The 288,358-nt window shown below is 46.8% G+C and overlaps 3 protein-coding genes across 9 annotated transcripts; 1 reads left to right on the top strand and 2 right to left on the bottom strand.

Moving 5' to 3' along the window:
* Positions 1–13,131: 13,131 nt before the first annotated feature.
* CD276 (CD276 molecule) lies at positions 13,132–74,220 on the bottom strand. 7 transcript variants are annotated; one of them, XM_067543189.1, is made up of 8 exons: positions 74,094–74,220; positions 49,637–49,798; positions 40,007–40,357; positions 38,493–38,789; positions 29,771–29,911; positions 22,370–22,411; positions 19,389–19,424; positions 13,132–15,909 (listed from the first exon to the last, which is right to left on the bottom strand). In XM_067543189.1, exons 2-8 carry the CDS (start codon positions 49,683–49,685, stop codon positions 15,887–15,889), a joined length of 939 nt encoding a protein of 312 aa, XP_067399290.1. In that variant the 5' UTR covers positions 49,686–49,798; positions 74,094–74,220; the 3' UTR covers positions 13,132–15,886. The 7 variants fall into 7 exon arrangements, with proteins under 7 accessions (XP_067399290.1, XP_067399295.1, XP_067399294.1 ...); XM_067543194.1 differs by lacking the exon at positions 29,771–29,911; XM_067543193.1 differs by lacking the exons at positions 49,637–49,798; positions 74,094–74,220 and adding an exon at positions 43,532–43,553.
* A 31,373-nt stretch (positions 74,221–105,593) lies between these two features.
* Positions 105,594–197,676, top strand: NPTN (neuroplastin). The gene is made up of 9 exons (XM_067543188.1): positions 105,594–105,797; positions 143,645–143,992; positions 151,564–151,732; positions 155,762–155,856; positions 182,417–182,550; positions 185,102–185,375; positions 195,108–195,129; positions 195,991–196,067; positions 196,630–197,676. The coding sequence occupies exons 1-8, from the start codon at positions 105,710–105,712 to the stop codon at positions 196,049–196,051; spliced, it is 1,191 nt and encodes a 396-aa protein (XP_067399289.1). The 5' UTR covers positions 105,594–105,709; the 3' UTR covers positions 196,052–196,067; positions 196,630–197,676.
* A 62-nt stretch (positions 197,677–197,738) lies between these two features.
* On the bottom strand, positions 197,739–253,388 carry REC114 (REC114 meiotic recombination protein). The gene is made up of 6 exons (XM_067543187.1): positions 253,103–253,388; positions 248,737–248,826; positions 229,194–229,277; positions 215,140–215,352; positions 210,739–210,822; positions 197,739–197,914 (listed from the first exon to the last, which is right to left on the bottom strand). Exons 1-6 carry the CDS (start codon positions 253,337–253,339, stop codon positions 197,750–197,752), a joined length of 873 nt encoding a protein of 290 aa, XP_067399288.1. The 5' UTR covers positions 253,340–253,388; the 3' UTR covers positions 197,739–197,749.
* Positions 253,389–288,358: the final 34,970 nt, after the last annotated feature.

Below are 288,358 nucleotides of genomic sequence, written 5' to 3'. Positions count from 1 at the left end.
CCGGATCCACTCAGCCTCTCTAGGTAGCCCTGATCACCACCACTAATCTAAAACTGATTTCAAACCATTTGACTTAACTTATCTAAGCAGGAAACATGCCAGCTGCAGCAGAAAGTCCCATTCTTTAGAAGGAAAAACTGTTGAATATAAAAACATCATGAAGTTTCTTTTTGCGCCCCTCAGTACTTTCTTAGAGCAGGGCCCATCTCTATAGCTCTCTGGGCCCCCTTATGCACAACAAATATGCAGCACAAGAATTTCTCTTAAGGGCTTATCAGTCCACTGCTTCACACTGTGGTCTCTGCTACAGCCAGCAGTGTAATCTCCTTTCAGACGAAGGAGGTCCACATCAAGGCAGCGTTAACAGAGAGGAGAAACAGGGTGTAAAGAGGCTAAGTTTGCTTGTAGGGGTTTCCGAGTACATGCTAACACAGCCAGAGGCCCATATTCCCAGCCAAGAGAGACAACAGTGACTTTTTATATAGTCTTTTTGGGTACAGAAAACCTTCAGTGAAACATGACTAACTCCCCACACAGACTGTCCTGCTCCGAGTAGATCTACATATCCTGGAGTTGCTCCCTGACAGTTTTAGTAGCAATGAATAAGTGATGCAACAAGAAAAACCTTTTTTGGTGGTGCAGCTGCTCTTTATTAGTTCCGGGAGGGACAGAGACAATCTAGGCACCCCGGTAGATTGTGCACCTCAGCCTGCCTGCATAGCTGTGCCAGGGTATGAGGCTAAGACCTGTGCTATGTGAAAGATCTCAGTGCAACCCATTCAGTTGTGCTGCTCTCACCCATTAGATTGCAAACTTGGATGCATTAGAGTCATGCAGGCTTTCTTGTGCATCAGACGGCATGCAGCTGAGTGCAAGCAGAGACATGGTCCTGCACTAGATCCTAGCACAGAACTTCATCATTAAAGGAAGGCAGGTGAAGTCAGAGTACTTACTGGTCATCAAGAGTGGAAGTACTGATGCTGATACATATACTGGTGGCGGGAAACACCAGGTTTGAGTGTGCAGGGGAACGTGTACTAGGAGTTCAAACCTCCTCTCTGCTGTTTATATTTCTATATACTTCATGATGCTTATTAGTGAGCACAACCTCCCACCCCAGTGCTGGAAGGCTGGCAAGCATCTTTCCAGTCATTTTGCAAATAAGGTAACTGGGAGGCAGCACAAGTCAATTTCTGGCAGCGCTGGGACTAGACCACTGCTTTTTAATAGGGCAAACAGAGGTCACGCCCACTTTGTCACATGCCTTTTCAGAATGAATGTACCAAATCTATGTACTCGAGTCTCCAGCCTGTAACCACGGCTCTAAGCACTAGACCACCTTCCCCTCCCATTGACAGGAACAGAACCAGGATTCTTGGTTTCCTAACTTTTCTACAGCTGCCTAGCAAACGGGTATGTAACTCACTGGCAGCATCTCTGTCAAGTCCCCCTTGAATAGCTCTCCACATGAAAGAAAAAAGTTATGCAATCAAGAGACAGAGATCTGCGTTGGGGGTCCGAAGACCCAGTGCTGAAACCCTGCTGAGGTCTCACGAGGGGTCCTTAGGGTTGCATGTGCTGGATATTAGTTTTCCACTTTCTTATTAAAAACCCAGTATGTTTGATTTGTGCCGTGAGAAGATAGCCTTAACAAATGGGTTTACAGTTCAACCTTACTGTCAATTATGCCACTACTCTCCGCAAACTGCAGGTGTTCTACATTTCAGTCCATTGGCAAACACACATTCTCTTCCTCCTAACCTGCACTGGCGGCTTTGATGCTTGAGAAGCACGATGGATGTATTAGCAACAATGAGCCATGGGACAGAAGGTTCCCCGAGTCCCTGTCCCATCCCAGCCGCAGATCCGTAGCTCCACTGCTCTACCACTCAGCCAGAAAATTCTCAGTGAGCATGGCCTAAGAGAGTGGATCTCTGCTCATCACCCGCTCCTTCCAGGTCCTGTTCGAAGGGACACGCTCACCTTCAGAGTGCCCCTGCAGCCACGATGTAGCACTGCAGAGGTTCCTCCACTCTAGCACCCTCTGTTGTCGGCCAGTCTAGTTCTCCAGCGGGCTGCATTTGTCGTGGCCCAATCCTCCAGCCAGCTCACCCTTCCAATGCAGTCCGCTTCTGGGAAGAGCCAAAAACAGCCAAACTGAACGGTTCTTCTGCTCCTCTTGCTCTATGCTGAAGTTCCCCATCCTACGCCCCCACTCCTGGGCCCTGCAGAGGTCTTCTTTGTGCCCGAAGCTGGGCACGGCCTCCCAGGGCTTTCCCCTGGAGCCTCTATTCCTCCTAGCAGGGTCCCACAGGCTCCCCTTGCCTGGGACTCTGGCAGCTTCTTCTAGGTATCTTCCTCCTTCCTATGGATCCTACCTCCATGGCCCTAGGCTGTCCTCCTGTCTAACCATTGGCTCCTGTCCCTGGGTCAACCACACGGCTGAGGGGCTGGCACACACACACTCCCCCTCACTCAGTGCATCTAGCTCAGGGTACAGCCCCTAAGGAGCCCCATGTTACCCGGGGTCTTTTCAACCCAGAGCTCTTGGTAACTACTAGTTTTGGCGAGGTGGTGGCAGGAAATAAATGAATGGAGACACGGCTGTCTGACCGATAGGTGGCTGGCACAAACAGTACTACACACGGGTGTTCCCACTCAAAGGTAGACTTCACTGAGTCTCAAGCACTTACCATGTCCACACCAGGTTAGCAAAAACACCCCCAGCCCTCGATCGTCTCCGAGGTTCGGGGCGGCCCTCGAGCGGCACCGCGGCAGTCTTCCAATGGGCCCGTCTTTCAGCTGCCGTTGGAGACCTAAATGTGTCCATGCAGAGTCCCACTAGCCCAAACTCCATTTATCCGTTTTAGTAGCCAATAACACGTCAAAACCCCTGTTAGGCAAGGCTAGGCAAGAGGTGTCCTCAGATTACTAATCAGCTCAATCTCTTTGCGCAGAATTCACATGCCTTGAGGCCCTGACAAACACACCCCAGAGGGTTTTCTCCCAAAACACAGACTCCGGCACTTCAACAGAGACTTCATGGGGGGGGGGGAGGAAGGTGTGAAGAGTCAGACAAAGGCTGAGAAAAGGCTCCCCTCCCTTCTGGTTCCCCTCCCCTCCATGCTAAGGCTGCACAGGCCTGCAGAAAGGCCTATTGATTTTGGCTGCTGTTAACAAGAGGTAGGATCGTCAATATTACGCCATCGGTGGTGGTCTCTGGCCCTTTTACTGGGCCATCAAAATCTCCCCATACACTTGTCTCCGGTCAGGCTTCAGCTCAGCTCTGGAGAAGCTTTTCTGTTCCTTCATAGCCATCTACCAGGCCCCTTCCCAGACAGAGAACACCAGCCTCCCCTCCTTTCCTTTTACATCTGCCCCCTTCCCCTGACCACACCCTCCCCATCCCCAGAGGCAACCACTCCCAGGCTCCCTTAACCCATCTAGCACCTGTGCGGGGTTTCACCATCACAGCTGTGGTGCCCCCTAGGGGAAAGGAACCAGCCATAGCGGATGCCTGAACCCCCCGGACAGTGTGTTCTAGGTGCCCCTCCCTGCCCATTCCACACAAGGCATGAGCCTCTTTGACACGTCGCTCCTGCTTTTATCTCTGGAGCGCCCCCGTTCAATCCCCAGGTGTGTGTGGCATCTCGGTGTAGCAGCGCACGTGATGGGTAAGGAGCCGTCTCTGTTCTGGCCCCCAGCAGGTGTCGAGCACAGACGGTGGAGTAGGGCTAGTCAGAGCTGGGACTGCACCCCTAGCCGAGGCTTTTCTCTCACTACCCCTACGTGCTTGAGAAGCAGAAGGTTGGTGGCTGGAGGACGTGGGGCTCAGCTGATCTGCTTAGGGCACGGGTGGACTAATGCTCCCCAGCCAACGGGCCAAGCACAGCAGCAGCTACACAAACACGGGAGCCAGGGGATACCGCAGGCTGAGTTCAGCAGGCCTTTTTTCGAAAGCCTCAATGGGTGCGTATTAGAAAGTGTGTGGACGCTGGGTCTGGTAACAGCACATAAAGAGCTCTCTGCTCTGCACTGAACTCCCCTCCGAGATTCACCGCCCTCCCCCATAACCAGCGAGCAACACGGAGTGATCATACAGGCAGCATTACGTTAATCCAAATTAACACTGCTGATCTGCAGGCTACGGGCTGGTTGGAGGAGCGCAGGGTGGGAGGGCCTGGGGTTATTTATGAGCAGCGTCGCCCCTTTCATCCCCTTCCATAATTAGGTCAATAGAAGAACCAGGTGCCCTTTATTTATTATTGATGGAGGGCGTCGAGCCTCTATTGAGCTGCACCAGGAAAGTGTAGCCCCGGCGCTTGCTGAAGGAACCCAGCAAGTGAGATTTGTGTTTGGAAGAAATGAGGATGTTTGGACGCTCTCAGCCTCACCTGCTTCAGACAAGGAAGAGCCAACACCCGGGAACTCTTACAGCTGCACTGCAGGCAAGCTTCCTGCTGGCTTAGCCCTCCTTCCACACTCATGAGAAGCACTGGCCATCTCTGTCTCAGCCATGGCAACCTGCACGCGGAACACGGGAGCTGAGCTGAGCAGCTGCTGCAGGTATCCCTGCACCCGCTCCAGCCCCTGCTTCTGACTACCCTATCAATAGCAGGGTCGTCTCTTCACTGACAGCCCGCCCACTCTTTCCTCCTGTATCTCCCTGCCCCCAGAGACACTCGTGGCACAGGCACGGGTGTTACGTGTTAACACAGGGGCACACTGCTCCGGGTAGTTAGCGAATTATGCTCTGGGGAAGGTGTCACTTTGGGATCCAGAGAGTTGCATGTTCCTTTTCCCCATCAATAGATACAGGGAAACAGGTGCCCCAGACTCTCTGAGCTAATGACACATCCTTTCCCCCCACCGCCCATGAAGAGGGGTTGGGTCAGATCAGCTGGCCATGCAATCTATCCCTGGGATCAGACAGGCCATTCCCTGTAGAAAGCCCTATCTCCTCTGCCCATGTGTCTGGGCCCCTCTCCATAGCAGCATGGTTCCCAGTGGACCTGTCGTTGTCCCTACCCCACCCACCTCCAAGCCTGCACCCCATCCTTCCTTGTGAAACGCAATGCCAGGAGCAGAAAAAAATCTGCTTCCGAACTCTCTGTGTCTGCAAACCTGGGCTGGCATCTCAGGAGAGCAACTTTCTGCCTCTCCCCATCCAGAATGGGCCCAGGGAGGGCCGCAGTTCACCAGAAAGAAACAAACAATGGTGAAAAATCATCCAAAATACTCTGACAACTGCCAGCTTCCCATTTTGGATGAAGAATCGGGTCAGATCTTATTTTAGCTGAACTGCAGCCACTCGGAGGGGAAGCCTGTGCTGTAAATGCCGCATGTTACTGCAGGAGAGAGACTCTACAACTTAATTATCAGCTTGGCGTCTTTCCTCCTCCCCACACTCCACATGTGGAAGGACCTTGGTGAAAATGCCGTCTCTGCTTTGCTTTATATGAAGTGTCTTGCTCAGCTCTGTCAGAGGAACCAGCTTCACCCTCTCTCAGGCTAGCATCCCACAGGTCCCCCACTCCTGCCGTACACAGGCAAAATTCCCATTGACCTCAAGCTCTGGGCGTTCAGTGGGACTTTTCCCCGAGTGCAGACGTCAAGGTTGGGCCCGTTGATTCCCAGGAGCGGTTTAGCGCTGGAGCACAACTGCCAAAGAAAATAATCCTAACCGGCCAGGTCCCGACCTTTGAATGGATTTCCTGGGACCGTGTGCGGTCCCGACCCTTTAGTGATTGCTTTGGGCAAATTCCCAGTGACACATGCCGCCGGCAGAGCTGTCTGTGGGAACTGCTCGTTTGCTGCGAGACCTCATGACTGCAATGAGACACCTCATCACCTGGCGCCCAGGAATATAGGAGTTGCTGTTCCTGACTAGGAGACCATCTCAGCCAGTATCTTGCAGTCAATGACGGATGCTCCACAGGAAGTTATAATCCCGTCACCGCCAGCCCAGAGGAGCCCCACCTCATCGCACATCTGGCCCATTGTGCGATATTGGACGGACATAGAGAATCGTTCCTGACCCCTCCAGGATGTGTGACGGCCTCATCGAAAACAGGGTGAGTCTGTTCTGCTCAGGATCTTACACCGCAACCATCACCATGGTATCTGAGCCCCGCCATAATAACTGAGTGGCTAGTCTGGGACTACTAGGGCAGGTGGCATTGCTGGGAAAGCAGCCAGGGGAGCTTGCCTCATGCCCTAGCACTGATTTTTCAGTTAAGAGGCAGTTCCAAAGCAGGCATTTGAACCCGGCTCCCACCGCTCTCCTAAGGAGTGCCCTAGCCACTCGGCTAAAGGTTATTTTCTGGGAAAGATAATGGCAGCAGCAGCAGCAGCATCTCCTCCCCCCGACTGTTTCATGAATGGACAAAATTCTTCATGTCAAATCCACCAATACTTTCAGGTCAATGGAAACGGAATTTTTTTGGTGAATGAACTATTTGTCCATAACGTTTCCCCCAGCTCTGCTCATGTGCACGTGTTAGATGTTTCAGCCAGTGGGTGATTTTCTTTTCACTGCTGTCCAATGTTGTTCTGGTTCTTGTGCCCTCCTCTATTTGTGATATCTACAGCAAATGAGATATTTTTCCCTTGGGAGATGATCTCGGGTTGATAAATGCTGTGTTCATTAGGACGCAGATATTCAATAGAGCTGTGTAAACAGCAAACCACAAAACCGCGCCAGGCTCTGACTCAAATCCAGAAATGATCCAACGGCCACAAATCATCACCAATTCGTAATGTGCAAGGACATTTTTCCCCTCCCTCTGGACAGCTATGAAGTCCTCGAGCTGGAATTCCATGGCAGTTAAACGCTGGCAAAGCCACAATACCCCTTGCACTAGCTCTCCAAGGTGAGGTGTGTTAGGGAATGGTGAGAGTCTGAGATGGGGACGCAGACCTAGATTCTAGTCCTGGCTTTGCCACCGACCCTGCCATATGACCAGGGCCAGGCCAACAACAAAGCATGGTCAAAGCATCTTAGATCTGACTAGCGGAGGTCTAAAATCCCCGACGTGGACCAGCAGCACCCTCTTGTCATCCAGCACTGACATTACCCCTGGGCCAGGTCACGCCACCAAAGCAGAGAATCACATTAAGTCGTGTGATGAGTTTCCTCCAGTCTCAGAAAGAGGAGGAAAGTAAAGCAGCAGGGAGCAGCTGCTCTGGCAATCAGCACTCCTCAGAGATGAGCGAGACTTTGGCTCCCAGAGGGAGGGCAGCTCCCCATTGACTTGAAGGGAGATTGTAGCTAAAACAGAAACAAACTCTACCTGGAGGAGAAGGTAGTGAGAGCCTCTGCTAGTGCCCAGTGGGGGAGAGAGCGTGGGTGTGATTGGAGGAGAGATTGAGCCAGGCTTGAGTTGCCTGTAATAACATTTCCATCAGGCATGAAAGATACGACATCCCTGCAGCAATCGGGCCGATGCTGCTGCTCTAGCGGTTAAAACCGACGTTATCAGGGCCGGTATCTCACGCCTGCCTCAGCCAGTGATTTTCTCGCTGTCGCGGGTGATGGATGAGCCTGTCAAAGCATCAGGTGCAGCCGCCACGGCGGGGATGGAAGGCGAGCGAGAGGCTTATCTGGAAGGGGGTTGGAGGATGCAGCCGCTCCTTATCGGCAGCTGTGGGGGTACGTGCTCGGGCACGTGGAGCTGGAGATACAGGACCCAGGCGCTGAGCCTGAAATGCTCCCTGGGATCCACTCGGGTTCCGCGCCCTGGAGAAGCTGGGAGCCACCTGCCTGCTGACTGCAAGCACACGAATACCTGACACGGCTTCCTGCCGAATCAGTGCATGCGTTTCCTTTCTTCCCACACACGAATCCAGACATGCCCATGCCCGCGCCCACCCCAAGACACGGGACTAGCAGCGCTTGCTGGCCTCGGGCTTGCCAGAGGCTGGCGCTGAACAAGCTTCCCGCCCTGAGCTCTGCCATTGCACCTGGATCCAGACCTGCAGCACGCCCTGCTGGGCCAGTCCTGGCCCGCAAAAAACTGGGTCACAGCAGCTGAGTCCTGGTTAGCGGATGTCTGCTGTTCTAGTCCAAACGCCCCGACCTGGACCTGCGGCACCCTCTTGTCATCTGGCACTGACATTATCCCAGCCGCCATCTGGATCCGCAGCCCTCGTGTTCTCCCGGGCCTGGGCCCCCCAGCTCTCAGAACACCCCTCAATCCAGCCCTGCAGCCCGTCCCATGCCGTTCCCTGCTCTTCTTGTCCTGAGCCCCTCCCCAGCTCCGGCAATGCACTGCAGGTCTGATCCTGCTGGAGCAACACTTGCCCTTCCCATTCACAAAGCGCTGTACGTTGGTGTCCCTCCACCAACGATTTCCAGTAGTAGCTAAAACCAGATGAATAAGAATTAACCCTGGAGGTGGTTGGGGGATATGGACAAATGGAGGAGACTGACCAAAGTCCCTGCATTGAGGCCAAACCTTCCTATTTAAGTCAGCTCTCAAAGGTGCATTAAGTCACTCCCGCCAGCACGGCCCAGAGACTCCTGTTAGAACACATCCACATCACCGAGAAGCAGCCTCACCGCCTGCCCGATACGCGCATCAGATTCCTTTGGGTAGATACATCATGGTCCAATATGAATAGCCCTTCCTACCAACGATACCTGGGACCTTCTCCTATCCTGAGGCCAGATTCATGGCGTGCTATATTTATGCCTTTGATAAAGGCTCCAATGCCCTTTGATATAGGGACAGCTCTATAGCATGCATAATGGGATTTGCGGGGGGTGGAGGTTTCAATTTCTTTCTGCCCCATCCACCATAGTTAGATTCTGTCACATGAACTCAACTCAGAAATTTCCCAGAGGCTATCTAGAAAGAACCTCATTTATTGGAATATATCTTGTGCCACACACACACTCACCTGCCGTTGTCCTGCTGCTTATTACTATGATGGATGGTGCAAATACTGAGCCGGGATGTAACAGGGATGAGAAGACACCTAATGCATGATAAAAAATGGGAGAGAATCACAGCTGATTCCCAGCAACCATTTCATCCTCTTCCTCCTTCGCTATTCCTTGTCCTTGTCCTCTCTTTCACACATCTTAAAGGGTGATAATCCCCCTCTTTGATAACCTCTGGAAACAGGGAGCAGAGCTGGATGGGGGGAAATGGGTTTGTTTCCATGACAGATTTTGATAAAAAAAGATGTTTTCACTTTTTTCTTCAAAGTTTTCAGTACCCCCAAAATTTCAGTCCAAACCACCTTCAGTTTTCAGTAGTTCTTTCAGTTTTCAGCCAACAGGTTTCAGCTTTTGACTGCCAACATGTGAAAAACAATTCTTTTCCAGTTTTTTGATAAAACCTCCAAGTCGTTGTCAAAAAATGGACATTGCCATTTGGACAACAAAGCCAGTTCTCATTGAAAGTAAGTTTTGAATGCACAATTTCATCCAGCTGTAGTAGGGAGAGACACTTACACCCAGCCTGCCAAATTCAGATCTCCCTTACAATGCTGTTAACCTGGAGGAACCCTTTTGATTTCAGAGGCGTTAGGGCCCGATCCTGATCTCAGTTACAGCAGTGTAGATCTGGAGCAACCCCCTTAACTAGCGGATGAACGTTGTAAACTACAGCACAAGGGAAGCCGTGGAGAGGGATTTTCTGCACGGATCCATACCCGAGCACTTTTAGCAAGTGCACCAAGGCTCCTATGCTGCTTCCTGACCTTTGCATGTCAGATAGCGTTAAACCACACACTCCCGCCCCCCCTCGCCCCTCTCCCCCGCCAGGACCTCAGCACTTGAAGAGCTGGTTCCATGGCCAGGGTACAAACCCCTGGGTGACCCAGCCTGGATCCCAGCACCTTCCCCAGGGGCAGGACGTCACTGCAGGAGTGCCTGCGAAAGCTTTTACAGTCTGGGTGCACATGGACTGGTTTGCACTGCTGAGTGTTGTCATATGCTGCGACAATGGCCAGGGAGAGCGGCTTGAGGTTGAAGGCAGGATAGAAACAGCCCCGCATCGCTCCTGCCTTGAGTAGCGCAATGACTGAGCCTTGCGACATAGCAACGCCTAGGGCACCTCTCAGGCAGCGGGTAAGTGCTTTGCTGACCCGGCTCTCTCCCTGCCTCTAAGCTGGGAGCCTCTCGCAGTGGGTGAGTCTGACCTTCTCCGATGCCCACTGTAGACTGGAGAGCTGCGGGGAGCCCACCTCCAGCAGCGGGGATGGGGCAGGCTGAGGATCCTTGGCAGTGGTGTGGGTGGAGGGTTTGACCCTTGCACTCTGTTCATGTCCGCCAACGAGTGCTGGTCTGGGACAAGGGCTCTGGGGACGCCTCTTGGCCTGGCCAGAGACTTAGACCCGCGCCCCTCTCCCTAACATAGGACTGACGGAGGAGGCCCAGGGTCTCCAGGGCAGAGAAGTCCATCCCAGGCAGGCGGGCTGTCCAGAAACGGGCAGATCGTAGGAAAATACACCGTCCCCCAGCGCCGCAGTTACAACTCAGGTCTTTCCACAGCTCTTGCTGCCAATGCAGATTATTGGGTCTGCACTACAAAGCACACCAGGCCCCGGGAACGTTGTCAAAAAGAACCAAGCGTTTATTTATTCTCTCCAAACTGTCAGTGTCAAGGCACAAAATACTCCAGATTCTGGAATTTAAATAATTTTAAAAAACCCAAAGCAACCATTGATTCTAGCCCAGTGGTATCTGCCTGCCTGAGACGAGGATGAGGAGGGTGGAGGGTGAGGAAGGCAGCCAGGGATCAGAAACCTGGGCATAAGGCAGGCTGGCCGGACAATGCTGGCACCTAGCTGTCCTTGGTCTGTCCCTTTATGTTTCCGCTGGTGCTGTGAGCACAGCTTGAATGGCTCTGCTCCCTTTCCGGCCCAGAACACTCAGCCGTGGGCCCTTTACTCAAACACTCAGCGGCCTGCACAGGTCTTTGTTACGCACAAAGCTACATTAAAAGGAAGTTATTTAGACTGCAACGTCAAGCCATCTAGAGTTAGGAAATGCAAAAATTAAGGCTGCCTCGGCAATCAAAATTCAGCCCCTGGTGCGTCTGCATTACGACACAGTCTTTAATTACACAGTCTCATACTGGTTTTTCCAGAGGACCCCAGTCTCCATCGCGGCACAGGATGGACGGTGTTCATTTAATGAACAGCTAGTCGATAGTTAGTTTTGTCCTCATTGTTCAGTGAGGCCCCAGGCCCCATCAACTGCACACGATTCAAACCCTGCTCTGAGACACAATTAGTAATTTTCGCACGGACTTTTCTCCTGCGTTCATCTTCACAGTCCCGAAGTGCTTCACCAAAACGAATGACTTTACCCTTTGCCCAGCATCCCGAGAGGTGAGGAGGTATTAGCCACACCTTACAGGTGGGCAGCTGAGACACAGAGAGATCAAAGTCAAAGATATCAACTGATTTGGGTGCCCAATGTGAGGCACCCTAGGACCTGATTTTTCCGAGTACTTAACATTATACAGCACTGTACATATTCAATCACAGCTCAGCACTTTTGCCCAGGGTCTCCAGTCAGGCACCCCCAAAATGAGGAACACAGAGTCAGGGGCCATGTGCTAAAATCTGGTTTAAGTGACTTGCCCAGGGTCACACAAGAACTATGTGGCAGAGGCAGAGATAGACTCCAGTTCTCCAGGGCAGCATTCAACTGCCTTCCCCATGAGACCCTCCTTTCTCTTCCTGCAGCCCCCTGCCACCTTCACTAGACACCTCCCAACCTCTGAAACAGACTCCAGCCTGTTTCACTGCACAATCCTCATTTTCATTCCTAGCGCAGGTCCCGCATTTGCACTGAATGAAGCAGAGATCCCATGGGAACAACAGGATGTGAGCACGTAATTAAACACACACACATGCACTATGGGTCAAATTAAGGTGGCACAGGCAACCTTAATTCTGTCATTTCCTAACTTTTGAGTGCCTGCCATTTCATCCTTCAGAATATTCTTTCAACGCAGTGTTTTCGGGTGTGTTTTCTGAGGTTTAAAAAAGAAACTTGAAAGATCAGAAATTCCTTCACGCGTCATCAGCAGGATTGGAACCGTTACAGCCACCACACAGACCTCTGCCACTGGAGTGACTGACAGCAGTAGTGGGTTGTCATCCTCGATGTGGACCCGAGGGGGAGAAGACAGGCAGTTTGCCAGCGGGTTTCACAGATACTTGCTGACGGCGGGGGAATGGTGAGTGTCAGGAATCTTGGGTTCCCTTCCCGGCTGTGGAGGGGCGTGTGTGCTACTGACCACAGACCTTTCCTGCCCCTCCTGCCCTACCCCCGCCAACGTGGCGCTGTCTCTGGCCCAGGCCTGGCGCGTCTCCTTGCCCAGCCTGCACTAGCCTCTCACTCCCCACGTCCCCCTGGCCTTGCTCTCCAAGTCCCGACTCACGCCCAGCGCCCGTTTTCCCCAACTCCGTGCCCACCCAGCTCCGCACCTGAGCTCTCTCTGCCTCCCACCCCCACAGGCCCCCAGTCCTAGTCTCCCTCCCTGGGCTGCTCATTTCAACTCAGGCTCCCCCCTCCCTCCTCTGGCTCCTTGCCCCAGCAGTCCCAGTTCTCCTCCCATACCCCAGCTCCGTTTCAGCTGTCTCCTCCCCCCGTCCCGGTCCCTAATCCCAGCCTCCTTGTCCAGCCAGTCTCAGTCTTCCCCCTCCAGCCAACCGGCTCCCAGTCACATCCCATTTCCCTCCTTAGCTCCCAGTCCCTCCGCCAATTGCCAGTCCCAGTCTCCCCGCTCAACCAGTCCCAGCCTCCTTGTCCAGAGTCCCTGTATCCTTCCCCGGCAGCCAGGCTCGCTAGATCCCATGTCCCCATTTATTCCTCCCCCCACCCCCCGATCCAGCTCCTGTCCCCTCTGCCCCCAAATCAGACAGCTTGCACCGAGGGCACAGGAGAGACAGACTCCCTGCCCCCAGCTCCGGTGCCTGGCCACACCGGCCCAGCGCAGCCATTACAGGGAAAGTCCAGCCTGGCCCCTGTAGCCCGCGTCTAGCAGCCGCCTGCTCTGCCGCTCCTTGGGATGGTCAGCGCGTGGAGCTGCCGAGAGAGACTCGAGACGCTGGGCGAGGAGGGAGCCATCAGAGATTTTGGCTGGTAAAACTGAACTCTCTGAGCACGTGCAGACTGCCACTTCAAAAAGAAACCTGGCCGAACGCGAGCAGTTTTTCACACGGGTGGCAACAGGTACAGCCCTGACACAGAGGCCGCGTCCCCGCCACATTTCCCGGCCCTGCTCCGAAGTTTGGGGGTGCTACCGCTGCTCACAGAGCAGCTCAGCAGGAGGTTTTTTTAACACGGCTACACAGCGTCCATTCCCTCAGCCTCATCTGCGGAAATGGCCGAGCCGTGACGTTTGCCAGATGCGTTCAGACCTCTGGCATGGAGAAGCTCAGCCCAGCTGGTCAACGCTTGGCGAAGTTATAAAGCAACTGAAAACAGGGGCTTATATGGGGAGGTGTCAGGAAACCTTAATGAAAGGAGGTGCTATCCCCCCACCCCCGCCTATAACATGGAGCGGCTGATTGTCAGCTGGGCGCAGCTCAGTGAAGTGAATTGCACCCGCCCGTTGGCACGGCTGAGAAGCAAACCCGGCGGGATTTTAGTTCTGGTGAAAGGGGCCATAGTGGTAGCCACAGAAACTGGAGGCTTTTGTCCATCAGATGGGCCCTGGCACAGCGCTACCCCACCCCCTGCTCTGCTCCACTCTGGGGCCTCCCTCCGGATTCAGGTGAACATGGGGGGGGGCTGAGAGGGCAGGCGGAGCTCCATGACCCATTGGATTCTCTCAGCCCGGCTTCTCCTGGCTGCTGGCTTTCAGACAGGCAGGATCCATTCAGATCAATCAGGTATTTGCCATTCACCTGGGAGCTGCTGGACCCAAACACGAACTTCAGAGGCATCAGCTCATGGGAAACCTTGGCTTCAAAACAGCCACCAGATGCCAAGGAACAGAGCGGCAGCGTGTGAGACCCACAGCCATGGGGGAGCTACCGTTTAACTTCACTGACCTGCACGGGCCTGACCCAGTGCTCCTCACAGGCAGCGAGGCGGCTCCGCTGGCCTCACTCTGGCTCTGGAATCAGGCTCCAGGAGAGGCTTTGGGGTGGACAGAGCCGAAATGGGGACAGCCTAGCTGCAGAAAACGGGATGCAAAAACCACAGGAGACACCATCTCTGCTTCTGCTCGTGCCCGTCCCCTTCTCCAGCCAGGACGCCAGCAGCACGGGAGGCCTCATCTCTGCCCATGCCCTTCTCCCTCCCACAGCTACCAGCACAAGCACCAGCCTGACCACTCCTGGGTCAGCAGCTGAGGGTTACACCTGACCTGCAGGTTCCCCTCCTAACCCTTGGCCGAAGCAGGCACGACATCCAGTTACAGGTACTGGCTCGCTCCTCTGATGAAGCAAGGCAAGGGCAGGGGGGTGAGATCTATGAAGTTTCCTCCCCCTCCCATCCCAACAAAATCACCTGGGCCAAACCCACCCCTAGGACAACTCCACCGACCTCAGCAGAATTAAGCTGGGGGAGATCTGGCTCCATATGCTTAAGGCAAAAAACACAGAACAGCTGGCTACAGTGATGCACCATTAAAGATAACAACAACATGCCCTTCGGAGTTGTGCTTCCGCCGTACCCAGAAACAAGAGCATGAACTGTTTACACTCAAGTCCATGAGCTCCATCCCCGTGGAGCCTCTCCAGTCACACTAGGCCATTCTCCATCTCTACGGTCACCTGGACCCACTGTCCATCTCCAAGGAGCTTCAAAGTCCTTCTTGGGCCTCGGTCCATCTCCGCAGGCCTGCTGCTTTGAGAAGGGGAAGGTTGAACCTTGTGCGTGAAGGCATCTTGGGGAAGGATGGTCCAACAACCAGCACGCTCCCCTGGCTGAGTGGAGGAGAGCAGCTGTGCTTGAACCTCAGGCACCAGGTGCTGGTGAGAGGAACGGTAGACAGGCGGGAACAAGGACGCTCAGAGCTTCTGCGGTTTAGGTCTTCTGAAAGAAACGGACACCTCCTCCCAGCCCCTCCCCCGGCCGCCCCCTTTAAAAGCCGAATTTGGGGGGTGGGAATAAACTGGAGCCGGATCTGTGGTGGCAGCGGGGGGGAGGGGGAGGAGGGACATCCGTGGGGAGCAGCAGAGCCGACTCTCGCGTCCGTCACACACTGTAAGAGCAAGGCCGCCAAGACCGGGTGCTGTAATGGGGCGCTGAGTGACAGCCACGCATCCCCGTAGCCATCTATACAAACGCAGTGGGGGGGTGGTACCAGACCACCCAACCCTGCCCACGCACGCTTGTTTGGCAGAGGGCAACAGTCCCCATTACAGCCCTCCTGGCTGCTCAGCTCTCAGTCCAGCAGGGCAGTGACGCACGTGCTTCACTTTAAATGCAGGCGTAACCCCGTTGACCTCGAAGCTGATCACCTCCCAGGTTGGAGCCCTGAGCCCACTGGACCCGGCTCCCCGCGCCCCTGCATCGTGTGGCCGCGTGAGTGCGAACGGCCATTGGCAGTAGAGTTAGGTGCCACGCGGCACTGGTGGAAGTGAGCACCCCAGATGCAGGACAACGGAGAATCAGGCCCTTGCAGCCTGGGAGATGAGAACTCCTGGGAATAAAACGTAAGGAAGCGAGCCCTACATAGTGACACGGTTGCGTCTACTCTGTGCGGGTGGCCGGGGGGGGGTGTTACGGTGAAGCAACCAGGCTGAAGCTGCTGCTCTCCGTGGCCAGGGTACATAGCAATGATGGCACGGGGGATGGGAAGGTCAGTGTTTCCTATAGTACATCCCTACAGGAAGCTACAACGGTCCGAGAGGACAGTCTGCCAGTCTGTGGCACGGGGCGGCATTTGTGTGTCTCCTCCACTTCCTGTCAGTCAATTTCCTGTTCGTTGCCTGCAAGAGAAAGAAAAGTGGCGAATACTCAATCCACTGACTTTACGCAGGGGGAGAGCACAAGGTGAGAGAGACAGAGAAACCAAGAATGGCTCGCAGGAGAGTCAAAGGGCAACCAAGGGGCCGGTTTTCACAAGGCTCAGTCTACTGGGTGAACGTTAGGGCTGTAAAGGGTAGGTGGGAAATTTTCTGTTCAAACTGGTTTTTGATGTGAAGCTGGGTTTTCGATGAAGCGAGAGTTTTCACATAAAGTATTGACTTTCCACAGAAAAATTCAAGTTTTCATTTTAAATGAAAGGAACACCAGAAAACCAAAATATTTTAATTGTGAAACGCCACCACACTGCTTCATGGGAGTGGTAGTTTGGATGCTTCATGTTCCAATTCTCCTCTATGGGCCAGACAACCTGGCTAGACTTCATCTCCCATGATGCCACACAGCTACGCCACTGCCATAATGGATCACCTCCCCCCCCCCCCCATGATGGGAGAGGTAGGTCAACCAGGGATTCCAACCTCTAGAGGAGAATGGGGGCATGTGGCAGCTGAACTACAATTCCCAGGTGGTACTGGGGCAGCATTTCAGCATTGCAATATTTCAGCTTTCGGACAAAATATTTCAGATGTTGATTTTTTTCACCAAAAACTCAAATACCCCGTCCTGTGCACCAGCCACTAACCCATATTTCTGCCCCATCCCCGTTAACAGAAAGAGGGACTTTTGTGATAACAACGTTCATCTTGCTGAAACAAAAATGGGCAAGAAAACCTTGACCAGACCAATACAGCAAAATGGCTGATGTTTAAAGTAAAAGATAAATAAATCCATCAAATCACCCATTTCTATAAATGGCCATTCAAAAGTACAGCAGCTCGACGTGTACCCTAGGATTCCCGCATGTATCACTCATGCTCTGCTAGGATTGGCACCGGATTAATGTTTTGTGGAGAAAATGCTCTCCGAGCCTCCATGAGGATATAGACAACTCGCTTAGCATTCCCAGCAAGGAGCTGGGCCGCAAGGGTACGGGGCAGGACTCAGGTAAGTTTTAGTTACTGTTCCCACTAATGCTTAGAAGAAATATGGTAGCTGGAGACTATGGACCTGATTCAGAGCTCACTGGAGTGAATGGAAAGGCTCACGTCTCCCTAGAGCCACGAGCCATAGCCCCCATCAGCGTGAGGGGCACACAGTGAATAGCACAGAACTGGAGTACTGGTGTACTGACCGTGGAGCATAATACGGGGAGTGAAGTGAGATCTAGTGCAGTGCTACACATCCTATTCCACCCCTTGCCCCTCTTCCGTACCACAAGCCCTTTAGGACCTTCCTCCCATCTTCATGGGACTCTCTCCCATGTAGCAATCTGGGAAGGCTGGGTGGCCTGCTGCGTTGTGACCCGCAGGGAGAGAAGATCCCTGGTGTCGTGGGTAGCGCAGGGGACTCAGAAGGGATATTCCACACTCCTTCACTGCTGTGCTGGGTGACCTTGTAACTTCACCCATCTGAAAACTGGGGATTCTCACACTTTCCTTAATAAAGGCCAGCGATGCGGCCCAGAGCTTGTCTGACCACCGTGGGGCTTTTGCTGCATCTAAACCTGCAGTTTTCCTGCCATGCAGGGCACGCAGGGAGGGCAGAGCAGAAGCAGGGTTTTGCTCCTCCTGCGAAACGGCCAGAGTTCCCAGAGCTTTACAGAGCATCCGACACTGCTACTGCAGTGACTGCACCGGCAAAGGCAGCCGCGATTATGCGACCAGGATGCGCTACCTTTCACCGTAACCAACAGCCTGCAATTGGGTGTCTGCATCCTGTCTTGATGGGTTTTCCTAAGCATTGGTTTGTCTGGCGGTTAAACAGCCAGTCTCACTCAGCCATAGTCCAGAGGAACATCTCCTTATCACACACGACGGCAACAGGCCGAGAGAGGGAAGCAGCCGCTCAGCTCATCGAGTGGGGAGGTTTGTCAAACGAAGCCAATGTCGCAAGAGGTCCGAGCTGCCAAGGTTCAGAGAATCAGTGCTGAGAGATTCCCCGTCATTCCCAGAGCAGCGCCTGCCCACACGGCGAGCAAGCGAGAGAGATTTCAGAGCTCGGCGTACAGGATTGAAAGAAACCAAACAAACCTCATCAGCTGGAGCATCCTAAGGGATGCCATCATTCAGACTACATTTCTGCTGGAAAAAAACCAGCCAGAGAGGAAGCAAAGGGACTCCTCAATGCTACGGGGTTAAGCAAACAATCTGGCTTGGTGACGAACAGGGAGGAGGCAATGAAAACAAGCACAGACTGTTTAGGCTTGCAGGGGAAAGATAAAGGCAGCAAACAGAGGAAATAAAGCAGGGTGAGTTCACGCTCCAGCTAATGGTGCGAAGGGGAGTAAGAAAGAGCTTTGGCCCTATGAACAAAAAGTAGCACTAGAGAGAAAGCAGGAATAACAATGGAGGAGAGGGGGTGAAATTAACAACGACTCAACAATAGAGAGACCCCAAACTGGTTTAGGAAAATTGTGCAGGTTGCTGGATCCTAGGACATTAAAGCCACCAGCTAATTAATCGGGGGGCAAAAGGGGGAGAATTTTCGAAGGTTAGGTGCCCAACTCCCATAGGTTTTCAATGAGAGGTGGGCGTCCAGCTGCCTTTTGGCCATCTCAGTGCAGGTGGGAAATGACTGGCTAGATCGCAGAGAACCTGGGAAGCAATGATGTTCTGAGCACACAGGAATCAATGAATCATACTGGCAATTACTGTCTCATTAGCCCAGCTTCTAGCACTAGTGAAATGATGGAAATTAAAAGAAAAAAGTCAATAAATAGCTAGAGCACAATGGATACATGAGCCATAAGCTGCGATGGATGTTGGGAAAGAATAAATCTTGGCAAACTTGATTGCTCTTTTCAGGAGAATTACAAAATCAATGGACGAGAGGAATGCAGTAGATATAAATATAATACACTTGGATTTTCGTAATGCAGTTAATATTGTATCTAACAAAAAGCTAATTGGCTTGGGATAAAATCACTGATGTGAACGGAAAAGTGGCCAAGAAATCGTGAACAAAGGGTAGAACTAAACAGCAAGGGATCCACTCTGGGGGATGTGTCTACGGCCAGGACCAGATCTAATCTCACACCTTTATTGCTGCTCCGGCAGTGAGAGCCAAGAGGGGGGTACTGAAATTCACAGCTGACACCAAATTGGGAAAAGTTGTAAACACCATGGAGATGAGCAGATCTAGGGGTCAGACGAGTGAGCAGGAAACGATCAGCCAGATCCCGGCTACAAAGAGCATCCAGCAAAGGACTGTTTTCAGATAACCCACAGCTCAGACCGCAGGTGTAATAATAGCAGGTCTGTTCCAGAGGTTTAAGGGCACAGAGGCCAGTGGTTCTGCCAAGCTGCGTCGCTGTTGCAAACTGCCAGCTCCCCCCACAAGCAGCCCTGCACGTGAGTGGAAAAGGAGAAGAAATGCCCTTTACCTTCCTTGTTCTCCGTGCTCTTCAGAGGCTGCAAAGCTGTTGGTGAGAAGAGAGAGAATTCTGTCACACTCTGGAGCCTGGGGCCACAGCGCCCAGTAACAGAGCGGTCAGCCACACTGGGCCCAGATCCAGCCACCTGTCAGGACTCCCCGGCCCTCCCCTGCCACAAACAGACCCATCGATCTCCTTCCCAAGTGAGGCAGCCCCGCCCAGCCAGTCTGCATGGCCCCCAGCTGCCCTGCCCGGGACTCACTGCCATGTCTGAGCCACCCTGACCACGGAGCCAAGCAACCTGATGAATCGTTCTGCAGACTCCATCTTTGCCCGCTCCCCGTTTGTGATCCGGCCCGTTTGAATCCCAGGTCGGTGGGCAGAGCCCAGGAGAACAAAAGGCCCAGCCCTTCCCGTGGGGCTGGAGCCGTAGAGCCCAAAACTAATCAACTGAGAACAGGTCAGACAATCCAAACAAGGGCATCAGAGCGGGACACTGAGTGGAGACCCCTGGTCTGACAGCCCCAGAGACCGCATTCCCTCTGTACCCAACGAGGCAGTGGCAATGCAAGATTCCCCCAGCTACTCCTCTTTTATGAGCCTTAGCCACCCCTAGGCGTGAGTGGAAAGTTTGGAATCCTTGGTCTGCAGTCCTTGGCCTCCCTAATTAGTCTGCTAACGAGGGGGCCTATCAGCGCCAATTATTAGTGGTGGGATTGTGATGAGGCTGCCTACCCCATTAGGAAGTGGACTGAGACCCAGCCGTATCTTTGAATGAGAGTAAAATCCAAGATCTTCCTTCCTTCCCCTCCACTCACCCCCTTTCCTCGGTCCTGCTCGCAGCGTCCCCTGAGCACGCTTTCACACATGCGCTAGTAACTAGGCCAGTGACGGGGATGACGCTCAAGACAGGCAGCTGGGGTTGCTAACCCCGGTGGTGGTTGGGCCCTCTGCACATGGCTTCCTCCGGACAGCACTTGGCATCAGCGCTTAACAAAAGAGAATGTCCCGACCGGGCAGGGCCCATCTGCTTCGTTCCGCACAGACCACAATCCCCTCCCCACCCCACCCCCACGGAAACAGCTGCTGCAACAGGATAAATGAGGACAAGCACCACATCTTCAACCTCCGAATTCTGGCAGGGAGGCTCTGGGAATTAATTGCTGCAATTTACAACACAGATTTGAAATCAGCCCCCCGTTTGTTTGGGGAGTTGGGAGAAAGGGCTGGGCTGAAGGAGGGGACACTGCGTGGTTTATCTCCCACCATTAATGAAGGTGGGGGGGAAAATCCCTTTAACGGTTCATAGCATTTATCAGCCTTCCACAGTAATTACACTCGCCAGCTTGCACCCCCAGCCCTTAAATCTCACAGGCAGCTACAAACATCAAGAAGCCAGCGTTCAGAGCACGTTCTCTCCCAAGGAGAGATTAGGCGCAAGCCAATCTGTATACAACAAAGCTATTGTTGTGCTCAGAGCAGATAAAGGGAATCACCAGGCATATAATTAACTCATTTGATTACAACACAGCGCCACTATCGCTTTTTATTAAAAGATAACACAGTTTATCACGGCCCTGCCAAGCTGCCAGTCTGCTCCCAGCCTGGAGGGGTTTGCTGACAGCCAGCTGGCCTGCCTCAAAGAGTCTTGCGAGAGGGGACAGGCTCCAGCGTGCGACTGGGCGTGTTGGCATGCATGCATGTGCATGATCATGCACACGACAGTGCACTTCTGTGTGAGCCTGTGCGCATGGTCATGCATCGGTGCGTGCGTTTGCAACAGTCCCTGTGTACAACATGCACAACTGTTTGCACATACCCGGTAATGTGTGTGCATGTGCTTGTCTGTGTGTGCGTGTGCAACGGCATGCACCTCGATGTGCATGGACCACTGAACGCACACACTCATGCATCAGCGTGTGCATGCAAACATGTGCTCTTAAATGGATGCAGGACCGTGTGCTTATGCTTGTGCATCCAGGCAAGCACACGGAATAGCGTGCAACACTATGCATGCACGTGTCTGCACATCATCACGCATTAGCGTGTGTGTTTGTGCAAGCATGGGCCCTTATATGCATGCACGACTGTGTGCACATGCTCATGCATCAGTATGTGCACATCAAGTGTGCACCACTCTGTGTATGCCCATGCGTGTGTATCAGTGAGTTCACACGCCACAGCATGCGTCATTCAAAGCATACATGACAGTTTGCTTATGCAACATCTGTGCACGCAGCAGTACACGCAGGCAGAACCGTGCATATGTGACCTGTGCACGCCAGCGTGCGATTGTGGTGCGTTGTGTGCAGGTGAGTGCAGACCCAGGCTGCGGCACATCGGTGCCATCTGTTGGGTCAGACATACTCTCTGACTCAAGGCTGGGCAGCTCCTTTCATCCTTAATGCTCTCAGGAGTTCATGCAAGTGAAAGGGGCCAGATTGCAGCTCTGATGTTTATGAGCAGATCAGCAGCATCGGCAGGGCCAGCTTCCCCAGCACAGCTCCCTGCACAGGGGCTCAGCGCTGTCCAGGAGGGCTCACCCAGGGAGGGGAGATCACACTTCAGTCTCCGTGCCCCATGCAGTCCTGGGCCTCTCTGACAACTCTCCTTCTCTGCACTAGGGAAACCACGTCCTGGTAACCAGGGGGTCAGCGCTGGGTGCAGCCGACCCAGCAAGGGTCACTCTTTAAGAGCCAGAACTGTGGTGGCCCCAGTCACTGGCTCAGACCCAAGCAGGTGACAGTCAGAAACAAGCCAGGCAGCGCAGATGTCCCTGGGAAGGTGGAGGGAGGGGTTAGACCCTCCCACCCATTCCAGCCCCCTCCCCGGCGGGCCCCCGGCACTGATGCAGGAGGCTGGGGTGGGACACAAGACCCACAACTGCCACGTGCACGTTGGTTTCTCCTTTAGCAATCCCACCCCCCCCCCCATGACACCCAGCCCCCCTGGTCACTTATGCAGAAGCTGGGCTTTGAGATCTCACCAACCTGTCTTGGGTCCTTCGCTGTCCTCGTCCTGCTCCTCCGTCCCTGCAAAACAGAAGCCAGGAGTGCATGAAGCCTCCGGACACGCCCAGAGAAATCCCTGGGCAGAGGGGAAGGGTTGGGAGGGGAGGCTCTCAGACCCAGCTCCCGGCTGCCCCTCTCCCATCCCACAGCCCCCCCGGCCATCCCAGCCCCGCCCCGCCGATGCCCCTCGGTCCCAACCTGCAGCCCTATCACCCAGCCTTGCCCTGGCCCCACAGCTTCACTGATGCGCCTCAATCCGGGCCCACATCCCCTCTTGCTATCCCAGCTCTGGAGCCCCACTCCTGATGTGACGGGGGGGCTGAACCACGCCCCTGAGCAGAGGAGAGAGCCCAACGCCTGCCCTCAGGAGCCCAGGGACTGCAGTGGGAACGGTTGGAGGAGGGAGGGGGGGAATAGATGCTGCGGTGATGGGCCTCCTACCGATCCCTGCAATGGGGCGATGAGACCCGGGGAGGCTGTGTCCCTCTGATGGGGCAGGCACAGGAGTCTCCCTGCCCAGAGAAGGCGATCCCAGCCCCAGAGCCTGTCCTGTCCAGAGGCTCCCAGCTTGGCTGCCCGTCCACGCCACGCTTCGTGCGATGGCCGCTCTTCTCATGCCCCCAGGGCAGAGCCGGGCCCCGGCTGAAATGGCGACCGCCAAGCGTGGTCCCCTCTCCTCGGAGGGCAGGGGAAACCCACCAATCAGTCTGACGGGACACAGGCGCCTGGCTGCCAAGCAAAGACTCCCCCACCGCCGGCTTCCCTGCTGAGAGCAGAGCTGCCATCCGGAGCTGCGCTCTTCCCGCGGCTGAGCGAGGCTCAGCATTGCCTGGCAGAGCTGGGGAGTGCTCCGGCGGGGCCTGGACCCAGGAGATTTCAGATCGCTGGCGTCTGCTCCCCAGGGCTCCTTCTGCTTCCACCCGGGCCCGCATGACTGGGCTTCACACCACCCTCCTCCTCCCCCCTCCACGCCCGCCGCAGCGGGACCCGCCAGTTACTCCAGCCTTTGCATGGTCCAGAGGGGCACCATAAGGGCAGGATGACAAGGGCACCATGCCATTGCAACGTGCGTGCGCAGCCGGCTGCGCCGCTGCCCCCGTGCAGGGCTCTAGGTCATTGCCCCCGGCACGCTGGCACGACTGTCTCCTAACCCACTCGCCCGAGGCCACGTCAGAGCCCGTATCAGAGAGGCAGAGCTACGACCCAGAAGCTGCTAAGCCACGTCAGAGCTGCGACCTCGCCCTGCTGTGGTGCTGCCCGGCGATGCCCCGTGAATTCCACGTTCACGACCAACCCACCAGTGTCTGTGGGACTGCATCTGCCCTCAACAGAGCCAAACCCTGGACATGCAGCCCAGCTGCTCTGCAGGAATCCTTCCTGACAAATCCCAGACAGCATCCTCAACGTTCCTTCCCGCTGGGCCCTTCGCGGGGCATGGCCTGTTTCCCCCACCCCGCTCGGCAGCCAGACTCCGGGTGGGACGAGATGGCAACATCCTGGGGCCTGGACGGCTCCCGTATCGAGCAGACAGGCCAGCAGACTCTGGGTCTGTTTCGTGACACTACTGCACAGTTAAAGGGACGCTGCCCAAGTTCATGGGGGCCCCAGGACAGCTGATACTTATTGCTCTTAGGAACATAGGGATTGCCAGACTGGGTCAGAACCAAGGTCCATTGTCCTGTCTCTGACAGTGGCCAGCTGCTCCAGAGGAAGGTGTTGGAATGCCACGACAGCACATGTGGAATAATCATAGAATTGGAAAGGACCTCAGGAGGTATCTAGACCTCAGCAGGTATCTAGTCCAACCCCCTGCTCAAAGCTGCACTAATCTCAGCTAAATAATCCCAGCGAGGGCTTTGTCAAGCAGCAGCTTAAAAACCTCTAAAGATGGAGATTCCCCCACCTCCCTAGGTAACCCATTCCAGTGCTTCACCACCCTCCTAGGGAAAAACTTTTTCCTGATGTCCTACCTAGACCTCCCCAACTGCAACTTGAGACCGTTGCTCCTTGTTCTGTCATCTGCCACCACCGAGAACAGCCTAGCTCCATCCTCCCTGGAGCCCCCTTTCAGGTAGTTAAAGACTGCTATCAAATCCCCCCTCATTCTTCTCTTCTGCAGGCTAAACAAGCCCAGTTTCCTCAGCCTCTCCTCATAAGTCTTCTGCTCCAGCCCCCTCATCATTTTTGTTGCCCTCCACTGGACTCTCTCCAACTTATTCACATCCTTGTTGTAGTGGGGGGCGCAAAACTGGACACAATACTCCAAATGCGGCCTCACCAGTGCCGAATAGAGGGGAATAATCACTTCCCTGGATCTGCTGACAATGCTCCTACTAATGCAGCCCAATATGCTATTAGCCTTCTTGGCAACCAGGGCACACTGCTGATTCATATCCAGCTTCTTATCCACTGTAACCCCCAGGTCCCTTTCTGCAGAACTGCTGCCTAGCCTGTCGGTCCCCAGTCTGTAGCTGTGCATGGGATTCTTCCGTCCTAACTGCAGAACTCTGCACTTATCCTTGTTTAACCTCATCAGATTTCTTTTGGCCCAATCCTCCAGTTTGTTTAGGTCCTTCTATATCCTATCCCTACCTTTCAGGGTATCTACCACTCCCCCCAGCTTAGTGTCATCTGCAAACTTGCTGAGGGTGCAATCTACCCCATCCTCCAGATCATTAATGAAGATGTTGACCAAAACCGGCCCCAGGACCGACCCCTGGGGCACTCCGCTTGTGACCGGCTGCCAGCTAGACATGGAGCCATTGATCACTACCCATTGAGCCCTATGCTCTAGCCTATGCTCTAATCCGCCCCTACATATTACAATTTAAGCTGATCTCAACCAGAGACACTGGATGAAGCTCTGAGCGAACTATCCCTTCCAGAATTTGTTAGCTAACTAAAATAACTCTGCATATTTTTGTTATCTGCGTAGACATAACAATCCCTTCTGGAAACAAGCTAAGATCTTGGCCTCAACAATTTCATGTGGCAGAGAGTTCCACAGTCAAATTACACGTTATGTGGAAAAGTATTTCCTTGTATCAGTTACAAATTTGCCCTTTTAATTTAGGGGAGCAGTGGAACATTTCTTGCTGTGAACACTATCGGCAGCAGGTTCAAATCCCACCTCGTCTGCCACAGAAGCAAAGGAAATTGCTGATCCTGTAGTGTAGGGCTATGGTCTTGCTTCATAGTGCCAAAGCTCCTGGGTTTAAATTCTGGGGCAGCCCTGTAAAATTAACTGTGGCCTGTATTATAAAGAAGGTGAGACTAGATGACCTAGAAATCTGTGAATGATTTTGTCTTGTGTTAGGAGATGCTCCTGGTCTACCTTCTTTGGACCATTCATTTTGATTTGCTTACTTCACTGGCAAAAATCGCTCTCCAAAATCCTGTAAAAGCAGCCCACCGAAGGGGAGAGCCAACCCAAGCCTATTCTGCTTGTGCAAGAACAGCATCATGACATGTGTTCCGTCTGCAGAATCTTCTTCATCCCTGGCACCGATGCAAGAGGAGGAAAGAACCCAGCCAGACTTCCCACGCCCAGGTGGAGTTCACAGTGGTGGCAGTTAGAAAATCCCACCTTTTTTGCCTTGGCAAACTGAGCCCGTGGGTTCTGGAACCAGTGGGAGACAGTAAGTAGGAACACCACCAAAGCTGGTTTTACAGCCACTCTGGATGTGCAACTGCACTTAAACAAAGATCCCCTTTCCCTGCAATTGCCCTTCCAAAAGGAAGAACTTGGAAAAGGACAAGGATGCAGAAAATACAGACTGGGGGGGGGAGAATGATTTTTCCAACAGGACCTTTCAAAGTGCTTCCTGCGAGACATCGGCAGGGCTTTCATTAATTAGTTCAAAACTGCACACACACGGGCAGGGATAAAGGAACAAGAGAGGCAAAGCACAAGAGCATCTGTGTCTCATGCTGCTATTTCCTTGTGTCTGGGCACTTGACATTTCCAGGATGGCAAATGCTAGCAGTGTCTTCTCAGGGGGGCAGGGAGGGAGCGTGTAAGCAAGCGAGCTATCCTGAGCGTGCCCTGCCCAGTGCGTGGTTGCAGTTGGCCGCCTGTCACTTTGCAAGTTGCCTCTCCTCCATCAGGGTGGGGGTAAGGAGTCACTCAGGCTCGGGAAATGTCAGAGCAGACTGAGAGGCAGGGTCTCAGCGTCTGCCTCTTGGCTGGTGCCACCGCACTGCTTCCAGAACGTCAGCGGCAAACTTCCACAGCAACGAAGAACCCACCCCCAGGCAGAACGTTTCTCTTTGCTCCCCACGGAGAAGATGCAGCGTGGTTCCAGCAGGCGCATCGCATCAAAGGGGATAGACTGCTGCTAACTTGGGTCCTTGCCCCCCAGCTGGGGTCAGGCAGACACATGTGGACAACAGAGGACACCCTCCTTGAACCCAGGAACAGGGGGTGCGTCCAAACTCTGGGAACGCACCCGGCTGGGGAGGGGACAGATACCTGGTGCACCTAGGACAAGCCCAGAGAGTAGGAACCCAGCTTGGGATAACTGGGGCATCGCAGTAAAAGGGATTAAATCCTGTGATCCAATTTTTGCAGTCCCATTACTGTGGCGGCGGCACTGCGAGCTTTCCCCCAGCCGCCCCCACTAAAATAGCGCCACTAAATGCGACTTGACTGAAAATCCAGCCATGTAACCCGCCTCTCCATCATTTCAATTCACCCTTCTGGTAGAGGCGGTAACACTAGTTTGCCCCTTTTCCAGCATCTTTCAACCAAGGATCTCAAAGCACTTGAATGAGTCAGACCTCCTAACCCTGCTGGTATCTCTGATATCCCCATTTCACAGCTGGGGACACTTTCTACGTGTAGCACTTTACAAGGAGGTATCACCATCCCCATTTTACAGATGGGGAAACTGAGGTGCGCAGAAGTGAAGTGACTGACCCAAAGTCCCGTGCTCCCAGTCCCGTGCTCCATCCCCTAGGCCACACTGCCTCCCCTAAGGCTCACCTCAAGTCAGTGCAGGGCCCAGCACCCAAGAGGTGGAACTCCCAGTCTAAACAACACAGCATGACATTTACAGCATCCACCACGGCTGGGTGATTTGACCTGGTCCATTTGGAGCAGGGAATCAGTGCTAGAGGGTGGGAAACCCACTGCTCGCTTCCAACCTCTGCGCCTTTCTTCATTTCTCTGCTGACTTCATGGCAGAGGATTCAGGAGGTGGGGGAGGAATTCTTAACTTATTTTACCCAATTCTACTGACATTTAAACGTGTTCACAGATTTTATTGACAGGCAACTCCCTCCGCGCCCCTGCCTCCCCCTCCCATCCCAACGTGTCTCGTTTTTTCTCCGCTCTCTCCTTTTTCTGACAGGCTGTGAATTTATCCACAACCCAGCTGGCACTGGGACCAAAGTCAGTGTCAGCTGTAATATGAAACCAGTTTCCCCCACTCCGCTTCCCTTCCATAGTGGTAGCCCTTTGCCAAACACAAACCTGCACTCTCCCCACAGCTGGGCAGGTGCCTGGGGCAGCAGACAGCATGGGTTGGAGGTAACCCACCCTTGGAAGCGCTGGTTAGTGTATGTGTATTTACCACTGCCCCTCAGTGGCTGGAGGCCTAAAGAAGATAAAAGCCCTACTACTGGTGCCAGCAGCGGTCTTTGCACTGGTGTGACGGCTTCTGTCTGTGATGCTGCATGCAGGTGGCTGCGCTGACCGCTGAGGGGTGTGGAGGGATGCAGTGCTCAGACACGGCTCCCCTCCAGCCCTGCTGCTTTCCAGGGAAATCCTGGCCATGTTTACTTTCGAGGCCTGGTGCCACTAACGGAAGCCAGGGAGCCAGGCTGAGGGGCTCGCCCTGAGACTGCTCCGCACCCTGGCAACACCTCCACTGCTGCTGATTGAAAGGAGGCCTGGTATTACATTGCTCTGTGTCTGGGTCACACTAGGCAGCACGCCTCCCGCTGCACTCCCCGACGGTGAGAAGGCAGACGCACGTTCTGCTCTCCTGGTGCTCTGCAGGCCGGGCAGTGCTCGCGGGCGTTTCAGTCCCCCGCTGTCCTGCAGTCCCCAGCGCTTCCCCCCTTCTGCAAACCACAGGATCCTGGCCGTGTCCAGCCGCCTGAATTAAACAGCAGCACAGATGAGCCGTCTCCCCTCTGCCACCGGGGGCACCGCGCCTGGCCTCTCAATGGGTACGTCCACCTGCAATCCTGCTGTGTGACCGGCGCGCACGTAGGCAGATATGAGCGAACGCTGATCCAGCAGTGAAGCTGGGGCAGCTGGAGCGAGCCCCCACCCCGGACCCTGGGCTCCGATCAAAGCTCACTGGGGCGTCTCCCCGTGCTGCCGTGGATGCCGCGCAGACTCAGCGAGGCACGGGACCGTCCCTGCAGGACGGGCTCCCTCCGGTCGTACGGGAGCGTCTGCAAAGAGGGCGCATTGGCCTGGGCTAGCAGACAACCCGCTGAGCCCCTGCAACACTAACCTGGCGACCCCTTCCATCCCACATCGCATGGGGTCCTTGCTCTCCCGGGCCCCGGCGGGCACCGCAGCGGGCGTCCCCAGCAGGTTGCTGAGATGCATGGGGCAGAGGGGTGGGGTCCCAGGGCTCAGGCAGGAATTTGAGCCGCCCTTTCCTGCACGGAACGGGCTTGTGCCAGCGCCTACCCCGCCGCCCCCCATATAGCTCACAGCTGAGTTCACGTAATTCAGAGGGGGGCAGAGCCTCTGGAGGTCACTCCTGGGCAGAGCGCGTGTGCGTGACACATACGCAGTTGTGGGTACTGCCCCATTCACCGTGTCCCAGGCCTGACAGTGATGCTGGCTGCTTATGGCTACCCACCAAGCAGGGTGGGAGGATTTCACAACCAGCATCCGACTGCCTCTCACTTGGCACAGGCCCCTGACTCAGAACGTTTCCCTCGGGCACCAGGAGCATGCCCCATTCTCCAGCCCCGCCCAGGTGAATTCCCTGGGGTTGGCTAATCCCGGGAGGCAGCACACCAGCAGTTGTCATCCCTATTTCAGGAGGTTGTCCCCATCCAGTCACTCACTATCTGCAATTACCAGCTCCTCTCAGCCACGTCTACATCACCCTCCGCGGGGAAGTCAGAGCATCACGTCACAGCCAGGGAGACGGGCCCCCATCTCCTTGTGCAGAGGTAACAGCCCCAGGGCATCAGCTCTGCTGGATCTCCAGCACCTGCTTCCCCAAAGGATCCCAAAGCACGTTACACACGCGGGGGGCAAAGGGGGCAGAAACTAGCCACCTCTCCCCCGCTGAGGAGTCGCCGAGTCCGTTGACTCCAGTGGGACTCAAGCACGTGCTCCCCTGAATCGGGCTCTCTCTCTCTCTCACACACACACACACACACACCTCAAGGAGGTTGGGTTTTTACCTCCATTCTCGTCCTCTTCCTGGCAGCTCTGGTGAATTTTCTTCCGGCACACGTAAGCCAAGGCGCCCAGCAGCCCCAGGATGCAGACAGCGAGTCCCACGGTCACCCAGAGCGCCACGGCGGGGAAGGTGAGGTGCTGGCCTTCCGGGGAGACAAACAGAAACGCCACCCTGGTCAGTGCCGCCACCACAGAGACGGGGGAAGCATGTCACAGCGGGACGGCAGGAGCAACGCCCTGGCTCGGCGTCGCCTCACGGAAGGGCGTTCGGTGGCACAGGGACACTGAGGGGCTCTTTGTCCTGCGTCTCCCCCTCACAGGGCGGTACAGCACCGGAGAACACACCGAACGGCAAGCCAGTGAGCATTTCCACCGCCTTCAGCGGGACAGCTCCTGTGCGCGCAGCTCGGCTGAGTCGGCGCCGGAGTGCGTCAGGGAGATGGCCTCCAGGCCAGAGCTCTGCTGGGAGTCCAGTGCGCGCCGAGCAGGGCTGGCCCGGAGCTATCCCCGTCCCCCTTGCTGTAGTGATGGGCTCAGTGGGGATGACACAACCCTAAGGCAGGGTTCGTCCCTGAATCCTGCCTGCAGAGCGGGCGTCCCCGCAGCGCCTCCTGCGTCTGGGAAACCATCCCAGCTCGCTTCCCATCCCAGCTCATCCCAGCTCGCCTCCACTTCAGGGCAAAGGGGGCGTTGGACCAAAGATGGGGGAGTCTGATTTCATCGCCCATCCCTACCCCACTCTGCCGTGAGGGGGCGATGCTAGTTCGTGCCCAAGGCAATCTGCTCAGAGCGTCTCCTCTCCCCAAGGCAGGGAGGCTTCTAGGGTGGAAGAGGCTGACCTTCTCCACCACTGACCTGCATTTCAGACTACCTCACTCACATACAATGAATGGTGAGAAAAAGAACCCCCCCCCACGGGTCCCGGATGTACACATCACCCAGAACATGCATGGCTACCCGGCCCGCAGCTGCCTCAATCCGCCGAGAGAGCTCGAACAACGCCACCGACAGAACGAGTCGCTCCCAGACGTATTTTTAAAATGTCAACGTCATTTAAATAAATAAAACCAAACCGTGTGTGAACTGCGGCTCTTAAAGAGCCACTCAAAGCCACCTGCTTTCAACGGTCTCACCCTCCCCGCTCTGTGCAGCCGCCATGTGCTGCGTTATGCAAATCAACTACTTTGCATAATCACAAATAATTTGCCTATAACCATGAACTGCAGTTTAAAAGAAAGACGCTGGTGAAAAGCATCATCTCAGCAGCCCTGGCGAATGGGACCTCCCTGGTTAGCTGCGGGAAAGCGGCCCCTCCGTGCAAGAAACAGGATGGCCCAGTGGGTAGGTCTCTAGCCCAGGACTTTGGAGACCTGCGTTCAAATTGCTGCTCTCCCATCGTCTTCCTGTGTGACCAGGAGCAAGTCGCGCATGCTCTGGGCCTCAGCCCCCAGCTGTACAATGAGGGTCACAGCACTGCCCTACTTCTCGGGGTGCTAAAGATTTTGAGGTTCTGACATCCTGGTAATGGGGTCCGGCGAGGTACCTGTGATAGCCAGAGACCCCAGCCTGCCAGCTCATCTCAACCCCAGCTCCCAGAGCAATGGTGTAGCCTGAACCAGTACTGAAAAGAGTTTAATTGCAAGTACAGCAAAGATTTAGTTGGGGCTGGTCCTGCCTTGAGCAGGGGGTTGGACTAGATCCCTCCCAACCCACATCTTCTCCGATTCTATGACCAAAGTGCATATAACTGAGACCAGAGCCAGGCTCCGCTCTGATGGTGAACAGGGGTTGGGCCTGCCTAGGCTTGCCACTAAAAACCCTTCACAGCAGCTTTGGTCCAGGGTGGAGGGGGAGTCGCTCCCGGCATGCACAAGACCGAAATTACCCTAACAGGGAATGAAGATGAGAAGGCAGGGGCGGGGGGGGGGTGTATAAATTAGCTAGAGGAAAGCCGTTTGCTGTGATCGTATTTTAACCACAGTTCATGCTACTGGGTTAATATGTTTAACTTTCTCCCTTCAGGGCTCGTTAAATAGTGTTTGCATGAATACACTCTAGCTCTCAGCAGAGCAGAGCAAGGGAGACTGCGGCGCACCCTACAGGATACTCGGCCTGTTCTGCTGCAGTCTGCTGGGGAAGATGGCGTGAGGGTTGGTCCCCTGGAATCGTGACACATCTTGGCTGGCATGGGGCTGCCCCAAGCAAGCAGTTACTTAGAATATGCTACAAATGTAACGCCATTATCAGTCATCTGCAAAGATGCTTCCCACAGCTGCTAATTCCCTCACTCCATCCCAGACGGCTGTAGTGGGCTTTTAAGTGAGGCAGCATGGCCTAGTGGATAGAGTACCCACTGGCCCTCAGGAGAACTGGGTTCTAGTCCCAGCTCTGCCACTGCCCTTAGGCTTCATCTCTCTGTACCTCAGTTTCCCCCTCTATAAAGTGGGGCTGATTCTCACCTCCCTCAAGGTTTACAGATGACAAGTGCTTTGTGAGAGCTAGGTACTACTAACAGGTGCCTAGGCCTGGTGACCATGGCGTGGGGCTTTGGAATCAGATTAGCCAGTGGGAGATCCGGCAACTGCTTGTCAAACTGGCCCAGCTGCAGCCACGCAGCCACCTCCGTAGCCTGGGCGCTCACCAGCATCCGCACGCCGGCACGGTGCTCTCAGGCCATTTGGATCCAGGCAGGGAACAAGCTGGCTGAGTTACTCCACAAAACACTTTGCTGACCTTTAAATGATGATACTAATGCATGCAAATCGGATGCTGATCAGTCTCTCGTTAGGAGTCCACAGAGGAGACTCAGATGCTGCTTTATCCTTCTCCTCCAATCTGACGTCAGCCGCACTGGGAGCGGGCAGGGCACCCTCCCACCACAGGGCTCAGAGGTACACGCACATCCTGGCATGTACCTCACTAGGTCACCCAGGCCACGAAACACCGCTGGAGGGTGGGGTCTGTGTGCCAGCAGAAGCAGCACGAAAGGCTGGGGGGAGGGAGGGTCTAGCCCTGGAAACTAACCCCGGGCAGACACACAGCGGGTCAGGGACAGAGATCTCCGGGGGGAGGGAGGAATCGAGTACAATTGCTGGCTGCTATGGTGCAGCCACGGCCCAAATACTGGAGCCCGTGTGACGTGCTGGCTGAGTGGGCTTCTCCCTCTAGCAGCTGCTAGGGAGCTGTCTGCCGGTGGCATGTACAGCGCTCTTCCTTTAGCGCAGGCAGGGGAGGCTGCGTGTTTAGCACTAAAGATCCCACTTTCAAAGCCCGCTGGCAGCCAGTGCCAGGGAGGGTGCTACACACGGTGGAAGTGCTCGGGCCACTCCTGAATAATAAACTCCCGCTCACCGTGTTTGTGTTAAATAAAGGGAGGCGCAGACCTGGGAGCCGCTGCCTTTGGAGGCACCCGAGAAACAAATAAGTAAGTGGGTTCCTTTCTTCGTGGCTGTTGTCTCTGGATTCCTTGATCACCATGAGTAGCTTTGGTCACAAGAGACTTGGATTGTGTTTGAGGAATGAGAACACAGGAGGACCTGTGGTTACACGAGCTGGGATTAAAAACAAAAAGGCCCCTCCAGCCTCAGGCTTCAGGGCACCAGCCAAACACCAGCAGGGATCAGGAAGGGATTTCTTCCCATGGCGCTGCAGAATAGCTCACAAGCCGGTAAATTACAGGAACTTGCATGTGTCTGGCACTGGCCGCTGCTGGAGAAAGGAGAGTGGAGTATATAGGACACGTGTACATGTGCTCCTGCCATGGCAAACCCTGCTGTTGCTGCCTCCACTAAGCACCTGAAGCCAACACCCTCCCCCCCCGCACGCACACACACACACCCGCCCACCCCCCCCCCCCTCTCCTCCAGGAAACAAACCTGTATTAAATGTGTTGTTTACATTGAAATACTAATTTGCCCAGCAATTAATTCTACGGTGCAAGGTCGCTCTGCTAGGCGGGAGCAGAAAGAAAAGATGTGTATAATGCCAGAGCTCTGCCGCCCAAGCCAAGAAGAGGCAGGCTGGAGTTACTGTAATGTTCTCTGTGGATGTGGGGAAAGCGGTGGATGTGATATACCTTGACTTTGGCAAAGCTTTTGGTACTGTCTCTCACAGTATTCTTATCAGCAAGTTAAGGAAGTATGGGTTGGATGAATGGACTATAAAATGGACAGAGAGCTGGCTAGAGCATAGGGCTCAAAGAGTAGTGATCAATGGCTCCATGTCTAGCTGGCAGCCAGTCACAAGCGGAGTGCCCCAGGGGTCGGTCCTGGGGCCAATTTTGTTCAACATCTTCATCAATGATCTGGAGGATGGGGTAGATTGCACCCTCAGCAAGTTTGCAGATGACACTAAGCTGGGGGGAGTGGTAGATACCCTGGAAGGTAGGGATAGGATACAGAAGGACCTAAACAAACTGGAGGATTGGGCCAAAAGAAATCTGATGAGGTTCAACAAGGACAAGTGCAGAGTCCTCCACTTAGGATGGAAGAATCCCATGCACAGCTATAGACTAGGGACCGACAAGCTAGGCAGCAGTTCTGCAGAAAAGGACCTGGGGGTAACAGTGGATAAGAAGCTGGGTATGAGTCAGCAGTGTGCCCTAGTTGCCAAGAAGGCTAATGGCATATTGGACTGAATTAGCAGGAGCATTGCCAGCAGATTGCGGGAGCTGATTATTCCCCTCTATTCGGCACTGGGGAGGCCACATTTGGAGTACTGTGTCCAGTTTTGGGCCCCCCTCTACAGGAAGGATATGGACAAATTAGAGAGAGTCCAGTGGAGGGCAATGAAAATGATTAAGGGGCTGGAGCACAAGACTGATGAAGAGAGGCTGAGGGAACTGGGCTTGTTTAGTCTGCAGAAGAGAAGAATGAGGGGGGATTTGATAGCAGCCTTCAACTACCTGAAAGGGGGTTCCAGGGAGGATGGAGCTAAGCTATTCTCAGTGGTGGTAGATGACAGAACAAGGAGCAATGGTCTCAAGTTGCAGTGGGGGAGGTCTAAGTTGGATATTAGGAAAAACTTTTTCCCTAGCAGGGTTGTGAGGTACTGGAATGGGTTACCTAGGGAGGTGGTGGCATCCCCATCCTTAGAGGTTTTTAAGGTGCGGCTTGACAAAGCCCTGCCTGGGATGGTTTAGTTGGGGTTGGTCCTGCTTTGAGCAGAGGGTTGGACTAGATACCTCCTGGGGTCCCTTCCAACCCTCATCTTCTCTGATTCCCTGACTCTGCTACATGGTCACGTACACTCAGACGCCACAGACGTACGTTTGGCGCTGGGAGGAGGCGAGAGCAGCCCCCCCAGCGTGGGACTTGTGGACTCTCCCTAATAAGGTGAAGGAGCGTCTCAGTGAGTGCTCTTCAGTGCACGTCCACCCGCCTGCAGCAGAGAGCACACGCTGGATCGCATTCAGCACTGCATTGCTCGCACACTGCACCCGTGTAACCACACCGAAATCACAGCACAGCTGGACAAGGTTTTATTAGCACGCCACAAGGAGTGCTGTCTAGTGCTCACCCGCCACCACCCACCCCATGCATCCCCGGGGACATTCAGCAGAGTCTCTGGCCCAGGGAATGCCCTTCACACCGGTGCTAGCCGAGCCCACCACCTCTGTTCCCCTAGTGGCTGTGGCTAGCACTAGCCTCATCTGTGCAGAAGAAACCCTGGTCCTCCCGGCTCGGGCCAGCGTTGGCGCAGCAGTGCTCAGACGTGCTGGCAGAAGCGCCGTGAATCCAGCCAAAAGGTTTATGCTCCACCAGGGACCTTCCTTCACATCCCAGCAGCCGCTGTCCCCAGGATAATTAAGCACTCCATGAACGGTGCTGGTGAGCGTACAAGGCTGTAAAGAGGTCCGAGCAGCTAGAAAAGCAGAGCTAGCAAGGACAACTGGAAACCCTTTAGAACCAGCTACGAGCTGGTCACCGGCGCGCCCAGGACGGGCCCATAAAGCAGTTTACTGAGAAGTCGAACTTCTCCTGCCAGCTCAGCTGCCAGGAAACGGAGCCTGGGAACCCCCTGGGTCCCGCCGCACACAACGGGAGCAGCTCTGCCCAGGGCAGAGGTTTCCAGCCGCCTTTTAACAATGGAGCAGCTGGGATAGTTTCAGCATTCAGCAGGAATGCAAAGGGCAGAAAATGACCCAGGACAAGCGGCCAACCCCGCGCCCCTGGTTACTCCCACACCAAATTCACTCCGTTCCCCTTGCTTTCCTTTTTAAAATGGAGTGTGAACATCCCCCAATCCCTCCAGCGGCTGGCCTGTCTAGGTGCCGATGGGGGGTGGGAGGGGAGCCAGCCACATACACAGAGCAAGGGAACACGCGTGGTGCCCAGGAGAAAGTGAGCAAGATTCCTCCGAGAAAACAGGGAGAGGATGGAAGAGCAAAGCCACGGGCACGTCCCACTCAGCCCTCCAAGAGCCGCGGTTGAAGGCACTTGCTTGAGCCCTGCTCCCTGTTCAGAGACTGCAGGGCAGCCAGCCCCGTCCACACTCCAGAGCAGCCTGACCCATCGCTCTAGACAGACACACTCCACACACTGCCACCCCAGCCAGTCTCGCCCAGCACATGTACCCACTCCCCCTCTCAGTGTGACACTCTGATCCCCTCTGGCAGTGGCTGGGCCGGCGCAAAGCCACGCCTCTTACCGCCTAGCCTGACCCAGCTGGGTCTTAGCTCAGGCTGGAGAGGTCATGCTTTCAGATCCAGAGGGCCACGTCCCAGGTGGGATCCCCACTTCAGACAACTTGCTCAGGGCAAAGGCAAGTGGTGGCCTTATGGAGAACTACCCAGCAATCCTGGCGCCCTTCGCTGCCAGTCTCTTTGAGCGAGCCCCGACTGTGGCCCCTCCCCAGCCCCAGCTGCGATAAATGCTGCTAAATTCTTACTTATCGAGCCCCCAGAGCAAGACACTGTCAGCGGGAAGTGGCTAAGCTGAACAATGCTCTTACGGCACACAACCTCCTGTATGATAAACGGAGCTTAATAAACTGAGCCGGGTTATATTTATGATCTGTTTTCACAGCTCCCTCCTCCCCTTCACTCTGTTATAAGCAGGGCTGTCATCAAGTGGAAGAAACAGCCCTGAACAAGCCACCGGTGCCACTGACAGCCTGCTGGGTGTCTAACTGCCGGCACAATAGCTGCACGGAAACAAAATGAGCAAGAAACTACCCGGGAACATCACCAGGTAAATACGCTCAATGGCCTGTGCTGGGATGTTATACGGGCTGGGTTCTGAGTTACTCCAGGGAATTCTTTCCCGGCTGTCTGGCTGGTGAGTCTTGCCCATGTGCTCAGAGTTTAGCTGATCACCATGTGACCTCTCAAAGTCAGAGGCCCTATGAGCATGACACTTGCTGGTGGAGTTACAAATCTTTCAGCCATGAAAAATAACTCAGTCATAGGTTAGGGGTCCTGTGGCTTGTTGTGCAGGTCTGATAATTCCCTTCTGACCTTAAAGTCTATGAGGACATTAGTTACACTGGAAAACAGTGGGGTCCTGCTTGTTACTATAATTACAGGTATATTCATGCCCCAGGAATAGCAGGGATTTGGCCAGGAAAGTTAATTTTTAGGTCATTAGTGGAGCTTAACAGTAATCTTATATCCTGAAGGCTCCCAATGTGCTTTGTGGGGAACACATAGGGATCACTGCAGCTACTTCTAGGGTGGAACACACCCACACTTTAACAGCTCACAGCTACCCAACAGTGTAAGAAAAAAGAGTGAACACCACGTTACCCTACGGAAAGGGACAGAGGCGATTTAGGTTGGTGGAATGTAACGGCCTGCGCTGAGTCTAGGCAGGACGCTGGGGCTTCACTAACAGGATCTTTAATCGTCTCAAGCAGTCAGGACCTTGATTTCTGCATCTCTGGCAGCACAGTGCCCCCTGGTGCCACGTGGGGGCACTAGCTCCACGCTGGCAGAGGGAAGAGCACCACCTAAAAAACCATGCACCTCACATCCCCTCGCCCCAGGCGTCCCTCCAAAGTCTGCCACCCACGCAGCTGGCAGGGCTGCGGGCAGAATGGAGACGCACGTGGGGAACAGGAGCCAGATTCTGGCCCCATATGCTGCTCCAGCTGCGTGTAGGGGCCATAGGGGCCAAGGAAGAACTTCCAGCAGAAGCGCCCCCGCCCCCCCTCCTCCACACACCGTTGGTGGCATGCCAGCGGTAGGAAGGAATGCCAGGATTAGGGGCCGCTGAGCACAGGGAGGCTGCCGTCAAACCAACCCTGGGGCCAGCTCCAGGTTACGCTGCAGGTTGCTTCGGTCCCTGCAGCAGCCTAGAGAGCAGGCGACGTGAAGCCGCCTTTGCCCCGTTCCTCCCTCAGGCTGCACCATCCAAGCGGGGCATCTCCCACAGCCCGGAGCCTGCCCCTCTATGGACACAGGTATCCCGCTGTCTACGGCCCGGCTCGGAGACTCGCATCAGTCAGCGAGAGCCGGATTCCTGCAGCACAGCATGCAGGCCGGGCCAGGCCGAGGCCAAAGGAAAGGCAGGGAGATCAGTGCCTGGGCAAGCTCCTAGCCCTTTGACAAGCTGGGCTGAAGTCTAGGCGGAAGATTGGGCTCAGTCCTCATTCTCCAGGACGCCCTCCACCCTCCTCTAGGTTTTATCCGGAGGGCCAAGGCTCCAGGCTGAGGGTCTGAATTCCGGATGCCCCGGGACGTGGGGCTGTGGGCCTGTCCCCACCCCCGCACCCCACCCAGCTCACCGGTGATGGTGACGGAGGCGTGGGTCTCCTGCTGCAGCAGTGGGTTCCGCACCAGGCAGGAGTAGGTGCTGTTGGGCTCCAGCACCACCTGCAGCACGCTCTGCACGTCGAAGCGCCCTTCCTCGTTGGCCACCTGGGAGGTGGTGACGTTCTCCGTGATGTTGTTGCCCTGGCCGTCCTGCCAGAGCACCACGGCCTCAGGATAGCCGTGGAAGGTGTGGCAGGTCACCGTCACCAGGTCCCCTGGCTTCAGGTTCTTGTTGGGCTCCAGGTTCAAATTGGGCTTGGAATACGCAGCTGAAAGGGAGAGAGAGGCGATCCCGTGTGATGCAATGGAAGTTCGCCGGCTGGCCAGAGGGGGCACTCCTGAGCAATGCAAGGTCACTTCCCCTGCCTCCCCCAGGCATTTACACCCCAGAGTCGGCATCACACCAGTGGGACCCGTGCCACCGTTCCCACCCCACCCTGCCCTGCTCCTCAGAAGTACAGCAGCGCAAAGAGCATGCTGGGACAAATTTCCCACAATGCTCCCTGCTGGGAGGCCCCGGGAATGGCACTTCCCAGGAGATGACGACCCAGGGAGCTGCAGATGCCCCAGACAGCTTAACAGCCCGCCAGGCATAACGCTGAGCCGGGCAGAAACTCGCCACAAAAGTGTCACCCTCTGAGCCCTCTTGCTGGGCATTAGCCCTGCTCCCGGGGCCTCACCCCACATCCAATACACACGTGACTCCCATTTACTCTAACGGGACCTGGGGACGGGGAACGTACCCCTCCCCACGCCCCAGGGGGGGTCCATGAACAGCAAACAGCGTCTAGCACATCAGAGGCCAGGGCCAGCCAAGGGGCTGGCTTCTCCGCAGCGGGGACTGGCAGGCTGGGGCCACCCCTTCGAGCGGTCCAGGCTGGCCGGGATCACAGGCCCAGCTGCTGCCTGGTGTCAGCGCGAGGGCTGACTGCACGGGGGGCGGCTGCAGGGTTTCCGCGGGGTTTGTTTCCCTGAGCCCACAATGGATTACCTGGGCTGGCGGCTGGCACTCCTGGGGAGGGCAGGGTGTCCAGATACTTAGGTGCTCCCCATCCCCCACAGCACCTGAGAGGGGACCCTGGGGCGGGGGAGCAGATGTGGAGGGGGCAGAAACGGGCCTAAACTGGGGAGTGGCTGGGAGCCCCAATTCTGACCCTTCCCAGAGCTGGAGGGGGGTTTGGGGCTCAAGTTCAGCCTCTTAGAGAGAATCACAAAACCCAGTCCAGGACACCAACCCCCTGCTGCCCCCGCCCTACCCATGGCCGGCTGTGGGTCAGGAAAGAGGGTCAGGAACCCCAGAGGGGAACGGGACAAGGGATGGAGGGGGAGAGAGGGGAACGGGGAGCAGGCCAGAGGTGCTGTGGGAGGGCAGAAGGCGAAGGGGTGAGACAATGGATCGCGGGGAGGAGACGAGGGTAAGCCCCAGGGGAGCATGGGGCATGCCGGGGGCCATGGGGAGTGGGGCTCCGCCCCAGCCATCTCTCACCCGCCACCTGCAGCGTCACCGCCGCGCTGCTGTAGTCCTGCACCCGGACGAAGCAGGTGAAGCTGCCCTCGTCGGAGATCTGCACCCGCCGGAGCAGCAGCGAGACGTTGCCCCGGGGCAGCTGGTCGTAGAAGAGGGCCGTGCGGTTGGCATAGCCGCTGCCCTGGTCGGCCAGCTGGTCCTGCCCACCGGCAAAGCTGTGCACCAGCCGCTTGGTGTCCGTCAGCTGCCAGATGAGGCTGAGCTCAGCCAGGCTGAAGTTGGCGTGGGGTGCGAAGGAGCAGTGGAGGACGGCGTCCCGGCCGAAGAGGGCGACCACGGGGTCATCGGGGACCCGGATGTCCACCGCGCCTGGGGGAAGAGAGGAAAGACACACAGCAGTAAGACATCACGCCCACGGCACAGCCCCTCCCAGCCCAGCTTCCCCTCCCCCGGACTGGGTGCTCAACGGACGCTTGGACGCGGATGTGGGGCGGGGGCCTCTGGGGAGGTCGGCGTCACCCACCCAGGGCCAAGGTGCTGAGGTGCCTCTGCATTTCCTTTGCTACACGTAGCGTCAATGAGCGCTCCCCACGCCTGGGTTTGGCAAGCTCGTGCTGGACGCACCACCATCACGATCATGATCACGCCCACCTCTGGGGAGTCACGTGGCAGCTGCCTGGCAGCACAACACAGCAGTTTAGGGCAGGAAACAAAAGATCACGCGGTCCCCAGCTGGGGGAATTTAGGGAAGGTCATTTGTAAAGCTGGAATTTGGCCAGGACACTCCAGGTTAACAACCCCGCTTCTTCTGTCCTTAACGATCACAGTGGTCAGGATGAGAGCAATCACCCCACCGCTGGCCAGGGCTGGTCCTCAGGGAAGAGTGCCCGCTGCTGATTCGCCAGCCCGCTGTCCTGCAGCGCTCAGTTGTGCTCGGAGTCTCCCATCCCCGCCCCAACCCAGCCTGACTCTGGTTAGCTCGTGGGAGCTCACAGGAATACAGTGCAGGGTGGCGTGATTCCAAAGAAGGCCCTGCTAAATCACAGCATCCACACCCACATCTGTGGCACTGCTGCCCTCAGCTGGCCACCCCCGCTAAGTGAACCCTCTTCCAATGACAAAGACCCGCAGATGGCGCTGCTGGAGGGGAATCGCAGCTACCGCGTCAGTCTCCAAACCCCAGGGAGGGAGGGGGACCCTCTCCTCAGCTCAGCTCTGTATTGCTGCAGAGTATTCCTGGCAGTAACTTCTGCCTAGGCCATGTGCCTATAATCCAAGTCACAGCCTTGCATGCCAGCTCTGTGATATTGCTAGCAGCATGCCCTGCACCAAACAACCATCCTCTGCCGAAAGCCTCTTCCTTCTGGAGAAAGAGGGACAGGCTCCCATCTGCCACCATGCTCAGCCATCCTGAACGGGGACTAACTGTGGCAGTGATCTAGTTTTATACCCAGGGCTCCCACCGTGGCTGTAATTTTCCTCTCGGGAAAGAGTCTACACAGATTTCACCCTCGGTTGTGTCTCTGCTTTCAGAGGCAATCTGGAGAGCCGGCTCACATTCGCATGTTGTATACCAACATATAGCAGAGATTAAAACCAATCGCTGAAGAGACAAGAGAGGTATCAGCCCCAAAACATTATTATTGATATTCCACAAACACCTAGTGGCTCCAGCTGAAATCAGGACCCCATTGTGCAAGGTGCTGTACAAACACATAGTGAGACAGTCCCTGCTCCAAAGGGCTTACAAGTTAAAGAAACAAGAGACAAAGGATGGGAGGGGAAACTGAGGCACAGAGCGGGGACATGATTTGTCCAAGGTCACCCAGCAGATCAATGGCAGAGCTGAGAGGAAAACCCATATCTCCCAAGTGCTAGGACAGTGCCTTAGGCACCAGCTGTCTTTGGGCATTTAGAGGAACGCTCATTCTCAATGGCTCATGTTTTCTCACTGAAGGGTGCGTGCACGTTTACACACACACATGCTTTGCCCTAAAGAAGTAACTTGATTCAGGAGGAAAACACTGTTCTTTCCTACTCTACTGCAACCGTTTCAGAACCAACGTGAGGTTTCCTGTATGTTCCCCATGGATCCCTTTCCACTCCCACGATCTCATTCCAACAACAGATGGCACGGCCTTGCGTGTGGCCCCCCTCTCAGGCAGGAGTCCTTTTGAATCCGGCTCTAATGCCCTGGCCATAATGTCTCAGGATGAATGCAATTTTGTAAATTTCATCCCTTCTGCTCGTTTCCCATCGTGGGTGGCTTGCGTTAGACAACATCTACTTCAACCGGCTCCACAGTGCAATCATTCCCTGCCTCACAATTCACCCAACTGCCTTTCCATGGCCTCGGGCCCGGCAAAGGGACAGGGCGAGCCTTCCCAAACAGCACTTTCCAACAGCATGCAGCTCTGCCAGTGCAGCTTTTACCAGCCTCCCATCTCTTTTAAACAAGGATCGACAGAAAAGAGAGAGATGGGGAGAAAGGGGGATTTCGAAAACATCCAGTGGTGAACATGGCCTGGCCTACACGCCAGAATTAAGTCGACACCAGGCAGCTTATGTTGATCTAGCGCTAAAAGCGTCTACACTACAAAGTCACTTGTGCAGACGTAGCTCGCCCGCTACGGCGACTTAATAACCCCACCCCCGCGAGGTGCTCAGGTTGACGTAGTTAAGTCAATGCAGGGTCAGTGCAGACACTGCGTTACTAATGTCAACTTTAGTGGCCTCCAAGAGGTGTCCCACAATGCCCCACCGTGACCGCTCTGGTCACCGTTTTGAACTCTGCTGCCCAGCAACCAGGTACACGCCCCTTCCCTTTCAAAGCCTGCAAATTTTTGAAATTCTGTTTCCTCTTTGGTTGGCATGGAGGGTTCACATAGCAACTACCCAGCCGACACCGCAAACGCGCTCCTGCCTGGCCTACACTGGAGGTGGTGGTGGTGGATCTCCTGGGTCTGTGCGGAGAAGAGACTGTGCAGACACAGCTCCGACCCAGCCATAGAAACAGCGACACATCTGAGCCGATCGCCCGAGGCCCGGGGGAGAAGGGCTAAGCAGGGACACGCAGCAGTGCCGCGTGAGCAGTTGCTCAAGTGTAGAGCTGCAGACATGCTGCTTCTACAAAGCTGCGCGCCACCCTCGGCAGTGACACCGCCACCACCTCCAAGCTCCCGGTGGATGCTTTGGGGGAGCTCGAGTCACAGGCCCTGCAGTGCACAGTGAGGAGGTGTTGGGTGAGGAAGAGGAGGAGTAGGGAGACAGGCAACTGAGGGATCCAGTGGCATGGCAAGCCAGGACCCCTTTCTGATGCTGGAGCAGTGGAGTAACTCTCTACCAGCCAGCACCGGCCAGCCTGGCGCAGGGAAGGAACCTCGGGTAAGTATGCAGCAGGGACACAGCTGTTTCTTTGCTATTTTTTCAAATCAGGCTAGAAGTAATAGTGAAATAACCACTAGAGGGACAGTTGCCAGCTGCTTCTCATACCCCTGCACAGCTAGGCGGGGAGGCCCTACAGAACAGTTTGTTTATGCACACCGGGATGTCCCATGAATCCTCCATCGAGATCTTGAGGAAACGTTCCTGGAGATATCTGCAATCCTCTGCCAAAGGTTTCTGGGGAAGGCTGCCTTGTTTCTTCCACCCCGGCAGGACACTTTCCCACACCACTCAGCAATTATTTCAGACGACACCAATGCAGCACCCAGGCCTGCAGCATACGACCCGATGTGCAGCCGAACAATGTGCAGGAGCTGTTCCCTTTCAGCCTCCATTGCCTTCGCAGTGAGATGTCAGCTACCATCACGCTGCCTGTGGAAAATGGTGTCAACATTCAGATCAACTGCCCTATCCGCCTATACTGATGCCCATGTGCTTTTCCCCCTTATTGTCCCAAATTGCCTGCTTCCCCAGGCCGTACCCGCCATGGCTGAGACTGCCGCTGTGCTCTATAAATCCCAACGGGACGTGAGAATGTAGTGCTTGTCACTTGTCTGAAGCAAGGGGAGTGAATACACTCACAATAGGATCACTGGGCACTGTGTCTTTCACAGCTGGAAATGTGGCCTTGAGGGTCCCTCCATCCACACCAGCAGAGTGGAGCGGCTGGGCTAGATAAGGAGAAGAAGAAAGAGGACACGGGATGACATGTTCCAAGAGATCCTGAAAGCCTCTGGTGCTGTGGATACGGAGCAGAGGGAAGATCATCCTCACGGACATAATGGAAAGGGAGATTGTGGAGAGGAGAAACGTGCAGCAAAAGGACAGAGTCGCGCAGCAGGCTTTGATAGCACCTCTCAAGCATCAGACAGACACCCTGGAGACTCTCATAGACCTTCAGTTCCAAGTCACCCGTGCTCGCCTCCCACTGCAGCCTACCAATAACTGCATTCTGGGACCCTCCATATTCCATGTGTGTTCAGGCCGCTGCAGTACCCCTACCACGGCACCGTGGGAGAGAACACACGATCACAGCTGCACATATGCTGACTTGTGAGAGGCACAGTTGGGGTGTGTGTTAGAAATGAGAATGACTGTTCTTTCCCCTTGAAGGGTTATTTCCCCTGTATTTATACAGCTTCATTCAGCTGCAGTTCTTTTTGTTTGCATGTGTTTGAAATAAAAGTCTATTTATGGAAACTTAATTCATCTGTTAATTCACGACATGTGTGGGCTGGGGCTGACATCATTCACAGATAATAGCAGTAGGTGCATTTGCAATGTTAGATTACCACACACACAGCACTCATCACAAGGTTCATACCAGGGAGCTAAAAAGCAAAGCCAAGCAGAGTACACTACAGCAACACACATTACTGTGGCTCACTACTGAATTGGCCTTTCAAAGCCCTCCCTGAGCTGTATAGCTCCCCAATGAGCTCTTCCTATACCCTGGTATCTGGCTACTCAAAATCAGCAGACAGCCGTTCCACCTCCATGCTCCACTCCGACAAAAACTTCTCCCCCTTTGCTTCACAGTTATTATGAAGTGTGCAGCCAGCAAATCTAACCATGGGGATATTTTATTCACTGAGGTCTAATCTTCTGAGTAGACAGCACCAGCAGCCTTTCAAACAGCCAAAGGCAGATGCAGCTGTCATTCTGCACCTGCCAAGCCTGTCGTTGAAGCTTTCCTTGCTGCTGACGAGGTGGCTGGTGTATGCCTTCATGAGCCATGGGAGTAATGGGTAGGCTGGGTCTCCCAGGATCACTGCTGCCATTTCAACATCCCCAGTGGTAATCCACTGGTCTGGAAAGAAAATCCCTGCTTGCAGCTTTCTGCACAGACCTGTGTTTTTAAAGATGTGTGCGTCATGCATCTTCTCTGACCAGCCCACGTTGATGTCAGTAAAGCAGCCCCGGTGATCCACTCGCACTTGCAATACCATAGAAAAGTAGCCCTTTCTGTTCTCCATGGCAAAGTGATCTGGTGCCAAAAATAGGGATATGCGTGCCATCTATCACCCCACCGCAGTTCAGGAACCCATTACTGCAAAATCAGCCACTATTAAATAGAATCATAGAAGATTAGAGTTGGAAGGGACCTCAGGAGGTATCTAGTCCAACCCCCTGCTCAAAGCAGGACTAACCTCAGCTAAATCATCCCAGCCAGGGCTTTGTCAAGCCGCAGCTTAAAACCCTCTAAAGATGGAGATTCTACCACCTCCCTAGGAAACCCATTCCAGTGCTTCACCACCCTCCTAGTGGGGCCAAAAACTGGACACAATATTCTCCAAATGCGGCCTCACCAATGCCGAATAGTTGTAGGGGGGGCCCAATAATCACTTCCTCACAATCTGCTGGCAATGCCCCTACTAATGCAGCCCAATATGCTATTAGCCTTCTTGACAGCCAGGGCACACTGCTGACTCATATCCAGCTTCTTGTCCACTTCTTGTCCAGGTCCTTTTCTGCAGAACTGCTGCCTAGCCCGTGAGTCCCCAGTCTGTAGCTGTGCATGGGATTCTTCCGTCCTAACTGCAGGACTCTGCACTTATCCTTGTTGAACCTCATCAGATTTCTTTTGGCCCAATCCTCCAATTTGTTTAGGTCACCCTGTATCCTATCCCTTCCTTCCAGGGTATCTACCACTTCCTCTACCTTAGTGTCATCTGCAAACTTGCTGAGGGTGCAATCTACCCCATCCTCCAGATCATTAATGAAAATGTTGAACAAAACCAGCCCCAGGCCCGACCCCTGGGGCACTCCGCTTGTGACCGGCTGCCAGCTAGACATGGAGCCATTGATCACTACCCGTTGAACCCGATGTTCTAGCCAGCTCTCCATCCATTTTATAGTCCATTCATCCAACCCAATTTCATGTACATTGCCCAGAGTCACAGTCCTTTGTAGCAGGATGCGATTAATGGCCCTGCATCACAGCAATACCCGTGGTGGAGTTCCCAAGTCCAAATTGATTCCCGACTGATCGGTAGCAATCTGGCGTGGCCAGCTTCCACACAGTGATCGCCACCGGCTTGTCCACTGTCAGTACAACTCGCATGTTGGTGTGGCTGTGCTGGAGGGCTGAGGCGAGCGGCGCACACGGGTCCATGAATGTGGCCTTGCTCATCTGACAGTTCTGCAGCCACTGCTCCTCACCCCACACCTGCATATCGATGCGATCCCACCAGTCAGTGCTTGTTTCTCGGGCCCAAAACCAACACTCCTCCGTGTGCTATCAGCAATCCTGAATTGTTTCTTTCAACATCAGTCAGCAAGGCAGCCTGCAAAGGCATCAGCAGATCCCTCACAGCTCCAAAAATACTGAAGGACCAGGTGTGTTGTGTTCCTGACGGTCAGCACAATACTGAAGAGTTGTCCAGGATCCACCTTTCTCACAGAGACAGCAAATGTGCAGGTGTGTGGGCTTTTGAAAAGAGGCACGAAACATTATGGGATGCAGATAACATTATAGGATGGAGAAAACTGCATCATAGGACATTGAACCCCGTACCCAGTCACCCCTGCGGGACTCATTTGCCCCCATGAGGCTTTGCAAACCCTTCCCAAAATACCTTGCACCAGGTGGTGGTGAGTTGCGCGGTGGAATAACTACCCACGATGCTCTCTGCATCGATGCAAATGCTGCTAAGTGAGGGCCCGCACCGTCGACACAAGGAGCGTGGTGTGGACACATAAAAGCGATTTAATTACTGCAGCAGCTGTACGTCAACATAACTTAGGTCATCTTCATTTTGTAGTGTAGACGTGCCCTGAGAGAAAGATTTTAGAGGGAAAAAGAGAGGGAGTGAAATATTTTAAAAGGAGGAAAAATAATGGACTAACTCGTGCATGGGGAACGCAGGCCAAAGGAAGAAAGCGAAGGAAAGCCAGCACAGCACAGGGAAAAGTGGAGGCTAGAGAAAAAGAAAAGGAGGGAAGGGAGAAGCAGCGCCTCATGGATTTTACGTGATAGGACGTTTGTTCACTTTTCATGCCAGGCTCCCCTGGCCGTTTAGCTGTTTCAAGAAAAACCAAAATCTGAAAAGGATGCCAGCAACGGAAGCAGAGGGGGCGACACCCCTCCGGACTCCTCCCACGCGGCAGCTGCCCCTGGCGTCAGGCAATGAGCAGGCCCCACGCAGCAACCAGGTCAGTCCTTGCGAGCTGGAATAACACCCCACGGCCGGCGCGCGAGACGCCTTCTCCAACACTAGATGGAGCCAGGCATTTGACTTTATCAAAGCTCCAGCCACGTCAGGGAGTGACCCTGCATCACCTGCCCCGTCTCTCCCTCTCCGGGCGCTGTCCCAGCTAGCCTTAAAACCAAGTCTGGGAAGAGGAAAGCTGCCAGATGGCTCAGCCCTGTCCAGTGCTCCCAGCTGTTCTGGTCCCCTCCCCCACCCGCCATTGCACCCTGTCCCCAGCCCAGCAGCGACCCCTGCTCTGAGCAGGACTGCAGTTTCCCACACTCAGCCCTGCCCCACCAGGCCTGCCGGGAACACCGCTGCAAAGCACAAACCGGCCTGGCTCTGAACCGGACCAGAGCCGCACCGCCGGAGCCTCGGCCCCCAGCCCCTCGCTTCCACGGCGCATCGCCAGCCAGCCAGCTCCTGCGGGACTGGAGGTGGGGCAAACGACGCCACCTGAATTCAGCTGGTCTTGCTGCTACTCCGGAGCGGAGCCTCGGAGAGGGATGACGTGACCTAATGGGGCTGCTCTGGCAGTGATGGGTCAAGCTGGGGCTGCCCCAGTCCAGCGGCCCTGGTGGAGAATTCCCAGCTATGAGCCAGTTGTCGGAGCTCCCGGGAGCACAAGCACGGAGGCCATTAGAGCGACCGGCAAAACTGGGCCATGGCTCTGGTGCTGCCCTGCCAGCCTCCCTTTGCCATGGGCGCGGGGGGGAACCAAGCCACCTCTTTCCCAATGGTGTAGCAAGGGCTGCTGGTGAGCAAGCTTCCCGCCCCGGCACTCTGCCTGCCTCTGCCCTTTGCTGCCACAATGTCTCCCCACCACCCCCATCGCATCCCCCGAGAACCACAGCTAGGGGCTGGGCCTCTAGGGAAGTCAAAACCTACCTGCGTTTACACCCAAAACAGGAAACAAACACTATCTTGGTTGAGGTTTCGGCCAGGTGAGGAAGCAGCCAGAAAGGCCGTTCCCATGACAGCCCAGCTGAAAGCCGAGAAGTGTCATGAGAACATCTGTTCCTCAGAGACTTCCCTGGGGTCAAAGGAAGGAGCAGCTCTTTAATAACGGATCCAAGCCTCATGGGGTGCAGCCGCCTGGGATGTGGTCCAAGCCACATGGAGAGCACAGCAGACCTCTGGCAGGAAGCACGTTTGCTCTCCCCAGCTCCTTCCTCGAGGAGCAGCATTTAGGACTCGGTGGTACCCATTTATTTGGGACCCAGTCAGTCACAGAGCTCCTGGGTTGTAGGGGAGACAGCCCGGGCAGTTGTGGGTGCCTGGACGGCTATCAGATGCCCCAGAAGCAGCACCGCCAGCCTCAACAGATCCCAAACCCGCTTCTAAAGACAAAAACATCTCATGATTTTCTGGGCCAGAGACTATTGCGGTTCTTCAGTCCATCTGCTCCTGGCTGCCTCCCCTGCCCACCCCCAGCGCCGTCAACATCCCATGTACGCTGGGGGAGGTGGTCTGGCCCCTCCTGCAGGAGTTCTCACCCCACATCTGCCCAACAATTAATCCTGTTCCTGCCAACAGTTCTGCCCCCTGGAGCCTCACCGCTGCTCCTCCTGGGGTTCACCCTCTCCCCCAGGCCTGGGAGAGCTGCAGCAGGGCCCTCCTCCCTTCCCGGCAGCTCCCGCGGCTTCTTCACCTGCCCTCTGCCCCTTCCCAGGCTGGGTGCTGCAGGGAAGGGGGAGGAGGAAGCGGAAGCGTCCTGCAAGGGCCGGGAGCAGAGGGGAGAGACTCTGCCGGGCGGGAGGGTCTCGCGTAATCGCCAGACGAGCTCCAGCCGCCTCTGAAATCCCGACACGCACAACACACATCTCAGGAGTCGGCACCACGGAGAGGGCCCGATCCTGCTCCTCTCGAGGCAAAGCCCCCATTGGCCCCCCTGGCACTGGGACCCGGGCCTACGGCAGCCTATGAGGCATTGTAACCCAGCCCGAAGGTCTCACGTAGGGCCCTGTACCGTGGTTGTGCCCCACCCCCCCTCCTGAGCAGCCCCACTCACCGGCTGGCCCCAGCGCCAGCAGGCCCAGGATAAGCAATGGGCAGGGCATCTGTGCTCCGAGGCGGGATCCCGGAGAATCAGCAGGGGCGACAGGCTGGGCAGAGCGAGGCCCCGGGGTCCTTGGCAAAGGGAATCTTCACGTCTGGCAGCAGCTGCCCCGAGCTGAAAAGAAAGAGACACAAAACTCAGCAGGAGCTGCTGGTGGAAGCGGGGGGCTCCGGGCGGGGCCCATCGGGAACAGAGCTGCAGCCAGGGCCAAGCTCAGCACCAGCACCCCAGCCACCGGGGGCTTTACAGCACTGCCATCACCGCAGCATCCGAGCACCTTCCACCCGCAACAGCAACAGCAAGGTCCGCCGGGGACTCCATGGAGCTCCTGGCACTTTTCCTTCTGGTGGGGTGGGGAGGGGGGGTGTCAAACTCTGCTTGCCTGCTGCACCGGCTCAGACAGCCCAGGAGCCGCGCTGGATCAGGCCATCGCTTCATCTAATCTGGTATCTCCCCACGCGCCTGCCTGGCTCAGTCAAACCACCCGAGAACCGGCTGAGGCACTGGCCTGGGATTCAGGAGATCTGCATTCCCCGCAGCCTTGGGACGGTCACTTTGTCTCTGTGCCTCAGGGATAAATAGCCCTGGTCTCTTCTACTGAGTCTGAGGCTGGGACAGTCTCTGCCTACGGCCCAGCCAAAGGGGCCCCGCTCTCAGGTGAGCCGCCATAGGCTCCTGCCATGCAAATGATCCTGCCTCCAGCAAGGGCCCCCGCCTGGAATCAGTTATCGGCGCCGCCACCTGCCTCACTCGCCCACCCAGGCTTCCAAGAAGCCAGGCTTGTGGCGCTTCCTTCTCACTGTAACGTGCAGTGGGGAAGACTCCAGCCAGCACTCGGGGTAGAAGAGCCCCAGGAGCGTGGCTGGCGCACGGGGGACCCTCCATCGAGTTATAGGCTGCGTGGGGCTTTCGTCAGCATGTTTCTCTCCTCTCCCCCCCGCCCCGGTTCCGTCTCCTTTCTTCAGTCTCTGGGTGCCACTTTCCACAGCCTCCCCCGCCCAGAGCCAGGGCCCCACCAGGGGAGTCAAAGCTCTGCCGGGCAGAGCAGGCAGTCAGGCCCGGCAGCCCTGCTCATCTCCTGGGTGCGGGGCTGAGACAGCGCGGGGACGGGAGAGAGCAGTGGGGGCTGAGGGGAGTGATGGAGGTGGGGAGCGGCCAGGAGAAGAGCCAAAAGGATCCTTGGCCTTTACAGGCTTTGTTAGACCCGTCACGCTTTCCCCTTCTCTTTGGGCCAGACCCGGGGGCGCTGCAGCCAAGGGAAGGGGAGGAAACAGCCTGCCCTCCCGTCCCCCACAGGACCCAGCCCTTTAAGTGCTGCCAGGCGAGTGCACAGTCACTGGCAGAGTTTGCATTAAAGGGCAGGCAGGCTCGTGCCATCGCCAGGGAGCTGCCGAGGAGAAAGGCTGAGCCCGGGCAGAGGCCAGTGAGGGGAACTCCGCAGAGATCCAGAGGCTGGAGACAGCTGCGTCGAGCCGGACCGAGGGGACCAGCCATGGGATTCTTGCTCCTTACGCTCGGAGTCAGGCCTAAGGTAGAAGGGAAAAGCCCATGTGCCAGGGGACCATCCCCCTAAAGGTAACCTGCTAACCTGGGCATGCCCAGTTCTCCAGCGCTCTGCATTGGCCATGCAGGACGGGCAGCAGAGCACGAAGCAACGGGGAGGGCATCACGGGCTGAAGAAGAGACCAAAGAGCCCTGCCATGAGCCCGGGGACCCCAGACCTCCCTCTGTCCCAGAACACTGCAAGGACGCACCCAGCCCCCAGCCCTGCCCTGAAATCCAATTGCCCACTGAAGTGACTTATTATTGTTGGCATTGCAATAGCATCCTAGAGGTAGGGGTCAAGGCCACAGTGCGCTAGGCGCTGCACAGCACACATGAACCGGCTGGGGGCTGCCCCGATCAGCTGCTGGTCCAAGGGATAGCAAAGGGCACAATCCTCAGCACAGCTGCCAGGCCCCACTTCTCCTGCAGAGGGCGCTGGTCACCGCCAGGGACTTCCCACACGCCCTCAGCTCAATGAACCTGTGGTGGTTTGAGAGGCCAGCCCAGAAATCGTCCTGTCACTAGCCCTCACAAAATCCTTCATCCTGCCCGGCTTGACCCCTCAGCTTACCCCGCCCAGAAAGACCTGAACCCCTCATTTCCCCAGCTTCGTGCCCGGCCAACCCTCATTTCCTGGGTCAGAGGATGATGCCCCACAATTTTAGCAACACAGCAGCTTGTCCCCTTGCCCGAGCCCGAGGGTCTCCCTCCGGTCATGCTTTGCTGCCTCCCCGCTGGATATCTTGGTTTGCTTGAATTAGATCAACAGGGATTTTAGTGCCACAGGGGGGTGGGGGGAATAAACTAGATACAGCAGAAAGCAAAGCATGCAGGGTAATTTGGGGAAATTACCGCCCTGGCTGAGACCTCAGCTCTCCTCTTGGGAAGCCAGCACCGCCCGTGGAAAGCTGAGAGCATCTCTGGGAGGGGCGAAGGGCTCTGGGGAGCCGGCGCTGCGGTTCGTTTTGGTTGGTTTTAGTCGCTGGTGGAAGTGCGAGACGGAGGAGATTGGATGGAGATCTGGAGACAGTGCACTCTGCCCCCAACCGTGCTTCGTGGGGATCCTGACCCTGCGGGAGACTCTCTCGGCAAACTTCCCCTGGAGCACAGCTCCTGAGGGAAAGCCAGAAACTGGAATCCTCCCCCAGCAGCGTGGTGATCTTACTGCAGCCTAGCACACTGCTGGCCGGGAATCCCGACTCCACCCTGGCAGCAGCTGTTTCGGGGTCAGGGCTTGGCTAAGCAGCAGTGCTCCACGTGCATCTTCCTCTCTCCAGCTCCTGAAAGCAGTGGGCGTAGCCACCCCCTTCTCACGGTTCCCTGACACGGGTGTCAACCCCGGGGTTACGCTTCCTTCCCCAGAAACAAAGCACGTGGCTCCTCCGCCAATCACTGTAGCAGGAACCCTGGGCAAGACAGCCCTGGAGCCTGGACCTCTCTCCCCCACTGGGTTTAGGGAGGGAAAAGCCGAAGGAGCTTTGCTGAGTGAGTGGGCATGAAAGAGGATTCTTGGGCACCCCACGGATTCCTCTGGGGGCTCAGCCTGGGCTCTGGGCGCTGTGACGGGAAGGGGAAATGCCAGAGCCAACTGTGGAGAGTGCGTCTGCTCCAATCACTTGCTCCGAGCCCTGGTAGCTCTACGGGAACCTCCACTCAGCTAGAGAAAGGGCTTTTCAACCCCGCAGCGCTGGTGCACGGTGCCAGTTCCAGGCACCCCTCTGCTCCCCAAGTTCTACATCTCCTCTGCTGCCCTTAACTGGGGAGAGTGGAGCCCCCACCTTATTACAGGAGCTTCTGATTTCTGCACTCAACCTGTACATGCCAGGCACACCCAGACAGCTGTGCGCTGCTGAGTCTGTGCCTCCATCACCTCCCGAACCTTCCCCGACCCAAGCCCACAACCCTGGCCTTGCTCTCCACCCCGTCAGCTGTGCACCGAGTGTGGCAGGCAGCATCAGTGGAGACTGCACCAGGTGCACACGCTGCCGCCGCCTGAGTGCCTCCCACTTTCGACCTGCCTCTGTCCAGCCTAACCTGTGGTGGCCCTGGACCCCCCAATTGCATGCTCATCCCCAAACGCACCCCGCTGGAGCACAGGAAGCGCTCAGAGCTGGGGGCTCCGACACAGACCCATCGAGACACCTCTGTCCAGATGGGCACCCGGCTCCCCTGGGGGACCCCGCACGCTCAGCTGCACCCACCCAAGCTTTGGGAAACACGGGCCCAGGCTCAGACGGGAAAGCTCTGCAACTACACGTGCGCCAAGAACCGAGCTGGGAGGGAGCGGGATCCCTGGGGCAGAGAGACTGCGAGATGCCGCATGTCAGCGCAGAAGAGCGATACCCGACGGAACACAGACAGCTAGTTCATCGGCCAGGCCAGGATTCATCGGCCCAGCAGTTAAGCCCCCCGCCCACCCTCCCAATGTCATCCAGTGAAATCCATTGAGACTCAAGCTATGGCCACACTACAGCCCATGTCAGCATAACTTAGTTGCTCGTGGGGTGTGAATAAATCACCCCGAGTGACGTAAGTTACACCAACATAAGCGCCGGTGCGGACAGTTACTGCCGCCCACAGGAGTGGTTTTATTATGCCTTGGCGTACAGCATCGTCACCGTACGCGCTGCAGCAGCGCTGTATGTATAGCCAGGCCCTCAGAAGAGTGAATCGTGGTGACTAGTGCCACTGCTTCGTGCGCTTTTCCACCCACAATAACCCCTGGGCCTGCAGGATTCCAGTCCCTCTGGGCAATTCCTCTGCTGAGCTTGACTTGAACAGCATTACTCCAGGGATGACTTCTGTCCCACGCATACAGATCACCAGCGACTTTGGCACACTGGGGGATCCGAGGAGGAAGCAGCACACCCCTCCCATTGGAAGATGAAGGGAACACATCCGCCCTCTTCTCCTCCCCTCACCCCCAAAATGTTGCAACCAAGTGGGTCTGGGAATGGAGCCAACAGTCCCACCGTCCTGTCAGGTGACAGTGGGGAAGGGGTTAATTCCCCTGGCAGGAGAGGAAAAGCCCAGCTGGAGACGCAGCCCATCCTGTCCCACCAGCAGCCAGCTAAGTCTGGCCTGCCTTTCCTCCTCACGCCACTGGACCATAGGACATCCCCAAGCCCTGGGAGGCTGCAATGATTCTCTCCACTAATGGGGTATTTCCTTCACTGCCTCCACATCCTGCCTGAGGGCTACCACAGAGCAGGGAAAGAGCTTTGCACCATCTGCTTCCTCTGCTGGGATTCCCTCCCGCCCCCAAGGCCTTCAGAGCTGCCTAGCTACCAGACCAGTGGGTAAAATTAAAGCAACAAGGCAAAGTGGGATGCAAGAGAGGTGTCACTGGAAACGGCTCCCTGACAATCTGCTCAGTGTGCAGCTGCGGTAAAAAAACAAGAGGTTAGGATGCATAAAGAATAGGACGGAGAATAATGCTGAAAACACAGTACCCTGTTCTAAATCAATGATGAGGCCTTATCCAGGTTACTGTACGCAACGCTCGTCACCCCCTCTCCAAAAGGACATTGCAGAACCGGAGCAGGTTCAGCGAAGTGCACCAAGAGCAATCAAGGGCCTGGAAAAAATCTCCTATGCAGATAGACTGAAAAGATTGGGATTGTTTACCTTAGAAAGGAGACACAGACAACAGGGGACACAACAGAAATACAAAAAATACTGAATCGAAATCACGCACGGCTGTTCTCCCTGTCTCAGGGAAAAAGAAATTCAAAGAAATTGAAAGGTGAGAAATTCAAAAGCGATCAAAGGAAATAATTACATATGTGAAACAGTGAGCTGTGGAACTCACTGCCACAGGAAGTTGCTGGGGTCGAGAATTTAAGGTTAAAAAAATTGGACACATTTGTCTACCAAGACTATCCAGAATTGTCATAATTAATGAGGATGTTTTTGGAAGGGATATTAAGCCTCATACTTCTGACTATCAGAGACCAGCATCAAGGCCTACTGTGGGGGCAGATTTGCAGGGTTCTTACATCTTCCTCTGAAGCATCAGAGACAGGCTACTTGACTACATGGACTTCAGTCCTTCTGATCCATTCTAGCAGTCCCTACGCTCAAGCCAGGGTCTCACCCGCCAGTAACCCCTGGGGCTCCAGCAGTGTCACTGAGCTAGTATTACCACAGTTATCTTGGCTGCTAACACAGCTGTGTTCATATGCACTGGTCTCTTTCACTGATGGGTCCTGGGGTTCAGGTCACAGGTGAAAGAAGTTGGGTGGGTCTCAGCTTGGTAGATGATGGTCATTTGTCCACATCATGCTCAATTTGGCCCGAGTCTGAGCTAGGCTCTGCAGGGGGAAGACAAAGGAGTGAGGAAGGTCAAGCGTGAAGTGCCTGGAGAGAGAGTTGTGGAGAGGGGACTAGTCCACGAACAGCAGGGGGTGCTGCGGGCCAAGACTTGGGGGCATTGGCAGAGCTGGGGGGTGCCCAGGATTAAGGGGCACTGGCGGAGGTCTCTAGTCATACCTATAGCTTTGGACACTGCTGCGTGCTTTTCTGGGTGTCTCACACATCGTCAAACAAGCTGCTCTCCTGTATCACCCGCCCCCCTTCCCTGCCCGGGACACAGCCCTGCCCGGGCCCCGGAGCGGCTCTTTTCCACAGGGAGAGTTGCCTGGATCTAGCTGTTCCTTCACTGGAGAGTTTTAGTTCCAGGTGTTGGCTCCTTTGAAGGGCCCAATTCCGCTCCCTACGGCTCCAATGGCAGCAGGCTGGAGCCCACGCATGCTTTTCAGCTCCATGTCATTTCCTGTGGAATCAGCGCCAGTGCAGGCTGGGCAGCGACAGACAGACACAGCAAAGAGCAGCCCCGGGGCTCCTGTCAAAAGCAGCCATTCACCTTTCATTCACCAGACCTGGCTGGGCCAGTGGACAGCCAGCAGCACCTGATAGCTTCCAGGCAGCGCTGCCGATGAAATGAACAGCAAGCCCAGACGACGACGAGCGCTTCAGGCAAGCCAGGGTTTCCTCCAGCCTCTGCCGGGAGAGGCCCAGACAAGCCCACTAGTGTGATCTGTGTTACGCTAGAACAACACGAGGTGCAACAAGCCTCTAGCAGGGATGGTGGGCACAGAAAGAGACAGTCTTCGCCCTGCGGAGCTTACAGCCTGAACAGACAAGCCGGTCTCAAGCAACTACCGTAAAGTGTCCCCCAGGGCTTTACAGCACGATCTAGCTCAACGTAGTGTTAATAATCCCCTACCCGGGCACTGATTCTTGCCAATCCTTTGCCAGGCCGCTGCTAAGATTCTCTGGTGCCTAAAAAGCACAGCTACCAGCAGGCACCCACCACAGAGTTAGCAAGCGCCAGATCAAATCGGACCCGGCTCCCGGCTCTGAGACAGGCCGGCACCAGATCCAGCGGAGGAAAGGGAACCAACCCCATAGAAGATCGTTATGGGATAACATGCCCCTAGAGGCGGATTCTTCCTGCCCGTGGGCTGTGAGAGCTCGCCTCAGCCCGGGAACGACAAGAATTTAGATTGGCTCCATCTAACGTGGCTGTGAATGTTTGTATGCACTGGCCCAGCAATGGAGTGGGGCCAGCTTGTGCCTCCTCTTTTCAGGGTTGCACAGGCCAGCATGGCCCCAGGCACAGGCGAAGGCAGCCCCAGGGCTGCTCTAACTTGGGCCTCTGTGTCATTAACCTGTGGGAGCGTGCCGGGGTGGACAATCACTGGGAGACAGGTCTGTCATGGCCAGATCCCAGCATACCCCTCCCTCCTCTGGTCTGCCCCGCAGAAGCGATGTGGTGGGGCGTACGGGGTCATGTGCCCCCCCCCCCCCCAAATTTTTGCCAGGGTTTGCTGGCCCGCTCGATCACATAGTGTAGCCAGGCCCCCTGGAGCTGGTTAACTGGGATGTGGGGAGAGGCAGCAGCAAACAGCTGGGAGCTGCGGGGAGGGGCCGCTGAGAGTAAAGGGGAGGCCTGCCTGGGGGGGCACGACTCCAACTGTTGGGGGAAGGCGAACCTTTAAATTGTGTCCCTGCCCCCATCAGCAGGTACCAGTTGTCTCTGCTCCCCCACAGTGTGTGGCCAGGCTGCTGTGGTGGAGGATCGGTGCCACATCTGCATGGCCGGTGCCTCCTCCGTAGGTTTGGATTGCCGCAAGTTCCTGCTTCCCTCGAGTGAGGTGCTCTGAACCTGGTTTCCCAGAGCTCAGCTACTTTCATGATCGGGGCGGGCCTGGTTTTTATTTGATTCCCCTCGGAGACCCTGTGCCAAGACCACCCCGTCAGCGATGCTCCGGGGACGCTGGCAGGCTCTGGTAGAAAGAGACTGGAACAGAATATTCAGTCAACAGCCAGACTTGATTTACCACCAGAGACGGGACCAAATCTGAATTCCAACCTCAACTCTCAGTCCAGTGGGAGCTTTTGCACTCGGGCGTGAACTTGCTGGCTTCGGGGCGGTTCTGAGAACAATTTAGCTTTTGCTGACACCCACTGTTCTATAGACAGCTCAGCTGTTGAGGAGGAGATCTAAGAGGACAATGAGTCAGCACACAAGAGAAATACCAAACCAATAAGCATTTAGGCCCAGGTATTTAAAAGGTATTTAAGCATCTAACTCCCATTAAAATCACTTAGATTTACCCTGAGCTGTCAACGCTCACCTCTGATCAGCGCATGAGGCCAGCCTCCACGGCCCACATTACATTTTCCAACAGACGCCTTCCTGCTTTCTCCCATGCTGCCCACACGCTTGATTAAACATCTCTAAGGCTACCCCATTCTTTCCCAAAGATCCCTTCAAATCTCTCCTCAGCCGTGAGGCCTACAAAATGCTCCACAATTATGAGGCTATTCATGTGCAGAGAGCTGACCAATACTTTGTCATTGCTTTCTGGTCCTCCCCTGTGTCTACACCCATCTGTTGTCTCTTGCCCTTGGGGCAGGGACAGTCATTTTGTTCTGTTTGTACAGCACCTTGCACAATGAGTCCTGGTCCATGTCAAGAGCTCCCAGGTGCTACAGAAAGAAAAATAATAACCAATAATAATAATAAACACCATTAAAAATCTGGCCCCTAGGCTCCGAGTCTGCAAGGGACCCATAAATATGGATTCTTACTCCTGCAGGGTTCATAGCTGTATATCCCTTTGCAGGATCAGGGCTTTGGAGTTCAAGAGAATCAGCATCTTATAAATACATTGCACAGACAGGTGCAGGGACGGACAGACAGAGCAGCAAGATCTTACTCCAGATGGTCAGTCCACCCTTAGTTTCACCTCACTGGGGCCACGCCGGGATTGTTCCGATGCAGAAGAATTTTCACTGTGTCCAAGTTCACCACTATCCTAGAGAGACGCTCCATCCAGAGGCTGGAGCCAGACACTCCTGAGTTCTTGTCTCTGATGCTGTGTCCCTACGTCCGAGGCCTTGGGCGGGTCCCTTAGTGTCTCTACCCAAATCCCTATCCGGAAAGCAGGGATGGTGACGCTGCAGTCACCCGCCTTCCAGGACTGGGGACTGTAACATGGTTTGCAGGCAGACAGCACCAAGCATTGCATGTGACACCCTCTTGCTGCCCATTCCTCACAGTCCGGTTCTGGCCCCATAGCTTCAGCCCCATTTTTGCCAGCCCTGGGATTTAGCTATTTAGAAATCTAGGTATTTCAATGTTCAATTCCATGGCGGTTTCTCTCGCCTAGTCTTTTCCCATCTCTCCTTCCTCCCTGCCCCAAAGTTTCTCTCTTTCCCTTACCAACTGCCAGTCTAATCACTTGATCCTATGCACACAACTAGCCTGCACAGGTTCCCTCAGCCCCACTCACACCCTCGCCTGCCCAGCCTTCACACAAGGGCATTTGCCACTTACCGCAGTCAAGCACCCAACAGGTGAGCACGCAGCCCTCTGCGAAACAAAGCCAGGTATGCACGGCCTGCGGGCGCAGAGAAAGCCAGCCAGGCCGGGCTGCAGCAGCGCATGAGTCATCCCAGCACCTGGAGCTGGCAAATTCAGCTGATACCCTGCCTGCCAGCTCCCCGTGCAGCGTCCACCTTTAACCCAGACTGGCAGAGAGAATCCACCCTGAAAGACAACACACAGGCTCTCTCTCACCCCAAGCAGGGCCTGTCCACATTTTGCCCACCCAAAGACCACACTGGCCTCAGATCAACAGCCTCTTAATCGTGAGCCAATACTGGGGGCCTTCCTGGGTTATTTCCAGCAGGAGGAGAAACTGAAGACAGAGTCAGGTCTCTCTCTAGTGCAATCCTGCATCATTTACATAGAAAGTTCACCAAGGCCTGTTTCCCTGACCACGGTAGGATCAAACTAGCAGCAGTTTCTTCGCTCACTGCTTTCCAGCCAGTCCTGTGCCCCCAAGCAGCTCCGCCTCTGTCCCTCTCAGGGTCACACTCACCACAGCTGTCTTTGACACACACACAGCTGCAACCAATGCCTCAGTTTCTGTGTTTGTACTCAGGTCCCAGAGAAACCCCTCTTATTCTCCCGGAGTTAGTTCTCACTAAGACCCAGTGCCTTAGGTGGTGGCTGTGACTGACTGAATTTCCCGCAATATCCTGAATGAACTTTATAGAATGAAGTTAAACTTTATTGAATTAGATGAAATACCTTTAGGGGCCACTGTATTAAAAATGCAATTGTGTACGTGTGAAATGTCTCTGGGAGAGGCACTAAAGGCTTGTCTTCACATACAGACCTACAGTGGCTGAACTTCACCAGTGCAGCTGCACCCTGCAGCATGTTAGTGAAGACACTACTTCACCAATGGAAGAGTTTCTCTCGTTGGCACAGTTAATCCATCTCCCCATGAGGCGCTAGCTATGTTGGTGGGAGAAGCTCTGTATAACTAGGTTATGCCTATACTAACCTATAGGTTAGGTCTGTATAACTACCACTCAGGGGTGTGGGTTCAGAGTGACGTATTTGTGCAGACCTGGCCTAACGCAACCTCTGGAAGGTATTAGGAACTTCAAAGGGCTTTTGGGAACAATATGTGTGAAGAGGATTTCCTAGGAAGTATCTGGGGATAAGAGGAATGCAAATGATCCACTTTCAAGTCATGCTTTTGGAAGCTGTGTCCTGGGGCTGAAAATTCCATGATCTAACATTTACCTGCTCCTGGAAACTCGAGATCCAAGACCCCTGAACTGTATAAAGGGTGGACTAAACCTGTGAGGAGTGTGCTAGTTGTGAGATGAGGCTGTTGTGAACTTGTGACCATAGAAGAGACCCCCTTTGTGAGGTTCTGAAGAACGGCTCCTACCACAGCCCATGGTGGAGTTGGCGGATTTCCAGTAAGCTTATTAGCGTGTGTGTAAGTTTGATCCTTGTTTTGAATGTGTTTTCACCGAGAGAATAAAATAGGCTTGCATCAAAAGAGCTGTGTGGGATCTATAACTGGGGGCAGCCACACTGCTAGCCATCTTTGAAGAGAAAGCAGCCAGGTGTTCCTTGGGCAGCCTGTCTCAGCTGGGAATAACACAGTGAAGGCAGGCAACTCTGCAGCCTGGAAATACCCTGGTCAGAATGGATTGAGACGCGTTTCTTGGGTGGAGTGGGGAGCCTGAGAGCAGGTACCCTTGCCAGACCACTGAGGTTGCCCTGACCTGGGACAGTGGCTCCTTACTGTTTCTAGCAATCTCACTCCAAAAAGGAGCCATTCACTCTTTCCATTTAGCTGGAAGGAAAGTGGCACCGCACCCATCAGATTTACCTGTCTCTGAGATTGATCCATAGATCAAAGACACACTTGTAGGCAGCCATTAACACCTCCCAGTATAGTAGCACCTAGAGCCCCCCCAGCCAAGATGAGGGTCCCATTGTGCTAGACCTTCTACATGCAACAGCACCACCATGGCCATCACACCATAAATCTCTGCAGCATGGGCATAGCCACTCTCACAAGGTGTGAGCTGTCACAGACTCACATCAGTGATGCAACTCACACACTGACCAGTAAGTTACAGCCACCCACCCCGAGAGACAGTCGCCACCCCAAAGAGCTTACAGTCTAAACAGATAGGACAGAAAGGCGGGGAGGGGAAACTGAGGCACAGACAGGGGCAGGAACTTGCCCCAGGTCATGTCACTTTACAGACACAATTCCACAGCGATGGCCCCAAAGCACTACAAACTCACCACAGTGCCACGGCAGGACTCTGCCTGGAGCAGACCACAGCACCAGGGAGATTCCAAAGCTTTCTGCTGGAACGGCAGCTCCCGCCCACCGCTCTTCAAAGACAATCCACAGCAACGCCGCAGCGCATGAGCCCCAAGCAGCGTGGTTATCCTCATTCCTTCGCTGTTGTTTTGGGGACCGGGCTGCAGAAGACCACCTTTTTTATTTTGTAAATCTCGCATGGGCTTGCGAAGGGGGAAAAGAAAAGCCACACTGCTACGCAGCAACGCCCTCGCACTTTTCACCCGTAGGTCTCACAGCGCTTCACGAGGTGTCGTTCTCCCCATTTTACCAACGGGGAAATTGAGGCACAGACATTTGGAAATGCTTGCCCAACGTCACCCAATGGCAGATCTAGAAACAGAACCAGTCTTTCCTGACGCCCCGACCACACTGCCGCACAAGCAATAGCCATCCAGTCCTCTGTCAGTCAGCTGTTACCCTTACACAGCAGTCTTGGTTGTTGGGAGAAGAGCAGAGATGACACAGACCCACTTTTCCCCTTCCCAGGCTTCTCTGTTCTCTTTGGAGCATGTGGTTTCTGCCCAGGAAACAACTGGCTGGGCTGGGCTGGGCTGGTTCTAACCACTCTCCTCTCTCTTGATGAGCACAGCCTTTTTCTACATCTGGTGAGAAAGAAGCCAACCCTCACACTCTATCCCCAAAACCCCAAGGAGGCAGAAAGCGAGCGAGTCATGATGAGAGGGAGTAATGTCACAGCTTTCCTTGAGCTAGGGAAAGAGTGAGTCATGGCTGGGGACTTTTACACTTCAAATTGTTTTCTTTGACAGAGGATTTTCACCAGCAGAGACGGGGGAAGCGGGGTCTGCAAGACAAGGTAGCAAGATTCCCAAACATGGTAGCAGCTAGAGCACTGGATTAGGACCGGGAAGACCAGGGTGCCAGTCCCATCTCCTCTACTGAGTGGCCTTGGGGAAGTCACTTCCACTCTCTGTGCCTTAGTTTCCCCCTCTATTACTTTGGGGTAGAACAGAATGGGGGATCCCGGAAACTAGTCACTCTGCAGAGTACACTTGCCAATTCATGCCGTGGACTTATGCCTGCAGAAATTAAATTTGTTAGTCTTTAAAGTGCTACAGAACTCTTGTTGTTTTTGCTGTTTACAGACTAACACGGCTACCCCTCTGGAACATTTCAACATGCTGGATAAGACATCTAATGCATGTAGTCCAGTGGCCAGCCGCAGCTGCTTCATAGGAGGAAACCCCACAATAGGCAGTTATGGGATAACCAGTCCCTAAGGAAAGTTCCTAGCCTTCATAGAGACTTTATGTCCTAAAGTAGACCCCATACAAAACTCTTTTTTTTTTTTTTTAAATATGTATTATTCTAACTCTGGAGAATGTTGTTATCCACGTAAAGACACCTGAATGGTGAAATTGACAAGAAAGCCCCCTCTGAGAGCTGAGCAGCTGGTCTCCCCTCCCAGCTGTGCCGGTGAGAAGCACTACTGCTTCTCTAGGGGCCTGGAGCAGCCCTGTCAATTTCATGGCTCAGCCCTGAAATTGAGGTGGCTGCCCAATTCCCTGGGAGAGCAGGGAATGGAGAAGCCCCGGGCAAGCTCCCCGGGCTCCCAGCAAGAAATGGGGAGAAGCCCAGAGGTCCCAGCGGGGAATGGGCAGGGGGGCAAGCCCATGGGACTCCTCACACTGCCCCTCCTAAGTCGGGGAAGAGCTCCTGGTGAGGACGTAAACCTCCGACCCTAGGAGGGTAGAATGGACATCAAGTCAGCCTATGTTAGGTTGACTTATTTTTCTAGTGTAGACAAAGCCTACGAGACCACAAGACACATCCAAAGTGCCTAGAGGTGAGAGTTTGCCTGCCACACCCTGTATTCCTGAGAGATCAACTGCACAGCTGTTCTGTAGATCCAACTACCCAGTTTTCCCTCTGAACCTGAGATACCATCTGTTCACTTAAAGAGTCAGCAGGGAGACATTCATGTTCCAACACCATTGTCTCCCCAATATGCTGGCTAAGCAGAGCCACTTGGTTACAGGGCTGTTCCAACTCCCTAACAATTTTTTGTCCATCTGAAACTTCCTTTGTTATCCACAATCAATTTTTCACAGAAATTCTGCCCTTACCCTTTTCAGCTAGGGGTGGCTCTAAAGAAACGCTCCTTTGAGCCACAACGGACTCTTTTTAGATTTCAGCTAAGTCCAGAACCAACTCTGAGATAACTGACTCATCCTCAATCAGCGTAAACTGAGAGGCACATTCTGTCTGCTCCTGAGACAGAAGGCTGGAGACAAATTCTCCCTGAGCAGATACTGCTATTCTCACCAGACAAACAGTTGGAGAGCGGGATGACTTCCTTAAGAGGCAAAGTGCCACTCCCAACTGAGGACAAGCACTTGGAGACAGTTCCTCCCTCGGCAGATAACCTGCTTTTCTGAACAGACAAGCCGCTGTTTTCCACAATCCCAAGGCTAGAGACACTTTCCTTGTCACAGCCCTGCTGGCTAAACACAGAAAACTGCTTAGAGTCATTCACTCCCCCGTCACAAATTTCATTGTTGTTTACAGGTAATACAGAAGATTTACATACATACTCGCTCTGGGACTGGGCTACGACATTAACCTGGTTAAACATATTTGCCATGTTATTATTAAATAACATATCAACACTGGTATATGCCAGACAGATTCTCTCCCAATCTTTGCCGTTGAGAGGAGCAGGATTTCCAGGATCATACAGTTTCTGCTGTTCTTTTATTTCTTTGATTTAGAGTTTAAGTCTGGAAACTCTTGCCTCAGCTTCCAGTTCCAGCCATCCATGTTCCTGGGCTCTCTCTTCAGCTTCTCTTTCCATATCACTATCTTTTGCTTTTTCTTACATTCGAACTTCTGCCATTCTTCTCTCATGCTGAAGATGCAGGCTCTCTCTCAGGGCTTGCAGTTTGATTGCTTCATATGATCGTGGATCACTCATTGTGACTAACTTCAACTTAAAGACGCTCAGTATCAAATTTTAAATTTGGAATAGCGTGGGGTTCTGACTCAAAACCCAAACAATCTGGTTCTGTGGATCCTGCCAATTACGCCAAAGTGACACGTGCATGCCTAGGGTAGTCCATCTGAAAATGCCAAGGTCAGGGCAGGCTGCAAAACAGAGAACAGATCCTTCCAAAACTGGTGGCTAACACTGAAGTTAGATTCACCAGCCAGTCACAAACACAGCTCCTGATTCTCCACACTGGTTATCAAGAAGCTAAAGAAATACTCAGCCCCCTTTATTGCATTTCAGTCTCTGGCTTCCAATCAGCAACTATGTCCAGTAAAGAGATACATTTTTAAAAAACTCCATTCACTTTACCCCAAAGGGTCAGCCACATTACCAGATCCATATAGGTTTGGATCTTACCCAGAACACCACTCTGCCAGCCAATCCTTGAGTAACTAAAACTAAAGGTTTATTATAAAGGGAAAGAAACAAATAAGAGAGATGTTAAATGGCCAAAGCAATCAGATATATATGGACTTTGAAGTCATTTGGATGTATCAGATTCTTAGCAGTATTGGAGTTTGAAGGCTTGTTCAGTTCCTCTAGAGTACATCCAGTACTTGGATGGGTCTCAGTCCTTTAGTTCACAGCTTCAGATGCAGAGCATTTGATCCAGAGGTAGGAAGCAGGAATGAAGACAAGGTGGAGATGGTGAAGCTCCATTTTATAGTTTCTGCCATGAGGCTTCACACAGCACATGGCATGGAAAAGCCTCAGAGTCCCCTGTCCATAGGCATGTTCCTACATGTCCTGATGATTCATCAGGTGTGTAGCCCCTGGGTTCTTTCCCTGGGCTCATTTGCATAGCTGATGGCCCTAGACTGGCCCTGAATCAGGCTGGCCAGTGCTGAGGCTAAGCTGTTGAGGGCACAGCACAAGTTTTAGATACAGAAACATCACACCTTCATAGCATACAATACAAAGATGAGACACACATATGGACGAGCTTATCATATTCAATAACTCATGACTTTTGCAATGATACCTCACATGGCATATTTGACAAGATTTGCTGTAATTTTGCAATATTGATATCAACAATAGTATGAATGGTCACCCCTACTCCAGGCAGCGTCACACAGGGATTGTCAGACTTCATTCATTAACTTCTATGGCTATGTCTACACAACCACTTTTGATAGTATAACTTATGTCACTCAGGGGTGTGAAAAACACCCTCCCCCCCGAGCATTGTAAGTTACCCCAACATAAGCACTGGTGCAGACAGCGCTACGTCAGCGGGAGAAAGTCTCCGACCGACATTGCTATCACTGCTAGTTGGGAATGCTTTATTTATGTCGCCGGGAGCGCTCTCTCCATCTGTCAGAGCAGCTATACAAGTGATCTTACAGTGGTGCAGCTGCATTGGTACATCTGTGCCGCTGTAAGCTCTCTACTATAGAGAGGGTGTAAGTTATCTCATTGGCCACTCTGATGAGCGTGCTATAGGGGAACACAGTTTTAAGATCTAACCCTCAGGACACTGAATGCCAAGGACTGTTCATGCTGCATGAGAAATGAAGTTCGTGGGTGTGAGGAAATCAGGGCTATGAAATGTAATCTCCAGTGTACGTATCCTGGATGTGTACGTGTTTCCAGTCCTCAGTGTAGGGGAATGCGTGATTTACACAGCAGTATAAATCACAGCCAGGTCCCATGAACAATTAGCTACATTCTACACTCAATTAGCACTGGCTCTCACAGCCCTCGTTTAAATGGGAAAGCATTTTCAAGGAGGGCATAGTTGATGCTGGAGCTCAGGCCCTGCAAAGCCCAAGGATGCCGTCCGGCAGGGCACTCATCCGGCTGTGTTGTTTGTAAAGAGGTGTTGGGTTGCCTGGAGGAAGGTTGTGTCTGACAGGAGGAATTTATACTGTTTAGTTGTATTTTGAAGAATTCCTATAGCCTGCATGAGACACCATGGAAACCCCAAGGTAGGGCAGCCACCTTTGTTGGATGGAAATAAGGGAAAAATCACATTAAAAAGGGGGGAGGATCCTTTATTTTAAAGGGACATCTTAGAGAAACACCACTTCCCTTAGCATATCATGTATTTTTCTCTGTACATTTCTACTGCCCCCAAGTATACAATGCAATTAGCATAAACTTCAATTTAATGTTTGAAATGTATTAAAACTGATAAGCACCGTATCAATATATCTCAGAACAAGGGACAAGTGGTCACCCTGTCTCAGGGACAGATCTGGTACACTCACGCTGAGCTTGAAGAACTAACTTCCCCAGCATGTCCCATTGAAGCAAATGGACCTTATCTGTGCAGTGAAGACATTACTGTATGTGAGTTAAGAATATCAGCATCTGGCCCTGAACAAGTAAATAAATAGACAGATGAAGTCGCTTTACCAACGTCTGTAAACCATTTTAAATCTTGGTTAACAGACTTTCACAGAGCGTGTGCTGGTTATTAAACCAAATACAAACCACATATAACATAAGTCACTAGTTTCAAGAGACTGAATTTCTACTTCCATTTCGGAAGAGTACTTTGCTCCCTGAGAAAGCACCATGGGATGTGTAAAGAGAACCTATCACCCCTCACCTAGATCCCCTAAGCATCCAAAGGAATCAAATCTAACACTTTCCGCACAAGAACCACAAGTCCCCACCCCTTGAGCTAAAAGAATAACTGTTAACCACGCTTAAGAAGCACGGTGTTACAGTTATCACTAGAGACAGTTATGCTCACACATGCTAAGCCAGTGCACAGCACTCCTCTGTATAAGGTCCATAGGCACTGGAGTGTCACCTGCGCTGCCATATTGTACGGAACAATGGACACCTATTCACAGACACCATAGCTGGCAGCAGGCCAGCCCAGGACTTCTTGTAAGTGCAAGAAGAGGCCTGTGGTTTTGGTGCTCAGTTATAACCCCGCTGATGACTGTGCTGTGCACCTAGGCTGTCAGGATGCCTTCCATCCACACTTTGCAGAGACACAAGGCTGCTGTCAAGATGTAGCATTAGCTCCCGATGGAACTAAACTCTAGATTCCTTTGCACCCTGCAAGCTGGCCCAGCAGGATGCAGAAGCAATGGCAGGTAAGCGGTAGAACAGCTGGTGACCTCGGACTGGAGATACCAAGGGAAACCACTAGCCATGTTCTTTTTCCTGCTTCATTCAGTTCTGAGTGCCTGCACGGCTAGCTCTCTCAACCTGCTCTGCCTGGGGAAGTGTGGCTTGTCCAGCTGATGCTCTGCCAGCACAGGAAAAGGAAATTAATAATAGTTTCCTTCCCTGAATGATTTTTCTTGTACATGCATAAAAGTCTGGAGCAAAGGAATCACCTCAAGACACTGAAGTCATCCAGTTAGCTTCCGAGCAGAGCCAGCTTCTCCCACCACAAACATGAAGAGACCAAACCTAGGCTGAAAAGGGAATTCAGCTTCCATGGCCTCTCGGCTGAGACCATGAACAAGGGGTCACTGAGTATCAACTGTGGTGGTTTGTGAAGAGGGCACTTGCCCACTAGGAAGTGGACTGAAGCCACCAGCTCGCAGACTCCACTTTCTAGTTAAGGTTCAGATATTAAGACCAATCAATTTGCAGGGGACAACGACACAGAGACAACCCCAAATGTTCAAAAACCACGAATCGTGAGACTGGTTTAAAAAGCAGGAGATTAAAAAAAGGGGGGTTCTTGGCCCCCTGGGTTTGGATCTTTAAGGTGCACTCCGGTCACATTTTCAAGCTTCGCTCTGAAGCCAGGAGGGCTAGAAACAGTCATTTAAAAAATACAAAGATGGGATTTTCTCATAATCCCCGTTCCAGAAGCTGGGGCTTTTGGTACACATCAAATATTGCAAGGATTGGCAACACTGTCTGTATCTTGCATACCAAATGGAAAGTTGTGCGCTGGCCAAGTCCTAAGTGGAAATGACCCAAGAAAAAAAAACCTGGCCAATCTCCCCTTATCCGTGTGCTTAAAATTATGCACCAGGGTTTCAAAAATGTCTGAAGAAAGATTCCTCTTTTGCCTTCTCCCCACTTCCTTAAAAGTCTTTTTCAGAGCAGAGGAGAGTTTAGGATTTGTGCTAGACCCAATAGTTCTTCTCTTGGAATCCAAAAAATCCTACTCTGCGAGAGATTCTTTCATCCGTTCCAAATTCCCACCCTGCCCCTCCACCAGCAACAAGGAATATTCTGTTTCCAAACTGCAGCCGGGCAGGCTGGTCCTTTAATGGATCAGTCTCTTCCTGACTTTAGCCTAGAATGAGGGCCAGGACAGCAGGGAATGCTGGGAGAAGCAGGGCTATTTAAACCAGGCCATTCCCCAGTCTACAGAAGGGGTGTCAAACTTGTTCTTTGGGGAGGGAGGCAAGTTATCCCTTCGCTCAGAGCATAGGAGCCAGAAATGACAAGTTCACTACCAACAGGCTAATCTTTGTGGTCTTGTCCGACCGCAGAACGTGTCTCTTTAAATGCAGCATTTATTGAGCTAAAGGCAGACGTTTTATAAAATAAATACATTGATGAAGCCTCCCTGGCTCTGCCCATTAACTCACTGCTCTGTGCATCGCTGGGGACCCTCTCGCCACTTTGTGAATTTTCCCTTCCCAGCACTTTGGGAATCTCACCAACTCAGGCACGTATTACAGCCCCATTACCACAGCATCCGAGGGCCTAATGACTAGCCCAGGTCACACAGGATGTCTGTGGTGAAGCAGAGAATTGAATCCGAGTCTCCCAAGTCCTAGGCCAGTGCCCTAACCACTGGGCAATCCATCCTCACAGGCATCCCCCCACCTTGGGGAACTGTCCCCTTCTCTCTCCCTTCCCCTACTTCCTCCCCCACACACCCCATTCGGGGATTTTGGGGGGTGAGGGAGAAAACAGTTCAAAGCTCCCCTCGGATTGGTGCCAGCAGGGGATGCGGGGGCGTGCAGGAGTCCAGTCCCATGGGCTCAGCAGAGAGGGGTGGAGGGAGAGAGTGGAAACTATCTTCTACTGGGCCATGGCTGCAGCAGTCTGTGGCAGCAGCTGTTCAGATCCCAGGGCTCAGCAGGAGGAGAGATGGCTCAGGCTCCTGGGCCCAGCCAGGTGCAAGTTCCCCTCCTCAGCCCCTCCCACTCCAGTGCTGACCCTCTTCTCTCCAGCTGGGTCCTTGGAAGCGAGTGGGGGGCCATGGGCTGAAGGCAGCGCTCTGATCGATCAGGGCCAGGGGTGGGTACCCCCACCAAAGGAGCAGCAGCAGCAATGACCTGCTCTCAAGCGCCCTGTGCGGGGCTCAGCAGAGGATTGCTGGGGAATCCCAGACACAGGCAGTGTAGGACGGCACCCAGGAAAGCATGAGGCAGGGCCGTTTTGGGGCTTGAGCCGGCAGCTGCTCCCCTTCAAAGGCAGCCAGAGAGGTGATGAGGAGACCCCTGCAAGCAAAGGAGAGGCTGCAGAAGGTGGTCACAGATCCATCGGTATCGGCCCTGTGTTAACAGAAGCTCTGATCCAGGGCGGGAAGGGTCACAGAGCCCCTGCTTCCTGGAGGGTGAAGCCTGGGCCCCAGCAACACGACTGGTTTGCAGATGGGCTTTATGGCCTGGCGAGAACGCTAAATGGTCTCAAGTCACCTCACCAGCCGAGGGAAACCAGGCCTGATCTGCCAGCCACACCAAGTCACACCCAGGAAAGCTTCTTCCATTCTCCACTACACCTTCCCGCCTTGCCCCCTCAGGCACCCACATCAGCCCAGGGGCGTCACTGCGGTACAGGGCAGCCCCATTTACCCAGAGCTTCTGGGGGCAGCTTCGTTCAATGGTCTCGGGGATGAAGGGCAGAGCTAGCGTAAGGGAAGCAGCCTCTAGACCCCAAACGTGGAGCATAGCGAAGATGGGTACGGGGGTGGTGTGTGTAGGGGAAAGGATGGGGAACGGGTGCACACACGACGTACGACTGCTCTGACTGACTCGCCGACCAGCTTTGGTTACGAGATCAGATCAGCTGGAGGTTCAGAGGGGAGAGGCTGGTGCTTCCCCAAATTCAAATTCTCCTTCATTAGTCTCTTCGCTACCGTCTGCATCTTTCTAAAGCTGCCCTCATGCTTGGGAAGCCCTGTGCAAAACAAGGGCCCGGATCTCCAAAGCCACACGTAAAGGCTTCCACATGCACCTGACATGGAGAGAGGTGTCGGGGAGAGGGCCGCGCACACTCTGGGACGCGCACACAGAGGGAGTTCCACAGCATGCCCACTCGGGCCTTTTTGTCCTCAGTTCATACACCACAATGGGGCCCTGGCCCAGGACTGGAGCATCTCGGCATTACCACGAGAAATCTTAGTATGTGGATTTGAAAATCTGGGCCAAGCTGTGCAGGGACCCAGCTGCTCCTCAGCCACCTCTGCACCCCCACGCTACCTCCAGCTCCTCCTACCTGGCCATGATACCCCCATTCCTAGCTCCGGCAACCTCTTCAGTGATCAGTCAGGTTCCACAGCCGCTGATGGTCAAGTGGGAATGCATGGGGGGCCCAGGTGGGCTGAGCTACGGATAACCCAGGTTGGCGTAGGACAGACGGTGGAGGGTCCCCTTTAGATGGGCCCCAGGCACTCTCCCCTGCCCTGACAGGCCCCTCAGAGGACTCGGCATGCAGACAGCCCCCAGTCCTTCCTGGCTGCACAAACCATTACAAAGTAAGGTAACGAGGGTTATCCATGTTCCTCTAGCTCCTCCCATCTCCATCCCAAAGGATTTTACAGCCCCGTTGAAATGCAGCCACCTCTGGTGTGGAGGGCAGCAGCCGAGCTGCGCACAGTACACTGAGAGGACAGACTGGACACCAGAGGAATTTAGATCAAGGACACTGGAGCAGAACTTCTTAGGAGAAGGGCTCTGGGATTGCTAGGAATGAGCCGCAGGCTGCCTCGGCCTGGGGGCCTGAGGGGAATGCTAGGAGCCCGTGCGCAGTGGCCAGCGCTAGTGTGGCTGACGATGCAGGCTCTGCCCCATGGCTGCTAGCCGCCGGGAAGCGGGTAGGAGGAGAGCGAGGCCATGAGGTGTTAAGGTCTCTCCCCACAAAGGTGACTCCCATTGACCTGCCTTGGCAGAGCTCAGCGGACCATGTGTGTCTGGACAGAACTAACCTATCCAACCTGATGCTCAGCTCCTAAGCCATCCCTGCCAGGTCCTGGACACTGGTTTTCTCAGCCCCCCGCCCCATGGAAGAGGCCCCTTTGCTCTCTCCATTATTTCAGCTGTCACAGAGCAGCTGGTGTTTAAAAAGCTGATGAAGAGGCAATCGCCCCTGGTGTTGTTCTACGGGGCTATCAGCCCTTCTGTACCTCATGGAGCTGAATGAAGCAGCTGTGTTTCAAACTCATTGAGAGGGAAAAGAAAAAAAACCAGTGTCATCCGGCCGCCTCCGGCCAAAAGCAGAGGCAGGAATTGATTTTTGCACTTCAAACCCTGGCCGTGTAAATAATGCCCCCATTGATCTCTTGTGCGGAGTGTGGGAGGGAAGGCAGAGGGGGGAGGCTGGGGCCTGCATGGGCTGAATAGACCTTGGAGAAGGCTCTGTGGCCAATCAGCTCTGAAAACAGGCAAACCACCTAAGCAGTTAAATAAACTCAAGTACCTGGTTATTGAAGGGTCTGCACACGAAGGACATGGTCCAGCCCATTCACTAAGTGCCAGTGCAATCCTGGGGGCTACCAGAACTCCCCATCCATGAAGCACGGTCTGCACAAGTTTCTAGACCACCATGCTGAGCTACTGGCTTCCTCTGGTGTCCAGCTGTGCTCCCCCCTCCAGCTGTGCCCTCTCCTCCTTCACCCCTCCCCACCCTTTCCTGCCATGGCACGAGACGACAGGATGCTGAATATACCTAGTCCTCTCAAGCTGTCAGAGGGGTTCTTGTTGTCTTGCTCATATTCAGATGGGTCTTTGCAGCAGAACGGAGACCAATACCAATCAACGTGCTCAGGCCCACCCTTACCCTTCCACTCTGGGCACACTCCCACCAGCTGACTCCGGTTTCGATTTCAGCTCTATTGCTGCACTCCCTCTTGCAGACCCGGTACCTAGGACTGATTGTCCACCTCCTAGGGCATTGGCAGAAACTCAATTCCCCGCTCTGCTGAAGACTTCCTGGGGGACTTGATCAAGTGACTTAGGGAACAACGGCCTGAGAGACTATGATGGTACTTGTGAAGATGAGCACGTTAGAGACGAGGAGGTGCTCAGATACTGTGGTGATAGGGGCCATGTATGTACTTATACATTTGCTCACGCAGAAGATAGGGTTTAATGCAGCAATCGCTGGGTGAAATTCTAAGGCCTGTGTCATGCAGGAGGTCACACGAGATCACAGCGATCCAGCCTGGTCTTAAAATCTATTGAGCTATGAAGGGGTGAATTTCCTGCAGACCAAGGCCTGGGACAGAGCATGCCATAAGTGAGCGCCTGCCAAGGAGTACGCACTAGGAATGATGTCCGCAGCGTAGGCCATGAGATGAGTAGTTCACTTGATTGTCAACAAAACAATGAAACTGGCAACAGTCAAATGCACAAAATGAAGAGGAAAAGAAATAGAACTGTTTCCCCTCTGGTCTCTTTTACCAATAGGAACAGTAATAACAGCAGGTATTTTCAGATAGAAACGTAACTTTCAAGTTGACAACGTCCCTTTCAATTGAACATTTTTGAACATTGCGTTTGGCTTCAATTCTGGTCAAAGGTTCACGTCAGTTATTTAATCACGTCATTTCCCCAGGCCAACATGCCATTCAGGAGGGAAGCACTTCCAGACACAGAGGAGGTGGCTGGAACACATCCAGCACTCACCCACGTTCCCCAAAGTCGGAAGCCAGCTGGCATGCTGATGGACAACCACCTCCCAATGAGAACTGCATACAGGGATTGGTTTCTGTCTAGGAACACACGGCTCTTCCCAACGGCACTAGCTCTGGGGTCAAGTGCCCACCAGCAGTGCCGCTCAGCCCATGCGGGGTGCCCGCCGTCCTGGGAGCCCCACTTCTCAGGCTGACACCAAAGTGCTGCAGCCAGCATCTCCCAGCACTGCTGCCACAGGCACCATGCGCTTGAGGCTGCATCGTCCAGGAAGGGGGGAGGAGGGCGCACAGTGGTGGATAGCACGATATCTCCAAGCCTTTCCCAAGTTCCCAGCAGGGCAGAGTCTCCCAAGCAGGTCTGGTTCCTGTCCAGACAGGGATTATGGAGCGTGGCCCTTTAACCCATTTCCCCACTGCCACCCCTGGCAAAGAACCATGAACTGGTGCCTTGGCTCCCCCCATCCCCCCCCATCCCTTCAGTCACCTCCTCTGACCAGCCGGCCCGCCAGCCTCCTGCTCCAGGCACAGGACAGCTTCTTCCCCCCTCCCTCCCTCCGGCTCCGAACACCAGCCCAGTCCACACTGGCCCTCCGCTCCTGTTAAAACCTTCCTCACCCAGCAGGAGTCTCTCGGGGTCCCGGCGCTGCAGCCAGCCAGGAACAACGGGGAGGCCGGGGCCGCTCGGACTCGGAGCAAGGTGCCGGGCTAAGGGGGCAGACTCCCCGGAGCCGAGAGGACACAGCCCCAGCCCCCCGGCCTGGCGGGGCCGCGCCGCACTGCCCCGCTCCCGGCACAGGCCCGGCCCGGCCCGGCCCGGCCCGGCTCAGACAATAGCCACACACGCGCCCGCCCGCCCGCACTCACCCGGCCCAGGCTGGCGGCGCCGCTTCTCGCTCCGAGCCCGCCGGCCTCTCCCTTCCCGCGCCGAGCGCGCCCTGCTGGGGCAGCCCGGGCAGCGCCGAGCCGAGCCGAGCCGCGCCGGACAGGGAGGGAGCGGGCCGGCTCGCAGCGAGCTCCGCGGGCGAAGCGGCGAGGGGCGGAGGCTGGCGCGGCGCCGGCTGGGTGTCCCGCCCGCTCCCGCCGGGCAGAGCAGGGCCGGCAGTGAGTGATCTCATCCGCCCGGCCCTGGCCCCGGCCCCGCCCCCGGACTGGCCGGGCTGGCGGCCCCGCTCCCTGCCGGGGGCCGCTCCCTCCTGCAGAGCCGCCCCGCTCCCCACGCAGGGCGTCGGGACCCAGAGCGGGGCCTGCGTGCGGGGAGAGCCGGGCTGCAGGGGCGCGGGGGCCCCGCCGGGGGGTACAGCCCTGCCAGGGACAGACAGCCCCAGCCTTACAGCAAAACCCGCCTGGTCCCGGGCAGCCTCCCGCCCAGGGATGCCAGGGAGGTACCAGGGGAGACCCGATTGCCTTCCCCAGGAGCCGAGCTGTGGGCATGGACTCGGGCAGGACACCTGGCTGCTAACCCCAGCCCGCCCCAGCAGCAGGTGAGTGGGAGGGGATGGTCCCTGGAGCCTGGCTCCGTTGTCCCCAGGGGCTGGCTGAGTGACCTCCACCCCTCCGCTTCCCGCTCTTTGCCCATCTGTACCATGTGGCGGATGAGTCCCCCCGGGCTGAGACCTGGTGAATGAAGGGCTGGGAAGTGCTCTGAGACCGGCCCGTGGCCGCCAATGGAGACGTGCAAAATGTTCTTGTGGGAGCTATAGAGATATCACAGCACGGGGGGCAGGGGAACCTGACCAGTCAGGACCCCCACACTGTGGGGTGGGGTGCAGAGCTAGGCCTGCATAGGAAGGAAAGACGGACGGACATCGGGGCCCTTTGGAAGCCTGCTCCAAGAAGAGCCCAGCCGGGGCGGGAGAGAGAAGCCTCCTCAGGTCACGGCACTGAATAACAGAGCCTGGTACACACTGCACTGGGGCACCACATGCAGTCTGGGCTGGGAATGGCTAAGAAAGGAGGAATGGTCCCCAAACTTTTTATCTCATGCACCCCCCCTTACCCCTGTCTGTGCCCTCCCCCACCCCCTAGGAGCTGGGGCCGGGAGCGGGGCCACAGATGGGGCCAGAGCTGCGGCTGGGGTCATGGCTTGGAGCGGGGCCGGAAGTGGAACCACAGCTGGGCTACGGTCAGGGCCAGGGGCTGAGGCTGGGGCTGTGGCCCGGAGCAGAGCCACAGCCAGGCCACGGCCGGGAACCAGGGCTGCACTTGGGGGGCAGGGCCAGGGCCGCAGCCGCAGCTGGGAGGGGGTCTGGGGCCAGGTCCGGGGCCAGAAGCAGAACTATGGCTGAGCCATGGGCGGAGGCTGGGGCCGTGGTTGTGAATAGAGCCAAGGCCAGAGACACAGCTGGGGCAGGGCTGAGTGGTATTCCCTCCCCAACTGCATGGGGGCTGGCCTGGGTCCCACCATGCCCCCCGGATGTTCTTCTAGGGGGCGTGCCCCACAGTTTGAGGACTTCTGCCCTAGGTGCAGCAACAATGGAGAACAGTAAAAACACAGCACGATGGAAGAGGCACTGGAGTGAAGGCTCCTTCTCCTGGATCCCACCCCACCTCCGTGCTGTTTGTAGGGCAGATGGCTTGGACCAGCTGGCGGAGGAAGGACCCCTGGGGATCCCTGCATCAGGAGTGTTAGGTTCTTTGTGCTGGCTCCCTCGGGCTGGAGGAGTGGGTTGAATCCTGACCCACTCCAGACACAGGATGTTGAGCAGTTAGCTGTTACCCCAAGTGACCCACACCCACAGACTTAGCTCTACCCTGAACCCTCCAAGACCAGGGTAGCATGGCCAGACTGGCGCTCTTGTGATAACTGGGCCTACACATTGACCCTAATGGTGAGCTCAGCTGTGAAAAGGGAGTGAAAGTTCCAAAGTGTCACAATAACCGATAACAACAAACGTTCTTGGGAAAAGGGGAAAAAACCCGAGCAACATTAGCAACAATGACACCCCCCAGCCCATCTCTGTGAACTTTGTCTCCCCCCAAAAGGACAGTTATTACCATCTTTCATACCATCTAATGCTGTCAGAAAGGAGTAGGGGTGGTTCTTTCTAAAAACCTTCTCCCGCTGCAGGGAACAGAACAAGAGAAGTTGTCAAAACGAAAGCCGTATTTAATACTTCAGATGCTTTAACGGGTTTTCCTTCTTTTTCTGTATCTTTGCTGAGAGGTTACGAAGATGTTCAATGGTGCATTTGCCACAGTGCTGAGCAGGCTGAGGTCTCTGTGTGCCAGACACTGAACCATGCTTAACACGGTTTAATGATGGACGGTTACAGGGTCTTGTCTGCACCTTTGACTCTCTGGGCCCTTTTAGTCCATCTAAATGAATACAGCACAGGGCTGTAGTTAATGGGGCTTCAAAACCATTGCTGTATGGGAGGGGTACAATGTGGTGTGGGGCACTGGAACAGGGGGTAGCTGGGGCTCCTTGGTTCTACCCCTTGGCCTTGCAGTGTTTTCTTGCATGGCCTTGGGCAAGTTGCTTTCCCTTGAAGCTTTTGTCTAGCTTGGCTAGTTAGATGATAAACTCTTGGAGACAGTCCCTGCCCTTTCCTGTGTCATTCCATGCCGAGCACAATGGGGCCTGCTTTAGCAATGCCTGCAGAGCACAGTTAATCCTCCACCACCAGGAGTCTGTATTTCCCAAATGCAAACCAAAAACACCCCCACCCCCTTTGTGACCTGTCAGTTTTATCCTCCCCCTGCCCTACTTCCTTGGGAACATACCAGCTGCATCAAATCGCAAGGCCAGGATGGATCTTAGCTCAGTACCAGGCCGCTCCAATTTTTTAAAGGTTGCTGAGGCCGGTGGGATTGACTTGTTGCAATGTGGGGGAGGAGCGAGAACTGCCCCGCCTCCACCCCCTGCACAGCGACATACACACACACAATGCGGTCCCTCATCTCAGCTGGGGGCTGTGGCCAAGAGCAATCTGCCTCTGTGCATTCAGCCAGGGACACAACCTCCACCCCCAGAAATGTCTGGGGTAGATAGAGAGCATGGCCATACCACAGGGCTGGGGACAGAGAGAACAGAGGGAAGGAAGGGCAGAGAGTGAGAGGAGTAAATGGGATGCGCTGGTGGAGTTGGGGGCACTCTGTTAGGGCAGGGACTCTGTCATTCTGCCAGGAAGCCTGCTCAGATGGTGGGCATATCATGTATTTCCTCAGGGGAGCTCCTTTCCCGTGCAAGTGTGAGTCAAATGTGTTTCCCTATGGGAAATGGCTTCTTGTTTTTAAGCTGTTTTCCAGCCTGGCTGACAAAGGATCCTTATGTCGCCAGCTCTTGTGATTTTTCTCGCAAGTTTTGTGATCTTTGATGTTTGTTCCTGAAGCCCAAGTCAGGTGACTTAATGAGACTTTGGGCTTTCCTTTTTTTTTAAAAAAAGGAAGCTTCTAGACCTCATGACTGGGAAGAAAAGCTGGAAAAGATGAAGTCAAAGAGCTCAAAAAGCCAGAAGGCCAATGAAACAATCAGACATACATTATTTTTATAATCTCATGATTTCAAAATAATCTCATGATTATCTCGGGGAAGGGCTCACTCGTGATTTTTGAGTACGTGGGCTTTGGCAGTACTGGCTGCTGGGCTTACCCCAGGTCACAGCACATGAGAGAGAGGTGGAGGAGAATCCTGCTACTAAAACCTAGGACTGTGGCTTAGTCTACACTACACAGTTTTTGCTAGAATACTGTGGTGGTCCAACGGGGACAAGGATGGCATGAGGGGGCCATGGCCCCAGGGTACTGGCCTAGAGGATGGGGTGCCAGCCGGCCCCTTCAGAGATCTGTCGCAGGTCCTGGGAGAAGCAAAGCTGCAAATCAGCAGTGCTGTGTGCGGGACACTCAGGCTGTGGGAGTCTAAACGAGGGGGATTTAAATGTCAGGATGATCATGGGTGGTGGTGCATGTCTCACTGAGCCACTGCAGCAGCTCCCAGGGGACGGAGGGTGCTAACGCCACCCACCCCACTGAGAGGGCAGCAAGCCCCCAGTGCCGGTGATGCAGCAGCTGCAATGGATTGAAGATCAGACCCGGTACCACGGAGTAAGAATGTGATGGGGATACTTGCTCAACGCTGGCAGCCCATCAACGGGGGGACTTGTTACCTGGCAGCTCTGTGTTCTTGGGGAACCGGGGCGCAAAACCCCGACTCTCTCTGGCTCACCTGAATCCCCCCTAGCCCCTGCTTGAACCAGAAACCAAAGGCATCTCAATATGAAAAGGCGGTGGAAGAAGATTAAGACAATGCCTCTAGCCTCATCTACATCAGAGATGTAAAAAGGAGGCATCTCAATTACAGAAGCCTCATCTACATGGAAGATGGAACAAGAATTAGCCTAGCGTATGGAAACCCAGCCTCCACAGCAGGGACTGCACTGAGCTCTGGGATTGGCGAAGCGGGGACGCACTGCATGATGGGAAATCTCTGCTCTTGATGTAAATGAACTCACACCTGCACACATCCAGCTCCACAGTTATCAGACGATTCCAGTTATTGATATGCAAAACACTGAATCTGCCTGGGTGCATTGTGAGCTCCCTCCAGGAACACAGCCCATAGCCAGGAATGATCAGCTCCTATTGTCCAGCATAAAAAAAACCACGCTGGGATACTCCCTGGAGACATTGTTTACCCATAAACAAACCTGGTGCCTACAAAAACCCTACCCAAGTTCAAATGCCTGTTCTGATGCCTGGATCCAAATTCTGCATTAGTCCCACTGGAACTTCCCCTCTTCCTGACTGATCCTGCTGGGGGCTCTGCCTGGCTCAAGTGCTCCAGACCTGAAGCTGAACAGCCGGTCTCCTAGGAACCTCTGAGCTGCACAGAGTGGTGAGACCCCCCACCCTCCCCCAACACTCTCTCTCTCTCTCTCAGTCCAGGTATAACTTTCTACTTTTGTAATCAAACCTGGGATAGTTTTCTCCAATACCTCAACTGTAATTGTAGTATTATAAGTATTTGATTGTTTTTCTCTCCTTGCATGGTATTACTGTTAGTATCATAAGGTTTATATACCTAGCAATAAAATAACTGTTATAATCAAGCTGGTCGCCACTCTCTCTCTCCAAACTTTATTTTACTCCTTTGTGTTCTTGGCTTTCCTATCTTGCTCTGCAGCCACACTTCTTTACCTAAGCCAAAGATCCTGGGAGTGCCCAAAAATCCTGTGGGGTTTGCTTATCAAGGTGGTTACTGCTAGAACAATTGTAAAGGGGCACATAAAGGAGGCGGCTGAGAAGTGCTGCTTTGCCTAGCCTATGGAGTCCAGGGGCATATAAGGGTGCAGCTGAAAGTGCTGTTTGGACCCAGCCTGCTCAGAAGTGCGCTCTATTCTGGTGCGGTGCAAAGGGGCATATAAGGATGGCTGCTGAAAGTGCTGTTTGGACCCAGCCTGCTGAGTTCAGGGACACATAAGGGATCAGCTGAGAGTGCTGATAGCCCAGTCCGCTCAGACGCTCTCGGTTAATCTGGAATGTGTGTGTATCTGTGGGGGGTTTATTTGAATCTGGGGCTGGAGGAACCCAGCCTGAAAACCTTAGGTCCTGCAGGATAGCTCCATTGGGAGGGGACTTGTAGCCATGTGAACACACAAGTAACACAAGCAGTACATTGATAGAATCACACCCCCCTCCAGGAAGGTAACCCTAATAAATGAGTGTACCTCAAGGTGACGGGCAAATCTGGTAGCAGCAGCTGCGCTGACCCCAGTTCAGGCCTGCCAGCAGCAAGGGCTCCCGCTGCGGGGGGGAGCAAGCGTCCTCTCAGCCCCTCCGCCCCCGCTGAAATTGAAGCACGAAAAGTTGTTTTTTAATTACAAGCAGAACAGTCGGTTCCGTTTTTTTCTAGTCTTTGTATTATTGTGATTTTCTGTGACTTCAAGTATTGCTAGAAGAAGGGGGGGCCCGCAAATGCAAGCATTGGCCCCCAGGCACCGGAGACCCACGGTACAGCACTGCCAGAATAGCTGTCAGCTAGGAGTGCAAAAAGATCTCACACATCCCAGCAGATGTAGCTATGCCAGCAAATCCCCCTGCTGTAGATGCAAGTATACTGACAGAAGAGTGCTTTTGTCAGCATAGCGAAGATCATTCGGGGAGGTGGTGTAGCTGTGCTGGTAGAATTCCTGTGTCTTTGCTGGCACCGCTATCCTGGCAAAGACTCTGTAGTGTAGGACAAGTCCTAAATCAGGAGGCCGGAGTTCTATTTGACAGTGGGCAAGTCAGCAGTGGCCACTGGGTTTTTTTGGGTGCTCAACTTGAGATACCTGTGGCCTGAGTTTCCGAGGTGTTGAACACTTGCCACTGAGCTCAGCTGGAGGGAAGGACCCTTCAGAAAATCAGACACAAGGTGTCTTGTGTTGAGCACCCAAAAACTGGGGTGCTCAGACTCACTTCTAGCAGTAAAGTTCTGTGCCTCAGTTTCCCCCAAGGAAAGGCCTGATCCTGAGACATACAGAGTACATATAAGCCCTGTTGATTTCAGAAGGAGTTGCAAGTACTCAGCACCTTAAAGGATCAGATCTTTCAAGTGATTAAAAGATTAATCAGTAAAAGTCTGTCACTGTCAGTTTCTTTCTCAACACAAAAACCAGCAAAAAAACAGTTGATATCTGAGCCATCAAAAGACCTGGTGAGGTTAAGCTAAAAGCCTTATTTGTATTGTAGGCGCTGCAGTCACGGACCAGGGCCTTATTGGGCTAGGTGCTGTACAAACACAGAGCAAATAAATGGTCCCAACCCCAAAGAGTTTACATGCAACATAGGACTGTATAGGCAACTGGTGCCTTTTTTTTCCTGTTTGTTCGATCTAGCAATCAGCTCACTAAATATCAATATTTTCAGATATCATGGTTTTCATATAGGATTTTACTTCTGAGTCTGCCACAAATCCTGACAACTGCTCTCATTAGGCTTTGAGGAAGTAACAATCAGGGTATGAGATTGTTGACTTTTTTTGCCCCACTGCAAACAAATGTAAAAATCAAAAGAAATTATTGAAAATGAAGGCAGATTGAGCAATTGAAAATCAGTTCAAAGTTTAAATTGGATCCTTCCAGCCATGCTTGGAATTAATAACAAAAGGGTTGCAGTAGAGGAATTTACATACTGGATGTTCTTTGTCCAATGATTATTTCTGGCTAATTTTGCTTTCTCAAAAAATGAACCATCTAAGGTATGTGCATTAATAATGAAGCCATCGCCCTGATCGCCCCCCAAAAGAGAGAGATCGAGAGAGAGGAGTGATTTGCAATTTTAATTTTGCAATCATCCGACATTTGATCAAGCTAGGAGCCAAGTGAAAGCTGGAAGGGATGTTTCCATTATCTTGGCAAGACCTGACCATTTTGACAGGGCTTCAGAAGTGACCTGGAGATAGTGAGCAGAAAACAAAGAGGGTGGGGTGAGGGATGGCTTTCTGCTTCTCAAGTCTCCCCCTGTTTATCTGGGAGGCTCTAATGATTTGTTCCATTTTTCATTCAACAGCTGTTTAGAACTATAGGTTTAGATCACTGGCAATAAATCTGAGGACTTTTAGCATTTCACACTGTGGCCACTTGGGATGGCAGCAGCAGGGACAGAACCTCGGTCCAAAAGACACAGACATCTACCACCCGAGCTAAAGGAGACTCTCTGCTAGTTCCCATCAGTATGGGGTTTTCCCTGCACAGCTGAGTAGTTCTGATCTCATCTAATAGAGGTTTGTACTGTGGATGGGCTAAATTCCAACTTTGGTGATTGCTGATTTCTCTCTCCCTAAATCCCCCTATAGTTTTATCAGGAGAAGTTATACTTCTCCTCTTGTCCCTCAAAGGGGTTGTATGTTTGGTTTTTTCTGGCACAAGGTGGCTGCTGCGTTCTACGCCAGAGGTGGTTGCATTCCATTATCAGTGAGCGAACACTGACACTCTATAAGAACATAAGAACGGCCATACTGGATCAGACCAATAGTCCATCTAGCCCAGTATCCTATCATCCAACAGTGGCCAATGCCAGGTGTTTCAGAGGGAATGAATAGAACAGGTAATCATCAAGTGATCCATCTCATCAACCATTCCCAGCATCTAGCAAACAGCAATCCCTGCCTATCCTGGCTAATAGCCAGTGATTGATCTATCCTCCATGAACTTATCTAGTTCTTTTTTGAACCCGGTTATAGTTTTGGCCTTCACAACGTCCTCTGGCAAGGAGTTCCACCGGTTGACTGTGCATTGTGTGAAGAAATACTTCCTTTTGTTTGTTTTAAACCCATTGCCTCTTCATTTCATTGGGTGACCCCTATTTTATGTGTTATGAGGAGTAAATTACACTTGCCTATTCACTTTCCCCACACCACTCATGATTTTATAGACTTCTATCATAACCCCCCTTAGTCGTCTCTTTTCCAAGCTGAAAAGTCCCAGTCTTATTAATTTCTCCTCATATGGAAGCTGTTCCATACCCCTCATCTGTTTAGTTGCCCTTTTCTGTATCTTTTCCAATTCTAATCTATCTTTTTTGAGATGGAGCGACCAGAACTGCACATAGCATTCAAGATGTGTGTTCCATGGATTTATAAAGCGGTAATATATTTTCTGCCTTGTTATCTATCCCTTTCCTAAGGATTCCCAACATTCTGTTAGCTTTTTTGACTGCTGCTGTACATTATCCACAATGACTCCAAGATCTTTCTTGAGTGCTAACAGCTAATTTTAACCCCATCATTTTATACGTATAGTTCAGATTATGTTTTCCAATGTGCATTACTTTGCATTTATCAACACTGAATTTCATGGGCCATATTGTTGCCCGGTGACCCAGTTTTGTGAGATCCCTTTGTAACTCTTCGCTGTCTGCTTTGAACTTACCTATTTTGGGTAGTTTTGTATCATCTGCAAATTTTGCCACCTCACTTTTGCCCTTTTTCCAGATCATTTATGAATATGTTGAACAGCACTGGTCCCAGTACAGACCCCTGGGGGACACCACTATTTACCTCTCTCCATTCTGAAAACTGACCATTTATTCCTACCCTTTGTTTCCTATCATTTAACCAGTTACTGATCCAGGAGAGAACCTTCCCTCTTATCCCATGACTGTTTACTTTGCTTAAGAGCCTTTGGTGAAGGACCTTGTCAAAGGTTTTCTGAAAATCTAAGTAGTCTATATGCACTGGATCACCCTCGTCCACAGGCTGGATGATTCCCCTCAAAAAATTCTAGTAAATTAAGTATAAAGCACCTCATGATCCTTTGAAATGAAAAGTGGAAATGGAAAATTATAGCTCCAGACCCTCAACTATGGCCAAGGAGCTCACAGACACTGCATCTCATGGGGGCTTTAAGTTGCCTTTGTACTTCCCGGATCTTGGGCCAGTTGATCCTCTGACATCAGAGCTGTTAGAAGGACACCAACCCTTTTCCATGGCCCCAGTCTCTCTGCCCACTACAGGGAAGAGGGATGCTCTGGAAGGAGCAATGCCAGCTCTATCCCGCCCCAGGAGCTGTCGCAGGATGGCCTGCCCCTTTACAGGCCTACAGAGCCAAGGAGCTGCAACCCCTGGCTTAAGGAGCAGGGCAGCAGGCAGATGTTGGGGATCAGCAGATCCAGCTAAGCAGCAGCTAATGACTGACCCTGAGTACCAGCTGGAAGATATAAGTGAGAACCCAGCCCTGCTCTCACAAGAGAGACAAACACTTCCTGAGCAGCAGCTGCTGACAATGAACAATGACTGCGACAGAATAGGTACCTATTTGGGTTCTGGGACGTGGGCAGGCTGCTCTGCTATAGACCGCCCCTCCCCACTCCCCCAAGACCTGATTAGGCTGTGTGATGATCTGCTCCCTCTCTGGGGAACAGCTGGCAGGTGTACACACATGCACTGGGTGACTTGCTATCTGGTACCATTGCTATCATCATCCAGTACTGTACTCACCCCTTGATTCTTTTACAGTTTAAAAGGTTTCGTCTTTTCTCCCAGGACCTGGAAAACCCAGAGATATGCTGTAGCGTGTGATCATTATTATGTAGCATTACTAGGAGAAGCAACAGTCCGGTGTCTAAATAAGCGAGTATCAGGTCAGGCTTAGTCTGACAGTTAGTGAGAACAAAGTATCTCCTTTATTACACCAAGAACAAACCTAATCTAAGGTGGACCTGAAAGCATTAAAGAAATACTCATAAGCCACTCCTCTTACCCTGTTGGTGTCAGTACATCCTGAGCTTCTGAATGATTTACAAATATATAAACACATTGGGCCATGACCTGCCTGTGCCTCACCTCACCTCCCAGCACTAACCCTTGCTGCTGGGTAAGTAGGGTGGCTTTGGGAGTCCCTCACTTTCTCAGGAATCTCTCCCCTCCAAAACACCCCACACTCTACCTATGTAGGAGTTTCTGGGGCTCAGGGTGCTAAGATGAGCTCTCTTCCGGTTCCCTCCTCAGAGCAACCTTCTTCAGATAGCCACCCCTCTGCCAGCAAGTCTAGCCAGACCCTCTGTCTGACCCCTGTGATTGCCCCATCCCAGTTCCCAGATCTGCCTCCTGGAGATCCACCCTGTCTCCAGCTGTTCCCTTGACCAATTCCCATAGGCTCCACCCCTTCTAGTGATGTCACCAGCCTCAGCAGTTCCTTCTCAGGCTGGTTTTACACCAATGTGGAACAAAGCAGCTGCAGCCGGGGGCTGGGCTATTTTTAAGGAGCAACAGGGGATCTCTCCGCTCACTGCCCTAAGAAAAATAATACACAGAGGATGAGGAGAAAGGGACGTTGCACGCTGGAATGGGTGAGCGTCAAGTGAAGCTAGTAGTACTTTGGGTCTGCGGAGAGTGAGCTGCTTCCAATGCAGGGCTAAGCATCAAGCCCTTCCTAGGAGTGGATCCGTGCCAGCCGCACGCCCACAAGGCCGTCTTGCTGCTGACCTCAAGCTCTATAGCCCTTTTGATAGCCTGGGTCCGAGACACCATAAATCCAGCTCACTCGTGAGGAACTGACATGAAACGCTTGGGACATGCTTAGCCCAGGAGACTGGATTGGGTCGGGGGGGGGGGGGGTGAGTCATTCACCACTGACTGCGTGCAGACACTTGAGCTCTGTGTCTGTGATGAAGGGAGACACAGCAAAGGGGAAGCTGCTTTGTACAGTCACTACCCCGCATTCTTGCAGGAAACAATGGTTATTCACAAAGCAAAGAGCCTGCCAATGAACTCTGGATGAAGGAAGTCACTGGAAGAGTGGGATTCAGCCCCCGGCTTTTCCTCCCCATTCTGTTTAGATTTCATCAGTTAAAATAAGTGGTTTCTCCCTGGGCCCTGGGGCTATTTGTGTATATCCAAAAGCCACCATGTATTTGTCACTATGAGAAATCTCTGCTTGGGTGAGGCCCAGAACAGCAATGGCAGGAGGTACTGTAGGCCCAGATTGAGATGTGCTGGCAGAAATACCCAGGGAGGTCACATTTGGAATAGCAGTTCAGGACTAAGATGCAGTGGCAGAGCAGCGTAAGGGGAAGCTTTTGAACAGCACCTGCCTACTTTGGAGCCAATATGCAGCTAAGTAGAGTCAGTCACGCAATTGAATCATAATCACTAACACTGGTTGCAAATTTTCTTTTAATTAATAAAATACAAACCTCCCCCCACTCCAGCTGGATGTGCGGGGCATGGTAAGGGCCTCTGATCATTCCAGATAGCTAGTCCTTGGCAGGTCAGCCCAGCTGCTTTCCTCCAAACTGCATTCATATTTGGATTCCAGGCAAGCATTTGGGAGCTGTGACACACCCCTCTGTCCCTGCACCCAGGCTCTTCCTTCCAAGGCTTTTAGTGGAAGCACATGACAGAAAGCTTGCCTGGCTCCACTGCCAGAGCAGAACAATGCAGTCCTGCCCCGAATGAAAGAGAGCTGCAATGATCCTGAACCAAACTCCCACTCAGCGCTGGCTCCATTCACCCCTCCTGCCTCTGTCTCTAAGTACGAAATTCTGTGACGGGCTGATGTTGCTCTGGCTTTTCACCCTCCAAGCCTTGGCAAGGCTTTTGCTGTTGGGCTGAATGCCACAGGATGCAAAATGAAAGTTCTTCCTTTGTTCTCTCTGTTACCTTTGGGAGCCGAGTGGCTAAGGCAGCCCTGCTGGGCCCAATCACGTGCCTGCCCTTTTTAAAAGCGAACTCCCTCAAACACTCATGGCAAGCTAGAGAGCGGAGCACATTGAACTAGAGAGGAAGGAAGGTTTCTTCCTTCGTCCCCTGTTGTTTCTAGCCTTGCTGCTGGCTGTCTCTTTAATGAGAAGTGTTTCCTCCATCTCAGGGTGTTTTCTTCTCCTGTGGTGCTGTTCTGGGCAGAGATTGTGCTAGATCGAATATGCTAAAGCAACGCTGGGCCTGCTCATTATTTCGATAGGAGGTGGGGGGATGCAGAAGAGGTAAATGGATTTGCTCTGAAGTCTGGATAACATGGAAGTGGTTCCCCAGGAGGAACGTCCCGGTCTCATACTGGTGCTTAGCTATAGGCTCCGTGCAGCTGCAAGAGACTGTTTGTGTGTTGCTGTAGTGTCCGGTGTTGTCCAGTAGCTGATTTCACCGCTGCCAAGCAGTTCTTGAGCTCACTGTATCCAATGGAAAAACATTCCTGAGCTTTACGGAGACCAGTTTAAGTGCAAAACTTGAGGGAAACAGGCAAGGCATTCTCCTTAGCAAGTACCACGCCGGCAGAACTCACTCCCCACTGAAAATAAACCAGCAGCTGTGCACTTTTACAAACCACTGCAAGATGCATCTCTTGGTCCTGGATTTGCACTGACTGCAGCATCTGCATTGCCTGGCTAGAGTCTTCCCTCTCTTTCTGCCCTTGTAAGCAGGGTCTAAAAATGAGCTGGGAGTAAAGATGGGGGATTGTGCCCATTCTGGTTCTTTGTGACATCCAAAGAAAGGCAGAGACTTTCAGGCTTTCTGTTCGTTTTCTGTATTAGAAATTCACGCCTTGCCTGTCCTGTTTTTCCTAAAATTCTGTGGACGACTGGAGAATTGGCAGGGGTGGGTGATCCGAGTGAAACATGAGTAACTGAGAGGGGACATGATTTTTTTTAAAATTCCAATTCTCTAAGGCACGATAGATATAGATATAAAATAGATCCACTTACTTGACTCAAATGCCTGAATAACATTTAGGAGAAAAGATGTTCTTGTAAAAGATTTAGTACTCCCTGCACTTCAGTGAAAGCATAGTTTCTCAACCTGTGGTACATGTACCCCTGGGGGTACGTGAGACACAGGCAGGGGGTTCCCAGGGAAAAACAGAGTGAAGGGGAGGTGGGCAGCAGCTGCCAACTTCTGGGGAAGCCGAGTGGCGGTAGCCTGCTTCCCACCCAGTCCCAGCTCCCAGCTGGGAGGCAGCTGCCGGCTTTTGGGGAAGGTGAATGGCCGCCACATGCTTCCTGCCAGGTCCCAGCTCTGAGCTGGAGGTGGGCAGCAGTCCCCCTCTTCCCGCCGGGTCCCAGCTCCTAGGTGGAAGCTCAGTGGCAGCCTCCTGTGTCTCGTGAGCTGGGCTCGCAGCTGGGTGGCAGCCACCTGCACCCCGGCTCCAAGCCAAGAGACAGCATCCCAAGCCCCGGCCTGAAGATGGGGAGCAGCCGCCTGCCCACATCCCTGGGTCCCAGCTAGCACAGAAGCCTCCTCTGCCCCAGCTCAGATTGGGTGGCAGTCACCCACCTCCCGAGCTGGCAGGCAGGTGGCAGCAGCCTGCAATTTGCCCAGGTGGCAGCTCCCCTCCCTGGCTCAAAGCCCAGTGCCCAGAAAACTTGTCAATGTCACTGCTCTATGACAGCCCCAGATTTTACCTGTTACCCTCCTTCCCTGTCTCTCTCTCACCCCTTCCTCCTCTCAAATCTATGGCAAAAAATTTGTCGTGGCGCTTTACATTCCCCAGCACTGGCATGCCGCTCAAAGCCTCCTAGCTTTGGCCAATATCACCTCTAGCCCAGGTACATATTTTGAGTTGTGCACCTGTGGTGTAAAGATGGTAACCCTGCCCACACTAGACCTGACACCTGTCCTATCACAGCCTTATATACTCAGCCCTTCTTCCAACATCTGGCTCACGTTAGTCTGTAAATATAGAATCCTGTGGAAAATTGAGTGTTGGGGCACTTATTAAAATTTTCAGAAGTTAGGGGGTACTCGCTACTTAAAAGGTTGAGAAACATTGAGTTAAAGACTAAAAAAACTCTCAGGAGCAATTCATCAGTCCCTTTGAACTCCTTTTTGCACAAAATATGCCAACCGAAAGAGGTGGTAAATTCCCCCACCCACCCCTAAGGAATCTCCTCCGCACACAGCCTGCTCAGGATGTAGATGGCATTCCTGGGGAGAGTAGGGGTACCCCTGCACCCAGACTGTCCCAGCGCTGCCACAAGGGAGCCAGACATAAATTCAAACAGTCCTGAGGACTGAGAAGCAGCTCCATGATCAGCAGAGCATAGTCTACCTCCCCTGCCTCCCTGCACTAGCATAGGGATGAATTGGGACTTCCTTCCATATGTGCAACTTCTAAGGCGCCCTTCAGCTCCACCAGGGAAAAACAGACTTGATGCTCCTGTTAGTTCCAGGTATAAGGGGAAATATACTGCCAATCTATGTAAAGGGAGATAAGGACAACCCAGAGAATTACAGACCAGTCATTATAACTTCAGTACCCCCAAAACATAATGGAGCAAATAATCAAGCAATCAACTTGCAAACACCTAGAAGACAATAAGGTGATAAGTAACAGTCAGCATGGATTTGTCAAGAACAATTCGTGTCAAACCAACCTATTAGCTTTCTTTGGCAGGGTAACAAGCCTTGTGGATAGTGGGAGATGTGAAATATCTTAACTTTAGTCAGGCATTTGATACTGTCTTGCATGATCTTCTCATAAACAAGCTAGGGAAATACAACCTATGTCAAGCTAAAATAAGGTGGGTGCATAACTAGTTGGAAAACTATTCCCAGAGAGTAGTTATCAGTGGCTCATAGTCAAGCTGGAAGGGGCTATCAAGTGCAGTCCTGCAGGGATCAGTCCAGGGTCTGGTTCTTTTCAATATCTTCATCAATGATTTAGAATAGATAATGGCATAGAGAGCACACTTATACAGTTTGCAGACTATACTAATCTCAGAAGGGTTGCAAGCGCTTTGGAGGACAGGATTAAAATTCAAAATGATCCGGACAAACTGGAGAAATGGTCTGAAGTAAATAGGATGAAATTCAATAAGGACAAATGCAAAGTACTCCACTTAGGAAGGAACAATCAATTGTGCACATACAAAATGTGAAATGACTGCCTAGGAAGGAGTACTGCAAAAAGGGATCTGGAGTCATAGGGGATCACAAACTAAATATGAGTCAACAGTGTAACAATGTTGCAAAAAAGCAAACATCATTCTGGGATGTGTTAGCAGGAGTGTTGTAAGCAAGATTCAAAAAATTATTCTTCCTCTCTATTCTGTGCTGATAAGGCCTCAGCTAGAGTTTTGTGTGCAGTTCTGGGAGCCACATTTCGGGAAAGATGTGGACAAACAGGAGAAAATCCAGAGAAGAGCAACAAAAATGATTAAAAGTCTAGAAGACATGACCTATGAGGGCAGATTGAAAAAATTCGGTTTGTTTAGTCTGGAGAAGAGAAAACTGAAGTGGAACATGAGAACAGTTTTCAGGTAAGTTTTCAAGCTTTCAAAAGGTTGTTACAAAGGTTGTTACAGAACCCAAGCGGAATTATTTTTAACATTTTCAGCTCATCTTTACACAAGAAGGCACAACCTCGCTTTGTTTTCCTGTGCAGCTCACCTTTGAAGCATGCTGGGGAGTCGTGGGCTGCTCCCTCTACCTGGGAAACAGTCCTACTCTTAATCTAAGCCAGCGGTTTTCAACAACTGGTCCATGGACCGGCACCAGTCCCTGATATCTCCCTGACACAGTTTAGGAAGGCAGCAAGCCGGTCCCTGGTATCCAAAAGGTTGAGAAACACTGCTCTAAGTCATGCTAAGTGCACACCTATAACAACCCTAGTACTACCAGCCTCACTCTTGCTGCACCCCGACTGGTCATGGCCAGTCAGGGCGGGACCTCCAAAGATGCCAACAGGCGGCAGGGGCTCTTGCGTAATGTCTGGAAACAGTCAGTGACACGCAGGGCAGCGTCTGACTGGCACAGGCGGCCCACGCAGAATTCCGGTGTGGTCAGGCTGCCTCAGGACTGTCATTTGTGCTCACAGAACACGCTCCCGGGGTGGCTTTTTTTAAACCTTTGGCCTCTGGATCATTGGAGCTGTGCTCAAATAGACACCGAGGCCAGGGAGTGGCAGCAGAAGACTGAAATAACCACTTAACCCAGCTCTCACGTCCTCTTTGCTTTTCCCTTCCTGAAGCCAACAACAAATAGCCCTCTGGAGAACGAGGGGGGGAGCTGAAACTCTGGAAGGAGATCGAAATGTGAAACAGCAGCATGTTCCCAACAGCTCTGCCCACTGGAAGGCAGGGCAAGGCAGTTCCTGGGCTGGGAGGCATGTTAAGGGTTAAAACTGGAGGCTTGCTCCACCTGAGAGCAGTGGCGACTCTGTCACTGCTGGGTTATAATCCATAAAGCACCTGTGTAAGGTCTGAGGCCTTGGTTTCTTTGGCTAACTTTAGACCTTGTTCTTGGGCTAAGCGGTAGCAGCCATATCAGGAGAGGCAGCAGCCATAAGCTAAGTAGCAGGTGGTCACATCTTCACATTCCTGAAATTACTTCAAGACAATGTAATATCAGGCTGTTGAGAAGCTGATACTGTCCTTACTGTACCGACCACCACCAGGTAAAGAAACAGATCTTAAGATGCTTAAAGAAAACTTTGTGTGATAGCATTCTGTCTGGAAAGGACGGAGTCACTTATCAACAGTTGTGGTTATAAAATCTACACCACTTATTGTTTTGTCTATGGTACCCACGTCTCTATTGTTTATCAGAATGATTTCTGTCTCATTCTTTGATTGTTTCTGTCTGTTGCATAACTAAGATAATTAAGTGTGATCAATTAAGGTGTTCAGGTAAGATTGGTTAAATAATTATTTTGCAATAGGTTAAGATTGGTCAAAGAATTATTTTGTATATGATTGCTCAAGGTATAGCCAAGCAGGATTCCAGTTTCACTAAAAAAACTGGGGTCCAAGAGAGAGACCAGCTAGAAAAAGAAAGGGGAACAAGAAGAAAAGACCTGAAGGAAGAAGAAGAATTCACCTCCAAGACACTGCCCAAGATCAGAACTGCTCTGCACAACTGTGACATGCAGCAACCAGAATCCAGACAAGACTGACATTGCCTGGCCAAAGTCCACCTGTCTGATCAGGACTGGTGAGCATAGCCTTGCTTAGCATGTGTACTGTGTTTGGTAATTGTTAATCAATAGCGGTTAAGGTTATTAGTGTGTAAGACTCTCTCACTGGTAAAAGATCCTGCAAACCCACAATAGTATACACCCGGAGCCCTATGAATTTGGGAAAGGGTGTGGGTACTTATATTAACCAGGTTAGTTTCACCCGGAGCCCTATGTACTGGGAATGGGTGACCCTGAGCCCTGGAGTGTTAATTGGGTAAGGGCAGGGGCCTTTCCTCTGGAGCCCTTAGGTCAGCATCAGCTTCTTGTGAAGCAAACAAGAGACTCAAATCAAGAGTTCAACCAAGAAAATCCTGAGTGACTCTTCTGGCTCTTGAGAGCGGCTGATAAAGTTCAGTTCCATCTTTTTGCTGATAAGACTTTAAAAGGCACCTCCGTTTTTTGCAGTTTTAGATCAGCTTTCTCCTTCCCTAACCTCCTGAGGCTTACTCTTGGGCAAACTGCCCTGATTACTGCTTCCACGCTCTCTGCCTCAGTGTACCCCTTCGGCATCCCCCTTCCAGTTGGATGAGCTAAACTGCACTAAACCTTCATCACTCCTTCTGGTTGGGGCTGCCAAGCTGTCCTGTCATTTTAAAGTCTCTTTTCAGACCTGGTTCTGCTTCCCGGGGTGGGGATAAACTTCCACCTGAGTTTGGCTTTTAATTTCCTTCATGCTTTGCTGAAAATGTAATTCAAGCAACTATAATTGTTCAGGGTCCTCTTTCTCTAAGGTGTCTATTGGTAATTTATCCCTTTGTGGTGTAGCAGTGAGGAGCACAATCTTCAGCTCTATCTTTCAGCTCCAGCAATGTAGACAGTCCCTGATCTTCTAACTCTTCTTGCTCTTCACTATTTAAGAGCTTTGTTATATATTTGATTAAAGCAGAATGGCATTTTGTTGCTATTTCACTTTAGCCTACCCCAGTAAAGCCCTAAGAATCACGTCGTAAATGCTCATCTTTTAGGGGGTACAAAAGTCCTTTTACCTCTATTCAAAGTCCTCTATCAGTCTACCAGCCCCAGTGCTTGCAAGAAATCTTCCCTGCTATACTTTTCAGAGCTTTTGGAGGTTAGATACTGAAGATATTCAGCTGTGCCCCTTGTTCACTCACTTCTAGCCTCTGTTGTCAGTCAGTTACCAGAGAAAGGTGATTTTGCAAAATGAGAGTTTCCTGTCTGCATTACCTCCCGGCTGCATTTCTTGGGACTCTACAGCAGCTTCCTAGGCAGGTTTGTCTCTCAGAGATGCAAGAGGATGGAAGTTCAGCCAATGAAGCATATACCCCCAAGCTGCATGGCCTTCCACACCAGAGCTTCTTCCCTCTGACCCATTCAGCAGCATTTCAACTCCTAAAGGGACAGAGCACTGGCATTCCATCCACTTCTTACACCAAAAACTGACCTACATTTATACTACTGTACACATGACAGCTTTGGGATGCTGTGCTAACTCTCCAGAAAAAATCCTTCCATTGCAATGAGGATCCAGAGGAAGGTCGTAGCATGATGGTCCTGGAGTGTTTCCAGCCCTGCAGCGAGTGACACCGGCTGTTCTCCAAGAGGAAGGGGCTGTGCCTCCTTCTGCAAGGTATGCCGATTCACTCCAGGGCAGGCTGGGGGGGTTTCCGCTGTGCAGCAGACCTCAGCCCCCTGCAATAAACCAGTGTCAGCACTAGGCAGATCCCTTGAAGGTGGGCTGGGGCATTGAGTTCCTGCGTCTCCCAGACCGCCCCCAGCACAAAGAAACATCCTTATTCTAACCAGCCTCAGACACTGCCCCGGTTATAGATTGGCTTTCCCAGCACCTGATTGGTGGGAGATGAGGTTCAGAGCAAGAGGGTTTGTGCCCCAGAATCAGGGGCTGGGCCCAGAACACCAGGCAGGAAATGGAAAATGCAGCCACAGCCCATTATCAAAGGGAAGTACAGCTGGAGTGAGTTAGAGTCCAGCAACTTGTGCCTCCACAGCCAGCGCTGACCCTATCGGGGTATGGCACCTCCCTGCCAGCCCTGCCCTGCCCAGGCCAGCGTGTCTGGAAGGGCTCAGCACCCACACTCAGAGCAGATTCCCCAAAAGCCCAGCATGACATGCCCCGTGGTGTAACCTGGCCGGTGGACTTGCTGTACCCCCTCAACTCTCTGGCCCAGGGTACCACTCACACTGCTCTTTTAGTGACCAGCAGCCCTGTCAGGCTTTGCCCTCACCCAGCCGTTAGCATGTGAAGTACATGCAGACTCTCACAGCCACTCATCAACTGTAGCCAGGGAGACACCCGCAACTTCCTCCAGCCTTCCTCCATCCCAGAAATGTGCCGTTTATGCTGTTCAAGGTCCCCTTGCTCATTAATTAGTTCTCCATGCGGTCAAAGGGGTCTTGTGTGCACCAGCCTTTGTAACCTGAGCAGATGCCCCAAACTTCAACCAGAAACAGACTGGCTTAGATAAAACATTACAATACGTCTTTTAAAGACAGAAGGATGGGTTATAAGTGATATAGGCACAAAAGGTCAGATCTGGTTACAAAAAGAAATAAAAGAAAAACTGCCAGCTATTTTCTAAACTTTATCTGGCTAAGTCAAATCTGAAGCAATAAGGTTTCTCTTACCCAAAAGCCTACAGCATTCTGTGCAAACTGAAAAAGCTTTTCCAGTTAGAACCATTCTCCCCACCTCAAATGTTTCCTTTTCATCTAAATATTCCTGTTGCCCTCAGGATAGATGGGGGAGGAGAGGTGATCTGATGTCACTGTCCCTTTTTTTATACTCTCCTGGTGCTGGAAAGATCCTTACTGTGTCATGGGGGTTAGGCAGTCCCATGGTGTATGTGCTTGAGCAACTGTCTTTCATGCAAATTGTAAATCTCTTGTTTACAAGTCCCCTGGTGGTGAATGACCAGTGATGGTTACTAACATCTAGGGTGTTAAACTGGGTGTTGGTCATCCCTTTGTTGCCATTGAAGAGCTAGTCTGAGGGCATTTCACAGATTCAAAACATGCTTCAGTAACAAACACATAGCAAGATCTCATAATTCCATCTACAAGGATGATACGTACATTTCAGCAGGACAGGCACGGTCCACAGACTATGGCTTCTCCAGTGACACCTCCCCGGGCACATTTTGCATGAGATGTATCATAATTTTGTACAAGTGGTGACCATAATAGTGTAGACACCCAGCTCCCAGCCCCTCTGAAAAATCATTCCAACAATAATGAGACTTTATTCATTTTTATTTATTATTTGCAATACGCCCAGGCCTAATTTAGATGGAATAAAATTAGATGGAATTAAAGAAGATAATAACTGCCCTTTTGGGGAAAAGAGAGGAAGTTAGCGGAGATGGGCTGGAGCGGCTGTAGGTGGTATTGTTGGTAAAGTTTGATCCTGTTTCTTTTAAAAGAAAACAAGACAAGCCCACATAAAAGGGGAGAGTAAAGAACAGCAAAGACAGAAAATACAGCTTTTGGCTGTGGTGCTGACTCACTTGCAGCCTCTCTGCTGGAAAAACACAGGCCCAGCACATCGGCCTACCAGCCATGCTGAGACCTGGCAAACTCGTACCAGCATCAGGCTATATATGGCATTGCTTTTCGCTGCCTCTTTCTAGCCACAGAGACTCACAGCAGTGTTGCAATAGATACAGTTTGGGCTGGCTATGTCAAACTGCTACTAGACAGGAGGGAAAAGGAGAGAGAGATGAAAGAGGAGAGACAAGGTGAGGAAGAAATAGTTGAGAGTAATGCTCCTACCTCTGATACTGGCCTATGAGCTGGGGGACTCAGCTGCTCCCCTGAGGCATCTGCAGGAATCTCTGCAAGGGACGTGAGACAAGGATCACACAGGGGCAGCAGAGACCAGGGGTGGTGGCGAAGGCGGAGACGGGGGAAAATCAGTTCATCCACTGGTGTAAGTTGGGGACTTAATAAAATCCTCCCAAGTGTAACCTGAGCCTCTGGGGTGGAATGAGCCCATCATATGCAGAGGGAGGATCTCCTCTGCCCCCATGCTGAGCAGAAGCAGCTCTCACCAACACCAGAGATGGGGTGAAGGAGGCACCATGATGCGCAGCCCCCATCCCAGGAATCAGCTGGAATATTTGTCCCTCCCTCAGGAACGGCCCAGCCCCTTTCCAGGGCCCAGCCCCAAACCAGAATATTTTCAGACCCCCCCCCCCCAACTCTGCACTCCTTGAGCCAACCCCCAGACAGGAAACATCCCCACTGCCACTGCTAACCTGCCTCAGACACACAAGGGAGTTAAAACCAGAAGCGGCTCCTGCCTAAAACGCTGAGGCTTCATAACCGGGAGTTGACCTGGTCCCTCTGCTCAGCTGACGGGCTGGAGACACAAGTGGGGGGTGGGTGACCCAAATGGAGAGAGAGAGAGAAACCCCTGCCCCCAACATCCCCCTCGCCAGGACACCCCTGAACATTCATTCACCTCACGGTGAGATCACATCCAGGCCCAGTGGGGTAACACGGGGGTGACTGAGATCAGAACCAGGCCCAATGGGGTGACACTAGGTAACATGGGTGGGTGGGATCAGAGCTAGGTCCTTGCTTTTATCAGCCAGCAGCTCGTGCAAGCTGCAGAAACTCCAACCCGGGATTCCTGTAACTTGGGTTCCCATCCCAGTGTCAGAGGCGGGAACCTCCACCCCAGCCAGGACACTCAGCCAGTCTGACACCCCGCCCATTCACATCACTCCTCTGCAGCTGTAGCCCTGCCGAGAGCCACACTCTGCCATTGAGAGCCGTAGGACACGGCAGCACTTTCTGTGCTATGCTGGCTGCTGTTGGGGCTATACTGTTCCTGGGATGACTAACTGCCCCGTCCCATCTGTATGGGACACTGGGACAGAGTTGCTGTTGAAGTTGCTGGTCTGTCCCTCCTACCTGCCCAGGCTTAGGGGAGAGGATAGGGTTAAGAATCACATTCCCCTCTGGGGAAGCCATGGGTGTGGCTGCTCATTGGCCCCTCTGCCTCCTGCTGGGACACAGAGGAGGTGCTTGGTATTTGTATGGAGGACCTGGGTGCTCCGTCTTTGATATAATCTTGCTCCCTCTCTGCAGTGGGGTCTGCACAGTGTCTGGGGGCTGGGCTGAGGGTCCCTTGTCCACTGGCTCTGAATCAGTTTATTTTCAGTGCAGTGTTCTCAAGGAAGCGGGGAGTCTCAGATTTCGGTGAACCTCTTTTATGGAACTGTTACGTCATGAACATCATAAATCAAATTAAAAGAAGTTTGCCAATCAGAGAATCCCCCCACTCCGTCTCTGGGTCTGTCTGTCCCTAACCTATATTCTCTGGCCTTTGCACTTCCTGTTGTGGGATGTTAAGGCCAGAAGGGACCCTACAATGAAGTCATCTGTCCTCTTGCATTGAAAAGGATTCAGAAAAGAGGTTGAGGTGAGGTGAGAGTTAGCTCCCCTCAATCTAACCACGGCCTTTTCCCCAGTGTAGAGGCAGGTCCACCCTAGAGGGAGCTGATCATACATGTCCTTCCCCCTACGGATATCCAGATGTGAAGTTGTCTTCCCTGCAATACACATGCTCCCTTGCCACCCATCCTTGCAAAGAATCTATGCCTCAGTCGCAATGGAGCATGTTGTTTTACTGCAGCCCATTAGCCTGTAATCTCTGGAATGAGCTCCTGGATGGCCTGTCCCCTCCGCTGGCTTCAGCATGAGCCTGGCCTTATTGTCTTCGTTTAGTTTTAATTAAAGGCGTTTAGTCAAATGTATTGGCGTTTCTGCCTGGCTGGCTGGCACCGCACGCAGCACAGATGGAACCTGGGGGGAGGCAGCGATGTTACAGCAGTCGATGAAAAGCCATGATACTGCCATTTCCATTGACATTCTCATCACTAGCCTGCCTCCCGGTCCGGTCCCAGGCAAGCCAGCTCTGAGCACTTCTGCAGGCACACCCACACAGGCTCTGCCTGGCTTGGCACCAGCTGGGATGAGAGTCAGGATCCCAGGAGCCCCCTCCATCATAGCCTATCCTGCAGGGCCATGGATGGGGGCCACTCACTTTTGGGGCATTATTCCCCCTTTCTCAGACACTGCAGATGCCCCTGGGATTAAGCTCTGAATGTGGGAAGCAGGTGAGCTGGGGATAGGGGCTGGTCTGTGAATCCACACTGTCCCCCCCCCCACCACCAATGCAGCTGTGGAACTGCACGTTGGAGGGGTTCTGGTGGAGCGACTGACTGGGGGGCCCCTGGCAACACAGCTCAGATAAAGCCAGGGCACATCGGGCTGGGGGATTGCGCTGGGGCAGGCAGCAAGTGTGGAGGCTCAGGGTCTCTCTGCAGACAGCACTGCCCACCCCGATCCCTCTGGCTTCCATTGGTGGGGTGAAAGCCCTGCTTGTTATGGGGAGGAAATCCACTTCCAAACTGTGAGGGTACTATGCCAGGGAAACTCCAAGGGGGGCCTCAGGGAACAACCAAATCCCTATGCAAGCACCCCCTGCATAGGGGATGAGCTGATCCCCAGGTGCTAGACTGAACCAGGCTGAGATGGGACAGGCCAGCAGTGATGGGACAGGGTCTGCTGGCATGTGTATGATCCCACTATTGTGTGCATGGATCTCCTGTGCTATTTCTCTGTGAGGCAGCTTCCTCACACTCGGCCTCATCACACTTTCTTGTGGCAACACCCGTCTCCCCTTCCCCGGTACATCTTCCTTCAAGACTTTGCAGAGATGCTTCTCTTCTGCGCCCTGACATTCAGGCCCCATTGAGCCCAGAGCTAATCTATTAGTGCCATCTACTGTTTGTTTCTGACAATCCCATCCAGGAATCCACCTCCAGTTAAGTCAATTTGCTCAGATGTTTTCTTTCCTCCCCAACAGGAACATCTTCCCCCCCCCCCCATGCCTTCTTTGGAGCGTCTCAGCTATGACCCTTCCTCTTGACAGAGGGAATAATTCCACTGCAAAGCCTCCACGAGCTCTCTCTGCAACACACTCAGCCACTGGACTTCTGCAAAGAGGGTTTCTGCTCCTCCCAAAGGGAACGGCTCCGAGAAGGGGCACCAGCCATACCTGCTTGCAAAGCTGGGAATTACAACGGGGGGAGCTAGTTTCATCAACTTTAAAAAAAAATTTTTTTTTTTGGATTAAAAGCTTCAAATTTGTTTCTAAAAAGCTTTTATTTTGTTTCAGTGGCATAAATAACCCAGGTCCTTTCACATTCTTTGTCCCCCCATTCCTCCCTCTTCCAGTGGAAAAAGAGCAAAAAAAGGGAAAGAAGACAGGGGGTTTCCTACCAAAACAAATAAAAATAATGAGAAATGTGTCGACATTTGTGCCAGCAGATCGAGGGAAGTGATTATTGCCCTCTATTCAGCACTGGTGAGGCCACATCTGGAGTATTGTGCCCAGTTTTGGGCCCCCGACTACAAAAAGGATGTGGAGAAGTTGGAGAGAGTCCAGCGAAGGGCAACAAAAATGACTAGGGGACTGGAGCACAAGACTTATGAGGAGAGGCTGAGGGAACTAGGCTTGTTTAGTTTGCAGAAGAGGAGAGAAAGGAGGGGATGTCGTGGGGTAAGCATACCCCATCCTCCCCCCCCCCCACCACCAGTGGGGAGGTTTGAAGCGTAAAGGGGGGAGTAGGGCATCCCCACAGGCACAGTCTACCAGACTGGTCCCCTCCCAGCCATATGTCTCAAGGGTCCAAGAGGACTGCCCTTAGGGTGGCGTGGCGTGGTGTGGCTTAGTGGCCAGAGTCAATAGTCATCCTCAGGTCAGGTTGGCACAGCCTGGCAGCCAGAGTTAATAATCACCCTGGGGTCAGGGCTAGGCAAGTAAACAGTCTGTAGCCCAAGCCCTCAGCTCAGGTGGGGCAAGCAAGCAGGCTGTAGCTACGACAGGGGTTTGTGCGCTCTGCAGTCTGGTGTTCAGGTAGGGGGGTGCTGTCACCCCAAGGAGAGTGGCTGGGGGACACAGGCCCACCCGACTCCACTGCATCCCAGCCTAGGGCCCTGTCCATAACAGGGGTGCTCACTACCCTGGCCAGCGGGGATCCCACCGCAACGCGACGGCCTATCTTGGACAGGAGATACCACTCACTCCATCTCCCTAGGCTACTTCCTACTGCGCCTCCTGATGCTGTCATCCAGCTCTTGTCAGGGCCTTCAGGTTCCTTGGCACCGGTAACTCCCTGGACATCTGCCCCTACGCCCCACTTCCCATTCCCTTCTGGGAGCCGGGAGAAGCTGCCCAGGGCTTCTTGCCCTGCTCCAACCACCCAGGCTTTTCACCTCGCTCCAGTCACTCAGCTCTCGCCGGGGGTAGCTGGGTTCTAGCTGTAGCTTAGACCAGACCTGATAGTCAAGATGTGTATAAGCTAAACTTTCTGCAAAATAGAAAACATATCAGTGCCTTCCTTTCCTCTCTATTTCCATTGGATCTTTTTTCTTCCATCTTTTTCAGTCTGCATTTCCTCAGACTACTTTTTCTATGACTTTTCAACCTCTTACTTTATATTTTCTCTCCCATTCCTCAAGACATTTTTTTTCTGATTCAGTCTTTTCTCCCCTTCTTAGTTTTTTATGTTCAGTATTTTCTCTCTCTCCTTTCCCCCTCTTTGTTGCAGTCTCTCCCCATGATTGTGTCTCTCATCTGCCCCCCTACTTCCCTTGATGCTGTCTTCCACCCACTTCTAACTCCTTTTCATTGGTCCTCTTCTATCCATTCCCTGTCCCCCCAGTCCTCTAGCTCACTCTCTAATTAGGTGATGAGAAATGTGGGTGATGATCCCCAAATGTGGGCTATAAGAGCGTTAGAGAGGAAGAATGGGTGACAGAGTCAGTTTGAGATTCTCACTTTCTGAAGACAGCCTGGGATCTTGATTCAGTGGGATCTTGTGCTCTGCTTTGGGGGTGAACCAGTGGTCTGATCAGGATTTGCAGCCACCACTTGAGCATATTTCTTTTGCCCTTTATATTCCTCTCAGTGATTTCTTTTTGGGGATCCTCTCCATTTCCCGGGGCCAATCCCCAACAATTTGTCTGGTTTTATCAACAGTTATTGGTCTGGGCTGCAAATTCAACTAAAGCTCCATCCAGGCACAGGGAGCATATGGCTTCATCAGTTTGGCTTTCAAGTACTGTTGTGAGGAGTAAGGAAGGTGGCTGCTGGAGAGTTCTCCTGGGAGAAGGCTTCCTCCAAATGCCAAACCACATCAATAAATACCTGGCAATAGGAGAGCTTCCTGTTAAACAGATTCACCTGCAAGATGTAGTGTTTAAAAGTGACCTGTAAGGAAAAAACGATATTTGTGTCTCCTTGCTGCTGTGTGATGTATAAAGAAGACCTAGAGGTTTGTTTGTTGGATTTCCTAAGGGTTTTTTCCCCTCTTTGTTTGTATTTGAATGACAAATATCCTGGGTTATGCCTATCCAGTTTTTGCTGGAGAACTCTGTGGATGACCAGAGAACTAGAGAGATTATGACACCCAAAGTGACAAAATAATTTAATCCTGCTCTATGGAGAAGGGAAGGGATTTTGAGCCAGACTGTTCAGAAATGTTGGTATCTTCTCTACAAGTTCCTCATTTGCCCTTAAAAGGTTAAGAGTTATCAGCACTGGGATTTAAACCCATGCAGGCAAAGCATGGTTAATCCTGAGGCCAGCACCTTAAGTGCTCAGCTGTTCTAACTGACATGATGGCTATCCCTAGGCTTTGTAATAAAGCTATTCTGTCCTTACTTTCATAGCATTATGCCAAAGATACCAAGATGAACAACTATTACAGTGAGACCCTATCCTGGCAAAACCATTTTTTCTGCACAAGCACTTCTCTCTAAGCAGAGGTTTCGTTATAAGTGGAAATGCATTTTGCTAACTGAAAGGCACTGAAGCAAACACGGTCTTTAAATCCACATCAGGAGTTTCAGGATATCCAAGTTTGGTATAAAAAGGTTCCACTGTATAAGGTCCTATATATACTATGGACCCCGTCCAAACCCTGTGACTCTGAAAGACTTCAGCAGGCTTTGGACCAGGCCCTATAAGCACAGCAATGTTCTGTAATTAGCTCGTGATACCCCCATCAGGTTTGGTTTACTAAGGTACATTTACTCAGTAGCTTTTTTACAACAAAACCATGTGTCAGCTGAGTTTGTGCATCGTCGCTAGCTGCACTATGTTACCATGTGCACATCAGTGCCTTCTGGGCAAATCTGGGCAGCTATCCCATAACATCTCAGCAGAGAGGAGAGCGCCTGGAAGGCAAGTACACGAAGTAGCACCAGCAGCACATGAGCCAATGCACCCTAGGATATCCTACTACACAGTGCTGGGAGGAATGAGCACCTGCCAAATCAGTTACGCAAATGTGCAAAAAGGAGTCTGGCCACATAGCAAAATAGCAGCATGCTGCACTGGTTACAGGAAAACAACCATGTGTTTAGGCTGAGGCCTCTGGCAGGGTGACTTATTGTGAGCTGCCATGGTTACTGTCATAGTGTCTGAGATGTGGCTGCAACTGAGAGAGAGAAACTCAGGTCAGAGGGTCAGAAAATAGGGCAGACACGCCCAACTGGTGATATATTCTATAATTAAATTTTACCAAGCCAGTAACAAAAGTGCACTTCTGGATTACTATACAGTACTAGCCTCACTATGGAGTCACAGGCAGGCCCCTTAGATCTCCAGCCCCTTTTTACCACTCTGACAAACTGGACTTTATGATGAAAGGTTATTAAAACCAAAAATCATTACATATTAGGTTACTTCCAGCCCCCAGCTCAACATATGCTCCAGATCTCACCAAAGACAACGCTGACAGCCAATTCCTTTAGTAAACTAACTAAAGATTTATTAGTTAAGAAAAGGAAATAAGAGTTATTGAGAGGTTAAAACAGATAAAATACATAGCAGGTGAATCAGAACTTGTAGTCCAAATGATGCAGAGAGATAATTTTTGCTAGTTTTCCATACTTCCCGCAGGGTTTCCCAAAATGGCTTTTGAGGACCTCTATCTTGCATCTGAAACCCCTTGTCAGTGTTCAGATGGATTAGAGATGAAGGATTGCTTCCAAGGGTCTTCTTTTTATAGCCATTTTCCCTGGAAAGCGATCTTGCAGGTGTTTTTATCACCGCATGCATTTTCCTCTGATGAAAAATAGGTAACGTAGACAGTTTTTGAATCTCCATTGTCAAACCAACAACCCTTGCTTTGAAGTCAGGATGCTTCCTCAATTACAGTTCTAAGGCAGTTTTCATGAAGCTTTCACATAAAATACATTCTTCTCTTAAAACTAACACTTTAAACTAAGGTTATCTAATTACTGGAGAGCACATAATGGGATGGCCAGAAGCACCTCTTCATTAGCTTGAATATTGTCTACATATTAAGGAAATTGACATCTAAACATTAAATACAGGCCTTTTGATCTAATGTTCATTAAGTAGAGCTGCATATATAATGTGAAGGTTGCATTATGTGCAGAGTTACAGGACATGAAAAAGGATATAACTACAGGTTGATTTAAGTACACTAGTATACATCAAACAGGATATAGATAAATGAAGACAAATACAATCAACATATACTGTATTAGCAATTTAGCACTTCCTTTTAATCTGTTCTAACAACTGAATTGTCTAGAGATACACAATAGTACCTTTTAATGCTTCATTGAAGTTCATCCACTAGTGAAGTGCCCAAGAGTTCTGATCTTAGCTGATCTGTCAGTGTCACAGTATGACACAAATATTAGGCTTTGTCTACGCTAGCACTTATGCTGGCAAAAGTTTTGTCACTCTGGATGTGGACAGCACCATGTCGGCCGAAGACACTATCCCACTGACATAACTACCACTGCTCCTTTAGGTGGTTTTACTATGTTGGTGGGAGAGCTCTCTCCCATTGATATAACACATCTACACATCTGTGCTACTGTAAGTTTTAAGTGTAGTGCAGAAATGGGGTGTGCAGACACAAACCATGCTTAGAGAGAACCACATCACTAACTAGTTACAAACTCAGCAAAACTTTCTAATTTAGGTGGGGCCTAATATTGAATAGATATTTTCAAAAATGAAAGAGTTATGGCACTATTCCCCTTGTGCTAACTGTTCAGCAGCCAAAATGGTGTAAAAAGAAGAAGAACAAAAAGAAAATCCTCACAGGGAATCTTGCTCTATGCCTCCTTCTTCCACTCTCCATCCCTCATGTTTTTTAAATGTTTATTGTCAGAAATGTTCAATAGTACAATTAAAATAGAACAGAGAAAGTTTCCTGCATGATGACAATGGAGTGACAGCTTTACAAATTATACAGTTGGAGAGTACAGTGAGCCACAGAGATGCACTGTGAAATTATCTAAATTCCGGATATACCAAAATTGGAATAGTTGATGCAGGTCAGTGTTTGTACCATGGCTTTGCTTGGGGAGATCTAAGGCATGATTCCACAAAATATGTCAACACATGCTTAAGTCCCATTGAAGTATGCTATCGATATCAGGCTTTATGGTCCCAATGGTTGCATTGCATGATTGTCGGTGACTTCCTGGCACACTCATTGGGATGGAGTTTCATTGTCTTTAACTGAGTAGTGAGGTTTTCTTAGAGAGATTTCCATATCCCATCTGGCTTCTTTGTGCCACACAAATCATAGAAACATAGACTATTAGAGTTGGAGATCATCTAGTCCAACCCCCTGCTGAAAGTTTAAATTATGCAAAGGAGCTGGACTCCATCTGTTACTGGCTAGCTGAGAATACCCCAGGCAGGGCAGGGGAAGTTCTCAGATGGTGTAAAGCTAGCTACTACAGCACCACCAACTGCTGCTCTGGCACCGAGGGAGGGTGTTGGTAGAGTTTCAGGATGGAGAGATGTAATGCACCTTTGGCACTGTATGTAGCTGGTGACAGTGAGAGAAGTCTAGCTCCTATACCCCTACCTGGGCTGTCTGGCCCCTTTTCTGACTCCCCAATGAGGTGCAGCTCCATTGGAGTCAGACTGCTTGAGTTTCCTAAATCGGCAGTTGTCCCCAGGATCCTCCATGAAGGGATTACTGATGAGAATGCGATTATTATGACTTTTCTTACCATAGCCCCATCGTGCTAGGCACTGTACAAACACAGAATAGTAGCATTAACACTCATTTTTCACAGGTTTCAGTGACTGCACAAGGTGCAGGTCAGTGGAGAATCAGGCCCTCTGTGCTCTGTCTCTTCAAGTCTGTTGTCAGAACAGCGCTGGCGGAGTCATGCTAGCAGGGCTTTCTTTGCCAGTTACTCTCTGACCCTGGAGTTCCAGGGCAGGGCAGGCCTAGCAGGAAAGGTGATGTAGCGTCCGTCCGGCTGCATCTCCTTGTTCTTTCCCCTAGAGGCCCCACTGGGGTGGGAGGGAGCCGGACCGGGCACACAGCGCACCTCTTCCTCTAGCTCTGCCCTGGAGCTCTGCCCGCACAGGTGAGCCTGGGAGCGGAGTGTGGCGGGGAGGCCGTGCCATGGAATCAGCTCAGCAGCCCGTGTGTGTCTGTGTGTGTACACACACACCAACACACACACACACACACGGAGTGAGTGAGGGCCATGCCCCGAGGGACCCCGCAGCTGCTGCGCTGCATTTCCCTGGCCGAGGCCCGGCCGGCCATCCAGACCCGGGGCTCTCGGTGCTGTACAACCCCCTCGCCCCGCGCAGGTGCACGACAATGGTTAGGCCTCATTCACCAGCCCCCGCCTCCCCCGCGCTGTGCTCGCTCAGCACCAGGCCCTGGGGACTGGTCCCAGCCGCTCCCGGTCGCTATAACAACGCCGAGCAGGCGCGGGGAGCGGGGGCGGCGCTACACGGCTCAGCTAGGAGGGGGCGGGGCACGAAGCGGCTGCGGCGGGGGGCTCTGAGCACGGGCAGGTTCACGGCCCGTCGTCACGTGACGCAGGTGACTCACTGCCGCCCAAGCCCGTCACGTGAGCAGGCCGCTCCGTTTCGGGGGCGGAGCTTCGCCCCCTCCCTCCCTCCCCGAAGTCTCGCGAGGGTGAGCGCTGCGGTAGGTACAGGCGGTCTGAGGCAGAAGGACGGAGCCGGTCGGAGCCGGTCTCGCCTCGTCTCGCCCCCGGCCCGCGTCGCGCCGTGCCTGGCCTGAGAGGAGGATGTCGGGCCCCGGGCCGCTGCCCCTCGTGCTCGGCTTGTTGCTGGCCGCCGCCAGCCTCATGCCGGGCCCCGCCGCAGCGCAGAACGGTGAGCGGGCGCGGGGCTGAGGGGGAGCGGCGGGGGGAGCGCGCCAGCCCCGTGCGTGGGGCGGGGGCAGGGTGAGGGGCGGGCAGGGTCGGTGTTGCTGGGGCGGAGCCCGGGGGGGGGGGGGGTGGCTGGAGGGGGAGGGGGAGGAGTGTGGCCGTGGTGGGGGCGGACTGGTGTGGGGCAGGAGCTGCTGCCTATGGCCGTGGGGGGAGGGAGAAGTGGAGGTGGGGGCGGGAGAGCAATGGGGGTGCGGGGAGTGTAGGCGGCAGCGAGGGGGTGGGAGGCGTGCCCTGCTGGGAGGGGTGCGCAGCGCACTGTGGGGGAGGCTGGGTGGCAAGGCCGGCAAGCCTGCCTGTGTCTGAGCGGGTGTCTACACTGCTGGCCCCCAGTGATGGATGCAGCGGGATCGATTGAGCGCCTCGTGTAGACGCGTTTGGTTGATGAGAGATGGGCTCTCTGGTCTTAGTCCATGTCCCCAAGGGCGTAAGGCTGCGTCGGTGGGAGGGTGTCACCTGTCGACACAGCGTTGTGCAGATACCGTGGTGTGTCAACGGGAGATACATAAGCTACTTTGTGTAGTTTGTGTATCTCCCATCGACCGCAGGCAGTGTAGACCAGCCCTCCGGGGCGTATGAAACAGTGAGGCAGGACAGTAGTGAATCGCGATGGTGAGTGGATAGCAGAATTAATTTGATTTGACTGTGTAATGAGTAAGGCACAGACATGCAGGTGTGCATGTTGGATGCCCTCATCTCTTTGACACTTATGGCAAGTCTACACTACAAAATTAAGTTGACCTAACCAAAATACAGCCGTTGCAGTAATTAAATTGCTTTTGCATGTCCACACTACACTGCTTGTGTCGGCAGTGCCTGTCCTCACCGGGGGCGCTTGCACCGATGTAACTGTCAGTGAGGGGCATTGTGTGATGGCTTCTGAAAGGCAACAACTGCCAATGGAAGCAATGCATTGTCTACTCTACACTGACACTGCATCAACCTAACTATGTCGACCTCAGTGCTATTCCTTTCCCAGAGGTGAAATTATTAAACCAGTGTAGTGGGTGAGTTACAGTGGTGGGAGCTACATTTTAGTGTAGATCCCTACACAGATGGCTGGGATGAGTTAGTTGGGGTTGGACTAGGTGACCTCCTGAGATGCCTTCCAACCCTAATCTTCTATGATTTTATGTAAGCTGCCTTATGTCGACCTAACTCTGTAGTGTAGACCAGGCCTAATCATTGGAGCAATGAAACAATGGGATCTGCTGATTACTGGGGTATGGAAAGTAGATTTGGAAAACTAGTGCCTTTCTGTAAGAAAAACAGAGAGTTCGTATGGCTATAGGTGAAAGAGAGTTCAGCAGTTACCACTTTATATAGTTATATCTTGGCAGAAAGTATTTAATTTGAACAGTATACTTGTGCTAATTGCTACTGTGAAAACATGATTCTTTGGATCAATCACCCCACTTAAAGTCTCTGATGGTCCTTCTGAACCTGCTCTTAATAGCATAACCAGTTCATTAAGTGGAAGTACTATTAAAACAGTCAATAGACAGGCCAGTGTCTTCAGTTAAATGCAGTTTGCAATGTCAAGACCCATAGCATTAAATCACAAAAATTCAGAAAGCAGCTGTATCTCAAGGAGTTTGAGGTATTTAATGTCCTATGCTGCATGTGAGGTGCTCCTGGTAAAATGGAACGTTTCTGTCCGCCTACTAAAACTGTATCTGCTGAGCTGCTTTAAATGATTTATAATGGAATAAAATTGTAGTTTCTTAGCAACCAAGAGAGATCCTCTGATAGGACACAAAAGAAAAACTGTCTGTTTTCCTATAGGGTAGTGTGATCTAAATCTAGTGTAGTATAGCATACCATCTCCCTGGTGCGAGTTTGCAGCTTGCTAAGTGCGTGACAGCGGCAATGTGAAGCAGGGCCAAGAGCCTGGCCTAAATGAGTGCAACTCTAACATTTCAAGGAAAGTCCTGCAGAGCTTATAAAAATGTATGATGAAGTGCATGATGCTAAAGCTAGTGCAGGGGTTCCCAAATTGTGGTATGTGAAATTGTTATAAGTGGGACCCTGTAACAGGGTAGTCTGTCCCCTTTAAATGAATAGAACCTGAGGCTAGCCAACCTCTGTTCCATGACATGGTTCTTTAAGGAAACAGGTATTCAAGAGAGCAAATCAGGTAGATATCTCCTTAACATGGTAACACTTAGCAGGTAGGTGATGCCTAGGAGGAGTAGAGGGTAGATAGCCTGGAGGGGAGAATTTCAGGGGAGCATTGAGTCAGGAGAGAAGCTGATGGGGTCTGAATTATCTCTTACCACTCAAGAAAGAGATCTTGGGCTCAGTGTGGATAGTTCTCTGAAAATCTCCTCTCTGTGTGAAATGGCAGTCAAAAAAGCTAATGGAATATTAGGAACCATTAGGAAAGAGATAGCTAGTAAGACAGAAAATATTATAATGCCACTATATAAAGCCATGAAACACCCACACTTTGAATATTGCATGCAGATCTGGTCGCTCCATCTCAAAAAAAGGTATATTAGAGTTGGGAGAGGGGCAACAGAGAAGTGCAACAAAAATGATTAGAGGTATGAGGAGAGATTAAAAAGACTGAGATTGTTTATCTTGGAAAAGAGATGAGTAGGGGGGATATGATAGAGGTTTATTAAAGCATGAGCGGTGAGAAGAAAGTGAATAATGAAGTGTTGTTTGCCTCTTCACATAACACAAGAAGCAGAAGTGACCTAATAAAATTAATAGGCAGCAGGTTTAAAACAAAAAACAGGAAGTACTACTTCAGACAACGAACAGTCGATCTGTGGAACTACTTGCGAGGGGATGTTGTGAAGGCCAAAAGTATAACCTGATTCAAAAAAGAATTAGATAAGTTCATGGTCCATCAATGGCTGTTAGCCAGGCTTTGAGTCTCCCTACGCCTCTGACCGCTGGATGCTGGGATTGGACAACGGGATGCATCACTTGATGATTGCTCTCTTCTGTTCATTCCCTCTGAAGCATCTGGCTCTGGTCACTGTTGGATGATAAATACTGGGCTCGATGGACCATTGGTCTGACCCAGTATGGCCATTCTTATGTTCCTATTGGTGTGCTGGGGAAGCCTGCCTGAATCACAGACTAGCACCAAGGAGGAGGGAGGGGGTTCCAGTATGAGAATCCAAGGACCACAGGAGTGTCTGCAGAGTGGGGCTGGAACTTGGATGCTGGTGGGCTGGGGAAGCCTACTTGAATCACGACACAGCTTCAAGAAGGAGGGCAGTGCAATCCTTTAATGAAGGGGGAAGGAGTTGAGTCCAATAACCAAGGCAGGAGGAGGCCTGTGGGAAAGAATGTCTAGTGAGACTAAGGCCTGCAATGGGACTGACGAAGCTCCCTGGCTCATGGGGAGCTGGGAACGTGAAGCCTTGGAACATGGGTGAATTGGAGCTGAAGCTACCTGGTGCCCAGGTAAGAATCAAGGATCTGTTGTCAATAGAAGACAGGCCAGATGGCTTCCTGTCAAAGGAGAAGGAAAACTTGATTAAACTGTCATAGGATGGGGCACTCAAGCTTGAATTCAACAATGCGCAGCTCAGTAACTTGTGGTTAAGGAGGAGAGAGGAGTTTAGCCTGATAGCTAAGGAATTTTGGGATTTTTGATGCCCTTCAGCACTGTGTGTCTTCAAGACATTTTGCCCTGATTGCTATCAAAAACAAATATAGGACAAACCTCAGTATAGAACTGGATCTTAGGTGATCTTGTGATCTTTAGTCAAACATATAGCAACTACTGTATATTCTGTGAAGCAAGCACATCCTTCTCATTAATGGCATTTTAAAAATCTTCTCTGAGCTACTCAAAATGTTTAGTATTTTTCTTGATTAAACTTTGTAAAAAGTAAACAAAGTACGTTTTGACTCATGTTCAACAATAATCTAGATTAGAATTAGCAGAAATTTCAAATTAGACAAATTAAAAAATCATGTCTGACTTAATTTAGTGGCTTATTAAAATATATCAAAATACCATTTGACATTTCATTGTTTTTTATAATTTGAGTAACATAATAGACATAATAATTGCTGCTGCTTTTTGATTTACTGTCTAAAACCCCAAGATGTTTAAAAAAAACCCTGTTACAATCTAACACTTTAGGCTTCCATATTCATCTAGTTTATTTAAGAGTTCAGAAATACTTCAGCCTATTGAGGCCTAAAATAAATGTGCACAAAAAGAAGAAATTTGCACGTTGTACTTCAAACACCATTTTTTAAGAAGGTGGTAGGTGAACCAATAAAGTTTGGGAATAGCTGAGCTAGTGAGTTATAAAGTCTAGGGCAGTGTTTCTCAATTAAATTTGGCCACGGAACCCTTTTGAACTCGATAAATAATTGTGGAACCCCCAAACTCTGAACAGTATTTTTACATATGCGGCCATAAACAAATTATATACAAACAACTAGGTCAGCACTTCTCGATTAAATTACACTTACACTCGATACCCCCCGCCGAAAAATCCGGGACATCTTCCCTTTTTCGGCAGCGCGGAGAACCCTAATTGTGTTCCCACGGAACTCCAGGGTTCCGCGGAACCCCAATTGAGAAACACTGGTCTAGGGGATTCTGCACCCGAGAAGTATACAAGTGCAGTGGTACAACACTGAAAAATTAGCTAGTATGTATTAAGGCATACTTGAAGGTATAAATGCTGTAGGACTTAGAGGTTTTAGTGAAGAAAGATGGAACTGCAGATCTATGCACATTTTGAAATATGTATCTAAAAAGAAGGTAATCATTCACTATAAGTCACTGGCTTTCAATTTTTTCTCTTGGCTTGCAAATATTATTGTTTTAGCATTTATTTTGCAGTGGTGTGAGACTTTTATCTTGTCAACATGGGTCATTTCCATTGACTTGCCTCCTACGAATTGTTGTTGGTTTAGAATAACTAGTGAGGATCCCTTAACACACTTATTTGAGAGCCTCTGCAAAATAAATAATGGAATGGAGACACGGAGAAGATATGAAATCTTTAAACTATAGTGCCATGTTTGGAAGTGTGAAAACTGAAGAGATGACAGCACTGCTAAATATATTAATGTGGCTAAAAAAAGCCCCAAAACTTTCAGAGCCCATTTAAAAAGGATGAAAACTGTAGGCTTGCCTGCAAGACCAAAAATGTGCAAAGCTAGAGGCTAAGATTTGTAAAACAGTCTCAGGGGGTTATGTGCCTAATTCAATGTGAAATTAGGCACCTAACTTCCTCAGACCCCTGTAAAAATGCCAGTTAGAATGTGCTGTGGATAAATCCTACCTCCCCCCTGACAGAGAAATGCTGTCTGGCTCTTGTGGTTTGATTACTTCCAGGTGTCATTGCTATAGAATTTATCTATCTCTCGGTTATGCTTCCTATTTTAGGTGGGTGAAGTGAGGGATCAGTGAGTTAAATGCGCCATGTGCCTATAGCTGTTGCATAGAAATGGCAGATGATGCAGAATGATGGTATTTGGTATAATAAGTTTATATAGACTGCAGATCTGCAGCGCAAATGTTTGCTTTGTGACAGTGAAAGTCTTCAGGATAGTTACTCAATGCTGACATAAAGATGGGTTAGGCTAAAGTGTTTAACCCTGTAGTGCACTGATCATGTTGCTGGCATAAAGGCTTAGCTAGCCAGATAGTATTAGGCACTGGCATAAAGCAAGTCCTGTTAGTCACAGAACTAGAACCCTAGTTCAGGCATATGGTGTTTGGATGGAGTGGTTTAAGCTTATTAAATAGAATTTTTATTACTTAACACAGTGGTTCTCAAACAGGGATACATATACCCCTAGGGGTACGCAGAAGTCTTCCAGGGGGTACTCAACTCATCTAGAGCAGTGTTTCTCAATCTGGGGGTTGCACTGCCCAGGGGGGTGATGGGGCGAGTTTAGGGTGATTGCAAGTGCAGGGATGGCATTAGGGAGTGCCACACAGGGCAGTTGCCTGGGTCCCCACGCGACAGGTCTTCATGAAGCTAAGTTTCATGTTTCAGCCCTGGGCGATGGAGCTTGGGCTTCAGACAAAGCTCACAAGTGAAAAACAGCTCAAGTATCGCACTGAAATGAAAGTACAATATATTGCAATCAATTTATTTTATAATTACATGGTAAAAATGAGACAGTAAGCAATTTTTTACTAATAGTGTGCTGACACTTTTGCTTTATGTCAGATTTTGTAAGCAAGTAGTTTTTAAGTGACTTAGTGTACACAAGACAAATCAGACTCCTGAAAAGGGTACAGTAGTCTGGAAAGGTTGAGAACCACTGACTTAACACATTAGAATAAGTGATGGTTGTCCCAGTATTTGATAGGTTAGAGAGATGTTGTGAGGTTGTGCTGAGTTGCAGGAAAGTAGATAGACAAGTTGAACTCTGTTCTAAGAAACCAATGAAAAGAGACAGAGCACCTCGTGTTTTAAAATATCAGGAAAAAAAGTACTGGTAGTTCCAAATCCTTTTTATGACAAGGATCCTGCTGAGATTGAAATACTGCAGCCAAAATAGGCAAGCAATAGTAGCAGTGCCAGTGAGAGCAGTATAACTGCAGAAAGGAGATGCACGGTCTTGCCTTAAAGAAATGATTTAATCATTTCTCCTGCTGTTGGAGAATGAGGATGATACAGACATAGCAAACTCAATCTGACTCTTGGTATAGTTGCTGATGCCCCCTACTTAAACCAGCACTTCTGGAGCAGGGCCACAAGCACAGACTGGTGGGATCACGTCGTCATGTGAACCTCAGTTGACAGGCAGGGGTCTTGACCTTTCTCAAGCAGAAAGCTACGTTTCTGGAGCTTGGTGAGCAGCTTGCTCCAGCTCTCCAGCGTCATGACACATGCACAAGGGCTGCCTTGCCAGTTGCCGTAACCATCAGGAAGTTGTCTACCCCAGGCTGCAACAAGTCCGTTGCTATCCATCTTGATGCTGCAAAGGCAACTGAGGGTAAAGCGATTACCTCAGAAACCTCTGCCATCAGGCATGTGATTTAAGCAATGGTGGTGGGCATAAACAATATCCCTGAAGTCCCTGCTAGTTTTGAGAGAATGGGGTTTCCAAACTATGCTGGAGCTGTTTATGGGACTCCTCTGCCCATGGTTCCACCCTAATCAAGGAACACATGAGTACATAAATTGTGAAGGGTACTACTCCATTGTTACGCAGGCCCTTGTGGACCATAGAGACTGATTTATGGATGCCAACGTGGGCTGTTCTGGAAAAGTTATTGATTGGGAGTCTACTTCTGTGGTCAGGCTGGGACACTTTCCACCAAATGACATTGTTATAAATGGAGTTACTATCCCCACTATTATTCTAGGGACCCTACAAATCCCCTTTTGCCTTGGCATATGATATCATTCCCTGATCTCAGAAGGCTTGGCAAAAGAAGATTAATTATACTCTCAGTAGGTGTAGAATGGTGGTTGAATATGCATTTGGCAGATTGACATCTCATTGGAGTGGTTTACAGAAGTGTCTATATTATTGTGGCTTGCTGTGCTCTTTACAAGCTTTGTGAAACCTTAGGTGAGCTGTTTGCCTGTGAATGCACCTCTGACAGTAAATTTGGAAACAACTTCCCAGTTGTGCTGTATCCTATGTTTATCTTTATTATTCAAAATTCACATAGATGAACATGATTTAGACTCATAGACTATTAGGTCAGAAGGGACCAATATGATCATCTAGTCTGAGCTCCTGCACAATGCAGGCCACAGAATTTCACCCACCCACTCTTGTAATAGACCCCTAACCTAACACTGAGTTATTGAAGTCCTCAAATAATGATTTAAAGACTTCGAGGTACAGAGAATCCACCAGCAAGTGACCCATGCCCTATGCTGCAGAGGAAGGCGAAAAACCCACAGGGCCTAAGCCAATCTGCCGTGGGGGAAAATTCCTCTCCGACCCTAAATATGGTGATCAGTTAAACTCTGAGCATGTGGGCAAGACTCACCAGCCAGACACCCAGAAAGAAATCTCTGGAGTAACTCAGAACCCACCCCAGCTAACATCCCATCACAGCCAATTGGGCATATTTACTGCTAGTGGTCAAAAGATCAGTCAATTACCAAATTAGGCTGTCCCATCATACCATCCCCTCCATACTTATTTAGCTCAGTCTTGAAGCCACCTACGTTTCTTGCCCCCCTGGGACGGCTGTTCCAGAACTTCACTCCCTGATGGTTAGAAACCTTTGTCTAAATTCAAGTCTAAACTTCCTGATGGCCATTTTATATCCATTTGTTCTTGTGTCCACATTGGTGCTGTACTTAAATAACTCTTCTCCCTCCCTGTTATATGTTCCTCTGATGCATTTATAGAGAGCAATCATATCTCCCATCAGCCTTCTCTTCGTGAGGCTAACCAAGCTAAGCTCTTTGAGTCTCTTCTCATAAGGCATGCTTTCCATTCCTCGGATCATCCTAGTAGCCTTCTCTGCGTCTTGTCCAGTTTTGAATTAATCTTTTTTAAACATGGGAGACCAGAAGTGCGCACACTATTTCAGATGAGATCTGACCAACACCTTGTATAATTGTACTAACCTCTCCCTATCTCTACTGGAAATACCTCGATTTGTTGCGGAAGAGTCAACGCTGTTTTTGTAAAGGGAAATCATGCCTCACCAATCTACTAGAATTCTTTAAGGGCATCGTCAAGCATATGGACAAAGGTGTTCTAGTGGATATAATATACTTAAATTTTCAGAAAGCCTTTGACAAAGTCCTTCACCAAAGGCTCTTAAGCAAAGTAAGCTGTCATGGGATAAGAGGAAAGGTCCTCTCCTGGATCAGTAACTGGTTAAAAGGTAGGAAACAAAGGGTAGGAATAAATGGTCAGCTTTCAGAATGGAGAAAGGTAAATAGTGGTGTCCCCCACGGGTCTGTACTGGGACCAGTACTGTTCAACATATTCATAAATGATCTGGGAAAAGGGGTAAACAGTGAGGAGGCAAAATTTGCAGATGATACAAAACTGCTCAAGATAGTTAAGTTCAAAGCAGACTGCGAAGAGTTACGAAGGGATCTCACAAAACTGGGTGTCTGGGCAACAAAATGACAGATGAAATTCAATGTTGATAAATGCAAAGTAATGCACATTGAGAAACATAATCCTAATAGTACATATGAAATGATGGTGTATAAATTAGCTATTACCACTCAGGAACAAGATCTTTGGAGTCATTTGCGGATAGTTCTCTGAAAACATCTACTCAATGTGCAGCAGTAGTCTCAAAAGCTGAATGTTGGGAATCCTTAGGAAAGGGATAGATAATAAGAGACACTATCATATTGCTGCTTTATAAATCCATGGTACGTCCTGTGATATGGTGAAGGCAGAAGGCAGTAGAAGAGTGCTGGATGGGAGATATGTGAGCCCCAGAATGCTCCGGGCTTTGTTCCCTGCTGACTAACCTCCAGAATTATGTCCTCCAAAAAGTGCCTGAAAGGCTAGAGAAGGCTTAAGTAGTAAGCTGTATCCCTCCTCCTCCCCAGAGCTACAATTTTTAAACACAGAGCATTTATAAATTTTAACCTCCCATTGTTTGTGCTCTCTTTTCACTCTGATTTACTCAACTGAGTGTCTGAGAAATGGACGCGTTCCTTTCACAATATACTGGACGCATTCACAATACAATGGACGCGTTCCTTTCACAATATACTGAAGCACAGTGGTACTCTGTAAAATTTTTGGCCTTGAGATTCTACAAGGCACTCTTCTCTGCAGATATACTGACCCTTTTTTGAAGCACTGAAACAATAGTAATGTACTGTTTGATGTCTGCTTTCAGGTCCTTCAATCTCTGCTGGCCCTTGTATCTCAGTAGCTTGGCCATACTCCAGCTGGGATTTCAAACTGTCATAGAAGCGTTTCTCTGAAGAACTTAAGGTGGACATACTGGACAGAGCCAACAAGCAAAGCAGTACCAAAGGGAAAAGGGTTCATAGCAAATGGAAAGGCACAGACAGGCTGCAGAGCACGAAGACAGAATTGCAGCACATGAGGAGATATTGACAGTGCAGTTTCAGGAGCAGAAATGTCAGTTGAGTGAGAAAGACAGAATTGTGTGTAGGTGAAAGTGGGGGTTGGGCTTGAGCCTAAATCTGAGCCAGGGCTTACATTTCAGTATAGACATATACCTTTAATTTCTAATGCAAACTAGTTTCTGTCACTTGTAGCCAGAGCACAGTCTGGAGAAGGTGATGAAGAATACATAATTTGAATGAAAAAAGGAAGGATGGAAGAAAAGATGAGACACTAGGAGCAGCATCTGGAGAAAGTCAGTCTGTCAGGAAGAACTAAATAGACCTATGACTTCCCAGTGGGTTTGTTGCTAAAGTAAATTCCAGCGTCTGAGCAGAAAGTATCTGCTGTTGGAAAGGGTGGAAAGGAATGGGCTGTTCAGTGGCAAATGCTACACTTTTTCAGATTTCTGTTTTTTAACCATTCTGATACATTCACTTTTCCAGTTGTTTGTTGTAAAATATTTGAAGACTTCAGTGTTCTAATATTTCCACCTTAGAGTGGATTGGATTTGGATTTAAGAGAGCATGGCTATATTTTTTACCATTCTTTAAAACAGAAGTTACTTCCCCGTTAAACTCCTAGTATTCCTCCAGGATTATGACACAGAACTTTCATCCATTTTTAAAGCTAGTGCTTCCCTCTTTGGACTTTGGTTTGGTAAAATAATTTAATAACAAACTCTAGCATTTAACTATTTAGATGAAGGCATTTACATTTTAATGTTAGGAACATTGTGATTAGTGACTGAAACATCGTGGGAGGTTTTTATAAGGGCTAGAAACAAAGAGAATTTAAAGGCAATTAAAATGTGGCAATACTGTAAAAAATCACTTTCAATCATGCTGATGCCTGAATTAAAAGGATTCAGTTGGCTAAAGATAAAATGTGCTTTCCCTAAAAATATAGACTGAGTATGTGTATTATTCATTAACTTAAGAGTGAGGGATGTTTTCTTGGTGTATTTTTTTAAAGAAAAGTACACTTCCCTTCATGCTAGTTGTGCTGCTTTTGATCTGTAGATCTCATCAGTTTTGCCTTCATTCTTTGTTTGTTTTGTGCTAGCGAGCTTCATGGGACCTATGAAATGCTGAAACTGAGAGCTGCATAAACACTGTCAGAGAACTGCATTTATATAGCTGGGAAGGAGTGAGTGTGGGGAGATATCTAGAAAGTTCTTCTCGCCTGTCAGTTCTTTTCTCCTTCAGAATTGCACGCTCACTGGAAGCTGTTCACCTTAGGCAATTTGACTGCATGCCTGCACAGACAGAGCAGTGAATTTTACCAGACCAAATAATTTGCTAAATTAGAGAGAGAACTTCTACTAATATTTACACATCCAGACTCAAACTATTAAAACAATTTTTTTATTGTAGCTGAAGGTAGTTTAAAAACTAGGAAATGCCATCCAAGATGAAGTATACTCTGAGCACAATAGAGTACATTATGAAAACTAAGAATGTGCTCTTGTGTGTATGAATGAGACACATTCCATCCCTTCATAATGAATTTTTCTTTCTCCTGTTTCATGACTTTTATATGTATTTTATATCTATTCAGGTTAGAGAGGATTAGAGTCTTAACAAAATTATCTTTTTGTGACTGTGATGGAGCACTCACGTCTGGAGCTCTTTCAAGTTGTGGGCTATGGTATCTGTCCTTTTCTCTCCCTGATGCCTCTCTGCAGGCTGCTGGCCAACCTTGATTGGGTCTTCAGTGACTTGGCCCTCGGCCCAAATCACAAAGTCCAAATGAACCCTTTCCGGGGTATTGGAATTCAATAATTAAACCGTCTATTTGTCCTTACGAGGATCTTCAAACCTGGTTCTGGCCCCTTTAAATTTGGCCCTTTTTGTTTAGTATCCCAGTAAGGCCTATCCCCTTCTTGGGGCTTACCTGTGACTGGTAGCGGAACCAGTTCCAACTTGCAGACCCTATGCACAGCAGCCATGTAGTGCTTATTCCAATCTGTCTCTGCTATTTCCCTGGGCCTCTTCTTTTACGCCCCTTTTTATCTCCAGCCTATCTCAGGGCCAGCATCCTCAGGTTCTTCTCTATCTCCAGGCCAGAGAGGAGCATTCTTGTTTTTTCCCCCATGTCCCATCCAGGAACTGACCTCTGCAGCTCCTTTTATCTGAGTCTTTTGGGCACTGATTGGCTGTTGCTAGCCCTTGGAGGACCAGGTCTCTCTCAGCTTCCAAGAGGGGCTGTTCTAGTGAAGTCTCTCTGGGCAGAGCTGGAGGACTCACCTTTGCTGCGCTTTGCCTCCCTCATTTCTGTTTCCTGGGGTGAGGTGTAGCAGAGCAGTGGGACCGCCAGCAGGGGGCAATGAAGGCTGGTACACCGCATCACAGTGGCCTAGGTGTGATGGAGAGGAAAGCTAGCCCCAAACTACCCTAGCCTGCCTTAGTGTATTGTTTCTTGGAGTAGGGTCAGAGTATCTGTTGTGATTTACTTAAGTGTTTCTTTTTGGAAAGGTACAAAATGTTTTTGTTTTCTTTTAAAACTACAGTGAAATCAGACAGCCTTTCAGTTAATTTATCAAAGCGTCTGCGGTTCCTGTTCAAAGCAGGTGAAATTATACTGGAAAATAAATCCCGACTTTCATATTTGTTAAAATGTTCTGTCAGTGTACAGACTTTTCTTTTGCTAGAGCTTTCAGCAGGTCAGATACAATCAATGCTTTTGCTTTTGCCATTATGCACAGTAGAATACTGAGTACCTGGATCAGGTTTATAGTTTTGGCGGATGAGGAGGGAAGCACGATTACATTAAAATTATGGTCTGGGTCGGAGGTGTTAATAGAGAGGGAAGAAAGCGGAGGAGAGAGACAGGAAGGAAACAAATTTGCTTTTGGGGAAAAAATGGTTTAGAAGGCAGCTGAACACCAAGAGTTTGAGACAAATAGAGAAGAGAAATTTTGGCTGAGAGGTCAAGGTTAGAGAGGTAAATTTAGGAAACAATCCTGTATTTCAAGTAATGGGAATAGAGGAAGGGGGCTGTGGTGACATACAAAGAAAGGACCAAGACCAGAACCTCGGGAATGCCAGCTGATAGCAGGGAGAGTGAGAAACTGGCTATTAAGGGAGATGCTCAGCAAGGTAAGAGCACAGCTCTGGAAACCAAGAGTGTAGAGTTTGGAGGAAAGCAAAGAGTGTCTATGGTAGCGAAGAAATTGTAGTTCAGGATGAAGTCTTCGATTTTTGGTGTGTCGGAGCAATTTTAATGAAATGCAGAGGATTGGACAAAGATCTGATGGGGATCAAGGAGGGCTTAAAAGAGAAGTTTAGGTAGGTCAAGGAGGGGAAACAAAGGGTAAGCAGCACACTCCAGGATATTCAGATACAGCAGACTAAATTTGGGATTCCAAGTACCTTGGCAAAGTTCCTCTACATTTGTATTGATAAGACTCTTCCATCTGAATTTCTCATAATGGCATGAGATAATGAACATGCAAATTGCAGCTGTACTTTAAACTGGATAGTTACTAATTTAGGCGAAACCACAAAGACAGAATTGCAAAAGTAAACCTTTAATATTCTTAGCATGATGGATTATGCTATGTTTGAATAACAGTGTATAATTGAAGACTCTTGATTCTGGGATCCATCAGTAGGGAGGGCAGCTGATTTACTTTGATTGGTTAAACTGCCTTAATGTCTGTAGGAAATGGATGAGAAGGTCAGAAGGGACATGTTGATTTGTTGAGGGATTGCATTCCTGGAAATTGGGGTATTGTGTTCTGCAGTGGATTTCTTGTAATCTCCTTTGTTATAATTGCAAGGCTGGCTAGCTAGTAAATTCTCCAATTCTAAGGGTGATCAACTGTATTAGGTAGGGTTACTAGTTAGCCAGAAAAAAGAGACATCTTGGGATATTTTTGGAGTCCCAGAGCAGTTGGGCATCAGTCTCATGAAAAGTTAATGGGAGTTAGGTAGCTAGCTGCCTTTTATGCCTTTGAAAATCTTCCTTGCAATATCCTTAATTGGCACCTCATACAATAAATAGGAGTGATGGTAAGCATGGGTTTAATAAAATGCTGCTACATTTTTACCTTTTAAAATGTGACTTAAATACCATAATGCTGTTTTTTTGTTTATGGTGTGGTTTTTTGTTTTGTTTTGTTTGCAGCTTGGCAGCAAATGTAACATACCAGGTAATAGGCGAGTGTTTTGACAGCACAAACAGTTCAGACCTGGGCTTGTTTTGTGTTGGTATTGGGGAAGAGAATACAGGTATTTCTCAGGAGCAGGCTAACAAGAAACTTTGTGCCAGGGACAAGTGGTGCAGTTATACACACTCCATTTTTAAAAAGATGGTCAGAAGGAGTCTTTATAATTATATTTTAAAGCTTAGTGCTGGTGAAAAATGTTGCAGTGATAGTACTGGGAAAGGTAGTTTTGTATCCACAGAAGGTGGGCAATAATAGGACAAGGTTCCCCACATGGCACTGCAATGTGCTTTAATTCTCACGAGGAAGGACCTCTTAAGAGTTGGCATGGCTCATTCTTTGATGCCCATGGAATTCTTGGTTTTGGAGACAAACGGTACCAGTTATTTCAGTTTGTTAGTATTTCAACATAGATACCGGTTTGCTTGGAACTTAAATGTATGTCTACATAGCCTGCAGAAGTAAGCCTTGAAACCCAGGGGAACAGGCACAGGCTCATGCTAGCCCTCCAAAAATAGCTGTGTAGACCGTGCTCTGAAGTTGCAGCTCAGGCTTTGAAGCCCACTTCCCTCTCTAGGTTTCAGAACTTGAGCTGCAAATTGAAAGCATTGTCTATACATCTATTTTTAAAGCCCTAGTGCAAGTCCTGCTACCCTTGTCTGTAGACCTGGGCTTGGAGGTTTACTTCTGTGGGCTGTGTGGACATACCCAAGGAGACCACCAGCTTATTTTGCATAGGCCCAAGAGTCATCAGATGATAAACATTTTCAGTTACCACTAAATTAGGCTAGATTTGAACACCTGAAGCCAAAAGGGCTCCATATCCCATTAATATTTCTTATCCTCTGAGCTGTTCAACACCCTGGTTTTAGTGTTTTACTTGATGACTCTCTCCGAACCATGTACCTGTAGGGGAAGGCTTCAACAAAATTGAGACAAACAGCCAATCAGAAGAACACTGCTTGGTTTAGTCATTTGAAACCGAATTAAAACTTGAAAGTAAATATGGGATCATTTGACTTGCAGTGGGAAAACTTTTAATTACAGATCGATCTTAACGTTACAAACGTTACAATCATAGCTTGGATGCTTAATGTACAAATGTTAATCATGCTTTGTCATTCAGTACCTAGTTCCCCTCCCCCAGATTTGCACTAAGGTCTCGAGTTTGACCAGTGATGGTAAGGTCATGTATCTAATTTCCAGCACTCATCTTGATTATTCTGGACGTGTCTGTTTCCTTGGATTTCCTCTATAAAAATACCTTTACAGACATCCAGATTAGGATCCCAAATGTTTCAGATGAAATTTCAACTGAGGTACTACATTTAAATGTCTGTGGAAGTTCTTCAGATTTCTTATATGAACAAATGCATGTAAAAAATCACATGCTTGATATCTAACATCTTGATTTTTACATAAGGCCTGTGTGGGGCTTGGTGGTAGCAGTCTTTTGTTTCCAACCCTTCCTCTTGCTTCATCCTCCTGCTTTCACATTCTTCTTTTACATTACTCTTTTCCTTTAATATTGCTTTTATCTAACTTCTCTTCTGATATTTATGCTTTTTGCTGTTACCATTGCTTAGGTGACTTTTTTCCAGCTGCTACTGTTTTTTAATTTTTAATTTTTTGTTAATGTTGGGGCTTCCTGTTATGGACTTGGCTTTACAACCCACTTTTTATCGCACTCCGTCTTGCCTTCATCTTCGTCTTAACAGTTTGGTGTTATCACCTCTCTCCTTTGCTCTTTCAGAAATAGTTGAACTTTGTTTCACCTCCCTTTCTGCTTACTGTTCTATAACCTGCAATAAAGGGTTGGGAGAAAGAGATGATTAGTGAATGGAACAATTGAGACAATGTTATGGTGGTGTAAAAACTTTACTCCCTAATTTACTGCTAGGTATTTGACAGACGTGTGTACAGGAATATCTACCAGCTGGGATGTTTACTATCTGAAAATGGGCTTGTTACCATGGAACTTTTTACTTTGCATTTGGTCTTTCACAGCTTCTGTAGTACCCAGTGGGCCTATTCCACAAGACAAAATATGGCACGACCGATGTTACCATGCAGTCAGTGTACTTTGTACTCTGTGATTCTGTAAATGTGGAATTTGCCACAGTGTTATGCTCCATAATCTAAGCTTTCATATAAAAAACTTTCTGGCCCCTTGTGGCTTTGAATATAACCTTGAAAACATGAATGGAGTGTACAGTGATGCAGTGGCCTCCGTGGATCAGCAGACAGCCTGTGTTAGCTACTTGAGGTGTGAACTGGCCCATTTGCTCAACTCAGTGTGAAGACCATACAAACTTGAATTTAATATTAAACTAAATAACCAGGGCTACTGTTGTGGTGATTGTTTCATATTTAATCCATTTTTAACTGAAGGGAAATTGCTGCAGTGTTTCTAATTTGCACACAGCAGAGTGCTACATAATGTAGGCCCATCTTGCTCCTTTGTAAGCCCCCTCTACAGTATCCCTGCAGGAAGGCATATGGAGGGCAGCTGCCTGGAGCTCCATTCAGACATTGGCTAGACGTGCTAGCTCAAGCCTCTCCTGTGGATGCAGCAGTGGGATCTGCAGCCCCACAAGCATCTTTACTGCTGACTTCCTTGCACCCTTTTCGTCTGAGCACTGGTTGAAATACACATAGGGGCCAACATTCGAAGAAGAAGAAATAGAGGTTACTTATCTGTAACAGGAAATTCTTTGACATGTGTGGTCCCTATCTGTATTCCACTACCCACCCTCCATCCACTCTGCTTCGGATCTTATTGTATTCGTGGTAATAGGAGGAACAGGAGGGGTTGCCTCACACTGCCTCTTATGCCCTTGCTTGGCAACATGAGGAGATATACTGTGCACGGGCAGGCCAAGGGACACTGCTTGTTAGAATTTCCAGAATCTGGCACGTGGCATGCATGTGTACCCTCATGTGTAATGCAGTTAGGGATCACACATCACAAGGAACTTCAAGTTCCAAGTAAGTAACCTCCATTTCTCTCTCTGTAAAAACCTAAGTGGGTACAAGGCACTTTTAACATTCATGGCTAAGTAGCTAAGCAAGGTCAGCACTATATCTCCCCTGCCAAGGGTTGACCACATGATAAAACTTCATTGCCTTGTCTCCACTATGTTTTTACAGCAGGATAGCTAACCACACTTTTTTTTTTTTTTTTACAGTGAAGACAACTGATGCCTCCTATCATGCCTCTGACCCTGCTCACCTGCCTTCCTCTCTTTCCATTTAACCAGTCCTCTGCTAACAAAACCCCACCACCAGCTTCCTGCCTGTAGGGTGGGTTGTGGGACATGGACCAACTTCTCTTGGTGGAAGACACAAGCTTTTGAGCTCCACAGAGCTCTTATTCAGCTCTGTGGATCTCAAAAACTTGTCTTTTCCACCAATAGAAATTGGTCCAATAAAATATATTACCTCATCCACCTTGTGTGTCTCATATCTTTGGACCAGCACGGCTACTGCAAACAAACATAACACTATCAAAAAGTCATTCTTTTCACTGTTCACTCTGCTTGTATATTACCTCCGTTTCCCCTAACCTATGTCTGGCTTGTCTAGACTTGATCTATTCCCCCAAACAGCTTATCTATTATGCTGATTTTTACAGGGCCTGTCAAAATGAGGCCCTGTTCTTGACTGGTCAGGCAATATCATGATACAAATAAAGATGTTCTGCATTGCCTTTTCCTCTCCATTTTATGGCCTTGTATTGTCTGTAAAAATTCAGATCACTAGAGGCCCTCAGCTGGTGTCCTGTTCTTTGTGCAGAAAGAGGGCTTTGTCCCAGCAGAGGTAGGAAGCTGGCAATGGAAGCCCTTTAGATACTCGGTGGAAATATCATAAGTTACCTCATTGCAGGTTGTAGATCATAGGACCTCCCATCGCAATAGTAAAACTTACGTTTTAAATACCTTATATTTTAGATAGGTGTCCTCTCACATGCTCCTTCAACTACTGGAATGTAGCACTTCGGTATGTTTAACAATGCGCAGCAACACTCCCCTGCAAAATAAGTTAAACATAACTCGTCAATTAATACAGCAGGTGGCGTTTAGGGAGGCAGAAAAGAATAAGGCAGATCATCTGGATTAACATCATTACTCATACAATGAGATAAACACAATTTCATCAGAACTTTGTTTTAAGTCTCATCTTATAAATGGCATTTCATCTCGATATACCTACTATGCTGGTCTTTGTTTCAGCACTGTCACAACAGGAAGAACACCCTCTCTTGAATCAGCAGCATCACTTCCTGCAGCCCATTTATATTTTCTCGGATTACCATCTGATAAGGTTGCTCAACTTAGTTTGTGAGATCTGAGTGGATCACTGTCTTTGGTATTTACTTCAGGCGACTTGTTAATGACTGCCACTAGGCAGGCAGAAACTTGCTTAATTTGTTTTTAAAAAAGGCTTCAATGCTGCATCTGACTAAGTGAATTAGGAATAGTAATGACAGGCTATGTAGAATAGTAACTTTTAGTGCGGAAGGGAGTTTATGCTCTGGTGTACAACAGTCAGAAAGCTAATAGCAGAAGATTTATCCTGCTGGCATTTATATTGTAAGTTAAGGTTATGTATATTTCAGTAGCTACTTGAAGCTAGCTTGGGAAGGGCTTTGTGTGGTTGTGTTTTAGTAATGGTTTAGCAGAGTTATGTTACCCTTCTACAACATTATCACTGTTACAGAAAGACATTTCTTCAGTCTGTTTAGTAGCTTACGTTTTTAATTAGGATAGAGCTTGGAAAAACTTGCCCAGTACTGTTGTTTGGACTCACTAAACAGATACTAATGCCCTAACCTGTAACTTTTGGTTGCTTTGGGTCATACTCACCTTAATCCAACAATGAATCTTCTAGTATTGTTTCCTAGACCTCATGCTCATATAGGGGAGTCAGAGCTGCACACCAAGAATGCAAAAAGAATTTTGGCTTACAATCTTAACAAAACCAAGGAATTAAGAATGTCTCCTAGTCTCTTCATTTCATAGGCAGACATCCATAAGGGACACACCATCTCCTCACAGATGGGTTGTAAGATCTTTGGGGAAGGGTTTTTTTGTTCTGTGTTTGTACAGTACCTTGAACAATGGGGTCTTGATCATGACTAGGGTTCCTATGCACGATGATGATGCTACTAAATAATAGTTTCCTGTAACTGGAGTTCTTTGAAATGGGCTCTGCATAAGCACACTCCTCAAGCACCTTCCCCTCTTCCTCAAAGTCCTAATAGAATCCTAGACCTGAAGAAGCAGTGGAAGGAATGGAGGTGGCTAGGATGCCACATACCCCTTTTATAACAACATCACCCTCAGAACATTCAAGAATGGAGAGAGGTAGGAAGGGCGCATGAACACTGTAATGGGTACTGCTCTGAGAAGGTTCCACCATCAGAGCTGCACCCAAGAGTACACCTCATGGGTGTGAATATGCAGAGTCTATCTCCCAGAACTCTGGATCTGAACCTCTGAGCATCTTGGATCCAGACACTTGGTGCAGAGATTGGTCCCTTTTGCAATCCATTCTTAGTTTTCTTTGTTTCTGTGGTCTTTTAATCTTTCTTACATCCAGAGTCCTGTGAGGGGTTTTGCAGCTAAAGCTTCTTGCAATATAAAACTTGTATCCTGGGCACTTCTTGCCAGGCCCTCAGGGTAAAAGTGCTGCAAATTGAGCACTGTGAGGAGAGTGTCCCTTTGGGGCACACCAGGCATCTGATGTGGGCATCTGATGCCGGAAAGACTAGTGGACTAGAGAAGTGCTTCTTGAAGCCAGTTCTCTGAGTTTTTATATCTGCTGTGGATTCAGTGGTTGGAACCAAAATTTGAACTAAGTAATCTAACCTGAAAAACAACATACTTTAAAATAATCTTGGGTTCTTGTTTGTTTTTAGTATTGTTCTTAGGTGATAAAGCATTGCTACCTTCTCCCTAAGAAGCATCATAGCCAAGCCTAGTCAGGTCAATGTAACTGGGAGGAGAAGCAGAGGCAAACTAAGACAAAAGGGATAAATTAACATTTTTAGAATTTTATAAGGGAAAATCCAAAAATTGTACCAAGAGGATAAATAATATAGATCATTACCAAGTACTTTCTATTTCATCATCATAAACTCTAGGTTATCAGTATATTTAACCTTTGCAAGCTTGTACAGATACTCTTCCTCACTCTGCAGTTAATACCAAATAGAGTGTTGTTAGAAAGAACAAAAGAGATTACTTAGCATAATATAATGTCACTTCAGGGAAGAACCAACTTTTCCTCTCCTTGACTGTAAGTCCAGCTCCACTCTTGCTGTCCTCTTCTTTGCTTCTCTTCAGTTTGAAGTGCTCCTGTAAGTGTGATGTTCTTTTCACCCAGTTTATCCACAAGTGAGGTTTCTTCATCCTAGTGGGCTCTCACTTGTCCATGTTAGGCACCTTTGAATCTTTCAATTGACGTTCAAACAGTCATTCTCTCTGTTCAGATACTTTAGTTCGTTTGTAGGTGGGCTTCTCATGTACTGTTTTCAGGATCTGTTTTCATCTAACACAGCTTATTGATCAATTCCCCTTTTCACTAATCATATTTCCTTTTAGTTTTTTCCGTTGCTACTCTCTCTCTGGTACGTCTGTAGATTTTATTTCCCTCTACTTCCTTTCTCTAATAGTGTCTGTTCATATTACCCAGGTTTGTTTGTTTTTTTCCCCCGTTCTCCTGACCTGAAACCTTTCCTATTTTCCTTCTTTCCTCCTTCTCGCTTACCAGATCACTACTGTTTTTTCTTCTATTCTTTTATTTTGTCATCTCACCTCCTACCCCAGCTCTGGTTCATCTGCTAGCTCAGCATCTTGATTCTTCTGGTTCCCTCCTTTTCTAACATCTTTTTCCATCTGCCCCCTTTGAATGGATTCTGAGCCACCTCCCCAGCTTGAGCTGCCTTCTCCTTGTCTGCCTCTCTCCTTAGGGCAGCATTCTATGCAGCTGCTGCAGGTGCTAGTGCCGGGGTCAGGGTTATTACAGAGGATCTGGATCCAGTGGACCTGAAGGGGTTCATGGCCATCAGCTGGAAGGAAGAAAGATGGCTGGCATGCCACATCCCTTTTTATAGCCTTGCCCTGAAATCCCTCAAGAATAGAGAAGGAAGGGATGGGAGAGGACACATGAGCATTCCAACAGGTGCTGTTATGAGTGGTTCCACCTTAGAACAGCACCCTCAAACACATTCTAGGAGTGTGAATATTCACAGATACTCAAACACTTAAAGTGCAAAAAGTGTCTGAAAATTACATTGTAGGTGTCCATATTTACTTCCTTAGTAAATTGATGTGTTCTGTTGTTGATAATAACAACTTTTCTAACTTCCAGTCTTGGTTCTGATCTAACTCAATCTGTGTTTTTTTTTATAATAGTGTTTTCCTGCCTCTTACCTTACAATTGCCAGTAGAAGATATTATGCAGTTGCTTTGCTGACACTTTTGTATGAGGCAGAACAGAATTCAAACCACTCTTCCATAACTGAATTGCTTCTGTATTGCTAACAGGATTTAGCTTGTCTTTGTCACTAAAGTAAACAGGTGTGCCTCAAAGGACACTTGGGGCAGATATGTCAAATTACATGGTGCCATTTTATTGGTTTGTTTTTCTGAGCGCAACTACACTTAAATAAATGCATGTTCTAATAACAGGCATGATAGAAGAAAAATATCAAGTGAAGCACAATAGAAATTTGATCCAATGAAAGAATAACTTTGTTCAAAGGATACAGTTCTGCACAAGCACATGTAAACAAAACAACAGAGTTTTGGCAAATGAATACTTGATTGAAAAGATAACTGTCTTGTTTCTGCTGCAGTATTTTAAATATTAATTTTTCATTGTTTTTCCTCTTTCTTGGAAATGTGCCAAAAATTCTAAGGTCTTTTTCTAAATGAACTTAGCAAGGATGTCCAGTCTCCTGTGTAGTTTTTGGAGTTAATAGGGTTCTATAGAAAGTTCAACTTTATATGGTCCCAAACACTGACAGTGGTCTGGTCTTGTATCTTATGCATGGATACATCACATCATGTTTGTTCGATACATGCCATGCTAATGTAAGATCAAGATTCAGCCTTGTGGTACACACAGGCTTCTAACAGCAGAATTCTTTGGTGGAATTAATAGGTGGTAAGTCATCCAGTGCTAATGCTATGGGGAAGAGAATCCATATGTTGTAGACTTCTGCCGTTATGCCCACTGCTTGGGGTTTACTAGTGTCAATCAGGTTAGATCATGCTCCTAGCTGAGGTCCCAGTTCTTTCATCAGAATGCTGAGAAGGTGGCAGTGGTTAGCAGTAGCTAGATGGATTTAATGAAATTCAAGCCTACTTTTTAGGGCACTTTCTGTGCAAACACCATGGCAAATAATAAATTGAATTGTGTGTTGCTGCAAGTTGGTGGGAGGGCACATGTTTCAGGGTAGGCACTCCATATCTTTTTTAAAACCTTTTCCCCTCGCTTTATACCCAGTGATTTTTTCCCCCCATCTAGCTAAAAAGAGCTCCAGCCTAATTATAGCCATCACCCCAAATCTTTTGTTCAAATCACTTGGAAGAATTCCTCGCCAACCTTTAGGTTTTTTCATATCGCAAGCTCCAGAATCTTGTTTCTTTTGTGTGGTCTTGGGATTCTCTTTCATGTTGCGGGCATCGGCAGAAACACGTTGCACTTAATCCATTAACTGTACAAATATAGAATAGTTTAGCTGTGTAAGAAGCGATAGAGGTAGATCTATTATATCACCCACACCCTTATATTAAGGCAGGATTCCTTCCCATAAATTTCCGTACAGCAAAATCTCCATTACTTTTTGGCAGGAGATTTCAGAGTATTTGAACTATGTCACTATTGCTTTGGAGAAAGCCACATCCTTCTGCACTCTTCAGCGACAAAAACCAAATGGATGCGTGTTTTAGTTGAGCTCTAAAGAGAAAAGGTTAAAACCTAATGAACTGTGAACTAATTTCCCTATTAGTTGCATATGCATCTTATTTTTCCTCATGCTTCAGGCACAAATCAGAGGCACTAAGTCTAATAGAAGTGTTGGGAGAACTGGGTGTTATTCCTAGGCAGTCATTCCCATTTTGTATTTCCTAGTGTAGACCAGGCCCTCATCCACACCCTTTGAGTTGTCTTACTGTGCATCTCCTACATAGCTTGATCTATTGACAATATAAATCAAAAGACGTCCTCTAATTTTTTAGATAACATCTCTAGGATATATGTTTTCTGATGCGTTGAACAGTGTGCTATCTTAATCTATCTTTAGGTCCTGTTTAGGATCGTTGTACCATACAATACTTAGCTGTTCTTGTCTTCTACTTTTCTGTTTGAGATGTTGAATCGTCATGCAAATGCTGTAGTCTTTTAACTTTTCTCCATGAAAATACAACTTGTACAGTGTGTGCTTTTCATTGGGCAGGTTCTTTTTTGAAACAATTTTCCATCTGGAGTGACTGAGGCACAAGGAAATAAAATAGCTTTCCTGAGGTTACATAGTGAGTCAGCTCAGTTGGATCTTGGAACTAGAGAAGCACTGGATTCCATTCCTTTATTCTGACCTCTAGATCAGAATTCTGGAGTGAGCAAGTGAGGCTCCCAGCTGGGTCAACAGATGTAGCCTAATGAGGCTGATGTGATGCTCTAAAAATAGCTATATAGACTGTGCTTTGAAGTTGCAATTCAGGATCTGAAGCCTTCCACCCTCACACACCCAGGCTTCAGAATCTGAGCTCCAGTCCAAGTCACAGTTCTTCTTCGAGTGCTTGCTCATGTCCATTCCACGCTAGGTATGTGTGCATGCCACATGCATCGGTGTTGGAGAACTTTTCCCCTCAGTGGTATCCATAGGGGCTGGCTCTGGTGTCCTCTACAGTGGTGCTCGAATGCACCGGTATATAGGGCCCTGCCTCCCTCTCAGTTCCTTCTTACCACCTGTGATGGTGCTGGAACATCCTTGCACCGGCAAGCAGCTTCCCAGTGGTTTTTTTCCCCCTCTATATTGTATATATATTTGCAGTTAAAGTTACCACTTTTAGCTAAGTTTAGTAGTTGTAGGGTGTGTTAGTTCTTTAAGGACTGTCTGTTTACCTGGAACAGCCAGGGGTTCGGGGCATGCCCTGCTCCCCAAGCTTCAAGCTTTGCGAAGCCTGTAAGAAACCAATGCCCATGACCGACCCTCACCAGAGTTGCCTCAAGTATCTGGGCAAGGAAAATATACAAGAAAAGTGAAGTGCTGGATTTGTAGGAATTTCAAACCCTTCACGAAGAAGGTCCGAGATATCCGATTAAGGGCCCTTCTCATGGAATCGGCACTCAGACTGATGTCCAACCCCAGCTGTTCTGAATTGACGTTGAGTACAGTGTCATCGTCAAGAAATGTGCCCCTGGCACTGGCATCAGCACTGGGTTCTTCTTGGTACCGCTCCCTGTCGCCGGCCCTGAAGAAGCGGTGCAGGAAGAGCCACAATGATGAGGGAGTTCCCCTCGCCAATGAAGCAAGTTGGGGTCAAACAATGAAGCGAGAACTGAGACGGGCCGTTCGTGTTCCCCCCTCAGTCATGAGTGGTGGTGGCCTCTCCCCTGAATCTCCCAGCCCTTCCCGGGCTCTTCTACCCATTCCGAGCACTGGAAGGGGGTCTAGGCACCTGGCCATCCTGTCCACACCTGAGGCATTCCAGGCAGCTCTGGGCCTGCTGTCTCTCCTGATGTTGCCCACCCCTTGAGAGGACAGATCTGGGCACCGAGACATTGTACCAGGCCGATTGGCCAGGGACAGTTCTAGGGGGATATCCTTGGTCGGGGTCCCCATCATGTTGCCGGTGCCACTGCATGGCTCATCACCACGGCGCCTGTTGATGCCACAGCACCGGTCGCCAATGGTACCGCAACACGCTCAGTGCAGTGGCAGGTGGAGCTCAAGGGACAGCTCGCTAGCTTCTTGGCACCACTCAGCAGAGTGTCGGCGAGTAGGAAAGAGTTCTCGGCACCGTTCCCTGATCTCGAGGTCCTGCTCCAGGGATCGAGGGCATAAGACGCGATGGCATCAGCCTTCTGGAGAGTCCCAGTACTGCTTGCCGGCTCATTGGTACCACTCCCTGGCACCAGAACACCACTCCCAGCGCCTTAAAGCACCGGTAGTGGACATGGCACCCCCGTGGTCCTCTGCCTTGGGATCAGACCCGGACAAAGGTCCTTCTCATGGGACCCATGGATGTTCTGCTGTGACAACAGGTTTCCCTCTCTCCACTCCATCTGGTGGCTGGCCGCCCATACAGTGGTCAGGCCCATGGCAATTTTGGAACCCGTGGGGCTTCCCCATTGCCCTGGCATCCTGACACCGGTCGGTCTCTGGGCATCGGAGCATCGCTTCGCCATAACAACGCGACCTCCCCCAGATTTTGATGATGATTTGTCCTGGACTGAAGGGACACCCAGGTCCTTACTGGAGGAGGCTCAAGCCGTGGAGGAGAGACCGCAACATCCCCCCACACACACCCCTTCCTCCCCCCCGCCACCATCCTCCTCCTCCTCCTCCCAAAATGAGGCCGTAATGGGCCCTGCTAGTGCAATGCCACGAGATGACTTCAGGGTCCACCAGGAGCTCCTAAAATGGGTGGCAGCTAACCTGGGTCTAGAGGTGGAAGAGATGAAAGACCCTGCTGACTCACTGATATCCTGGCCGCAGCAGCAGCAGCCCCCTCTAGAGTTGCACTCCCTGTCCATGAGAGGGTCATTAAGATGAAGTTCTCTGTGGTAAAACCCATCCTCTCTGTCCCCAACCTCGAACTGGGCAGAGAAAAAGTATTACATCCCGGTGAAGGGCTTTGAATACTTATACTCCCATCCTTCCCTGGGATTGCTGGTCATGTCAACTGCCAATGAGCCCAAGAACAAAGTTACTAAGAAATTGGACTTCTTTGGAAGGAAAATTTATTTGACAGCATGCCTGCAGTTCCACATTTCGAACCAGCAGGCACTGTTGGGGAGATATGCGTTTAATGTCTAGCATTAATGTTTAGCATTCAATATCAAAGTTTGCTGACTCCTGAGGCAGGGAGTTAAAGGTTGGAGTTTTAGGCCATCCTGGAAGAAGGGGAGACAATAGCAAGGGCCTCCCTTCAGGCAGCCTCTGATGTCGTGTACTCAGCAGCTAAGACAATGGTGCCTGCTGTTCCTATTAGAAGGGTGTCTTGGCTACAGTCGTTCAGCTTGTCATCCGAGGTCCAGCAGTCTATACAGGACCTCCCTTTTGACAGAACGTCTTTTCTCGGACCAGATGGATGCCAAACTTCATGGGCTCAAAGATACCAGGGCCACGTTACGCTTGCTGGGTCTGTACATGACCCCCTTCCCCCCCTCCCCCCCCAGGTTTTTAGAAAGCACTTCCAACCGCAGCATCAGCACCGTTTCTCAAGCCATTCCAGAAGCAAGTCCTACAAAAAGAGGAATAGGAGTTACAAACACCGTCAGGGCCAGTCTTCATTGGTCCCCCACTCGTCCTCGAGCCACCACCCATCAGGTGGGAGGCAAAACTTTTGAGGGTGTGCCCGAGGGTGAAGTAGCAGTCTCGATGAAGGAGCCTACCTCAGACTGCCTCTTTTCAAACCGTCTTTCCTACTTCCTGCCTGCGTGGTCGGCAATAACATTGGACAAGTGGGTCCTAAGTATCATCGTGGCAGGATATACCCTGCAATTCACTTCTGTCTCCCCTTCTCACCCCCTTTCCCTGTCTCTCTTCAGGGACCCCTCTCATGAGCAACTCCTTTCTCAAGAGGTATAAGCTCTGTTGCACTTTGGGGACTTCCTCCACGGCCCCCGACATCTGAGAGGAAAGGGATTCTACTCACTACTTCCTGATATCAAAAGCCATGGGAGGCTTGAGACCCATACAGGACTTGCGCCTCAACAAGTACCTCAAAAAGGTGAAGCTCCGTATGGTGTCCCTGGCCTCTGTAATCCCCTCCCTGGATCCAGGAGACTGGTACATCACCCTCGACCTAAAGGACGCTTACTTCCATATCTCCATCTTTCAGGGTCACAGATGCTTTCTGAAGTTCATGGGGGCTTGGGGGAACAGCCACTATCAGTTTGCAGCCCTCCCCTTTTGGGCTTTCAACCGCCTCACCAGTATTTACAGAGTGTATGGCGGTGGTGACAGCTTACCTCCAGCGTCGGGGAATCTAGATTTTTCCCATACCTCAGCTGGCTCGTCAAGGGTCGGTCAGAGAGTAAGGTCCGACACAACATCACAGTCCTGCTAGTGACCTGCAGAGATCTGGGTCTGTTGGTGAACGAACAGAAATCCGTGTTAGTCCCGGTACAAACAATAAGAGTTTATCAGAGCTATCCTCGACACCACAAAGGCCAGAGTATTTCTACCCAGGGCCAGATTTCAGGCCTTATTGGACTTGATTCACCAAGTCACGACCCACCCCCTCACCATGGCACGGGTGTACCTCAGGCTTCTGGGTCACATGGCTGCATGCATGTACATGGTGAGTCATGCTTGACTCCACCTCACACCCCTGCAAATCTGGCTAGCTTTGGTCTACTTCCGTCGAGGCATGAAATAGACATGGTCCTCACTATTCCACCCCAGGTACTTACCTCTCTAGCCTGGTGGACAGTTTCGGCGAATGTGTTGGAAGGGGTCCCATTCATGGCCCCTCACCCCACGCTTACCATAGCATCCGATGCCTCAGACCTGGGTTGAGGGGGCTCACCTTGGCCATCGCAGAACGCATGGTCTCTGGTCCGCGGGAGATATGGCTCTTCACATAAATGTTGGGGGAACTCAGAGCAGTTCTTCTCGCCTGTGAGGTGTTCCTCCCCCAGATGGCAGGAAAGGTAATACGTGTGCTGACTGACAACACAGTGGCGATGTACTACATCAACAAGCAAGGGGAGCACAGTCTTCGGCACTGTGTCAGGAGGTGCTCGACCTGTGGAGTTTCTGCGTAAAAAATGTGATCACCCTAGAGGCTGCTCACCTACCAGGGACCAAGAACTCAGCAGATCTTTCTCCTTTCACACGAGTGGTCTCTGCACCCAGAGGTAATGAGAGCTGTCTTCCTGAGGTGGGGAACTCCCCAAATGGATCTGTTTGCGACAGGGCAGAACAAGAAATGTCAGCTGTTCTGTTCCTTGGGAGCGCGGGATGGCAACTCACTATCCAGCTCCTTCCTTCTGCCATGGTTGAGGGGGCTTCTATAGACTTTTCCCCTGATTCCTTTCATTCATCAAATCCTAATCAAGATCAAGAGGGACAGGGACAGGTCATCATGCTCACTCCAGCGTGGCCGCGTCAACATTGGTTTGGAATGCTCATGAGCCTGTCGGTGACCTCTGCTTGGGTACTTCTGGCCTGCCCAGATCTAATCTCTCAGGACCGCGGTCGTCTACTGCACCCAAACCTGGGCTCCTTGTAACTGATGTGTGGAAGCTGCATGGTTAAGAAGAGAGGAACGGTCTTGCTCAACCCGGGTTCAGAGGATCCTGCTGGAGAGCAGGAAGCCTTCTACTAGAGTCACCTACCTGGCAAAATGGAGACGGTTCTCCTCCTGGGCACAAGAACACAGAGCTTTCTCCATCTAGGACCCCATTGCCTGCTGTCCTGGACTACTTGCTTGACCTGAAACAGCAGGGCCTGGTGGTGTCATCTGTCAAAGTGCACTTGGCAGTGATCTCGATTTTCCATGAAAAGGTTCAAGGCAGCTCAGTCTTCTCCCATGAGATGACGACTAGATTCTTAAAGGGCCTAGAGAAGCACTTCCCACATATTAGGGACCCAGTCCCACCGTGGGACCTTAACTTGGTCCCCTCCAAGCTTACGGGACACTCCCCCTCCCCGTGAGCCCATGGCCTCCTGCTCCCTCCTTCACTTTATCCTGTAAGGTAGCGTTCCTGGTAGCAATTATGTCAGTGGCCTTCCTGGCTCACATGCCAGTTCAGGACATCTGTAAGGCGGCAACTTGGTCATCCGTACACACCTTCGCGTCTCACTACACGATCGTACAGCAGATACGAGACAACATGGGTTTTGGCAAAGTGGTCTTACAATCAGTACATCCATGAACTCCTGGCCCACCTCCAGGGGCTACTGCTAGCTAATTACCTAGAGCGTAATGGACATGTGCAAGCACTCGAAGAAGAAAAGATGGTTACTAACCTTCTGTGACTGTTGTTCTTTGAGATGTGTTGCTCATGTCCATTCCACAGCACTCCCTCCTTTCCCTGGTGATGGAGTTCTGGCAAGAAGGAACTGAGGTGCGGGCTGGCGGCACTCTATATACTGGCATATTTGTGTGCCTCTGCAGAGGACGCCGGAGCTGGCCCCTATGGATACCACTGAGGGAAAACGTTCTCCGGCACCAGTGCATGTGGCGCGTGCACACACCTCGCATGGAGTGGACTTGAGCAACACATCTTGAAGAACAACAGTTACAGAAGGTTAGTAAGTCTTTTTCAAGCGCTGTGGATTCCAGCTATTTTTAGAGTGCTAGCCTGAATCTGTTGACCCTGGCTTGGGAGGCTTCCCTTTGCTCCGTAGAAAATGCTGTGTAGACATACCCTCGGTAATTCTGGGTTTACAACAGAAAGCAAACATTGGAAGTGAAGTGTGGTGTTTCTTTAGCTCTGCACAGAAAATAGGCTATGTTTGGAACTTCTGAATATGTCTGAGAAGTGTGATTGCTATAAAAATAGCATCTTGTTACCCATAGTTGTACTAGTGTCTTGCAAATCATTCTTGCAAACTACTGCACAGCTATTGTCAGTTCCTCTGAGCCAAACTTCTGAAGAATGAGAAGGATTTTTATGCCTTGTGCACCGTCATCAAGGCATATTTTAAATTGCTTCAGAATCTTTGGAATACAAAGCAGAAAATGGCTTTTTTTTTTATTTTCCCCCGATACTAAGTTAAATCTGAAGTCCTTTGTCACTTGTAAATGAAGTTAAACATTAATGTGTGTGTGCTTCTGACTACAATCTCTCTCCAGTAAAAATCATAATTGGATGCATTTTGCTTTGAAAATGTTCTTATTCAAACATTCTGAAACCTGAAAACAAGTAAGAGTCAACGAAGTAAAATAAGCTTGGAATCCATGATTAAGGGGGTGCTTGTTCAAAATATTGTCACAAATGGAGAATATTCAGGATCTGAATTCTTTAAATTTACCTTATAATTACTAGATATGTACAGGCACGTGACTGTTGTGGCAAGATTATCACCAGAGGAAATCTTAACAGGGTTGCCCAGATCATAATCTCTTGCAATAATAAGATCCAAAGGAAGTTCCAGTTACTTTGGAGCTCTAAGTGACTAATCTGGCTCATACATAAACAATATAGATATAATTTCTGTGAAATGGACTCATTAGGGTGGGGGAAGGTTCTGAGCGTGGTTAATAGAGGAGGATATATTTTAGAAGAAAAGTAGTTTGGGAATATTGCTTAAAAGTGGAGAAGCTGAACAGAAGCAGCCTTAAATAGAAGCACCAGTATTTCTGAGAATAGTGCCCTCTTTAGTGTTATGTATTTCAGAAGGGCAGTTCTTGACTGTTATATGATGATCCTATAGACTTTGGGTAGTCAATAGGCTAACTGTGGGCCAAATCCGGACAGCCAAATGCTTTTGAACAGACCCCAAAATCTTATTTTTTATTTTCTCTGGAGTCTGGACCTTTATTATACCTTGATCAAGAAATTTGGACCTTGACAAAAATATGATTGACTACCCTTGCTATATGAGATTTAGTTGGGGTTGGTCCTGCTTTGAGCAGAGGGTTGGATTAGATGACATCCTGAGGTCCCTTTCAATCCGAATCTTCTGTGATTCTATAGATGAAGAGACTTTCCACCCATGCACACATTCTAATCATGCATGGAAGTGTTGCTTTATGGAAGTAAACATTATATTTGAATGTTGAGGAAACAAACTTTTTATTTTAAATTCCATCAGGACTTGTGTGGGAGAAGACAAATAGGTCGCCAGTATATGTAATTACTACCTTACTATCTGAGGCTGAGGTTCTTATTCTGGGGGTGATGGCCTCATTGGTTAGTCCCTAATGATAGATGTTAGGGTTGGGGGAAGAGGGGCTGTTTTCTGGCTAGATGGGAGAGGGATTACAAGGGTGGTCCTGGTATGGAAAAGGTTCAGAACCACAGACCTAAGGAATCTTTGGTTCAAATCTTGGATAGATAGTTAATGAAATAAGTTTGTTTCTCTCTTAGTTCTTTCCAACGCTGATCAACAAGTCACCACCTCACAGTCTGACATACAATAGAAGAGAGACAAAATCTGACTCCAGGACCAGAATTCAGAAAATGCTAAACCTCGCCTCTCTGGATTCAAAGTCACTGCCTCAGCTTCTCCATTTGTAAAATGGCAATGACCCTACCTCATGGGGTTGTGAAGACTGTAAATCACTTAGAAAATGAAATGCTACATAAATGTGGTCTAAGAATTGGCTTGCTGGGCAGTACTAGCAGGATGTGTTTCAGATTGATGTGCTTGTTCAGAACTTCACAAGGAATTTGCATAACCTCTTCCTGCATTCTAGCTGGGATTGTCCTTGTTTTCCTGTACACATGGTTTAACATCCTTGGCCCATTTTAAAGATGAAACCAAGGTTGGAACTGAAGAGAAATTGTCAGTTATAATTAAGTTGGTTTCATTTATCACAGATTAAATGAAGATGCAATATTTGTCTGTAGTGTCACAGATAATTAATGTGCTCTACTAAAGAAGGAAGTCTGTGGCCAAAATAATCAGTGTATTCAAGCTTCCAAAGCCCAAATGAGGGCTGCAGCTGGAAGAGTGGGGGAGGGAAATAGCTTGAGCAAAAGTAGAATGCAGTTTCTTTAATAATGCTCCTACTACCGTTTTCTTTCAGCATGTGTGATGTCAGTAATGGTAACAACTGGGGCTAATGGAGTTAAATATGCTAAAATGAGTGTTGAATAAGATGCAACTGGAAGTGCAAGTGGCGCTTCTGAGAATTCCTAGGAACCCATGTGATTTCTTATTTCAATAAAATTCCAAATGCTAATAGTGAAGTCTCTTTCAGATTTGGGGATGGAGGTGCAGTTAGCTGGTCATCCAGAAGTACTACTGGCTACTTTGTGCTTAGTTTAGCTGGTCAGACTAGTTCCATTGTCCTGCTGCTCACATAGTAAGATCCTGTCTAAGCTACACAAAGCTACAGTATTACATTGTGGGACCTCCTTACAATGTGGTGATTCTCCGTGATGTCAGTGAAACACAGTTTGGCTTTATGATGTGGAATGGATTGAATTATGCTCCGGCCTTGCACTTTGCAGCACTGTAGCACAACTTGGGATCATGATTAAGATGGTTAAATCTGGCAGTAGCTTTTTGTAGTGTAGCATGGACCCTAAATCAAATTACACTCCATATTCTTCCAACTCTTTTAAGGTTGCAAAGTCAAGCACTCAGAAAGAAAAATGCCAGAATTAAGGTTGCCCATGCAAATACAGGTAGGACTAGGTTTTATTTTAAACCACCTCCTGTAGACCAAACAACTGCTTACAAAGATTAATGTGTCTGGTGCTTTGGCCCTCCAGGCATCAATACATTTCCAGCCTAATGTACCTGTTACGAAGTCTTGGTAATAAAAGGTAAGAGATGGTTCAGAATCAAAACCATCTCTTCTACCAAAAGATAGTTATCTACTGAATTCTGAGCTGAGTTGTAAAGAGGTGCTGATAGCTAATATATTTTCCTTGCTTGCTGTCTCCCCCACTGAGAATCACTCTTTCTGCTAGAAAGAGCAGGTGGAAAGGAAGTTAGGAACAATCTCATAAAAATTTAGACGATTCAACCATTAAGGAATCCCCTTTTGTGGGTTTAAATTGGACTCCAACCAAGATGTCAGAGTTGCATTTCATATTTAAAACATGCTTTCTAAGGTTTGTACCGTTGCATAAAAATCTTATCGCAGTTAGTATTTGTGCACATGATTGGTCATATTACGTATGGGTTAGGCAATGGTAAGATGACATGACAAAACAGCGAGCAGGAAGGGGGAGGAAAACCTCCTCCAGTCACCTGCCATGTCTCAGATAACATGTTACCATCTCATTACCAGTTGGCCTGCAGATTAGGAGATCGTTGATCTAGCAATGCTCTTCCAATGAGCTCTGTATAACTTACATATGCCATGGGGAGGGGGTAGGTTAGCTTGGCACCACTCTTTATCTTTGGCAAATCAGTCATTCCAAAATTAGCTGCATAGAATATGCATGTCAGAAGTACGCTGGACAAAAATGCAGCTCTTGGTCCAGCTGAGAGATTTCATGTCTTTGCTGGTAAGACCTAGTCAATGAATGCATTGCACTTAAGGGTAAAATCTGACTTTTTTTTTTTTTTTAACCATGGTTACTAGAATTTCCTGTCTCCTATTCTGCAATCTGCGTCTGTTAGCACGAAGATGTCCTAACATTAGTGCTGTTAGTTTACTTATGTTACATCATATGTCTTTCAGTATATAAACTGAGTACCTGACTCTCAAATATTCTATCAGTTTTTGAGTTTTGCTAACTGTTCTTACAGAAAAAGTGTTCCTTTAGCTTTTGAGTGAAAGTAATTTCTCATTCTAGATCTTAGTGAGTGTCCACATTGTACAACTGCTGCACAATTTGTAATTTGCAGTTCCTAGACAGGTACAGCAGAAGCAGTTGCAGGTCAGACTTCATATGTATTGGCGGAGACATACATGGGAAAACTTATCCACATTGACTAGTTTTAGGCCATGCCGTCAGTCCTGTGCTTTCCTGAGCACTTTACTCATACTTCTTTTAAAAAAGGAATCTTAACTATTAAGCTTCTAATATCTCTTTCATTACTCAAACCTATGACTTTATCTGAAGAATAACACTGTAGAAGGAGACAAATTGCAAAAATTTATAGGTCATTTTATGTTGGTGACAGCAAGTAAATGTTACCCTGAAATGGCAGTTTCCTGGACTGTCCTGTAGTGTAACATCCCTTGTCCTCTGGTGTACCGTGGAACTGTGTTGAGATTTTCATGTAGACCTTATGAGAGACTTCACCGTAACTCTCCACTTGCTGTGTGTTACCACATAAAGGAGAACAATATTTGTTTTTTCCATGGAGCATTTCACTCCCTAGCCGTTTATAAAGCAGTCAGTAGCTTACCAGTGATTGTAATGAAACCCAGCTGCCATGTCATACTCTTCACAGCCAGGGACATGAGAACCTGTTTTATTAAGAGGGATAATATTTCTCATAAGCATTTCCATGTGCTTATCCTCAGTAAATAGTGTCTGAGCCCTTTTTGTCCAGTACACCAGGATTATTCTGTAACTTGCAAAGGGCCACAGATCATTACCTTGCACTTGAACAGTTATCAGGTGGGCTGAAGACCTCAGTTAAAAATATATGCCTTTACCACTCCCTTATCTCCTTTGCTCTACAGCGTCAGCATCAAATGTCAGCCCAAGTTTTACTAGGCATAATGCTGCCTACTGTGCCATAATGACACTTGCAAAGTCCAAGCAAAACTGTTTCTTTCAGAATTATTTTCAGGGTTCTCAAAAATCACGGACTTGTGACAAGGGTGCATACAACTTCGAAAGTTGTAGGCAGCTAGAAAATCTGAATGAGGGCAATTTTAAGTTGTAAACAGATGTCAAGATCAGTAGATGCAAACTTTGATCTATTTTTCTCCCTCATCTTTTGAGAGAGAGAGATTCTTTTGTGGGGTTTCTTAGTAATAATGTATTCTTAAGCTTTCTTTAGCACCTACCTCTTGAATATTTGTCTTACTGCACAATGCTACCAAAAAAAACCCCAAACAAAAAAAAAACCACACACACAAACCCCACAACACACACCCAGGGTATACGTGCTATGGGAGAAAACAAAGTAAGGAAACTTTCTGGCTTCAGAAGCCTGTTTCTTACGTAAGCAATGAAATCTGTACAGCGTCTTTCTCTATTTGGTTTTGTACACTTACGGCAAACTTTGGCATACCTGCCAAACAGCATGAGTTCTCCAGACAAGTTTCTAGTCGTTTCTTTCATTATGGAGAGTGTTCTGTTCAGTGTGTATTCCATTTTTTGAGTAGTGCATGTGGAGCTGTTGGATTTCAGCTCTGCTTGTAGCTGCCTCCTCTGATTCTTTCCTTGTCAGAAAGGGCCTGCTGAAAGTACTGTCTGAAACTTACTGATGCTGTTTGAAGTGTTGTGTGGCTGGTACTGAACTAGTGAAAATACAAAGTGCTGAGTTACATATAAAAGTTGATAGACATGTATGACATTTCTAATCATGCAGCTAGTCCCTTACTAAGAAGTCATTTTCAGAGTATGCTTTGCATAGGGAGGTTTCCTATGACTTCTCTGACTTCTCAGCCCTTTTCTGAGGGGAGCTCTTTGCGATCCCAAATATCCTATGTGGTAGAAAGGAATTCATTATCTCCTGAGTTGTGGTCTAGTGTTAAACTGCCTTATATGCATGGCAGAATATTTTCACTTGCATGACTGTAGAATACAAATGGGAGATTTTAATCCATTTTTAACTAGAGCGTGTGCTGCAGCAGCATCTGTGCGATGCTATTTCAGACCGAGAAACCCAAATACATCTCAAGAAGTTCTAAAAAGCAGCTTGTCGTTTTCCTTGTCTGCAGTATAGAGCAGCAGTCTAGAGATTCAGATCTGGTTACACAGATCGATGGAACATTGTATTGGGACCTCTAATCTCACAGTCAGCACTCTTGTACTGAAGATGAAGGCAGTTGATATCTACTTAATAGAAAAGTTAGGTGTAGCCTCAGGGCTCCTGGCAAATTACCAAAATAGGCCTTGCACATTTAATCTAGGCATAAACTGTGTCTGTGCATGTAGAATTTTAGGCCTTGTTTACACACCATTGCAACAGATTATCTCAATTGCTCTGGAGGAACCAGTGCTAGAACAGCAAGAGAAGCTTTTCCTGTCCATGTTTCAGCTGCCTATGGCCTGTGTAACATGAATACAAAATTCCTCTTAAATCTAAAGAAACGCTACTTGTTATAATAATAATTTTCCAGTGTGCATTTATTGTTCACTTGAATTTTATTTTATACCAGTTCATCAGTTATCTATTGAGTAGCAGAGGAGAGGACCTTGGAATAGGAGTAAAAGGATGTGGTTCAAACTGTCTGACAAGGAGTTAAAAAATTTTCACCTAACCAGTGTGCATAGAAAATTTTATGGAATAAGCATCTCATTCCTCCTCTCCCCAACCCCTTATAACAGAGACCAAAGGCTTGTTTCTCACCACACCATTTTCTGAAATGGTTTGTGTTGTTGGGGCGGGCGGAGTGAGGGAAGGGTATGGGTATGTGTGTGGTGGAGCAGTCTGTTACCAGTAATGTAGAGGTCAGCAACTCTTGTTTGCCCTCCCTGCTTGCTGTTGTTGCTGATCCCTGGTGCCCAGAGAGAACTCAGCATAGATATGACAGGTTTTGCTGCATAATCTAGCTGGCCAGCTATTTTTTTCCTAAAATTTTCAGTACACAAAGTCTGGTTTTAAATCTGTGCTATTTTCAGTGGTCACTTCCAAAATATCCTTTGTAGGACAACTTAAAATGAAGTCAAATGCGCTGATGTGTAGTAATGCTGGTAAATAGCAGGGAAATTCATGTCACAAAAGGGGCTCCAGTGGTTTGATACTGAATTACGACGATGCATCTTTTGCAAAAGGTACAAAATGATTTCTCTTCTAACGTATCTGGTTACTCAGTGCTGTCAGTTTCTCAATTAGTGAAATAATTTTGTCATTCTGTATATGTAAGACGAAAATCCCTATCATATCTTACAGGGGTTGTGAGAATCTCCTGCTTTCAGCTGTAATGATCTAGCTACTGCCGGAAAGTAGGTCAGTTATATCTCAGGGAATTCCCTGCCTCATAAGTTCAGTATAGATGGAAGAAAAGGTCAAGGTAGAGTTCATGGTGAAGAGGTGTATAGGACAGAAGCTTGCTATTATTTCTGTAGTTGGTGTTTGATCAATTTTCTGTTTTAGTGAGAAGGCTGAGAATGAACAGGGTTAAAGGCTTCTGTTGTACATTTCACTTTTACAAACCAAACAGTTCAAGCAGATAGAAAAAGACCACCATAATTTGCAATCTACTTTTCCATATCTCCATCTCATCACTTTCCAGTTTCAAAGTGTGATGTGTGTTTGCTGTATATGGTTCCCCTGATACAGCCTCCTATAATCCAGTTTAACAGCCTAGAAAACCCATCATTAAATGCTTATCCTGATAGTCTGTCTCCCAAGTACGCTTCCTTGAGAGGGTGTGCTGCGGTATGAAAACTATGACATGCCTTCAAACTAACAAAATTGGCAAGCACTCTGTGTATTGTGCTTTCTTTCTATAAAAGTCTTGTTAACACCTGTTGCTGTAAATGATGATGTCTTTTATCTAATCCTTTGTCTGTTTTCTGCAACTCACTTGCTTTGTTCTTTATAACATCTGTTATTTTTTGCTGGTCTGTCACTGCATTTCTGCTGCCCCTCCCTCTAGCTGGGTTTGTCAAGTCGCCCATGTCAGAAACTAAACTCACAGGGGATGCCTTTGAGCTGTACTGTGACGTTGTTGGGAAACCCACTCCAGAGATCCAGTGGTGGTATGCTGAAGTCAACCGGGCTGAGTCTTTCAAACAGCTGTGGGATGGTGCTCGGAAGCGCCGTGTCACCATTAACACTGCCTACGGGGCGAACGGCGTGAGTGTGCTGAGAATAACCCGCCTTACATTGGAAGACTCTGGGACTTACGAGTGCAGGGCCAGCAACGATCCCAGAAGGAATGACTTGAGGCAAAATCCCTCCATAACGTGGATTCGAGCCCAGGCTACGATAAGCGTCCTTCAGAGTGAGTTCAGTACCCTACAGTAGTAGTACTGTAGTAACTAGAGGCAGTCCAGTGACCCTTGTCTCCCTCCCATGACCCTTGATATTACTACCCTTTGTCTTGTTTTTTGAACCCAAGATTGTTCCTCCAGTTGTAGTGCTTGAGTGTGTTTGCCATCTTTTTCCTGTCTCTCTTCCATAGGATCAAAGGACTTGGGAAAATCTATGGAACTGTCGTATAGATGCTATGTGAAAACAAGCACAGTGTTTGGATTTTTTTTTCTTCCACTCCCCTTTACTTTTATAGTAGGTTTCCTGCATCCTACTGCTGGCTTCTTCATGAGTGCCTTTCTATTTTGGTTTTTATGCTTTCCTGATCTAACCACTTTTTATTTCTTCTATTTTCTCGGAATCTATGAATACCTTCCTCACTTACACGGTTTTGAGTTCATAAGCTTCTGTACAAATCCTTCCCATTTTGATTTTGTTGTTACATGTGATCTTTAAAGCCTGGATTTTCCCATAAAGTCATGGAGCTTCTTTTCTTTTCTAAACAGCATGTATCCTAACAGATTCTCTGATGCAGCAGCACCTTACTGATGCAGCTGTTCTTTCATGGTGGTCTGAAAGTAAATCTCACTCAGAGTGAAGGGATGTTATCAACTTAATGTGCAGTAGCTTTAGCCAAATAACTTCTCACTAAGAATGTAACATCCCTTTTTAAAAACTTATAATGCATAGGCTGAGTTGACTCTCAGTTGCTGTTTGTACTATTTATTGTCATAAATTTTGTACACACTTCTTGCTGTCTTTACTAGGTTCCAGATGAGTTTTGGTTCGGTATTTTCATAATAGGATTAACACATGATCCTGTTTTTATGTACATCAAATAGAAAGAATACTGTTTGCTTTCTCTTAGATGTAGTGATTGATATATAGCTTGCATTTTCACACAGTCGCAATGAAATCAATGCAGAGTGTGGCTTAACTGTGTACAAGTATGACGAGCAGAAGGTAAAGGAGAGTTTTGACTTGTTTGTGTAATGCATCCGTTTTAGGGCTGTGAATAGCAGAGGATGGATGTTATCTTTAACACTACTCTGAGTGTTTGTATACACAGGATAGCACAGAAATGTAGTATCTAGCTCCAACCTAAAACAGCATATATTGAGCTTCATATTGCGTAACTCAGACTCTCAGACTGTGTAGTGGCATCTGTTGAATCAATGTAGTGGTATCTGAAGGAACCACATGCAGAAGTAGCTAGTGTTCAGGTAGGGTACGGGTACCAAGTTAAACTATCTGACAGCATTACAGACACTGCTGCAATATGAAAGTGATTGTGAAGGAAAACAGGCGACCTGCTGCAGTCAGTACTGTTGGATCAGAGAACCTGCCTCTGGAAAATGGAAAGAACGTGGATGTATGTGGAAAAATAAACAGAATGAACCCAATGACATGGATTTATTTTAAAACCTAAAAAACATTGGGTTGTTTGACTTGACAAACCTGTTTAGCTTCCAGTCTTAGGACTTAACCCCTCCCTAGCCCTTAGACTTCACAAGGGACTCAGACCTGTAAGTTATTAACATCAATCACAGCAGCAAGAACTTTCAGATTTCAGAGCGTGGTGTCACCTGAAGACAAAGCTTAATTGTCCTGCAGCAAGTTTAATTTCCTTTGGAAGTCTGGTTCCTGTATCAGATACAGTGTAGTTGTAGCCATGTCAGTCCCTGAATATTAGAGACAGGGTAGGTGAGCTAATATCTTTTATTGGACTGACTTCTGTTGGTGAGAGAGGCAAGCTTTTGAGCCACACAGAGCTCTTCTTCAGTGGTCCAGTAAAAGATATTACCTCACCCCTTGTCTCTTCTGTCTCATTTGACCACCTGCTTCTGCTGCCAATGAAGGTCTGTTGTATTTCCCTTCTCTACTCCTTGCCTACCCAGTCTCCTTTTAGTAGTCTATTGGGAGAAAAAAACCCTTTTTGAATGAAAAGCTAATTATTAAGTTCTTGAAGCATGTACTTGGTGGTGAGTCCTTATGAAAATGTCTCAAATTGTGTTTTCTATCTTCCTCAAATAGGTCATTTGAAACTGAACTTTCTTTTTGGGATGGAGGTCCTAAGCCTTCCATCTCCTTCCCCAGTTAAAGGCCTGTCTTGTCTCTTGCATACCTGCAGTTCAGTTATTCATTGTTTCCTAACTTTGGATTGTGTATTATGACTGTATTGCCAAGTGCCTTGTACCCAGAACACTCTTCTGTTTTTGTTCGTTTCATATTGGTAAGTTAAGTGTTTTCCTCATAACACTTAAATAACTGTACTGTGCCCTCAAGGGAGGCTTGAGCTGCTGTAGTTTGTGGGAAGCAGTGCTCGAAGGTTTAACCTCTAGGTAACAGCATACTGGAAATAGAGCTGAAGGGAGACCTAGCTAAAGAAGCTCAAGCTCTACCTGGAAGGCTGGAGTACAAATCTGAAGTGTCCCAGAATGTGTTTAGGTTGCAAAGGCAGAATACAACAGTGCACGGAATAGAAACTATTTTCCATTTTTCCATTAGGAGAGATGCCTTTTATGGCATATTAACTAAACTGTATTTGAAATGAAAGCTTCTGAATTAAAATGGTGTTGGTGGAGTCTTCTGATGATAATGAACACAGTTCTGCTGACCTCATTTGACTCCAGCATCTTGGGTATTCGAAAATAGACACGATAAACTAGTAGAGCCTGCTTTTATTGTGGTGGCTAAAACAGAATTTCATATCCAATATCATTGAGAAGCATTACCGAATACTAATTTTAAAAGTTAAACAGTTAAGAGAACTGGAAGCTGGTTTTCATCTAGACACTAAGGCTTTGCTGCTACACTTCCACAAGATGGTAGATTACAGTCGGATGCATGCGTTTTTAAAACTCTAGCACATATACAATTAATACCTTAAACGTAAGGTATGGAAAGGATTCTCCTTATGAGAATCTTCAGAATAGTCCCCTTGGAGTGGGATAGCTTTCCCTCCCTCCCCCCTTTGTGGACACCTAACCTAGTATCCCTTCCACAACGCATTATCTCCACACAACTAAACAGACTGGCAGTGCCTGCTTGTCTTTCTACTCTCTTACAGATTGATGAAACATTTAGTGTCTCCTGCTTTCATTCAACACTTAAAGTGGGCAGCCATCAGAGAACTCTTAGGTTACATTCTCAATCTTTAACGTTTCTTTTTTCAAATATCTGTTTAGTAACGTCCATATATTCCCAGGATAGGTATGAAAGCACTCAACAAGTCCCAGAAAAAGGCATGTTCATTGGTTGCCATTACTTTATTCAGCTCCACAAACTTTTAAGTGACCACCTATAAGTATCACAAACATTACTATGTAACTGGTACAATAGTTAGGTAAGAATAGGGCTAACATGGGAAAGGTAGCCATTTAAGCCCCAAGTAGCTTGTTTGTTCTGAGTTTCAGGTCATCAACATACAGTCTGAAAAACAGACACAAAATGGTCCATTATTGGCTGAATATGAAAAACAATTGGAAAACAAAGCAATTCCCAAACCATTTCTGGATTAAGTCTCTATTACACAACTTTTCTATTTCAGTAGACTAGCTTAAAACTGTTTTTCCATTCTTGCTTTTTGTTGGTATGATGCTTAAAACATTCTCTGATGGCAGCATGTATGCTTTCCATTCCAGGGACAATGCAGGCTTCACTCTCCTTTAACCACCACCATAATGTGTCCACTGCTTCAGTTCAGTGTACTGCAGACCGCGTCAAACTGCACTCTACTAATGCCTATTTAAATATCCAGTTTGCTATTACAGTGGCCAGTGTGCTTGTTTTACCAGCTTCCTCTTTTAACAGGAAAATGGTATTTATTGTTCATTGATGTAAATAAAACTGAAAATATTTCTTTTCATATTGAATGAAAATCTGCAAAACAGAAGCTAATATCAGTCAATTTTAGTAAAGCTGATGTCTATTTACAAAATTCCCAGAAATTGAATTAATGTTGCTTCAAACGGTTATTTCTGTCAAAGTATTTTCAGAGTTGATAGTATTTTTGTTTAGGGGAAAAAAGCTTGTGTACTTGCTCATTGGGATGATATTGGGGTGTGAAGGGAAAGGAGAGTAGTGGTGGAACAGTAATCAAATTATTTTCATCTATCTAGGACCTGATCATGTATGTGGTCCTTGCACAAGTAACATCCTATTGCTAGACATAGTGGGCCAGAGTTGCAGCTGATGGACAGTAATGATAAAGTTCTTATAAGAAAGGACAGAAGGAACTCCAACATTTTGATTCCTGCAGCATTGTATCGGATGGGAGTGGGGGGGGGAGGAAGGAGTTAATACTGGGACTTCTAAGTAACTGCAGGAGGGAGATTGCATAGGCAGCCCAGTAGGATTAGGAAAGAAAGGATATACAGGAATCAAGTGGTGGTGTAAGGGGCTTATCGGGTATCAGTAGTCAGATTTCTCACTCTGCCTCGCTGGGCAACAGCAAGTGAGGGCAAGTACTATATTACTGTAGAGATTGTTACATTATAATTAACAAAACAACTTCCATGGTGCCTCTATTTTTTCCGATTCAATTTAATAATTTGCTTTAATAATTTTGTTTTCCAAGTGCTTTACAGATGAGCCTTCAGAAGACTGCTTGGTGTGACTTAATCTATACTCCAAATGTGTTTAAAATAGCTGTCAGAAGGCATATGGAATCAACTGGACTAAATATTCTTCACTGACTTTCAGACATCATTATGAAATGTTATTTAGGAACTATATGAATGTGTTTGTATAAACCACCTCCACACTCTGCAACCTTTCTGCAGTTTCCTCTCCTACTGATTGGAATGCAAAGGAAGTTCTTGTGTTCTGAGAGATTAGCACTTTCTGACATTCATGGGTAGAATAAACAATTACAAGCAACTGGTCCCTTAGATTTTTTTTTTCCCACTTTCAAAAATTAAGAAATTACAGCAGTTTCAGAGCATATAATAATGGTCTAAATTAGAGTTTTAGGGAGCAGTGCTTTCAGTTAGTTGAGTTTCTGATTTTACCCCAATATTTTTCCAAGTCTAACCACCAAAAGTTCTCTCATCTTTTAAACCTGGGATACCTCATGCTTAATCTTTTTTTAGTTGGAAGGTAGATAAGATCATTTCTTGGTCTCAGTAGAAAAACTGCTTGCTTTACAGTTTGGGAGAAGCATTTTGTCCACTCATAGCTCCAATGACCAGCTTTCAAAATTTGCTGGTCTTGGATATTAGCCCTTAATTGAGCATAATGCTGATTTCAAATTTAAGGACAAAATTCATAATGTTCCCAACACTAATTTCTGCAAGGTCTCATATATATGGTTGGACTCGTACAACTTCCAAGTTTGTGCACTGTCATTTAGGATTGAAATGCGAGACATTCAAGGCTTCAGAAAAATAACTAAAACTTGCCAGCTGAGTATATAACTCTTATGTACCACTGATGAAACAAGGGACTCAATGTTGCAAGCAAATTCCACTTAAGTGAACAAGAAAATGCTTCCTCTTTTTAAATAAAACCAAGGACATTCCCAGTCAAACTTATTTGAGTAGAGGTTAGACATATATTCCTCCCTCTTTATTTTAAAAAAAGCAAAACATTTTCACCATCCAACTACTGTACAAGCGGGAGATTCTCCTCTCAAATACTATTGCTGTTTCCAGTATGGGCCACAAAGTACCAACTCATGCTCTTATTGGCTGCCTTTCCACCCAGCCATAAAGGACCTTCTCTGCCCACTTGTGTCAACTAGTGATGTCAACAGAAAACAAATTTTCATTTTTCTCTACGGCCAGAGATTCTGTATACCCTCCAAACAGGAACCAGAGATCTCCCTTTCCCCTTGTGGTCCTTGGTACATGTTGGAAAGATGGATGTGGATAATACTGTGCAACTCTTCTGTTATAATTCATGTACCGTGCACAGTGCTACGTGTCACGGACACAACTTGTCAGGGTCTTCTGGCCTGAATGTGGAATGCAATTATGGGGCCAAAGTTAAAGATGGCCTGCAAAACAGAGGATATTCTGTCTTTACAATGTATAAAGAAGCTTAAAAGCTTTTTAAAAAATCTGCTTGGTTTTTAACTTAAAAAATATCAGGAACGTCCTGTCTTGTCTACCCACTTTGTGGGAAGATTTACTGGATGACTAAAATGAAGATAGGAACTTTGGCCTTTGAATCGTATTATGAGTGTGTGGTGAATTCTTAATGAAGAGAAGTTCTTCATTTTTATTAAGGCCCTTTTATATCACTCTGAACAGGTTTAAACAGTGAATAAACACTATATCTCTGGTCAACCAGGTTTAATTTTCTTGTTCACTCCCTCATCAAAAACCTTCTAGTTCTCAAGTTGTCCATAGTATGCAAGAGTGCACAAGATCTGAATTCCCAGTATGAAAAACAAACATGATACAAATCCCTAACAAGGAAATACACATAACAGGAGAAACACAGATGCTTAAATGGAATCTCTTTTCCCTCACAGTTCATCTTTAGGTTCCAGTGCTAGTCTTAAAATGCACATTTCCTGAAGTTTACAGCATTTAGTTGATGTAGTCACAACAAAAGCCTGTGTTCCACGTCTTCTGTTTTACGCTACTCTCGGGACACAATGAAAAGGCGGTAGACCTGACACCCATGTGTTCCATGACCGAACAAACTAGAGATCAGTGCAGGGTGCATATCAAAGAAGTTAATCCAATGCAATTTAATGTTATACACTTTAAAGACAACACTCTCTCAACCCCACCTCATGTTTTTGTAGATTGTGACTCACATCTTGTCTACATTTAGGATATGCTCCAATTTCAGCTGTCACTGGCTATCTATGATGGTGAAGCTGCACCGTTGCAAACCCCTTGTGTGGACAGGATAAATAGTTTATAAACTCTTTGAACAGGTGCAGCATGGCTTCAAGCTGGAGTAAATTCTACCAGCAATTTTGCCAGTTTCCACTAGGGGTGTGTACTATTACAGCTAAACTTATAGCAATAATGAGAGCCTATCCTCCTTGTAGACATGGGCTTGTTCCTAAGACTGTTGATATGTGGTTTCTTCCTGGGAATGGCACCCAAAGAGATGCATATTCACCAAAGTAGATTGTTTTTGTTTGAAGTTTCTACATATAGAAATGGTTTGCTTTATTCTGAATGAATAAAACTGCATTATATTGACCAGAAACAATGACTTCCTTGAAGAGGTGAGGGAAATAAACTAATTTTGTCTGCATAGTCACCAAGTATGCAGTTTCCCTCTTTGCATTCCACTGTATGCAAAAGATTTATAATAATCCCACTCTGAGGTGTGTAGGGGTTGTTTTAAGTGCGAAAGTGAAGAATCTAAAATCCCTATTTTTTTTTTTTAAATATAAAGGAACAGGTCCTTAAACCGTTGCCTTTGCTAGTGGTCAGGTGTTTGTGATTCTATATTTCCCAAATTAGTGAAGCAGTAGTGTCTTCCCTCCCCGTCTCCCAACCAAACATTAGACCTGGGTTTGAGGTGCAATTGTTAGCTGAGATTTATGACTCTTTAATGTGCACTTTGTTCCAGAGCCCAGGATCAATGCCAGTGAGGATGTGATCATTCACCTATATGGTTCTCCCATCATCTTGCAATGTAACCTCACCACAAGTCCCAGCCCCCTCACTTACAGCTATTGGGTGAAGAATGGGGAAGAGATTTCTGGCAGTAAGAAGAATTCCAACACCACAGAGCACAAGTAAGTCTGTAAGAGGAGATGTCTTTTCACTGTTGCATCAAGCATGGTGCCCTTATGATTTAAAGTAGGGGATTAAGTCAGGACTCCAGGATTCTGTGCTACATTAGCACTTATGCTGGCAAAACTTTTTTTGCACACCCCTGAATGACAAACACCCCCTTTAGTGATATAAGTTTTGCCGGCATAGGTGCTTGTTTACATGAGACTCATCTGCAGTAGAGGAGTGTGCTGTTTCTAGGCTAAACAGAACAACTAAATAGTTCTAGAAAAAGCTAATTCTGAAAGGAATCGTGTTCGCCATAGCTATCCTGAGTTCATATCCACACAGTATGTGCATTCTGGCACCTATCCCATAATTCCAGGCACAGCTCTTTAGAGTTTTCTTGGAGCAGGTGTGTAATATATGGACAGAACTACAGATAACTATTTCCCTTCCCAGCTGAGGATATTATATATTGAACAGTACCAGTACATATATTGCAGAATGTGTTCTTGCATCTGTGCTTGTTGCACCTGAACAGAAATGCTGGTCTGAGCTGAGATCAACTGAATACCAACTTGGCTGTTCTTTGGAACTTGACAGATGAAAAAGCCAGTGCTCTGAGCTGTCATTAAAGTATACGCAGGAGTATTAAGGAATTTCCGTGGATGGGTTAATTGAACTAGTGCAAGCTGTACTACCTGAGTTTCTCGTCTTTGTCAGCACAGCAAAACTGTAGATTGAACTCTGCTCAGAGTAGTGCATTAGTACTGGAGGCTGGAATGTTTGTGAATAGTATTTCCATATGCTTGAATCGATACCGTTAGATGCCAACATGCTTTAAGCATTATTTGCATGAGTCCCCTCTGTGGTTGATGTGCATACCTTGATCTCATGAGACTGGAATTTTGAATATGCTCACCAGAACTGTCCTTGCACCTCCCGTCCAAAGCTGTATAAGTCCCAAATCCCACTCATGTTCTTCTGTATAATGTTTGCAGTAAGAAAAAATCATTGCAAGATGTGGCCACCCTGGCACTGAGCTGTGGAACTGCCTTAAAAAGCCATATCCACTGGGGGTGTGCACAAAACATCATGTGCAGTGGTGATGTCATCAACCTACTCTATGTATGGGAGCTCAACTGCTTCAGTTCCCTTGTTGTTTCAACAGAGAGCAAACAGAACTCTTCTGTGTGTCCTCGAGCTAGCTCTTTCCTTAGTCTAATTGATCTTGTAGTTAGCGTAGAGTAGTATAGGATAGCTTTGTGTACATAGTCTGTCCAGGACGATGTTGGGCCCAGAGACAGATGACATCTGGTGCCTTCCGTAGTTGGGCGAGACCCACTCTGTAACCCAGTGCTTTACCTTTGCTCCTTGCACTGAAGGAAGAAAGACTTGAGGCTCCAGGCTTATCTGGTTTCTCAGTGTCTCCAGTCTGATATACTCCAGGCCTGTCAAAGATACCAAGACCAGACTCCATGCTGAGGTTCCCCCAACATGGGAGGGAAGATGTATTTTGACCTTCCAGCTTTGGTGCTACCTTCCATCATGCACCTGAGAACAGAATCTCCTTGCACTGGGAGCAAATCCCTTACCCAGCACTAGCTAAATCAAGTGTCACCAAAGACCAAACTGGCACCACATATTATGGCCGCAGTAGCCTTGGTGACAATACAGAAAATGCCCCCCTTGGTACCTTTGGCACAGTTTCCCTGAGCACAGACTCCAGACCTATCCTTTGGTTCTGGCACCTCTGTCTCAGCAACAAGGGAGGAGTCTATATCTAGACCCAGAGAGACTCAGTCTTGCAGCATAGAGGATAGATAAGCTGCTGACTAATGGGGATGGTTTGTGCTCTTGGGGAGATCAAGCTATCCTCTTACTGTCCAGGAAAGACTCCACTTTGAAATGCTATAAACAAAAATGGAAATGGTTTACTATCTGGGTCACTGATAAAAGGACTCTCTCCATCTCAGTCCTGCAATCTTTATTCAAGTAAACCTCCTCAAACACCTCTTGTTTAGGTCTGGGAACTGCTTGTCAACCTCCTGCAGTGGAGATTCATGCAGGCAGAGCTCAAAGAAAAATGTTATTTACCATAGTAACTGTAGCTCTTCAAATTGATTGCCTGTATGGATTCAAGTGTTATCTGCCCTTCTTCCCCATTATTTTCAAGTCTTACCATAAATTGTTGATATTTAATGGGATGAATTGATTGTCTGGAGTTGTCATTGGGTGCTGTGGTACACTGATGTTGGCAGGGTGCACTTGCAGCTACAATGGATGCTTGTTCAAAGTTTCAAGTTCATGCCCCAAGCTACACGTTGCCTGCAATCTGAATCCATGAAGGCAATTGTCTCTAAGAACCATAGGTACTGTAGGAAGCATCCATTCTTTCTCTAATGTAGAAGAACCTTTCCTTTACCTCTGTGTAAAATACGTATAATACTCGTTTGAGTCAAGAGGGTATTGAAGCATGATGATGTTACAGCACTTTAAGATTCTCTGATGAGAGAAGCTATATACAGTTAGTGCAAAGAATCATATTAAATTGGCTGGCTGCTTCTAAGAATCTTGAAAATTGCCCTGTGCTATTCAGTAACTCCTTTATTGGAAAAATCTTCTGTAGGCTTTCTGCTCACCTACAGATTACTTCCTTGCAGTAAGAGGATTGGGTTCCTTTCAGTAAAGGGAGGGATGGGAGAAATTTGAACAATATTTGCTTTAGGCGTGGTGGAGATGCAACTCCTGTATTTAATACTGCAAGTCAAAGCACGTTTACTTTCCTGACCCCCAAGCTCTTTGTAGGTTAAATATCAACTGAACTTAGCAAATACTTTTTATTAGATGCAGAGCTTACTGCATGCAATTGAATCATGGGACACTGAAGGTTCCTAGGCTTTAAATAAGGCATTTATCTACATTGGCACTTTTGTTGGTAAAACTTTTGTTGATTAGGGTGTGAAAAAACACCCCTTGACCAACATAAATTTCACCAACAAAAGCACCAGTGTGGACAGCGTTACATTGATGGGAGATGTTCTCCCGCCATAGCTACCGCCACTTGTTGGGAGTAGTTTAATTATGTTTGTGGGAGAGCTCTCTCTCTCTCATTGGCACAGAGCGACCACATGGGAGACATTACAGCAGTGCAGCTGCATCAGTACAGCTGTACTGCTGCAAGGTCTGTAGTGTAGACACAGCCAAAGTTTAAAATATCTTTGATATTGTCAGTCTCCAAAACTAGAACTGTAGCATTCTCCTGGCTGGCTCACCTGGTCAGAACTAACAGAGGGAATGGAGAAGACAATGCAAAGCCCGCATGTATGCTTGCATTAGCCACCTGCCCCCATTTCAGTCACTGCAAACCTAATGCGTTGCTTTCTTTATGTGGTTTGGCCAGCTTGGAGGGTGGGACTTTTGTCAACCCCATGTTATGCAGTTTATGGTCTTTTTTTAAAATTCAGTTGAATTCCCTTTTACAAAACTATTTCTAGTAAGAGGGTCATGGTTTGGTCTGGCCAACCTTGAGCATCCCTTTAACCTTAATCATGTCCTAAATGGCTATGCCTCAGCTGCTTATGGTGCAGATGTATGTATAAATTGCATCTCTTGGGAAAGCAGATCTTTGTTCCCCATGTGACGCAATCTCTGCCTATTGTGAGCAATGAATGCAGATGCAGGAGGTAATTAGAATTGTGATTTGTGGATAATTTGTGTGAAACTGGTCACAGCACTTAATGTAGGAGTGATGCTGAAACTTCCTGTTGCTTTACAATAAAAGTGAGGTTTCTCTGGATACATTAATACTGATTGTCATTATAAAGTGTTAGAGTTTGTGTTGCTGAGGGAATAATCTGCAAATACAACATATATTTATATTGCAGGATAAAATCATAATTACCTAACACAATTTTACCAGTTTGTGATACCGTTCTGAAATTCAGATAATAAATGAAAATCTCCAAGGTATTTGGTTGCCTGCCCATCTTTGAGTTGCTAAAAATAATTCCCAGTGCCACTAACATGTGCTCTTCTTGTGCCTGCAGGATTTTGAAGCCCAGAGCAGACGAGTCGGGGGAATACTTATGTGTGTTCATGTTTGCTAATTCGCCTGTAGCCAACGCCACTATAGATGTGAAAGGTATTTTTGGTTTTTCTCTTTCCCGAAACTAAGGCCTTGTCTACACTAGCATTTATGCCGGCAAAATTTTGTTGCTCAGGGGTATGGAAAAAACACCCCTTTTAACAACGTAAATTTTGCTGGCATACGCACTTGTGTAGCCACATTATTTTGACAGGAGAGAGTTCTCCTGCCGACATAATAAAACCACCTAAATGAGTGGTGGTAGCTATGTCGGCGGGAGACTGTCTCCTGCCGACGTAGTGCTGTCTACACAAGCGCTTATGCCGGCCAAACTTATGTCACTAAAGGGGGTGTTTGTCGCTCAGGGGTATGCAAAAAAGTTTTGCCGGCATAATTGCTAATGTAGACAAGGCTTAAGTGTCTGAGCAGTGTTCTTTCTTTTCTTGTCTTCTGGGTTCTCTCTCATTTGTCCTCTCCGGGTGTGTCCACACTACATAATAACATAATCAAGTGACCCTCCCTCAAGTTACTTCCTCTCAGTGAAGAGTGGCCACGTTGCTGTAATGTTTTGCATCCACATTGGCATTGTAGTCACTCGGATGTGGTGCTCTGACATCTGGAGGCACATCCTTTGGTTCACAGCATTACAGTAAACTGTGCCTCTCTGGGACTGCTCTTGCAGTGTATAGTGATAATTTTTCTGTTCCTTTTGGGGATACTGAGTGAAATGGTATGAACTCAACAAGTCACTAATGTAAACCAGTTTCAGGTTGCCATGCTTCAGATTTCTCTTCGAGGTCTTCATGCCACTGGTGGCAAGGTATGGATCCAGTTTGGAGAGTTGACCTGTACCAAATGTTGCCAATGGTTTTTCAGTTATGCCTATCATGCATGTGGCCCTTTTTCCTGCCCTATTCATTTAATAGTAGTTGTATGAACTACTTCAGAGCCTAAAGCTGGACTTGGTGCATTAATGAAATAAAGATTAGAGCTTGGTCAGTCAAAAGAAAAGGCAGCTAAGAGTCTGCAAAGTACAAAATCCTCTCAACCAGCTATGTAAACCTCACCCCTTTCAGGTTTTGTAGTGCCCTTCACATAGGTCTGTCATATACTGAGTTCCTGAACTTACACTGAAGATGCTCAGTTTCCAGCCCATCCTACCTATGTCTCAAGCTTAATTAAAATGTGTAAAGCTTTGTCTGTGGCTGTTCCAATCCTAATGGCAAATAACAAGGGAAGACAGATGACCGTTTTCTTAAAAAAAAAAGTTTTTTGGCATCCCCGTCCCAGTTTACTGCAGTCTGAAGCTACTCCTATATAATTTGATATGTTCCTGTGATATTATATAAAACCTTTGGCAAAGGCAAACAGACTGTTAATTGATACATCAGGAACTTCTCTGCCCCTGACTGAAAATATGTTGCATGGCTGGACTACTGAATTAAGCATAGCAGGAAACAGTAACACTGTGCTGTCCAAGAGACCACTTATTTGATATGATATAAAATTAAGAAAACATAACTGTAAAATGATGGTGGTGATAAGCTCTCTAAAATATATAATTAGGAAGGCAAGAGGTCATTCTGTGTGGGAGGGGGGAGAGATCAGAAATTCACTGCTGATCAGGTGTCTGATGATGAAATGTGAGCACAGATACAACTCTAAGAATGTAAGTTCTATTGCTTTGCTTGAATCAACTTAACTATGAGGGTTGTGCCCTATTTAGTGAGCCTGTTTTCCAGGATTGAAGCTGGCTATGATTTTATGCCTCTTAATCTTGATTTACTGTGACTTCGCTCAACTTGCTAAATAATTATTGCATTATTTAAAATGCCCTTGGAATTAGGCTGCTTTTAGGGGTGACCCTTACAAGCCATTCCCAGAGGGAAGGAAAGCGGCTTAGCTTTGATCGGGCAAGAGATGGCCAGCTTACAGCACTCTGTCAAAAGATGCAGCATGAGGCTGTGCATTCCCCAGAAGTGCTGCCAAAGGATAGTTACGTACATGGAGAAAACCTGGTGGTCATGAGCAATGGCAGGAACATGGATTGTGGGTTTCACAGGGAAAACACAATTTCCTTGATTGAATTATTGGCACAAAGGGCAGAGGCAGAAAAATAGTTAATTACATTAACCACTTATAACAATTATAGATAATTCTATATAAATACATGTGACTGAGTAATCATTACCGGTTATAAGTTAATGGCTGTTAAGCACCACTCTGAGGAGCAGCTACTCTTGCAGATTACACAGCGATCCGTAACTTGAGGGACTCATTGACCCTATTCTGAATTCACTCCTTGCAGTGTCATGATAATACCTAGACCAATAGACATTAAACAAACGTGTAAACACACAAGTATGGGGTGGGGAGGAAGGGGAGAATTCTTGTTAAACATCCTGCAAATTGTGGCAGGCAAATATTTTAAGTTGAAGGAATACTTATAATTTAGGTTTCCTACATAGTGACAACATAGGACTGTATTTAGGAGGGTTTTCTAAACTACTGATGATTATAGGGTTAATTGCAGAACAAATGTCTTCTGCAAGAACCACCATATAAAAGCTAGTGCTTATATGGCATCACATCTCTTAAATGTAGAATGTCATTGTAAATGATTGGGGGCTGGTGCACATGATTTATGAGGAGAGGCTTAGGGAACTATGTTTATTTAGTCTGCAGAAGAGAAGTGTGGGGGGGGGGGAGAGAGGGAGTGGGTGTTCACGGCAACCTTATAAAGGAATAGAACTTTATTGCTAGTTAATGGTGTAGCTGATAGAGTTTCCATTTAGTTAGGGGAAAAAAAAGGAGAGGAAAAAAAAGATTCATAAAGACCGTTATCTCGATGTCCTTTTTGTTTTTTTCCTTCATCTCTTCCCCTTTGGGACATGAAACCCAAAAATGGGATGCGCAGCTCCCCAGGTTTAAATGCTGTCTATCCTGCAGAGAAATTATTACAGTCAGCGACAGCCATTCACACTGTATTTGTTGCCTCCGAGAGTCCCAGATACCACAGAAGTGCAATTCTGCCTGAAATTAAAATCCAGAGAAAGAAAAAAACCATGAACTGAGGCTCAGACTCCTCATGATGGAAAGTTCACTTAGATCAGCCTTCAAACCCAGGAACCGCTTCTCCCCTACCCCCAGTATAGTAGTCCCCAATGAGACTAATTGCATCAACGTCCTCAATGTAGCACTCTCCAGTGGCTGTAAAGAGGAATCTGGTGATTCCACTCAGAAAAGTTCATAAAAGCAGGCTACAAGTCTCCAGACTAAAGAACTGACTGGGAAAGAGAGCTCTACTGCCAGGTTGACCACCTCGATACCGACCAACCTGCAGCTTGGTACCCATGAGGCTATAGGCTTCTCAGATACTGGTACTGCCAGTAAATCTAATGACCAGAAGAGCACAGGCTCAGGGACATCAGTACTGTCAAGGGAAAGGAGTGGTAGAGAGCTGCTTAGCTCAATTAAAACAGCACTGCCGGAGACAAGAGCCTCAGTACCGAGCACTTCAACAACACAAAAGATGAGGGCACCATCTTCTGGCCACTCATTGGAACACAGAAAACTGCAAGTACTGTTGGCTCCCTCTACATCAAAGGCCCCCTCTCAGCAGGCCTTAACGGTACCGATTGCTATCACAATATCACAGGAATTCCATTTCTCCAAAGACCTGTTGGTATCAGAAACGCTGGAATCCCCAATACAACTGTAGTGCCAACTACATATGTCCCCTGAATTCCCTACGGTACCGAGATAATCACCATCAGTTTCCTTGACTGTTCCATCTCTATTGAGAAACTAGGATCAGGATGACATATTCAGTCTCAGTGGAAAGCTCCCTAGGACAACATCAAGGGACTAGTCACCCAGAAACAGTCTGAGCCACAGTACCACCGAGACAAAGCCCACCCACTTGGTATGGACACCCTTGGGTGCCACTAACCAACCCTTTTGCATCACTCCAGTGGCCATACTGGGACTCATGGGCAGCCTACAGACACCTGTTCTCTAATACTTTGAGCGTTTCACATCAGAAAAGAGGAAGATTATCTCCCTCAACTTCCCTTTCTAGACCGCCTGATCCTCAGAAGGAGACTTTTGAGGTACAGGAAACAAGACTAGACCAGGAGATTACTCCAGCAACAAATGTCTCCTCATCCTCTCCTGACAAAGCTGTTGTTGCCTCCTCCACCAACCATGGGAGACTATTTCAAACCATTCCAGGACCCTACTAAGAGAGTAGTGGACTCAGGTTCTCCTCATAGTGAAGGAGTTGCAACACAAGCTGCGTGACATCCTGCATACTTCGTCATCCGCTCGTATTGCACTCCCTATCAACGAGGCCCAGCAAAAACCATCTGGCAAACACCAGCCATGATACCGCCTACATGCAAAAGGGCAGATAAAAAATAACGAGGAGAGCTTTGTGACTTCATCTTTCCAGTCTCCCAAAAGAAGTCCACTGTGGAGGACTTTCAATTCAAAAGATCCAAATTGTTCATGGAAAAAACAGATGAATCCCTCCACACATGAAAAGACTCGAGAGCCACATTGTGTTCTCTGAGGATTCATACACCTCCACAGGAAAGGAAATACAATAAATCTCAGACGTCATAAAGATCCTGGTCTGCTTAGTTCCCTCCACTCCAAAGATGCTACAAACCCCAGCGGAAAAGGCAACGACTACAAAAACAAAAACTGATAGCTCCCTCCAACCTCAACTTCACCACCATCAATGTTAAAACACCAGTTTTTCGATGCATTGGCCGAGGCCCCAAGCTACCACTCCTACCATCACTTGCTGCAAAAATCAGATCTACATCCTTTCAGTGACTGCTTGATTCTTTTTTTTGGCAAAACTGGAAGTGCATAACTACAGACAGGTGGGTTCTGGCTATTCAAGAGATATTCAGTCCACTTTACTTCCCTCCCTTCTGCCTCTTCAGGGACCCTTCTCAAACTGTCTCCTAAACCTGAGTGCTATAGAGAAGGGAAGGGTTTCTATTTCAAATATTTCCTAATACTGAAAAAGCACGGTGGATGGAGACCCATTCTGGATCTGAGAACATTCAACAGATATGTAAAGACATAATTCAATATGGTCACTCTGGCAGCAATAATCACATCTCTGGACTAGGAAGACTGGTTCTCAGCCCTTGACCTACAAGATGCTTATTTTCATATCATGATCCACCCATATCACAGGAGGTTTCTAAGATTCAACCTGGATCAAGACCAATTTCAATACAAAATGCTTCCATTTGGCTTATCTGCACCCTGAGTGTTCTCGAAGGTCTTTTCTGTGGTAGCAGCACATCTTGGCAAACTAGGAATTATGATTTTTCCATATCTAGACGACTGCCTACTCCTTTGACGCCTTGTCAGCCACGCAAAAAACTATAGATCTATTCATGCAGTTGGGACAAAAGCTAAACATTCAAAAGTCGACTCTGACTCCAGTACAATATCTAGGATTCAGAGGAGCCTATCTAGACGAAATAAATACCAAAGCCTTCCTTCCACTACACGGGTTCAGCACTTTAACCAACTTAGGGTATGTCTATAGTGACGGCAGCAAAGTCGCCGCCATCAGATCGACCTGTCTGCATTGATTGAGCGATCAGTGAAGACCCGCTCAATTGATCCAGAAGTCAGTGCTGGTAAACCACCCCCTTAAGTGGCATAACGCTGCATCAACGGGAACACGGTTCCTGTCGGCGAAGTGCAGTGAAGACACCGCGCAGAAAGGAAGCACAGCAGTCGATGGGAGTTACGCAAGCCACTCATATCTTGCTCATATCTTGCGTAACTCCCATTGACTGCCGCTGAATCACCAGGTAAGCATAGACCTGGGCTTAATCTCCAGAATCTAGCACAACTCCCAGACCTTGACCAGAAATTGCCTTCAGCTACTGGGGCACATGGTGGCAAGCACCTTTGTAATAAGTCACAAGAGTCTACATGCGTTGTCTTCAAGCATGGCTCAAAATGCTATATGCACTGAACAGAGACAGATTGAGCAAACTGCTGTTGATGCCCTTGACAATCAAAAACTCTCCTGAATGGTGGAAAGACCTGCAGAACGTCTGCTCAGGAGTTCCCTTCACTCAATCACTTCCAACATTTATCCTGATAACAGACTATCTCTTTGGGGCTGGGGAGCTCATCTAGGCAACCATATGGTTCAAGGTAAATGGTCCCCCTTTGAATCTACACTGCATATCAATCTGCTAGGGCTCAGATCAGTTACGAATACCAGTTCACATTTCCTATCACTGATGAAAGGCAAACATATAAAGATTAAGACATAACATAGCATGTATGTTTTACATAAATTACCAGGGAGGAGCAAGATCATTTTCCCTTTGTACCAAGGCAGTGAAAGTATGGAATTGGTGCATTCTAAACAGCATAAACATCTCAACAGCCTACCTTCCGGGCATACAGAACACCACAGTGAACACTCAGCAGGAATTTTTCTCAGGGGCATGAATGGGAAATAGACCCTGCTATTCTTCTCCACAGCATATTTCTGCATTGAGAAATAGACTTATTTGCTATAGCCAAAAACAAGAAATGTTCCCAGTTCTGATCCAGAACAGGACCGGGTCATCATTCTTTCAGAGATGCCTTTCTTTTTTCACTGGAACACCAGTCTCCTTTACACCTTTCCTCCAATTCCTCTAATATCAAAGGTTCTGCTCAAGATAAGAACAGAAAGAGCAAGGGTTATTCTCCTAGTTCCCACATGGCCAAGATAAACGTGGTTTCCATACCTTACTCAGTTTGCGATGTGCCCATCAATCACTCTTCAGCACCTTCCTCACCTCCTTTCTCAGAACACAGGACAGATCTATCACCCACACTCTCAGATTCTCTGACTCAAGGCATGGCTCCTCGATGGTTCCAAAGCATAGAGATGTCCTGTTCAGAGGACGTGAAAGAGATTCTAATGCATAGCAGAAAAATAAGTTGTCACACACATATCCAGAAGTGGAAAAGATTCCAACTCTGATGTGATTCAAAACACGTTACCCCCACATCCTCTCCCCTCCCACTGGTGTTAGACGATAGCCTAGATCTAAAAAAAGTCAGGATTATCTTCAAGTTCAGTAAAGGTGCATCTTCTATCATAAGACAGACTCCATATTTGCTCATCCTACTACAAAAAGATTTCTCAAGCCTGAACCAGTACCCTCTTCCCACAAATCAGATGTTCTACACCAACATGGGATCTCAGCCTTGTCCTCAAGTGCCTTACAAGGTCTCCTTTTGATCCCCTAGCCACATGCTCACTTACACATCTATCTATAAAAACGGCATTCTTAGTAGCTGTCACCTTGGCTCAGAGGATTGGAGAAATAGGGGCTCTACTGATGCATCCCTCCTTTACTGTTTTTTTCAGAGATAAGATTACATTGCAACCACTCCTCAAATTCCTCCTGAAAATATCGTCCATCTTCCATATAAAACAGCTTATCCACCTCCCAGCCTTCTTGCCTAAGCCACACCAGGACAAGAGAGAGGCAATATTACATATACCTGATGTCAGGAGAGCGCTGCCTTTCTATTTGGATAGAACTAAACCTTTCAGAAAATCTCCATTAGTGTTCCTCAACGACCAGTCTGTGGATTGGAGCCCGTCCCTGAGATCTTCCGGACACAGTTTAGGAAGGCTGCAAGGCTGTCCCGGGTATCAAAAAGGTTGAGAAACATTGTCCTGTACTATTCCTTTCTACTGCAGAGAGATCTAAAGGATCCTCAGTCTCTAAGCAAAGACTCTCTAGATCAGAGGTCGGCAACCTGTGGCACATGTGCCAAAGGTGACATGCACAATGATTTTGAGTGGCACGCTGCACCACTCCCAGCCCCAAACAGGGTCACGTGGCAGCTGCTCCCTGCTTCCGGCCCGGCAGTGCCCGGGCTGGAGCCGATGCAAAGCAGGTGGGGATGGGAGGGGCTGCCGTGTGGCCCTGCTTTGCGCTGGGAGCGCCGTGGCTCTGGTCAGCAGGGCACTGCTGGGCCAAGACCGGAAGTGAGAAGCAGCCACTGCACGTCCCTGCTTAGGACCTGGAGTAGCTCCTGGCCAGGGCCAGTGGTGTGCCAAACCGGCCGGCCCTCAACTTCCTGGCCCCTTGTCCACCCCAGCGCTGGGTGGGGACTCTGGATGCACAGGGGTCAGGCAACCTTCCCCCTACTTTCCTGCCCCTCCACCCCGCAGTGGGGGGGAAGGGAGAGAGCAGGAAATGGGCCACAGACACTCCCTCTCCCCCCGCCACTAAACACCCAATAAGTCAGGGTGCTGGGCCCACGGCATGTGGGAGAGAGGCGGGGGAAGACTTGGCACGCCCCTTCCCAAAGGTTGCCGACCCCTGCTCTAGATGGATATTGGGCTGTATTACCTATTGCTATCATACCCACAATCTCCAGCCTCCATCTAGAGTTAAAACTCATTCCACAAGATCTCTTTCCACCTCTGTAGCTTTCTTCAAAAATGTTCCCATCACAGAAATATGCAGAGCAGCAACTTGGGCATCTGCTCATACTTTTACTGAACATTATGCGATTGCCCATGACTCAGCATCTGATATCGTATTTGGCTGCACCATACCATCATCAATATTAGATTCGACTCCGAAGCCCCACCCCTCCATCAGGTACTGCTGTACAGTGGAGCAGCCATAGGGACACTTCTCAAAGAAGAAGAGGTTACTCACCTTCTGGTTCTTCAAGGTGTGTTCCCCTTTGGGTGCTCCACTGTCCATCCTCTTCCCCTCTGCTTTGGCATGAGCTCTGTGATAGAGCAGGAACTGAGGGCAGTTTGCCCGTGCAGCATTAGATAGTCTCAAGGCAAAGCATAAGATTGGGAGAGCACATGTGTAGGCTCAATGGACCTTGCTACCTAAAATCTCCAGTGTGAGGCACACAGATGTGGGTGCACATACAGTGGAGCACTTATAGGGGGACACATCTCAAAGAACCACAGTTACTGCATAAGGTGAGTAACTCTTTTGAGCAGGACCTCTGCTTAATACAGCACTTATGACTTGTCTTCAGTTTTTTGAAGCTGTGGCAGGGGTAATTACTAAATTTGAATAAGCATATTTACTTAAGCTGTAATAGCCATTTATAAATACAAAAATATAGACATTTTCTTGGCTAGTACCTGTCACTGAGGATATTTATTTTGAATGCAGAGCCGCCCCTGCCACTGCGGCGCCCTACTCCAGGACTGTCGCAAAGTCTGCCGCTTGGTCCTGCGGCAACTCTTCTGTGAATCTGCGCATAGAGGTCCAGAGGTTCAGGTTATAGCGGCCGAGGAGCGCTTGATGGTTTGCGAACCTCAACTGCAAGGCCCCGGTGGAGTAGACCTTGCAGCCAAACAGGTCTAGTTTTTTGTTATCTTTATTTTTGGGTGTGTTGCCTGGGCCACCTTGTCTATCCCTTTGGTTGGCAGTGTCAGCCACTAGGGCCTGGGGGCTGGGTGAGTGTAGAGGAATTCAAACCCCTCGGATGAAACATAGTATTTTTTCTCGGTGCCCTTGGAGGTGGGGGAAACCGAGGCGGGTTTGCCAGAGAGCCTTGGCCAGCTTAAGGACTCTCTCGTGAACCAGCAGAGTCACTCTGGATGGTCCTGCCAATCCAGCCACCCCACATCAGAGAGCTCCTTCAGTTCTGTATTGAGGTTGCTGGCCACCCTCTTAAGGAGCTCTTGATGGGCTTTAAAGTCCGGTAGGGGTGCCCTATGGTCCCTGGCGGTCGCCTTGTCAGGGGAGGAGGAGGAGGAGGATGATTGTGGGAGGGGCCCCATGGAGGGTCCCTCCTCAGGGTTCGATTCCTCCGCCAAGGAATGGTCCTTCGCCAGCTGGCTAGGTGGGGGGAGTACCAGGTGTGTCACTGACAATGGAACAGAGACAATAAGTACCCTGTCCCATCTGCACCCCCCATGGCCCTCAGTATGGCCACTGCCATGGACCTTGGGGCCACCCCGGTGCTGGTATCGGTGCCAGCTGCGGCGCTTCTGGGCAGTGTGTGCCCTTGCGGGACCCTGAGCCGCTAGAGCGGTGCTGGTGGTGCCTGCGGCTCCTGTCCATTTTCATCGGGGACCTGCTCCTTGACCTTGTTGGCGTCGTTGTGGAGTGCCGGTGCCATTGCGAACGGTGCTGATGGGGAGGCGTACAGCTTGCCGAGATGGAGGACGACCTCCGTCTCGGAGCCGAGGTTTTCTGGCATAGTTTCCCGTTTGGAGACCGGGAGCAGTGTACCGTCCATGCCTCCTCGGTGCCGAGCCCGACTTCGAGGAATGTGACCGGCGACACGGTGCAGTGGTTTGCACCGTCGGTGCAGAGTCCTTCAGCACCGGGATCCGCGCCGGACTCCATTCCGGGGATCGGGACCAGTGCCGTCCATGTCTCCTTGGTGCCAAGCCCGACTCCAAGGGACACGATCGGCGATGATGCATGGTGGGCTGTGTCATTGGTGCCAATTCCTCTGGCACTGGGATCTGCGCTGGACTCCATTCCGGGGATCAAGACCAATGCCGGGGTGACGAGGGACTCAGTGCACGTTGCGCGAGGCGGAACTGGAGCGGCATCGCCTCGAGCGTGAAACCCCCGGTGCCGTGGGCCTTCCTTTGTGCTGTGGTGCGGAGGAGCTCGACGACCCGGAGTCAGAGCTGCGAGGGGAGTCGGCATGCTCTACCCTCTCTGACCATCTGGGGGGAGACTTGGACTGCGGTCTTGACCACCCACCAGAGGCACCCAGAGCGAATTTACCTCGAGATGCCGGTCCCTGCACCCGCGGCCAAGGGGGAGACGAAGGTGTGGGCATGGCCATCAGGGCGCGTGCGTCCTGGAATGTCTCTGGCGTCGACGATCCTTGCTCCCCCACCCCCAAGAGTCGGGGGAGGCTCCCTGCATGGAGATGCAGGTGCCAGAGTGAGCTCAACGGCTCATGGCTCGTGCATCTCCTGACTCTCTCCCCAGGCCACGCAGGTGGTGCGGGGGAGTCCTGGCGCTCGGTGCCATGGCACTTTTTTCTTCGGCACCGGTGACTAGTGACGGGTCGACTCCGGTGCCGGTGGGGCGCTCCGCACCGAGGAGATGCTCGGTGTCGCAGGAGAACGTGCCGATTCAGAGTCCGGGCAGAGCGCCAACTCCATCAGGATGGCCTTCAAGCGAGCGTCCCGTTCTTTCTGGGTCCTCGGATTAAAGGCTTTGCAAATCCTGCACTTGTCCTTCCTGTGCTGTTCTCCCAAACATTGGAGGCAGCGCTCATGAGGGTCACTCACGGGGGAAGGCTTTGCCGCAACCGGCGCAGGACTTAAAACCGGTTGAGCCAGACATGGCCCAACCGTAAGCCTCTAAGGGCTTCTTTGCTAAACTATCTACACTTAATTAGTTGTTAACTTTCTAAATACTTAACTATACAAAGAACAAGATCAGTTCAAATGGGGAATGCTACTTGCTGTACGCAAGAGGCAGGAGACGTTCCAGTAACCATCACGGGTGGAAAGAAGGAACTGAGGGCCCGCAGGATCGGCGGTGCCTCATATACTGCGGCATGAGCGCGGTACTCCAGGGGGCGCCGGAGCCGACCCTATGGGGCTTGCTAAGGGGAAAAAAGTTCCAGGAACCAGTGCACGGTGACACATGCTCGCCTATATTGGAATGGATATGAGCAGTCACTTGAAGTAGAACCCACTTTTTCAATTACCCGATAATACTGATACATTCCTTCCTTTGAGCTTTATAAATAGTTTAAATTATACTCTCAAAGATGGGGGAAAATGGGTAAATCTTAAGGAACAACTAATAGTAGCAACTTCTTACATAATGTCCTGAAATATTACTAGTGCCTTTCAAAAATAATTGCAAAAAGTCACTTTTCAGAGGCGTTTTGTTTAACTTTTTACATAATGTCCCTGAGCCATCCAAAAACATACAGGCTGATTACCAAAAAAAGGTTGTGTCCAGTTCACATGAATCAAGTTACGTTTCAACTCCACGGCTGATTTTTGAAAAAAATTAACATGTTTACATGCTCTGGTGTTAGTCTTTTGCACAGACGATTAACAGTAAGGCCAGCGTTGGAAAACACACATTCTGTGTGATGATCCTGGAATGCATAGCTAACCTTTTGCCAGCTTTCCAATCCTTGGAAAACGCTGTGCAGTGACTTCCCACCACTCCAATGGACCGCATTCCAATGAAGGACAAGGCTCCCTGAAGTAATTTTCTAGTTCATTTTCCACTGTATTCTCCTCCTTCTTCTTCTCAGTATAATCTTCACTTAAAAGCATTACTGTTGCACTCTTGTCAGTTTCATGGATTTTTTTTCCGGTGCTGACACTATCTTCAGCTCATCTGGTTCAGCATTTCTCGGTTCAGCCACAGCATTTGGAGGTTCTTCTATTTTTAACATGGATGCAAGTTGCAGAGTCTTTGATTTAGTAGCAATCTGTAGGACAGGTGAAAGAAACCACATGTGTGTATGGCGTGGATCTAACAAGGAGGCAATAAGTGCAGATAAGGCAGTTAAGGCAGAATCGTTGTGTTTCATGCAATGCTCCAGAGAGCAATGAACTTGAAATCAGCTTTGAAACTTGAACCTTGAAATCAGCTTTTGAGGTGAGTTTGGATAAGACTGTTGCAAATTGGATAAATATTTGAAATTGAAACTGACTGTTCAGCAGACATGGCAGTTGTAGCACATTTTAAAGTGTAGAGTAGTGGTAAGATATCTTCTGTTAATTGCTAGTGCTCATCTTGCAGCTGAAGTGTTCAGGAATCAGATAGTTTTGTTACAGAGCTATTATAACCTACCTTTGCTCACTGAGTCTTTCAAACATGTCATATTTCGAATTCCAGCGTGTTTTACACGACTGGATCAGACGATGTCGCTTAACCTGAAGCTGTGTTTTTCTTTCCAGTGCTTTTGCAGCCATGGTGCTATGGTGGAAGTATGCAACTAGTCTACTTGCAGCTGCAGCAGCACATTCCACACCACTTGAAGAAAACCCATCATTTATGGTTAGCTGCAAAGTATGGACAAAACAATGAACAGATTCCCATATAATATACGTCAGTGTGTTAGTGAGCACAATGTCATTTGCATTCTCATGCACGCACACCAAGACACTGTGTGCCAGACCCCATTTTTCCACTGTAGTGTTTAATTTTCCAGCAAGGTTTTCTGCTGTATGTCGTTCTGCCATGCTTTCGGTTTGTAGAACTGTGGATTGAAGCTTCCAATTTTCAATATAATGGCAAGTGACAGTCATATAGATTTCTGTAGTTAATGCTGTCCAGTAGTCGATGGTGAAAGCTACTTTAATGGCGTTTTCCAATTTTTCCCGAAGACTTCACAGCACTTCTCTAGTCACGCAATTACTATCTGTCTCACAGGTACATGGTATTCAGGTTCCACAAAATTCATCAATGCACAAATACCTGTGCCTTCAATGACACTTATAGGCAGCATATCTGCAGAGATCATTTCCTTTAGTTTTTCATCATGTTGTGCATTGTATTTTCTTGACCTGCCAGGAACAAATGCTGTTAGTATTTTTTGATTGGGGGGGGCTTCTTTTTCACATGAAACAGGGGGGTGTCTCAGCTTCAAATGGTTCAGCTGTTTGCATACCTCAGCTCTGTAGTTTAACGGTGTCTTCTGTTTTTCTGAAATAATTCCAGGCATTACTCCTTTTTTGATTGCTCCATCTTCAAATTGTGGGTATGTTCATGCCATTTACTGCTCTGGAAAAGTAGTTGCCAAAAATCACCATAACCTACTTGATGTTATTTGAACTTTGAAGGTTTAATACTACCAAACTGTGACGTCAGTTCCATAATGGTCTTAACAGTGTGGAAGCGGAACCTAGTTTCACAATACATACACTATGAAATATAGAAAAATATACAGGCAAGGAAATAAGGCCCACAGAAAACAATGACACTTAAGTTAAAACCCAGTTCTCACAACATAATTGCTACGTATTTGCTGGCATCTTTAATGTGCATATTAGGTAACGTTTCCTGCACTAAACAGTAAGACCAATACTTTCTGGTTAACTAATTAACCATTTGATGTTTTACATCCCTACCTGCAATCTTTGGAAACTGATTTGTTCTGCTTGTCCCAATCCTCTCAGCACAAGGCCTTAGTGGAACTGCAACAACCAGTTCTAAGAAGGGTCAGGAGTGCCTCTGAAGCAGGCAACAGTTCACAGTTCCCTCTGGACATAAGAGGAGAGGAAATCCATGAGAATCAGAACTGCAAAAGAGAACTTGTAAGATAAGTTGGAAATAGGGGGTAGCAAATCCTTCAGCCCTGCCATCATCACCAGATGGGAAGTGCTTTGTCTGGGGGTCTGGATAAATAAGACTTTTGCTGCCTCCCCCTTCCAATCCCTTCTCCCCCGAATGAACGTTTGATATTTTGGAAGGGAGACCAATTTGAGAGCTCCCTGGCTTTTCCAGTGTTCTCAGGGAATCCGTTTGTCCAATAACAAAAATTCAAAATGCAGTCTCCATTCAGTGCTAGCAGCCATAAATCCAGGAGACTGCTGCTTTGAAGAATGCCTGCTTTCACATCACCCACACTTCAAATGCCCCAGAAGCCCTGAGATTTTCCACATATCTGCACTTCCTGCACTCTCCTTCAGTCCACTTCCAGCCCCAAAGGCCTTCAAGAAAATGAATTGTCATTGCAGCAGCTCTCAGAGGAAGGAGTGTCTAATTCTCTTCCTTGGTGACTGGCTGGTCTGGTTCTGACTTCTAGGAAGCCTGTGCAGCAGTTTCACATTGTCCTGATGGTGAATTAGGAAAAGGCTGGTTTCTTCCCAGACACTGCCGCAGCTTGGAGTGGTGTTAATCATGGCAAACACACATCACACTTTCTCCTGACAAAATCGCCAACCTAGAGGCCCTAATCAATCTTTCAAGCCTCGGCTCAGCGTCCCTTTTGATGTACATGGCCATGACTTGGAACATCTAATTCTCTACCTCAGTGAGAGTGTTTCTATTAGAGGCTATACAGATTGCACTACCCACTTCAGGAGTTTTGAAGTTCACCATTCCATTCAGAAAACAGTCCATCTCAAAAACAAAAGCTACAAATCAGTATCCTGGAGCTCAGGACAAGACAGATTGCCTCTCGAGGTCCTGGAAATTCCCTCAGGCCACATTTTGATCAGGTTGGACAACATGGCTGTACAAGAGTTCCAGAGGGGTAGCCGTGTTAGTCTGTATACAGCAAAAACAACGAGAGTTCTGTAGCACTTTAAAGACTAACAAATTTAAATTAAAATGAAATGAAATTTGTTAGTCTTTTTAAAGTGCTACAGAACTCTCGTTGTTATGGCTGTACAGCTACCCCTGCAAAAGAAATCACACACACACTACTAGGTAGACAAAACATTCTGCCCCATTAGGCTCTAAAAGTGTCACTCCTTGATTCTGTGGGCAGGTTGGCTGAGTCAAAAAACTGCCCATCCAGGAAGTGGTCCTTCTGGCTTTGATCTGGTCAGAGCCTACCTCAGTTGTTCTCTTTATGTTGGGCTTTAGTTTCCAGATACTGCAGCAGAAATAGACCTTAAAGTTAGGGCACATGGGTGGGGGATACAAGTCATTGCATTGATACTTTCCCCTCCCTCATTGCAGTGGGATAAGAAAGGGATAAGTGCTTTAATTTTCATAGTCCGATGACCTTTATAATGGCAGTCATCTCAGCCCTGATTTGCAAACCCAACTACTTCATTTTCAACAAATTAGCTTTTGGAACACTCCACTTGTTTCCCCAGGGTGGCCTCTTTAACTAGGCGAGCTTGCTTCCCAAGTCCTGCTCCAATCCAAAAGCCAGCCAAGCCCTGGTCCACACTCACCTGGCGATTCGGCGGCAGTCGACGGGAGTTACGCAAACTACGCAGAGTAGCTTGCGTAACTCACGTCAACTGCTGTGCTTCCCTTGTGCGCGCTGTCTACACTGCGCTGCGCCAATGGGAACAGCATTCCCATTAACGCAGCGCTACGCTACTCACTGACCGCTCAGTTGATCCGGAAAGATCGAGCTGGCGGCAGCGAATTTGTCACTGTCAGTATAGACGTGGCCTAAGTCAGCCTAGCCTGAACCATCCCTCCCTGTTTGTTCTTGAAGGGTTTCACAAAGGGGAGAGGGTGTCCTAATAGTCTTCTGGCTACATCAGACACTCCCAGTCCATTGTAGGTGTCCCCTATCCAGAGTAGCTTTGAGCTCATTCTGTCACAGCGGTACTACGTCTTGGGCAGAGCAGAAGCACCTCAAGTGAGCTTTTCCAAACCACTTTGCATTCAGTTCATACCTTCTTGAGACACTTTTTTGCTGAACTTCTACATCAGTTGGTGCAGCCTTCATTCAGCAAATACCCATGGCAGCCAGAGGGCTACAACCTTCAGGAGGATATCCATTCACACTAGTAGACTGACTGGTCTCTTTCTCTCCTCCTGAGCTATAGCCTAGACTGCTTAGTTTGTACCATTTCTCTCGCTTGATATGCTCAGAGCTAGTCAGCCATTTGTCCAGATGATGGCAGCCACGTCATAGAAAAAAACAGATTTGTCTTATATCACTAATTGTTTTCTGTGGATGGTGGATACACACCTTAGGGCACTGCAATGGGAGATCAGGCTCAGGGACAAGAGATTATGTAGTGTAGGTTTAACCATATTTCCTTAGCTCTGGAATTTCTCCAGTGGGGAAGCCTCTCTGTATGCTGGGGGGAGCAGGAAATGGGAGCTAGAATCCTGCATCTGGACTGGTTACCACCAGCCTGAATGACACACAAGACTACTTGCTCCATTTGTCCTGATTGGTAGAAACCGAATCATGAAAAACTATTAGCAAGGAAAGAAATCTCCTCTTATTCTTTTGGGATCAAAGGTGGTTGTCCTTAAGTAAGTTCTTTAGATAATAAATAATATTTTAGAATGAGAAACAGAGAAAGGACTTACATTTAAGCTGTATTGTTTTGCTGTGGCATGAAAATGTCTGAGTCCAACTTCATGGCTTTAAAGGAGAACTGTAAAGGATTTTTAAAAAAATGGGCTTCTGTCTCAAAATGGTGCATAAAGAATGGCTGTTTATTTCCTGTTTTCATTTGTCTTGGTAAGATCAGGAAAGTCACGTCCAGGGATGCTTACTAAAATCTCCAAGTTGTTAACTGAAAGAATCAGGGTATGGAAACTTGAACAAAGGCTTTATCCAACATGATAGTTACTGAAGTTAAATAGGTGTTAGTTTGACACTGTATTCTGCAATTGCCTTACCAAAAGTTGAGCCATTGAGGGGCAAAGACTTTTATCCTGATGTCACTGTTTTATTAGTTCTCCACTCAATCTTTTAGCCTAGAAAAGACCAGAATTCTAATGCGGTTGAGGGGAGACTAAAAAATCTTTCAAATCTCCTTTGTGCATAATAAATATGGAAAAGGCATTGGACCCACTCATTTCCTCTGGTAGGTCACCTTTAAGATGCATCAAAAGTATTTTTAGCTTCTTGCTTGACATGTAATTTTCCCATTTAAAAATTCAAAGGGTTATAGGAATCGAGGCATGAATCGAGGAATCTGCACACCAGCTCTTCCCATTTGTCAAACTATGCACAGATATGTGCATACAGCTCCCTTTGGTTCATCGCTCCCCATGAAGACAAATTCCGTCCTCTGGTCAAAAGCAACATTATATGCCTTGTGCTTGGAAGGAAATTTTCTTTCAGGGATCAGTTCTAAACATACCATGTCAGACACCTCTGGTGCTGTGTATTGTGTGGTTGTTAAGATAAATGTTTGAAGATATGGGGTGGGAAAGGGCTTGTACCCAGTTTGTCTTCCTAGGAGAACATTTCTCTCTCTCACTAGATATTTGGTTATTTTCCAGGATACACTGTAAATAGAGAGATGTAATTTCTAACAGAAAATTGGTGCTTGTAATATAAAGAATTTCCTTTTGCTTCAGAATGGCTAAACTAAATTGTTAGTTACAAAATTATTAATATTACGTGAAATATAATTCAAAGTAGCCTTCTTTCTTGTTGGTCTGCTTCCACATTATTTTAATAAGTTCTTCATAAACTGAGTTACTATTTTCCTCTTTCATAATATAGAAATAAAAATAAGATGCATAAATAACGGCACTTTACAAAAATTACCTCTCCGATGTAATGAGCGAGAAAGCAAATAACCCATTTTTATGAATGGGGAAACTGAGGCAAAGCATGTGGTTTGTCCAAGATCACACAGCAAGTCAGTATTGGAGTCGGGATTACAGTTTGGGAGTCCGTGGCTTCCAGTCCCCTGCTTATTCTGCTAAAAACTGCTGTCCAGAAGCTTAAAATCAAATCTAAACCCAGTGTGGAGAAAAACAGCTTCTTTCTATACTTCCCAAACCTCTGCATCACTTCTCTGGCTTTGGACCAGATGTGTGTAAGTTAGTTTAGCTATCAAAGACTGTATTAGAGAGGAATCTTCACCTGGTTAGTCCTGGGTCCAGTACTAGTCGATATTTTCAGTAATGACTTGGATAATGTAATGGAGAATCCTTTTATAAAAATTGCAGATGACCGCACGCTGGGTGGGGCTGCCAGCACTTTGGAGGACAGGATTAGAATTCAAAAGGACCTTGGCAAATTGGAAAGTTGGTCTGAAATTGACCAGATTAAATTCAGTCAAGACAAGTACTGCACTTGTGAGTTTGATTTTTTTCGTCCCTAACTACAAAGTGGGGAATACGTGGGCAGGTGGTAGTGTCTCGCCCTGCTCCAGAAAAGAGCAGGGGAGAAGTCTTCCAGGCAGCCTAGAGTGGCTGCAGAAGCAGTAGCCCATCAGAAGGGCTGCCAGAGCAGCTAGTCGGGGACCAGAAGGGCCTATAAAAAGGAGCAGCAGAGGAAGAGCAAGTTAGTTGTTGCCTGGAGCAGGAAGGGAGGTGACTGAGTTCTTGACTGACTGAAAGAGGTGCAGGACTGAGCTCAAGGAAGGCTGCCGAAGACCAGGGGAGCTAAGGAGGAGCTCCTGGCTGGTTCCAGAGACCGACCAAGGACTGAGCCCAGAACCTAGCCAGAACAAACGAGTGTACCATGATGGGCCCTGCTGGACTGGTTAAAGGCTCAGCCCAGGGAGGGCTGCCGAACAGGACACACCAACTAAGGGTACCGTGATGGGCCCTGTTAGACTGTTAGAGAGCAGTGTCTCCTGTAACTGTCTTCATATATGTTGAGGACTGTTAAAAAGAGCATGCTGATCAGTTGTTCTCCATGTCCAGAGAAGATAGGATAAGAAGTAATGGACTTAATCTGCAGCATGGGAGATTTAGGTTAGATATTAGGAAAAACTAAATAGTTCTGGAAGAGGGTTTCCAAGGGAAGTTGTGGAATCCTTGTCACTGGTGGTTTAAGAACAGGTCGGACATATCAGGAATGGTCTAGGACTTAAACTCTAAGTTTACTTGGTCAGCGTCACTGCAGGGGGCTGGACTAAATGATCTCTGAGGTCCCTTCTAGCCCCACATTTCTATTATTCTATTGCTAATTCCCTGGTCCAGGTGAACCAGTGGTCTTTGCTGTTTAATTGCAATCCACATAGTAAAACACAGTTAGCCAAGATGCTCTGACAGAACAAGTATTGTGTTAATGTCTCAGCCGCAGCTTGAAACCATCTAACATAGGAGGGTCTGGAATATTAATATTCCATATCATGCTCTCTTCGATAGACTGCGTGCTAGAAATAGTTTTTGTCCTAGTGGAATTGGAAATGGCTGCTGTGTAACTAAATCCAGCAATAAAGTAGAATGTATTCTTGTCACTTATGCTCTCTTTGGGAGCCAGCAGATGTCCTCTCCTTAAAGGAATGTAATTATATCCTGACTCTAGAAGAGTTTGAGGTCACCCTGCAGCTGGAGTGACCTAGAAACCCCTCTTCTGCCCCCCTTCCCCTCTTTTTTTCCTAACAGGCTGCTGCTGCTGCAGTAAAAGTGGGCCAGTATTAGCAGTGCTAATTTATTGCACCTTCCTCCTCAGCAAGGCTCTGTCCTGCTTTCCTGCCTGCTGATATATGGCAGTGAAAAGCTCAGTGCTGACAGATGGAGGCTGAGGGAGGTGGCAGTTTAAGCCGATGTATCTTGTTTCTCCATTTCCTAATGGGAGTAATTTACAGTCACTCTCGATAATCCTGTGATGTCAGCTTTGGGACTGTCACCTTGTCACCTGCTAACCTTTCTCTTCTGCTTTTCCCTCCTGCCTGGTCTGTTCCATGAAATGGGATGTAATCCCTGCATCTCATGCTCTTGGTGCACAACACAGGAATGTCACTGGAGCTCACCGTGACGACTTGGCCTTTGCTTAAATTCCCTGTTGCTAGTTCAAGACTAGTGGGGAGGAGGTGGCCTCCGTATCACTTAGGGGACCTATGAATCTTCCCATGCTCCACAGGCCCATGCCTTATGTCAGCCCTTTTTTAGAATTCTGCTAGTGAGAACTGGTGTCCTATCCAGTAGAAGAGACTCCTGCTGAGCAAGAGCCTCCTCCCTGCTGGAGGCTGTGTGGTGTGTCCACAGAGAAGACTGTAAGTGGACCGTGAACTTAGTCTCCCGCATGGCAGTGCAGAGCACTAAAGTAGTTTTTCTTTAGTTGTTTAGACACCCTCAACATGAAAACCCCATTTGTCTTAAAGTTTGGAGCTTATCATCATCTCAGGTAACTGCTAGAATCACTATAACTGAGGGAGAAAAATGTTGGTAACTCTTTTATTTCTTTAGTTTGTTTGCTTTGTGCATGTAACTGTTGTTTGGATATAGTCTGTCTCATGATTTATCCTGTATAATTGATTTTCCCTTGCTGAAGAGCCCACTAAATTGAAATAAGAGATGAAAATCCCTTTTACCATTTTAAAAGATTGTTTTTAAACTCTGATCCTCCTGTTTAAAATGGGGATCTATCAGAAACTTCGAGAATTTTTTTTCATATTACTCAATTAAAAACAACCAACCAACCCAGTTGCCAGTGTTCCTCTGTTAGAGAGTGAACCTCTTTCAGGTAAATCTTTACCTCCTCTAGGGATAGTATCCCATGTCAACTGATGCACTGAACTAATCCTCTACCTACGGTAATAGCAGGGCTCCATTCTTGTTCGGAGGCAGCAGCATGCTCTGGTCATTCAAGAATTTGGGACTGGGAGTCAGGAACTCCTGAGATCTCACCCTGGGTCTGCCACTGAACTTGCTGAGAGGCCTTGAGCCAAGCCATTCATTTGTTTCTCCCATTTTACAGATGGGGAATCTTTGTAGAGCTGTCTGGCTGGCAGGATTAATGCTTGTATTTGGTTTTAATGAGAAGTACTATGTAAGTGCAAGAGACCTGGTGACCTCCCTCTCTGGATGGGAGTGTTTGCCTGTGAGGCTGCCCTACCAGTGATAAACTGTTTGGTTTCTTCACTTGAAGGAGATGATAGTTTGGGGTGTTGTAGTGACCTCCTATTTTGTAGTTCAAAGGTCTCTTTTGTTGTGACCCTACTTATAAATAAATTGAATCAATTTGTTCTTCTTTGAGTGCTTGCTCATGTCCATTCCCAAATTAGTAGTACCAGTAGGAACCAACTCCAGCGCCCTCTGCAGCGGTGCGCATATGCACCCCCATATAGTGCCATCGGCTCCCCCTTCCTCTCAGTTCCTTCTTGCCACCAGTGATGGAGCTGGAACATCTCTTGCCTTCGCAAGTCCTCTCGCTATATCTAGTGGTTTATTATTCTAGTTGGAAGTTCATAGTTGATAGTTAATAGTTCAGTTATAGTTTGCTCCAGTTTTGTTAGTCTATTAGTTGCTAGAATCCCAGGGTCGGGGCATGCCCTGTTCCCGAGGATTCAAACCCTGTGCTTTGTGTAAGAAGCCTATGCGGAGGAGCGATCCACATCAAAGTTGTTTAAAGTGTTTAGGAGAAGCACACGTCTGAAAGGTGCAAAATCTGCAGAAGTTTTCGCCCTTGGATGAAGAAAGAGCAGGATATCCGTCTTAACTCCATCCTCCTGGAGTTGTCACATAGACTGGTGTCGGAGCCCGATAGATCCGATTTGGCACCGAGCACGATGGCCTCAGCATGCAGAGCTACTCCAGCTCCTTCTGCTTCATCTCGGCACCGTTCGCCATCCCCGGTGCTGAAGAAGAGGCCAAAGAAGATTCGTATGGAGCAGAGACGCTTCCCTGCAGAAAAACCTAAAGGGGACCAGGCAAGACCTGGGTCGGGCTGCCTTTTCCCTCCGCCTCAGAAGGGTCTCCTGCTATTGTGATCGTCGACCCTGGCACCAGGCCGTCCACTGACTCTGGGTAGCGGTAGAGGCCCTCTCTGCCTAGTGGTGCCATTGACCACGGAGGCTTTCCAAGCCATGAAAGACCTCCTGGTGTTGCCTGTGCCTCCGATGCTGAGGGACGGTAGACCACTCCAAGAGTTAGCACCAGCAATAACGGGCAGCGTTTCGAGGGACAGATGTGCCCGACAGTCCTCTTCTTCAAGGCACCATTCACTGGTGCGCAGGCGGTCCCCAGAGTCGAGACCACCTCTCCGGGTCAGGACGGTACCAGACCGGGCTCCTGACACCGGTCTCTGGATGACTAGCACCGTGCAGAGCACTGCCTCAAAACTCCGGAGCGACAGAGGTCACCAGACTTGCAGCATGTCTCCTCGGCACCGCGGCCTTGCTTGCCTGATCCATATGGGAAACTGAAGGACAAGAGTAAGTTCTGGCACACCCACTGCTTGGGCTCCCCGTACCACTCTTTGGTGCTGGAACAGCGCACTTCGCACAGCACCATGCAATATTCAGGCTCGGCGTCACCATTGCCATCGGATAGCTGTTCATTCTTAGACAGCAAGGAGGTTACTCAAACGAGGCAGACCGCAGCACTGATGCCCGGCTTCCCTATGGCATCGCTGATGGGAGCATGGCCTCAGGGTCAGTGGCCTGGACTGTGGTCCTACTGGTGGGGGTTTCACTGGGGAATCCTGCAGCCTGGTTCTGGAAGAGGAACTTGGGTAACGCAGTCCTCCATTCCATTTGGCACTGCTCTTGGACTCGGAGTCCAACCGTGAGGACTCGTGCGCCTTGAGCCTGGGGCCTTGAGCCCTCCCAGAGCAGTCCATCTGGAGGTAGAAACCTGCATCTTCCAGCGGTGTGGCTTTCCCCAAGTGGACCTCTTTCCCACCAGGGATAAGAATAAAAGTGCACTCGCTTCTGCTCCTGTCTAGGTCTCAGTGTGGGCTCCATCATAGATGCCTTTCTCCTCTCCTGGTCAGAGGGTCTCTTGTACGCATTCCCACTTATACCTCTGATCCACTTGGTTCTCCTGAAGGTGAAGAGAGACAGGACTTGGGTCATTCTTGTAGCACTGGTGTGGCCTCAGCAACATTGGTTTGGGATGCTTCTGGAGTTGGCAGGACCCAGGCGTTAGACCCTGCCACTGCGGTCAGATCTCCTGTGTCAAGAACAGGATTGCCTGCTTCACCTGAAGCTGAGCTCCCTACATCTGATGGCATGGATGCTCCATGACTGAGTCGGGAGAAACTGGCCTGTTCAGCTCAAATTCAGTGTGTGCTCATAAAGAGCAGGGAAACCATCGACCAGATTAGCCTATAGGGCTATGTGGAAGTGCTTTACTTGCTGGGCATCCGAACTTGGCATGTCCCCGACGGAGGCGTCGATCCCCACAATTCTGGAGTATCTGCTCCACCTAAAGCAAGGGGGGTTGGCCTCCTCGTCTGTTAATGTCCATGTTATGGCCATTTTGGCTTTCCACCCCTTGGTGGAAGGTAGAACAGTCGTCTTGCACGAGATCATGGCCAGCTTCCTTAAGGGTTTAGAGAGGCTTTTCCCATCAAGAAGGGAGCCTTCTCCTCAATGGGACTTGAATTTGGACCTCTCCAGACTCACCGGTCTACCCTTCGAACCCATGGCCTTGTGCTCCCTGATGCACCTGTCCTAGAAGGTCACTTTTCTAATGGCTATTACGTCTGTCAGGTAAGTCTTGAAGATAGGGCATTGACATCAGAACCAGCCTAGACTGTGTTCTATATGGACAAGGTCCAGCTGCGCCCACGCCTGGCCTTCTTGCCTCAGGTAGTCTCCCATTTTCACCTTAACCAGGACATCTTTCTACCTGTCTTTTGTCCCAAGCCTCACAACTCCAGTGAAGAGAGACACCTGCACTCTCTCGATGTGAGACGAGCCCATGCGTTTTACATCAACAGGACCAAACCTTTTCATCGTTCGATGCAATTCTTCGTGGCTGTAGCAGACCAAATGAAGGGGCTGCCGGTTTCTTCACAGTGTGTATCAAAATGGATTACAGCCTGCATCCAAATCTATTATGAGTGGGCTGGAGTCATGCTTCTGAGACCTTTGACAGCCCACTCAACAAGAGCCTCATCTGTGGCCTTCCAAGCTCATGTGCCCATCCAGGACATCTGCAGGGCCTCTACCTGGTCATCAGTACAGACCTTCACATCCCACTACGTCTTAACGCAGCAAGCTCAGGACAACGTTGGCTTTGGTAGAGCGGTGCTCCAGGTGTCACATCCATGAACTCCCGCCCGCCTCCAGAGATGCTGCTGGTGAGTCACCTACTTTGGGAATGGACATGAGCAAGCACTCGAAGAAGAAAGAACGGCTATTTACCTGTAACTGTTCTTCGAGATGTGTTGCTCATGTCCATTCCACACCCGCCTGCCTTCCCCTCAGTCGGAGGTCCAGCAAGAAGGAACTGAGAGGGAGGGGGAGCCGATGGCACCGGTATGCGGGCACATACGCACGCCACTGCAGGGGGCGCTAGAGTTGGCTCTTCTAGGTACTACTAGAGGAAAAGTTGTCCGGCACTGGTGCATGTGGCGTGCGCACACACCTAATTTGGGAATGGACATGACCAACACATCTCGAAGAACAACAGTTACAGGTAAGTAACCATTCTTTTTCTTTATCTTCCAAACAGAACTTATGAGAAACCTAACCTGAGAGATGCAGCCCATTTAAATACCAGAAAATGCTCTTTGAGTGATGCAGTGCAAAATAACTCATGCTGAGAACATGAGCTTCTTGTTCTGCCTGAGTATTTTCACAATAAGCTGCATGATGCAATTATTTGCCAGCAAAGGGCAGATTCATCATCTACTGACCAGTTGTTTTGGAGCCCTTGTTTATTCTATTCGCTGGACTGACTTGAATAATCAAATGTATCTAGCTTCTTAAACTAATTTTCAGCTTGCACAGGTGCTGCTGAACACAGATTTCCTACCTTCTCTTCTGTAAGGATGACTATTCGGCTTTCTTTTGTGCAAGGTGGAGAGTGGCAAAGGAAGCCTTGGCACTTGAGTGAGCCCTGGAATAATTTCCAGTGCCTGGAGTCTGTTGCTGGAGCATTTGGCTTGGACTTTGACTGGATTAACAGATCACTGCCTGGTGGTCACATAGCAGGCCATGTGTGACATAATTAGCAGCTAGAAAGCAAATGGCTTTTAAAGGTGGTGGTCACTGCAGCACACCAACCCATCTGCTAAGTGAAGGTTCAGCTCAGGCAGTCCATTGATCCACTGTAATCTCTCAAGGTATTATAGTGCAACAGGCTGTAGTGGCAAAACTGGCAAAGTTAAGGCAACAGCATTATTTATAAACAAATGCATGCTCGCATGGTGTGTTCTGGTGTAAGGGCCGCATTCTGTGTATGCAGTTCCCACGCTTCTCCATGACCTCCCATGGAATGTAGGCTTGTGAGTAGGATGAATGGGAGAAGCCCAAGATAAAGAACAGATTCCTGTGTCTGTAAGCCCTTCTATGCTCTAGGTACCACCACAGGTGAGAGTGAGAAGTCTCTAAATCTTGTCTGCTTCATGTTGGCGGTTAGGATTCTCTTCTCTCCTTTTTCTAAGCTCATCCCTATTATGGTGTAACGAGTCCTCATTTGGGCAGCGTCTAAACAGCAGCCAGGTCTCTATATCTAGCTCTTAAGTCAAATCCAAGATCTTGCTGCAAACCTTGGGAAAATTGCTTTTCAGCTAACTTGGCATGACCTTGAACTCCTGCAAATTAGAGTTCAAAGCAGACTGAATCCATTTAGAATCCCCAGTTATAGATGCTGCACTAAGCGAGAGGCTGTTCTGAGAAATTGTAATCAGTCCCTAAATCGGAAAGCACCTGCAGGACAACTGGAATTGATTTTGTGTGTGATCCTGCCACAGTTGAGATCAGTGGAGGAACTTCAGCCTTTTAGGTCTCTTCCCTTAACAGGGAAGAGGCCTAGTCAGAGGATGGTTGTTATGACTTAGTAGTCCTCAACACTGAGGCTGAGACGATTCCTTCATGTCCTGTCCCTCCTTCCATATCCTCTCTTCCCCTCCTCCCCCTTCAAGCCTGCGCTTCTTAATCAGGGCAGATGTGGGAGTTTATTTTATGAGTTACGTTTTGCAAGTCGGACTTGGCTTGAGAGAGCAGGTGTCCACTTCTCTGGGAATTTTATAGTTTAAATAGCTGTTCAAGCTCTCAGAACTTGAAATACTCACTTTTGAAAGGAATGATTGTAAATACAGAACTTTTTGTGTTTTGTAGCTATTCCTGATATCACTGTCCACAAGCGAAGCGAGAACAAAAATGAAGGGCAGGAGGCAGTCATGTACTGCAAATCTGTGGGCTTCCCTCACCCCGAGTGGGTGTGGCGCAAGAAGGTCAACGGAGTATTTATGGTGAGTGACACCGTAAGGTCAGTATGCAGGCCTGAATTAGCCTGCTGAAGTTTCTGATACAGAGAACTGGAATCCTTATTTATTCCCAGTGTTCGGGCACTCTAATGCCTTGTAACTTCTTTGAAAAACTGAGTTTGTAGGCGGATGGGGTGGGAAAGGGGGCGTCAATTTGAATCTTTGCTGAACTGGAGCTGAAATGATTTCTTTAATAACAAAATAAATAATTCTGCTTACCTTTAAAGTTAGTAGCTGAAATATTGATAGCTTTCTAAAATGGTCTCCTTTGTTTATATTCTCCATTCCTATGCAAGCAAAGCTGCTTGTTAAACTGCTGCTGGGTGTGACCACTGAGTGAACTGCCAAGAACCTGGAAGGATGGTGTAATTTGCAGTGGGTAACTTGAATTGGACACATTCTGAAAGCCTCTTCAAAACTGTGTTTATGGATTCTAAGAATATCAATTCCAGAAAAAAATCATATCAGCAGTTTCAGTTGCTTTCTTTTTAAGTAAGTTCTTTAGCTAAACTGGAAAGCCAGTCTTCCAATTATAGCATGTAAAGAAATGACCCTTGGCATTCACGTGTGAGAAGCTACAGCTAAGATTAGTCTCTCTCATCTATATTAGAATGCAAGATGAATGTTGATGTCAGTGGCTGCTTTAATCTTATGCGCATTCTGTGCTACTGGACTGTAGGTGCATTTTATTGCAGTGGTGGTGATACAAAAGCAGTAACACAAGCCATTCCATCCTGGATAAAGCATCTCAGCCAAAAAAGTGCACAACAGTCAGTTTTCCCATGATATTTACTAATGTAGATTGATTTTCTTCTTATCATGAAGTTCAGTGTGAGGGTAGCAGTAAGACCTTAGGCAGTCACATTTTCCATGTGCATACTTGTCTCTTGGGCAAAAGATTTGACAACCGGTTGGGATTGTAGATGGTCCTGGCTTTTACACGTCATGTGATCTGCCTGAGAGTCAGAAAAATGCTTGTAAGTAGAGAATATTATGATATACTTTTAATGGAATGGATTTGTTCTCTTAAGTGAAAACTGCCCAACTGTCTACTTTGATGGTGAAAGCCACATTAATTATGTCTTAGAAAAACCAAAAATGGATACGTTAAGTCCAAGCTGGATGTGGTGCAAACAAGTCCGATGCACCTCAGTCCTAACCTGCATGGTTTCTTGTATTTCTAGTCCTGGGTCCCTTTCCTCACAACTCTACCCTTGCACCTTGACCCTAATCTGCAGCTCTCTGTGTTTGTAGATTTTGTAGCTGACTTTGCAGTGTGGACCGAGTCCCTCTATGGGTTAGATTGAGTCAATACTCACTTCACTTATGACCTAAGTCACACTTGAATTTAGTTCTTTGAGGGAAAAGGCCCAATTCCAAGAGGTTATAATTTTGAGAAACAATCTTGAATGCTGAATGGTGAGATCTTTCATCCCTGGATCTGAGAGTGGGCTTGTGTATACTAGACTCCCTTACTTGGAAATGACTTGGAAATCCTGTCTGCTGTGTATTGACTTCAGTTGAATCTGAACCAAAGGCAACCTAGTAATAGGGTCTATAAATCTTAAAAAGTTAGGTGGAAAAATTATATCCAGCAATTGCATCATAGAACAAAAACTCTCTTACGTAGCCCAGTCTTATGAGCCCAGATATCCAGCTGGGCTACCCTCAGAAGTGACTTGATAAAAATGGCATTGAAAAAATGTGCAGCCTCACATGACTTTCTGATCAAAATGTGTTTTACACCTGCTAGCTTTGCAAACACACCTTCACATCATCGGTAGTAATTTCTGAACCTTAGCTCCAACTGTGCAAGCTTATTGCTTAAGTTAGCAATTGGGACTTGCCATTTCCCCTGATGCACAAGCCAGAAAAGAATTCTACTTACATGATCGTGGCTGTGTTGGTGTTGCAGGATTGACAGTCGTAAAAAGGAGTGGGAAAAATGTAATTTTTGTCATTGTAATGAGCAAGTCTGCTAATTTCAGGTGCCATTTAGGTACAATTTTAGGTGCCATTCCTTTAGAGCAGAATTGCATTTTAAGTGCATTATCTGGAGACTGACTTTAGATTTGTAAATGTTTCGGAGCTTTTTAAGACTGAACATTGGACTCAAGCTCTTCAACAGTCTGAAGTAACCAGTCTCTTTTGCAAGAATCCCTTTACATTTTCCTACCTAGCACAGTACTGAATGGAAACTAAGGGTATGTCTACACTGCAACAGGTGGGAACTGCAGCAGTGAGTCTCATTGCCTCAGGCTGGTATTACAGGGCTAAAAATAGTAGTGTAGATGTTCCCACTTGAGCTGGAGCCCAAGCTCTGAGACCCACTCTGCTCTTGCCAGATTTCAGAGTCCAGCCTCCAGCCTAAGCAGGAACGTCTGCACTGCTATTTTTAGCCTTTTATTGTGAGCCTGAGTTAGTTGACCTAGCCTGTGAGACTTGCTACCATGGGTTTTTCTTTGCAATGTAGACATACCCTAACAGCTTGGCTTACTAAAAGTTCCCATCCCCCTCTGTTCTCTTCTTTTAACAGGAAATCAACAACTCCTCTGGCCGATTCTTTGTTACAAATAAAGACAATTACACTGAGTTGAGTATCACAAACCTCCAGATAAGTGAGGATCCCGGCGAGTATGAGTGCAATGCAACCAATCCGATTGGCTCTGCCAGTGCCACCACCATCTTGCGAGTGCGCAGCCACCTGGCCCCTCTCTGGCCCTTCCTGGGAATATTGGCAGAGATTATCATCCTTGTTGTTATCATAGTGGTTTATGAGAAGAGGAAGCGGCCAGATGAAGTCCCAGACGGTAAGAGTGTTTTCAAAGCCACTTGTAAAACTTATGGAACCAGGTCACTGGGAGAAAATAAGCACCATAGTCCATGAAGAGTTCTGAAAAGTTCTAATTTCAGCAGCTATTTTCTCTCCAAATAGTAGGCCCTTCATATAGCGATGCAGAGTCTGTGCATTAATTCCTAGCTTTGCATGTCGCTGATTCCTCATACTATGGAATAAGAAGACCGTTATTTCAAGAATTTGGAAACATTTGTTGCAAAACTGGTTGTGGTTCCCTCTCTGCTATAGCGCTTAGATTGGACACTTCAGTCATACAGTATAGGATAATAAACTGACATCTCCCAAGTCCTTAGCGTGTCCTCCTAAATCTGGCAAACTATGTTGGACTAAGCAACATGCAGGGATTGGTTTTCAGGTTACATTAAATTTTGACTTCAAATGACCATAGGGAGACATTGATTGCACTGTTCTTATAGTCATTCATCAGTTATTTGATATTTAAATAAGGGCGAGGGTCTTCTAATCTGAGTTTTGCATCCTGGGCTCTGCTGAAAGCATTGGTAATGTTTTTAACAGTGTGTTTTATTTAATCGAGATTACATAATGTAATCAAGCAATGTTGTGGAGATTTCAGTCTAGCAGTGTCTATTGGGTTAAATTCCAGGTTGAGAGGAGCTAGGTTACCTTCCTTCCAGGGTCGTGGTAGGATTCATTAGTTAAATGTGTGTTCAGTATTTAGAAAAGGTAAAGTTTTTATTTTATCCTTACTTGAGCTCTTTACACTAGATCTTCTTCCTTTCTTTAAGGAAGGGGGACAGTTTCAGAGGAGAAACTGGTGATTGAAAGACAGACTGGTGAACAGACTTTAATGTACCGGTTGCTTACAATGTTGTCTATCAAAAGCCTACCCAAGGAGTCTTCATGAGGAACTGATTGATCATTATAAGGATGTGATGTTTTCAAGTAATGGATCAGATGAAGAAGAGTGCAGCTTGGAGTGACCACATCCATATCATGATTCACTATTTTATTATACTGAACAATCCTTCTAGTGTATCAGGCTTGATCTACACTGCCACCAGTAGTTGGCAGGAGATATGTAAGCTATGTAAAGTAGCTTGCGTATCTCCTGTCAACTTACTTACGTTGCTGTACCGCGGTGTCTTCTGTGCTATGTCAACGGGAGACGCCCTTTGGTCGACGCAGCCTTACTCCTTTCAGGGACGTGGATTAATGGTGTCAATCGGAGAGCACTTCTGGGATCGATCCCAAAGAGCTGGCAGTGTAGACATACCCTCAGGCTGGTACCACAATCCTCCAGTGTATTACAATTTGTGCAACAATAACTACTGTAGTTGAGGCAGTAAAACAGATGGATTGATTGTTCAGTGGTTTTCAAATGTTCACCTATTGAGATGAAAATTTCTGAGCCCAAGGTGAACTTTTTTGCAAAGTTTGAGCAAAAATAGCTCCACCATTTCTAATACCTTGGAGAATGGAAAGTCTTTCTTCATTTACAAAGAAATATTTTTTAATAAAAAACCTCATATCAAAACATCAGAAACTTGGAAGTTTGAGTCTGACATAGAGCAAATGCATAACCTGAGTTGAGAGAGAACCTGCTTCACTTCAGCCAAGTTATGTGAATGTAAAAATGCCTACAAAGCATGCGCAAAGACTTTGCTAAGCTTGTTAGAAATGCACCTAGGGACAAAGTGGTGCACAGTGACGGACACTCACTGATACCATAGTGATGGGTGGCAACATAAAACCCTAAACTAGTCCCAAGATGGCTCTGAACCAGCCCACAAAACTTTACATCTGTGTTGATAAACTGAATTTTTAAAAACTTATCTTTACTAGTCTTTTCCCTGTAACAAAACCCCTTTGCTTAGAGGAATGTGCCCTGGGTGGGGAACCAGCATGGCCTGTATTATAGTCCCACCTCTTCCATTGGTGGCTCTTCATAATTTATTGCACTTTGCAACCCTTTATCTAGTGAGGTCTGACCAGGGATTACAGTAGGATCTTAACAATTGTAATTTGGCATGGAAACCGTCCTTACTAAGGAGCAGTTCATGGACTTATTCCAGTGGAAACTTGTTTTCATTTGGCCAAATTCCAAGCATTTGCAATGCCATTATCTTAAACTCATTAATTGTGCATCTTAAAATGATGCATGTGTCAACAGTTAAATGTGCAGTGAATTTAGGCTCCCATGAAGTATTCTCATTTGGTTTGGCCACTTTTCTTAAATGCTTAAGGAAACCCGGGATCTTCTCTCTTTCAGTGGAGATATTCTGGCAGTGATGGGCCAAATTGTTCAGATTATTGAATTTGCTTGTTTTCTTTGCTATTCTGAAGGCCCTGGAGATGCTTCTCTTCTCAGCCTACTTCCTTTTCTAGGGGAGGAAATTAAATGTAAATGTCTACATGAGTATGCCATTAAGGATAAAGAAAATCCTGGGTAAAAGAAATCCATCAGTTTGAAATCCACTCAACATCAAAAATAGTTAGTTCTGGGTTAGACATGTGTCCTGGAGTCTCCTGGCTTATTCCTTTGCCTTTACAATCACACCATAAAGTTGTCTCTGCTGTTACTGTGGAAAAGACCCTCACGAGCAGTGGAAAGTGCTGTTAAATGCACAAGTGAAAGAAAATGAAAAACCTGGAGACGTCACTGATATTTGAACTTTTAGTTATATTAAGCAAAACATTCCAAACAAAGCAATTTTTAAACTGACTGACCGACCCTTTACTGTTCAAAGTCATGAAATGCCAAAGTTAAGGTTGAACATCAATTGTGCTTTTTGTGTGCGCCATTTGCATTGAACTTTTAATTGCATCTATGGAAGTGCGAAACAATGAGCTATATTTAACCTGCTAAAGAAATTAATATTGACCCTTGTATACCATATGCCAGAGTATGTTGTAGAGTTTCATTAAGGCATTACTCTAAATAACACTAATTAGCACCTAAAAACACAGCTGTGATCCATAATCTGCACTGGCTATCATTGGATTATCAGTTGATTTCCTCAGGCAGTTTTAAGGTATTGGTTTTGACCTATAAAGTCCTAAATGACTTGGTTCCTGGCTATCTCATGTGATATTACTTCAGCTCTAATCAGTGGAGGTGCTTTACCTATCCGTACTTCCTGGCACCACAGGGGAGTTGGTGGCACAGGGTCCCCTTTGAGAGCCTTTGAATCTAGGGTGTATTCTCGCCCCAAATCTACCCTCCCTCCTTCCTTGAGCCTTGGCTGTTTTATCCCAAGGTGGACTGACTAGAATCACACTCTTAACAAAGATTTCCCTGTAGCGTGGCAAGTGGGAGAGGCAGTCAGGAGAACACTTGAATGGGGAGACATGGCCATTTGTGTCTTCACTTGAGAACTTTAAACTAGTGGGTCACTAAGATCCAGACAGTTTAGTCTGCTCCAGGCTACCTACTTTGGCTTATCAGGTGGCTGCTAGTAGTAAGCAGCCTAAATGACATGGCACACAAGATTTTCATCTACAGCCTAACCTCCTGGTATGCTGTATTTTAGTTCAGAGCCCACTGGAGGAAGGCTTTGGGGGAGGAGAAGAGATCTGTGTTCAGTCTGCTCTTTTAAAGATCCCCAAGGCTTTTTAGTAACTTGCTGGACTGTCTCTTTAAGGAGATCTCAACATATCTCTGTGACTGAATGCAAATGAAACCTCTCATAAGCTTTCTCAAGGAGAAAGAAACTTCTCTACTAGAAAATGTCCAGTTACATAGAAACTCAACAGGACCAAATTCCAGCAACTTTCCTTTTATAAGGCAAGGCTTAAGCCCTGCCCTGACTGACACAAAGCCAGCCAAACAGCTGGAGCAGGATTACCTCAAAGTCTGGAATGCTCCTAATAGTTCATAATCTTCCTCCCTCTTATTATCCCCAGTAACAGTGTCATCTTTCAGAAATCAGTGTCCTCTTTCTGCTCTTCCCACCATAGGAGTACTTGATATTTAGTTCTTCAGAGGCCTGGAAAGTTATGCCCACATTCTGTATCTCAAGAGACTAAAGCAGTCTGTAAAACAGCATACATTCAAGATCCTTCAGCTCAACCCTGACTCTGATGGACAAGGAGAGGGAGCAAGACGTATCATTGCTGGAAACAGTGATTTGGTGCTCTTGCCCGGACTGACTACTTGATGATGAACAAGGAAGAGACCCCACAGCTTGAATTGGTGTTGCCATGATGCACACAGGTACAGGTGGTGCTGGCATTAAAACACGCACAATTCACTGCATAGACAAGAGGACAGTCTTAATTCTGGCATTTCCTGACTTGAGTTCCTGCCTGTGTAGCCTCAATGCTGCATGAAAATAGCTTTTAGCATTTGACTGGTCTCCTATTCCAAGGAAAAGAGGTTGAGGATAGTATAAAGCTCCTTTAATTCTTTCCTAACATACTCGTTGTTTACCCCTTTGCTGCTGCTGTGTAGCAGAATGAGTAAAACTAGTCCCTAAATCCAGTGGAAACTGTATTCCCATCTGGAAGTGTGACTAGCGTCTTGAGTTCTTGCTTGCAATTTTTGCTGTAGTGCCTTGTTGACTAGGAGTATCTTTTGCATCCCACAGTGAGAGGTTCCTGCAGCGAACACTATTTATTTGCTTGCTAAATGAACCCCTGGCTTTCACTTGTGCACTGGAAGGAGGAGGGAGAGATTGTGTTTGATCCCTTCATAATTTTTCAGGAAAAACCCGACCTTTCTTCCCACATAACACAGCAATGCATTTTCTTTTTGCGAATAGCTGTCTGGTTCATAGGTTGTCTCATACAGTAGCTGAATAATGTGCTGCTTTCAACATCAGGAGCTATTGAAAAGTCACATAGCATATTTAGGCCAAAGGTGCTGCTCCTTCACTGCATGTATGATCAAAAGCCAGTTTTCAGTAAGGTAATGCTGATTCATTTTGCCCAGCGCATATGTTGGTTGGTGGTCATTTTACAATGAAAGGGGCAAAATAGCTTCCCCCTGCCCGTGGTAGCTGCTTATTTTTTGAGACTGTAATGACAGTCAGAGATCAGCCATTGTGACCTCTAGTATTTCAAAGGCTCTTCAGTGAAGAAAGTGCTTTTACATAGCGAATCACTTTTTAAAAGTGCATGTTCTTGGGTAAGTAGCAAGTAAAAACTCCTTGGTTGCATTCCTACCCAAGAATGTAGCAACTGAACAGTTTTTACTTCCAAATCCATTTTCTACATAATCTTCAGTTTAAAGCCATGAAATAACTTAGTTATTATAACGTCTTCTCTTTCTTCCCTTTTCATTTGTCAGCTTAATAAGTAAACTATTTCCATAATATTTCTGCTCCAGTAGTGCAGCAGTTGCATTCCATCACCCCGCCTTTTTTCTAATACTCATTTTTCTTGCCTTTCTATGCTACTCTTACTGTAAGTAGTCATTTAAAGAACAAAATGTTTATTTCACTAAAATGGTTATCTTGTTTCAAGTTTTTATTTTTCTACTACCCTTCACTTTTCTCCCCCACACCTAGCCTCACCAAGGGGAGAGAACTGTCAGACACAAACTATAAGAATGCATAGGAGTTAACTATACCTGCAGCTAAGGATCACTGTAGCACAGTGACAGCCAAATGGCATCACTTCTCAGGTGGCCTTGCCCTTTAGCTCTGCATAGGTTTGTTAGATGCTATTATAGGAACAGAATCCATTATAAACCTAATTTGACCACTCTTGCCCATATGTTTTGTTATAAATATATACTTATGCCTATATTCCATTTTAGATTGATTGATTGCTTTTTTGGTACAGGAGCTGTTCACTAATATGCACGTTTTATGCAGCCCATGAGTCTTTTATCCCATTTTTCTATTGGTCATGTAGCATGATAGAAATTGTTTTAATGCTATTTTTTCTATCGCAAACTTGGGACTTAGTGGCTGTATATGTTCTCTAAATTGTTGTGTATAACACAAGCCCTTGACAGTTAATAAGGGTTTTAACTCTCTGCTGTACTAAAGCTTGCATATCTCCTGAAAATTACTAGTTTTTAAGAACACTACCATCCTGCATTTTGGAAGTCATCAGAATACTGATAATGATTTTTGGGAACCTGAAGAGTAAAATACAAAAACTTAATATTAGGCAAATAAAGTCTAAAACTCTTTTCAATGATAAAGTTCTCTGGAAGTAGAATGTTCAAATTCCCCATCAGATTGTTTTGATTTTCTCTCTCTTCCTGGAAAGGCAGTTTTACACTTAGGTGCTGCCTTTTGTAGCAATTTTATGGAGCTGCTATAAAGTTTTATAAGTAGTTCCATTATAAAACTAGATTTCCAAGTGGCTTAGACAGGCCATTTTAAAAGGAGAAAAAAAGTACTTGAGTTGACATTTGGCATAAGCTTAGACTTCGGGCCGTCAGTATTTATCAGAAGTGGGGTAAGGGAACAGAATTGACTACTGCCCTATAACTCTGGTCTGACACATGTTCATCTCTTATGCTGCTGCTGCTTTTTTTTAAACCTCCTGTTTCATTCACTTCTGTGAAACATTAAATTGAAACAGCTGCATGAGTTGTATTAGATGAAGGGATATTCAGCAGCAGAATAGACTGTTTGAGAGAGAATAATATTTACTTATGCTGTTGTCAAACTTTTTTTAAATCCATGTCTGAAAATTAATTCTCAATGACTCCTAGAGTAATTAAAAAAATATAATAGCATCATAACAGGCCATACTAAGTATTAATCCAATATTGAATATGGCTTTATATATAGGGTGATTGTTCCAAAGGAGACACAACATACTTCCTCTAAACACGCACACAATAATTGGGTATTATGATAAATTAAATAGAAAAAAAAACAGAATTAAAGTAATGTTGACCGTGACAAGCAAGGGAAATAGCGCTGGATATTAATTTCCCTGCTCATGCTGCAGGTGTGACCTCAGCACTGTTAGCCATGTACACTGCAGTGTGCAGGAGGGCTAGTTTACTAGATACTAGAGGTTGTAAACTTTCCAATTTCAGAATACCCTATTTCAGGGCAATGCTAAGCAGATAATCACTTTACCTACAAGCAAGATTTGTTGTTAATCTTGCATTATATAAACAATGATTCACTGGAGTCTGCAGATCCTCCTGATTTAAAAAGCAAATTCCTGTGGAGTGAGGGGTATAGTGCAGTTAGCTTGTACAACTGAAGCCTGAGTCGCAGTATTTCAAGAGTCCGCACAGTACTGTTCATCTGCACACATTTGAATGGAATGAGGAGGCATGTTCACATCTTTTCTGATCATTGATTTCAAGTACTAGTGAGTTAGACAATTGGTTACTAGAGCAGGCCGTCTGGCATGAGGATTTTTGGTTATATTGATATTTGTCGGTTACTATGACTTCTTTTTTTTCCCCCTCAATTGCATCATACCCTTAAAAAAAATGGTGGTAAGTGAGAGATCTGCATGCTTTGGAGTTTGTTTAATCTCCGCTTCAGTCTATACGATGCACAGTTCATAATGTTAACACTTTTCTTAAAGTTTATTCATTCACGTTCACAACTAATTTGGATTTCAGTTTGCTGTTTTTAATCTTTATTTACTCTTAATTTGTACTTTTTCTGTAGTTCTGTTCCCCCCTGATTTCTTCATTAGGGTTTTGGTCCTTTGTCTATACTGTATTGTACTGTACTGGGGAAGCTTTTGTAGCAGTTAAATGGATGACCAACAAGCTAGTGACATACAAAGGCATTTTCTTTCATTTCCTTTTAATGAACCTATAGAATCTAGATGGGTGGAAGCTATCAGTCTCAGAGCTTATATGTAACTGTAACCATTCTTATAGGCACAGCTCCTACAGTTACTAGATCTTTGCTAGGACAACACTCACCGGTAGCATTTGTAAATCAGAAAAATGTTAGACTAACACTTAAACTATTCATCTGACTCTGCATCCATGCTACATGTATTTTAGTTAAGATCACAGAATGGTTACCATAACAAGAGAAGGCTTGCAACCCAGTAATACAGTTTTATGTTTCTGAAGTTTAGCAAAACTCCCAGAGATGTTCATTTTATTTGTAGAAGGCTAAGATGACAAAGTCTTGAAGTATGTCTGCTTTCGTATGGCGTTACTAACCTTACTAATCCTAAAAAAAAAAGAAAACAAAAAAAACTAAGGACTCACTGATGTCTGGCCGATTCCATTAAAAGGTTCCCACAGTGTGTAGTTTATAGTTTGTAGGGTATGTAGCATCATCCGTTTTGAATCTTTTGGGAATCGAAAGATGTTTGTGGAGGCAGGACTTAGTTTTACTCTTCTGTGCTTTGTGTTTCAGTTCCTGGATGTCTCTGTATATCTCCACTGTATATACAGCACAGTGATGTCGGTTGTCCTTATTAGTCCTAGTTTTCCCTGTACCATGTCTTGATAGTGTATTGTTGCTAGTAATAGACTTCTGTGGACACTGGTGTGTCGCTAAGTGTGTTACTTTGGCTGTAAAGTTGTTGGTTTGTGGTTAGTTCTTTATTTTTTTGAAATATTTTTTTATTCCGGTCACTGTTTGTGCTGGCGGTGGCTTTGCCTATCCGTTGCCTTGAAGGTACAGGTGGAATAATGTCCCATATTTTACAGACATTACTCCTAGTGTGTGCTCATGCAGATGCCTACACTGTTAAAACTGTAATTTCCATAACTGCTTCATGTGCACTAAGCCCCCTTGTGGAATCCTGCTGAGAGTTTCTTAAAGACTTAAGTAAAAAAAAAATCATTCCACTTTTTAAAAAACAATGGATTAGCAATTGATCCCAAACAGTAGTGCTACAAGGAGCACTTACACAACTCCATGGATTAATTTTTGACACTATTTAAAGGCACCCAATTACTACTCTCTCTAGTGCAGCATGGGGGCAAAATAAGGCATTTATAAATCCTAAAGGATAAAATGTTAAATTGTTCATGAAAGAGCGTATGTTCAAACATCACAAATCGTTGGATTTTTTTCAATTTCTAAAAGATGTAACTTTTTTCTGGCTTTTTTTGCCAAGAGACACAGGCAGAGAGATCAGTGCTGTCAGTCTGTTTTCTCCAAGAACACCATTTAACTTTTCCTGGTGTTTTATGAGTCTTGTCCTGATGTACACATGCATAGTGCCTGCTGCTATGCAAGGCCTGCACTTGTTGTTTTCATCAGATTAACATATTGCAGTTTCCACTTCTCCCGAAACTGGTCCAAATGTGAGATCAGGAAAAATGGAACATGAAATGGTTGTATAATCATTGGGGGAAGAAGAGATGGTGTATACCTTTTGTGTATATACTGCTACTTGCCCATCAAGAATTGATGAATGTGTGTTTAAAAAAAAAAAAAAAGTTTAATGCAAGAAAACAAACAGCAGGATTTTACAACTGAAATGTTGGTTTGTCTTCTCATCTAATTTATAAGATTGAACCACTGGAACTTGGGGACAAGATAAGTATGACCATATTGCAATAATCTGTCCGCTACAGTTGCAGTTCTTCATGATGAACATTGAAAGTGTTAACTCAAATCATTGAAACAACATACTTGCCATTAAAACTTGAATCCAGAAAAATAACTTCATGAACCTTTGCACTACCAAGTGGAATGGCCTTTAACGCTGTAGATAGATCAGTTTGCTGTTCACTGTCCAGCTAGAGTTTAATACAGAACCTGACTCCATTCTCTTTCCTTCCTTTGTCTTTCATTGGATCACAATGGAACTCATGCTACAGATGACGAACCAGCTGGGCCAATGTAAGTACTTTTATCTGGGTATCTTCAGATAAAACTATCTAGTTCAGTCACTATTGCTAAATTTGTAGCTTATGATTGCTTATTGGAAGCACTTGGTGGCTTATGGGATTTTGTAGTGTATGAAACCTAGATTCAGGCATGATAGTAATTACTATTTGTATTATAGCAGTCAGAGTTTCTAATGGGGTTTAGAGTATTGTGCTAGATGGTATTCAAGCAAATAAGAAAATAGTTCCTGCCCCAAAGAGCCTGTGGGTTAAAGCCATCTACTTTGGTTTTCCTTCCTTAGGCCAGGAAGAGCAATACAAATTCATTTGGACGTGAATAGTACAAAGGGCTTAGTCACAGAGCTGGACAAATATAGCAAAAATATTTGCAAATATCCTTCTAAATAAAACCTGCTGACTCACTGGTATTTGTGCCCCAAACTTTTATTGGCTTATTCATGACTATTTGGGTGAGGGAGATATTTGCAAGAATCTTCCTGTAAAAGCAAGTGTTGTGAAAATCTGTAGAAGCAAGTATTCACAAGATTAATCGAGACAGAAATGCTCTCCTGGTCCTTACTTTTGAATAACTTAGATACTACTTCACCCACCTTGTCTTTTATTGGACCAACTTCTGTTGGTGAGAGAGACAAGCTTCCAAGCTTACATAGAGCTCTTCTTCAGGTGAGCTCTATGTGAGCCTGAAAACTTCATCAACGGAAGTTGGTCCAATAAAAGTTCTTACTTCATCCATCTTCTCTCTCTACTGTCCTGGTACCAGCACAGCTACAACACTGTATATTTGACTTGTCTCTTATCCATTCTGCTGTTACATTTTCAACAATTTTGATGTGACTTTTTTGCCCCTCTAAAGGAAAAGCAACTCTACAAACAATCACAAAGATAAAAACTTACGCCAGAGAAACACAAATTAATAATAATGCATATAATGTAAGTATGACTTTTTAGACATTTGAGAAATGTTGTTTATACGCTTCTGTTTTTCAATGAGGCATAACTAAAAACGTAAGAAATAATCAGAAAATAATATTGATCAAACAAGCCATGCATAGGTATGTCATTGAATTGTAAAGTTACCACAGCGCTGTTCCTGAAAGCATTCTGAACAAAGCATCCCTTCTGTTGAACTCTTCAACAAACACACTACTGAAAATATTTTGTTACCCAAAGGTTTTTATAAAAGATCCTGCCATTAGCCTAGGCCATATTCACACAACTCTAATCAAAGCATGATTCTTACCTGTGTATGGCTTCAGCAGCAAAGTATGTCTTCTCACTCACACTCACACAGGATTTTATAGATTTTATACCATAAAAGTAAATTTGTTTGCCAGGTGTAGGCAGTTTCAGGATGTAGGTTGAAACAAGAATAGGCAAGCCTTTATCTTAATAGCACATCTGACATTAGCAGTTTTATTATGTGCATTATGGCATACTGTATTCAGGGTGGTGGTAATCATTAACACTTTGTTCTCAATTCTTTTTTCCACAGAGCTTTAAGTTTCTGAGAGACTGATGGCACTATAACCTGCTAAATTAATGGTTGGAACTCTTGGTTCTAGAACTCCAGTTCTATTTGATTTTTCCTTTTCAAGTGAGCAACAATATGACTGTCTAAAAAAGCATGCCTTATTTAGCCTGTCCTGTAAGGATGACATACCCAGATACATTTTAACAATGCTTCAGTATAGAAAGTGTAAACTATTTTGGGCTTGATGTGCTGTGAATGTTGCTTTTTTTCCTTAAGGTATTTAAACATTAGAAGTAAGAAGTCAGCTTATGCATGCGCCATTTTTTACTTTCTTAAAGTAGCTGTTAAATTGGCAAAGCTCTAAAATGCACTGCTGCCATCTAGTGATAACTTTTGTAAAGTACAGCAAAACCTAAAAATATATACAGTATATATTTATATTTTTTGTGAAGGGGAAAACCAAAATACAGTAAGTGTTCATTTTTAAGCTGCTGATATATTCATTCCTTATATTGTATGTCTGAGAGAGGAGAGAATTATACTGTTCTGGTACTTAGGAGTAATATAAATTGAAATTATTTTAAGGGCTTAACCTATATAGAAAGATTTAGGTGTCCTATAATGAAAGACTTTAAAAGCTGGAACAGTCCAACAAGTGGTGAATTGCAGTGAAAACTTCAGTTTATAAATATATATATATGATTGCTTTTTAAGTGATTTTTTTGTTAAATCATGTAAATTCTCAAATCCTTTTGCACTGATGTGTTCAACATTCTTGTACATTCAATTCAGGCAAACTTTTATAATTTACGTTTTTGTTTTAAATTATGTTGAAATGTTACAGCATGGTGATATTCTATGCAACTAGTTATACTCTTCAGTTTGACACTGTAATTTCTCATGTTGATTTAAAGATTGATTGTAGAATTACAGACCCAACAGGGTTTTCATGCCGTGCATAACTGTAGATGCATGAACTTGTGTTCTGTGTATTTGTTGAAGTGCAATGATGTATAAAAAAGTGGATTCACCTGTTTTTAAAAATAAAACACTGACCAAAAAAAAAAATCTGAGACTTTCTCCAATTATAAACTTTTTGTATCCACTCAACTTATTACCTGAAATACAGTATTAACATTTCTCAATCTTCTGTCAGTTTTTTCAACTCCTTCTCCACTTCTTCCACAAATGCTGGGAAGTTCTGATCCATAAGACATAGGCGAATAAAAGGGCCTAATTCTTCAGCACTCCACACGGAATGCTGATATGCAAAGGGGAGCTCAAATGTTGATGATTTCAGCACAGACTGCAAAAACAAATGTAAAGGTGGTTTTCAGCACAGACTACAAAGGCAAAGGTGATTTTATTTAAGGTACATTTCATTGCCAGTGTAATCGAGGGTGTTTTTTTAAAGCCGCATTCATGGGGTCACAGAAATGCTTGTTTTACTACTCGTGCACTAAAAATCTACATGGCACTTGTTCATTACAAGTATGACCTGTAACAATCTGACTTGGTCAGATTTTATGTTAATTGCTAACATGCTAAAAAAGACAAATCTACAGTTTGTTTGCTAGGGTCTGACATCTAAGTACAAGGCTGTTTCAGATGTAGTCACCTTTTAAAAGCGTTTTCCAAACAACAGCGTTTTTAATGTATATTTGATCTCTGCACCCAAGAATATATATTTGCATCCTTTTCCTTCATGGCCAGAGTCTTCCTCTGACCTCTTTCCAGACTCTCTTCTCGAACTAAATCAAGAACTCAAAAATTAGGAAATGCCAGTTTTACAGTTGCAAGCTTATTTCTGCTTCCTGTTCAGCCGTCCTGTATATTGAATGAAGCAGGGATTCTATTCTTTTTATCTGATGCATAGCTTGTTAGGCCAAGTTGCAGCAGCCTCATCAGCAAAGGGCAGAACCTTCAGACCATCATCACATCTGGTCAGAGGGCAGTAATCAGTGATGTGACATAGTTGGTCTTCGGCTCCATCTGCATGGGAGGATCCTCACACTGGCCCTAGCTGTGAAGGCTGGCTGTACATTTACTCTGGTCCTTTAGAAATCAGTTCAGAAGCACCCATGAACAGTATTGTTGGATCCGTAGTAAGAGACTGGTTTCTGACGCCAGCTGCAGACCATTCTTCACACCCCATCGATGTAGAGAAATCTGGGCCGGGCAAATGGGCCCACAAACAGCTGCCTCGATGACAAGTCCACTCTTGGATGGTCGAAGAGGTTGGTGTATATTGGTAGACTCAGGTTTGCCCTGATCTTAACAGTTCTGGCTGTAGCATCTTCACAACAGATGTCTAGAGAAGAGATGTTGCTAAACACAGGGAGCCACAATACTGATGTGGGTCAATAGTTCCAGTCATAATGCACAGGGCTGAATGTAGTTGTATGTAAGCCAAGAATGGAGCCAGTGTGGTGCACAGTATTCTGCTGCAGAGTAACAGAGGGCTAAACTGGATGATCAGTGTGTAAGCGTTTGCTCCATATGAATGCTGGCCAATTTGCTTCGAAGGCTGTTATGCATCCTCACCTTAACTGTGGTTTTCCTCAGGTTAAGATATGAGAGTCAACAATACTCTGAGGTAAAGTGGGTGGGATTTATGTTTCAAGAGATGTCTATTGAGAAAGATAATTAGTTCTTGGCCTGCTCTGGCATTGTGAATATGGAATTCACTCAAAACTGTCTTGGTCACACTGGGGTGTAAATGCCACTGCCTACAGTATAGTCCATCTTAAATCAGTATTTAGGGCATCTTTGAATTCTGGAAATGACCAGGCTTGGATACTTAAGCAAATGTTGTCATTTGCATACATGAACATGTGGGACTGGGTGAGTGGAACGTCATTTATGTGCAGGTTGAAAATTGTTGGTGTGGAGCCTTGGGGTAGATTGTTGGTTTGTCTTTTCCATGGGCAAACCCTGTCTCCCATGTGCACTCAGAAACATCTGTTGCAGAGGAGGAGGTCAATGACATGGACTTACCCATGTTAGGAGTGCTCTTGATAATTTAACTATGCGTCTGGTGTGGCAGACCATGACGCATGCTGCTGTCAAGTCCAGAAATACAGCTCCCATCTTCAAATTCTTCTGAAAACTGTGTTTGATGAATATTGTCAAAGCTAGCACTTCATCGTAGGTGTTCCAAATTCTCTGAAAAGCCTACTTGCTTGACAACAGTATTGACTCCACTATGAAAAAAAGAAGTCTAATTACATGATTCTGTATTCTCAGTGCATGGGTACAAGGGTGTAAGATGAAGGCTGCAAGGCCAGCCATAAATCTGGCATTTCCTAGCCTTCAAGTGTTTGACTCTGCAACCTAAATAATGTAGCCAACAACTTTTTTAAATGTAACTTCTCGTTTAAAAAAGCTTAGCAAAAGTTACAACAGTAAATAATGCCAAACAGAAAATCACATACTATCAGTAGGGTTTGAACTAAACTGCTGACAGCAGGAGAAGGCTGCTATTATTAGAGGAAGGCAAAGGCGAAAGATGGACAACTGGCACTAGGACTTACATTGGAGGGGACTATCCCACCTCCCTCCAGCAGGAGGTGGGGCTCCTGTCCCACATGGTAGGTGATCCCAGCGGGGTGAGTGGGGCCATGGGTCAGGTCTAGGGAGGGGTATGAAGGAGGCAGCTCCCAATGTTCTTACTACTTTTGCAGTGATGCCAGCAAAACTGTTTTAAAACATTCATTATTTTTGGCATGCTGCCAAAACTTCCTGAGGCACACAAGTCATTGTGGGGGGAAATGTCAATTTGATAGTTTATATCTCAACCAAATGGGAACTGATTTTCCTGGGGCAAAGTAAAAGCAGGGCTTTCTAAATTGCATATGCCTGCTGCAAACAATACAGCTGTTAGGAGTATTTCAAGTATCTTTTATAATGTTATGCAATCTAAATACAAGAGTTTCCTCTCTAATGAAGAGAGGCTAGGCAGGGGGAAAAGGGAGATGGGGTAGTGGTATATTATTTATACACCAAGAATATATGCACTTGTTCTGAGGTCCACATGGAGGTAAGAGAGAAAACAGGTCATGTAACTAGTCTGCTATGATCCCAGGGTATAAGAGGCATTTGTAGAACAAATACAGAAATATCCAAAATACAAGAGCTGCTAGCATTGGGGGATTTTACCCCAATATCTTTTAGACGAGTAATATGGCAAAATACAAAATATCCAATAAGTTCTTGAAAGATAGTGGGGATAACTTGTTTCAAAAGATGATGGAGGCAGCTATTTTAGACTTGATTCTGACTAATAGGGAGGAATGGGTTGCAAATCTGAAGGTAGAAGGCAACTGGGGTGAAAGTGATCATGAAATGATATAATATAATGTAAGAAAGAAAAGAGTGAGGACAACAAAATGAAAGGACAGTGACTTAAAAAAAGCAGACCTGAATAAACTCAGAACTGGTAGGTAAAGGCCACTGGGAAGAAAATCTAAAGGGGAAAAGGAGTTCAGGAGAGCTAGCAGTTTCCCCAGCAGAGAATATTAAAAGCACACTAGCAAACTATTTTGATGCAAAGAATAAGAGGCCCATGTGGCTCCATTAAGAACTCTTTAATGACCTGACAATCAAAAAGGAATTTTACACAATGTGGAAATATGGATGAATACCAAAGAATAGCATAATCATCTAGGGACTAAATCAGAAAAGCAAGGCACAAAATGAATTACAGCTGTAAGGGCCATAAAAGGTAATCAGAGGTTTTATAAATATATTAGGAGCAAGAGAGGGTCAAAAGGAAGTGCAGGTTTACTACTTAACAGGGAAGGACAGCTAATAAAAGATGACATCAAGGCAGCTGAGGTGTTTAATTCCTATCTTGCTTCAGTCTCCACTAAAAAGGTTAATTGTGACCAAATGCTTAACACAATTAATAGTAACAAGGGGGAAGGAACATGAGCTAATATAGGGAAACAGGTTAAAGAACATTTAAATAAATTAGATGTATTCATGGCAACAGAGCCTGATGAAATTTATCCTAACATACTTAAGGAACTAAGGGACACAATCTTTAAAAAAGGGAACAAAAAGGATCTGGGGAATTATAGATCAGTCAGCCCAACTCTGATAGCTGGAAAGACACTGGAACAAATTATTAAACAATCAGCACCTAGAGGATAATAGAATTATAAGTAATATCCAACAGGGACTTGTCAAGAACCAATCACGCCAAACCAACTGATTTCCTCCTTTGACATGGTTTCTGGCATAGTGGTTGGGGGGAAGCAGTAGACATGGCATATCTTGATTTTAGTAAGGCTTTTTTCGACCCAGGCCCCCATGACATTTTCATAGGAGAACTATGGAAATGTGGTCTAGATGAAATTACTATAAGATGGTCACATAACTACATTTTGAGTATGGTCTATCAACTAGTTATCAATTGTTTACTGTCAAACTGGGATGATGTAGCTAATGGGGCCCTTCTGGGGTCAGCCAGTACTATTCAACATTTTCTTTAATGACTTGCATAATGGAATGGAGAGTATACTTATGAAATCTGTAGATGACACTTAGCTGAAAGGAATTGCAAGCACCTTGGAGAACAGGATAAGAATTCAAAACAGCCTTGACAAATTGGAGAACTGGTCTGAAATTGACAAGATTAAATTCAATAAAGACAAGTACAAAGTACTACACCCAGGAAGGAAAAATCAAATGCACAACTAGAAAATGGGAAATAACTAGCTAGGTGGCAGTACTGCTGAACAGGGACTGGAGGTTCCAGTGGATCATAAATTGAATGAGTCATCAATATGATGCAGTTGTGAGAGAGGCTAATATTCCAAGGTGTATTAAGAGGAGTCTGGTATGTAAGGCACAGGAAATAATTGTTCTACTCTCTCTGGCATCGGTGAGATCTTAGCTGGAGGACTGTGTTCAATTTTGGGCACAACACTTTAAAAAAGATGTGAACAAGCTAGAGTGAGTCAAGAGGGAAACTACAAAAATAAAAGTTTAGAAAACTTGACCTATGAGATAAGGTTAAAAAAACAACAAAAAAACCCGCACCAAGGTTACTTACACTGGTAGGAACTGCTGTTCTTCGAGACGTTTTGCTCATGTCCATTCCATTATAGGGTGTGTGCACGCTTCCGTGCATTGCTACCAGAACTTTTTTCCCCTTAGCAGATTCCGTAGAGCCGGCTCCAGCGCCCCCTGGAGCCCTGCCCACATGCCGCGGTATATGAGGCACTGCCGCCCCTACGCCTCTTCAGTCCCTTCTTTCTGCCAACTCTGGTAGCGGGGACAGGGGGTGGGTTTTAGAATGGACATAAGCAACACATCTCGAAGAACAGCAGTTACTGGTAAGTAACCTTGTTTTCTTCTTCGAGTGCTTGCTCATGTCCATTCCACTACAGGTGACTAACAAGCAATACCTTTGGAGGTGGGTCGAAGTTACTGGTGAGCTGCCCTCAGCACCGCTCTGCCAAATCCCGTGTCCTCTCTCGCCTGCTGCACAATGGCATGGTGGGATGTGAAGGTATGAACCGATGACCAGGTGGCGGCTTTGCAGATGTCCTGCACGGGCACTCTCTCCAGGAAGGCTGTAGACGAGGCTTGAGCTCTGGTTGAGTGCGCTGTGATGGTTCCCGGGAGCGGCACCCTCGCCTGCTCGTAGCAGAACTTGATGCATGACGTAATCCACGAGGAGATGCGCTGGGTGGAGACAGGTGAGCCTTTCATCCAGTCGGCCACTGCGACAAAGAGCTGCATTGATTTCCGGAATGGCTTTGTGTGTTCTATGTAGAAGGCCAGGGCACATCTCACATCCAGCGAGTGCCACCTCCTCTCCTCCTCTGAACCGTGAGGTTTGGGAAATAACATGGGGAGAAAAATACACTGATTACAATGAAATTGGGAAACCACCTCGGATAGAAAGGCCAGGTGTGGCCTTAACTGAACCTTGTCTTTATAAAACACTGTATAAGGGGGCTATGAGGTCAGGGCCCTAATCTTGGAGACCCTCCTAGCTGAGGTAATGGCCACCAGGAAGGCCACCTTCCATGAAAGCAGGAGCAGAGGGCATGAAGCCATGGGTTCAAAGGGGGGCCCCATGAGTCTCAAGAGGACCAGGTTGAGATCCCAGGGAGGCACCGGGTCACGGACCTGTGGATAAAGCCTCTCCACCCCCTTGAGGAACGTGACCGACATGGGGTGGGAGAACAGCCATGTCCCCTCTAGAGGCTGATGGAAGGCTGAAATAGCCGCCCCGCAAACCTTCAACGAGGCCAGCGCCAACCCATGGAGCTTTAGCTGGAGCAGATACTCCAGGATCGCCTGTATAGGCGAGAGGCTGGGCGGGATACCCCGGGACTCTGACCAACATGTAAACCATCTCCACTTAGCCCGATACATGACCTGCGTAGAAGGCTTCCTGCTGCCAAGCAGGACTAGTTGGACCTCCACCGAGCAGGCTCTCTCGCCCTCCGTCAGCCACAGAGCCTCCACGTCGTGAGGTGCAGGGAGTTCAGGTCCAGGTGCAACAGGCGATTGCGGTCCTGTGACAGGATGTCATGCTGTCTCGGGAGCTCCAAGGGTGGAACAATGGAGAGGTCCAGCAGCATGCTGTCTCTGCCAGGCTGGAGCGATTAGTATAACGTCTGCTCTGTCCCTCTTGATTTTCAGCAGGACCCTGAGCAGGAGAGGAATGGGTGGGAACGCGTACATGAGGTTCCCTGACCAGTCCATGAGGAACGTGTCAGAAATCAACCCGGTCTCTTGACCCCAGAGAGAGCAGAACCGTGGACACTTCTTGTTCCAGACCGAAGTGAACAGGTCCACTTGGGGTACACACCACTTCTGGAAGATTATAGATGCCATCTCTGGATGTAGCAACCAGTCGTAGCAGGGAAGAAATGACCTGCTGAGGTGATCTGCCTCGTTGTCCTCATTCCTGGAAGGTGAGAGACCGTCAAGTGGAAATCGTGCCTCACGGCAAAGTGCCACAGAAGGATAGCTTCCTTGCAGAGGGCTGAGGAGCACACTCCCATGCCAGTTTATGCAGAACATGACTGTGGTGTTGTCTGTCAGCACCTGCACCACCCTGCCTGTCAGGAATCGGAGGAAAACTCTGCACACTAGGCGAATGGCCCTCAGCTCTTTGACAATGATATGCAAGCGCCTCTCCTCCCTCAACCAGATCCCCTGATTGCCTAGGTTGGCGCTGATGTTGGCCCCTCCATCCTAAGTCCAAGGCATCAGAAATCAGGATAATCAATGGGACTAGTTCCTCGAATGGAACGCCCTTCAGCACTGCCCGGGGAGTCCGCCACCAGCCTAGGGAGGCTATGACAGGCAGGGGAACTGTGACCACCCGGTCCAGTGGGTGTCTGCTCGGGACATATACCAAGGCCAGCCATGCCTGAAGCGGTCTGAGTCTCAGACAAGTGAGTATCACCACACAGGTGCAGGCCACCATGTGACCCAACAGCTGCAGGCAATGCCTGGCTGTTGTCGTGGGGTATCAGCGCAGCTTGGAGATGATGGAGACCATCACCTCGACGCGCGGTTGGGTCAGGAAGGCTCTGGCCTGGGAAGCGTCCAGGGTAGCCCCAATGAACTCTATATGTCGCACTGGGGTCAATGTGGACTTCTGTTTATGACTAGACCCAGCCTGTGGCACGTGGAGCAAGTGAGAGTCACACTGTTCTGCACTTGAGACCTGGACCTGCCTCTGATTAGCCAATCATCCAGGTAAGGAAAAATTTGCACACCCTTTCGTCTCAGGTGGGCAGCCACTACCGCCATGCACTTGGTAAACATCCTTGGGGCCGAAGATAGGCCAAAGGGCAAGGCTGTGAAGTGGTAGTGGGAGCCAGCCACCACGAAGCAAAGGAAGCATCTGTGGTCGGGGAGGATAGATGTATGGAAGTATGCATCCTTGAGATCAAGGGCAACATACCAGTTCCTTGGGTGCACCATCAAAAGTGTCTCCTTTGGTTGCCTGATCTCCTGGGGAGCCCTTGCTGGGGGGCTGAGGATGAGCTAGGGGGCTGATTCCATCTTCTAGACCAATGGTTCTCTACCAGGGGTACGCAGAGGTCTTCCATGGGGTACATCAATTCAGCTAGGTATTTGCCTAGTTTTACACTTGACTACAAAACAAGCACTAGTGATGTCAGTACAAACTAAAATTTCGTACAGGCAATGACTTGTTTATACTGCTCTATGTACTGTACACAGAAATGTAAATACAAATTTACATTATAATTGGTTTATTTTATAACTATATGGTAAAGATGAGAAAGAAAGCAATTTTTCAGTACTAGTGTGCTGTGACACTCTTGTATTTTTATGTCTAATTTTGTAAGGAAGTCATTTTTAAGTGAGGTGAAACTTGGGGGTACAAAAGACAAATCAGACTCCTGAAAGGGGTACAGTAGTCTGGAAAGGTTGAGAAGGTTGTTCTAGAGCCCCTATTTCTGTCCCATTGTCTATAGGACTGGAATGGCCTAGGCTGAAACCTTGGCTGCTGCTGTGCCTGGGAGCGTGACTGACGCCTAGAAGACTGAGGCGTGTAAAGGCCCAGGGAGTGAAGCATGGCCCTGGAGTCCTTCAGACTGTGAAACTTCACATCAGTCTGGTCCGAAAACAAGGCCAACCTGTCAAAGGGAAGGTCCTGGATGGACTAATGAACCTCCTGGGACAGCCCAGAAGATTGGAGACATGAACACCTTCGCATGCAAATGACGGAGGAATAGCCCTGTCCGCCGAGTCAGCCGCATCTGAGGATGCCTGGAGCACTGCTCTAGCTACCGCAGTACCCTCCTCCATGATAGTGTTAAAATCTATGGCCTGGTCCTGGGGCAGGGCCTCAGCAAAGCATCTAAGGGAGTCCCACAGGTTAAAATTATACCTGCCCAGGAGAGCCTGCTGATTGGCAATCCTAAACTGGAGGCTTGCCGTTGAATAAATTTTTCTCCCAAACAAGTCCAGCTTCTTGTTATCCTTGTTCTTGAGAGTCGACCCTGGCTGACCCTGCCTATCCCTCTGGTTTGCAGCATCAACCACCAAGGTCCCAGGGGTGGGACGAGTAAACAAATACTCAAACCCCTTGGCCGGAACATAGTATTTCTTCTCCGCCACCTTTGACGTTGGGGTGACCAAGGAAGGGGTTTGTCACAGGGCCTTCACAATTTTAAGGACCCCTTCATGGACAGAGAGGGCCACTTGAGTTTGGGCAGCCGCCACCAGCACATTAAAGAAACTGTCTGTGGCCTCTTTTAGTTCCTCCTCCTCCAGCCCCAAGTTGGAGAGAACCCTCTTGAGCAGCTGCTGGTGCACCCTGAAGTCATCCAGTGGCACAGAGTGGTCCTGGGAGACTGCCTTGTCTAGTGATGACAAGGAGGATTGCAGGGGTGCAGCCTGCCGGTATGCCCCCTCCTGGCGAAATGCGGTACCCGCTAAGGTTCCCTCATGCGGGTCTGACTCCTCATCCAAGGAATGATGACAATAGGCCTTCTCTTGTACCAGAGGCATGGATTGCATCCCCGAAGATTTGATTGATTGGGGTCCCGGTCCCACTTGGAAATCCCAGGGGGCTCAATAAGGCCATTGGGGTGGCTACTGTCCTTGAGGCCATCCAGGGGCTAACTGTGCTGGGGGCTCTGGCACCTTATGGGAACATTGGCTTGCCCGACAACTACCCCCCCCAGAAGACCCCAAATCAGCATTGGAGTCAGAGGCTGTCTCTGCGGTACCATGCTGAGGGGGAGTGGTGTCCCTGGTCACGGGCATTCTGTCTTACTGGAGAACGCCCCCTCAATGCCTACGACTTGGAAGGAGGACGAGGAATGCCTTAGTCACAGCGAACGGTGCCGACAAGCGGGGTCGCGCTCTGAAGAGCTAGAAGTACTGGAGCGTCGCCTCGGCACCAACGATTTCTGGCGCCGCTTGCCCTGTAGCTCCGTAGCAGCCTTCGGTGCCCGAGTTTGGTGCCTTCTCGAACTCCTCTGTACCAAGCCAGACTCTGACGATCGGGTTCTGCGCCGCCTCAGTGCAGGCGAACTCATCAGTGCCGGGTCTGACAACGATGACTGGGTTCTGTGCCACCTCGGTGCAGCCGAACTCCTCGGTGCCAGTGAACGGGAATGAGAGCTGTCTGAGTGTCGCCAGGTGGACCTCGACCGGTTGCATCTCCTAGCTTGAGCTGCTTCCAGTGCCAGGGATCAACATCGGTGCTGGGAGGGAGACTCCACGTTCCGCGTCGGAGGAGATCAGCTCAACGACGCCAACCTGGAGCAACTGGTAGGGGAGTGGCTGTGCTCTACCCTATGTGACCGTCTTGCAGGAGATCCTCCTTCCTGTACCGGGGATCTCCTCTGCCATTCAGGGGGACCCAACGCGGGTTTCCCTTGCAGCACCAGCCCCTTCTCTCTTGGTGGAGGGTGGGCGTAGGCAAGAGCCTTATTGGACTTGCCTCCTGAAAAGCCTCTGGCGTCAGCAGAGACAGAGGGGCTCTCCCACTCCCAGGAGTCAGGGGAGGTTCCCTAGCTGGAGATGCAGGCACTGGAGAAAGGGTCTCTACGGGCCGAGCTTGGTGCACCTCGATACTCGACCCCACCCGTACTGACAGTGTGGGGGAGTGTCTGCGTTCCACGCGCTGCTTCTTCCTCTTCTTCATCACCGGGGAAGTGGCACGGTGCCATTCTGCACCGAAGACATGCTCGGAGGCCGGACAGAGCACTGTCTCCATAAGCAGGGCTTTCAACCAGATTTCTCTGTCTTTTTCAGTCCTTGGTTTGAAAGCCTTGCAGATTTTACATTTATCCTTGTGCTGGGCTTCCCCCAAACACTTAAGGTAGCTGTTGTGGGGGTCACTGAGCGGGAAGGCCTTCCCGCAGGAGGCACACGGCTTGAAGCCTGGTGACCAGGGCATGCCCCAGCCACGCAAAGTCTCAGCCGGGACTACCTTGTCTCTAACTAACTATTAACAACTATTTAACTAAACTATAAAACTAGAAACAGAATAACCAATCCAAACAAAGGGAATAGTACTTGCGATGCAAGCAAGTCTAGTTCCAGCAACTGTCACAGGCAGAAAGAAGGAACTGAGGGGGCATAGAGCTGGCAGCACCTCATATACCGCGGCATGTGTGCACGACTCCAGGGGGCGCCAAAGCTGGCCCTTTGGGGTCTGCTAAGGGGAAAAAAGTTCCAGGTAACCGTACACGGAGGCATGCACACATCTATAGTGGAATGGACATGAGCAAGCACTCGAAGAAGAAAAAGGCAGATTTAGTCTTGAGAAAAGATGACTGGGTGGAGGGACCTAATAAATCTTCAAATATGTTAATGGCTGTTATGAAGAGGATGGTGATCATCTGTTCTCCATGTCCACTGAAGTAAGGACAAGTAGTAATGAGCTTAATCTGCAGTAAGGGATATTTAGATTAGATATTAGGAAGAACTTTCTAACTATAAGGGTAGTTAAATTCTGAAATAGGCTGTCACATACAATTACCACATTTCAGCAGATGTGAAGATCTCAAAGTAAATGCACTAAAGGAGGCCCTTCAGAAGTCTTAAGTCGAGGGCAAAAATAAAATGGCAGAAGGAGACTCTACAACTCTCTAAAATGCAGCACAGGTAGCAAACAAAGCCACAAACTTGAAAGGTCTGCTGGTCAGCAGCCATGTGGCCCAAAGTGCCAAAGGTGATGAACACCACTATATATAAGTAGACAACACATTAAGAGCTGACTTGAAGGCATACAGATCAGTAAAGGATTATTTGACTGCTTGATATAATCTGGATGGATATAGAAAAGCAGTTGTTGTTCCAATAAGGAAAACATTACCTGGGATTTTGGGGGGACATGGGGAGGAAATATGGTCAAGGAGAGTGTGGCTGCTGCAGTGGAGTTTCGGAGCCTTGAAACAGAGGTGACCCTAAGCTTGCCTCCAACCTCCTGCACTGGCCTATGTAGCTGCTTACAGCGCATCTACTGCTCTTGGTGATTCACTGATTTACCACATCAAGGCAATTCCCACAGCAGCCCCATTCTGCCTTCAGAATTACTGGCTCTAAGAGATTGCCACTGAGGAAGAATCAGTGGCCCACTCCCAACTATCATCTTCAGGAGTGGACAGTGCCACATTCCTTCCTCTGACACTACATCTGGCAAATTAGCAGGCTTTAGCATTGATGGAAGTATTTTATAGCTTGCAAACACATCAGCACACAAACAGCCTGTGCGCTAGATCTAGGCTGACACATATTTGTGGCCTATACGCCATTCACCTCAAGCAAATGCTCCAGTCTGTTTTTTAAAAGTTGTGTTCATGGTTGCAAAAAATAACCTTCCAAACACAAACAGATTCTAGTCTAGCTCATGCAATGATGTCTGTGGGAAGCAATAGCTTAGAAAGGGGTGAACTCCTAGGCCCCTAATTAATGTCACCAAACTATCAACTCTAAAGCCAATGACTTCAAGGGAAAGTTTGACTATTCCATGGCTCTTCGGATGGGCAGTGGAAATAGGGTACAAGGGTGGGAGTGTAGCCCACAAGGAACGGGGAAGATTCTTTGTTTGTTGCTAGGAAGGAAGTGTACAGGGAAGATAGAGAAACAAGGGACAAGAATAATAGTGCCATGTTGTCTTACTGAGGCTGAATATGACAAGGTACTGAAAAAATAAAATTTAGTTACTGTATACATGGCCATTCTACCTTGTTCTTTGAACTTTCCATTGACAGCAATGGCAGTTCTGGATCAAAGTTAGTATGTGTTCCTAAATTTATACATCAACCTACAGCTGATAAGCAAAAACTGGAAATTGTCTCAGCACACAATTTGCTTTATGTTCATCTAGTATTTGGGCAAGTTTTCTTTTTGGCCAGAAAGTTAATTACAGTGAAAGCTCAGGTTCTGCACGCAATTCCATGGCTATCTTCAGCAACACACGAGGTCCTGCCCTTTTCTCAATGTATGGTTTTTGTGTACTTCTGTCCTGATTGCTGTAAGTTACTTTTTCACTGAGCAAGCTGGTACAGCATCAGCATAGGAAAAACTTAATAACACATAGCCTACCACAAACTCTCTCCCCTGCTGGAGAAATGCAGTGTCTTGCCACAAAACAGTGTTTGACTCTACCTGTGCTAGCTCTGTCACGGATTTCCGTCCTTCTGGAAAACTTTTGGATGACTGGGCTGGAGGAGTATCTATCACCCGACTTGGCTGGAAAGTATCAAAACAGAATATAAATTAATAAGGATCAGTTCAATATTATAGCTGAAAGAATGTGGTTAAATGCAGCAAAGGGAAAAGCCTCCCTAAAGCAGAAACTTTGGCAGGGTGTACATCAATTTTGAAGGGAAAAAGATTCCAATCTTCAAAGCCTGATAGCATCAACATAATGAATGTATAAAGCTTTATTTTCATTTTACCAGATAAGTAGCAAGCCCAAACTTTATATCAGTTCAAAACTTTAATGCCTCCAATTCAATGTACTCTGCACTGAAAAAACACTTTGCTATCTCATCTATTTATATCTACATAGTTTTAGTGCACCAGGTACCATTTCAGTCAGGTACCAATCCCAATGCTATTTTTTCTTCCCAGAGATACAGACTGATGAAAGAATCCACCAAAATAATTTATACCCCATCCAAGAAAAGAACACAGGCTGAAAAAACCCACATTATAATGGGCACAGAAGAACTAAAACATTTATACCTTTAACCTGAGCAAATGCTAAATCAGGAACATAATTACTGTTTAACATACAGTGATACTGATAGACAAGAGCCCTGTGTATGTTGTGGCATACTGACCCCATATTCTGTAGCAAGAACTCCTAAATTTCACAACATTATTCTATTTCCATGAAAATACTTTTTGTTCCCTTCCCTTGCTCTCCAGGTCCATTTCCACTAGCCTAAATTAGGCAGGGATAGAAATGTCAGAAGTATACACTATCTACAAAACACTGCATGAGCCTGAGAGATGAGAGGTTGAAGCTCTACAAGCTCTCCCCTCCCCGGGAAAGGAGGATGTGAATTCAGCCACCTAGAGAACACCGTGGACACTGAAGCTAGAAGAGTGGAATTAGGCTGCTTGGAGAACATTGTGAAAAGACAATCAAAACTAACCAGACTTTTTTTTATTTTATCCTTGAGTATTTTTGTTATATTCTTCAGGGTCTTCACTCCACTGCCCTGCTCTCCAAGCCTTGGCTACTACAAAGATCTCTAAGCGGCCTGCCTCAGAACTTCCTTCTTCCGTCCGGGTGCCAGGGAAGTGAGGAGCTTGTTGCCAGGTTCCATGGCTCATCTCCAGTTCTTCAGCTGCTATAATATTCTTCAGGCCACCCAGCTCACCAGCCTGCACTTTGGACATGTCTGCAAGTGGAACTCCAGCTCTAAGTTCCCAAACCCCTACTGCCTGGCTCCAACGAACAGTAATCTAACTCCCTTTTATAAGGAAAGATCCTGACAGGCCAGGAAGACAAAAGAAAATATTGCACATGGCTGAAGCGAAATGGGAAATTCTATTGCACAAATGCTGATTTCTGTGGCAAATTCCATGGCTCTGGAATCGCAGAACACACAGCACCCTACTAGTGGGAATCATTATAAATTAAAGAGTATGTTCTGTCCTCTAAACACCGGTTAACTTGGGCACTGCAGCTCTGTTAAGAGTTCTGAAATCTTTTTTTATAGGATTAATATATTGCTTGCAAGTTACATATCTGACTCTAGAATGATTTGCACCTTCTATACATGGTTAAAGAGTTGCGTAAATCAGTGGTTCTCAACTTTTTTGGGCTCAACACCCATTTGTAAATGTTTATGGCCTGTTGCGACCCAGAAAATAGTCTGAAGGTGGAGGCCCTGGGATGGTTTTGGTCGGATCCTGCCCCTCAAGGGAGTTGGGTCCTGCCCGGCACTCACCCCGCAGTGGTGGTTCTTGTAGCTCCTGTGCTGTGGGGCTCGCTGGGCTTGGCTCTTTGCTCCAGGGTTGCAGCGTTGCTCAGGTTTGGCTTTGTGCCCCTGACTGGACCAAATCTGTGTGAGTGGAGTTGTGACCTGGCTCATGGGGTTGCAGTGCCACTCAAATTTGGTCTACCTGGGCTCCCATCATCATAACAGCTGTGCCAAACCTGAGTGATACTGGTACCCCAGAGGTTGCAGTACCTGGAGCAAGGAGATGAGCCCAGCCACCTCCAGGGGACAAGAGTTGCCACGAGACCTTTTGAAACATTCTGGCAACCCAATTTTGGGTCCCGATCCACGGGTTGAGAAACCTTGGTGTAAATAGACTGTTAACTCAGTTTAGGCCTGAAACTGAAAAAGGTAGTCTTTATTTTAGTGTAATAGTTTCTTCCCCCTTCCCAAAATTAGTACTTCCAGGGATGCATAATTAAAAACCAAATTAATCACTCAAACCTTACCTACATTACTGCAGACCCCATACTAATGAATGATGTTTAAACACCATGGTTGCTAAAAGTTTTTGTGAGGTGTGGGCTGATATAAAAATGAGCTAATCTGCCTGGAGAAGAGGCTTAAAGTGTAGCCATTTCCATAAAAGTTCTGAGACCATTCACCCCAGCCCACCACTCATGACAGAAACCATCTTATGACTAGCATGATTTCAAACATAGCACAGAAAGGATCTTTATCTACATGTATTAAGTACACATGCAAACTGTGTGTGCTCTATGGTGTAAATCCTCCAACAAATGAAGAGATGCCACACTTCCTGTACACTCTAGATGCAGTCTTTGGTTTCACAGAATCATAGAAACATAGGTGTGCAAGAGTCCTCAATAAGTCATCTAGTCCAGTCCCTGCACAGAGGCAGCACTACATATCATCGCTATCCCTGACAGTCAGAGCTTAAGTTGTGCCAGGGCTTAGCTTGGGCACCTCTAGGCTCGGCAGTTCATAGCCCCAGCACCTCTGGGCTCCCTGCCAGCAGCTGCCACTTTCCAGCCACCCAGTTCTGAAGGCAGAAAAGATGGGAGATGCCTCAACCTCTCTACATAATTTGTTCCAGTGCTTAGCTGACAGTTAATGTCTAACCTAAATCTCCCTTGCTGCAATTTAAGCCCATTACTTCTTGTCCTGTCCGCAGTGGTTAAGAACAATTATTACCTTTTACACATATCTGAGGAGCATTATGTCCCCCTCCCACTCTTCTCCAGACTAAACAAACCCAACTTTTTTTCCTCATACGTCAATGTTTTCTAGACTTTAATCATTTTTGTTGTTCTCCTCTGGAGTTTCTCCAATTTGTTCACATCCTTCCCGAAATGTGGTGCCCAGAACTGAGCACTATACTCCAGTTGCAACCTTATCAGTGCTGAGTAGAGTGGAAAAGTTACTTCTCATGTCTTGCTTACAACACTGGCCAACACATCCCAGAATGACGTTGGCCTCTTTTTTGGGGGGAGGGCAACAGTATTAAACTGACTCATTTTTAGTTTGTGATCTACTATAATCCGCAGATCCTTTTCTGCAGTACTCCTTCCTAGGCAGTCATTTCCCATTTTGTATTTGTGCAAATGATTATTCCTTCTTAAGTGTGGTACTTTGCATTTTTCCTTATTGAATTTCATCCTATTTATTTCAAATCATTTCTTGAGTTTGTCAAGATCATTTTGAATTCTAATCATGTCCTCAAAAGTGCTTGCAACCCCTCTCGGCTTGGTGTCCTCCACAAATTTTATAAGTGTACTCTCTATGCCATTATTCAAATCATTTATAAAGATATTCAATGGAACTGGATCCAGGACAGATCTCTGCAAGACCCCACTCAATATGCTCTTCTAGTTTGATTGTGAACCATTATTAACTACTCTGAGTATGCTTTTCCAACCAGTTGTGCACCCACCTTATAGTAGGTTTGTCTAGATTATATATCCCTAGTTTGTTTATGAGGTCATGTGAGACAGTGTCAAAAAGTATCATGTGACACACTTCCTGCTGGGCAGAAACAAAGACGCCCAGGACAGGGGAGTCACAGGTTGTAGCTACATAGAGTACTAGGACGTTCGTTATCTCATTGCTATACCTAGTTATTGTTCATAATAAAGGCTTTATCTTTTGGTCTGCTTATCAGTAACAGTTTTGTTTCTGGACAAATGCCTAGATGAAATGCCTGGTTTCAAATTTGTGTTATTAAACAATAGGATTAAAATATAGTGATCTCCCATCTCCAACAACCACACAAGGACCACATTCTTACTAGCCTATACATGTAAGCTGTAGACCTAAAGCAGTGGTTTTCATCCTGAAGTCTGCACACTATGTCTAAGGGGTCCACAGAAGGTTGTCGTTACCACAGAACTGTGGTTATCAACCTGTGGTCCCAGTGGTCCACAGACTATATCTAAGATTTCCAAAGAGTTCCCCACCTCCATTCAAAAATTTTAGGGGTCCGCACATGAAAAAAGGTTGAAAACCACTGGTTAAAGGAGTAGGGACATGGCACTTTAAAGTAGGCAATCATTATTTTTCTCTATTTCCAACACACACACAGCCTGCTTACTCCATGCAGCATCGATGTATTTTGTTCAGAGTCCTTCCCTTCACTTTCACTGTTAGCCAGCTGACTATGATCTTGGTGCAGCTCCTGACTTTGCTCATCTGTTACCTGAACTGTTACATAGTCTGCAAGTTTCTGCACACAATTATAGCAATGTTCCAGTGCCTGCTCTTTTGACTCTCCACCAAACTGAATACGAAACATGCGGCATTCATTCTGTTTAAAGCCAAAGAGAGAAATTAATTTGAGTGTGCATCCCATCGAACAAATTTTGTTTTTAATTAAATTTTTATTTATTATAGTCAGAACAAAATAGTGATAGTGATCATTGAATCAACTATAAACACAAAGTTGGTTACATTTCTCTTTGCTGCAGGTTCATTTATTCCAAAGGAGCTACACCAGAAACATTTTGGCCCATAGTCAAAGCTGTTTCCCAGTGCAAATATGGAACCAGGAAATGTAAGGAAGAAGCTTTTACTTTTGCACTTACCACTATATATCTGTATCTTTAAGGGAGAATTTGCAGTCTGCCATAAGTTGATATTGAACTATTAAGACACATTCCACTTCAACTTATCACTTTAACATTTTTGGAAAGTTGATGGATGGTTCACTGCATTTCTAATGCAACATAGACCAAAGTAAAGGCCATGAATGTTTTCTTGGTTTGGTCAATAATTATTACATGTCCATGGCTGCAAATGTGATTTCCTGACAAGAAGCATTCTTCCTGCAACCATACAACCAAAGATTGATCGGAGCTGTCACCATCTAAGCCTGGTCAGGCGTAGTCAATTACTTGAATTAGAGATTGCCAAAATATAAAACCAGGTGCAGCAAGTATTTCTGGGCAAGTAAGAAGCACATTCCTTATGTCATTATTAAATCAATGTCCCAGGGTGGAATTAGGGGGCCTTGCAGTACAGGAGGTGGAATCTTTTAGAGGATACAAACCAATTTCTGACTCCTGGAAGCCAAATTATGACTTTGGCATTATTGTTACATGGTAATTACATTTTCTATTCCTACATTTTCCTTACAGTTTCAATGTATTACGTTATTCTTCATGTCAGGCCCCCCTGAACCTACAGTTTAGTGTGACTATGCATAGTTAAACAGTTGTTGCCTTCCACTCCAAAAATAGCTGCACTTCAGTGGTGGAGAAAATGCTCTGAATATAGTTTGTACAGCTGTTTAAGCTTACAAAGCACATTAGGATCATTCAGGATGAAAGATGCTAGAAGGCTCTTATAGTCACTTTTTAAAATCTGTCTTTGGAAGCATTCAATAGTGAAAACCAGCCTCTTAATCCACTCCCCTGCTAACAATACCTCCAGTTCCATGAGGATCTGAATCACTTTGCACTCATTAATACAGTGGTAACAATCTCACATAATGTTACTTTTTAATTATAAAATAAATTGAGAATTTGATTCTTAATGCCCAAACAATATTTATAAAAACCTCTCACCAGACGGATGCTGTATAATTTCCAAGGTGAGTTTGATAGCACCCACATTGATAGAACCCACATTGATAAAGTCACATCATACAATAGAGTGGAAACTGCAACTACCAGATATAATTCAATAAATTGCTTTGAAAATGCAGGCCAAAGAGGATTCAAGTATGTGTCATGCATGTCTTTCAAATGAGCTAGCATGCTGTAAGGGCTGATTTATATACGTAACACTTATGCAGGACACAAAAGCATGTGATGTGTGAATTATTCAGACTTCCATGCTGCTCTTGAAATTCCAAACAGAAAATGGGTTTAAGATACCAAACATGAACAAGTTTAATTTATTATTTGATCCTTGGTGTTTCTTAATAGAGCTCCACATCACTAAGCCAATATCATACTTATCCATTTTTTTCTTTAATAATCAGATCAGTGGACTGTTTGGTGATGTACATAAATGCAGAGGACTTTGGACATTTAAATTCTAAGCCTTTGGCTATCCAGTATGCACCACAGATGAAGCACAGTAATACAATTCCACACATTATTGCAGGCACATTATTTTAAGACACAGCTATTATATAATGTGATTTGAGGGCACTGCAGGTAAATAACCATGTCCTAATGCTTTTTAAAGGGAAAATGTCAAAGTCATGGTTCAGATTTTTATCTTGCCCTGTATCCATTGTACCATAAAAAGCTTGTGGGATTTTTTGTCTTGTTTTTTGAGCTGATATGGCAATTTGATCAACTTCTCACAGAGAAGATGCAAGGTATATTTTTAATGGGATAACTTACCTCTATGGGACAAAATCAGAAATTAATTATATCTTAATTTGGACTCCTTTTGGGGAATTTTCCCAAGAGACAAATAATGCCCATGAATACAGTGTCCCCAAAAGACCCTAAACCCATTCCAGCTCTGATGAGCTATTTATATTGTTCCCTTTCTGTGTATGTATGCATCTGATTTATTCAAACGCTATAACATCTGTGCTTATAAATTGAATTGTTGTTAATCATTGATTTATTTTTGTTGTAAACATTTATTGTCTTTATGAGGAGGGAGATAGCGATGATCTAGCTAAGGGGCATATATAAGTGGATATGACCATAAGCTTCACGTCCAATGGACAGCTGAGTGTGCTATTCAAGTGCAGAGTGTACCCTGGAAGGATTTTTAAATAATCAGATCATGTATAATGTACTTAATCAATACTTTTTCAACGAAAATAAAGTATGTTAAGGAAAATGGCTTCCTACAACTATATTAAAGAAGTACACACTGGACAATAATTTTTTATATTAGAAAACTTTTCTATTTTATACATGGGGGCAACTAACAAACTATATAAATCTGAGGGACAGTTGAAGAGTTATGTGCCTTGAAGAAATGATAAGACGCTCTAACATGAATGACAATTACAAGCTTCTTCATAATTCTGTTTGCTCAGAGTATTTTAAAGTTTCCTTCATTATCATTCATATAAATATTTATATAACTTGAGCGCACTTTCTGTTTATGAGGTATCAATCCTACCCTGGGATAAACAAACGTGGAGTCTGAAGTGTTTATTAGCTCAGGCTATAGTTAAGTTAATGAGCAGCAGTCCACTTCTTATACTGAAGTGTTTTGAGTTTTTTTTAAGATACAATAAGGTTAAAAATAATTTTTAACAGGAAGAAGTGCTGAAAATAATAGACCACAATAGTGACGGTCAAAAGGACTAAAATGACTTACAAAAACAAAACAAACTTTCAGGGGAGCTAGGATTAAGGAGAATGAAATCCCTCTGCTTGGTGTTAATTTTCTTTAAATCATTATTGATTTAGTATCTAAAACGTGCTCTGTGCTTTCCAAACAGAGGAAGATGTAATTGGATCTGAATGTCTAATATAAATTTTGGAGGACCTTTTCTTCTCCTCATAGTATTATTTAAAAAAGGATATTTTACCAAAATTATCAAAACATCCATTGGATCTCCGTGTAAAGCTCCCTAAAGTGTAGTACACAATTAATGGATTTTAATTTCAGCAATACCTCCATCCTCCCTTGTAAGCTGAAGGGATAAAAATCAAAGCAAAGGTGCATAGCATGACCAAACCTTAAAGTAAAAACTTCAATAAGCAATTGGAGATGAGAAATGAAAGGAAAAGCTTGGAAGTCAGCTTCTATATACAAAAACTTTGGAATACAGCCGTCTCCGTTATTCGGGTTACTGAAAACTAGCTAACAGCCTTGACAGCATTTCCCACCACACGGTTTTCCTATTTAGGAACTTTTTTCCTCCATTAGATCTTTTGCCTTACATATGCTTTAATATGCATGCTTTTGCTTTTAAAAGGAGGCTTCTTTTTAAATTAGATCTGGTCTCATAAAAGATATTAGACCTGGAACAAAAAACTTTAAGGATGAAATGGTCATATTGAAGTCAGTAGGTGTTTTACCATTTCAGTGGTGCCAGAATTTCACCCTAAATGTTGAAAAAATGTGAACAATCTAGGTGACATGATTAGTGAAACAGTGAAGGGTATTAAATATCTAGCAGGGATTTTAATAAAAATAATGCTTTTGTATATATAAAACAAGAAAAACGATAAAACATATCAAGTTTCTAGAATCTTTGGAATGGGGAGTTATTTGAAAAAATGTCTTATTTGCTGAATTCCCTTACCAAATTTTGCCTCTTATTGGATGCTCTAAAATGGTCTGTATACCTCTTAAATCTGCCCCAGTTAAATCACTGTCTGATTCAGCTATATGAACTAGAATACAATGGGACTCTTAATCTGTGATTGCAGCAGGGGAAAAGGAGGACCATGTACAATTTTTAAATAAAAAGCTCTGTTAATATCAGATAAAACTATCACAAATCACAGAAGGAAATTACTGCCACTCTGCCCAAAATTCATTCTTGCCACAGGCTTTCAAATTACTGTATTCATTTTGGCAAAATTGGAATTTATGGATCATTTTTTAAGATACCAAAGTAGTCTTATTAACACAATTCATCCAAAAAGCAGCTCAATTTAAATTAAGATGATATAGATCCCAATGAGCTTGTTTTGGACAATACTTCATTATCTCACATGGAATAGTATATGCAATGGATCTTGACTTTGAACTGCTAGCATTTCTCTTTTTACTTCCCTTCTTTCTGCTCCTTTTGGTATATTTAGTGGACTCTAAAAAGACTACTCTTTTTTCCTTTGAAATTATGAAAATCTTTATCCTTATTTGATTCCCTTTATTATAGTAACAAAATTTCAATAAATAAACATAACAAAATGGGCTGTTATGGCCATGTCAGAGCCGTGCATGACTGCTTGTAAGACTATTCTGGTCACCATCTGGCCATCTCTAAGGGTCTCCTTTAACTCCTCGTTGGCATTCTTTAGAACTTTCTCCAGGAGGAGGGGGTCACTCTCTCCCACATCAGGAAATTATAACTGGCGAACACCTGGTAGTTTGCCACACATAGTTCCAACGACAAAGACCACAAGGGTTGAACTCAGAGAGGTCTAGCTTTTTGGCATCCTTGTCCTTGGGCATGCCTTGCCTTGATTTTGAATTTTCCTGCACTGTTGCAACTATCAATGATCCTGGATTTGGTGGAAGTAAAAGTGTTCAGAATTTTTTGGAGATACCAGATCTCGTTTCTCCACTTGTTTAGATAGAGGCTGGATGATAATGGTTTTGCCAGAGCCTGTTCTCTGGCTCCAGTATTTCTTCATCAAACTATTTCTAAAAGATGAGTGTGAAGCTAGGAGAAATATAGTGAGTTAGACTTTTGCCAGATTTCATCTTGTTGCTATGGATGGTAAGGAGAGTAATGAAGAGTGGGTCACAGCAGCTCCACTCTTTATGGTCCTTACACAGGAGTACAAGGAGGCATAGTGGCATCCACTCTCCAGAAACACAGCACAATTGTTTTAAGTAAAACAGGATAAAAGCAAAACTAAATGATGAAAGAGTGAATTTCTAGTGCAAAGGAATAAATTGCAACCACTAACATACTACCATGTGGAACCTTAACAGACTTCAAAGTGCTTTTATAAAGGTAGATATCATTAATCTTATTTTACAGATATCATGAGTGAGTCAGAAGGTTTTGATAATTTGCCTTAAGTCAAACAGTTAGCAATCGAACCAGTCTTCCAATTTCCACTCCTGTGCCCTTCGTCTTTATAAAGCAACATAGCTTTCTGAGCCCCTAATTCTGCAACTGCTCCTCAGATTTCCTACTACTGTCAGTGGGAATTTCACACCTGAAATGGCTATATAATTGAGACCTAAGGAAATATCCTTTAAAGAACAATACATCTGTGCGCAAAAAAAATATCTGCTTTACATTTCCTCCTTTCTTAAATGTGCTACTCATCTAAATCAAGATGTTTCCAAACTAAATTTCTCAATTAAAACTGTAGCAGTGGGTTTCTGAACTATCTTCCATCGTTTGCAAGGAGTTGTTTAAAAACAATATTTCATTAGAAATGAGTACATTTCACTAGAAATGCAATATTATCAACTAAGTGAATGTCAACAGATTGGTTTTCATAAATCTTTTCTAAAGTACATAATCCCAGTGATTAATCTCCATGTTTCTTTGATGAGGATCATTCTTTAGGCTCTCTACAGCTATGAAGCAGGTAACTGGGAACATAGAGAAAATGAGAAAAGAGAAGCAGCAAAATAAATGAATTTTTCTTAGTAATAAAAAAAAAGTCAACAAAATAAAAAGAAAGAAACACAATACAACAAAGGAAAAGCAAGTTTAGTACAGTATTTGATGCACATGCCCATTAGTTTCTCTGTTTACTGAGAAATATAAGAAATGTTTTTGAAAAGAAATAAGCCGTTTTCCCCTATTCAAAGGGTTCCTGCTTCTCTCTCTGTGTCTAGAGATTTTGCAGGAACTGCTGTATTTTGGTTTACCAAAAGTGGAGAGACAGACTTAATAATGTGTGGCTGGATCGCAAAGTACTTTAAAAACTGAAATTAATGCACCAGCTATACACAGGAATCCTTCTCCACTAGTTAAATGCAGCCATTTCTGTTGTGAAATAGAGCAACTGTTTGACAGAATACGCCAACACCACTAAAATCCTATTGAAAGTGCAGGAGTTATTTAGTTAAACTGAAAGTAGCTATGCAAACAGAATTCACCCAAGACACTGGTGTTAATATTCCTCCTCTTCTGAAATGTGTCCTGATGCTCCTTGTAAACACATCAGAACTTTGATTTTATATGTCTCAACTGAAAGGTGCAGAATATTGCCTTTTAACACTATGTTGGGGCAATGATTCAGTACTGATCATTGGGAAGATGATAATCTATTGAACACTATTTACTACTGCTTATGGACATTTTCCTCCAGTAGGTCTCCCATCTGCATGCTGATCCAGGTTCAGTTATGAGAGCTGACAATCACATGTGGAGATAGGTTGGTTGTGGGTCATTATTATTCATGGATTTAAAATCAGCTAAAAGATATATATGTTCTTCATAACTGGAAAAAAAGTAAATACATTTTCTGGTGCCACAGCCAGGTAAGAGGAAGAAGTTATTCACATTGTTGTGGTGGGGTGCGCCTGTTCCGCCCTGTGGATCCTGCGCTTCACCGGCTACGCCAGTGGCACGGCTGGGAGGGGAGTGACGGGAGGGACCTGGTCCCGCCCTCTGTCCCGGGCCCCCGACCCAGGAACCCTGTGAGGAGTGGTCTCACCCTGCTTAGTCCCTGAAACTGACTACCTTCCCTGGGTCGCCTGTCCGTGGCCCCCCGGCCTGTAGCCTGCTCCCTGGTACCGGCGTGAAGGGTTGTTCAGCCTTCCCCGGCTGGAGCCTCTCCGTCTCGGTGTGGTAGCAGCAGCGGATGATAGTCCCAAGCCCTGTGGCTATCGCTGCAGCAGGGCAGGGCAGGGCAGGGCAGGGCAGCTCCTCTCCTCTCCGCTTCGCTTCTCTTTGCTTTGTTCTGCGTTGTTTCGCTTCGCTTTGCCTCTTCTCCTCTGGTTGTTAACTCCCTTTCAGCCCTCCTGGCCTGCCTGAAGTGGAGGCTTTTAACAGCTTCTTTGATAGGCTCCAGGTGGCCTAATTGGCCCAATTGTCTTGAATTAGCCCCAGCTGGGTTACCCAGGGAAGAGGACTTTATGGAGCCTGGGGCTAATATACATGCCTTCCAGCACTCTTTCATAGCCATGCAGTCTGGCCCTGTCACACTGTGCAGTAACAATGGGTCTTCAAGATGTGTGACCCTTTGGGTGCTCCACTGTAGGTATGCGTGTGTCCTTGTGCTTCTGATTGGAGATCTTTGGTAGCAGTGTCCGTTTGGCCTGCACATGTGCTCTCCTCTTTTTGTGCTCTGCCTTCAGGCTAATTAGCACTGCGCAGGCAAACCACCCTCAGTTCCTTCTCTACTGCAGAGTCCCTGCCAAGAACTCCAAAGTAGAAGGGAGGAGGGCAGGTCATGAAGCACCCACAGGGGGACACATCTCAAAGAACCATCATTACTGCACAAGGTAACTTCTTCTTCAGTAGTGTCCCTATGGGTGCTCCACTGTAGGTGACTCATGAGCAGTATCCTAATGGGAGGTTGAGACTTTGAAGTAGAGCCTGTTATGGGTAATAATGTTGTGGAGCTGAAGCTAGCATCAGAAGCAGACTCCACAGTAATCGCATAGTGTTCTGAGAAGGTATGTTCAGACACCCAGATGGCTGCTCTGCAGATTTCTGAGATGGGGACATTCTGGAGGAAGGTGACAGAGGAGGAAACTGACCTCGTGGAGTGTGTGCAAATTCCAGATGGAGGTACTATATTGTAAACATGGTAGCAGTGCTTAATACAGTTTGAGACCCTTTTGGAGAGTCTCTGGGCCGATATTGCTGTGCTTTTAGACCTTTTCACAATGGAAAGGAAGAGCTTAGGAGATTTTTTAAAAGTCTTTGTTCTGTCCAGGTAGAAGGCCAGGGCTCTCCTAACATGTAGTGTGTGCAGTATGACCTCTCTGTTATCGCAGTCAGGCTTAGGATAAAAGGTTAGGAGGTGAATTGGTTGGTTCACATTAAAAGATGAGGACATTTTGGAAATAAACTTTGGGTGTGGCTTGACAGTAATCTTGTGAAAATATACTCTAACGGGGGGATGTGCCACAAGTGCCGCTATTTCTCCTATTCTCCTTGCTGAGGTGATGGCCACCAGAAATGCTGTCTGCATTGACAGGTGTGTAATCGAACATGAGACCATAGGTTCAAAGGGCAGTCTAGTCAGGCTCTTTAAAAATAGATTTAGGTCCCATGTTGGAGGGAAGTGTCCAGGTTGGAGAAAGAGGTTCATTATGCCCTTGAGGAATCTCTTTGTAGTGGGGTGTCGGAAAACTGAGTATCCTTCTACTTGTTGATGGAAAGTTGCTATAGCCGCCAGGTGTACTTTGAGCAAACTGAGGTATAGCCCTGTCTTCTTGAGAGCCAACATGGAATCTAACACCATGGGGAGAGTAGCAGATGCCGGGATAATTTGGCTGGAATTGCACCAAACCTGGTCTGCTTTTGTAGGTAAGTACGATGGGTACTAATTTCCTACTGTCTAATAACACTTCTTGTATCTCCTAGGAGCAGACGCTCTCTCTGTGTTGGAACCATGAAGGAGCCAAGCCTTGAGCCAGGGTAGCCACAGGTTGGGATAGAGAGTGTGTTCTTTGTTCTATGAGAGGAAGTAATGAGTGGGTTGAAGAGATGGGTGGACACACTGCCAGCTGTGACAGGATATGGGCACCATGTCTGTTCCATCCAGGTGGGAGCAATCTGTATGACGTTTGCTTTTTCTCTTTTTATTTTCAACAAGACCTTTAACAACAGAGGGAATGGGGGAAAGGTGTAAAGAAGGCCCTTGGTCCCATGGAAGGAGTGCATCCCTTAATGAGTGCTGTCTAAGGTTGGCCTTGGAGCAGTAGCATGGACATTTCCTATTCAGTTAAGTAGCAATCAAGTCTACTGGCAGTGTACCCCACTGACAAAATATTCTGTGAAGTACTGCTGGGTTCAGTTCTCACTCGTAGTCGTGTGAGAACTTGTCACTGAGACTGTCCTCCAATGTTGTGTTTTGCACTCGTGGTAGGTAGGCTACTGATATTAGAACATTGTGTCAAATATACCAGTTCCAGAGCTTTAGAGCTTCTGCGCAGAGGGAGGGCAATCTGGCACCTCCCTGACGAGGTATGTAGTACATGCACATGATGTTGTCTGTCATGACCTTCATGTGTGTACACCTCTGATCAGTGGGCGAAAGTGAGTGCAAGTGTTCCTGACTGCCCTGAGTTCAAGGAGGTTGATGTGCAGTAGTCTCCACAGATGAACATTTGCCCTGAGTCATGAGATTTTTGAGACGTGCCCATGAGGGATGGTGAGAAATAATGTTGGGGGAAGCTGAGTGAATGGGACTCCTGTGCAAATGTTTACTGGGTCTTTCCACCAATCTGGGCAGTGTTTGACCCTGGAAGGCATCGAAAGAGGTTTGTCTAACCTGTCTTTGTTGAACCATGTCTGCAGACACCTCGTGTAGTCTGGCATGAGATATTACAAACGTATCAGCCGCCATGTGCCCCAAAAGCTGGAGACAATGACTGGCCGAAGTTGAGGGCTGGCTTGAACTGTCTCTATAAGTGTGAGGCAGTGAAATCTGTGTTGTGGAAGGAGCGCCCTCACTTTTAGTGAGTTGAGGTCAGCCCCTATAAACTCCAAATGTTGTACTGGAGTTAAGGTCAATTTCTAGATGTTGATTTGCAGGCCCAATTTTGTGAATACATCCATAGTTCCATGGGTGGCCTGTCAAGCTTCTTCAAAGGAGCGGGCCTTGAGGAGACAGTCATCCAAGTATGGATAGATAATGATCTCTCAGATACATAGGTGAGCCACCACTACAGAGAGGACCTTGGAGAATATTCTTGGAGCTGACACAAGGTCAAAGGGGAGTATTCTGTACTGGTAATGGTCCTGACCCAGAGTAAATCTGAGGAATCATCTGTGGGATGATAGGATCGATATGTGGAAATATGCATCTAGGAGGTTGAGAGCTGAGAACCAAACTCCCTGTTCCAGAGATGGAATAAGCGCTGCTAATGTGACCATCTTGAATTTTTGGGCCTTGACATATTCAGTGCCCTGAGGTCAAGTATTGATCTCCAAGCTCCCTTTTTCTTTGGGATCAGGAAATATTGAAAGTAAAAACCTTTGTGCAGAGATGCACAGGGATAAGATCCTAGGTGGAGGAGATAATCTATCTCCTGTCACAACAATCTCTTGTGAGAAGGGTCGCTGAAGAGGAACAGGAAAGGGAGTGGGGAGGTGAAGTGGATCAAATACCCATTGGAGATAATTTCCCAGACCCATCTGTTGGATGTTATGTGTTTCCAGTTGTGGCGGAACAGAACAAGGCAGCATCCAAAGGGATGTGAAGGGTCAGGAAGTGCCAGCTGATGTCGAAGGGAGCGGTCTCTCGGGGCCTCAACCAGAATGTCAATAATGATCTTCTGAAATGGCAGATTGCAATGTCAAAGATTGAGGACCTGATAGTTTGCGCTTCTGGAATTTGGATTTCTTTCTCTGTGGCTCATAGTAGCATTATGGTGGGAACTGTGCGCAGTCTGTGAGAAGACTGAGAACTAAATTTTCTCTTTTGTTTGGGCATATAGATCCTCGGTGACTAAAGTGTGGCTCTGGAGTCCTTTAGTGTGTGGAGTGATGAGTTAGTCTTCTCAGCAAACAACTTAGAGCCTTCAAAGGGCATATCCTCGACAGTTGTTTGCACCTCCTTTGGGAAGCCTGAAATATGCAACCACAAAGCTCATTGCATCATGACCACCGTTGAGATGGACTGGGCCGCTGTATCAGCTGCATCAAGCGCCATCTGAAGAGCTGTTTTGGCCACTAACTGCCCTTCATTGATATTGGCTTGAAATTGCTCCCATTGTGATTCTGGGAGATGTTTAATAAATGAGTTAAGTTCGGTGTAGTTCACGTTGTCATATTTTGCTGTTAAGACCTGGTGTTTGCAATTCTGAATCCCAAAATAGCAGAAGAGTAGGCCTTTCATCCAAATAAGTCAAAGTGCTTCCAATCTCTATCATAAGGGATGGGCTTGGAATGATGTTGCCAGCCACAGGAGTTCACTGCATCTATCACAATGGAATTAGGCAGAGGGAGGGAAAAAAGAAATTCCATATCCCTGGGAGGTACATAAAAATTTGTATTGGCCCACTTGCATGTCAGTGTGGCTGATGCTGGCGTTTGCCATATAAGCTTAGCTGGGTCCAAACGCACCTTGTTGATGGGGAGCACTATCCTGGTGAAGAAGAATGTATGTAAAATATCCAGCAACTTATGGTGAGTGTCTTTTAAATCCTTAAGAGGTATCTGTATAGTATCTGCCAGCCTCTTAGTCAGGTCTTGGTAGAGTTTAAAACTGTCTGCCATAGATGGTGGAGGGGACATTACTGCCTCATCTGGAGAGGAGGATGAGATGTTATGTGGTGTAACTTCCTCCTCTAGTCCAACCTCCTGCTCCTACAGGATCTCCTCAGGAGGTCCTGTGGCTCTAGAGACACTGGCTGAGGAAGAATGCCTTGCAGTCTCTTGGTTGTTAATGCTAGATGTCCAGAAGGCATGTGGCCTATAGGCTGCCCATGGATCCCAATAGGGCCACTGTGGTGGAAAAGGCATGGGTGCCTGAGCTCATGGTTGATCATACCATGGGGGTTGAGGTCTAGACCAAGGTCTGACTGGAAAGGCCCGGGTTGGTAGCAAGATGAAGCATAGTGAGAGTGATGGCAGAGGACCTCCTCCTGATCACTCTTCACTGGAAAATGCTGGAGTCAATGCGGAGACTGGAGGTGCGTGGCTCGGTGGTGGTGGTGATACCTGGGCTCAAGATGTGCGTGGTATCAAGGCCCCAGTAACGAACAGAAGAGACTCTGATATCTCAGATACCATGAGGTCCTTAGAGCATCTAAGTGGTTGCCAGTATTGAGTCGGTGGTACCGAGAGATGGCCACTTTGGCCATACTGAGTGATCCAATGATGGTTGCCTTGCAGTCATCAGTACCAAGGGCATATATACCGACACCATCTTCCCAGAGGCAGCACAGTCTCCACTCCTGTCCCTGACCAGCAGTACCGCTACTTCAGTGCCTATGTCCATGGGGTCTTTAGACATACCAGCAGTAGGTCACACTGGACCCACACGATCTGTGTGTACCGTTCTTGATGCCTTCAACACCATCAATACCAAGGAAACCGAATGTTCCGGGGATCTCCTCTGGCTGGTTTGGGGCTCACCATGAGGGTTTAAAGCTCTCTTTTTGGAGGTCTTATGTGGAAAGTCTGAGGATTTCTTCCTCAGTTCACCAGCCTTGGAGATGGAAGGCTGCAGAAAAGACTCGCATCACCTGGAACACTCTGGCACAGGTCAGACACAGGCTGAAGAGCTCCCTCCATGAGGAGCAGCTTTAGTTTCTGCTCCTGCTTTTTTCAAGACCTGGTTTTTCATTGCTGAAGAAGCTAATCTTCTCTGGAATGTGGCTCTCCCCGACGCAACAGACACAGCAGTAATGCCCATTTATTACCAGAATGGACTTCTTGCAGGAGAGGCACCTCTTAAACCAGGACAAACCAGGCATATCCCCTTACTGGGGACAATCCCCAGTATAGGGGGAAAAAAGGGTAAAGCAAAAAAAAAGAAATTACTGAAGCACTCACTAGTGAAGGGATACTACTTAAAGAAGAATTAGGCTACTTCTGGAGGCAAGAAAATGTCTTTCCCATTCACTTGAGCAATGCTTGCTGTTATTCTTCAAGTCTACTAGCATTCTGCAGACAATAATGTGTTCTTTCCTGCAAATTGTAGAGCACTAGTACTCTGTTTATAAACCAAACATACTTATATAAAAGTAAAATGCAATCACTGCCTGTTAAACAGTCTCGTAATGGTTCATATGAAGCTTTCATAAGGAACAAAGCAAGAGCTATACTGGATATTGCTTCCTTCACTTACAGATATAATAGTCAACTCTGCACCTTGCCCATATGATGCTGGAAAGGTTGTATGCTGGAGCAGGTCAAAGACTGGCTGGAGCATTCTTATGCCCCAATTATTCTGCACCTGAATAGGAGAGGGGTGCAATCCATGTTCTGTAACACAGCACTCAGTTCTGACTTTCAGACTTACACATTCTAGGCAACTGTTGTGTTTTCAACTGAAAATCCTGTTTAGATGTCTAGGACAATCTGGGGAACTTTTAATTACATCAAATAATCATATGTATTTTAAAAATGTATACATGGTCATGCATGATGAATCCAAAAGTCTCTGGGCTCCAAACCATCTACTTGCAAAGAAATACAAGTAACAAAACCATAGGTCCATCAGCTTGAGGAAAAGAGTTCCTTCATCTTCACCTAAAGCATACAAATAGCTCACTGTACCTTTGAACTTTCTGTTGAATTTAACCAAAATCAATACAAAAAATGAAAGTGAAGATATTATTTAAGACCTGACATGACACCCAGATTTTTCTATAAAAAATGTCAACAATACAACTTACTTTTAACTTTGAACCAAACAATAAACAATCTGCTCTTCTTACTATCTTCAACCATTTATGGGCATCAATTAATGAAAAACCTTCCTGAAATTAAGCACAAAAAAAATAGTGACTTGTACAGAAAAACTGTAAAGCAGAAGGACCCAGTTATGCAAGCTAATCAACTGACCCTGATCAATAAATGAGAAAATATTTACAACATAAATTTAAAGCAGAAGAAAACCTTCAGGAAATTCTTTCAGAAATAAAGAATGGAAATACAAATCTTAAATATTTTTCATTCAAAATATATAACAAACAATATTTAATCATACATACACATAACATGCATTTACATGTACAATATAACATTTACAGGGTTTCATTTATTTTTACCATAGTATGAATTAAGATTAAAATTACAGTTACAGCAGTACCAGTACATTAAACTAAAATTTTATTTTTAAATATATTTCACAATTCATTCATAGTGAAAGGCAATTTAACTTGTACCATATAATATCTTCAACAAAGAGCTTTCAATTCCACTCACAAATCCCATGAAGTAGCCCAAGAGGGCAGCAGAGGGCATGCAAGCCTTGAGAATGTGATACCAGTTGGCTTGTCTAAGGCTGGGAAAGATATTTAGGTATTTTCTTAAGATATAATTAAAGACAACAAAAACATTCATTCAAATTATTAAAGCTACTCTTATGCTTCAACTATGTTGACTGTGAATCTCCTCAGATAAGCAGTACCATTGAGCTATAAGTATAGCGTGTAGTACAACTAACCTAGGAAACTGATAAGCTAAGAGTGTGCAAATATTGCATAAAAACTGGCTATGCATGTCAAAGCTATTTCAGAGTGCTGTATACTCAGCACTAGGTCCACCATGGAACTCTAGTACCAAACTGCTGTGCAGGTTAAAAAAAATGTAAACGTCATCTGAAATACCCTAAACTGCAGGGGGAAAACGCTGAATCTATTATCTCCAAGCTTCCCATATCCATTAGTCTCTTGAGATTTTTCAAGTGGTAAATTTTTATAGCAATGAAAAAGTTGAAGTTATGTTTTGATCTATAATAATCTCAAGATTTTCCACCATTTAAGTCCACCTGGATATTGCAAGCACAGAAGACTGGGGACCAACTGGCTAGGCAGCAGTTCTGCAGAAAAGGACTTGGGGGTTACAGTGGACAAGAAGCTCAATATGAGTCAACAGTGTACTCTTATTGCCAAGAAGGCTAACAGCATATTGGGCTGCATTAGTAGGAACATTGCCAACAGATAAAGGGAAGTGTTTATTCCCCTCTATTTGGCATTGGTGAGGCCACATTTGGAGTACTGTGTCCAGTTTTGGGACCCCCACTACAGAAAGGATGTGGACAAATTGGAGAGAGTCCAGCAGAGGGCAACAAAGATGATCAGGGGGCTGGTGCACATGACTTATGAGGAGAGGCTGAGGGAACTAAGCTTGTTTAGTCTGCAAAGGAGAAGAGTGAGGGGGGATTTGATAGCAGCCTTCAACTACTTGAAGGGGGGTGCCAGGCTGTTCTAAGTGGTGGCAGATGACAGAACAAGGAGCAATGGTCTCAAGTTGCAGTGGGGGAGGTCTAGGTTGGATATTAGAAAAAACTTTTTCACTAGGAGGGTGGTGGAGCACTGGAATGGATTTCCTAAGGAGGTTATGAAATCTCCTTAGAGGTATTTAAGGCCTGGCTTGAAAAAGCCCTGGCTGGGATGATTTAGTTGGGGTTAGTCCTGCTTTGAGCAGGGTGTTGGACTAGATGACCTCCTGAGGACCCTTCCAACCCTAATATTCTATGATTCTAAGACAAGGCATAATCTGATGGGGAACCACTATCCACACCCCACTGTAGCTCAGAAGCATTTTAATGGATGAACAACCCCTTGCCAGAGTGGAACCTGTGACTTCTAGTTTAAGTGTTATATATGGCAGTCAGATGCTTGGAAATGACATCAGGGAAGGAACCAAGTATGAGCAATGTCTTGCCAGTATCACAGTTGTGAGTTGGGAAAGCAGGAAATTTCCTCCTTGGCTCACAGATAGCTCAGAATAACACTGAATTGCTTAGACACTCCAGCCTATATTACCACTCAGACAAACTAGACTTCTGTGATGAAAGGTTATTAAAATGAAAAATCACCACACATTAGGTTCTTCCAGCCCCCTGGGGACCAGCCACTTATCCAGGTCCATAGATGCTCAGGAGCTTACAACAAAGACTATGCTGTAGCCAATCCTTTAGTAAACTAAGTAAAGATTTATTAACTAAGAAAAAGAAATTATAGTTACTAAAAGATTAAAGCAAACAAAATACATTACAGTTGGATCAAAGCAAGTAGTCCAAAACGATAACAGGGATGTTAAATCTGCTAGTTTTCTGTAAGTCTCTCTGTAAGTCAGCCCCTTTGTTTGAAATTTCCCCATTTAGAATTCACCAATCCAGATATAGAGTAGGAAAGAGTGGTCAGGGACCTTTGTTCTCCCCTTTTACATCGTGACCCTTTTGTGGAAAAATCCTCCTGTCTCATGGGTCAGTCAGTTCCCTGGTGTACGTGCTTTGCCATAAGCCCTTCATATGAATTGCAAATTTTGCTGGCACCTTCTGTGTACGTGCCATTTGAGGTGTCTTCAGGAATGATATGCAGAAGCCCATGTTTACACTTCACTTGTTCGTCCTGAAGAGCTAACGTGTGAGCGTTTATCAGACTCAATGTTTGAGTTACAAACATATAGCAAAATTTCATAACTCTACATACAATGTCGACATACACATTATAGCAAGATAATAATACTCAGCAGGTTACACCTTTTCCAATGATACCTCACAAGGCATACTTTGTACAAGATTTATCAAAATTTTGTAACAGTGATGACCATATTAGTGTAGACAGTCACCTTCTCCTTTAGACAGCATCAAAACAAATTCCAAGAACATTTCCCCCACTCCACAGTTGGAGCTAGCCTCCACTGCCCACCTGTTAAATTTTCAAACAAGCACTTTTGTGCTTTCTCCCATGATGCCCTTGATGCTTTGGAGAAGACTCCAGTAAACATCCACAAAATTCATTATCCTTTTTCAAAACTCCTCTTAGCTCAAGGTCTACAAAAAATGAACACTTAAGAATCCACAACAGAGGCTCTTAGGTGCTACAATAATGACAACACTAATAATAATAAATAGTGAGTTGCTGAAGCTCTTAAGCAACATCTGCAACAAGAGAGACTGAGGGAACCCCCACATCAGAATATTCCATAAACCTGTGATTAGAGCATGCTCCTGAGAGGTGGGAGAGCCCTCTTCAAATCCTTTCCCCCTCACTCAGGCAGAGGGGGGAAGTGAATCTGGGTCTCCGATATCCTAGGGGAATGCTCTCACCACGGGGTTAAAAGTTATAAGGAGGGCACCATCACCCTATTTTGTGTGGAGCAAGGTAGGCACCTACACAATTCCCACAAGAAATGCTTTAGGCACCTAAGCTGCCTGACTCCAGGCATCAGGTTCCCATTCATGGATTGCTAAGCAGAAATAGGCACCTCCCTGCAGTCCACATTTAGGTGCCTATCTGTGAGAGGGGCAGGAATTGGCACAAAACTCTGTTGTCAGCATCTCCCACTGGCTGCCTAGCATGCTGCCTTTTCTGGATCATGTGCCTATCTCTCTCCATTCATGGAATAAAGAACCTAGGCATCTAACTCACGCTTTGTGGACTACAGTGGTATTCTTGAAATTTTCTAGGCACCTAAAATTTATTCACTGCAATGTCCAGTGTTGCAATGCCTATCTCCCTTTGTGGATCTGAGTCAAAGTGTTTTCTTTAAAAAGAGAAAGTTACTTACCTTTTTAGTAATGGGAGGTTCTTCAAGATGTGTGATCCCTATCTGAATTCCACTGTGGGTCACTTGCACTCCATGAGCCTGGAGCCACAGAATTCTGAAAGCAGTGTCCATTGGTCCACGCACGCACATGGCCCTCGCTCTCCTCCTCCAGCCAAGAAGATAAGGGGAAGGCAACGTCAGTCCAACCATGTCTCCAGTTCCTTCACTATCGCAAAACAAAACACTGTTCACTGAAGTTGTGTAACTCCCTCTCATGGTCGATAGTGAAATGTCTGCTGAGGGAATCCCCTAGCACATTCTGGGTCCCTGGAAGGTAAATTACCAACAGAGTGATTTGACTGCTGATCCTCAAATTCCACAGACTGACCACTTCTGCACACAGGAGGATGAATATTGCTCCTCCCTCTTTGATGACTGTAAGAGACAGTAGTGATATTGCCCAAAATTATGAGGGTATGATGATCTTGAATGAATGGGAAAAAGGCTTTGCAGGCCCTTCAGACTGCCCGCAATTTCTAAATATTGATGCGTATCCTGGACTCTTGACGCATCCAAGTTCCCTATGTGGTGCAGTTGTCCATGTGAGACTTCCAACCTAACACGGAGGCATGTATAATGACTGCCCGGGCTGGTGAGGAAGGTGGGGAGGGAACACTCATGCATACCTGGTATGGCGTTCATGGACTGTTGGTCTTGTGAATACACCGTTTGAAGCCACGTTTGTAGGCAATGAAGGTAGAGGTGATGGCAAACAGAGTGATGTAAGTACATGAAACCATATGACCCAGGAGGGAAAGGCAAATTCTGATGGGTGCTCAAGAGTTGCTTATGACTTGGTCTGTGAAGTCGTACATCACCAGTGCATTGACAGAAAAACCCTTGCTGTGACTGAATTTAGGGATGCCCTGATGAACTCTAAAGTCTCAGTAGGTATAAGAATGGACTCTTCTGAGGTCACACAAGGAAGAAAGGAATTGAAGCATTGACAAAAGTCAAGGTTTAGGCCTTGTAATGTGTCTTGGCAACAAAAAGCTAGTCATCAAGACAGGGGAAGATGGTGAAGCCACAATGCCTGATATGGGCTACTATTACAGAGAATAAAGCTGCTGGGGGAAAGGAGGAACAGCAAGGCCAAACAGGAGCACTGTGAATTGAAAGTGGTCAGAGCCGCCAAGAACCTGAAAAAAATGTTTGAGTGGAGTGAATGTCCACGTGAAAACACATGCCCTTCATGTCAAGAACTGTAAACCACACGTCCTTGTCTAGAGACAGGATTAGAGGTACCAGAATTACCATGCGAAACTGGAGTTTGCAAATAAAATGGCAGATGGTAGAAATCAAGAATAGTTTCCAACAGCCTTTCTTCTTAGGTACTACGAAGTACATTGAGTAAAACCCCTTCCCCTGGTACAAGAGGTAACCATGCTATTGTTTCTTGCTATAAGAGATTCTACTTCTTGTTTGAGAATCTCCTCGTGAGAAAGGTCCCTGAAAGAAGGTGGTGAGGGGATTTTGGAGGGGGCAGGGATGTAACCTTGATCACACAGACAGAATGGATGATATTTAGCATCCACTTGTCCATTGTTATTGCACAGGAGCTGTGGAAAAAAGAGTTAGATGAGCCCCAAAAATGTGGGAATTGGCAGGTGATGGCATTATTGCTCCTTAACTCTTGAGCTCCCATAAAAATAATACTTAGGCCGGTGCTGGGACCAGAATGATGATGCCACAGAAGGTGCGGAGAAGTGGGACTTCTGAATTCTTTGCCTTTTATGGGGTGACTCATAAGGTCTCTAAGGGTAGAACTGTTATCAATCCAGGCTTGTATGACTGCCTTTGGATTTTTTTTTTTTCAGGGCAAGTGTATATATTCCCAAGGAGCAAATGCTGGCCCTAGAGTTGTTCAGAGTGTGTAAAAGCTTGGTTAAACAGATGAGCTTTATCAAAGGACAGGTCCTCCATGGTGTTCTGGACCTCCTTGGGAATCAAAAGTGTGAAGCCATCCTTCAGACTATGAAGCCGTGCATCTGTCTGGTCAGAAAAGAGGGAGTTACCTTCAAATGGCAGGTACTGTACTGTCAGCTGTACTTCATAGGGCAGGCCTGATGATTGGAGCCAGGAGCTGCATCTCATCACCACTGCTGTGGTCATGGCACGCGCTGCTGCATCTGCAGTATCCAAGGTGGCCTAGAGGGATGCCTTGGTTATGGCCCTGCCTTCCTCCACTAATGCCGTGAACTCCGCCATGGACTCTGATGGTAGTTCTTTAAACTAAGAACAGGCAATCCAGGAATTCAAGTCGTAGCGACTTAAGAAGGCCTAGTGGTTTGATATCCTCAACTGGAGGCCCCCTGTGGAATACACCTTCCTTCCTAGCAGCTCTATCTTCCTTGCCTTGGGAGATGGATCCTGATGCCCTTGCTACTCTTGATCATTGGCTGCGGCCACAACCATGGATCATGGAGGAGGGTGTGTGTAAAAATACTCATACCCTTTCAGGGATATGAAATACTTCCTCTCAACCCACTTCACCATGGGCTGAAGGGATGCTGGAGTTTGCCACAACGCCTTTATTGGCTTCAGATGGCCTCGCTGAGAGGTAAGGCCACCCTTGTTGATCCAGGGGATATCAATATGTCCACCAAAGCAGGGGCAGAGTCATCAATCTTCTCTACCTTTAGGCCGAGGTTTTTGACTATTCTCTTTAAGAGATCCAGGTAGGCTTTGTAACCGTACTGTATTGGAGCTATGGACGTACCAGCAACAGCCCCATCTAGGGAGGAGGATGAGGTGGCCAGGACAGTCCTGGCATCCTGGGTTTCCTCCAGTGCTGGCAGATCCCCTGTGGACCTCCGTCACCTCCGCCTGTGGCACTGAGCCCCTCTCCAATGAGGGACGAGGGGGGCGCTCTTATCTCAGACAGTATATGTGTGACACATGTGGGAGCCTTGAAAGGCCTGGGTTGTCCACGGTCCCCGCACTGGCCACTAAGGAGGTGGGTGTGGGGTCATGCTGGCTAAACAGGCCCCTGGGATGTCTCTTATGTCTCTAGCCTGCTCAGTACTCGCTCCATCATGACCCATATGATTCCGCCTGGGATATTGAGCAGGAGGAGTCACTTCTGGGTGACCAGGGAGGCGCAGTGCCCCTCAGTGCCATGTATCAGTGCCACGATGGCAAGCGGTGCTGCAATGGTGAACAGTGCCGCAATGGTGAGTAGTGTCGTGACCAGGAGCAGCGTTGTGATTACCAGTGGTGCCGGGACTCTCGCTGGTGCCAGGATCGTGACCTGTGCCATACTGGCAATTGTCACGGTGTCAAGGCTCACAAAGGCAGGCAAGATGGGGGATGGTGCCTTGCCATCATCACCAGTTTGCCAAATGCTGGGGCCAGTCTCCATGAGGTGGCCTCTTGTGTTTGAGCTGCCCCTTGTGGGTCCCAGCTCAAAGGAGATGGAGATGCCGGGGAGATCAAGAGACTCCTCGCTGCCTCATATACTTCTGGCATTGATGGTGCTGCCAGGGTTGTATCTGTTTCGTGGTTCACCCTCAGCAGGGAGTCCGTGCGCACCAGACTCAATGGTTCCCCCTCTGGGGCTGGAGTCAGTGGTGCCAGCTGGCTGACAGCCATCTGTGACTGGTCCATTACAAGTCTCACTGTCTGCGTGTTCTTCCTTGTTGGGGAACATCCCCAGTCTGATTTCTTCAACTTCTTTGGTACTGGTGATGGGAAATGGTGCCGCGCTGACAGTTCCAAATTTCTGACCGTCAGGAAAGTGTCATGGTGCTGAGTGGACTTAGGCACCAGGGATACTCAACTCGTTTACGATTCTCTGATTGAGGCAGCAAACCAAGGAGGTGCTCGGTGTCAGGTCTAGCTGTCACTCCAACACAAGGCAAAGTGCATCCTCCACCAGGAAGAACTTTATTCTATGTCCCTGTTCTTTTTGGTCCTGGGCCTGAAGTTTTTACAAATCTGGCACTTCACTTCCCTCTCTCAGGCACTTCAAGCACCTGTCATGGTCAGTTACCAGTATTTTCTTCAGGCAAGCCGCACATTGTTTGAAGCCTTGGGCAAGCTAGCCACGCAGAGCAGGGATCCTAAGTACCTAAACTAATCTAAGTTCAATTTACTTAACTATTTACACTCTATTAACTAACTATTTACATCTAATTACAGATACAACCACTGAGGCATATCACTTGCCGAGCAAGAGAAGCTGGAACAACGACTGTCACCAATGGACAGCGACTGTCACCAGTGGAAAGGAGGAACTGAGGGGATAGCGAGGCACAGCTGCCTATATACCACACCAGGAAGGCACCACTTCAGGGGGCACAAGAGCCAACCTAGCAAGTATCACTAGGAAAAAGCTTCTCGCGATGGTGCACGTGGCACGCGCATACCTACATGGAATGGACATGAGCAAGCACATGAAGAAGAAATTCTGCCCCTTTGGCTGGAACAAAATAACATTGCTCTCGTAGGGGTAGGAATGCAGGTGGCTGGAGTATGTCAAACTGCTCTAAATAGATCCAGGATGGCTCTGTTAAAAGAAAGCACTATATGGCTGGAATTGGAGAACTGAAGGATGTCCAGGAGCATATGCCATGGAGCTTGAACTTCCTCAAAAGAAATCTGTAAACTCCTCTGCAATTTTACGTAACAGTTCCTTGAACTGGTTATGGTCATCAGGAAGGGAATGAGACATTGGAGCCACCTCTTCATCCACAGAAGAAGACGACAACCTTGCTCAGACCAGTGGAACTGCTGGAGCCAGAGCATGCTCTCTCTCTTCAACAGGGTCAGGAGGAAGGTCCGGTTGTCCTCTCGAGGGAGAGAGTGATGGACTGACTCTCCCTAGCAGATGAAACTGACCCCACAGGATGGTACAGGTCACACAGTCCCTAGTATGGTCAATAAGATGGGTCAAATGGAAGATCTTGAGGTCCCGATGGCATGGGATACCAACTGCTTCAAGGTAGCTGTTGAGGTGGAGGCTGGTTCAAATTGGTCCAGATCCCTTGCCCAGGAAGGCATGACTTGGAGGACGAAACATCAGTTCATCAGGTGGCTCAGAGTCTGTCACAGAGAAGACAACCTATTTTGGATCCACCAGTAGTACCAACAGTCTCGCTGAAGTCATAACTGGAGGATGGAATGTGAAACAAACTTCTCCCATAAATCACATTTCCTGGTGGAGTCAAAACTTCCATTGTGAGGAAAGGACCTGATGAGGAAGGAAACACCAGATGCAAGACAGCAAAAATGTCCTCAAGAGGAGCATAAGACTCGGTTCTTCCCAAAACACAAAAGATCCTGTTTGCCCAACCAATGGAGCCAGAGTATTAACAGTCTGTGCCACAGGCATGCAAGACAGAGTTGGTTTCATTGGTATCCAAGGCTCTCAATGACTGCCTTTTATCAGAGCTGTTGAATCCCAAACTGGAGACACCATCGTCTTCAGATCACAGTCTGGTACTGATACAGCTCTTGATTTGTGGGCTTTCTTGTTATGCCCAAGACTTAGGATGTTCTAAGCTCTCTTGGGGTGAGCATGAAAACCTGCTCAATTTATGGAGGGCTGAATCCAACTTTTTCTAATAGGAGGATTTACTGTAAGATTTATGAGAACACTCCTTGTCATACCAACAAAAACCCACCAAGGGATCTGTGGGAGTGATTCCCTCACTTCAGAGTAAGACCTCATGGCAGGATATGCACTCCTTGCTGAGTCAGGCCAATATACAGGGAGAGTCTCCCAGCCTGAGTCTGACTGCCACCTCATGGACTTTCCATTAGGTGCTTCATAAGGTGAAGTTCTGATCTCTCTCGGGTCTGACTGGGGAATAAGTGGCAGATACTGCACCTTGCCATGATGTTGGCTTTCCTGTGGCAGTATAGGCAGTGTTGGTGGTTTGTCACTAACTGAGAAGAAACGTGGGCAGGAAGCACAAATTTTGAAGACCAGAGTCCAGAGTATAGTCCTGTACCTGTCATGCAGTTCAAGGGATGGGGAGGGCTCCACAGGATGGGAAAGCTAAACTATACAAACTCTAAATAAAACTATTGGATACACTCAAACTCTAAAATGTCTATAAATTATCTGCAGATTTTATTTTTTTTAATTTTTTATTTTTTTTTTACAGATAAGTGGATAAAGGAGACAAAGTTCTGGACACTGGAGGTTCCAACCCAGGTCTTGCGGCAGTAAGAAGGAATTGGAAAGGTGGTCAGACCTCCCACCCTTTATCGTCTCAGTTAGAGGCATGAGGAGAGCAAGTGAGCATGCATCGACCAATGAACATTGCTTTCACAATTCTCCAGCTCTGGGCTCATGACGCACACATGTACTCACAGTGGAATATACATAGGGACATGCACTCAAAGAAGAATGATTATTCTTATAAACAGAAGACTAAAGAGGACTAATATTTCTCTTTAGCTTTTCCACTACGTACCCAAAGGGCTTGTCTACACTTACCTCCGTGATTCGGCGGCAGTTGACCGGCATTACGCAAGTTACGCAAAAACTTGCGTAACTCCCATCAACTTCTCTGCTTCTCTTCTGCGCGCTGTCTTCACTGCACTGCGCCAACGGGAACCGTGTTCCCGTCGACGCAGCGCTACACCACTTGAGAAGGTGGTCTTAATACGTCGATTTCTGGATCGAGTGAGTGGGTCTTCACTGACCGCTCAGTCAATCCAGAGAAATTGATCTGACGGCGGCAAATTTGCCGCCGTCAGTGAAGGAGTAGCCTAATTCTAGTTTCTCAGATTGTGTATAGTTCCTCTGCATGATGTCCTCTGTACTGAGAGAGGATAAATCAAAGAATCTGAACATTAAAAAAGAATTCTTGCATTTACAATGCAATGACAACCTCCAGAGCACCTTAAAATTCAGTAAACTGCAGGACTAAGCAGAATCACTTGCTTTAACCTTACACTTAACCTTTGGTTGATTTTGAATTACACAAGCAGAGGGGAACAGAGAGGCAACTGAGAATAGCTAAAAACCAGACAAGAACTCAAAAGAATAATCAAGTTGCTGAAAACAGCACAGCTAAATCAGAACTAGAATCAATATTACTGATTTACTTAACAGTACTTTGTAATAAATTCATTATTCAGTATGCAATGCTTTACTACACTATCCAAGCTCTACCATTCAATTAGTTGTGGAAATGGAAGGGATTTACATAAAGAATGACTACTCCAAAAAAATAAATTATATACCATAATTACCACTTGTTTGCCATCCTTTAACCATTTCAGCCTTGATACTGTAAGTATCTGTGCGAATGCTCCAAGGAGCACCAGTTGCTGCATTCTAGTTCAAGCAATGACTACAAATGGACACACGTAAGTTGAAGCAAGAAACATAGCTCTTCACACTGCATAGTGTGGAGTTTCAAGCCTCATGTAAGCCAGCTCTTTTATTTTCAACAAAGGTCAGAAAAGAGGTATGGGAGCTGGATAAGGTCAGGTGTTTGAGCAAATATGGCCTTTTGCACTTCTGAAAATCCAATCCTAACTGATTTAGGAGCACAAGTCACACAGACTTTCAACAGAATCTGTATTCTTAAATCATTTAGGCATTTCTGAAAATCCCACCATTAACTGTTACCTTCAATGTGCTAAAAAGGACGTGCTTTCAACGGACGTTAGATGCCTAAATACCTCTGAAGATCTGAGTTTTAGCAACTCACCCTCTCCATGGTCTCGCTCCTGCTATCAGGCAGGACTAATCTAGCCACTGTACAGCAGCATGCTAATTAATGCAGGATCAAATTCCCCCTTGCACTCCATGTCCTGTTCATCATTTCTTACCTTGGATTTATATTCACAACACTCCTTCCTTACCTGTGCCATCTAGAATCAAATCCTTAATAGATTATATTAATCACACATCCTGTTTGAAGTGCAAACTGTGAGAGCAAAGTATTATGTTTTACAATGTATTTGTTCTGTTAAATTGCTGCCAGTAAGGAGAGTGGGTGATATTTTTTGCAAGAAAACTAGTTTAAATTTAAAATTGCAAACTGTTTAAGCTGTTCATGATGAAAAGCAATCTTTTACTTTTCAAATTCATCACCTACACAGAGATGTTTTCAAATAACTGAGCTTTATAAAAGACTTCAGGGACCTGCTTTTCAAAATTAGTGAATCCAACATGACTGATGCAAGCCAACATGGCTGGATTTTGTGTCTACTTCGCAAATGCCATACTTTTTGAATATGTCAATACTGTATGTTTCACAACACACCCAGCAACACATCACAAACATGCCTCTTTTCAACTTCATCTACTATTGAGGAGGCATTAAGATTTGTAAAAGTAAATCAAAAAATTTCCCAACTAGTTATAGATTAGGTGAGTGTAGCACCGGGAAGAACTATAAGATAAAGAGTATACCACAGTTTGTAGTGGGGTAGAAGGAGTTACTATCCATTGTTTTCTACAAGAGTAAACATAGTGAGATGAGTAAATTGGCATTCTGTTCTGGAAGAGTGGTAACTCCACAGTTAAGGGTTCTATTTTGCATTGAAGTAGGATCTCAACTTCTGTTTTCATATGAAAAAAAAAAACAGCATTTCTGCCCCCAAAATTCTGCACACAATCTCTATGAATAGCTTGTCTTTTTTTGAGGATCTTCAAGTAAAACTATTAATTCTAATCAGATAAAAATTGTCCTTAAAAAGTTTATATAAAAATATTTTGAGTTAAATGAATGTGATTTTCCAGAATGGTGCAGAAAGCATAGTGGGAGGAAATTCTGGTCTCTTTGTGATGGAGGGGAGGAAGGAAGGGTTTTGGGGAAAAGATATGCTGGAACACTAACATCCCTACAAGGCAAAATAAGGTTATGATGCATTGTCTCTTGTGTATGGTGGTTGTTCTGTGTCTTTAGGTTGAGAAATGGAGTACACGTAACAACTAGATGCCTTAATATTTCATTTCCTCACTTTTTTGTTACATAAATTAAGTAGGCCCCAACCATAAGCGATACACAGTGTAATATTTTTCTATATTAATGTTAATAGTATTGAAAACTGCTTACAGGATTTTTAATTCCACTATAAATTATATATTAGTATTTTATAAACATTAACAAACAATATAACATTTTGTTTGATTCATCTTTTTTCCATTCACATCTTTACTCTTTTCGGGTGGTGGGGGCAGAGGGGGCGGCAGGAGGCAGGGAAACGGTCCTCAGTGTCACACCACTGCCCCCAACTCACTACCTTCACTATCCTCAAATGCATGTTGGACTTACTGTCCTTCCAGTCAAAATGGCAGGGTACAGTTCCCTCTTAATTCCATCAGTGCTACTCCTTAGATGGCCAGAACGATTACTTAAAAGCCACGCAAGACAAACTGTAGTCTCTGTCCCAAAAGGGAAAGACCAAATCATCATTCTAAACTCAGATCTCCAGAACAAATGACTGTAACAGTATCACCTCTCATCCTATCACATATTCAGGTGTTGGTGAGGCAAGGCAACCTGCAACAGAAGTTGGGCATAGTGATCAGGACCTGTTGACATGGTGACCCAAACAGCAGCTGGTAACAACAGCCTAATATTTTTTACAAACTTTTAGGAGTGGTAGGAAATTCCCATCCCTCTGTTGCACCCCTTTCCAGGTTTCATGAGGAATAAATAGCTATAGCTTGTCTAGGGCAACTGCAGACTACTTAAGCATAGTTTCACAATATCCAGTACACTCTTGCCTGATAGAATCTATCCTCTGGTGTTTTTGTTTGTTTGTATATATATTTTACTATTTGATTCTTAAATCTGACTTCTCAAAAAAATTCCCTTGGAAGGAGAGTGGGTGCGCACCTACAGGAATGAGCACATGTCAATGGCCTAATCAAAAAGCTGAGGACTACCAGCCCGGCTGCACTCCATGAAGGTGGCAGCAGATGAAGGGAGCTGAACCAGAAGGCTCCTTACCACCCTGTCCAGGGATTTCAGCATCTGTACCGTGTCTGTTGCCTTCCATCCTTGATCCATAGGGAAGCAAAGGAGAAGAGGAAAGAGACAGCTGAACTCGAGTCAAAGGCATGACTGCCATTATGAGTTAGTGGGACTCAGGCATGTTCTTCCATCTGGCACACTGTTCTTCTGGCTTTGTCTGCCTCATGGAGATGGGGGAGAGGGGCTGATTACTCTGGAGTCAATTACTTTCCAATCATTCATGAAGCATTTCCATATTCCTGTCAGAGGGAGAATGGCTGAGGCAACCCCACCCAGCCCAGGCTGCATTTTGCTTAGCAGAGCTGGTGTCCAATCTTGTCTGGCTCCTTTACTGCTCAGGGAAGGAGGACCTAGTTGACCCTATCTGGACTGGGCTGTGACAGGAGAATCTGCATCCTTCCCACAGAGCTCCCCAATGAGACAATTGACAAAAGAAGGGATGGACGCGTTGAGAAAGAGACCTTTCCTTTTGCCTCTAGCTTTTCTCAGGGTATGTCTACACTGCAGGGTAAAGTCTTTAAAATTGTCTTTAGAAGTCTTCTGAAGTACTTTAAATCAACTTTCACCCGCTGAATTGTAGAAGTCACAGGAGCATGATCACACCACGCTCTTTGCGTCGGGCTCTTGCGTCCCCATTCACCACGCTTGGGTCAACGTTCAAAGCAGTGCACTGCGGGTAGCTATCCCACAGTACAACTAGCCACAGAGGCTTTTGGGAAGCTTGTCATCCTCCCATGATGCAATGTGTTTCCTCCCCCTCCCTTCTTGTTCCAAACCAACTACAAATGCTTTTTCGCGCTGTTTTTCTATGCCGCACGCACGCTATTGCTGGAGAGGCATGGAGCCTGCTCAGTTCTGCACTATAATTGTGAGCATCACAAATACATCATGGCTTATCCTGCAGTATTTTCAAAGGCAAGACAGGAGCCACAGCATGGAAAATAGTGATGTTCCGGAGGCCACCCTTGTACAAGCCATAAAGCGAAACAATTCCCGTTTGCTGCAGGCGTCACACAGCATCCTCAGTTCTGGTCCTGGGAAACAAGCACAGACTGGTGGAATCACATCGTTATGAAGGTGTGGGATGATGAGCAGTGGTTGCAGAACTTTCTTACGTAAAAGGCCACTTTCTTTGAACTTTGCTTTATCAGATGCTTCAGTATGTCGGACTGATCCCTCCTAATATGCAACATCTCTCATTGCGTATCACGCTCCTGCATCTGTGCTGATCTTCTGTGTTTCATGTCCATGTCTAGTTTTACTGACAAGGACATCCTCCAGGCTCCAAGTTCTATGTCAGCAGCCGCAGAGGCATTCATTAGTTCGCTAAACATGTCATCCCGCGGGTTTTTTTCCCCGCTTCCTAATCTGGGAAAGTCTTTCAGCAGGAGTTCTGCAAGGTAGGCTGAAGGCTAAAGGGTCGACTGTAAGAAAAGCAAAGCACAAAGTTGCCATTGTTAGCTGACCCAAAGTAGTAAAAGAAATGTTACAATGTAAAAAGAACTCCCCTTCATGTTCACAAGGCTAAGTCACATTCCAATCTGTAAGTAGCGGATGGGTTGGAGTGGCGTTCCAGACATGGTAAGGAAGGGGCCCTTGCATCCATTATGGAGAGGTTTAATTAGCACTAAAATCCACAATCCACACTTGAGCAAGGAGAGAGATCACACTAACCAAATGTGCCTTCCCTGGCATCTCGATCAGTCCCACTGTCCTGTGTGTGGCAGGGCTGCTCTGGGTAACGAACAGGTCCTGGCTCTAGGGAGAATGGATACCCCGTTCTCCTCATTCTCATCCTCCTCATCTGTAGTCCTTCTCATTCATTATGAACTGGGATTCTGCAGAGGTATCGATGCTGCATGGTGGTCACTGCCAAGAATCGTATGCAGCTCCTCGTAAAAACAGCACGTTTTGGGCGAGGAGCCAGAATGGCTGTTCACTTCCCTAGTTTTCTGATAAGCCTGCCTCTGACCTATTCCTGTTTCTTGCCTTTGGGCTGAACTGGGCAGGTCTGCCCTGCACCCTTAGCACTACAAACCCCAGCCCTCAGCTGCATCTCCCCAGGATTTGCCCTATGTGCACTGCCCACAGCACTCCAGAGGCAAGCATCTGGCAAGGGGTTGGCCCCAGCCTGCTGCCAGCACCCTTCCCTCCCCTGCCCCTTGCACTCCCAGACCCATGACCCAGCAGCCATGACTCAGCAATGCAGCTATGAGCAAAGCTTGGCCCACATCAGTGCACAGGCTGTGGCCCATTAACACTCCTTCAGAGCGCAGCCTCTGGCTCCCACTCCAGGCCAGGATTTGGCTGCAACAACAGCAGCTCGGTCTTTCCGGACTCTTGTCTCCCTCCTGAAGGGGCGGGGATGCTTCTGCTCTGCATGCTCCAGTCAGGCTGCCTTGGGCTGGCAGCAGAGGCTTACAGCAGTGCCTGTGAACTTCAGTGTTTTCACCTTCTATCTCTAAGTGGCTGTCCCTCACATGGCAAGTGGAGTTGGGGACAGGAAACCCGAATGTGCCGACCTTTAAGATGCAATACGGGAAGTATTTGTTCCCCCCTCCCCCCGTTGCTGCCTGATTGCTTATTTCCGGTTTCACATGGTGTTAGGTTGACCAGTCAGTTCGTAGCTCTGGTGTTTGTATCTTTGAGGTTCTACTATACAGTAACTTTTTTTGAAAGGTAGGCCCAGGGAGAACAGATATAGAATATGAAAAGACTGTGATTACCCTGGGATGGGGGCTTGAAAGAATCATGGAAATGTAGAGCTGGAAGGAACCTTGAGAGCTCATTTAGTCCAACCCCTGTGCTGAGGCAGGAGCAGGCATACCTAGACCATCCCTGACATGTTTGTCTAACCTGTTCTTAAAAACTTCCAATGACGGGGATTCCACAATCTCCTTTGAAAACCTATTCATGTATTTAACTATCCTTATCCTTAGAAAGCTTTTCCTAATATCTAATTAAAGATATTACCTCATCCACCTTGTCTCTTTAATATCCTAGAATATTGCATAGCTGTTTAGTCTATTATTTGATTAATGTTAGAGGATGTGAAATTACATGATCAGTTAAACTGGAAATTAAAAAAATCCAGAAAAATGCAACAATTTAGGGTTAGGAGGTTACTTCCCCATGCCGCAGATAATCCCAGAACTGCCTGCTGCTGGGTTTCTGGCACCTGCCTCTGGATGGACAATGGTTTTGAGGCACAATGGTCTGATCTATTATGGTAACTCTTATGATCCTATGTTCTGTGATTCCTTAATGTCCTACCTTAGACAAAAAATACAATTTTTCAAAAAGGTTCTAGAATCTAAATAAAGACTGTTTTCTATCAATGGCATTTAATTCAGGAAAACCAAACAAAACAGAAAACTGTGTGGAACAGTACTTGTTAATGTTCTCTAGAAAGATGATAATGCAAACAAAATGTCATTTCAGTATAAACAGAATTTGCAACATCCAAAATAGTTTGAGGGAGAAATGGAACACATCTTGATGACAACCCATAGAGGTGTTTCCAGATCAACCATATTTAAACAGAACGTGCTTTTTAAAAAAAACAATATTACGATGTTGATTGTTTTAACACGATACCCATTGTGTTAATTCCATTTTTTTAAAATGTAAACCTTAGTTTAGATTTTATAAGGTTGGTGTAGAAGTGTGGTCATTGTTGTAAAGATGTTGGAAAGGGGAGATGTTTAGGGAAGAGATGTAGATTATTCAGGGTCTAAGGAGCAGTGTCAGAGAAAGCAAAGGTGCTTGTGAAGGAACGATAAAGTAAGGGAAGCAGAATTAGTAGAGCATAGAAGACATAATAGACGTGTGGGGTGGAGTTGTGTAACTCTTTAAAGGTGAGGACAAGAAGTGTAAAATTGAAGAATTGTAATTTCTTTCTGGAAGACCATCTCACCCAGCAACGGCTTGGCCTATAGGATTTCTACGGCAAAAACTCATCAGGCTGTGTCTCTCCCCTGTCGCTGCACAATCTAGAGCAGGATTTGGTTAGTTTTTGGGCGGGGGGTGGGGAGAGAGGAAAGAAGAGGGTTGAAATGGGAAATGAGGAAATGACACAAGAGAAAAGAACTATTCTACTTGTACTACCAAGAGTGAGATGATGGGCAAGACTAAGGCCATGTCTACACTAGAAAGTTTTGTCAATGGTGTTGATACTGGACACTTCATGATCAGTGTGAATACCAGTGAGACACAGTACGCCTGATCTGCAGATCAATAAGGTTTAATGTGCAAGGTTTTCTATACAAAACCTAAAATTAACTACAATATATCATACTCAATAAGCCTGGAGAGCTAAGCAGTCACTCAGAAGGCTGTATACAGGAACAGCTTTCTTCAGGGGCCCCGCCAGGGAGTCAGTGGCCTCTGGTCCAACCAGCAGCACCTCCTGCGGAGTCAGGTGTTGATGGAACGCATCCCTTTGTCTTAGTGGTGACTTCTTATACCCTTCCATAAACAGCTTTCACCTAATTACCTCTCCATTCATTATCATATATGCTAATTACTTAAATTGGGTTTTCACCCTTAACTACATTCCATTCTCACCATGATAATTGGGGTCATCAAAACAACATCTGGTGATAGGAGGGGCAGTGTAAAAATATGCCTCTTGGCAGTGAAACAGTGTACCCCCAGACGTTCAAGGATAACTTGATGTTCCCATCACCATTATCTATGTGCAGCTGCAAGCATACTTGTTGTGTATTTTGTCTTGTTATGTGCCGTGGTATGCAGAAACTGAGACATATGCAAGGTTACTCAGTAGTCCTATTCATCTTTGCCAACTGGAAGATGTCATGCTACAGGGGTCAGAATAGCCAAGCAAGCAACTGAAGCTCTGGTAGGCCTGTAGGACAGTGGTCATTAGCTCTTGGAGGTGTTCCATTAATCTCAATAGGTGTTCTCATCCTCTTTTCTCCAGTTTCAGCACTGTACACCTGTGGCATACACTGAGCATGTCTGATCCCAGTTCCCAGCACAGACCCAGTCAGTCATGCCTAATGCTCTCTGTCAGAAGTTCTGCAAGCCTCTCCTGGCACAGAACCAATTCATTCTGGCTGAGACTCCGACACTGACTTCTCTGGTGTCACTGCAACATCTTTAAAATCATATAAGCTAGCTATGTTGTAACCTAGGCTATAGCACAATCAATTAACAATTTCAAAGTCTACCTGTCTACCCAGGGTGTTAAGGTGTGTTTTAAATAATGTCAGCTCACTCCATTTAAAATTTTCCCTCTCTTCTTCTAGGAATAACTCTAAGCACTTAAACAATATCACATCTCTGCTAATCTATCACATTAAGGACGTAATTTAGCTACTTTTCAATTACATATTTACCTGATCTACTCAAATAGGTGAACTGTATGTGTGAAAGTATCCAGCATTTTGCCGACAATGAAATCCTTTGAGACACCAATGGCAGAGTTTCACCACACTTTTTAAATTTAGTTTGTCAATCACAGAAGAAAAACATTACTATTCAATAGGAAAGAAAACTGCACTTTAAGTATTATACAGATAAGTTCCGAGAAAACATCTTCCACCATGTGAATTTTCATATGCTAAGTAAAATTGGTACAGCTTTCTTTCAGTAACAGACAACATCAAATTGAGAAGGACAAAAGAATCAAGACTCATACTAACTTGAGTTGAGAAATGTGTTTAAGTACATAAAACTGAATACCTACCAGTACTGCCCGTCTCTGGGAAACGAAGAAATGGCCAGATACAACAATGGTGAGAATAAGATGACCTGATTCTTCATTTGACTCCAAAACCTTTATTTAAAAAAAAAAAAAAAAAAAAAAAGAGAGAGAGAGAGAGAGAGACAAAAAGACACACAAGACAGCAATCACTTAATTATATAAATGAAACCTATATATCCCACTGCCAGTATAATGGGTGCAGGTAAAGCCAAAGTTTTCAATCTTGAGTGCCAGAAATTAGGTACCCACATAAGATGCTTAGTTTTCAAGTGATACTGAGCACTCAACTACCAGTGACAACATTGGGAGTTGAGAGTGGCTCAACAGTTCTGAAAATTCTCTTATTTAGGCACCGAAATATAGATTTAGATACCTAGTTTGAAATTTTTCATCTAAACCAGTAGTTCTCAGTAGTTTTGATATCACAGACCACTTGTGAAAGGGGAGAAATAATGGACCACTATTTATTAATATATAATTTTAATGATTATGTTAAAAATTAATCATGATTTCATGAACAATTCAATCTAAAGTGGTAACGATGAGGTATTTAGATATTTAAATATAGTGGTCGCTGCTTACTTAATCGATTTTATGCAAGAAGTTATTGATAGTACAAGTCAATCTTCAGCTGTACTGCTGTTCAGTTCTCAAGTCCTTTGGAGTTCTGACAAACTCTGTAATAAGCAGAGCTGCAGCACAACAAGATCCACATTGAGGACTGAAGGGCAAAAAGAATCAATCTCCTGTAAAGAGTTGATAATTTTTTTTTTTAAATGTCTTTCACGTGAAAGTTAGGCCAGTTGATATCAGCCAGACTATTTTAATAAATTTGCAGCAATTATCATACTTCAAAGATTTGTATAGTTAATTTTCAGGCAATCAATATTTGGACCACTGATCTAGATTTCAGAATCACAGAAATGTACAGAAGGAAGGGATGACAATAGGTCATCTAGTCCAGCCTTCTATGCTGAGGCAAGTATGCCTAGATCATCCCCAATAGGTGTTTGTCATTAGGTTTCTGTTCTGAAAACCCCCCAGTGAAGGGGACCTCCTCAACCTCCCTTGGAAATCTAATACTTAACTATCTTTATAGTTAGAAAGCTTTTCCTAATATCTAACCTAATTCTCTCTTGCAGCAGATTAAGCCAATTACTTCTTGTCCTATCTTCAGTGGGCATGGAAAACAGTCAATTACAGTCCTCTTTATAATAGCCCTTAACATACCTGTTTATCAAGTTCCCCCTCAGTCTTCTATTCTCAGGACTAAATTTACCCAGATTTTTTAACATTTCCTCACTCAGATTTTCTAAACTTTTAATGATTTTTGTAGTTCTCCTCTGGACTCTCTCCAATGTGTCCACATTTTTCTTAAAGCACGGAACCCAAAACTGGACACAATACTCCAGATAATCTTTTTTTATCTTCAGATTTTCCTGAGCCATCTCTTGCATTTAATTTTGTTACTCTAAAACTGCTTCTGGGTTGGCTTTGCTTTCATCCTGCTAAGTTATGAGATTTTTAAGTATTTAAACTCCAATTTTCTACAGTATAAAACTAAGCATTTGTATATAGAGGAATATTGAATGGACACAGGAAATGGCCCTCCCTGCGCAGCCTAGTCTGCTCAGTGCCATACAAAATAAAAAAAAAAAGACACAGACCATATTCCCATAGCTTATATTCCCAGTGTATATTTAGGAAGATCATGAACAATACAGACATTTGACAAAATTCTACTGATCTTTACTGGGTTTCCAGATCAACTGAAATAAAAAGAAAAGTAGTATCTATTTCACTGAAATTCTTTTTGTATAAAAAGACTTACAGTCATGTCAAAGGAAGGCTTAGTTCTCAAACTTCTTTCCCCACTTTAATACTTTTTTTAATTTTAAATATATAGTGTAAAATATTGTAAATAGGAAAAATAGTTTCTGAAATCACATCAGTGTCCATGTTCTTAATGACCACATGTAGCACAAAACATCTTTTGTGATTATGATGAAGTTGAACATCACCATCCAATACGAAATTGTTTCCTAAGTCTTTCAGTACTGTGGAATTCACCAACATGGGTTACTTCTAAGTTCATTCATTATACAACCGAAGACAGTTGAAACTGCATATGGGGCCACCAAAATGGACTTGGATACAAAAAGGGCGGCTATTTCGAATTATTGGTTAAGTGCACCAAGGGGTATATTTCTATACTGTCAAGGCCTCTTTTTCTTTGCAAGGACAACCTGCAAGTCTCATTACATTTAATTTTAAATATTAAGTAGAGCAATCATTTATATCCTTACTTTTTATTGTAAAAGTGAACACTTTTAAGGATAAAATCACTTAAATAGAACAAAGTCCCTTGAATCTTCAGAGCCTTAAAAACTATTTTTGCTTTTAATGCAAACGGATAAACTTCCATCATTAAAAATTCTTATTAAAAATTATTTTCAAACCAGCAGATTAAAAAAAAAGACAAACTGTACAAAACTCATGAAATAAACCAAACATAAAAGAGATTGTTTAAGAATGCATGCAAAGAGCAGATAGATGCAATAGAGAGGTTTAAACATCATGCAATCCCAAACATTGTTCCTACATGTGTTTTGTATCAAGGAATGGACAGGTAGATCAAGGTTTAGGCCTACATTTCACAAATGTCTCTTTCAGACTCAGATTTACTTCACTTTCAAGCAAGTCCAGTGCTCTCATTTTAGTTGCAAATTATTATGGCAGCATTAGTAGCAACTCCATACATAGGGATGTAGCTACACATCCATTATGAATCCTACATTCAAGACCCCTTCTCCCACCTTTTGAGTACTGGTAAATTTAGGATAGGCATGGGGAAGTGTTTGGCTGGGTTTTGGTTTTTTTTTAATTTGGTACATTCAGGATTTAAAATACTAAGTACAAAAATTAACCTTGGTTTTCAAGATATTCCTATGCAACATAATGGCAGTGTGCTATTAAATTTCTATCTATATTTTCTCTGCAGAATGATGGTTTGAAAACTTCAAGTTTCAAGGTGTTGCCAACTCTTGAAATTTCATTGCAAATCCTACAATATTTGTTATACTGGTGATTTTGAGAATCTCATCTTTTATTTTTAAAAAGTAAGTTTCCATTCCTCACAGTTAAAGAGAAAAGCCTGAAAACACAAACTGTGTTCCCTAAAAGTTCAAAACTCAAAAAGCAAATTGAAATCCCCCCCACCCCAATTTTTTTTTTTTTTTAAATCTTGTGATTTTTAAGCCAACTTGTGATTTTAGAATGTAGGGATTTGGCAATACAGTCACGCTGATGCACATTCAAGTATGGGGGTACTTCTAGTAGGCACTCAAGCCTGGGGTAACTATCACAGATCAGGAGGATAGAGGGAATGTTTTTAATTAATCTTTATTATGGACCAGATCCTCATCAGGGAATTGAAAGACAGTGTTGAAAGACATACATATTATGAAGGAAAACTGATTGTGGGTATGACAAACATAGAAACAGTTGATCAGAGTATGAGGTTTGGAAACAGCACAGCAGGCTAGATGACAAGGCATCAGTGATGCTTAATCCCAGTATTCAAATATCATAGATCATGACCCCAAAATCATGATTGGCTTTAAAAATAATACACTGTAGAGTTATTTTTGTTTTCCTTCTGGCTTTCGCATCCTTGGTGGTTTGCTTTCAAGCGTATCTACTCAACGGCGAAGGTTAGAATTTTTGTATTTTTTTAATAAAAGCTGAGAGTCTAGCATATTCATGCAACTCTAAAGGCTTTGAAAAAGTCACCCAATATCACAAAACTCATGGTAAAAAAATCACACGAATTGGAGACACTGGAGAAGAGACTAGTATTATGATTCACTGGTTATATTGCAGTAGCACCTAGGAGTCCCAACCACAGACCAGGATCCCTTGCCAAGAGTTTGGCTTGTTCAAACACAACACTCTAAGTGTGATCTAAGTCCCCTTATCTCCTGCCCCCTGAAGATACTTCTCTCCCCCTCCCATTTCATGCCCCTCCTGTTGCTTTACCCCAGTCAAGTTGGAAACACCCAGAAAGTCAGTGGGGGCGTGTTTAATTATTAACGTATTTACTTGTACATGTAATGGACGAATGGGATGGGGGCTGCATGGGAGCCCAGGAGACTCTGGACCACAGAAGGGTCCAGAGAGGCGGGGGGGGGGAGGGGGAGCGCAGAGTGGGAGTGCGCGCGCGGGAGAGGAGGGGGCCGGACACGGGCGGTTGGGGCAAGTACGGACTGGGCTGCCGGGGACCGGGACAGCCACGGCGGGTGCAGCTCCGCCCCGCACACCCAGCCCCAGCGCTCAGGCCCGGCCTCACCTTCCAGGAGGTCGAAGCTCCCGCCCCGCAGCGAGGGGCTCCCGGAGAGACGAAGCGCCCGTAGCGCTTGAGCGGCCAGGTCTCGGCGCTGCTGAGGGGAGGAGCGGCGGTCCCGGCGCTGCGCGCCTGCTCGGGGATGGCACCCAGGGGAGTCCCAGGCCGCTCCGAGCTGCAGCTGGAGCCTGAAACCTCCCGACCCCGCCTGACGCCGCGGCCACGCTCGTCCGCAGCCGCCATTTCGGGCGCTAAAGGCGAGGCGACAGAGCACGACGACAGCAGCGCCACCCCGCACCTCACGGAGATTGAGAGGGAGAGGTGAGCCAATCAGAAGAACCCTGGGGAATACAGCCGCCAATCAGGAGGCGAGAGGGAGATGGCAGCCAATGGGGTGGCGTTCTCCATTTCCCGCTCTTGCCTTCTCAATCGCTGCCCGGCCTGCTTTATGCGCCTCGTGCCCACCCACCACCGTCCGGCTAGTGTGGGTCGGGGCCTGCTAGAGCCGCAACGGCCCCGCTGGTGGGGGCTGGGAGCAGAGATAGCAGCGTGCGCTCCCCTCCGAATCCTCCCGTTCCCTCCCCTCAGATCCTTCACCCCTTTGCCCCGTTCCCTTGCTTCCTTTGCTCCCCAAATGACCTCAGTACCTCCCCCTCCTCGGACCCTGTCAGTCTCCCATCCCCCCTCTAATTTCCCTCACTCTCTCTGCTTCCCCAGACCCTTCTCAATCCCGCCCTCAATCTCCCCAGTAAAAGATCTCAGCCTACAGAGCCCAGCTTCCCACCTGAATTTTACAACCCCACCCACCCCCCAATTCACATGCTGCTTCTGTGCTGTTGGCCTAGCTGCTGTTGCAACAATCTTTGTGACCCAAGAAATTCTGCAGGCACATCAATGCAAGTCTTACCCAGGCCAGCTGTGTTGTACACAACCCTTTGAATGGAACATGATTACTGTAAATTTGCAGGAAGCCAAATGGGGGCCACTTTGTTGGATGCATTTCATATTAAATACATCAATCATTTTCCTGTTGCATTTTTTTTAATGTTTCAGTCCTTATTGACTCCTGACCCTTCAGTTCAAAAGATCTGGACTCTGCATTTCCTATTGGGGCCTTCAATAGGCAATAACAGACAAACTTTTGGTCCTTTTACATACAATGTCAGAATTCCAGTTTTGTTTCAAAGCACAAAGAGAGTGGAGGGAGGCAGGGAACAAATGTAACAAAAAAGAGAGTTACAAAATCTAATTTCACTAAAAATGTTTCCAGTATCAACAAAGATCATACTAGATTTGTTCATATAATGACAGACATTTGACAATATATAGGACTATTCACATTACAAAATAAATCTGTGGTATTCCTCTTTAAATAACAGAGACGGCCTCTGATAGGCTGGAGTGGAACCCTGACTATTTTGAATATAGGTTCACAATTTATGAAGTGGGTAAGAAGCTCTTTACTCTCATACAGAGGCAGCAGTGATTGTATATTGTGGTCTGTGCCTGTTTCTGCAGAAGCAGAACCAACTGTTTTTCTGTCATATGGTATTTCAAATTAGAAGAACATTCCTTACCAATTCATTACATTTTTAACATAATCTAGGGGTTATATGGGGTGAGTTCAACAGGTGGTATCTCTGCATGGTAGGCAACTGCATCTGTAAGAATGGTTTTGCTTGCAGTGGTCTCAGCAACTCACTGAGCTCTCATTAGTGGCTCCAACTAGCTGCATGTGTACTAGAATGCCATAACCTGGGACATTGCTTTGGCTGGCATGCTAAAGCTAATGAGGATAACTAGCAGTGGCTAGCACTAGTGAAGGACATATGGCCCTCCAAGAGCATGCCAAGGAGTTGTGACCATACATTTGGCAAATATTAGATGACCAAATGAAGAATAGAAAAGATTTTATTCATTATCATCATCATTGTTCAGTTGATGGATAGGAATCAAAGAAGAAGAACATAGTCTAGTTCAAACTTTTAGCCTAAGCTAGAAGCTCCAAAAAAACATCAACAAAAAATTGATTGTGAGTCAGGCAGGGCTTTTCTTCATTCTGACTGTACAAGCCACCATCCTTATTAAGCAAACTCCTGTCTTAAGGAACCACCCTAAAGTATTCCCAAATGTACCGAATACAGTTCTGCTTCCCCTTTATGACAAGACATTAAGCAACTGATTTTTGTAAGTCCACTGCATGGTTTCACAGTATCTTTATGCCCACAGGTGGCCCAAAATGTTTGGGAATTGTTAGAAAAAGTAATAGGACTCATCATTGCTGTCATTTCAAGCAAAACATATCAGATGCTACCCTTTTGGCTAATGATTTGTGTGGCTGATAGCATGGGTGTGTGAATCATGAAACATTGTGAAGAAACACTGAAGTACTGACATGGCCCAATTGGTAGCTGTCCTGCTTTCTGACAGTCTGCTGTGAGGTTGGCACTCATGGTTATGAAACATTCCCGACAGTGCAACAGGTGCTTTATAAAGTAAATGTTGTAGTTATTGTTTCAGGTCCAGATTATGTTCCTGCTTAAATGTGCAAGGGAGAGAATGGGCACAAGGGTCCTCTTTATCTCCCTGGCACAGACATAGTGAGAGTCTTTGCACTCCCAAAATTAAAATGATAGAATTTTACACTCATTTTGTATTCACTTTGCACAGGTCTAATTGACTACACAAGATTCAGAACAATGAAAAATCAGGCCAAGTAAGTGTAGGCACTCTGTACTTCAGGGGCCTTGGGATTTAATTGGGAGTTTACAGTTGGGAAGATCCTGGGAGATTACAATTCCCATGATGCCTTGGGGAAAAAGGAGAGAGACTCTTCCCCTTCCAGGGAGTCAGAGAAAAGCATGTGGGGGACTCCATTTTGGTGCTGGGGTGGAGCTCAGCTGAGGCTGGAAGCTGCTGCTGGATACTGTCTGCTCCTGGGGTCTAAAAGCTGCTGCTGAGAGCCTGCTGGAGTTTGATCAAGCAGGGAGCTTCGGAGGTTGGTGGCATTGCCCAAGTCAGGGCAGGGACTGAGCCTGGAGCTGACTGAGGTGGGCCTGCAGTGAAGGTGGTGTGAGTGTCCCCCCCTCTGCTGTTTGGGGCAGGGCGTGTAAAGGAAGGGCCACAGCAGAGAGACTTTGACTGGGCCTGAGAAGAGGCAAAGAGAAAGTCCCTTCAAGCAGCGCCAGGACTGCAGACATTTGGTTGGGCCAACTCCAAACCTCCAGCTTGATAACTGGGCTGAACTGGTGCACTGAACCAACAGAGTGCTGTCTTCTTCTTCAGATCTTCAAGCGTGCCCACACAAACAAGGGGTTAGGGCTCTGAACTCTAGGGCAGTGTACACGCTGGAGGTGGGGTAAATAGTGGCAGTGTAAATGCCAGTTAAACAAGTTTAATTTATTATTGTATACTATTTTTATTAATTGATTTATTCAACTGCCCCTGTGGATTTAAAATAATAATGATGTTTAATTTCAGTCTGTTATGCCATATTTCTTTAATTTGTTAAGTGAAGGTGTGTTAACTCTAATTTAAATATATTGGATGTTTAGTTTGCATAATTGCAATTGTTGAGTTAGATCTAGGTCTCAGATTATTATAATTATTAAACTAGGTTTAGTCCTGGAAGCTCCCAAGGCCCACTATTAAGCATGTGCAGGGGCCAGCCAGGTGGAGGCACTGCCAATTTTAAATTCCTTTAAAAGTAAAGGGACTGCAGCAGAAGGGTGGATAGAGGATTCCCACCCATCCTACATCATCACTGGGATACTCAGGATCTCCTTTGCTGATAGCAACCTTAGGCACCCTTACACACAGGTGAGTGTTGCCGGCTTCCTAGAAAGTAACCTAGAAATAGAAGGGGGTTACATAAGCATAAGGACTATGTCCAGATGTCCTGATTTTATAGGAACAGTCCTGATATTTGGGGCTTTGTCTTATATAAGCGCCTATTACTCCCCACCCCTTGTCCCAATTTTTCACACTTGCTATCTGGTCTCTCTAGGACTATGCCAAGATTATGGCAGAGCCGGCCAGATACAGAGGAGCATTGTCTCCAAGAATATCACAGCATCCACACTATGCCCCTAGGACCACTGAGAAGCATTTTGTACTTTCTTCAGAAACCAAGGCTCCTGGAGCTCATGCTGAGACTGTGGCTATAAATCACAATCCAACCCTTACTGTTTGTTACTATTAATCTGTGTGAAATTTGGAAGCTTCACATCTTAAGGATTTGTTGGAAGCTGTAGGAAGACGCTGTGGCCTCCCTCGGGGCCAGAGCCCGAAGGAGGACCCCAGCAGCCTGAATGGACCAAACCAGACCCAGCAGCTAAGTCTGCCTGGCAACAAAGGAACCGGGCCGCGATAGGACCGCCCGGCCAGCCCAATCAGTGGCAGTGGGGCGGAGCCCCCACAGGAAGGGGCGGTATAAAAGGCCGGCCCCAGGGCTCAGTCTGGGAGAGTTTGCTGCTGGAGAGAGATGTGTTGCCCTGCTTGCAGAGGCCTAGGCTGGAGCAGAGCCATTGACCAACCCCGATCCCTCATGGGCCTGGAGACTGGGTAGGGCCCTCATGGAGCTGGACCAGGCAACCCAGCCAGAGCGACTGGCCTGAGGTACCTGGATCCTGGGACTGGACTGAGCTACTGGAGCCCTGGGATGGGGCGGAGACCCTGGAGCATCCCGGATGGAGGATATCCCCCAAGGCCGGACAGGACCTGGAGGAGCTACTGGAAGCCGAGCCCTTCCCCGTGCCGAACGACCTAGAGGAGCCTCCCCTCGAGGAGGAGCTCCCTGCACTGCCACCTGTGGATGAGGAGGGACTGACGGGCCTACCCTGGACTGAGTACCCCCGTGATACTGAGGAGACAGGTACTGGGACCAGTGGGGAGGAAGTAGCCCAGGGGCAGCCAAAGCCTGTGGCTGAATCTGAGGCCTGGTTGGCGTGTTGTGGTGGGGCCCCCACCGGCACAGTGGCAACCGCTTTTGCCACTGCTAGGGCCCTGGACTGGGATGCAGTGGAGACGGGTGGGCCTGCGTCCCCCTCCCCTCTCTTTCCTTCTCCACCCTGGGGAGAATTTTCTTCTCCCTACTGCTCCAGACAGCGAACCCAGTGCTGGCTTACTCACCCGCCCTGCCTGAGGGCCAGGGCGATAAACTCCTTGCTCACCCTGCCTAAGGGTTAGGGCAACTGACTCCTTGCTCGCCCTGCCTGAGGGCCAGAGCAAAAGACTACTTGCTTGCTGAAAGCGAACAGTTTCCCCTTGGTTTGGAAGGTGCTGTGGCCTCCCCTGGGGCCAGAGCCCGAGGGAGGACCCCAGCAACTGGGCCAGTGAGGACAACCCGGTGACTGAAGCTTTTTTCAGTTACAGTTCTCATGGGGTTTATGCTCTTGGAATTTCACTTTCAATTTCATTTTCCAGCAAATCTAAAATGCTCCAGAGAAGTTCATCCAAAACTCCCTATTTTTGCCTGGTTTTCACCAAAGGCCTTACACTTGGGCCTCAGTTCAGTTAAAGGTCTGTAAAAATCAGCAAAACTAAGCAGACCCCCAATTTCCCATTTTGCCATGAAATCTGAAATCAGGTGGCACAGTTTTGGGTTTCATTATGTAAGTCAGGTCTGAGTGTCTCAGTGACACTCCCCCTGCTCAGCAGCTGAAAGGGGGGCACTTTATTTGCATGGGCTTTGTATCTGCATGAGTACAAGTAAGTATTTAGCGTAACTTACCTAGGTGCTGAGCATAATGGGAAATGGTTAGCAGGGCTGGTTTTGGGCTACAAACCACTTTTGTGTTAACTGCTGGGGTAATGAAATGTTGTCCTTCAATTGTATGAACAGATGTCAGCAAAACTGTGCTTAGTCTGTTATGATAGAATCTGCACCCTAAACTAAACAGAGCTTCACAAGGGTGGTAGACAGATGTTTCAGCCTGGAAATGGCGGGGGAGGTGGAGCAGTCTCTTATTGGGATTGCACTGGCCCTGGCAAAGGGCTGCTCCTAAGCATGGAGAGATTCTCTCTCCCCGTGGTTAAAAGGTAGAATTAATGACTCATCTTGGAGTCTTTTGTTTCTTGAAAGCAGGGACATTGCCTGTATGTCAGCAGAAGGTTTACCCATGAGCTGAAATCACTAAGAGCTGAACCAATAGAGGATCTGGGAAACCTTACCTGACAACTAACAGAGCTGAGTGAGCACCAGGCAACTCTGGTGAGAGGCCGGCACAGTCGATGTCAGCCCGGTGTGGTCAGGGTCCGTGGAGAGGCCGGCCCAGTCGGTGCCAGCTGGGTCAGCGGTTGGCAGAGGGGCCGGCACAGTCGGTGCCAGCCCGGTGCAGTCAGCGGGAGCCAGGCGTGGTCGGAGCCAGCGGTTGGTGGGAAACAGGCGTGGTCGCTGCCAGCGGTCGGGGACTCAGCGATGCCCAAAGGCAGTAGGAGACAGCAGCAGAGGGGGCCTGGTCAAGCCTGTGTCAGACAGGAGCGGCATAGGGGGTGGAGCCACACCCAAGAGGTGGACATTGCAACCACACCGGTCAGTACAGGGGGAAGAAGGAAGGGAGAGGCGAAGGACGCGCCCCGTACTCTGGGAGGGGTTTGGTTCATTGAGTTCATGAACTTTGTTTGCATTGTTTCCCAAACCAGATGCTGTTACCTCTTTTGCTATTAAAAGGTTTCTTTCTACACTCAGATTCTGTGCTTGCGAGAGGGGAAGTATTGCCTTTTAGGGGCACCCAGGGAATAATGTGTAACTTCCCAGGTGACTGGGTGGGGGCTCGAGCCAGTTTGGTGTTGTATCATTGAGAGGGGACCCCTAGATATAGAACCCGACCTTGCTGCTGCCGACGCGGTCTGGCAGAAGGGTTACAATTATGAACGTTTCACCCAGCTCTCATTTTAAGCTCCAGGTCTCAGTGTGAGTTATCAATGCAGCTGGCTTCTGTACTTCCTCGCATAGCCACTGCTCTAGCAGCCTCTTCTGACCAGTGATTGTAAAGCACTTTGGGGTGCCACCGTAAATAGGAACTTCACTACATTTTAAAACCAATTCTATTCTATTTTTATGGTTCCTGTGCTTAGCTAACATAGGATTTATATAACCTGGTAATAAATAGAAAAAATTGTTCTTGCTTTCTGCTCTTTGTTTTATATAATCCTATGAGCAATCTAAATTTTCTTTAGAAAAAGAATGATACAGTGACTCCTAGTAAGATTTTGCGCTTTTATACATTTGATTTATATGGTTTATCTATCATCAATCTCTAGGCTCACTAGAAACAGGACTATGCATTGTTGATTTTGTAGATTAATCAAACATACCATAAGGTTTAATGTTTAAGGTTTTTTATAAATATATTAGATATAATATAATTAATTTTAAGTTTTATATTTATTAGGTTGGAGAGTTAAGTAGTTATTTAGAGGGTTGTATATAGGAATGGCTTTTTTAGGGGCCCCACCAGGGAGTTAGTGGGTTTTTTGGTTTAATTGGTAGTATTTTTTGTGGAGTTGGGTGTTAACGGAGTGGGGTTTTTTGTTTAAGTGGTGATTATTTATATTATAGATTTTTATTTAATTTATTATTATATATGCTAATTATTTATATTGGGTTTTTATTTTTAATTACATTTTATTTTTATTAATTGGGGTTGTTAAAACAATGTTTGGTGATAGGAGGGGCGGAGTAAAAATATGCCCCTTGCGAATAAAACAGTGTACCCCAGATGTTTAAGGATAACTTGTTGTTCCTATTACTGTTTATGTGCAGCTGCAAGCATACAGTATCTGTATTTTGTCTTATGTGCCATGCTGTGCAGAAACTGAGACATCTATAAGGTTATTCAGTCTTTGACAACTGGAAGATGTCATGCTACAGGGGTCAGAATAGCCAAGCAAGCAATTGCTAGGCCTGTAGGACAGAGGTCAAGCAACTCAAATTGTACTGGGCCTCCAACATTCCCCTCCTTGGTGGCTGCTATAACTTAATAGGCCAACATGATGACTTTTTGATACACACTTTTGATTATGGTTTAAGGCACCCCAGCTGGGGTCTGAACGATGAGTGTTTTTGTGTTGGCAGGGTATGTTGCAGAGCTCCGCTTTATTTGTATGCAGTGGTTTTTTAGGCCATTGAGTCACTTTAGGGATTTTTTAGTCTACTAAAAGAGTCCCACTGCAGCTATTAGAGAAACTATTTGCAATACACACACGAGCACAATGGGATGCAGGGCTAGATTTAAAATCCTAGTGGCAGTGGGGGACCATCCCAATAGGGTTTTTTACTAACTGCGCTTTGTGGCAGCTTTTGCAGCATTTAGGACTTTGATTACTTTAGTTTTGTTATATTTGATTATTAAATTTATAGTTTTTTTGAATGTGTGTAAGCAGGGTTATTATGTTTGAATGTGTTAGCATGCGTTGTATTAAATTAGTATTGATTTTCAATATTATAGGTTGAATATATTATAATATTTACTATTCATTACATTTTTAAATATAAATTATATAATTTTAATATAGTAACATTGCAATAATTGTTTTGGGCACGATTAATTTTTAAAAATTTTATTAATTTATAACTTGGGTACATTGCATGCATACACAAACACAACTTTGTTTAATGTACACAATGGTAGAATTAATGCTATTATTGGGTAACAAAGCATATTGAAAACTTCATACATTTAATTTTTTTTTTATAAGGGTATGTAAATTAGTGGTTTTTTACAAATATATTTGATTTTAATATGGTTTTATGTGTGCAGCTCTGTAAACTAATTGAGATTTTTTTTTTTAATTTAGGTGTTTAATAGGCTGTAATACTTTAGTTTTTATATTGAAGCTTAGGGGGACTATTTTGTGTATGTTTATGATGCGAGCAGCAGATATTATTATTACATATGCTGTAATTATTTGAGCTTGGGCATTTATTGTGAAATTTAATATTTTTATTAATGATTTAAGGCTTATTTTTGGGTTGTGGAATTATTTTAAATTTTATTTTATTAGGCAGGATTTTATTAAGTTTTTGTTGGATGAGACTAGCTTATTTTTTGAGCCTAAGGTTGTGCTTATATGCAACTTAAAGCTTTGGAGGTAGCATTTATTATAATTTTTGTGAGGTTTAATAGGTTTTGGTGTGTTTTTTTTTTTTTTTAATTTATTCTTTAGGGTATTAATATTTTTGAGTATTTTTTTAGGTTTTAAAATTGAATATGTATGTACTATGGGATTTGATAGGGTTTTAAGGCTTTTGCTTAGGATGCTTAATTTGTTTAAAACTCTTATTTGCATTTAGTATTTTTGTTGCTTTTATATTTTAAAATTTTTTTTTAATGTTTTGCTTGGAACGTGCATGTGTTAGTGTTGTGTGTTTAGGTGTTCGTTAAGTGCAGCTATTTTTGTATCGGGTGTTACAAATGGTGTGCAATGGGGATGTAGGCAGATGTATTTTTATAAGGTGTATTTTGCGGGGTTTTAGTATTTGGCTTTTAATTTTTTTTAAATCAGTTTTTAACATAGTATTTGGGCTTGGGAGCATAATGTATAATTATATTTAGATAGGTGTTTATGTATATTATACTTGCAGAGGAATTAAAATGTATTATGGATAGTATATTTTTAGTTTAGTAACAGGTGTTTTTTTTATTAGGTGGAATATTTTTATGTAGTAATAGCTAAAATCGGCTTTGTTTTGTAAATTACTTTAGACCGATCTTGACACTATAACAGTGTGTTGCTTTGGGTTTTTTTGGTTTAATTTAATTTGTGTAAATAAACCAAATTATTTGGGCCAGTTTTTTTTTTGGGGGGGAGGGGTAATTATTTTGGTGACATTAATTGTGAATTGCTTTTTATTTTAAGTTTGAAAGCATTTTTTTTAGCTACATGGTAGTGGGCACGGGTATTAATATTTGTTTGAGATTGCTTTTTTTTTTGTTTTTTTGTTTACACTAATATAGCACAGCAAACACACACAGCAAAACAATAATATATTTTTTTATATTGCATGTTTTGATTTTGTATTTGTGTATTGGATTTGTGTAATTTATAAACAAAACACAAAATAAAAATAGGATTTATAGATTTTAATTAGTATTAATTATTTATAGCATATATAATTTTTATATTTGTTTAGTGGTTTGCAAAATTATATTGCATAATAGAGGAATTATACTGTGATATTCTATAATTCCTTTTGTTCGTAAACTTTATTGGTTTTGCATTAGGAAGGGCCGGCTTTATTAAAGAGAACGGGGCAATTACACTTTTTTAATTATTAGTGTATATGGGGCTTGGTTGGAAGCCGTAGGTGGTTGGATTTTTATATTTTTATTTATTAAAACTGTGGTTTATTTAGCTAATTTAGGGCTGGATACATGCCCTTTTTAAATTTTTTTAGATATTATGTATTTAAGGGGGGTGTGGGCTTTTTTAGTATTTGAGAGGCAAATGCCACTGGCTTTTGACCAGAATTTTTTTTTGGGGGGGGGGGGCTTAAAATAGCTCCTATTCCCCAAAGGGAATAGGAGGCTAACTACAACATAAATGGTTCAGTGTTCTTTGGATATGCTAGTGCAGGGGTAGAGATCACTGCTTGCTTTAATTTTAATAGGGCCTGATTCTGTTCTGGGGCCCATTTTTAGGGTGGTATGTGTGGTTTTTTTTAGTAGTTGATACAGTGGCTGTGCCTTTAAGGCAAAATTTTTTACATGGTTGCAGAGCCATTTTGTAAGATCTAAGAAGGAACGCAATGCAGAGACATCAGTGCTGGCAGTTTACAAATTAATTTTACTCCTTGTTGATTAGGAGTAATTTTTTTTGTTTTTAATATTGAATTTAGATATTGGACTTTTTGCTGACATAATTGGGCTTTTTTAAAATTAATTTGGAAGCCTGCTTGCTCAATCAGGAAGAGTACTAATTGAGCAAAAGCAGCTGGGCTTCTTGGGCTACAGTCTAAATGAGAAAACAGTCATTGGTGCTGTACACCTATTTTATAATTTTAATAACATGGGCATGGCAAATCATGGGAGAACAGTATAGTCCTTGTGGAACACGCATGAGAGTGAGTTGACAGTCTTTGTAGGTAAAAGCAAATTTATACTAGCAGTCAGGTTGCAGAGGAATAGCAAAGAATGCATTTGATAAATTTAATACTGAAAACTATTTAGCTCCTATACTTATTGCAGCCATTATTTTTGGTAATTTAGCCACTACAGGGGCTGTCTTGGGTGTACATATATTTAAAGCCCTGTAATTTACTGTAAATCGTTAGGTTTTTTGTTTGCTTTACGGACTGGCTAAATGCGGGAGTTGTTATGCTATTAATTTTTATTACTGCTTTCTTGCAGCAAAAAGTGCTAATTGTGGCTAACAATCTTTTTTTAGCTTTTTGGGGTATTTGTACTGCTTTTGGGGTGGTGAATTAGGTCCTACAATAAGAACACAGGCATTTATTTGGCCACAATCCAATTTATTTTTGGCCCATGCTTTTGGGTGTGCTTGTACTATGTTAGCAGCATTCAAGGAATACTGAATGCTGCTAACTGAGTGGCTTTGGTGCTTTAAGAGCACCACCCTGTGCGCAGCTGCAACAACTTTAGGAATTCCCAGTTTAATTTATAACACTTAATTAGCTAAATTTACAACATCCTGCATTTTAAGCATATAATTTAGGCCCAAAATAGCTGCTTTTCCAGCATGTGCCAAAGCAAAAATTTTTGTTTGCTTTTTTTTTATAATGGTGTAAGTAAGGGACGAGAGAGGGGCATATTCATGCTGGAACTTTTAAAAAAATTTTAATTTTTGCTGGGTTTTTTTTAATGTGACGGTTGCAGGAACTAAGCGGTTATTAATTAATGAAATAGTGGCACCAGTATTTGTAAGCATATGCTGTTCAAATACCCTTTGTTTAAAATTTATTTAGATAGTGGGTTGTTTTTATTTATTAGATGTTAAAGGTGCTGCATATATCAGGGGATTTAGGAATGCCCGGCCCTCTTATGCCTCTGAGGGCTTCCCCTCAGGAGGTGGGGTCAGCCATTGACCCTTATTAACACATTTTTTTGGGAATGTGAGACTCTTGTCCAAAAAAAAAAAAAAATCAGCTCAGACAACTGATTATTTGATTTGTCATTAATTAGAGCTTTAGGGGCATATTGGAGAGCTCAATTCTACAGTACTCACACAGGGGATCGATCCTCCCTTGTCCTCGGCCTTGCCCTCTGTTAGTCCCTGAGGGAGTTAAATCACCTTTCTTTGCTTTTTTGATTCTGAAAGGTGATCTGAGAAGCCAATTTTTTTTCTGTCTGTGCAGCAGCTTTTATTTTGTGCTTATTAGGGAAGGCTTGGCTCACTGGTAAATGAGCTTGCCGAACTTTTTGTAACTGTGCCTCCCACGTTATAGCTATTAAATTTAGAGTACTTAAAGCAATTTTTACTTGTGGACATAGCCTTTTTATGAAATGATTTGGAAAGTCTGTGTTCATAAGGTCTTCACTTTCCTTTTTATGCTCCATAGCTTGCCATAGGATTTTTTTATGTTGTAAGTAAGCATTAGGGCGTTCCTCCAGGGCTTGCCGCTTTAAATGAAAATGTACTTTAATGTGCTTGCCAGGATCTACTACATTAAAAACATACTTTTTTATGCTTTTCTTTTTTTTTTTTTTTTTTTTTTAATAATATATTTATGGGAAGTTTTAAGAAGATGTCTAATGGGAGACATTTTTTAAGAGCAAAGCATAATTACTATAATTTGAGGCACTGTAGTAAGCTGTGCAAACTAGGCAACTGTATTTTTAGGGGTGATGTTTTTTTAAAGTTTTTTTTAGTGCCTTCACTTGCTCAGGTCTTAGTATTTTATTTATTTGGGTGGTAGTGTGAGTGGTGGTTTTTTGGGGTTTTTTAATAGTGTTGTGTTTTTGGTTTTTATAATTACAGGAGCCATGGGTGCAGTAGCCCGCAGCATATCTTCCTTAGCCAGCTGTTTTACTATTTGCCTGAGAGGAGCATAGGGGGAAGGACATTCTATGTTCTGATCTTATTTGTTCTTATTTCACACAGCCTCTGCATAACAGAGGGCTGATAGATTAAAGTCCTGCATACTATTACTTTCTGCGCCATCACAACCTACATCTGTTTGCATGTCAGCAAAAATTTCTTGAGCAGCAGCCAATTGACTTGTACACTGAGACAACTGCCGCCGACAAATTGCATGGGACTGGCCCTTAGCTTTTTTTTTTTTCTTCTTTAAGGGCAACATGTACCGCAGCTTGCACATCTTTACATTTTGCTTCCCAGATATGAGCTGTTTCCTCCCACTGTCTAGCTTCCTCTTTGTAACCCTTTGCATTGCGCTGAGAGTTAAAGAGCAAATTAGCCTGAGTAAGACAGTGGGACACTGAAGATTCATACTCTATTTTTAGCTTTTGTACTTGACCTTGGCATGCTATTAATTGTTTATGCAGCTGCTTGGTTTTTTTGGCTAACTTTTTTAACTCTTCAGTAAGGGTTTTAGATATTAAAACAAGCCCATTTAAAGCAGCAAAGCTTTTTTTACTATCAGGCTTTGTCTCTGTGAATTGTTCCCACTGGAGCATCAAGTCTGCATATGCTGTTTTACTCTTAAATACTCCTTCAGACCCTGGGTTTTTACCCAGGTTATCCACAAAGGCTTCCATATCCAAGACTGGTTCTAGCGAAAGGAGAGCGGGAGTGGCAGCCCCTCAACCGCGTGACTCAACGCATTCCTGTAGAGGACATCATGCCCTCCTCCTGAAGCCAAATACAAATACAGCTTTGTGGAGAACTGTGCCAGACAAGTTGCTACCCTGCTGACAAGCAGTGAGATAAACCCTTGCACTGTGCGCCTCAAAAATTGTCTTGCTCACAGCTGATCGAACCCAACAGGGACACCAATTGTTGATTCTGGACACTTTGTGATTAGTGTGGATACCACTAAGACATGGTATGCCGGATTTACAGATCAATAAGGTTTAATGTGCAAAGTTTTTTATAAATATATTAGTTAAATACAAAGCCTAAAATTAACTACAATATATTATACTTACTAAGCCTGGAGAGCTAAGCAGTTACTCAGAAGGCTGTATGCAGGAGCGGTTTTCTTCAGGGGCCCCGCCAGGGAGTCAGTGGATCCTCTGGTTCAACCGGCAGCACCTCCTGCGGAGTCAGGTGTTGATGGAGCGTCCCCTTTGTCTAAATGGTGACTACTTATACTTTTTTATAAATAACTTTTATTTAATTGTTTATTATTATATATGCTAATTATTTATATTGGGTTTTTACTTTTAATTACATTTTATTTTCATTATAATAATTGGGGTTGTTAAAACAACATTTGGTGATAGGAGGGGCGGAGTAAAAATATACCCCTTGGCAATAAAACAGTGTACCCCAGACGTTCAAGGATAATTTGTTGTTCCCATCACCATTATCTATGTGCAGCTGCTAGCATACGATATCTGTATTTTGTCTTATGTGCCGTGCTGTGCAGAAACTGAGACATCTATAAGGTTATTCAGTCTCTGCCAACTGGAAGATGTCCTGCTCCAGGGGTCAGAATAGCTAAGCAAGCAACTGAAGCTATGCTAGGCCTGTAGGACAGTAGTCAAGCAACTCAAATTATACTGGGCCTCCAACATGCATCAGCCATCTACCTTCATTAAAAGGGCTGTGGTAGAGGCTGCAATCTCTGTCCAATGAGATGTTTTGGGAATCTGGTAACTAAGTGGTGGGGAGTGCCACTGTAAAACCACTCCCTCAACCAACCCACTCAGAACAATCCTGAATAAACAGCCTTAAAGCGTTTTACCAAGTTAGGTGGTTTTTTGCCCAATTTTCAGATGGGGAAACTCAGGCATGAAGAAGTTAAATGACTTGACAAGTCACACAGAAGGTCAGTGACAGAAAGGGGAATACAGCACGTCTCCTGACTTCCAGTTATCTCTATTTAACCACCAGACACATTGCTTGTCATGAGTGGAAGGGAAATTTCAAAAAGACTTTTGACAGCAGATTTCATCCTCCTCTGTCAAATGACCAGAGTTGACCTGTAAACTTGGGACTTTCTTGGAAACCACAGAGGAAAGTAATGGGAATGTCAGAGAGAGTGTGAGAGCATATATCTAATGCATTTTTCTTTAGTGCAACAAAAGCTGTTGAGGAAAATGGTTTGTCTGCAACATTTTCTAGTGTCTGATTGTTTTGCAAGAAAGAATTCTGAGAGGCATGCTAAAGGTTCCTGTGAAAGATGGAAGGGAGATCAAAAGCTCAGTCAACATCTCAATCTTTTAACAAAACAAAAAAAAAGACCAAAATGTTACTTTGGAACAAACAGAGCTGAAGCAAGAGTAGCTGTGAAATCAGATGCCCTTGTCAAATTTTATTTAAAAATATTCAGTTTTGAATCAGATGTCCATGAAATGAAGGACTAAATTGCAGCAGCTAGAGCTAGACATAGAATGGGTAGAGGCTATGCAAACTTCCCTACCCTCACAATTTTGCCAGTGTACTTCATTCTTGACCTGAAGTGCCCCCGGTTGTTCCAGACATGAAACTCCCACACAGCTCTGCTGATGTACATCAGCTTTGAATCTACGGTATCCCTAGAACAGAGGTCCTCCAACTGTGGGGCATTTGAAGGGTCATGTCAGGGCCTGAGCCAGCCCCCATGGGGGACGGAGAGGAAGCGTCACCCAGCCCCGCTCTGCCCCTATCTCTGCTCCAGCTCTGTCCCCAGCTGTAGCCCCGCTCCTGGCCATGGCCTGGGTCCCAGCCCTAGGGCTGCAGCTCCAGCCCCACCTCCAACACTGCAGCTCTGGCCGCAACCCCAGCTCCAACACTGCAGCTCCGGCCCTGGCCCTGGGGTTGCAGCTCCAACCCTGGCCTTGGGGCTGTGGTTCTGGCCCTGATTCCCAGCCCTATTCCTGCCCACGGCCTGAACTACGGCCCTGGCTCCAGCTCCATTTCTGGGGCTGCAGCTCCAGCAGTGGCGCCGTTCCCAGCCCCAGCTGCAGCTCCGGCCCCAACCATGGCCTGCTCCTACTCCCAGCCCCGGTTTCCAGCCATGGCTCTGGCCTCACCCACGACCACAGCCCCAGCTCCTGACTGTGGGCCCCGATCGCGGCCCCTGACACAGCTCTGGCCTCGCTCCCAACTGCAGCTCCAGAGGCAGCGCGGACCAGGGTAAGGGGGGCATGACCAAAAAGGTTTGGGGATTACTGCCATAGAGCCTCTCAGAGGCTTTTGGGGGCTTCCTCCACCCTTCCAGAAAATTACCAATGAGAGACCTGGGTGTGAGATGTTGGAGGGCAAGCCCGCTTCACACTCACCCTGAACGCAGATGGGCAGTACATCTTCCCCTGTGGGTTTAAAAAACAAAGCAGCAGCAGCAGCAGCTATAATATAGTGCATTTCAAAAGCCAAACAGGATCTTTAAGATGTAGGGGGGGAGGAAAAAAAAAAAGCTCCTGACAATTCACACCCCCCTTCTGCTGAGAATGGCTTTTTAACTGGTTAGTGTTCTTTTGAGCTCTCCCAGCATTGACAGACCAGCTGTCACTTTAGCTTGGAGCCTGGAAATATGCTGTTGTCTTGTAATTGCACCCATGTTTGTTGGAAGGGTTGCTTATCTATAGCTCTTGTGCTTTCCTGCTTGCTTTTCCCACAGCCCCTTATTAGGTTACAACATTCAGTGAGGACAGTCTTACAACCCAATATACAATAACTTCACCTCACTGACCAGCCCACACACAATGTTCGTAAAATTGTTCTAGCACAGTATTCTTAGACTAATCCATAGCAATTTCACATCAGTCACAAAATAATGTCTTTAAGACCTAGTGATTAAATGTTAACCATGGTAAGGATGGTTTAGCTGGATGGGGATGAATTATAAAATATATCATACACACACACTCAGATTTAAAGCTGAGGACCCTCAAATTCTTAGAAATCCTTGTGGGCCCACCTCAAGGACACCTGACTTAGAGAGTGCCAGAAGCTGTGTTCTCAGATCATGCACCTGCCAATAGAGATTATTTCTCTGAGAATCATTACAGCAACTTGGGCTTCAGTTATGGAATTTTACTCATGATGTTTAGTCCTGACTTCACATTTTCCCCTCACAGCAGATCAGTCTGTTGCAATGAGCTTCCATGTAAGTAATGAAACAGGACAGGCAATGCATTTCTGGGTGATTGTGGCACAGTACAACTACTTTTCAAAAGCATGAGTTTGAAGGTTTGTATTAGATTATTTTTTATAGCTATGGCTACAAATAATGTCCTGGCTCTGAACTTCACAGATGCCCCTTTCTCTATGATGGGCCAAACCAGAACCCTGGATCCAAACACCCCAGAAATTCAGAGAAGTTCCAATCAGGATCTAAACTTTGTGAGTCAGGCCCATCTCTAATTTTAAGTGATTGATTGAATCTACATTTTGCAACATCCCCCCTCAGCCTCGCACTTCCTGATCTTCAGGGACTAGCCATGTCCTTTAATGCAGACACCAAACTCACTTTTTTCCTGACATCCAAAATTAGTTTCTTCATAAATAGTATCTCCATATGTTCTTGTGATTCACCTGTTCATTTTATCTAATCTAGGCATTTCTAACCTATTTCTATAGTGTCTGAGCACCATGTTCATAATTAAGTGTAGCATTTCCCTCCAGAGAAGGAGCAGACTCTCCATTTCTCTCTCATTTCATGCCACTTCCTTAAACTAGATCAGTCAGATAGGGTGTCTTCCAGGCCTAGGAGCAGAGCTGACTGAAGAGCTCTGTGTCAGCTCTGCTCCTAGTCCCTGGCAGGTAAGGCAAGGGCGGGAAGGACAAAGTGAGATGTGAGGCAAAGGCATGGCTTGAACATACTGTTCTATGGCTATTCTCTGCTTCCTATACCCATAAACAATCCTGGAAAGCATGGTATCAGTGAGAGCAGCCCTGAGGCTGCTTTAATTTACACTGGGCTCTGAGCAGGCTCCTGGCTGCCCCATAATATAGAAAGGGCAATGCTGGTTTAAAGCCATCTTTGCCTCTCCTTCCATTCCTGCCCCAAGCATTAGAATGGAGGAATTGAGCATTGAGGCCTTTGTGTCTTTTGTTTTTGTAAAATACTCTACATTTCTGGTATCTCTGTAAAGAAAGAACCAAACTTATCCACATCATTTATTCCCATTGTTTTGTTGTTTTTAAAGATTTCCAACTTCAGCACTTGTGAGGCACAGACGAAGGAACTTCTGCCTCACAAATTTTCCACTGACAAAAAAATCCCTACTCTCAGTGCATTTGTTTTGCTGAATGCCTTTCATTTCCTGTGACCTTGAAAACACAAGGACGTTTAGTAATGAATTCAAATTTACACTTGGATGTAGAGGGGAATTGCAGATCAGAGAAGTGTGTTCTGTTGTCTACCCCTTGTTTGAGGAGAGTTAAAGGAGGAGAAGTCTCATCCATAGCCCAGCCTTCCCCACTCCACTCAGCTGTCAGGTATTTTCTCTTTCTGCATTAGCCCCTGCAGTGACCCTTGCAGTAGAGAAGAGACAGGACTCGGTAGTGGTTAATATGTAAACAGGGTCTTCATGAGCTTTCCCCTGACATCTAGTGATGAGCTGGGGAAGAAGACCTCAGGAACTGACCTTGTTTGCATAGACACTCTCTGCCTTTGTGCGCAGCATTATGGGGCTGCTTTGCCCAAAAGATCACTTTTGACTGGTGTTGGATCATAAGTCACTTTGTTATTGAGTGCAGGGGTAATCAAGTGTTGTTATCGCTGTGGTATGAATCAACGGCAGCAGAACTGTGCTTAGCGTACCCTGATTTGAGGGACTAACCCTCAACTGAACTGCACTCGCTAGGTTGGGAACAGGGGCTAACAGCCAAGTGGTGAGAGGGTGGGAATAGGTGTTTGTATCTGGTGGGGGTGGGTGCTGCTCAAGGGTTCTAGACGCCCCTTGACCCTTCCCCTCTCCATGGTGTAATGACAGAGCGTATTCAGACTCAATGGTGAGTCTTTTGTTGTGCATCAATAGAGCTGAAATCACTAATAACCAGGTCTAAGCATTATACCTGTGATGAGACAGTGTACTATTTGTAACCTGGGAAGTGGGCGGGCTCGCCCACTGCTAAAGGCCCCTCCCCCTGAAGAGGAGGAGTTACTGGATCCAGGACACAACTAAGTGCCTGGGACAACTAACGAAAAAAGGAGCGGGTGTGGAGGTCACCGGTTTAAACGAAGAGAACCAAAAGGGGACACTGAGCAGAGAACCCCGGACAGTGCCCACTGCTCCCAGAAGATGTCAAGGGAGCTAGCAGATGCTGCCCAGAGGAACGGAAGCAGGCCCCACAGTTGCAGAGCACTCCTCCCAGCCAATCTCCTCTCCCTGGTCTTGTAGATGGCCACTTTGGCCAGGGCTAGGAGGAGGTTGACGAAGAGGTCGCTCGACTTTGTGGGGCTACGGATGGGGTGTGCGTATGAGCAAGGCACTGTGGCCTTCCTCAGAGCCTGGGCTTGAGGACAAGCTGCAACCCCTTTGCTGGGCAGATCAAGGCCCTGCAAAACCCCCCTGCTGGAAAGAACAAGGCCCTGCAGGCCGAATACCCTGGGGAGAAAAGGGGCGGAGCCAGGACAGGAAAGGCCAGTATAAAAGGCCGGCCCAGCAGCTCAGTTAGGGGGAAGCTGCTGCTGGAGACAGACGTGTCTTCCCTGAGGTTGTGGTCTAGGTCTGATCCAGGCCCTGTGGAGTAACTGCCCCACCAACTGGAACCTCCAGGACTGCCTGGGCTGCCGGGCCCGAGTGACTGGGAAAGGTCGCCAGGCTCTAGTAGCTGGGAAGAAGTACCTGAAGCCACTGAATGGGAGCAACCACCCCTCCCCCGAGGCTGGCCCTGACCTGGAGGAATTGCCCAACACTGGGGACCCACTGGAGCTGCCTGAGCCCGGTGTACCGGAGGATGCGCTGGGACTCTGTGACCAGCTGCCCTCTGCTGACGACCCCGAGGAGTTTCCAGACCTGCCGCCAGTCGACAGTGAGGGACTTGTGGGGCTCCCGCTCACTGTCTACCCCAGCGACCTGGAGGAAGACCCCTGGCTGCGGGTACCTGGGTACAGGGTGGGAGGAAGTAGCCCAGGGACAGCTGAACATAGTTTGGCTGAGGCTGTGCCAAACCAGTCAGCGTGTTGCGGCTGGAGTCCCGCTGACTCAGTTGCAAACCACTTTGCCACGGGTAGGGCCCTGGGCTGGGATGCAGTGGAGTCGGGTGGGCCTGCGTCCCCCTCCCCCTTCCCTAGCCACCCCGGGGAGTGCTTTGCTCCTCTGAGCCTGCCTGCCAGAGGATACCAAGTTAGCCAGCCCTGCCTGCCTGAAGGCCGGGGGCTATAGACTGCTTTGGCCTGTCCCACCCTGCTCAAGGGCCAGGGGCTACAGACCCACCGAACGCTAGCTTTTTCTCACCGTAGACCGAGGTGCTGCGGCCTTCCTTGGAGCCTGGGCCCGAGGAAAAGCGGCAACACCCCTGCTGGGCCAGACACACGCTTATAGGCAGCATCTTCAGTGAAAGAGACTGCCCAGCATGCACCAGTAGTGAGGCTGTCCCACGAACAGCTGAAATCACTGAGAGCTGTGCTAAGTGGTGGGATCTCAAAACATTTTTGTCGTGGAGCAACAAGTGGCCAGAGGTGGTGGTCAGAGGAGTGAGCGGAGGGGTGAGCAATGTCCCGTCTCTCCCACATCCTCCCCAGGTGGAAGCAGGAGGTGAACTCACAGGAATGCACCTTTGAACTCTGGGTCTTCACTGACCAAGGACAACAACTGAGTGGGGTGTTGTGGAGGGAGAAGGGAGGGGCACATTAAAGGAACATTTGGTCGTTGGACTTAAGAGCCTGAGGCAAAAGATATTGCCCAATGTACTGTGGGCTGGGTGTTTTTACTCATGGTTTCATGCTTATGAATCCTACTTGTGGCATTTTCCCAAGTTAATGCTCAGTTATTTTCCCCATTTTAAAAAAGTCTGTTTTCTACACTCAGACTCAGTGCGCATGAGAGGGAAAGTATTGCACTAGAGGCGCCCAGAGGGTGATGTGCAATTTTTCCAGGTTGCTGGGTGGGGCTCGTGTCGGTTCTGTGTTGTATTGTTGAAAAGGAAGCCCTAGATTTTCAACCCAGCCCATGTCGCTGCTGACTCCACCTGGCAGAAGGGTTACAAATACAAAGGGGATTCTTGGTTCAGGTCGCTGGACACAGACAGACCTGTGGTTTTCTCTGATTCTTTAACTGAGAAACACAGCCAGTGTTGCCTAATGTCATCACGTACAGTCTCCCTAAGTACTGCCTTGGACTCAACAGTCATGGAAAGGACTTCAAATTCATCCCTGCTTGATAGCTTAATGACATGAGTTTTCTGTGCTGTACTTTCTCTCAGCCCCACACTTCAGCCTGCAACTGTGCATTCCAGCTAAAAGCCACAAATAAGTCCGCTTTGAAGCACAGCTACCAATTCCTACCCAAATCAGCCAGAAGAGGCCGCCTTGGTAGTAAAACAAAGCTTTGGTGTTTGAGCTCAGCTTTACAAGGTTTCACAGTGGGGAAGTGTGTGTTAAGAAGTTATCTTTGCTAACCTGAAGTCAAATGCTGTCCACCCCACTCTTCTTAAATCTGACATAAATGGACTCAGGGGTTGGATGGGACATGGGAATCCTTACCCCAGCCTGGTGGCTGGTCTTTTAGCATCTGCACAGCCACTACACTGCTACGACTGCAGCTCATGTGCTGAATTAGCCACTGGAGCCTCTTTGAACTCCCTTTGAGTTTGTTTTAGGAGCAGTGGAAAAAGGGGAAACAGACAGGGGATCCTAAAGTGATCTCTGGCCATGGTTGGCGGCCGACCGTGCTACAGAACCATCAAAATAGCTTCCAAGTGTTTGGGGGATTCTCCATCACTGTCCATTTTTTAAATCAAGATTGGATGGGTGTTTTTAAAACACATGCTCTAGTTCAAATAGGAAAGAATTCAGGGAAGTCCTATGGCTTGGGTTATGCAGGAAGTCAGACTAGGTGATCCCTTCTGGCCTTAGAGTGTATGAGTCTATGCAAATACTCACTTGTTCCATACCATGAAGAGAAGGGCCTCGCCGTGCTCCCTCAAGTGACTGTGGCACCAGTGGCTGGTACCAGGGTGAGGGTTCTCAGTTTGGGATTGTGAGCAGCAGCGTACTAATAAATCGTTATCATTAACTGGCTTAATCTCTCTGTGTGTCTTTATATGTATGTGGGTGGCATAACAGCAGTGGTGTGCTACGATGGCTTGTGATGGTGCAAGGAGGCTTTCATAGCTCTATGATGGCTTGTGGCGCTACGGGAAGGCTTTTGTAGTTCTAGGGCAGTTTCTGGTGGTATGGTGAGGTTTTCATAGCACTATGATGGCTTGCGGAGGTCTGGGGAAGCTTTCATAGTGCTACAATGGCTTCTGGCAGTGTGAGGAGTCTTCCATAGCACTATGCTGGTTTGTAACAGTACAGGAAGGCTTTCATAGCCTTCATATGATGGCTTTTGGCAGTCCTGAGAGGTATTCATAGTGCTACACTGGCTTGTGGCAGTGTGAAGAGACTTTTGTAGTGTGACAATGTCTTCTGGCAGTATAAGGAAGTTTTCATAGCACTACAGGGCTTCTGGCAGTATGGGGATGTGTTACTGAGAAACAGAGCACAACACAGGAAATATGTGCAATATGTTAATGAAAAGGGGATGTTGACTCATTGTTTTCTAGTGAAATAAAATGTGAACACAGTAAGCCAAGGAAATACAGAGAATGGAAATGCCCTGTACTTGGGCAGGACTCTTTCCAGACCAACACAGAGACTTGGCCTGGTAACTCCCTTCCATCCATCTAGACACTGGATGTGCCTAATTTGTAACTATCAAAACCCAAACACACTATTGCTTTACACGTAAGAGAGAGCTCACTTATGTTTGTACCTCTGAAATCTGCATGCAACTAATATCTGGCTTCCTCCTCCCCCGACCGCCATGTTCCCTAGAAGCTATTGCAACCTGCACAGCTGTAACTCGCCTCCCCACAGAAGTCTGGATGAGACTCCAGGGAGAGTGCATAGTGGATTAATGGACCCCAGATTCAGATGTGTATGAAGAAAATAGTTAAGTGACGCTGATATATTTCTGCAGTTTGAGTTTGATATGCCTTTTAGGGAGCCAGGCTTTTTAACACCCCCACTTTTCCTCCCCTCATGAATAATCAGCCTCAAGTGAGGAAGACAAACAGCAGCAAAGACAACAACATTGTACTTGGAAGTGTAATAAAAAGCAAAGTTGTTGAATTAAACAACAGCTGGCTGAGTGTAAGAGACGGACCCTCAGACAACCCGCAACAGAACTCCAGGGGACCTTGGCAAGACTTCCCAGCCATCCTTACTGCCCAGACAAGCTGCCAGACTCTCAGAGAGGATTGGGTGCTACCTGTGATGTCCCCCTACCCTCAGTACTGGTTGGTCAGACAGACTGCAGTTTTTCTAGCTCCCCTGAAAAGCCAGCATTTCTGAAGACCAAACAGATTTTTTTATTCTAAGAGTTCGTTTTATTTATTAGAGGGGAACAAAGTCGCATTACTTCTCACAAGCTGGGGGTATCACCTTGCCACTTAAATGTGAAAGGACCAGTTAGCAGTTTGTGCAAAATGGTCTGGCATACACCCCCTGTTCAAAGGCCCTACTCACCTTCTTATCTGATTGTTCACGCTCACTACCCTTGTGGAGGAAGTTGTGGTTTATGAAAGAGCATTTCTGCCCTCACATGGTCTCTGTTGCAGTATCCCCAAATGGAGTTTTCTGCCTGTATGTCTTCCTTGGGCATGGAAGAAGAGCTAGTTAGTGATTCTGTGACTGCTGCATCTTTGACTCAGATACCTTACAGGGCTGCTTTTCAGATGATGGCTCGGGGCTAAGGGAATCCCTGATAGGTGGGATAGATGGGAGGCTAAAATAGCTTCCATTTCACCCGATATTTGCCCACTGAGTGAGGCCTACACTGCAGGAATCACACAACTGATATGGGCAGGGGATAGCAAATTACTGTGGGCAGCTCAGACTGTCTTTTCTAGGGAAAACTTTCTCCTACTGCCTAAGAGCTTCTAGTCTTGGGACTTCATTCCCCAAGGTATAAATTACTGCCATCATCACTGAATGAGAGTAGGGTTCTGTGGGATGGAGTCTCTCCACTTCTAAAATAAACAGCATATCTTCAAGTGGGTGGGGTTGCAATTCTCATGATCTGTTTCCTGTTATGCTCACTGACCTACTTTCCTCTCCTTCCACAAGGCAGTTTAGAATTAGAGATAGAACCAAGAAGAGGAACCCTGTGCAACCCTTCCTCACAGAAAAATGTATTTCTTGGTGATCTTGGCTTTTGTAGGACCAATTGCTGGTATGTTTCCTATTAAGAAAAATTGTTCATTCCTACTCATATCTCACTTTCTTAATTCTTAAAAGTATTTTGTGTCAAGTTCATTTTCTGGGATGTTTAATCCAAACAAGTACTGAAGTTTAGAATAAATATGGAATTAGAGTTAGAGTTGGTTTAAGTTTGGTTAAGAAAAGATGTGTGTTAAAGAGAGGCTCTGACTAGCAAGTAGAAGGAAGGCCTTGAAAATAATGAGTTTTAAGGCCAGAAGGACTGGAGTAGGGAGGATGTCTGGTACAAAAAATAATTGAGATGAGGGTGTTTGTAAAAAGAAGGCCTCTGACGGACAGGGTTGACTGCAGATGATTTTAAATAAGACAACAGAATCTGTCTTAAAAGGAGGCAGCATGGACCTTTCCACCCTACATACCCGTGTTATCTTAAAAGTAAAACCTGTGTGAACCCAAGTGCAATGAAGAAGCTATTCGTCAGTAGGGAGGAGGGGAAGAGATAAGGAGCAAAGAGGATGGGAGAAAGGAGGTTGTAAATCTTGTTGGGGTTAATACTGAACTGTCTCAAATTAGCTGTTAGCTAATGTGGTGACTGGCTATGACATCATTTGTCTTTGAAGGGTATAAAAAGAGTTAAGAATTTGAGGGTTCTTTGTCAGACCCTACCTGATTACGCGGGTGCATACCAGGCCTAGATGGCTTTCCCTAGATCTGGCCTACTTGTAAGTATACTGATCACAGACTTATGAATACTTTGTTACTGTATTGGATGTAGTGACTGCTTATTTTAAGGCTGACAGGCATGTTTAGAGAAATTGTATAAAATACCATTTGTCCTTTGGACTTAATGAAGGACTTTATGGTTAAATTAGTGTAGGGTCGTCTCCCATATTAATATTCATTATTTCTAATGTTAATAATTCCAACAAGAAGCATTCCTGATTGCAAGCTATATTTACTGACTTGAAAAATGTTTTAAAAGGTTATTTTCTCAACCAACAAATGGTCTGGGGAGGGGAGAGGAGTATTAGATGTCTGGAAAGTACATATGTATGAAATATGGAGGGGGAGCGTTAGGGGAATGTTTCAAAAGTGCATATAGCTGGTGGCAAAGTTAACTGGGCATGGGAAACTTTTACTGGATCTTTCTTTTTAAGCAATGGATCCAGCAACAGCCCTGGGATGCAATGACTCTATGGCCACACCAGGGTCTGTGAGAAAACTTTTGCAACAAAAGTAAAGATAGCAAGCATGAACTCTTTCTCAGCTTTGTCAAGTGGCAATAATACTTTACACTGCACTTGGTGTAGTGTTGTACAATACTGTGAATTGCATAGAATGTTGCACTGAGCAAAACTGAAAGTTACTTTTTAAGGAAGTGATTTTTCTATTTCTCTGTATAAAGGGCCAGATCTTGCCCCTCTCACTCAGAAGAAGTAGCAGCTTCCTTTTGTGAATAGTCCCAGGGAAGAGAGAGGCATTACTCAGTGATAAAGATGACAGCATCTGGCCCTTGATGAGCTCACAAAGTGCTAATATATTACACTTCACCAATTTCCATTAGCAACACAAAAATAGTACGTTTTGCTAAGGACATTTTCAAAGAGGAAGTTAGAAACTGCACTTATATTTTATTATTATTTAATTGAATATGGACTCAACCCTGCTACTGGTGAAATCAGAGTCCCACAGACTTCCAAGGGAGCAAGGTGTTAAAAACATGCACAGAAGTTCCAATGTGACTGTGACCAGAATTTCTTTTTGGTACAACAGTATTTCTTCCCCCTCCCCCTGCGGCAGAAAGCTATTTTAACTAGTTTTCTTAGGTCTTTGTGTCAAGGACTCTCATGTGAAAGGGAACTGCTTTATGATGGGGGTGTGCAGGAAGAGTCCTAGTGGGGCACCATCCTGTTGTGGGAGGCAGAGGATAGGCCCTAGAAAGTCCATCTGTCCTTCACTCTGTTCAGAAAGAGCACAACAGGTTGGAGGACTTCTTGTCTGTTGAAGGGAGAGTCTGTCACAGAGTCTGCTCATGGCAGAAGGATGCTGGGGGGGAACAGAGGAATGCAGGGCCTGTTGGGGCTTTTGTTTTTGGATAGGTATTGACATGCCTAGATTTTATAGGTGGCAAAACATCCTCAACTGAGCTCATCAAAATTTGACAAAATTCAAAATTTGATTAAATTTCATATCCAAATGTTGAATTTCAATGGATAAAAACTGGAAATAAAATTTTATGAATATTTTCACAACATTCTAGTCAAAACATGAAATTTCAATGAAAAAAGTGGAATATATTTCCCTATCTTTCAACCAACTCTAGTTCTAAACCCTAATTTCTTCAGTACTGTGTTTAAAAGCTGTGAAAATGCAAAAGCTAAAATGTTTTATCTATTTACTTACCATCATCTATGCTTATATTAACATAGCTCTACGTACTGTGTGCTTAATTTTTTGCAGCAGACCAAGAGGAGGAGCTCATACACATTTTTTGTTGTATTTCACCAAAATGGCTAACTTTCATAATAATTCTAAACCAATTTAGGAAAGAGGATTGGAGGCATAATCATGATGAAAGTGTCTCTTTGACACATGCCTCATAAGGCCTTTGTAATACACACTTAGGCCCCAGTTCTGTACTCACTTGTGACATGTGAGTAACTTTATGCATGTGAATAGTCCCACTGAGTTTTGGAACTATTCATATACACAAGCATTCGCAGGATCAGGGACTTAATCTTTATGTAGTTTGCTAAAACTGAAGTACCAAGGGCCAGATTTTCTAAGTTAAAACTGCAGTTTTGTGGAGTGGCTTCTTGTGACTGACCATTGGCCAAGAGAATTTATAAACATGGCCATTGTTTGTACAGAAATACATATTTGAACTCCATTTTCTTCTTTTAAACTCCTTGGTGGTGTTCTGATGGTCAGAAATGGCCATAAAATACCCTTTAAAACAAAGACAATGTCAAGGCTTAAAATATGTAATTTGATCAGCATTCACTAGGATACTGCTCATTGCACAAGGTCCAAGTATAAAGTTCCAGATCTGTGTTCTTAGCGCTAGGTCCTACAAAATGTCATAGGAAGTGCTCATAGCACTGAGCTTCCACTGCTGGCAATGGGAGGATGTTCAGCACGCCCCAAGAGGTACACAGCAGCATCCCGGAAGCGCACAAGTTCGCAGGATTGGGCCCTTAATGATGCTTATAATACTGTTTAAAAAAAAAAGAGATGCAGGTTATTTACCAGATGATTTCTGAACCCTTTTGCATCATTAATCATTTACATATTTTAACAGGTGAGACTTTCTTTCATCATCACGAAAATGGAAATTTCACACTGTCGTGCAGTGACCCAGTGGCTAATGGGGAGAAGAAAACTCTGTGGTATAAAACTGATGAATTTCTGCAAATGTTCCATGAAATCAACTGCCGTACCAAACCTAGAGGAACAAACCAACAGTGTTGCAACACAAACTATACAATTCCTGCTTCCTCAAGTGGTGGTGTATTTGCATGCGCACCATGTACAAATACTGGAACATCACAGACTCTCCCACTTTTTACCAATATGACTCACTGCAGACATTATAACTTCTTTATTGTGGTGATAATAAACCCCACTGCAGGTGAGTGCTTTTTTTGGGGGGGGGTGGGGTGGTATATTTTTATCAGTAAATTCTAGAGCTGAGAGGCCAGAAAGGGAGTTAGTGCATTTAAGAGGAGCTTATTTAGAGAATTAAGGACAGGACCAGATGCTGCTCCTTTTACTTACAGTGAATAAGGCCTTGCTCCACCAGCGTTCCCTTGACTTAACTAAGGAACACTCATGGAGGAGGTGTTCTGTGAGTGAGGGTGGCTGAATTTGACTTTGAATGAATTCGGCATCTGAACTAGGCTGAGTAAAATGGTGAGCAAAAGTGGAAGTTGTTAAAAAATAAATTAAAACAAACATCTGGCAGGTGGCCATTGGAAATCTGCACTTTTTGCCATACTAAGTCTGTTTGCCCTATTATCTAGATACATTTCAACTCAAAGGCCTGTTCCTGAAATCTTGATTCAGTTTTTGCTCAGCCCTTTTTTGGGCAAAATCCCGTTGATTTCAGCAGAATAAGTTGCTTTTCACTTTCCCCTAGAAACGCTCTTTTGTTGTGATGCTGGTACAGTGTAACTGCCACCTTTCTACTTTAAAGTTGGTAGGTGAAGGTGGTGGGACAACAGTGATTCATGCAACCTGAGGATCTGGCCCACAGACTGTAAAGCACTAATGCCCAGTTTTCTGCCTTGCTCTGTGAATTTTTGCAGCCTAGAGTGAGATTCTCAACCATGCTCTGGCTAGCTGGGTAAAGGGGCTAAAGCAGAGGTCTTAATCTAAGGAGGTGTGGTGGAACATTGGGGGAGGGGTGCGGGTAGGCCCAGGGTGGGGAGGAAGGGGGAGCGTGCGCCACCCATGCTTTGCCCCCAAGCTCTGTTTCAGGCCCGGTGCCCAGCTAGGGCCTTGACCCCCACCTCCGGCCTCAGCACCCGGTCCAGGCCTCTGCCCGCCTCTGCCACAGAGCCCAGCCTCGACTTCCCCCCCCCCCCCCCCAACTGGCAGCTGCAGCGCTTGGCCACAGGCCTGGCCCCCCACCCCTTCTGGCTGCAGAGCCTGACCATGGCACCTGTCCCCTGTCTTGGGACCCAGCCTCAGCCCACAGCGTCAGGGCCTGGCTCCCAGTCTGGGGCCCCCGGAGTTGGCCCAGTTTTGGCCCCAAGCACAGCCCCCAACCATGCCCTAGCTCCCAGCAACAGCCCTAACAGGTGGCCCCGCTCCCAGCTCCAGTTTAAGGACCACTGCGCTAAAGAGTCTCTAAAATCAGAATCTGGCCTGGGTAGAATTCCTCTGGCACAGGAACTAAGGAAGACAGCTGCAGATTGTCATTTCAGCAACACCCTTGAAAATCCTGACATAGCATGTATGGCTTGGGGCCAGGCTGCAGCACTGCTTAAATTCAGGGCAGCCCAGGGAATTTGCCCCTCCGTGCTGCCTAAATTATAGTAGGTGCTGCGTAAGCCCCTTATCCCCTCTTCACCTGGGTTGTGAGTTTTGTTCTGTGCTTCTGAGACGCACAGCACAGAATCCTACCTCTAGTCTTGTACTCTGAGCTTTGAATTGATTGTTCTCACAAAATTAGTTTTGTGCCTGTTTTGCACATGCAAACAACTATTTGCGCAGACAAGACACACATACCAATTTGTGTGCAAATATTTGTCAGGCGCACACAGCAGGTATATGCTAAATTTTGTATCTGCAGTTTGCAACCTGGTTTGAGGCTAGTTGAAAATTTGACCTCCTAAATCCTGCAGAATCTCACTCTACAGACTCTTGTTTGTAAATGTATTCATGCACATATTAAAAATGACTGTTCTCCGAATCTCCTGTTTAATGTACAGTGCACGTCTACTACTTTAACTATTTCCTAGTTAATCTTTAATAGCTCTTTCACAATTTCACACTTTTGAAGCTATTTTTTCCAATAATGTATCTTGAGGTTGGTACTATCAGCACTTAAGTCAGGGCAGACCTGAGCCAGGCAGCAGAAATGACAACATACCTTTACTACAGTGTGAAAATGTTATTTTCCAGATGTTGTTATAGAATTATAGAAGTGTAGGACTGGAAGGGAGCACAATAAGTCATCAAGTTCAGTTCCTTGCACTCAAGGCAGGACTAAGTAACAACTAGACCATTCCTGGGAGGTGTTTGTCTAACCTGTTCTTAAAAACCTCTAGTGACAGAGATTCTACAGCCTCCCTAGGCCATTTGTTCCAGTGCTTAACTACTCCGATAGTTAGGAGGTTTTTCCTAATGTCCATCCTAAACCTTCCTTGCTGCAATTTAGGCCCCTTGCTTCTTGTCCTGTCCTCAGAGGTTAAGGAGAACAACTTTTCAGTCTCACAGTCTGTAACCATCTTTTATTTACTTGAAAACTATTATCATGTGTCCCTCCCCCAGTCTTCTCTTCTCCAGACTAAACAAACCCAATTTTTTCAATTTTTCATCATAGATCATGTTTTCTAGGACTTTAATCATTTTTGTTGCTCTCCTCTGGACTTTCTCCAATTTGTCCCCATCTTTTTCTGAAATGTAGGAAACTGGACACAATACATCAGTTGAGGCTTTATCAACATAGAGAAGACTGGAAGAATTACTTCATGTGTTCCTAAATCTCAAAGGTTTTCTCAGTGAAACTGGACATATATCTGAGGGAGGAACAGCGTAGTTAATACCTCTACGAGCATGCCCCTCTTTTGTGGTGCCAGTCGACAGCTGGTCCAGGCCATGAAGTATTATTTTGATAACCACCAAGGGACTGACCATGCAGTGCTGATAACCTTCTGTGAGGAGCTGAGCACCTTCAACTTCTAATGGCTTCAGTGGAATTTGAGGGTGCTTGAAACCGCACAGAAAGTACTCAGACCTCACAGGATTGGGCCCCAAATGGCTATTTAAAACAGGGTTGTTGTAGCTGACTTCTAGCCTGGGTACAGTGCGTTTTTGGTCTTGTTAATGTAAAAATGCCTTGTAAAATGTTCATTGAAATAAAACACCCTCCTACGCACTTTAAATAGAAATGAAACAATGTTGCACTGAATTCTGTGTCTGAGATGTTTTCATTGGAAAATTTTCATACTTCTAAAAATCCATTCAAAGGCAAAGCATGTTGTAATGTGTTACAGTACATGTTTGTCCTAACTTTTGTGTTTATTTCATTCCTCATTGCAGATAGTGAGATGTTTGAGAACATTTATGCAAAATCGCATGATGATCGTTTTGTACAAGAAAAAAGTAACATCACTCTCTCCTGTGAATTTAAAATGAAGATCAAAGAACTGTTCATGATATATTGGATCAAATATACAGAAACAAGCAAATGGCTGTCTTGTGTTGCGAGAACGCAGTATGCTTCTGATTTCTCATATAATGAATATTGCTGTATTGATGAGATGATTAAAGGACGACTATTGACCAATACAAGCACAGTTTCAAACACATCACATATAGTCCATAATATAACCATCTTGAATGTTACTTACTCTGACAGTGGAACTTATTTATGTGTTGTAAATTCCTGGTATAGTGGTAAACATGTGTGGAAGATTTCAAATAACCTTTCTATAGAAGTGAGGAATCAAACCATGCCATGTAAGTTAGAAGTTTTGTAGGTGGGATTGATGTCACAGTTGCTTATAATTTTGCCAAACTTTAGCTATTTGGGCTAAAATTTTCCGTGCTGAGTATCTGCATCAGGCTGAATTTTTCTGGGAAACTTCAGCAAAAATGGTTCACCCATTTTTGAGAACAACCTCTGACAAAATACGCTGTTTTGCCCATGTTGGTGACATTTTCTTTTAGCAGATCTAGTGCCCTCATGCTTTGGAATAGGGTCTTGAAATGTGGCAGAAGAGCAGTCTTTGTGCTAGGGATGTACCTGTTTACCATTCCTATGAAAATATGCCCAAATGTGACCAAATTATGAGCCTTTAAAAATCGCAATTCACAGCTGCTCAGTAGAGATTTCTTGGATTTTAGCAGTTAAATTCCCCCAAAAACTGCATCCACATTGTACATGCTCAGCCCAGGGCTGAGTGGGACTTTCCCTGCAGTTGCAGGTGTGGGCTGCTCTCAGCCTTGCTGCATCCAGTTCCAAGTAACTGAACTGAGACTGAAATCCTGTGCTCTCAGTGGCATCCCAGGCTTCATGGACGAGGAAACTGCCTGACTAGAATGCGGAGCTGATAGAAGCTAGACAGCCACTTGGGGGAGAGTGGAGAGAATAGACTGTGACAAGGAGTTTGGTGGGGGAGACTGAGTGCAGGAGGCTAGTGGGTGGGGGTGGCAAAAGAGAGAGACTGGCCCTGGAAATTGGGGTGAGGGAGACTGGGCCTGAGATCTGGAGACAGAAATATGTGTGTGGGGGGAGAAGGACAGCCAGCAGGTAGGGGAGACTCGGATCAGATGAGGACCTGGGAAGAGATTGGGATTGGCTGGGCAAGGAGACCGGGACTGAGAAGCAGTGGGAAGGAGGAAGCGGGAGGGGCAGAGATCTGATGAGCCGGGATGTGGGGGGAGAACTGGGAATGGCTGGGCAAAGAAAGTGGGCTAAGGAGCTGGGGTGGGGTGGGAGAGTGCTGAGATTAAACAAGGTGCCCAGGGAGGGAGAGTGGGATGGGGAAGATGGGTGTGGGAGGGGGAGACTGGTGGCAAGGATTGGGAAAAGGGCAGATTGAATGAGGAGCCGGAAGAGGGAGGAACCGGGAATCGCTTGGCAAAAAGGCTGCAAGTGGGAGTGAAGGGGAACTTGGGAGTTTGGAGGGGGTGAGACTTAGATTTACTGGGGCTGGGATGAGCAGCCTGAAGACTGGTGACTGTCACTTGAAAAGCGTTTACCATTATCTCCATTATATGGATAAGTGTTTTCCCCATCTGGTTAAATTTTTCAAGTTTAACTAACCCTGGTCCTCTCTTTAGTCCCTGCTTCCGTTGCGTTGTATGCCGCCCCTGGACTAATCATAGGGATTATCATCATCGGTGGGGTAGCATGGTTGATCTATAAAAAGAAAATCAAATCAAAAGGTAGGAAAAATAAAATTAATTAGTAAGATCTGCAGGAATATTTTAACCATTGAAACTTAACACTGTGTTTTATCCGTTACAGGAAACCCATCTGCACAACTTCCCAGGTAGTGCCTTGAGTGGACATAACCAATGAAATATTAATATAATTTTTAAAGGGTTTTTCCCAACTGCCAGAAATGACTAAATAGATTCTTCCCTTATCTTTTTATTTTAGAGCCCGGGATGCTATTGAAATTCCAGGAGATGAATGTGAGCATGAAGTTTTTGATAAACCTGTTTGAAGGGATTGTCTACATAACACGTTTTGAGAGTCGTGTATTATAGACTTCTTAGACTCTCTGTGTACAGTATAAAGGTTTTAAAATTCACATAATGCCAACGCTTTTTTTGGCAAGTAACTTTTTGTTAATCAAATGTTTCATTTAAGTCATTGGGGGGATGATGGTCTTGCAACTAAGGCACTGGAATGGGATATGGGAGCTCTGAGTTAAATTCTTGGCTCTCTCACATACATAATCTCTCTCTGCCTCAGGTTCTCCTCTGTAAAATGAAGATAACTGTGCTTCCTGTTCTCCCTGGGGTGTTCAGATGGAGCTGTGTTCTTAATGTTTGTGTGTTCTGTTCTGATAGCACAGTCATGGAGCCATATAAGAACCTAGCAACTAAATAACTCCGAATCTTTCCCCTAGCTATTGGAGGTGGGGTACTGTAGACAGTAACCAACATAAGTCTTAGTTCTGGACTGAATAGAATGGAGTCAAATTCCATTATTTGGTGGTAGGAGAGATTAAAACATGTATTTAACATCCTTTTCATAGGGAGATAGATACTATTTTATATAGCTGATTGATTTCTTTTGAGGATGTTTTATTTTAACTGTTTGATTCATGAATCAATCTGATGCAGAGTAATTGTTTTACAGGTTCCCCATATGCAATGTGCAGTAGCAAAGACATGCAAAGAAATGAAGTATTGTATTCACTTGCAACAATGCCATATGAGGACCCAAATGCAGCCTATTCTATTGTGGATAACACTACGGCATCTGGCAAGGGGCCAGGAGATTAAGTACATAGTCTATATAGTGGTGCAAAAACAGCTGTTCATGTAAGAGAGAGTGTTGGTTTTGGCAAATTACATTGCAGGTAGGATGCCACCCAGGTTAGTCACACTAGTATAACTAATAGGGGCCTATATGAATATACTCTAATTGATGGGAAATATACTTCCAGTTGTATGAATCTGCTCAGGGATCTGTTTCTCACGGCAGCAGTATGGAACTTATTTATCCCCTATGTCTGCCCCTTTTGCACTGTATATGCTGTAGATTTGGAATTTCAAATTTGCAGCCCAATGAACAGGCAAATCAGGGAATTCTTCAGCCTGTGCAAACCTTAAATTGAGCACATGCATTGGCCAGCTGACCTTTCAACTAGTGCACAGACATGAATGAGGGGAAAGGCAGTGGTTTGCCATAACTGAAATCTCTATGCTCTCCTGAGTGCAGGAACTGCTTCCTGAGTCACAAGGTCCCCAAAAAGGGGAATAGAAGATGCAGGGAGATGGTATGGCCATGGCTTTACCCACTCCACCCTATACTCTCCTTTGGAGAAGCACAGCATCTCTGCTTGTCCAGCAATGCAGGGGAGTTCCAGGAGACAATGTGTAAATTGTTTTCTGGCTTTGAATACATATAGAAAGGCCTCTTATGGTTCATTTCAGGCTGTGGTGCTCAGAATTTTCAAAGTTGTGTTCTTGAGTGTTGGTGCCATTGTAAAGCTAGCCGTTTTGGCTTGTATTTCTCTTGAACAGTACTTTGTATCTTTCATCTACCTTTGTAAAACAGCTACGAGAATGCAAATTGCCATTACATTTTTGCTTGCTTATAGAAGAAAACCCCCAGTATAGTAGCCTTGACCATCCAATTTTGACTATTCAGTGAGCTATTGTACAAAATATTGGGGGCAGAGCCTCAGCAGATTTATAAATTCTCAGAGCTCCATTATGAAGCTATGACAGTTTGCACCAGAGAAATGTAGGAATTGTCACCCTCAGACCTTAGGATTCTGGACTATATGAACCAATCTCCCGGAGTGGCCTTCACCAGCTGCGTCAGAGGTAGATGCAAGAATCTCCATAATGGACAATTATGGCACAACCTGCTCAGGGGTAGTTTCATCTCAGCATCTGTCAGCTAG

Source organism: Emydura macquarii, unplaced genomic scaffold (assembly GCF_026122565.2).
Source record: "Emydura macquarii macquarii isolate MOO-44397 ecotype Brisbane River unplaced genomic scaffold, CSIRO-AGI_Emac_v2 contig_799, whole genome shotgun sequence".
Taxonomy (NCBI): domain Eukaryota; kingdom Metazoa; phylum Chordata; order Testudines; family Chelidae; genus Emydura; species Emydura macquarii.
The sequence above is the reverse complement of the archived record's forward strand: the minus strand, read 5'-3'. Positions and strand labels throughout refer to the sequence as shown.

What these genes read in the sequence shown, in the direction of transcription:
- REC114 (XM_067543187.1), bottom strand. Translation starts at nt 253,339, where the DNA reads ATGGCGGCTGCGGACGAGCGTGGCCGCGGCGTCAGGCGGGGTCGGGAG. An exon ending in TGTTTGGTTCAAAGTTAAAA is followed by an intron (nt 215,353 to 229,193) that starts GTAAGTTGTATT and finishes GGCTTTAAACAG; the next exon opens with AATGAATGCCGCATGTTTCG. An exon ending in ATACATCGATGCTGCATGGA is followed by an intron (nt 210,823 to 215,139) that starts GTAAGCAGGCTG and finishes GATACTTTCCAG; the next exon opens with CCAAGTCGGGTGATAGATAC.
- NPTN (XM_067543188.1), top strand. Translation starts at nt 105,710, where the DNA reads ATGTCGGGCCCCGGGCCGCTGCCCCTCGTGCTCGGCTTGTTGCTGGCC. An exon ending in TCCAACACCACAGAGCACAA is followed by an intron (nt 151,733 to 155,761) that starts GTAAGTCTGTAA and finishes TTGTGCCTGCAG; the next exon opens with GATTTTGAAGCCCAGAGCAG. An exon ending in AGGTCAACGGAGTATTTATG is followed by an intron (nt 182,551 to 185,101) that starts GTGAGTGACACC and finishes TTCTTTTAACAG; the next exon opens with GAAATCAACAACTCCTCTGG.
- CD276 (XM_067543189.1), bottom strand. Translation starts at nt 49,685, where the DNA reads ATGCCCTGCCCATTGCTTATCCTGGGCCTGCTGGCGCTGGGGCCAGCC. An exon ending in GGAAGAGGACGAGAATGGAG is followed by an intron (nt 22,412 to 29,770) that starts GTAAAAACCCAA and finishes TCTGTTTTGCAG; the next exon opens with GGACGGAGGAGCAGGACGAG. An exon ending in CAGCGAAGGACCCAAGACAG is followed by an intron (nt 19,425 to 22,369) that starts GTTGGTGAGATC and finishes TCTCACCAACAG; the next exon opens with CTTTGCAGCCTCTGAAGAGC.